The 203,014-nt window shown below is 31.0% G+C and overlaps 5 protein-coding genes and 2 long non-coding RNA genes across 7 annotated transcripts; 4 read left to right on the forward strand and 3 right to left on the reverse strand.

Moving 5' to 3' along the window:
* Window positions 1-6,287: 6,287 nt before the first annotated feature.
* Window positions 6,288-12,300, reverse strand: LOC122272101 (putative 115 kDa protein in type-1 retrotransposable element R1DM). The gene is made up of 3 exons (XM_087156050.1): window positions 12,264-12,300; window positions 11,060-11,131; window positions 6,288-7,858 (listed from the first exon to the last, which is right to left on the reverse strand). The coding sequence occupies exons 1-3, from the start codon at window positions 12,298-12,300 to the stop codon at window positions 6,288-6,290; spliced, it is 1,680 nt and encodes a 559-aa protein (XP_087012176.1).
* A 673-nt stretch (window positions 12,301-12,973) lies between these two features.
* LOC147800890 (uncharacterized) lies at window positions 12,974-18,142 on the forward strand. Its single transcript, XM_087156052.1, has one exon. It carries the CDS (start codon window positions 12,974-12,976, stop codon window positions 18,140-18,142), a length of 5,169 nt encoding a protein of 1,722 aa, XP_087012178.1.
* Window positions 18,143-21,190: 3,048 nt separating this feature from the next.
* LOC122271414 (uncharacterized) lies at window positions 21,191-25,317 on the reverse strand. The gene is made up of 2 exons (XR_006226358.3): window positions 24,979-25,317; window positions 21,191-22,894 (listed from the first exon to the last, which is right to left on the reverse strand). It is a non-coding gene; the product is annotated as an uncharacterized LOC122271414 (long non-coding RNA).
* Window positions 25,318-25,323: 6 nt separating this feature from the next.
* Window positions 25,324-31,046, forward strand: LOC147800891 (uncharacterized). Its single transcript, XR_015430719.1, has 3 exons — window positions 25,324-25,539; window positions 26,439-26,583; window positions 29,334-31,046. It is a non-coding gene; the product is annotated as an uncharacterized LOC147800891 (long non-coding RNA).
* Window positions 31,047-42,581: 11,535 nt separating this feature from the next.
* On the forward strand, window positions 42,582-52,530 carry LOC107449519 (DNA oxidative demethylase ALKBH2). The gene is made up of 3 exons (XM_016065070.4): window positions 42,582-42,934; window positions 50,479-50,627; window positions 51,165-52,530. The coding sequence occupies exons 1-3, from the start codon at window positions 42,674-42,676 to the stop codon at window positions 51,451-51,453; spliced, it is 699 nt and encodes a 232-aa protein (XP_015920556.1). The 5' UTR covers window positions 42,582-42,673; the 3' UTR covers window positions 51,454-52,530.
* Window positions 52,531-64,241: 11,711 nt separating this feature from the next.
* On the reverse strand, window positions 64,242-178,717 carry LOC107449503 (uncharacterized). The gene is made up of 12 exons (XM_087155848.1): window positions 178,605-178,717; window positions 161,757-161,816; window positions 120,200-120,388; window positions 116,964-117,242; window positions 92,767-92,952; window positions 92,510-92,575; window positions 91,721-91,909; window positions 81,273-82,691; window positions 73,583-73,768; window positions 73,415-73,507; window positions 70,407-70,715; window positions 64,242-64,744 (listed from the first exon to the last, which is right to left on the reverse strand). The coding sequence occupies exons 1-12, from the start codon at window positions 178,651-178,653 to the stop codon at window positions 64,629-64,631; spliced, it is 3,141 nt and encodes a 1,046-aa protein (XP_087011974.1). The 5' UTR covers window positions 178,654-178,717; the 3' UTR covers window positions 64,242-64,628.
* Window positions 178,718-181,068: 2,351 nt separating this feature from the next.
* Window positions 181,069-184,740, forward strand: LOC147800892 (uncharacterized). Its single transcript, XM_087156053.1, has one exon. It carries the CDS (start codon window positions 181,069-181,071, stop codon window positions 184,738-184,740), a length of 3,672 nt encoding a protein of 1,223 aa, XP_087012179.1.
* The last annotated feature ends 18,274 nt before the right edge of the window (window positions 184,741-203,014 follow it).

A 203,014-nucleotide genomic window follows, 5' to 3' on the forward strand; every position in this document is an offset into this window, starting at 1 on the left:
TAAGTATTTCTCCATTTAGCAGTTCCAGTGAAAAAAGAAGGGGAAAAAATATGTGTAAATTTGTTGAAGAAAGTAATTTGAATATTTTTAAATTTTGTTCCTTATTGTGCCAATTATTAGAAGAAATGTCCACTTAAAAATTGAACAAATGTAAGGGGAAAAAATTTTAAGTTTAAATTTCCACTCAGTTCAAATGTAAATATATAACTTTATAATTATATAGTGTGGCTTTTATTAAATAATTTCGGAATATAAATAATGAATGATAATTGTGAAATTACAAATGGCTTAAGTTACACATTAAAAAAATATATATATTACAAACTAACAAATTAAATTAAGATTTTGATAAAATAAACCCATTTTTTAAAAAAAAAAATTAAGAGTTCATTTTAAAATTAAAGACTTGAAAATTATTAATGATATAAAATTTGTCAGAAAACCCATTGTATGAATAAAAGAAAAAAATATCAATAAAAGTTGCAATAAAATATTTCCTAATTGAAATATTAAAAAAAATCAGCTGAACATAAGATATACTTTGGAGTAAGGAGGAGAAAAATGGAAGGTAGCAGAATTCGTTAATATAATTTTATTTAGTATTTCTGTATTGATAAGTAAATAATGCATGGAATGACATAAAACTATTGTTCTATGTTTTACTGCTTCACAACAATACAGAAAATTAAGTAAAATTGTATCGTCGAATTATTCTACTACCATCCATATCTTCCTCTTGCTTACTCCAAAAAGATAAAAAGTAAAATAATATCAGAAAATACAAAATCTAATATTATATAGCATCAAAACGAGCGCAAAATAATATTATGGCGAAAGCTAGATAATATTAGTTTGCATAGAATCTAATATTATATAATGCAGAGCAAACAGCGACCTCTTGTATCTTTCTAATATTAGAAGTTGTGTAAGATAACGTTAGATTTTGCCGATTTTCTGATGTTATCTAATATTGGGTGCTACTTGGAGCACAATGGCTCAGTGGGGCTTTAGTGAGGGAACTTGCTTATTATTTTAAAACCAAGTCTTTCATTCTATTGCCCCTTCTAAACCGCATCTTTTGATTTCCACAAACATCTTTCTCAATTTGGAATGAAATAAGTATAATGGGTATATTAGTAAGTATAATGGTGAGTATATTACTTTATATGCATATAGTTTTTGTTTACATCATATGAAGGAAGATATTTACTGTATTAATAAATTGTATGTGGAATTCCATGTCACAATATAAAATATGATTTACCTGTTAAATACATACGCTAAATTTTTATAGCAGCTACTATAAATAGTTCATTCAATCTGTGAATTTTAGATACCTAGATGTTTTAACATTGTTGTATGGTGCAAAATAAGTGTTGCATTATCTTACAAAATCTATGAGCCAAAGTAGGTAAGTGGCAATTCATTGGTGCCCGATGTGTTAAGATAGTTTAAATTACCTCACATGAGCAGAAAATTTTAGAAAGCAAATAGAGTGGGATCAGCTTTTCTGATTCACTAGCTTTAAAAATTTGCACTGGAACATTGCCAAAGAAGAAACATTGCCTTTTTGTGGAGCAATAATGGTAGTTGGTAAATATTGTGTAACTTGCATACAAAACATAAAATAGATGAAAATGGAGTACATGTATATAAAAATTTAAAAGAAACATGACAATTTGAATGGAATACTTTTATTACTTATTCTTTTAATTATAAATTCATAAGGTCTGTGCTTCTCTTACGTACTGTGCAACTGTAATTACAAGGGGGTGCATTTTTATTTCCAAGCGTAGCAGGCCTTATATATATATATATATATATATATATATATATATATATATATATATATATATATATATATATATATATATATATATATATATATATATATATATATATATATATATATATATATATATATATATATATATATACAGTGGTGGCCAAAAGTGTGGACACTTTTTGAAAGTTTCATGTTTTTCAACTTTGTGTGCTTGTAGAATATATTAATTTTCACTTAAATACAAACGTTTAGATATCAAATTGAAGGTAATTTAATGTAGAATTTAATAATTAATACAGTATTACTATATCTGTATTACAAAAAAAGTTATGCAATTAATAGTAAAATCTATCTTAGTTTTGCATTTTTTTAAAGTGATACTTACACTATCAATACTTAGTAGGATAACCCTTAATTTTTAAGACAGCTTCACAGCGTCTTTTCATCGAGTGAACGAGTGTTTGGAGTTCATCTTTCGTAATCACATGGTGCCAAGAATCAATTTTAGCTTCACTTAGTTGTCTTTTATTGGATGGGCGTTTTTTTCGTACAAGAATTTTCAAACGTCACCACAAATTTTCAATTGGATTGAGATCATGGCTGTTTCCTGGCCATGGTAATATATCTATGCCTTTATTTTGAAAGCATGCTTTGCATACTTTTGCTGTGTGGCATGGAGCTGAATCCTGCTGAAAAATAAATGGTTCGTTGTTGGGGAAGAGATCCCTGATGGAAGGTATCAATTTTGGTTTCAGGACAGTTTCCATGTATTTTTTAGCATTCAGGATGCCAAATCAGGCCGAAAAAAATGCACAAGTGCTACTACCGATAGAAAAATTAAGTGGCTATGCCTTCAAGATAGAAAAATGTCATCAGATACCATTAGATGTGAAATGAATGCAGCTGGTATTGCAGTAAGTTCAAGAACAATAAGAAGAAGCTTATCAGGATTTGGACTACAAGCTAGAATTCCAAGGAAAAAACCATATTTAAATCAAAAGCAACGCGAAAAACGAGTTAAGTCGGCAAAAGAACACATTAAATACTCAGAAAATCAATAGAGGCAAGTAATCTGGAGTGATGAGAGTAAAGTATCGCTCTTTGGAAGTGATGGTCGAAAATACGTGAAACGTAGAGTATGTGAAGCGCTTCATCCTGATTGCATTGAAGCAACTACTAAAAATCCAACAAATGTCATGATTTGGGCATGTATATCTGCAGATGGTGTGGGCCGAATTCAAGTGATTGATGGCATCCTGCATGCCAAAAAATACATCGAAACTGCCCTGAAACCAAAATTGACACTTTCCATCAGGGATCTCTTCTTCAACAACGCACCATTTATTTTTCAGCAGGATTCAACTCTATGCCACACAGCAAAAGTATGCAAAGCATGGTTTCAAAATAATGGCATAGATATATTACCATGGCCAGGAAACAGCCATGATCTCAATCCAATTGAAAATTTGTGGTGACGTTTGAAAATTCTTGTACGAAAAAAACGTCCATCCAATAAAAGACAACTAAGTGAAGCTATAATTGATTCCTGGCACCATGTGATTAGGAAAGATGGACTCCAAACACTCGTTCACTCGATGAAAAGACGCTGTGAAGCTGTCTTAAAAATTAAGGGTTATCTTACTAAGTATTGATTGTGTAAGTATCACTTTAAAAAAAATGCAAATCTAAGATAGATCTTACTATTAATTGCATAACTTTTTTTGTAATACAGATATTGTAATACTTTATTTATTATTAAATTTTACATTAAATTACCTTCAATTTGATATATAAACGTTTGTATTTAAGTGAAAATTAATATATTCTACAAGCACACAAAGTTGAAAAACATGAAGCTTTCAAAAAGTGTCCACACTTTTGGCCACCACTGTATATATTTGGCATGAAATTCCAAATTAAAAGCGTGCTGTTCAGTTTTTACGTGTACATGGGTTTATATATGGTAATTGCAGATACTAATATTATGAGTTTGGTTACCAATTATTCGATTTTTGTAATTGTATACAATGTCTTAATGAGAAAAATAGTTACTATTTAAACTCATATATTTTGTTAACATACATATATATAACTATTCACATGGATTTGGAATGCATATATATACATATGTATGAAAAATTATTTGAAATAGAAATTTTTTATGAGTTAGCAAACTTTTAAAGATATGTGAATAGTCAAAGATACTATTATAGTTTATTCTTATCTCGCCCCGCCCTATTTTAGGGCATACGAGAGTTGATACATACACAAATGATACATTAAAAATACGTAAATCTCTAAAAGTTACATCAACAGTGAATATAAAAATCTGAATATCTAAAATAATGTTCAGTACAATTCTATAAACAAGTTAAAACCAAATAAAATAATAAAGTAGTAAAAAGGTTAAATAAAAAAATAAATAAAAAAACACAAAATCACCCAAAAACCAATAAATGTTAAAACTTTGCAGGAACATGCAAAACAGTGATAAAATATAGAAGTTAAAATTCGATAAAGAGGTTAAAAGGCAGAACAAGTTAAGAATCAAAACAATCAGTTAAAAGTTGATAAAAACAATGCTTGTTAAATTAAAAATTTATAAAAACAATACAAGTTAAAACGTAGAGAAGTTTAAAATGAAATTAGATAGATACACAAGACACCAGCAATAGTGTTCGCAGGCTCCGAGCATAGTTAAATGTGGTTCAGAGTGTCCTCCAATGTTACCTTTATAATTTGTTTAACTATGTTTCTACAGACCAACTTAGCAAAGCATTGGTGCAAATTTTGTCCTGCAAAATGGTTTCCACGGAGTGTCTGGAAGTGTGGGCAGTTCAAGATCAAGTGTTCGATTGTCTGATTGTCCCCACAGTAGGTACAATTTGGGTTTTTATTGAAAAGTCTATTTTGGTATTCTCCAAACACCCCGTGTCCAGTAAGTAATTGGTTTAGGTAAAAGTTGGCCTGTAGTCGTTTGGTGGAAGGGTCTTTAAAAAAAATATAGCTTTGTCGACCTCTCTCGGAGCTCTGCCATTCTGTTTTCCATCTATTTAGGTTGTTGGACTTGATTATTGTTTTGATCTGGGCCTTGGAACTTGGGACCTCTAAATTGATTTGGCTGAGACTGACGGCTTCCTTGGCAGCCTGATCCGCCTCCTCGTTGCCTAGGATGCCAATGTGCGCCCTGACGCAGTTACATGTGATGTTTGGTCTCCATAGTTGTTTAGTATTTTCTGCCTCTTTGTTATTTGGAGTTGGGTCACTTAGGGCTTGCAACGCTGAGAGCGAATCAGTGAAAAGAGTGGCGTCCGGGTAGTCATTTTTAGCCAGCTAATCAAATGCACTTTTAATTGCCATCAGCTCAGCCATAAAAATACTGCAATTGTTGGAGAGTCTAATGGAGTCCGCTTTAATGATTATCCCATTTCTCTTGATGATAGTTCCATAACCGGTCTTGTGCTTTATCCTACTTCCATTATCAGTCTCTTCGGCGAACTCCACTCTTGAACCATCCGTGAAAATTTCCAACCCCTCATTAGTGGGGAGTGACCTACCCCAAGGCACCGAAACAAACTTTGAGGGGTGTTGCCTTACTGGTCGTTGTTCCAGTGCAATCGAGTCCAGAGAGTGGCCCAAAACTATTTCCAAGTCAGCCAACCCCCAGCCCCAGGTCAATCTTTTTGTGCTGATATCTTCAAGAATCTTTAAGTGAATAGGTATCACTCCCGCCAGTATCTGAAGGGCCTCCGTACTTGTAGTAGTGTAGGCTTTTGTTATGGTAATCAAGGAGGATCTCTGAATGGATTTAAGCTTGTCATTGATTTTTGTATTATTGCGATACCAGACACTGGCGGCGTAAAGTATAATTCTTTCGGTCGCCCTGAGGTAGATGATTTTTAAGATCGATGGTTTGAGGCCCCAAGTGGCCCTGGCCACCCGTCTGATGAGGTTGTTAAAATTGTTCACTCTCTCTTTGATCTGATTTAAATGGGGTATCCAGGTCAGGCCCGGGTCGAGTACAACACCGAGATATTTTAGCTCCCTGACTTGCTTAATTGTTTGGCTATGATTGACACTCATTTTAATACGTGGGTGTCTGCCGATTCTTTTTTGGTTCTTAGGGAATGTTAGGCAATTAGTTTTTGAATCACTGAAACTCAGTCTGTTTGACTCGGCCCAAGCTGAGAGATGAGTGAGACAATGGGTAGCCAGCAGATCAAATCTATACAGTATCTGGTGTCTCAAGAGAAGTAAAATGTCATCTGCAAAAACAATCAGTCGGCTGTCATCTTCTTTAAAATCGCTAAAACCGCTAAAATCAATATTGTTAAAAATCGGATTGACATATACCAACCACAGCACCGGTCCCAGGGAAGATCCCTGCGGAACCCCCAACGACGTATCTTGTTTAAATAGGCACTGACCTTCTTCATCTATATATGTAACCTCTCTATTACTTAGGAAACTCATGATAATGCTGACAATATTATCTGGAAGGTCAAATCAAAATCGACCAGTTTGCATTATTAAAAGCATTATTAATGTCCAGAGCCACCCCTATGCTGTGTTTGTTGTTTGCTTTAGCCTCCTCAACAAATTTGACCAGCTCCAATAATGCGTCGTCTGTGCCTCTCCCAGCCCGGAAGCCATACTGGTAGGGATTTAATTGATCTCTGCTTTCCAAAAAGTAGGCAAGTCTTTTGGTCAAGAGTTTATCTAGGATTTTGCCCCAGACCGGGAGAAGAGAGATTGGTCTGTAAGATGTCGGAAAATGTGGGTCCCTATCGGATTTGGGAATAAGGGTGACTCTGGCGCTTTTCCAGCAAACAGGAAATACTTTCAATTCAAGGCACTTATTTATTGATTCTAGGAGCCAGGATTTGTTAATAAGAAGTAATTCTTTAAATATCTCACCGGGGATTCCGTCCGGTCCCGGCGCCTTATTTAATCCTAAGTCGTCAACTACCATTTCCAATTCTGACAGGGTAAATGATGGGTCACTATGACCATTATGAGAGTACATGATGGAGGTCTCTGTCTCCTTTGGGAAATGATGTTTCATAATCGTTGTAATTGTCTCTCTGTAGTCACTCGTCATGGATCCATCCTCTTTGTATATCGGGTTGTAATTTGAGCGTCTCAAGTTCTGACCTTTTGCCAATTTGTATGGGGCTGTAAAGGCCCCATCCTCATTAACTCTTTCAAGGTACTTCTTCAGGTGCAGTGTCTTCGCCTTCCTTATCGCTCTTTTGTAAAGTGTCATTTGACCTCTGAACTTGACTCTGTAGTCTCTTCGTTCTTGGTCATCACCTGTCCCCTGGTATCTTCTTCTTAATGCTCTAACCAGTTTTCTATGCTGTCCAAGAGCTGGAGTCCACCAGGAGCAGTGATTTTTGTCCCCCAAGCCACGCTTTATATTACTGGTCCTGCCTGCCCTGACAATTTCTTCTGTCACTATTTTTACTTTATCTTCTAGATCTTCCGCTTTGTCAATAGAACCAAAGTCATGATTGTCCGTAATTTGCTTCAACTTGATTCTCATCTCGAGCCAATCGATTTTCTTAAAGTTAATGTAGTTACTAGTTCCGGGTGTATATGAGGTAGTACCAATTTCGACTGTGATCAGCTCATGATCCGAACAGGAGATGTTCTCGTAAACTTTGTAGTTGCCAATATCCTGAAGGTTGCTGGCGAAGACATCCACCCAGCTCTGTCCAAGTACAGAATTAAATGTTGGCGGTCCGTAGGGATCATTCAGAATTTCCAAATTGTGCTCGTTTAGAAAGTTCAGCATTCTATCTCCCCTTGCATCGGTTCTCGGACCCCAGGCCGTGGATTTGGCGTTAAGGTCACCTCCAACCACAATCCCTACCGAGGAATATTTAACCAACAAGGCATCCAGGATTGCCAAGTTTGCCGAGGGATCTTCATTTGGCGAGAGGTACACAGACACGAAGATATAGGTGGAGCTGTCCAAAACAAATGAAATGGCTGTGATGTCTCTCTTGGCCACGATAGAAAGAGCACTCTTCACCCTCCGATCCGTTAAGATTGCCGCTCTTAAAGATACTATTATATAAGAATCGAGTTAATGACTGTAGCATTCAGCACACTTATTTTTTCTTGTCATGAATATTATAAGACAGTTTTAACAACCCAGGTAGTAAAAAGATATGATCTAATATGAGAAAGATGCAATATAATACTGTCGTGCTAGAAAACTCAAAACTCTTAAATCCTATCTTCTAATATTAAGACTAATATGATATAAGATTATATAGTATTCGATCTAACATTCGAGCTTTCAAAATAATCATCTATTTCATTACTTTTGGTACAGCACCACATTTTTGCTAAAGGTTATCCCTTATTATTAATAAGTAAACATTTATTTATGAAAGAAAACAATAAATTAAATATTACTTAAAATATCCTTTTTAGCCAATGCAAAGGAAGCGGAAAATAATATTAGTGGTAGTTTGCGAACGATTGAACTCGAAAAACTTTTTCAACTGTTCAGTTGTATGTTTCTTCTGTACGTTTGCTTACGACGACATATTGTTAGAGCTTGGCTGCTTTCTTTTCAATTACATACGGTATTTTTAATTTAGTAATTATTTGAAAACTTTATGCATTTCAATGATAGTAACATGAAACGTTAAAGAAGTATTGTAAGTAATGTTTTTGCTTTAGTTAAAAATCATGTCTCTAATAAAGTCAGTGAATATTATGAATTGTGATCATTATTGTTCGCACATAGTAGTTGACTTCTCTGTTAACTTATTGTCTAGCCGTAAATAATAAGTAATGTAATTAGTTCAAAATATGCTTGTAAAACAACGTTTATTATACGTTCAAATATAGTTAAAAAAAATTGTTTCAGTGTGTTCCAATTGCTTTGTTTTCGTAAATAAACTTCTGGGTGGCAGAACTTTGAATGAATGGATTTTTCTGATATTTTAACTAATGCACATTATTATTTAATTCTTTTGTTTATTAACAGTAGAATTTTTTTTTATTTTTTGAAATGTCCTAAATCCATTATGGGGATATTATCATAACCACGGCAAGTTGGCGAAGAGTCGCCGAGGAGGGAAGATAACGTTTCTGGCGGAGGGAACCAGTTTTCCTCTGATCATGACGTTTACGCCTCTTCCTTCTCATTGGCTCAAATTCCCTGACTATTCCTTAGAACTTATCGGTTAAATATCAGTTATTAAGTAACAAATCCCTCTATTATAATAATTTAGTTAGGTTTAGATAATATTTGTTTGAAGTCTTTTGTTCCGCAGGTGAGAGTGTGCTCTCTCCTTAGAGATGTTTGTTGTGATTCATATAAGAAACAGTAGTTGATTTTTTACATTAGATAATTATTAAGTATAATGCCTGTATAATAAATAGGGCAAAGTAGGGATAAAAAATGTTCTACAATATTTAAATTGCTTTGTTTTTGTAAATAAACTTCCGGGTGGCAGCTTTGAGTGAATGGATTTTTCTGATATTTTTACTAACAGACATTATTATTTGATTCTTTTTTTTTTTTTAACCGAAGACTTAATGAATTTTTTTAACTGTTCTAAACTTCTTGAAAATGTTTCAATGAGGTTTTGCTAAAATTTGTGAAACAGTCTTGTGTTATGTAGTTGAGCTTCTGGGCGGCAGACCTTCGAATATAAGGATTTCGATGTTATTTTCACAAATACACATTATTTAATTATTTTGTCTATTAAAAATAGAATTAATTTATTTTAAACATATATACTGAATATTTTCAAAAGTTTTAATTAGGTTTTGTTTATATTTGAGAAAGAAGTCTTGTATTATGTGGCTGAGCGTGTTCTCTCTAACGATAATATGTTATGATTCATATTAAAAATAGTTTTTGATTTTTTACTTAAGATATTAATTAAGTAGATAAAATATAATGCTTGTTTCATAAACAGAGCAAAATAATAAACAAAAATTTTTTAATATACATTAAAATTGATTTGTTTTTATTAATGAACTTCTGGGTGGCAGAGCTTCCAATAAGGATTTTGCTGATATTTTCACAAATACACATTATTATTTAATTATTTTGTCTATTAAGAGTAGAATTAATTTATTCTATATACCAAATTTTTTCAAATGTTTTAGTTAGATTTTGATGATATTTATAAAAAAAAAAATTCTTATTTTTAGGTTAGTAGGCTCTCCCCTTAAAGATAATGTTTGTTATGATTCATACAAGAAATAGTTGATCATTTTTTACTTCAGACATTATTTAGTAGATTACATATAATGCCTGTTTCATAATTCTCCCTCACACTTGTTTCCTTTCAATTTAGGATGCAACTTTGTATGGAGAAAACAATTCAAAAGAAATTGTGAAGAAGCAGATGGAATTATTTAAAGCAAGACATGATGAAATGAAAAATATTATTCAATTGGATCTTCAAAGGATGCAGAATGGCTCAGTTTGGCTTTAGTGAGGAAACTTGTTTCTTATTTAATATCAAGTATCTTTCCGCCTATTGCCCCTTCTAAGCCGCATGTTTGTATTGATTTGTTTTCTTTAAATTTTCTTAAAATTTACTAGTCATTATGCATGTTTGTCCTAAACTGTCTATTAAACAACATTGAATTTAGTGTAGGATTTGTATGCTTTCCAGCCAGTATAATGCATCAATTGTAAATAAAGAGGAAAAAAACAAAAATGTAAAGAAATTTATTTAATAATTAAAGGTTTATTGTAAAATAATTTCTATTCTTGCTTTCAGAATTTAAGCTATATAATATTTTATAACCCAATTATGCTGAAATAATAATTTTTCTTCGAAAATTATTATTTAAATAATTAGTTGAATATCCATGAAGTACATAAAGAAGAGGTTTGAGAAAAATATATAATAAATATCCTGCGTAAATGCTTTATTTTTTTCTTCTTCTTGTTTTTAAATGTGTTGTTTATTTTTTTCTTTTTTTAATTCATTGCCACTTATCTTATTTCAATGCATATAATTTCAGGTAAAAACTTATCTTAGCTTTGACATAAGCATGTGAAAATCTAATATTTCTTGCAGTTTTTCTTATAGTTTGTATTGGATGATAAATATTTCTTTAAAAACTATAATTTATGAATCTGCTTCTCTATCTCAGGACCATGAGGCTTAGCGGTGAGTTCATAAACCAACATTATATTCAAATGTTTTACATATACGAGTGACTGTTTAAAAACTACATGTAAGAGGCACGCCTCGTGCATGTGCAAATCACATGCTAAATGCATACCTGTTATTTGCTCTTCTAAGAATATAGAGTCTGTTTTACTTACAAATTTCAGCTCCCCATTTGTAGAGCACCCTGTTGATAACAGTGAAATAATGTAAAACTTATTGGATTCCATATAGTAATTAACTCTTCTTTACCTGAATTTTTTTCCTATATAGCTAACTCTATCAGAGATGACTTATATATTATTTTGTTAGAATTGAACCTGTATCAATCATGATGATTTCTAATGCAATTGACCTGGGCATTAAATGAAATAAATAAAAGTACATCGATTATCACTAAATGTCAAGTCTACTATGTTTTGCAAATTTATTCAATTTCTTTTATTCTTGCTATTTTATACATCAACGAAATTGTTAAACGAAAAGGTTCACACATTAAAGTGTTAGCATAGGTTATAACACAACTTAGGTAGCATGCAAAATAATACAGGGGTAAAAGCATTATAAAACACCATTTTGATAAAATATTTGGAAAAGCAACACCGTTTCCTTTTCCAAATATCAAAATTTTTGTATTTTTTAATTAGAAAACATCAAAATTATTGTATTAGAATATGTCATGATAAAGCTATCTATATTTAATAATAATTACTCCAATTAAATAATAGCTTCTCTTTATTTCTTTAAAAAAAAAATAGTTTCATTGAAATAGATAAACAATGAAAATATAAACAAATTTAATCAAATTGCCGCTTAAAGACTTTCTAAGAATGGAAAATTTAAAAAAAGAAATTTCTATGTACACAGCTTAATAGTCATCATAGTGAATATTTATCGGTGATGTCTTATTCAAACACCTTTGAATTGCTCATTGCTGTCAGGCTAACAATCGACTTCCATTTTAATTTTGCCATTACATAAAGCAAAATATATTTAGTTCAATTCATATGTCTATTAAGTATGTTAATTCCAATTGTATTTTTCTGAGTTTCAACAGTTTTGAATTAAAAACATAAGACAGTTTCAGTTATATTCTTCTTAAATAATTCAAATGCTGTTTAGTTTTACTTACTAAGAAATATCCTTCATGTTTCAAGAAAAGTTTAATCAAAATTGCTTATTTTGCTTAATGAGAAGGAGAAAGAGTAACAAATTTTAAATAACTTATAATGCAAATGATTGATCACACAAAAAAAATAAATAAATAAAATAAACGATTTGTCCCTTTGCTTTTTAGTATCACTTGGAAACAATCTTACAAATGGTATTACAATGGATAATGTGATGATCATCCATGTCAAACTGACCATGGAGTTAGAACACATGCCAGAAGTAATAGATCTTTTAGTCATAGAAATATGTTAGAAGTGTACACGGCGAGGAGGTAGATCACTCCTCAGTATTATAATTGCGATAAAATTTGCTAAATAAATACATGTGATTCAATAACTTTTAGTATTAAATGTGGAGGAGGTAGATCACTCCTCAGTATTATATTTGGGATAAAATTTGCCAAAATAAATACATGTGATTCAATAACTTTTAGTATTAAATGTCAAGGAGGTAGATCACTCCTCAGTATTATATTTGCGATAAAATTTGCTAAATAAATACATGTTGTTAATTCCCATTAAACATATAGATGGCGCTGTAAGCGTAAATTGAATTTAATTGTAGAACTGAGTGCTGGAAGCAGCAGTGTATGTGTAATGTGTATGAGTAACGGGCTCACGAGCGAGTCCGTAATGCTGGTACAAAATAAAAGAGTATAAAATAAATACAGTCCAATTATTGTGTGTGAGCTATTGATCTGACCAAACTGGTCAAATGGTCCTCCGAGAACGGAGGTGAGTTAAAACCTATGGATTAAAATACGAATTTCATCACTTAAAAGGTATGTACCAGTTTTGAAATTTGATTGAGATAAATTGTGCATTGACTTTATATTGACTATATATAAATATAAACTATGTTTAAAGGAGCGAAAAAAGAGGACTTAAGGCAAATTGCCATTGAGTTAGGTGAAAATGTTACTGAGACTATGACTATTATTGAGCTAACGAACTTAATAAAAAACAACGAAACATTTGTTAAAGAGCCAGAACTTGCTACTGACATAGCAAATACTATAATTAATGATAGAAAAGCAGAAAAGGAATCGTTGTTACAGTTAGAAAAATTTAAGTTTGAGAGAACAAAAGCAGAATTAGAACTAGCTAAACTGCGAAACGAAAACAAAACTGAGAACTCCGAAAGTACTGAATCGCTGGATTCACTCGTCAAGAGTGTCCGGACTCTAACAGTTAAAGTTCCTAGTAGACCTGAAGGTTGGAGTTATTTTTTCTCATCCTTAGAAAGAGCATTTAACTCTAAAAGTGTACCCGAGAAATACAAGGCGGAAATTCTTTTAAATTTATTAGGAGAAAAAGCCACAAACGTGATTACTTATATAAAAGATAACGAGTTAAATGATTATTCTAAAGTAAAATCAATCGTAATAAGAGAATTTGAACCCACCCCTCAATCGTGTTTAGAACATTTCAAAAATACATTCCGACAACCAAACGAAACACACGTACAATACGCGTCTCGATTGATAACAAATTATGATTATTATTTGAAATTAAGGAAGGTGTCGGATTTCGAAACATTAAAAGAGTTAATCGTATCCGACAAAATCTATCAAACACTTGACAAAGATACCGCATACCATATAAGTATGAAACAGGGAGACGATTGGTTCAAACCCTCTCAATTATCGAAAGAGATCGATCTATACTATACATCGCGTGGGAAAAAATTAGTCAATAGTTTAGAAAAGGTAAAAAATCCCTACTCAAAAAATGCTTCGCGAGTATTCCTGTCAGATGCTACAATTTCTAAATGTGTTTTATCGTGTAGTGAAAATCATCCATTATATAACTGCCCTGCTTATAAAAACTTATCCGTAAATGATCGAGTAGAAGTTGTTAAAACTAATAAATTATGCTTTAATTGCTTAGGAAATAACCACAGAGTATCAAATTGCAAATCTAAGTATTCTTGCCAGAATTGTAAAAGGCGTCATCACGTGACTTTGCATTTCTCTCCTGAGAAAAAACCGTATGAGGCATCGGCGACTGCTAGTCGAAGCGTGCTTTCCCCCACCGCAGCTGAATTTATTACCAATCCTTCTAGAAGTGCGGAAGTTAATCAAAACAAAAACGAAGAATATTTTGCTGCTGCGAGTTTCGATTCGAATTCAATACAATCAAAATGTGTTTTGCTTAGTACGATTATTTGTTACATAAAAGATAATGTAAACAATTTAATTCCTTGCCGGGGTTTGCTTGATGTGGGTGCGAATTCGAATTTTATCAGCAAAAGATTATCTGATAGACTTAATTTAAGGAAAGAAAAAATAAATGCCTCAGTGTCAGGATTAAATGAATTGTCATTAGAAATAAAATCACGAGTGAGTACTACCATTACAAATGAGGAGGGAAATTTTAACTTAGATTTAAACTTTTTAGTTGTTCCAAGAATAATGGATTTTACCCCATCTAAACCAATTCAATGCAGTTTCCCAGAATTAAGAGATGTGAAATTGGCGGATTTAAGTTTTAACATGCCAGGTCCTATTGATATACTTATAGGCGCGGAACATTTTTATGAAATTATGAGGATAGGGCAAATACAACCCCCTAATACAAAGTTAATTTTACAAAATACGGTATTCGGTTACGTTGTAAGTGGGAGCATACCAACAAAAAATTATGATAGGGTTCACTGCGGATTAATAAAGGATAACACGGAATTAGAAAAGTCCATTAGTAGATTTTGGGAGCTAGAGTCCATTGGCATTAATGACGAGAATGAAAACATTGACGAAAATGAAGCCCTTAAGAACTTTAATGACACGGTGAGCTTTAAAAACAAGCGGTACGAGGTAACTTTACCTTGGAAGAGGAACTGGCAGGAGTTAGATGATAATTTCAACATTGCAAAGAAGAGACTTGACTCCCTGATTAAAAGAATGAATCGTGATAATTCACTATACTTAGAATATTGCGAAACTTTAAAAATTTATTTGAGAGAAGGAATAATTGAGAGAGTATTGGATCATTCAAAACCAAATGATAAGCCTGTGTTTTACCTGCCCCATTTGATTGTCAATAAAAAGGAGAGGCTAACCACCAAAATGAGAATAGTGTTCGATGCTAGTGCACATGGAATCGGACAATTATCTCTGAATGATTGTTTGTTTCAAGGGGTTAATCTGAATCCAAATATTTTTTATCTTCTGATCCATTTTCGTTTAAATAGAATTGCATTTCTGGCTGATATCGAGAAAGCATTCCTCCAGATTTCCTTGAGTGATAGAGACAGAGACGCTGTGAGATTTCTTTTTGGAAAGTATCTAAAACATATAGAGATATACAGATTCAAGCGAGTAATATTTGGAGTGAATTCTAGTCCATTTTTGTTGGCAGCTACCATTAAAAAGCATATAGAAAAATATCGTGAAGAGTTTCCATCCACAGTGCAAGTACTTGATGACTGTTTATACGTTGACGATTTGATAGCTGGAGAGGACAGTGAAGAAGCAGCCTTTGAAATTTCTAAAAGAGCGAAACAAATCATGGGAGATGCTGGAATGAACCTAAGAAAGTGGATTTCGAATTATGAAAATCTTATGAAAAAATTGAATGAAGAAGGATTTGATCTACTACACCCAGAGGACCTCGAAGGAAATCTGCATCGAGTCCTAGGCCTTTCTTGGAATCCACTTAGTGACTTTATCACCGTGGAGATAGATAGCTTGCTTGAATTTCTTCAACAGGATAAAAATACCAAACGATTTTTGCTAATGGCTGCAGGAAGAATATTTGACCCTTTAGGTCTTCTCAATCCCTTCACCATTAGATTTAAATGTTTATTTCAAGAGATTTGGCAGAGGAAAATCACCTGGGATGAAGAGTTGCCACCCGACATTGCAAAAACGTGGAAGAAGTGGTGTACAGAAGTTTCTCAACTAAAAGATCTTGAAATTCCTAGACATGTGATGAGTCCTACAGGTGATGAGAATTTATGTATCGAAATCCACACATTTTCAGACGCTAGTATCAAGGCCTATGGAGCCGCCGTGTACATAAAAATACGAGTCAAAGATCAAATCATTACCAATCTTGTGTCTTCTAAAACCAGAGTTGCACCCTTGAAGAAGATTACACTACCGAGGATGGAACTCATGGGTGCTGTGCTAGCAGCAAGATTAGCTAAAGAGGTGAAGAAAGTAATCGACCAAAAACATCAATCAACAAGCTTTTTCTGGACTGATGCTAAAATCGTACTCTACTGGATTCAGAGTTCAACCAAACGATGGAAACCTTTTGTGGCGAACCGTGTAAAAGAGATTCAAGCCTTGACAGCCCAGACGTCATGGCACCACTGTGCTAGTAGAGACAATCCCGCTGACATGCTAAGCAGAGGTGTGACTGTTGACGTTCTTCTTGGCAGTGCGAAATGGTGGTCTGGTCCTGACTTCCTGAAAGAGAACATTCCTGACGCTTATGAGGAGCAAACTGTTCATGAAGAAGAGTACCAAGTTGAACTTAAAAAGAACTGTGATTCCCATTTAGTGACATTAATTTCTATAGATAATGCTTCCCTTTTTGAGAAAATTCTTACCTTATCTAACAATTATACTAAAATTATTCATGTATTGAGTTTTCTTTTCAGATTCATTTACAATTGTAAAAATCCAGATGCAAGAAAAATTGGTCCCTTGTTAGTAAGTGAATTAAATGCAGCTGAAATTTGGTTGTTAAAATGTTTACAACGAAGTGAGTTCCCAGAGGAAATCAAAAGCTTGGATAAAGGTAAGTCTGTTCCGAGGAACAGTAAGTTGTCTTCATTGTGTGTTTTTCTAGATGAAAATAAGCTGATGAGAGTTGGTGGTAGATTATCTCTGTCTGACTTGCCTGTTAATTCTAAGTTCCCCATCATTTTACCGGGTAAGAATTCTTTAACCACCATAATTTTGAGATATTGTCATTTAAAATATTTGCACTTGGGACCACAAGCATTATTATATCAAGTTCGACAAAAGTTCTGGCCTCTTAACGGTAGAAATAATTGTAGGAAAATTGTACATAGTTGTATCACATGTTTTAAAAACAAACCTGTTATGAGTAATCAAATAATGGCTGATCTACCAAAAGAGCGTACAAGACCTAATTATCCATTTAACATCACGGGAATTGATTTTTGTGGCCCATTTTCTATTAAGTTCAAAAACCAGAGAAAAGGGGTCACAAATAAGGTTTATGTTGCTGTTTATATTTGCTTGTGTACCAAGGCAATTCACTTAGATTTTGTAACTGATTTAACTTCTCAATCGTTCATTGCCAGTCTAAAACGTTTTTTTGGGAGACGGGGCAAGTGTGCAAAAATTATGACCGATAATGCAAAAACATTTATCGGTGCTAACATTGAGATTAAGAAGTTAAGGAAATTGATAAATTGCCCAGATGAGACGTTAGCCAGTTATTTTACTAATGAAGGGATTGATTGGAAATTCATCCCACCAAGGTCACCAAACTTCGGGGGAATTTGGGAGGCTGGTGTGAAGTCGTTTAAGTTCCACCTAAAAAGAGTAATTTGCAATCAAAATTTAACTTTAGAAGAATTCTTGACAATTTTGACTGAAATCGAAGGTGTTTTGAACTCCAGACCTCTCACTCCACTATCACCGGAGTTTGATGAATTTGAAACTCTATCACCTGGTCATTTCTTGATAGGTAGGCCCATCACCTCACTCGCTGAACCCCAACTAATCGATATAACTGAGAATAGGCTTTCTAACTGGCAAAAGATTAATAAGTATAGTCAGAGAATATGGAAGTTGTGGAAAAGGGACTACCTTAATAATTTACAGGAACGTAATAAATGGAAATTTGAAAAGAATAATGTAGAAATAGGAACCCTGTGTGTGATAAAGGAAGAGAATTTACCATCTACGCAATGGTTAGTAGGGCGAATTGTTGAGGTGATGCCTGGCCGTGACACAAAAATAAGAGTAGTGAAGTTAAGTTTACCTAATGGCAAACAACTTCAAAGAAATATTCGTGACATTTGTATTCTTCCCATAGAGTAATTGTGCAAATAGAAAATTAGCTTTAGTTTATATCTCAATGTCTGCTTTATGTCACAATGTTATTTGTATGATTCATATATATTTTTTTTTTCTCTGTATAACATTATATTGCTAATTGTGTAAAATTTATTGAAATTTGCAATTTCAATCGTGGGGAGTGTTAATTCCCATTAAACATATAGATGGCGCTGTAAGCGTAAATTGAATTTAATTGTAGAACTGAGTGCTGGAAGCAGCAGTGTATGTGTAATGTGTATGAGTAACGGGCTCACGAGCGAGTCCGTAATGCTGGTACAAAATAAAAGAGTATAAAATAAATACAGTCCAATTATTGTGTGTGAGCTATTGATCTGACCAAACTGGTCACATGTGATTCAATAACTTTTAGTATTAAATGTGGAGGAGGTAGATCACTCCTCAGCATTATATTTGCGATAAAATTTGCTAAACAAATACATGTGATTCAATAACTTCTAGTATTAAATGTCGAGGAGGTAGATCACTCCTCAGTACTATATTTGCGATAAAATTTGCTAAATAAATACATGTGATTCAATAACTTTTAGTATTAAATGTGTGACAGAACATTGCATATACTTTCTATAATTTATGTATTTGATTTACATTTTAATGTGAATAAAAACTTATTCTCATACAATTAGCCATTATTTAAATAAGAAAAGCTTTAAACACTAATGTAAATACTCTTAAATAGGATCAGAACAAGATTTTTTTTAATTTAAAATTTTCTTTTGTGAGAAAAAATATTTTTGTATTAACTCTGCTTTAATGACTTAAAAAACATAAGCAAAATACAAGATCTTTAGTAATGATATTAATTTTAATATATGTACATCCTTTTGATGTATGCATAGTAAGTATGTTAGAGTAGCAACAACAATATAAATAACATGTAAGAAGTAAACATGCAGCAACATTAAAAATATGGTGATTCTACTGGAACCTACAATTTACTAAATAAAAATGGAATAAATGAATCATAAATCTATCCCAATTCAAAGTTCAGAAGACAAGTTTTCTAAAAAGTCAGAAGTTCCCTTCAGAATAAAAATACTATTAAGAAAAGTAACATGAATTAATAAGATTGATTGACTATGATGTACTCAAAACTGTGTTTAATATATATCAGCTTTAAAATAAATAATACCATACACACATAAATAAAACACTAAATATTAAATAATATTATTCATTTTAATGCAGATATTTTATATATTTATTTCTAATCAAGTTGTGCCATAACATTACAAATCACACGAAATATGTAAACAGAGTTATCAAATATAAATCCTCAAATTGCAGCACTTAAAAGGAAATTTTCAATTAAAACGGCATTACAATTTAAAGTTTAGTACACTATCCTTTGAAAAATATATGTAATATTCTAAATAAATTCAGAATATAAGTTAAAAACACTTTATTTTTAAACTTCGCGATGTTAAGTCTAAAGGCGGGTTGACACGATCAAAGTACTTTGATCAAAGTAAGCGCGCGCAATCAAAGTAAGTCATAAAAGTAAATAAAACAAAAATGGGAACCGCGAAATTTTAGGGAAAAGGGAAAATGCGAAGGGGGAAAAAAGTAACGCACTGTTATTGAGAGTATGATATATCAAATGAATAATCTCGGCCTCTCTGTTTTTAAAATTCATTCGAATTTTAAAATTATTTAATGAGATTTAAAAAATAAAATCATATTTTATTAGACATTGATATAAGTAGTTTAACCAACCCTGTGATTATATTAATGAAAAGAGGAAAATTATTGTTTTTGAAATTAAATCAATATATAAAAAGTTCCCTGTATTTGTAATTGTCTCTCACTTTGATGCGACGTAATTTACTTTGATGGGTGTTCAACTTTAATTTCTACTTTGATTCAAACAGCGATAATTGTGCCAATTGTGAGTATCAGTAATTGATTGTTATCTATGACGTATTTCCCTAAGAGGATTCTAAAAATGATAAGGGTCAATTTCAAAGATGCGTTAAATAGAATTTTTCCAGTTTCGTGGGGTGAGGAAGCTCGATCCTAACTTCACGTTCGCGGTTACAATCAAGTTAATCACAGAAAAAATTCAAAATAATTATTTCTCAAGCCCATTCTCACTGTATGAAAAATAGCAGGTGATTTTGGAGGGTCACATAAAGCGAAATTTTGAATATTGTGCTAGCGATCTCTGAGGAACCATTTCCATTACATTCTGTACAATACTTGTGCTAGTAGTCCCGCTGTGAACTGATCGTAAAGACACAGTTTCCAGTAGAATACCTCAATCAAGCATCACTGGCTGCGGTCATCAAACGAGTGGAGTGACCACTTTGAGCAGCCTGCGTAGGGACCCAGGGCGAGCGGTATTGGTCCTCGTTAAACTGTTCTACTGTAAAGTGCTCGACTTCTCGAGCAGATTGTCGGGCTGCTAAAGCAGGGGAGCCATCCCCTCTGCGGAGGATCAAAATTTCAATGGTATGACTACGGATCATTCTCAGGAATGTTTCCCATACCGCGCCAGTAGCCCATTGTGCAGCTGTTGGCACCTAAGTGATGGTAGCTTTACACATTTCTTTCTTATTTAGTTTCTGATGCGGGTTTCACACTTTGAATGCAAAGGGCACAGGAGTCGAATTATCTTTTGTTGGTATTAGCATGTGTATTTTTCCATCTGTATGTCCTTTCTTTCTCCAATAAATGGTCCACCTTGGTGGCTATTATAGTTTTTTCGCTTTACTTTGAAATATGTCTTAAATAAAATGACAAATACACATTTTTAAATCACTATGTATGCAAAAATTAGAATATCAAAACCAGTTTGATTGCTTTTGAAGCACTAAAGGAGTTTCCATTAATCTTTTTATACGTTTACTGGTTTAATTATTCAAATTAATTGGGTTAAAATAGTTTTAAATATTTAAAAAAAATTTGAAAAGTCGGAAAACAAAAATATATATTATATTTTTTCATTGTTTTTGTTTTCCGGCTTTTTAATTTATTCTTTTTAATAAAAATGTGTTTTTTTTACGTATTAAATTTTTTTTCTCATTTAATAGTTTCTTTATTCATGAATTTTTATTATATTTTTCTCTTTGTATTTTTGACGCATTTTAGTAATTCTATGTACTTGCAACTTTTGTGTAACAAATAAAGCTATTATTTTTTCTTATTTTCTTTGTTATTCTCGTAATCTTTTTTGTTTTTATTGTGTTATATATACACCACTTGTTACCATCATCATTAAAGAATGTTAATTTACTCAAACAAGTTTTTCGATTTATATTCCTCATGCAAGCTATTATTTTGTAATAATTATTATCAAACTCATTACAAAAAAGCTTATGCTATATCATGCTCTTTTAAAGTCAAATTTTTCAACAACTGATATTGTAAATAGATATAGGGTTTAAAAATTTTCTCTTTTTCTAAAAATAAATTATACATAAATAAACTTTAATTTTTCATCATTCTTCTCTAACATCCCTCGCCATATATCAAAAGTAAAACCTGGTCCTACTGGTAATCCATTGAACTTGTTGATTTTAAATTATGAATTGAAATAGTTAAAACAAAAAGACTGTTTCAATAAATGTAAATAAATTTGGATTTCAGTGATATTTGCTGAGAAACTTTAGCAACTTGAGAAAAAGCTTCCAGAAAGATCTAGAAACATTCTTTGATACTCAATAACTTTAGGCATTTGCTATTTGATTCCTACATCGTTTATTATTAATATTTATATAGTATCTTTTACTTCAAGAAAAGTATTGATTTCTATAAATTTTGCATGCTGAAGCCTTTTACATCTAATACAGAAAAATATACTATTTATAAAATTTACTATACAATTCCACTGAAATCCAATTTTATTTTTTTGCAACACACAACAATAGTTCTTAGTTTAAAAAATTTTATTGGTAAAAACATCATTGGATTACAAATCATTTGAAACGGGAAAGAACAAGATATTAAATTGAATGAAATAATTTTTATAGTAAATTAAGCATCTTAGTTTAAGGAAATAATTTTACTGGAATACACTGAAACTATGAATGAAGAAATTTATAAGCTCTCACCTATAAACTATTTTGATTAATTTCTAGTACTTAAAAAGAAGAGAATAAGAACAAAAAGATTGAAGAAAACTGTCACAAAGATTTATAAATATTTTCTGTAACATGCATATACATTATGCAGTATCAACATTAAAATTTTACAATATAAAACAATTAGAAGAAGTTTACATTTAAAGAAAGAATCTTGAACTGTTTAATAATAAAAATATAATTTGAATTTTAATTTACAAAGAATATATAATAGCAAATTTCATGTTTAGAAAGTATATTTAAAAACTTTTGTATAACAATTTTGAATAGGCCATAGTAAAATGTTATTAACCCAATGAAAGATCCAGTACAAGAATTTTTTTTTTAAAAAATTGCTACCACAATAACCCCCAAAAATGTTTAGAACAAAAATAACTAATACATAATTAAGATTATAAAAGTCCTGATAAGATTAAGATTAATCAAGGTAATTAAGTAAATTAAGGTAAAAAGTTATAAATGATTATGAAAGCTCCCTAAGGTCAAAACATTTTTCTCTGAACACTTTCACTACTGCTCTTTCTAATTCTGTTTATGGTTTTTAGAAAATGAAAGCTTGTAATTATTTCTGGCTGTGATATAATACAGGTTATATTAAATGCAGAAGAGGAGACAAAGAACAAATTCTGTCAACCTGTAAGAGATAAAAAATACATTATTTGAAAAAAATAAATAAATAAAAGGTTAATAAATCTTTTCTTTACAATTGATTTAATTTTTTTATACTGTTACATTACATTATTATCACGCCGGCCAGGTGGCCGGCGTGATAATAATGAGTTTAGATAAAAATTCTGATTAGATAAAAATTTAGATAAAAATTCTGAATTTTTTAATATATTTCAGTAAAATTGTTTAAAAGAAATAGTAGTGTTTCAGAATGGTTTACACCACATAAAATTAAACTGTCTTTATTGAATATTCATTTAGAAAAAATAATAAATAAATTTAAACTATGCTCAAAATACACAAAGTTTCTACTTTACTAAATTTGAAAAGAAATAACTTCCTACTACTCAAAAATAAATTGCCTATAATTGAGCACTTGAATTGTGCTGACTGTAACTTCCAATTTGTATATTTTTGAGGAGAATGAAGTTAGCAATCAAGTAACAAAATTAGTATCAACTCTTCATTAATATTAAAACAATATTTATAAAATGCATCGATTAAAAGTTTAAATTTACTTTGACAAAACTTGAATTTGATGAGCACAATGAGACATAGGCTATATATGTGGTATTTCATGAGGATTGCTCTTAATATGTCTTTTCAAATACCTTATCAAAAAATTAGTATTAGCGAATTAGTATTTAAAGAAGGAAAAAAAAACACAGTCGAAAAATGACAAATCACTTTTCTGGAAGACAAAAGAAATATACAAGACACATTTGACTGTATAAAAAACACATCTTCAAGTTTCAACACCCAATTAAACCTGTTTTGATGTTAATAACAGCTATATTTTTTAACTGTAAATAGTCAGATTTCAATAGTGCATATGTTTTCCCCATACTTTTATACTAATTGTAACATACACACTTTTTGTTTTCCTTTTTGATAAGGATTATAAAAATACATATCAAAAGTGGTATTTAGAGAACACACTGTATATTATAAATTAAGTATTGTATCTATGTTCGTAAAACTAGCACATTTTAATCAAATTATTTAAGATTTTGCATATCATATGTTTCCAGAAAGAGAAAAAGAAATTTTTTTTTGCTCTTTCTTAGAGAAAATAATGTAACTTTGAACAAAAAAAAAATTTACTATTCTATTACATAAGTAAATAGAAATAAAAGCAAGTCCATAGGATTTCAATTTAATAACTGTAGCATAGCATAAAGCATCACAAACAGTCCAAAATGAATTTGACTAAAGAAATATTAAACATTTTTATTCAACAACAAAACTTTCTAAAGTTCATCAAGATAACTCATGAAAATAATTTTAAATTATTATACATGGAAATAAGATATTCTTTGTATGAAACAATTTTAGTGTCAAGTAAGCTAGTGTGAATCTGGTTAAATAAAACATAAGACATTTGGCAAAAAAGATAAAGTCAAACAAATAGACATTTTAAAATTCTGAAGCAAATTTGTATAAAGATCAAACCAATATAAAAAGATCTTAATATTAAGCTAGAAACACATAAAAATTTAAAATGGCTGAATTGTAATATATAATTGACAACTAATCTAATTCCTAAATGAGACATATGGATCTCCATGTTTTTAAAATTCCACACTTATCATGACACAAAATTTTATCTATAAGCAATTCTTCTTTAATTAAATATAGACAGAAAGTAACCAAAAACAACAATTACTTATATAAAATTTTGACAGAAAATAATCTGTATTAATATCTACACAGTAATAAAAGTTAAGCAATAAATTATAGGTACTATAAAATGATAGAGCTGAAAAAAAGTTCAACTAAATATTTTATAAACTTTAATAAAAATTATTAATACACAAACAGATCGGGAATAAATGAACTATTAGGAATGGAATACATATTTTGTGTTAATTTCAGATTATTCAGTTCAGAAATACTTCGAATAATCTATTAACTACACAACGATATCATATATACATTAGTATAACGTATATTAGTATGTGATATAATTAGTAGTATTTAATATAGAAAACGTAATATTCATTTTAAAAGCACATATAGTTGATTATAAACGAAGAAATTCTCACTTACCCGATAATATAGATAAGTTTTCAAATCCTATTAGTACGTCTAGATTTCTTGAAAGAAAGGTTCAAAATAAACATATTCCCTGTAAACAAAAACAACTTCTTCTAAATCGTCACATTTCCCTAAAAATATTTCCCTACTGGTGAATGCGCGCGCTTACTTTGATCAAAGTACTTTGATCGTGTCAACCCACCTTAAGACAACCTCGCCACCCAGGCACCCGCAATTGATTGTAGCAATTGTCTAGCGCCAAGCTCACTCCGCCCTGTTACCAATTCCTGAATTGACTGACGTCATGTTAATTTACCCCATTCTTCTAAAATTTCTGAATACTTCGGTTTATAAGATATTTGGTCAATTTAGGAATTGGTAACTGGGCGGAGTGAGCTTGACGCTAGCTTTTATCCATCAATCTTCTTATAACCCTATATTGATTGTGTGACCAAACTTTTTCGCCAAAGCAATTGGCGTTGTTTAAACAAAAGCTATTGTTAGAGGAAGCCATTTTCTGTATTTGGCTGCGCGGGATTTCATATTTTATCATCGTGAAAGTTTTAATTACAGGTAATTCTTATTAATTAAAGATTTATAATATTAGTGTACGTTTCATAGCAGTATATAAAAAAATTGCATGAAATTTTTAAAAAGATTAATGAATTTTATTAAATATCTGTGAATACCACGCGTTAGATTTTAAAGTAAATAGTTTGTAAAATGTATGTATTTTAAGAAAATCGTTATAAAAATTCATTTATCAAAGTTTTTCTCTGCTTCCTTAGAAATCCTTTGTTTGATCTGCCGAAATTGTGTGAAGCAGTTTAGTAATGAAATTTCATTTAGTTGAATTACTTGATTTATGTTTATTATACAGAGGTATCTTTTTTTTCTATGAAATATATTGCTAATTAAAATTTATTATATATAGAAAGATTAATATTGAATTTTCTTAAAAATAGTGAAGAGGGTTTTGATCATGTCTAAAATAATTTGTTTCAATTTTATTGTAAACTAATCTAAAAAAAAATTCTGAGAGAAATGGAACAAATTTAGATAATATTTATCATTTTCATTCACAGTTACTGCATTCATTATTATTCTTTTAGGTTGTCTTAACTATTGAATAAATTATGAGCATGCATACTTTCAAAAAAAATTTTTATTCTATAGGTGTATCACAATTATGTGCAAAACAATTTGTACTCAATAATTTGTTTTATTTAAAATACATAATACAAATACTATAATAAATTAGAACATAATTCAGATTAGCAAGTTATCTTAAATTTAAGTTATCTTTATTGGATAATAATATGAAATTGAATTTTTTCAATTATTTAACTTCTCAAACTATATCTATAATTGTATTTTTTTCATTACCCTAAGATTTTTGACAGTTTACGTGGACAATGTAAAGCAAACTTTTCATATTTCTTCTTTCTCTTCATAAAATACTTTTTTACTAGGTGATTCCTTGGAGAAGTATTTGGCTAATTACTTAAATGCTGAATGAAAATGGGATATCGATGTTTGCACACCCTGGAATCGGTGTGGACAAATTAAGTGTGCAGTTGTGAAGGGACGATTGTGTTTTTGTCTTAATTCATGTTGGTAAGTTGAAATGTAATTTATTTACATATTTAATGATTATGTATCTAAACCATTTGTTGGCATTGTTAGTATCTTGTGTAACTATTCTAATTCAGATACTTATTTATTTTTTTATTAATATTACTTATGGTTGTGCTATATAATAATAATTTATTTTGCTTTTCTTAAAAATAAAGGAACTAATGATGTGCAATTGGGTACAATGCCCAACTTTAAAAAACTGGCTTGTGTGGTTAATAAAATTTGTGGGGTTATTGGGGAGATTTTGTTTGGTTATCTGTGGAAGAATAATCCTGGGTAGCCAGCCGCCAGGAACTAATAAAAAGAGAAGGGAACTCAGAAGGTATAACTCGTAACCACCCTCGGACAACTATCTACATGTGTTTTTTTTTTTTTTTTGTTATTAAATTTGCAAGTTTACAATCTGTTTAGCACCTTGGCGATTGTAGTTGGCACGGCAGATCACAATACAGAAATATTTCTGAGTTGTTTTTCTCGAACGAAGAGTTTAGAAATTTCTCTTACTGAAAGATCAGCGTATGCATCAACATTTTGTTAATCTTGAAAATGTCACTATAAAGCGATTCAATGAAGTAATTAAAACTTGGTGAATTTTACTTGGGCTAATGTTCTGTGAATCAGCTTTATCTGTGGATGAATGTATTGGTTAAGATCACATACATTTAAACTGCCAGGGCCATATTCAACTGGCAAACATCTTTGAAGAATGCATAGCAAAGTTGCTAAAAAAAGAAGTGTATTTATACACAACTTTATATACTAATTATATGAAAATATTGTAATCTTGTCTTGACATTTAGCCAGATAACCAGAACTCATCCCATACAAATAAGAAAGAGTAGTCACAGTCAGATATCTGTTTAGAAGAGATTTGGGTCCGTTAACGAACTATTCACAAAATATCTTTTCATAAAAACGGACATTTCACAAAATAATTTATCCTTTACTCAGACCCTTCACAAATTCGTTTATCTTCATTATTGTTTTGTTAATCGAATAAGCCCTTCCCGGGGAGGGGGAGGGAACGACAGATGTAATCTAAATAAATTTTGTCTTCAGCAGACACTTCTTCCTTTATTCGTCCGAAATGAATATTCTGCGTTCAGCAGTATAGGCAAAATACCTTGTAATTATAATTTTACAGTGTTGGACATAATCTTGTAAGTCTTTACAATTTAAAAACTCCTTGAAAAAGTTTTTTTTTTTTTTTTTTTTTTTTGCAATAACAGACCCTATTTGCACAAATTCACAAAAGCAGGACCCTGGTTGAAAGAATGTGACTTAACGTTTATTTTATATTCACAAATTACAAGTAATTTTTTTCCAATTTTACAAATACGGACCTTTTACAGAATGTCTGGACAGATCCCTGACAGTACTTGAACAGATTTAGTACTATGATGCTGTAAAGAAAAATATTCAGTAGAGAGTGTTTTTTTCTAATATTCTTATCTGTGCTACTTTACACAATGCAGAAAATTTTTTAGATGCAATAGAATATTTTATGACTAGTTCTCTCTCTCAATGATTCTGGTTCTACCCTTAAAGGACAGAGGGAAGATTGTTTAGAGAACCTGATTATTGTACCTGAATTATAAATACTCTTCCACTTTAAATGCCTTTGGTAAAATATACTAAATGAATAATGCTAATAACGCTAATGAATAATGCCAATTGCTATTTCTAAATAGCAATGGGTATATGTTCAACACTAAAAGAGATTATAAAAAATTTTAGATTGCACGGAGATTGATCTAATTCTATTCTTTGTTAGCTTAAATGAGATCTAGACTTAACAGAAGCTAATATGAGTGTCTCAGTATCTTTCTCTTTTATTACTATAATGTTTTGATTATTCGGAGAATTGTATATTTTTAACAGTGGCATTATACCTTGATCGTTGTGAGTTTTTTTTCCCCAACTGTATTGTTATAGTATGGATTGTTTACTGTTAGTACAGCACTGTTTATAAATTATTACAGTATTAATAAAATAATTAAAGTCAGAATGAATTAAATGATCTTTTAATGTTTATCAGTATTTGTCTTTAATCACACCGTGGTTAAGGAAAAGACAGTGCCCTACCAGTTAGTATATTCCTCTTTTATTAATAATATATATTCTTTTACTTTGATTATTTCAAAAATATTTATTACTTTTGTTTTTATCAGTGGCATTTATTGCATTCTAAATAAAAACTAATTTAATGTTTGATCTAGATACTAATAAGTTTAGAAAATTATTTTATGATTTTATTTTTTATTCTTGTAAAAGGTTTAGAAAATAATATTCATTAAGGAACTGGTGATGTCGACAGAATTTAGATGATTAGATACTAAAAAACTGGGAACAGTGCAATCAAACCTGAACAATGGACAAACACATCAACATGTACTGGCTCATCATTAAAAGTCAGCGTGGGGATAACACAACATGCACATTCCATGATCCATCATGGACTCGTGCCTTTAAGAAGCCTACGTGGCTGTCTCTAGGGTAAACGGTGACTCAACAGTGCACACACCAACTGAACAATTGGCTGTGGGGTCATTTATGTTGTGTAAAGAAAATATAATAAAATCTGTGCTGTGACTAACTATTAAATGCTGTGATGTAATGTCCTGTGATTGTCTTGTTCTTAAAGCCATTAGTCTTTATATGTAAACCCTGATTGATGCTGCAATAGAAATATTAAATAATATTAATCAGACACTTTCCCTCTCTTTCAGATGTAAGTAACCTGACTAAATTGGGGATCTGCAAAAAGAAAAAATCGAGCAACAAAGCTAATGTTGCAATAATTTACACTCCTTTTTTATGTCTTGATTTTAAAGTGACAGATGTGTCAAATCCCCGAGTATGAGTTTGAGTGATGCTTCCTCCCAAAAGAGTTGTGAGACCACTCTGAAAGTGTCGCAAGTATGCCATATGCGTGGAAAAAGATGGATATGCCAGATTTAATAATAATAAAAAAAATTCTGTTAATCTGTGCTTAAAACTTATACTTCTGTGCTATAAGTTCTTTCACTCTGTAATTCAAATTGATTCAAACTAATGTATGCAATCCTTTATTAGATTCACAATTTGAAGAGTTGTGCTTTTATCTATATACTTAACCATTGGTTGAAATCTTAACAAGGTATCTTGATTACAATATTAATTTGAAGCAACTTGTTCTCTTCTAGCTTTTGCCTGGATTCTGCTGATGATTCATGTTTGTCCCGGGGAATGGTCTCACAGCATTGTCTGCTTAAAGCTTTTCTGTGAGATATATTTACCAGGACTTGATTTTCTACAATGGTTTATGCAGAGTCTCATTTAGTTTGAAGAATATCTCTGTACCGTAACAAGATAACATTTCAGTCATTGATTTTGCTATATGTATTAAATATAATTGTATATTTTTTTTAATTCATAAAAATAATTAAGCTCTTTATTTTCCGGCACGGTTGTCAGTTATTAATATAACTGAAGTCTTTGATTGGATTCTGATCCACTGTAGAATTTTAAAGTAACATGATTTCTATTTTTTTATCTAGAAAAATGCTTTTATTTTACAGATGACTAAGCAGACAATAGCATAGCTGCCAACTGTTCAGAATTTTTCGGATTTGTTCCTAATTTTTAAATCCAATCTGATATTTTTATAAAAATTCTGAATTTTCATAAAATTTTTGATTTTAAACCAATCCTTTTTTCTGATCGCCACAAGCATGCATCCTGTGATTATTGTGCTAAAGTAATTTTTAGTAGCTTTTCATTGGAAAATATTATTCCAATAGCTGTCTGTTGCTGATTATTTCACTAAATTATTATTTTTGGAAATTTTTTTTTTTGTAGTATTTAAACACTTGCATCAGAAATATTTGTTTATGATGTAGATTATTATTTACCAGTGTTTTATAATTTGGAGATAAATAATTATATATTAATAGGTAATGTTTGTTTTTAATATATTATACCGGTATTCTTAATTATAAAACATTAATATTATAAGTTTCCCACAAAAGATAGTGTTTATAGTTTTGTTTTACTAATTTACATATTTAAATGTATGTCTATTAATGTTATGATTTAATAATTAAATTTTTATCTTACTCTCGTAATTAGTGCGTATAATTTTGTCGCATATAGTGTTCCTCATTTTTGATTCATAAGGTTGGCAGCTATGCAATAGTTATAAAGAAAGACTTAGCTGCTCTTTTTCTCAGGATGATGCCACTGATAGTGGTCATAGACCTTATATGATTGCATCTGCAAGCACCTTCATAGAGTCAAACTAGCTACCATACTCTGTCTATTGTGTAAGAACAAAAACAAATATATGTGCTTCAAATTCTCAGATTGAAATTTCAAATTGAATAATTTTTTTTTCTTCCTTTTTTATACTTTTTACATATGCTGTACTCTTACCACTAAAAATAAATATATTCAAAAGAAAATTTATCTCATTTATTTATTCTTTCTTGAAGATACTAACAAGAGAAAGATACTATTTTATCAAGAGAAAGATACTATTTTATAGTACATATGTATCCAAGGTGCTACTACTATAACACTGCAACTATTTCAGTTTAAATGAATCTCAAGTTAGAATTTAATGCTACTATATTCAATTAAAATTTTGAAAATACGTCCAATAGTACGTTTAGAAGTTATTTGACTAAAATATTGATAAGTATTGTACAAGGGCTAGCTCTTGACCTGAGAAAAAAACAAGAGTTTCGGGAAACGAAAAGCGTTAGTTAACTTATTTTTAACGAACTGTAATTCAACTTTTTTTTATTTTCAACTAGCTAAATATCCACTCTTCGAACAGGATTAATAAAATCAAAAAAAACAATAACTCGGTACTGAACAACCCAATGAAATCGTGGACAAAACTGAACGGTATATACTGACAAAATTAATAAGCAAAAACATAACAAAACCTGTTTTTTGTTGTTCAGCCCATTAAAATTGAGATTAACTGTATTCAACATTACTAGGCATAATATCGAAATTAACCATTAACTTGGAATTTTTGTAAATAAGTAATTTTTTTAATTTATATAATAGGAATTACCCATATTAATTAAGCATCATTGGCGACAATAATAGTATGGCGCTTGTTTACGATTAATCTATACGAATAAGTACCTGAACTCCATAAATGTTGCTTTTTGTAACATAATGGCTTACTTTTTAGTATTTCAATATGCATCTATTACATTACTTAAATGAACTGAGCGTCAGCATTAACACTTTGACTCAGAATTTTCATTAAATATATTTTTTTTCATTATTTCTTTGTATTTATTCATGTCAGGATAGGTGAGAAATAAATTTAGAAGTTTAATAATATTTGGTGAGATGAAATATAACGTGAAACACCGTGTCTTTTCCTGCATAAAAAGTCAAATATTTCAAACGCGGTTCACTTCCAAACAATTTAACTAATATGCAGTAATTTAAATCTTAGCGAAACAGTTATTTATAATTGAAACTTCTTTAATTTACAAAATCATTAATACATTTTTGAATATGAATCAAAAAAAGATTTTTCCAAACTAATTATTTTGAATTTTATATTTCAGTAAAATATATAATTCCGTAATCTAACAAATATTTTTTATCAGCTGTTTGACTTTTTATTTTTAAAGAGAGAATACCAAAAAAATATATATATTCTTACTAGGAATTAAAAGGCCAGAGAAAAAGAAAAGAGGGACAGCTGTTAATAAAACTGAAGTAATTTTCTACGTTTTTCCTAAGCAAATTAGTACCACTTTCCCATTAATTTTGCCTTTCATTGCAAAAGAATTTTTTTTTAATTTTAATTACCGCTGTTTTTAAATTATTTACTTATACCGAAACACATTTTGACAGACGTGACAAATTAAATACGTGATTTCAGATAACTTCAGAGATAATTTGGTGACATAGTGCCACCACGTAAATTTTTTTTTTCATTGTTGTTGTTTACGTCGCACTAAAGCTGCTCAATGGGCTATTGGTAACGGTCTGGTAAACATTCCTGACAATCATCTGAAGACATGCCATCACAATTTTGAACTCTGCCGAGGTGAGGCTCCCTTCGCTTCGATAGACCGACGACATGCGCGTGAAGTCAAGTACTTACGTATAACATTTTAACGAGAACCAATACCTCACACCCTCGGTCCCTTCACAGATTGATCCAAGTAGTTTTTCACCCGCACGCTGACAGCAGCCAGTTATGCTCGACTTCGGTGATCTGCTGAGAACGTGTCAACAATCAGTCAATTGCGGAACTGTTGTTGATTGAAATTATGACGTAGCGTGAAAAAAAAACTAAATAAAGTACAAGCAATAACTCTTTTTTATTGTTATTAAATAGAGCTATAAAGTATCAATGATGTTATCTTTAAGATTTTTGAGGAAACAACGGCTAACGTTTAACCAGTCAACCCCGCTTAAAGGAATATCATCAGTTCCAGCCAAATCTATGCAATTGAGCGGGTTATTCGATTAAAAGGATAGTGCAATATTCTATCCTAAATTTCTGCGAAATTTTATTTTTAATGGTATTTAATGCAAATTATAGTATTTTGATTAAATAAACTTAGTTTTATGATCAATAAACAATTTTGATTAATAGTATCTGTGTTAGTATCATAAAATATAAATGTCATTTAAAGTTATATAAAAATAAATCAATATTAGTGAATAGTATAATATATAGGTACTAAAATATTATTTGATCCCTTCCGAAAAAATCTATAATTGAAGACTATTTTTATACCCGTTTAATTCGTCAATTTATCAAAATTAGATTTTCCCTTTCAGTTTCTATTAAGACTTTCATGAATAATTGCGTATTCCTCTCAAACGTATAGTCAGATTATTTATTTTAAATTTTTTTTTCTAACCTCGTCTTGAGAATTTCCAAATTAATGAGCTGTTTTAGTTTGGAATTTTTTTTAATATATCGTTTCCCAGATTCATTGCCCCCCCCCCCTCTATTAATTCAAATCCATCCTTTTCTCGCTGAACTTGCAATCATTCTCAGAGTTATTCTCTGGATTAAGCAATAATTATTCTTACTTAAGAGAAAGACACACTGTATACTGATTTGTTACGTTTTTGAAATTTTTTCTTATGAAAGCTAATAGCGCACCAGGAGGGGACCACAAATCTTGACTACAAAACAAATCACTCTGTACCTTTTTAAAATTCTAAATGATGTGTAAGTAAGTACAATTTGTCTAAAGTAAGAACTCCCCTATTCGTCTGGACCTGTGGGGGTGACTATGGTAACAAGGTATAACTATTTCAAATAGGGGTGTGGGTCACTATTTAGAATATATTTTGTCTCGGGTGGGGGAGAGAAAGGGAATCATTTTTCTTCATATTGCCCTAAAGCAGTGTTTCCCAAAGTGTGGTACGCGTACCCCCAGGGGTACGGGAACAGTTTAGCGAGGGTACGCGTCCTTATGCGAAATATCTTGCAATAAACGAAAATTTCAAACAAACTTATTTAAAAACAAAGCTAGCCATGAAAATTTACGATTACGTATTTTTCTATTTGCTATTTTTTGCGGAGTTTGCAGTTAATAATTAGTGGTGTCAACAGCCAGTAGTGATTTTTAACTTTTGTGCAATTTTTTTATAGTAAAAAATACACTCATTTTTTTATTAGTGGTACACAGCATTACGAAAAATTTAGAAAGGGTACACAAAAGTCATAAGTTTGGGAAACACTGCCCTAAAGTAAAGAGAAGCTACCCTCCCTGAAATTCGCTATTCTTGTTTCCTTAGCAGCAGACGGCCTCAGATTTAGTGGCGGGGGGGAGTTCTTACCGTAAACAAACTATAATTCAAAGAGGGGTAAAACACTCGTCGCTCACTTCAATGTATAACTAGCAGCAAGATTAGATTTTTTTTTTTCAATTTTACCCCAAACACCTGTTTAGACCAACTAATGAACAGGACCCTCTTGAAGTGACCACCTATTGTATCCTTATCTTAACTGAAAAACGAAAATTTCATTTTAGTTAGTGAAGCATTTCTCCAAAATAAACAAATTTTTTTCATTTCAGTACCTTCTTCATGCAATTAGGCGGGGACAAAAAACAAAGAATGTCAGTTTAAACGGGGAAGTTTAACATTAGTTGCATACAAAATGATTTGGTTCCATTCGTGTAAGCTTGTTATTCGATTATCCGACATGTAATTAAGTGGACATGACGCAAGAAAGTTCCAATCCGTTTTTCGCTCGAACGGTTTGTAATATAATGTTTTAATGTGAACAGTAACCTTCGTGCGACGAACTATTAGTATGCCAAATTTCATTGCTCTCTGTCGGATGGTTTAGTCCAGGGGTGGCAAACCTTTATGTCTCAACGTGCAATTTTTTCTAAAAAAATGTTTAATGAACTAGTTAATGTATAGTTTGTCTAAAGTAAAAACTCGCCTAGCCATTTGTCAAGACCCTTGGCGGTGACTATGATAACGAGGTCTAACTATTTCAAGGGATGTGGGGTCATTGCTTAGGACAGATTTTGGCTAAGATTCAGCGAGAGTAAGAGGACTTTTTTTCCAGTCTATTGTGTTAGCCCTAGAGTGAAGAGAAGCTACCTTCCCTCCCCCCCAATGCCCTCCTGTGTTAACATTGTTCGTCAATTCGGACATTAACAGGGCAGATTTGTTGGCCTCTCTTACAAGGGCACCATATTAGGTGAGCCTACGTTGCTCCCACAGTAAGGACAGATAGTACAGAGAAGAAAAGAACATCCATGCCTTGCCCGGGATTCGATCCCAGAACCTTTCTGGTGCAAATGCAGTTCCCTAACCCCTCCACAGGCCGGTCGGCTAGCTACCTTCCCTGGAATACGCTATTCTTGTATCCATAGCAGCAGACGGCCTCAGACCATGTGGCGGGGGGAGTTCTTAGCTTAGACAAACTATAAATACTCTGTTAAATTCTGCATCCATTTATAATTACATTCATGTTTTTAAAATATAGGAAAAAACAAGTGAGTGCGAGCGAAAAGGACACATAGCCTCTAACAAAATTGGATATAAATAGGAGAACAGATTTTAAATTATCTTAAGTTAAAGCTAGACGCCCGGTGGCTGAGTGGTAGTGCTTTGCGCTCCCGTGCCACCGGTCCTGGGTTCGATCCTCAGGCCAGGCAAGGTTGACTCAGCCTTTCATCCCTTAAGTGGGTAGACAAATGAGTACCAAGCATGCTTGGGAACTAAACACTTGGGGTTCCGCGTTCGGCTGACCACCTAACTGGAACATCTGCTCCTGTCCCCCAGAGCCCAATGTCAAGAAAACTGAGATGGGCCCAGTAGGCCTTGGCCCCCTAGGGGCTGTCGCGCCACTGAGTTTAGTTTAAGTTAAAGCTACATTTTTTTCCTTCGGCGTAATTTAGTTAAGCTAAGATTATAAGAAGTAAAATTATGACCGCGGCAGTACCTATAGAGTGGTGGGAGTCTCTCCCCCCTCCCTATATATATATGTGTGTGTGTAACATAAAGCGCTTCAACTAATCTTTTTATGTTATTCCTTTGTCGAAGTCTTTTTCTTAATTTACTATTCTAAACTAAACGCTCTTGCACTTTAATATTCACATCCTGTCTTGTAATCTACTTTTGGTTACTCGAGTAACAGTTTTGATTTTTCCCCTTATTTGAACAGTGAGAAAGACTTTTTCACTCGCCTTATTTAAAATATAGATTTTGTTTTATAACCATCGTTGAACAGCCGACCCAATTTTAGGTTTACGACTCCTAATGTTCAACTCTGTAACCTTGTAATTTTGAACAAATTCGGAAGACAAGGAAATTTTTGTTTCAGTACCCTCAGAGGTTTTGATTTGTTATAGGAACATGGAGGACTTTGCAACTCGATAGATTTAACTTGCATCAGTCACCATTTACTACACGGGCAGTCTTCGGCCGGCTGTGGATGAACCCACGAACTCTTGGGCATGGGTTCAGTGCCCTACTATCCAGGCCTATAATAGATAGATTTTATTTTATTTTATATCCGTCGTAGAACAGCTGATCCAATTTTTGGGTTTACGACCACTAATGTTCAACTCCGTAGTTTTGTTATTTTATAATTAAAAACTGGAAAGTTCCGCCCCTTGTTTACGTTGCTGATCAACCCTCATGGTTGCTTCTCATTAATCATTGCGGATTAAGAGAAAAAAATCGTTTATTTCCTTAAATTGCGATCGAATTGCTATTTACATTTTGAAGATGACTAAATTTAGACAAAACAATAAAATTGGTACCAATCAATAAAATTGGAACATCCTGTAGAGTTAATACTCAGTGAAGATGGAACCAAGGGAAAGAGTATTCGCCTCCGAATGAGGTGAACCAGATTCGAATCCCAATAATGGCTGGTCGATACGAATTCCGCACCCGGCTTGCACCTACTACAGTACTGATGCAAAATATCCTCCACGGTAGACGGATTATAGGATTTCGTGGTTTTTTTCTTCGTGTAACGCAAACGCGGGTTAGTTTCAATAAAAAAAAATTTCCCAACACTTGATCCAAGAGTTCCCTTGTCTTCTGGATTGGGTACAAAATTACAAGGCGACGTTGTTGAACATTGGTAACAGTAAACCCAAAATTGGGTCGGCTGTTGAACGATTATGAAATAAAATAAAAACCACGCGCTCCAATCACAATATTTTTCAGTAATATCCCGATTTTTTTTCAGAGAGTCAGATTTAAAGCTCTTAAATATCATTACTTAAACTGCATAACATATTTGAGTTTGGATGGAGTTGGATGACTGCATTCAAATCATCCTATTACAATCATTGTTGTCGAAACTGGTTGTCGTAATAATTTCATTTAAAAACAATAAAAGGTTTCAACTTAAACAGGACATTTCATAAAGTTCAACCTTAATGTATATTTTTAAAATCCTTGATGAAATTTAAGTAAAAAAACGAGTACACACATTAAGGGTCATAAATTAATATTTAGGCAAGGGAAAAAAATCAAAATTTAATGAATCACGACTGATGAAGGTGGGATTGACTAAAAACTTGTGATTACTAGAGAAAACAAAACTTAGAAAGGCGATTAAAACTAACACGTTCGTGTGTCATCGGCCATTCAAACTGGTTTTCTATTTTTCATACCGCCTATTTACCAATTAATTTAACTGATACGATGAAGTTGTCATTTTTTCTCCTCTATGAAATATCAATTTGCAGATTTCACAACGTGTTAGATGTAATTACAGAACCCCCTGTATGATATACAGTATTTTACGTGATTATTAATTAGGTAATTTTCACAATCAAATTTAAATTTTAATAAGATAAATAGCTTTTCTAATACCTAAAATTTAAAAATATCATTTTTTAACTTCTTGTAATTACTACGTCTCTTCAAAATTATGTTGAAAAATTATGATGTTAAGAATGATATAAAATGTTTCATACCTTTTAAAATACACTTCTTTTTATAATCATTAATGAATAAAATACAAATAATATTTAATTCTTAAAGGAACTTCAACATTAGTTTTGGACAAATAAATTTTACTGTAATGTGAAAATATTTTTAAATTCTTGAATTTAACTTCATAGATACGACGGAAATGCGAATTGCCATAGCATTTGTGCTCATATTTTCGACCGCTCTTTAGAATGAGCTATTGTAAAAAGTTGCATAGATTTTACGAAAAAAAGAACAACTTAGTGTTCAAACGATATTGAGGAGCATTTAGAATGTCGAAGGCACTCTGGAAAAAAAAAAGTAAATAAATAAAATTCTGCTGCTTTTATCCTTGTGTTTCATACTAGGTTTATCAGGCATGTTGCAAATATTGATGAGCTTTCTTTAATATCATTGATGTTTGGAACAGTGTAGTCGATTCTGGTAATGCTGTCATTAAACTATAACTGAAATTTCATCTAGAAAGAGTCAGTCCAGTTTGAGCTTTATCCTAAGCACACTTCTCTTCAAATACAATTAATCCATATATAAAACGTAGCAAATCAAAATTGAAACATTATTTATTGATTACCAGTTAACCTCACTATTTTCCTTAGTAATAAGCAATGAAAACTCACCACTCATGCTCTAAGGAAAATCTTTTTCAATGGTGCATTAGAGTTCAAACAGCGATTTTACAAATAAACAATTAAAAATAAATAATAAAAAGTACTGTTAAATTAATGGGGTATGCCTTTTTATTCTATGCATGAATCATGGGGATAAGTATAGGCTAACTGTTTGCGGGTTGCAGCCCAAGGACAGTCAAAGGGTCATCTAAGAAATGACAAAAATAAATAAAATAAAAAAAGCTATATTCAATAATTTTTTTGAAAAAAATGTCAAAATTCCAAAACTGCTAAACAGTATGAGAAAGAGCCTTAGTGCAGATTATACATAAAAGGCCAATTCTATACATGCAAATAAAATAAAAATTATATATATATATATTTTTCATGAGTAAAAAATTAACTAAATATTTAACAAATCTCATTTTCTGTATTAAATTTATGAAAATTTATTTTAGCCATGATAAAAAAATGAAAAAAAAAATTATATATGTGTAACATGTTATGAAAAAATGAAACTTTACTTTACTTGTAGCTTTTTTTTAAGACTATGTACAAAAGCAGCTTCATTTTTATATTAGGTTTTATTTCATACCAAACTTTGAGTACATTAACATTGATACAAATGGTAAATAAATTAAGAATTAAATATACTTTTTATGACCATTTAAACTGTAGTTGATTTAGACTAAGAAGAAATAATACACTTCTCCATTTGATTACAAAACAAGAAATTATTATTTTAGGCTATAAAGTAGCAGTAACCATGTAAGCATAAACAAATACTGTTAATTCAAATAATAAAAAACAATTTAAATCTATTTACTTAAGCTGATTTGAAATGAGATCCACAATCCCTTAAGATGTTCTTTGGTCTCTTTATGTTTCTAAACAAAGCATAAAAAATAAATGCCCTTTTAACATAAAACGATAGTTGTACTGTAAAAAAAATTTCTTCCTTCATGTTCCAGCATTCATACATAACTTTTTCAGAAAAAAAAATCTATATATATATATATATATATATATATATGCTAGCAACATTTAGACCAATTTAAATTAGATATTCATTCAACACAAAACAATCCTATAAAAAAAAACTTTGATGAAATAAAAATTAGAGTAAATTATTTACACTTTTTAATATTGTGTTCAATAAACAAATTTTGTGTATTATAAAATCATATTATGATTGTGAGAAATAGAGACACTTTTTTGAAAAGCCACACAATCTCCGGTACACAAAAAAATATATGAAAACAGACACGAAAGCCACACATCAATTAAAACGAAAATGTATTAAAATTCATCTGAAAGTAAGATCCAGTCAGTGGCGTTACATCCTTTAGAACTGCTCTTAGAAGATATTAGAGGGTATGTTGTAATTTTGCAGTACAGCCAATGGTGGATACGATGTATTTTAGATGTAAATATAAACTACGAAGAAGTTAAGATACGTTTTCTACAGCCCCATGGACCCTCACTGTCATACTCGTACCCACAGAAGCCTTTGATATTGAAAGTAAATAAATCACAGATCATTTAGAAGGTTGAAGTACTAACAACAACAGGTTAAGATTTTTTCATACCGTCTAATGAGATAAAAATAATTAACAAAAAAATAGCACTACATCATTCCTAACTATTTCATAAAATTTTATAATGCTTATATGTTTAAAAAATTACTAATTCTGTTCATAACATATTGTAACAGAGTTAATAATCATAATTTAAAAAAATATTTTCTATGAAATAAATGTTATTCATATCTTGTAACTATTTCACATATTTTTTGCATATCAAAAGGTAAACCATTTTTTAATAAGAAAAATATAATACACTTGCTAAAAATAAAAATGTTATTTTCGATACATTTTAGGAGACAAAAGTATGGGATAAATACTACTTTTGGTATGAATGATCATTGATTTATATATTGGTTTAAGAATTTTAGGCTTTTTACTCAGTTTTCCATGTATATTGTATGAAATGTCTTAAAGGGGAAAAAAGTTGTACAGCATACCACTTTCAATTAATAAAAATTTTGGTTTGCAATAATTAATGTTTTTTTTTTTTTTTTTAAATTTCAATTTCTATGCTACAAATTTGAAAGGTGTAGAAGAATGTTGTAGTTAAAAAAAAATATTTCTTTCATAATTCTTTGAGACCACATATCACAGGTCAAATCAGGTTGCTTTGAAAGTTGACCTAGCCTCAGAAAGTCATATAAGGTATCAAATGAAAGGTTTATTGCAATGGTGTTTCAAATCTTTTTTTAAACACCATTTACTTTCTTCTAAAGTAAAAAAAAAGTAACTTATAAAATAAAAGTTCTTAAAGTAACTTTTTTTAAGTAAAAAAAAAAATACAGTTATTTGCAAGTATGCAAGTTAGTGGTTTTTTCAGTGAAAATTTTATTTTTTCAAGTGTTTATAACTTGGACAAATTTCAAATTAAAAACTGTTCGAATTGTTTACTTTATCATGTGTGCATGTTCCACCAAATTTCATTAAAATAGTAGGGGGGTCAGTTCAAAAGGGATTGATATATTGTTCAATGACTCATTATGAAATTTTTCCTTTGCTAATATTTCCTTCTACTTATTATATAAATATAATTCAAATTTTAAAGGATCTTTTTGATTGATAGTTTCTAAATAAAAAAATAAAAAATTTTACTCTTATATGCTTCAAATATAGATTTTTATATATTTATTATTTGATTGTTACAAAATTGTTTTTCTAATAAAGCAGTGGTAAGTTTAAAAAAAGCAACATTTTTATACTGCCACTTGATGTACATTTGACCTAACTCTTAATACACAGCAGTAAATAATATGTAATCAAAAATCTAATCTATCATCATGAAAGTAAGTAGTCAACTATTTGAAAATAAATTTCATGTAACATGAATTTTTTTCATTTCCAATATTATTGTTATTTCCACAGAATTTTTATCATTTCAATATTATTGCTTATCATGATGTGCTTAGATTCACAAATATATTATTACTTTTCATTACTTCCAAATAAATATATAATAATTGATAACCACATAAAAATTTTACCGATAATTTTTCTCTTGCCATAGTTTTATTAACTAGCGATAATTTTATTTTATTAAAACTGCGGGTTACAAATTCATTTATAAAATGTTAGAAGTAGAAACACTTTTAATGTCGAATAAACATAATATATAAACACTTAAACATCAATTTGAACTTTACTCCAGAATTATTTTTTATGTTACAATTATAATGCTTAATAATTAAGTACAAATATTAGGAAATATGCATAGGATGATTAGACATTACATGGCATAATTATTCTTTTAATTTAGATCCGAATTTTCTTTTCCTTACAACAGAATGTAAGAAAATTATATATATATTGCAGCTAAGCTTTTATAAGAGAATACTTAATTTAAAAGTATTAAGAGCAAAGTATTAAGAACATACTCTTAATATCAAAATGACATACTTTTATTTAAAAATAAATAATAAACATAGCAAAGAAAACATTCATTTTTATTGTTACATTTATAAATATCTAAAAATTCGAAAACATTTTCGCCTAATTTCTTTTTTAAACACAAATCTCCTCTTTTCCAGTGTCTGTTTACCAAATAAATGTAAACACAATCCATCAATGAACCAATTGTTTCATCACACCAAATACGAGATTACGCGAGAACACAGACAGGCGTGCACAAAATTACTGAAATTTTTATTTTAATTCACAATAAACGCGATAACTTCCTAAATTCTTGCAACCATGAGTGATAGTCAACAGCCAATCACAATGCGAAAAGCCCATTGATCCGACGTTATCATTTCCTTGTTGCCATTCTGTAGTAGAAACTATGGTTCAAAATTAGTTACCAATTCCTTAAAAGATAGAGACCCGGTTTATAAGCTTACGTTTACGCACAAACGCAGAAATAATCCCGTTATTATTTTCCGAATTTGAAATGTTAATATATCTTTTTAATTTTATACTGTGATCATGAATTCTCAGGAATTTTCTCGAGATAGTATTGATTTTTATTCATCACGAGAGAAAGATATATGCAGGATTCAACATGAAACATCTTTAACATGGAAAGTTATTACAAAAGAGAATTTAAATTTAAGATATGCCAGAATGTTCTCTAAATCTATGGCAGATTACATATTTTATAGACTTGAAACTGAAATCGAATATTTCAGTGGTGACTTATCGAGAGTAAAAGTTTTCGGGAAGTGGCATGATATTCCCCGTAAACAGGTACTTGGCATACAAATATTATTATTCTTTGGTCAAGATTCAAATTATGCTGTTTATTTTAAATTCTATTATTAACGATTTGTTACTAAACTATTTTGAATCGAAATGGATTAAATTTTCTAAAACTCAGTTTGTTTTGATTTGTACTCGTTTTATTTTAAGATAATTTTTTTTAAAAATAGTGATGATTTAGAATTCGTTTTGTTAATAGCAAATTTTCAAATAACATTTTTCTTCTACAACTTTGTATCATGTTTATCTTAGAAATATAATATAATGCAGTAACCTTATAAACTTAATTATAGTATGCATTCCTGTTCTGAAATAAATATTTAATTTATGAACATTTATTTATTGTTTTATTTCCCTGTCGGTTTGTTTTGTTGCTTAATTTTTAGCAAATACGAAAATTATTTTTAAAATATGGAAATTTGAAAGATTACTTTGTTGAACCTATCTCAAATAATTTTGAGTAACATTGTAGTTGCATTTTTCCTGTGCATTTTTTTAATTACTGTTTCTGGGTTATATAGTATTGATTATGAAGGTATTTCTTTTAAAGCGGAAGTTGAAAAGTAAAAGGATCTGAAGTTTTGATTTCAATGTATTTCAGTATTTCAAAATTTTCAGAGGTTTGTTAATTACATTACAAATTTACATAAATATGTGTATATAAAACTTTTTATTCTAATTGAAAGAAATGCTTTCTTTATACTAATGAACCATTTTTTATTTTTTGGCTGCATTTTATTCTGTCCAACATTGACCTTGATTTGAAAAAAAATATTCAGGATCTAATACAGATGGATTTTACTACCGTTTGCCTTCACAAAAATCATCAGAGTAAAATCAGCACTATCTCAAAAATCTGTACTTTTTCTGAAATCCGAGTTATCTTAGTCTTCAAATCGACACTTTCCTGGAAAGAATAAAAAAATGGGATCTGTAAATTTTTATGGAACGCATGGTCTTTTGGTAGAAAAATAATTTAATATTTGCACATATTTCATAAGAATTGCGAACAGATTCAAGCTTGATGACACACATCCAAGACCAGATTTAAGCTTGGCGGGGCCCAAGCTACTGAAAATGATGGGGCCCTTATAAGTTCAATTCTATTTATATACACATGAGGAAAACTGTCATTATTTTTTATTGTTAAGTATTAACATTAAATTAACAAACAAATTCCTTTACGTTACATTTTGCTTTGTTGTTCAGAATCTATAGACTTAGAAACATGAAATTATGAAGGTGTGTAGAAAATATGCAAGGAGTTAAAAAGAAATACAATTTGATTATTAGTTTTATTCTTTTTATGACCGCTGTTGAAAAACTGACTCAATTTTGAGTTTACAACTACTCATGTTTAACTACGTAGCCTTGTAATTTTGAACTCAATGCAGAATACAAGGGAATTCCTGGATCAGTACCCAAAGGTATTGATTTGTGAAGAACTTACTGGACTTTGTGACCCAGACAGATTTAACATGCACCAGTCACCATTTTACACATGGGTATTTTTCAGCCGGCTGGATTCGAACTCCCATTCTCACGAACACGAGTACATACCCTACTAACCAAGCTATTGCGGCCAAATTATTAGTTTATTTCATAACAGTCATTGAACAGCCCACCCAATTTCGAGTTTCGACTACTAATGCTCAACTCCGTAGCCTTATAATTTTGAACCCAATCCAGCAAACAAGAGAACTCCAGGATCAAATATTTGATGAAATTTTTGTCTTCGTGGAGGACGTTTGGATGGAACCAGTCAGCATTTGAGTTACATGGAGAGGAAAACCACAAAAGCCTCCCACTGTTAGTCTGACAGCAAGGGGTCTCTAATCCATGATCCGTCTACCACTGAGGGTATTTTAGGTCAGCACTGTGGTCAGTGCAAGCCGGGTGTAGAATTCATATCAACCAGCAGCCATCACCATCATCGACCAGCGAACTCGGTTCACATCATCCGGAGGCGAATGCTGTATCCCTTGAGTCTATCTTCACTGAGAAATAAGTCTGCGGGAGGTAACAATTTTCCAATTTTATTGATTTGCTTAAATTTAGTCATCTTCAAAATGTAAATGGCAATCGTAATTCTTGTGTAGAAAAAGGGAAATAAACCGTTTTTCCTTTTATTTGTGCACTGATTAATGAGAAGCAACCACGAGGGTTAGCGAGCAAAATGAACAGGGAGCGGAGCCTTCTTGTTTTTTAAATAATTGTTAAATTATTAGTTTTTAACATGCATACTTTAAAAAATAAGAAAAACATTTTTCAGTGTAATGAAATAAAAATAAAAAACTGTCATCAGCTGGAATAGAACCCACGATCTCACAGTTTCGTGTTAGATTTCATAATCTTCTGCTCCAAATATACAAACCTGCCATGTAAATTTTTATTATTATTTTTTTTAAAATTTAATAAATTAAGTCATTTGGATACTTGACATTCTTGATTTTGTTGAAAATTTTCGGATATGTTCTTTATGTAAAAGTTTTAGACACGTGCTTTTTTTTCCCTTCAATTTTGCGAAAAAATGATTTTTTAAAAAAAATTTGAGGTGTCAAAATAGAAGGCTCTCCGAAATTTTGAGAAAAAATATCTGTTTTCATGCGACAATACAGTATCTTTTATGCAATGTGAATCATGGTACTGACCACACTGAGAAAAGAAAGTGTGGTCAAAACTATAGAATATAGTAAAATTTACGGTATTTATGGGAACACCAAAATACAGGATAATTTTTTTCAATAGTGATCAGGTTATGACTTCTCATGAAAGTAACATAATAAAAATATAGTTTTTTGCCCTGCTGTTCGGTAGTAAATGTGTTAAATTTTTTAATTTTATAATGATACCTTAGGAAAGTAGTTCCAAACTGTGTTCTATGGAACTTTATGGTTTTAGAGCGAATTAGTACTTTTTATAACCGGGGATGAATACTTTTATAACTTCTAGTTAGTTCTTTTATGATCTCTGATTATATTTAGATCCAACTTATAAATCATATCGTATATAATCTTTCTGTCTTCTTTATTAAATTATTTGAAGTAAAATATCAATTAAATAGAAATGGCATTTTTTTAAATGAAAATATATTTCTAAAAACAATATGTTGAATGTTGAACAAATTAGGAAAAGAATAAGCATTTATAAAATATTACATTAATATTTCATACCGCACTTTTCAAATCAATATAAAATAACTAAATTCTTTTATTGAGAAAAATGCTTTCCAAATTATTACTTTTAGCATTTATAACTCGTCTCTTCAGTTCATTTAGAAATAAACTATAATTCGGCTTATCTTATTCATTTTCAGCTTTTGTATATACACCAAAAATAAATTCAAAAATGAACTAGATATAGTACAACGACTGCAAATTTAACTGTCCGATATTAAACCTTATTTAAGATTGTTAATGATAAAACAATGAAAAACCTTCATTCCTCTAATTAAATATTTAAAAAAAAGTTTTTTTTTTAGGTTATAACGTTCACAATTACCTTAATAAACTTTAATCGTAATGTCGGGGTTCCGCCATTATTTAGGGTTCCGTAGAGGGAAGCATAAATAATAATTGGGAATCGCTGCCTTAGAGCATGGCATAATAATCACTAATTCGGTTAACTTTATTTTTGACTTTTGCATTTTTATTAAATGTGTGGTAATAAGAGCTATAATTTTAAAAACCAGATTTTTCGATAAACTGTTGCATTGTGAACAGAAAAATTACCAAATGAATGATTTAAATGCCAAATATTTTGGTTTTATTACCGAAATTGTTTTTTTCCTCTTCTTCTTTTTTTGCGAGAAGTGTCGTAAATTTTACTCAGTGCGTTATTTTGAGTTCTAATACTTCCGCACTATTTATTTAGACATAAATACTAAAAATGGACCTTAGCTTTGAATGTCAAATCCAATCATGGAAATAAGGTTATTTTTTCACACTTTGACTTCTACACTTATTTTAAATATTAATATTACAGATAAATTATTTTTATAAAACAATGCAATTAAACTAAGTATACCAAATTCATTTAATTTTCTTCTGTATATCTAAATAAATATTTTGATGCTATGAATTTAGAAATAGTATAAGGAATAAGAAATTAATACCTTACTTTTTATTTACATAAAAAGTGTGTATAGCCAACAATTATTTTATATTTTTAAACACTTCGATTAGATTTTAAAAAACATCCGATAAGAGAAAAAAATGTTATGAGATGTAAAAAAGAGAAAAAAATATATATTGGGCTTCATAGGGCCGCAGCTCCGAATAAAACTTTAAAAAAAGAAGAAAAAAAGTGGGATCTGGGGGCCTTTGCCATCTCGGGGCCCCAAGCTACAGCTTATTTAGCTTATACGTAAATTCGGCCTTGCACACATCCTAACCTATTCTTATTTGTATTTAAACTAAACTCAGTGGTGCGACAGCTCATAGAGGGCCAAGGCCTACTGTGCCCATCTCAGTTTTCTTGACCTTGGGCTCTGGGGTGCAGGAGCAGATGTTCCGGTCAGGTGGTCAGCCGAAGGCGGAACCCCCAGTGTTTAGTTCCCAAGCATGCTTGGTACTCATTTATCGACCCACTGAAGGGATGAAAGGCTGAGTCGACCTTGCCCGGCCCGAGGATTGAACCAGGGACCTGTGGCACGACAGCGCTACCGCTCAGCCACTGGGCGTCCTTATTTGTATTTGCAAGATTTAAAAATCGCAAATCGCGATTCATACTCGCCTGTTTTAAAAATTATATGTTGTGATTCTTCTCACAATTCAAAAATCATGCTTCACGATTGTGATTCATATGATTTAAAAGTCAAAAAACTCGATTCATATCCACATGTTTTAAAAATCATATGTTGTGATTTTTTTTTCAATTCAAGAATCAAGATTTAAGAATCATACGATTCGTGTTCACGCAATAAACAGTGAACTTTTATTGTGTGCTGAAATTGCAAACGTTGGTCTACTGCATGCAAAACCTTTCAAAGATGTAGATTTTTTCTAAAAAGATTTTCCTCTATGTAGTAGTGACAAAGAAACAGAGGAAATGGTAAACGTGAAGGAATTTAAAGAATTACAAATAACCGATTTACCTGTTAAGGTTCAAAATGAAGAATGAATTTATATGAAATAAGATTTCGAAAATAACATCCCAGGATGGATGCTGTAAGAAATATAGTTAAATAGCAAAGAGCATGTTTGGTATTTTAAGCAAACAACAATGCTGAATGTGAGAGGGTCTTTAGCGTAGTAAAAAAAAACAAACTCCATTTAGAAGTTCATTATTAGTGTTTGTACACACTTTAAAGGTGCTTAATATCATTTTATTTTACCGTGCAAAAATTCAGCAATCTTAAAAGTCCCTAGGTTTAAGCTGTCTAAAAGTTCATACTTTTTTTTTTTTAAAGGAGAAAGTGTGAAAGGAATTTTACTTTCATATTTTATTTTTTTGAAAGTAAAAATTCAGGTTTTTTATTTTTCTAAAGCGATGTTACATCAGGTGAATTTAAAATTTGAATTATAATTTTTTAACATGCTTGATTTCATTTAGCTTTTGAATGTATATATATATTTAATATTTGGTTGCTTGAGAACTGTTTGACCGATTTGCTCAAATCTTGTATTTTGTCATCTAAAATTGCATTCTTTAAAATGATGTAAAGAAATTGTATACCCTACAATTCAAATTTTTTTTTGACTATTAATAAACAAAATACAGTGGAAAGTCGCGTATCCGGAATCGGCGGGACTTTCTGAAGTCCGTATATTTGATTTTTCTGTATAATTGACCTCCAAGGTAAACAAAGCTTAAAATGATCTGAATCTAAGAAGCAGAAAATAAATGAACATTATTTTTCGGGCAATAATGTTTTAGTATTAGAATGATATCTAATCAATCATAAATAAAATATTAGAAAAAAAAATAATTATTGCTATTCTAAAAATAAATATAGAAAACGAAAAAAATTCCCAGTTATGAAAATATTAATTGCTCTCTCCACCATTTTGAACTAGAACGATTCAAGCAAGGGGAAATTCCCGTCATTAAATAAGGTGGGTAGGTGGAGAAGAAAAATTCATTTCCTCCTTACTTGTCATTCAAGTTGAGGGCGGGGTAGTGACAAATTCTTATTTTCTCTCCCATCATTGGCTATCAATCAAGCATAAAGGCGTGGCATGCTAATTGGGTTCTCTTTATTTTTTCTTGTGTGACTAAAGGGGATTCCCCCTCCACTTTAACATTCAAAAAGGTTCCAGGAAATGCCTCTTTTACTAGCCAGCTGCATAGGAAAGAAGGGGGAGGGAGGGGACTCAGTTGTGCTCTTTTGAAGACAACCCCCCCCCCCCTTCCTGCATTCCAGAGGAGGAGCCTTATGGTCTTAGTAGATCTTCTGTTCTCTTTTCTGTTGATTTATGGGTTCAATGCATAGATCTCTAGAAGCTGAGAAGGGGAAAAACCTGTCAAAAGACTTCGTTTTTTTTTTTTTTAAAGGAGAGGGGAAGATGAAGAAATGTTTGTTTATTTTTATTGTTAAAAAGTGTCCGGGAAATCGACCCTTCCGGAAAAGGGACGTCCGGATATGGGACGTTACACTGTAATAAATATTCTGGAATTCTGGAGATATGGTAAAATATGCAAAAAGTAAAATTAACATTAAGGGGTCCAAACTTTGGACCACTCTTCTGACCAAACTATTGAAGTCATATTTCCCAGATTGCAGCTACCAGCTATATTTTGAGTGTCAGAAATTCGAATCCATCAGGGAAAATAAGGTATGTGTATTCAGAGAAAGTGAGTTTTTTTGTCTGATGATGATGTGATGATTTTGTGTAAAAGCATTATCAATTATTTACTTTTATAACACTTTGTTGAGTGTCAAAGCTTACTTTAGAAATGTAAGGTCAAGCAGATTACAATGTTGGCAAGTCTGTATGTGTAAATGAGTGATCTTGGTGAGCATAAAATGGATAAATTAAGAAATTTTATCAATTTATAAAATTTAAATAAAATACCTAAAAAAGAAAAAAGCAGAGAAAAGGAAATATATATAAAAACATAGAAGTCCATGATTTTTTTCCCCAAAAAATTTGGCACAAACTCTGAGATATGTTATTTGATGCTTGATTTTAGTTCAATTAGTATCAGTCAAGATTATTTTCATTCAAAATGATCTGTTGGAATCTTTTTTATATTAATAAATTTTTTTAAAAGAACCTTAAAAAGTTGGCTAACTTATCTCGAGCCTGGTTTTTTTTTCCTTCCATCTCATGAAGCATGTTTAATCATGTAACACAAATATATTCAGAAACGTTATTGAATGATAAATGTTTTCCAATTCAGTATCTGAATTATTTTCTTTAGTATTTAAAATGCAAGGTGATCATAGAGCTTATAATTATTAATTTTCAATGGAATATAAAGATCTATGAAAATACGGACAGGTATAGTTATTAGGTTTTTAATTTACTGTGCAATGTGGTTTAGGCTTAAACATGCTCATAATAATTGAATGCATTAAATTTGTGTAGGTTTCATATGGAGAGGATGGATTATCCTACTCTTTTTCCGGAAATCGGATTCCTGCTGTGCCGTGGAATAAAAGTCCAATAGTAGCTGAATTAAAGAACTGTGTTTCAAACATAACTGGAGTTGAATTTAATTTTGTACTCATAAATAGGTAGTTTTCAAACTGTTTATTTAACTTATTAAAGTTAAAATCTGAATTATCACTTTTAGAAACAATTATTTCCATTAGTTTTTTAATTTTATGTTTTAAATCCATAAGCTTTAAAATGAACCAAATATATATACTAATTTTATAATGATGTTGTTTTTTAGTGTTAAATATATCTTAAATTTTTTACAAAATATAAATTTTGTTAAAATTTAGTGTGTGTGTGTGCGTGTGTCTGTTTTTTTTATTTTATTTTCCAAATCTGAATTTTACATAGACTTGGCAAACCTAAAAAAGGAAAATAAATTCTTTTATTTTTTTAATATGAGTCCTGACTCCAGCCCCCCTCACCCCTAGTAATATCTATTATTTAGTATAATTTTTTTTTTAAAAAAGCTTTAAAAATAAGAAAATAAAATACACTAAATAACTTTTGAAAAAAAAAATCTGACTATATTTGCAAAATACCAGGCATTTTGTAAGGTGCTTTGGTTAATGGGTCATATTAAATGTTTTTTTTTTTTTAAATTTTTTTTTTAGATATAAAAATGGAGAAGATCATATGGGGGACCATCGTGATGATGAAAAAGAACTTGTTCCAGATGCCCCAATTGCATCATTATCTTTTGGTCAAAATCGAGACTTTATTTTCAAACATAAAGATTCAAGAGGAAAACAGGATGATTCTTTAAAACTGCTTCTAGAACATGGCAGTCTTCTTTTAATGGAATGGCCAACAAATAGACATTGGTATCACTGTCTTCCTGTTCGAAAAAAAGCCCTTAATGCCAGAATCAACTTAACATTTCGAAAAATGCTTCTCCAATAAGCATTTAAAAATATATTTGTATAAACCGTAAAATATTTTTAAGGATCACTAGTATAAGATAAAAGTTAACAGTGAAAACTGAATAAGGATTAAATTTATGGAATATCTACATTTATTTTTTCAGCTATTATATATAATAAAGTCATTTCTTCATAACAATTTCCTAAGTACTTTAACTGAAATTTTGTTATTGAATATAGTCAATATTAGTACAGCCTTCCCAACACCTTTTCACTATACTGTAATAACAATGGATTCAAAAACTGTCTTGTATCCTACAAATATTTTTAAATTCAAGTCTGAAAAATTATTTATTATAGTATTAAAATTCTATTTTAATTTAACCTCTATTAAGAATATTTTGGCATTTTTCTGTTTTGATAAAGAAATTATTTCAGATCGAAAGGTTCAGGGAAATGATGAAAACTATGGCAAAGACGTCTTAAAATTCTGATCGTGTAGTGGCCAATATGTAAGCCACTTATGCAGTTTAATACCACTCAGAAGTCATAAAGAACATTATCCTTTTGCTACACCCTTCCATACTGGTAAGCGTAGCCAATATGAAAACAGGTATTTCATTCTTCAAAGAGGGCAGCTCTTACATCCTGCAACTCTCTGTGACATGACATAAAAATTTATGGATGAATTTACAATTGAAGGCAGAACTGCACTCAAATGGCAAATTTTCATGGTTGCATAGCTTCTTAATTTTATGGAATGCTCACATCTGACCACATTTAATACTCTCTGGTTCACTGTAGAAGGAGTGTTTGGCTGTAACTATAAAAATTTTTTTTACTCATTCTGGATTGAGATCTACATTTTTTCTATAGTGATTAAAGCATATACCAATGAACCCAAAGAGTGGATTTTTCGTAGCTGATATCAACGACTGTTGCTCTTGCAATTAGAATGTGCATTATCTTTCAAAAAGATAACTCTATGTTTGTTCACCAAAAGCATTTATTTGACCATCCAATTAGTGTTGAGACATTTTCTCAATTCTAATCAGTATTGAAATATTTTTTGAGGCACAGTTTAATAAAACTCAACATTAGGTTGTTAGAAACTTCATGTTCTGACTCATGGCATGATTCATTTTTTAATTTGTGTCTTTAGTATGAAACTGGGCAACCACTTCTGGAGGATTCATTCATCTCCCTGATTGTAGTTTTAATGTTCCAAACAATTACAGCAACTGAGAAATCTGAAACAGTCTAAATTTCAAATCATGAGAAAAATGGATCTCAAATAGGATTTTCCTATAGGAGTTTGAAATCACCTGACTTGATGCCGAAATAAAATCTAACTAAAATTTCATGCGTAGATAGTAGCATTTAAGGTAGCTCTGTGATATTAAAATACTAGAATTTTTAGTTGATTTTTACCAGGGTTTGTACAATCCTTCTAAATTTGGGCAAAAAATACAAAAGGTCTTTAAAACTTCTTATTTTTTTCCCCCATCTTCAAAAGCTCTTACTTCATTTCTTTTAACAAAATAAACCACCTCTTTTATCATCGTCCTATGTTGGGGAGAGGTTGAAAGTCAATGATGAAGACTCCTTTAATGATTTCCTCAGAAACAGTTGATTTGTTTTGTGAGGTTCTAGGGTTGAAGTCCTATATTTTTATGAAAAGCTAAAAAAGCATCACATATTTTTCAAAATTAGCCTGTATTTTTTTCCTATAATAACTTTTTTTTTTTTTTGCATCAGAAGACAATCTTCTGGATTTTTACTGATTTATTTTATTTCCTTCCTCCTTAGCTAATCAAGATTAGTTTGAAATTCACTTGTCCTTGATCCAGCTCAATAACAAGTCAGGGGCCTTACAAATAGTGCTCTCCCTCATTTCCTACCTCTTGAAGTTGTTAAACAGTAGTTTCAAATAATGACTAAGTTTCTTCTACCTATTAGGCTGTAGGGAGCTCCTTGGAGCAACTCCTTTTTTGTCATTTCCATGGTGGCACAGGACAGGCAACCATATAATAGCAGGAATGGAATGAATCATTTCTGCTTTTCCATTTAAAGGGTATTTATCAATTTCATTAAAGTCATTGAGGAAGGGAGGAAGGTATTGAAATTGCAATAGTCTGTCAAAATCTTTCTTTCTCTCTCTTCTACAAATCTCTCATCTGTGGGTTATTCTATTTAAAAAAAGAAAGTTGAAGGGGCCTCTTTAGGTCAGGGGTTGTTTTATGCACCCATTTCTTATCTTGAATTGGGCTTGTATGGTGTTAGTTCATTTGGAGGAAATGAATGTAACTTAATAATCTGATTGGACCTCCACTGCCTATTTGAAGAAATCCTTTGAGGAAGAAATGAATGATGTCTTAGTCTTTTGCAGGTATTTTGTTTTAGTGCTTTGTAAACTTAGACTACTCTTTTGTGATTTTTTTTTCTTAACAGTTCCTGAGCTAAATTATTAATGTCGTTTTCTTTTAAAGTGCTAACTCTTGTTTTTCTCTTAAAATTATGTTAATATTTTGTTTCATCACGATTACGTTTTGTTTATTTTTATTACGTATATGTATAATCTGTTTTAGTTTTGAAAACAAGTTAAATTTTAAGTAAAAGATGCCGAATCATTTCACACGATTTCATGCTGATTGACTTGATTTAGGGGATAAAAGTAATGGTAAAGTTAGACTGGTGTCTGATGGGTAAAGATGAATATTCTGCTTACTGCACTGTTTCTCAGTGTACAGTTAATATTCAGTAACAGTGGCAAGATTCAGCTTTTGCTGCATTCTGGCACAACAAAACATAAGAATTATAATGAAAAAAAAATAATGATGCTTCTCAAAAGCATCTTGTGATTGCTGATGGCAATAGTGTTTGTTTGGAATCAGGATCCAGTACTACTGAATCAAAAACATATGCACTCTTACTCCAGAAGATAAACTATTATGGTCGGAGATTATTTGGACTATCCTTGTTGCTCTGAGCAATTGTTTTTTTTTTAATGCAGGATGATGTAAAGAAGTATTTTCAGGTGTCTTCCCAGACTCAAAATTGTGCTCTGGGATGACTTTGCATTCCATGAAAGTATCTATATCTCATGGACTTAGTCCTTAATTTTTTAAACAGATCACCAATGAGTTCAAGAAGGAGAAACACCTTAATGTTTGACGAGACGCTCAATGATTGAAATTTAGAGCAATTTGATGTGCACATTTGTTATTGGTCTAGTAGTGGTAGTGGTTTATCTGAAAGATACTTAGGTTCAGAACTGTTGGGGCATGCAACTGCCCTAAATATTTTTAAGGCAATGAAAATATTTTAGATTCTCGTGAAATAGATTTAAAGCATATAATGATGCTTGGGTCCGATGGACTAAATGTTAATAAATCTTTGTTTCAGTTATTTGGCAAAAAAGTTACACAGATTATATAACTAATTAATGAATATATGAACATGAAACTTGCATGTTATACATAATGCCTTTGGTAAAGGTTCAACAATAGAAGAGTTTGGGAATGTTGTTAATTTTTTAGAGAATATTTATTCCTAGTTTGAAAAATTTCCTTCTGCGAAAGAGGATCTCCAAAAAATTTGACTATATTGGTTGTGAATATTCAAAAATATCGATAAATGTTGTGAACTGTCTGATGAGTGGCACTTGTATGCAAATGATGAAGGCATTTTTGAGGAAGCTAAATGTAATGAGGATTTTTAATTTTTATTTTGTTTCTTTATTGCTTGTTTGAAATAATCGTGAATTCAATTTTATTTTTTAGAGAGGTTTTAATCTATTAAATTAAGTACTATTTTATGCTATTTAGATCATTTCATTTCTTTTATAATGCTAATTTTGAATTAATTTAATTAGTATGGTACTTAATTATAACAATTTAAATTCTTTAGCTAAATGATCTAATTTAACACAATACTGTTCCCTTTCATTCATTAAATATGCATTTCAGTGTGACTTATGATTGCTTTTGTTTCATATGAATCTATACCAACTTTATTTCTTCATTGCTTGTTTCCAGATAGATTTGAATCTAATTGTGATTTAAATATATTTGTTCTTTGTCCTGCTAAATGGCGCAACAATAAGCCTTGCAATGAGCACTGGCTATATCGCCTCAAATTTTACCAATGAATTGAGAGCAATCAACCTTGCCCTAGACAAATATTCATCTCTTGGTAGTGGACACAGTGGACTGGAGTTTTTTGTGACAGTAAGGTTGAACTAGAAACAATCCATGCTGGCCAGTCAAGATTAACTCAAGATATCCTGCAACGGCCGAGAGATCTGGAAAAATCAAGCAAGATCTTCACCCTGTAATAGATGCCGGCACACATCAGTGTCCCTGAAAACGAAACAGCAGACAGCTTGGCTAAAAAAGGAAGAAATATACATACCAATACCCATAGCCGGACTACTCTGCATGATGCTAATGCAATCACAAGGAAAAGGAACGCCTAAAGATTTGCAAAGAAAAGAGATCTTATCAAAACCATAACCTGTGTAAGATCCAGGCACTTCAGGAGCATAAAAATCGACAGAGATTGAGTACGAACTTTTGACCTTGCAACAATTGCCGAGATACACCACTAACTCCTCACCATGTGTTTGACTGACCTGCAATTTTACACCCCCTGGCTCTCCTTGGGGAATATCCTTCAAGCAAGTGCCTGGATCTTAAACAGGTTATGGTTTTGAGCAACTCTACTCTGACGAGATCACCGAGATTGCTGCCTGTTTATTATTTGTTTCTATTTTAGTTTTCTTTAATTTGTGTGACCCTTAAAACCATTGCATTTAATTTCTTATGTTAAATGCATTGGAGTTTTATCAAGTTATATTGATTTAGTTAAAATTCTTCAATAAAAACTTTGTTAATAATGGTAAGATAAGAAACTATGGTTTTACATACATATTCCTCTTCTCTCCGAACTAGAGCATAGGGCTTCTATCATACCTCTCCATTTGTTGCCAGCAGTGTTGCCAGAACTTAAGATTAAAAAGTAGCGAATGGGAGCTCCAAAAGTAGCGGATTCGAACATTTTGTAGCCCAAATATATATATATATATTAACAAAATTAATATCACAGCATAAGTAAAGTGTAAAGTTTGCCATGTTTTGAGTGCTCTAATTTATTTTGCTATATTTCTGTAAAACAACGCCGTTTGCCAGAAAACACTAAAATTATAATAACATTGGATAGCTCGTTTTTTTCAAGCTTTTTTATGTGTAAAAATCAGTCGGAACTGTCTTCGATATTTTAATGTTGGTGCGGTCTTTGAGCTGCATAAGAATACTAAGAGGTTTCGATCTCAGCTCGCTTCGTTCCCCAACCTCAAGAACCTTAATTACTCGCACATAAAAATGTTCTCACTAGCTAATTTTTTTTTAATAAAAATTATCTCGCGTTTCGAGGAAATTAAAAATAAGACCTAACTAGGACCTAAACTCCAACAAGAAATTCAGAAAAGTTCAACTTCATGGGCCTACATCTGTGTGTATTTAAAAATAAAGGGCAAAAAATCTTTTTTTGATAAGCAAAATAATCTATTTGATCATTTCTGCTCTGAAGTTCGAAACAATACAAAGTACAAACATTCAGCTCGCAGATGAGAAATATGACTTTGCTTTTCTTTGTAACAGCATCAATAATTGTTTCAAACTCGATTGAGAATAGTTTTGATAGTAATTTGGTGAACAAATGAATATTTTGATTTGGGCCTCATATGAAACAGTATTTTAAAGCGTCTACGAAGCAACAAATATTTTTAACTAATTTTTTTTTTCATTTATAGTAGCCGTAACATCTGTTGCAAAGTTTAAAAAAAAACAATGATAAAAAGATAGATTTGCACTAAATGCTCGTAAATATTTTCTTTTCTCGCAGCTCGCTTAGTTGCTGTGCTTACTTTACTTGCACAGTGAAACATGTTAAGTTGACCATCTCTATAAGTTAATCACCCATCTAAGATTTTGATGATCAAGTGCAAAACAGGTAAAAACAATTTATTATCATTTTTATAAGATGACTTCTCTTATAAAATCATCAAATTGTAATTCCACTTCTGATCAGTTTACGCTAGTTTCACTGTAGTAGCTTTAATAATTTTCTAAACTCCTTTTATAACACACAGCATATACATTACCGTGTTTATCATTTAAAGTAATTATCTTTCCTAGTTATTTTGCAATTACTATAAATGTTTCGAAAGGTTTAAAATGTTGACATTTTCGAATTAAAAAAATTGTCGTTATTCAATTTTCCTGATCCCTAAGTGCATTATGTTTCAATTAACTTAGTTATTTTTATTCATAATTTCATTGTTATAGTTAATTGTTTGTTATAATTATAAGTTTGTTATATTTGTTATAGTTATAATTTTATTTATAATTTGAAATTTCATAGTATATATTTTTGTTTTAAAAACAAAATCCATCTTTTGCGTTTCATCGTCATCATTGGGTGGGCCTTGGCCTTCTATGAAATATTTCTTCATGTCGTTCTCCCTGATGCCAATTCTGATTATCATTTGCGTTTGGTAATACGAATTTTATTTTAATATGATAACTATCCAAAACTTCATTTTTATTTGTTTAATTTATTTATTGCATATTTGGCAAAATGAGGTGAAAAATAATAACTGTAACCATAGCTAAACATATTATAGCTTATTTTTAAAAAAAATACTTTCATCATTTACAACGGGCAAATCTAAGCTCTAGAGAGATATAAAAATTTTCCTATTTTTCGTGCAACTGTGAATAGATGGTGATTTACAAAAGTGAAATGCATTCACAAAAAAGCATTTAACAGTACGATATTTTTTGGAAACTCATTGTCATTCACAACAACTATTTTCATTCATCAGGTTTAATGACTTTGGATTTAATTTTTCTGAGTTTCAAAGCTAGTAACGTGATTTTTTTTCTCCAGAAGATAAACGATTAATAATAGTTGGAGTTAAAAAACATTTTCCCCATCATACTCTCCGTGCATTTTTCCATATATATCTTTGCGATTTCCCGAGTCTGCGATTTGAAACATAAACAAGGAAAGATTATAGACTCCATCAGTAAAACATATCAATAAGAATCCAAAACTGAAGCGAGAACGTTTTCAACAGCAACAAAAATGTCCTTTTTAAAAATGGTAAAGAAGCTGCAAACTTTCAGAATCATTTTATAATGGGAAGGAAAAAAATTTAAAAATATATATATATTTCAGTAAGGAAAAAAAGTAGCGCATATTTAAGATTTGTAGCGTTCGAAAAATAATAAGTAGCCCAAAAAGTAGCAAGTAGCGAAAATTCAATTTTCAGTAGCGGGAACTTTTAAAAGTAGCCCAATCCGCTACTTGTAGCCCAATCTGGCAACACTGGTTGCCAGTTGTTTTGCCCCTCTCCATGTCTTTCCTATTGTTTTCAATTAACTTATAATCGTCCTACAACAAGTATTTTTAGTTCTTCCTCTTTTTCTATTACCTTGAAGGTTCCCATCAAAACCTTATTTTGCTTTAAATTTTTCAGGTTTATGTAGAACATGACCAATCCATTTCCATTTATTAATTTCTAGTTCAATTGGTTTCTGTTTTGCTTTTCTAAGGATTTCTGTGTTACATATTTTATGGAACCACTTAATACGTGAGATTCTTCTTAAACTATTACTTGAAGTTTTTTCATGTTATTTTTATTGCAGTGCCATGTCTCAGATCCATAGAGTAAGACAGATTTAACATTAGTATTAAAAAGTCTTAATTTTTGTTGAATTTGTTATGTTTTTGTTTTTTCCAGAATTAATTACGAATAACGTAGCTGCTTTTGGGCTTTGTTTAATCTACAGTACAGAACCCGTTATCCGGAAATCAGAAAACCGGAAAACCAAAAAACCGGAACAAAATTCGATAAATTTTCCCCCCCATTTAAAAAAAAATTTTTTTTTCCTCATAAGATTTTAGAATTTTTCTTTCTTTTTTGAAAGATGTTTACCTTACCATCATTTTGGAAATAATCATTAGTGTATTACTCCATCGTTTTTTCTTCTTTTTAAGATTATTTCCAAAAAAAAAATTTTTTTTAGTTAGGTTTAACAATAAAAAAGCGGCTTTTTGTAGCGATTCAGAAAACCGGAAAAATCAGTTATCCGGAATAGCGATGGTCCCGATCGTTCCGGATAATCGGTTCCCTACTGTATTTAGTATGTCTTCATCAATTCCTCCTTTGTTGTTAATTATACTTTCGTGATACGTAAAACTATTTATCTCCTCTAGTTTGTTATTTGCTAAGAATAACTATGCTCCTGCTTCCTTATAAAATTCATTAATTTAAGTTATAAATTTCATCAGTGAATATGTTTTAAATTAGTTGAATTTAAATTTATTTTTAAAGATATTGAAGGCCTTTATTTGTAATTGCAAAATATTGAAGTAAATTTTTTGCATTTTAGTGTTTTATGGAAATATTATTTTACATCTATAACTTTCTGTTCCAAAATTTCAATAATTCTGGGGCAGTTTTTATAAAAAAAAATCAATTGCTTCTGGCATTTTTTTTATATAAAGCCTTTGTAAATTATTCTTAAACTTTGCGTGGATTTGATTTATCAATTTTAAATCATGAAAGAGAGATACAAACATAAAGCTGCTCATACTGAAATTGTTTATACCTAACAAAATTCTGTTTTAACAGAAAAAAGTTCAAAGCAAATATACTGTTCGTTCTGAGACAAAAGCTTATTCTTGATGCAACATCCCTATTTGTGTATAAAATAATGTAATGGAAAAATCAAAGATTTTTTTTTTATAAATTTTTATTTTCTTAAAGCAAAAAGTAAATATTTACAATTTTAGTAATGATTTCAAACAGTGGTCGGAAAAAGTTATTGTTGTAGGGGGAAACTACTGCAATTGCTACTTTTTTTGAAGTTTGTAGTGTGGTGCTACTCTTTAAAAAAAGTAGTGTAGTGAGTTGTGCAATACAAAAAAAAAGTTGCTTGTAGCGATTCCTGACCTCTACTTAAGTATGGAAACAAGGTTTTAACACAACAAATTTTTTGAATTTGATGGATAAAAAATCTTCATGGGTCTATCGATAGCTGCAAGATGCAGTAAAAATGGCTAAAAATTAACTTTTGTCTATGGCTAAAAATTAACAAGAATTACATATTTAGTATCACATGTAACTAATATTTAAACTAGCTGTTACGAATAGATAATTTATCACTTTGGTTGCATTTTTGCATGAGAATGTCTACTTGTGCAACATTGGTGTTATTTTAAAGGATGGGAACATATTTTTGATGTACTTAATTTCTTAGATGAAATAAAAGAGCATAGTAAACTTAACAAAATTTCAAGTATTTGAATATTTCCTAGCATTTCTTAAATTAAATATTCGTTGTCGAGAAAGGCATAAAAAGTTGATGGTTAAATAAAAAAATTCGAGGGAAAAAATGTTTTAGAATAACAAACTGGCTCATCTAAACATGAATAAAACATCTTATTAATAAGCCAATATTTTATTCAAAACCATTTTGAACATAGGTGTAAATTAAGTTCCCCCGGCCAAGTTCGTCACCCTAAAGTAGTATTGCAATACATTTCGAAAGTAATTTGTAATAACTACATTATGAAAAAGTAGTTGTTGTTATAATTACATTTGTAATAAAGTAGTTGTAGTAAATAACAAAAATGTGTATCCGACCACTGATTTAAAATGACTTGACAAATAAATCGGCTGTGTGTGTAAACTCAAAATAAATAAACATAAAGAAAAACATATTTAGCTCTAGTTACATGATTTTAAAACACAGCCATAGGAACAAGGAATTGAAATATTAGATATTTTTTTAAATAAGAATTACACTTAGCTACAAAATTAAGGATAGAAAAAATTTCATGATTCTAGTAAATTTTTCCTTAAAAAATTTGAATCTTCAGCTAGATTTTTTTGTCTGATGGTCCTTAATATGGGTATTTTTAGATGCTTTTTAAAATTATATAAAAATGCTTGAAAAGGTTTCAATATTAAAATGTTTTTTTAGAGCAAAATAAAAAAAAAATTAATTTTATTTTTCCTGTGTCAACTTTAAACTGAGAGTTTCTTAAGATATATAAATAATTTTATTCAATACTATTAATAGTCATATTCATTTTCTCTTTCCACTTTAAAAGAAACTATTCTATTCTTGAACATTTATTTCTCTTAGCAAAAACACAGTTTTTGTGCTTCGTTTATTTTACTTCATATAACATTTTTAACAACAAGATTTTAACTAATTATTACTTAGTGTTTTTATATCTATTTATAATTTCTACACTAATAAAAATTGCATTTTAAGCCAAAATTTAATTATTTATGAAATGCTGCATTTTTATTTTATTTTTCAATAAAAGTTTGTAACATTAAAAATCTGTTTTAATTTTTATTAAAGCTTAGACTTCCAAAATTCATCCAGCCAAAATTTGTCGTAAATTTCATTAAAAAATATTTATAATTTCTTTTTTTCTTAACTAACTATTACTAATTCCACAATAATAATTTCGCAGATTTCCTGTAATAATTCCACAGAGAATTGAATCCACTATTACATATATGTTGTCTTTAAAATCTCAAAACTATATATTTACAAGTTCATTTTCTTCATATATACTAATTCACAATACAAATTAGATAATTCGAAATAACACTTATCTCAGGATAGGATAAAACAAATATCACTAAATAATATAAAATAATTTGTGAAGGTAAGTACTTAAAAAGAAAATAACACTAGAAGAAAAAAAAAGAATAAAATTTAAAAAAAAAAAATGCTTGACATTTAAATATCAAAAGACAATTTTAAAATTAAAGCAAAATAGAAACTGTGAAGTCAAAATTTTTTTATTACCGGAAGCAAGTATATGAATAAAATAGCTAAAAAAATTTTTGATTAGACAAAATACATGAAATTTCTTTTTTGTTACAATAAAAAATAAATTAATATGAAAAATATTCTTGATTAAATTGTATTTTGTTTATCAAAATTAAGATTTAATTGTTAAATAAAAACATGTAAGCTAAAAAAACAACAACTATGTAAAGTTTAAAACATTCAGTAATGTCAAATTTTACTTGATATAAAATAAGCTCACACTTCAAACAACATTCTAAAAAAGAGTAAGAATAAAATAGTATTGTGCAGATGATAAGTTCTCTACTTTTTTTCTTTAAAAAATTTTCTGAATTTTTTTTTTTTTTCATTTTCTTTTTAAAGTTAAGTTTAATCTTCTCTGCAGGGATGCCAACTGTTTTGTTCTGCAAAATATAGTTTATAAAGTGGTTGAGTATGAAACAAAGAAGGTTTCAGAATTCTGTTTAATTTTGAAAAATCTTTGAAATGTTATCAAGCGATAATTGGAAAAAAACGGCATTTTATAGTTATATTTTAATTTATTTTATGTTGTGATGGCCAAAATTAGTTTTCCTTGAACTTACTAAACCAAGAATCAAATATTAAAATACAACTTTTGCTTTAACTTCAAAAAAATTCTTTACTAAGTCAAAATTAAATAGAGTTGGCATCACTATATCTGCAAATCCAAAATGAATCTGTGATGCTGGATTGTATGTCATGCTAAATCTGTTATCTGAAATTCTGTTATTAAAAATCAGTGAGGTTTTATTTTACACAAAGCACATGTGTAGTATTGTCAGTATCTTTGAGTTTACTCTATAAAATGGCCTTTCTTGTGCAAGTTCTATTTACCTCAGATACTCTTATGCTGCTTTAATAAATATATTTAAAAATTGAGACAATTTTTCATGAGCAAATCAAATTATGTCCAATATCACCCACAAATAGCTAGACTTAATATATATATATACAGTCAAAACCCGCTATAGTGAACACGGTTTATAGTGAACTCCCGGATATAGTGAACGAAATGTTCGGTCCCGTGCCTTGCTATACCCGTATAATATTATTTTTTGTGGATATAGTGAGCCAAAAAAGTGATGAAGTTGGATATAATGAACTTTTTTCTGTCTTCAACTGATTTTTTTCTTCATTTTTTTGTAATAATTTTGAAATTTCTACTTCAAAATAAATACATATACCGATTTTTAAAACCATCTATAGGTAGCGATAAGCATTTTTTTCTTGTTTGCTTCTTTTATCTTACTTTACCATCCCTAAACAAATCAAGTAGATGTTTCCAACCCAGGCAGATGATGCACCTGTAAGGTGTCAGTGGGATTAATATGCATTTTCTGTCAGAGGGAATGAGTAATTATTCATTATTGGTCAAAGAGTTGGACACTAATATGTGCTGATAAGGCCCTCATTTTAACTCCTTTTTGCTCTCAGTGCAGTTAAAAAAAAACCTGCAAACAAGTGTCTCAAGTTTAACTATGTCGAGCAGTAAACGTAAAATGTTCTCCATTGATGATAAAATGGGCATAATCAGAAAAATTTAAAATGGATGTAATCAAACTGATATTTGCAGGGAATATAAACTATCCAAATCTACAGTTCGTAACATATGAAAAAATAGGCAATTAACAATTTCTGCTCATGAAAAAAATTTAAATGGCAGAAAAAAGTTGAGAAAAGCAGATCACAAGGATATTGAAGAAGCATTACTGAAGTGGTTCAGCATTCAAAGAAGCCGCAATCTTCCAGTATCTGGACAAATGTCGATGAATTTGCTTAGCGATTTTATGAGATTACTTTTATGTGCTCAAATGGCAGGTTAGACAAGTTTAAGAAGTGGACTAACAGAAATTTAGGAAAAATTATCTGAGAGTTGGGAAATGTTTCTTTATCTGATGTTGAGGACTGCTCAACAGCTAAAGATTAATAATTTTTTTTTTTTGTACGCAGGACGAAGAGTAATAAAAAATAACAAATTTTTTGCTACTACATAATATTTTTCAGCCATTAATTTGAATAACGTGTAATAAAAGGGAGGAATTTGGGAACCATTAGTTAAATTGCCCGCATGACGGATATAGTGAACTCCCGGTTATAGTGAACCAAAATTTCGGTCCCTTGAAAATTCACTATAGCGGCGTTTGACTGTATATATATATATACTATAAATATATTACTTTGCTCCTAAGTTTGATCCTTTCAGACCAATCAACAACCATATTTCTTACCCATTCTTCTCATGCTAATTGGTCTAATATGTTATTTCATGTTTATGTCTTCTGATGTGTCATTAACAAATGTCATTGCATTCCACACCACTTGCTGTGCAGATACAGTGACTGCAAGGTCCACTTAAGATTTCGACCTGCTCATTTATGCTGAAGTATTTTCCATATATGTTGCAACCTGCAATATTGTACTTTCTATGTTATTTAAAGAAATAAAATAATAATGTGAAATATACCAAGCAGTAAGAAAATTTTCAATTAAGTTAGTAATTTAAAGGTAATGCATTAGTAATTTAAGTAAATAAATTTAAATGATTTAATTCGAAACTTTAGCCACCCCTCCCAAATTTTTTCTATTATAACAGCTAATCTCCCATTGTTTAATAAGAGGTTGTTACAAGAAAGCTTGAAACTCAGAGCAAGTAATCAAGACTGAATTTTGTACTTAAAGCTGGTGTTTTCAATAGTGGATAAATACATTTTGTGTTCCTAGTTTAAATAAATTGATAAAAAACAACATGCTTTTGTTAAAATATACATACATTTGTTAAATAAACATTCTTTCATATTGTCCTTTCATCTGTGAGAGAGGATTTACCCCTTGAGTCAAAATCAGAAGGGGCAAAGCTAGAGAAGGGTGGTTGAATGATGTAAGGAAGCTTATACTGTAAAATTTGCAGTGGAACTTTTTCCATTCAACCTCTGAATCTTGTAATTATCCAATCATTTAAAGAACATTACATTAAACAACTAGTTAGATAATTATTTCTTTTTCTTGATTCTGGTGACTTGGAAGATGCTTCTAAAGCAAAAATATATGTTCTGAAAGCTCTGAATTTCATTTCTGCAACATTGTACGGAGTCTACTAAAATGCATTGTAAATGGGTATAATAAAGCTTCTTGGGGTTAATCGCTTCTCATTATCGAATGGGAACTTTGGCCTTTCGGAATAAAATTGCATGTCCGAAGATCTTTCGCGAAGTCAATGATGCAAATATCGACTGCAACACATATCCCATTACTTTTCAATTCTTTTAATAATGTATTTAGAGACTGCTCCAATGGTATGCATATATATAACTATTGATTATAGTTATTATTATTTCAACCAAAATACATATGATTTTCTGAATTTTGTATAAAAATCATGTTATTTAATATGTTACTAAGAACCATCAAATAGTAATATCAATACAGGATTTCAGAACTGTGTGTTATTCTTGATAAGAAAGGTTATATTTACAGTCTCGTTTGGACAAACATTTAGTTAAAATGTGTGAAATTTTTTTTCAATTCTCTTAAGAATTTAAGGGATTCAAATTTTGGACCCCATGGTGTTAATTTTACTTTTTGCGTATTTCACCATATCTCCAGAATATTTTAAGCTAATTCAAAACCTTTTACACATAATTATAAAATTATTTTATCCCAAGATAATTTCATGCAAAAAATAACTTTTAGTAAATCTTTCTTATTATTTTATTTAATACTAGTCTAAAAGACATTGAATTGTAATGCTTAAAAGGGTTTTACATCTTTATAAAGAATATAATTTTACATAACAAAATACAAAATTTGAGTGAAATTGGCCGAATAGCTCCTGAAATATCAAATTTTAAATAAGTTGTATACTTAAATTCAATATTTCAGATACGACCAATTTTGTTCAAATTTTGTATTTTGTCATGCAAAATTAAATTCTTTAAAATGATGTAAAAAATTGCATACCATACAATTCAAAAATTTTTTGACTAGTATAAAATGTAATAATAAAAAAAAATATTTACTAAAAGTTATTTTTTTGCATGAAGTTATTTTTGGATAAACGAATTTCATAATTGTGTGCAAAAATGTTTCAATTTGTTGCAAAATTTCTTGAGACATGGTGAAATACACAAAAAGTAAAATTGGCATTAAAATTTGGGCGAAGATTGCAGCTACGCCCTTTATTTTGGAGATTAGAAATCTGAATCCGTCGAAAAAAAGATATGAAATAAGAAATGTACTTTCTCTGATTAAACATAACTTAAAACATCATCTATGCTAATTGATTAGCATATACTTCTCGAATCATAATTATTGAGTCTTAGAAAGAAGTTCTGATCATTAGATCCAAGGTTATTCAGGCTCGTCCATATATTTTTTTGCGCACTGTACGTCTACAAAATCTGTATTGAAGCAAAATTAAGCTTAAATTAAAAACCTTGGGATAGGGTAATAAAACTTCAACCACTGCAACCCCTAATGTAAAATACACCACCTTAAAGTCTTAGTTATTTACTTATAACATAATAAATTTCTTTAGCTCACTGGGATTTGTGACAATGGTTAAGCTACCCATCTTCTAACAGCGTGGTTGGTGGTTCAAATCTCAGCTGACCCAGTTAATTTATTGTTCTAACTTTCTGATCCAATAAGATTGATAGCCATTTAGTATGTTTCTTTCAATATATAATTATTATTTTTTAGTTTAATATTTTTTTAAAAATTTGAAAAAAATAATAATAAATGTCTTATCTTAATATTACTAACTCAAAGACAATCACTAGATATTTCCCAATACCAAAATTTTGGGATGTCGAAAATAGATTATTGTTTTAACAATTCAGTCAAAGCTTTTATAATAATAAATGTCTTATCTTAATATTAGGGTAAACTAACCAGTGAAGGAACACTTAAGCTTCGCTTGCCTTTTAAAAAATCATATTAATTTCAAAATTCGTAATTTCAATTAAATGACAGTGTCAACATATTTGTTACTAATTGCAAACTATGCAAAAAAAATTTCGAGAACTTACATAATATTGTTTTTAAGTTTTGGAGGTTCAAATAACAAGTAGTAAGAAGACCCAGTGAAGGAACAGCTCTTACCAGTGAAGGAACACAAAATTGCCCAGTGACGGAACACTTAATTTTGGTTATTTTTTAATGCTCTTTATGAATTTTTTAGCCATACAAATACAGTCGGACATCTATTTAACGAACTTCCATTCTACGAATTTCCTTATTTTACGAATTTTTTCGAGGAACCAAGAGCATTTTGGAAATTTTTTTGTAAAATAACTTCCATATAGCGAAGTGAATTTTCTATTTAACGAACTTTTCATTGAGATTCACTTTCAATATTTTCCAAAATATTTCTTAACATGTTAAACTTGTTAAAGCAATTTATGGGGTAAATGACCTTGAATTAATTTTCGAAGCCACTGCTTTATGAGATGTATTACTGTTTTGTCTAAAAATTATCTTAGAGAAAGCAGTAAATTCCCTTTCCCTTTTTGTTTGCACTTCAAACGAAAAACTCACTTCAAATTAACGGATTTCATCCGTAGCAATTTAACTTAACGCAAGTGGTAATGTATGTTTAAAATTACTTTTATAATAAATGCAACTATATTTTTATACATAAATTTAGACTTTTTTTAGTTGAAAATGTATATAGCATGATAGTGTAACACTGGATAATGTTTTGCTCTATTTTTGCTTTCCATGCAGATTTCTTTTATGGTTGAGATTTATATGATAAATAATAGATACTAGTTTACAAGATAAAAGTGTATCAATTGCTATTTTAATTATGTCTAGTGTTTAAGAATTTAAAACCTGTTCTGTGCTGTTTAAGTATTTTAAGAGGTGATTTTCTATTTAACGAATTTTCCATATAACGAGCTTATTATTGGTATTAAGTGATTTTGTTAAATAGAGGTCCGACTAAAAACAAGACTATTTGTGAAATTATAAGATACAAGTACTTGTAAAATGCTAACTTTTTTCTGTAATCATGAACTAGAAATTAAAGTGATGTTAAATACAAAATAAATAAAAAAAAATCATTCTTTCTTATAATTTGACAGTCAAATCTAAATCATTGTGTCATCCGATGCTGTTTATTATCATTATTATTTTATCACCTTTTTGTTTACTCTTTTTCCTCTTATTTCTTGAAGCTTTTTTTCTTCTTTAAGTATTTTTCTTTCTTTTTCTTTTCCATGTTCTCTTGTTTTAATGTTTTTTAGATCTTTCAGCCTCTTGAAATTTTTGCCATTTCTCTGAAGTTAGTGCAAAAAGTAATTTATTCGCTTTTCTTCTTATTTGACCTTTCTTTTTATCATCAATATTTGGCCAATATAAATGGCTCTTCCAAACTTCTTCTGATTTTTCAGCAACATTTCTAGAATGCCTTTCTCGAAAATAGACGGGGGAAAGGTGTCTTGAAGTTTGAGGCAAATCCATCTCTTGTTGACTTATATCTAGAGGATCTTCAGAAGTACTGATTTTACTTACAGAATCATTTCTTTTTTCAACTAAGAGAATCAGCATGAGGACTCATTTCAAATTCGATATCTAATATGCATTCATTATCAATACTAGCTTCAGTTCCTAAGTTTGACTTAACCAAGTGGTCTTCTTTTAATACGTGTTTCTTCCATATTGAAAAAAGTACATGCTCTTGGACATTTTCGATATTAGACTCTTCCGTCAATGCTGTGTTAAAAATTTACAACATATCTTGAGGGATTCCCTCTCAAGCTTCTGAAGAAATTGAGTATCGTTTCTGTTTAACTTTGTTTTTTGTTGACGAACTTGCTTCTAAATTCTAACATTGTAAAGTAGTTTCTATAAATTATATAATCACGTTGCTATCCTATAATGATAGCTTATTAGGAGTTCTTGGTGCAAAAGCCAGCGAAAAAATGTTCTATTAAAATTTTTATGATTATATTTAATTAGTTTTCGATTTGTAAACATAGTTTATTAAGTTGCCTAACATTTGATGTAACTACACACCCCGTTAATAAATATAAATTATAATTTTTTCATAAATTAAGCTATTAATTTAACATTTTGAACTGAAATTATTTCAGGAATTATTCATACAATTTTTAACAAAATTTCGGTTGTCCTCTATATAGCAGAATTACTTATCCTAGAGTCATGTAAAATCATATATCACACATTACTGTTCATTCACTGGAAGTATTCCCAGTGAAGGAACATGCCTGTTCCTTCACTGGTTGGAAGTTGTTTTTTATCTTTTAAACAGAATTTTGATGTATAATATGACTAAAAGTACAAGAAAATTAAAAAATTTCTTTTATTTTCATTAACTGGGAGAAAAACCCAGTAAAGGAACACTTGTTCCTTCACTGGTTTTTCATCGTTTGGTGATCCAGTGAATAAACACCCCCTTATCTTAGTACTTGATTATGCTATGGTGCTTTAAAAAAATAAAACGTAACTTCAATAACTATATTTTGAATTCTCCTTTTCACAGTGAGAAAAATAAGACTACTACATGCAATTAATTCCACTTCAAACATATAAGTACAAACACTCACCTTATAATTTTTTCAACGAAACAAGGTGTTGCAGAGATAATAACAAATTCAAAAATTTTTTCAGAGAAATCTATTTGACCAGGTAATCCAAAATATTGCTAGATGACTTCCTATTGCTTGGCAGTAAGCTATTGGTACCAATCAATCTAAAGAAAAACTTTTAAATTCTTATTTTTAATCAATATATATGAAATGTTCCTTCACTGGGTAGTGTTCCTTCACTGGTTGGTTTACCCTACTAACTCAAAGACAACCACTAGATATTTCCCAATACCAAAATTTTGGGATGTCGAATATTGTTTTAACAATTCAGTCGAAGCTTTTATAAGTCCTTAATATTCCCTAAAAGATTTAAAACTAGAAGTCGTAAGGTTTATGGTCTTTTAGGTGTAGCAGGTTCAATTAAGTAAATAATTACTGATTTGTTTGTGTTTATTTTTCATTGTTTTGACTTTAACTACTTTTTATTTTTTGGTAATATTCATTGATCTAAAACTTACCTGAAACTTTAAGTAAGCCCCAAGGATCCTGAAAAAAAGCACCAGATGTTGTACCCTCTGGTGGCTTCGTTGTAATTTTATTAATTGATTTCAAACTGATTCTTGGATTTATTGTTACAGAAGCTGGTCTAATAATTTCTGATTGCTTTGTAGTTTTTGGTGTAAATTCCACAGTAGTGCTTTTAATAACTTTTGCTGGTGCTAATGTTGACTTTGTTGGTGCTAATGTTGACTTTGCTGGTTTAGAGTCTTGAACGATTGGCTGTGTACGAATTCCAAACTTCTCTGTATCACTTGTTTTTACTTTTTCTAAAATATTAAAATTGTTTTGATAGTTTTTAAATAGCAAAAATTCAATAAAAAAATTTTTTAATCCCCAACATTTTATATATATCCTTTAATTATTAATAAATTGGTGGTTAAAATCTTTCAATGTTGAAACAGAAATTCTGCTACTGCTTCAAAAATTTTGAGAACATCTCTGGCTTTTCAAACAAATCTGCACTATTCTCTTAAAGCTGTGTATATAGGGGAGAGTCGGGTGGCCCCGCTCACTTAAGGAGTATTGCTTATATTTCTGTATAATACTGAGTAATAATCAAAATTTTTGTATGTTTCTATTGTTTTATCATCTAATTAAATAATGCAAAAAGAATAAACCAAAAAAAGAATAGTTAAACTTAAAAAAATAGAAATTTAAAAAAACATGTTTTTCAGCTCTTTTCAAAATGTGTCGGGTAGCCCCGCCCAGTTACAAAAATTGTGTTTCTTGGCTATTTTTTCAGGTGTAAATGAGAATGACCAATGTATTGACAATAGATAAACCTCATTTATCATTTTTATCACAAAATTATTTTATTTATTACATATTTATATACTTTTAGTGAATTCTATCATTTAATAACAATAAATGTCATACTTTTTATCATTATTAATGTATATTAATATATTATAATATTAATATATATTTATATTAAATATTTAACGAAAATAATTTAATTTATGTAACAATAATTAATAACAATAGTTGTTTTTCAATTTAAACTTATTTGGTTGATCTCTTCTTATGAACTTAATATAAAATACTTCTTATAAAATTACAAATTCCCTTTGTATTTTGATTGCATTCAAATGCTTCTGTAGATTGATTCGTTCACAAATAAGTGAAAATAAATAAGTAAGCAAATAGCTTATCATAATATTTAGGATTTCTTGATATTAAATTTAATTTGGATATATCAATTACATTTTATAAATATTTAATTTTTCATTTTTAAATATATAAATTTATGTTTCATATAATATTAAAACATATATTTGTTGTTAAAAATGCATATAACATTCAAATTTGAAGCAATAAAATAATAATTTTTGCAACCGTACATTTATCGACGAAATAAAATTGGGCGGTGATACCCGACATTCATGTGAGCGGGGCAAACCGGAATCCAATTTTTTTGTAAATTTGTAATTACTCGAACAATTTTTACATACAAACTTCTTTCTTTGTGCAAATTCAACTTAAGACTACATACTTTAATGCTGTATGTATAGAAAAAATGATTTTTTTAGTATTAGAATGAAGTTTAATCAGAAACATTCAACCAATTTTTCTTAATTTCATGACTACTGTATTCAACATATTTTCAAAACTATTGTTTACCATGTTACCAGCTACATAAATACTTGAAACTTTGAAAATAATCTTTTTTTAATATAACAATTAATGTCCGATGGCCCATTGACTTGAAAAAATATTCTATAGATATGAAATTGACTGTGGGCACTCTCCCGACTGTGGGTACCCGACTCTCCCCTATATCTAAATTTTATACTTCAATAATAACTCAATTCTGTGTTAAGAATTATGAAATGTAGTTATTTTCATTCTTAAAAAAATGTTCAAATATGTAATGCCCGATAAAAACTGCTGTAAATTTTGATTTAAAAAACAAACAAACAAAAAACTGGCCAAAAGTAAATCTGGTAAACAAATTACATTGTAAGGACTTTTTTTTTCTTTTCAAACCCTTAATGGTCCTGTAATTTTGAAGAAAACGATCATAAAAGCGTCCAGAAAATCGTGTGAAACTAAGTCTTTGTACAATATGTGTATTCATGTTTAAATTCTGGGTTAATCGCAAATATACATGTTTGATGAGTGCTGACATTTAGTTAATAATTTTGACAGGAGTGAGAAGGACAGGGTTAATGATGTAGGGTCACTTTTTTTTCTTATTTAAAGAGATACTCCATGCATTTCTTTATAGTAAAATATAGAAGCAAAAACATGAGATTTGATTAAAATATTGTATTTACAGTCACAGGCAAAGTCACAATAATGCTAAACAACAAGTAATAATCAAACTCTTGATTAAAAACAACATTTGACGAATGCGTAGATGGCGGTTTTATAATTAACCGCCTGCAGGATTTGATACATGATTTTCAAATGCATATGAAATGTGGATTTTTGTATTCAGTTGATGGAAATGTTTATTTGTTACTCATTGTTTGCCAGAAATGGCATGCGATTTTTAAACATACATAAAGCTTGGATTTCATGGAAAAGATTTCCAAAATTTAAGGAGATGACCAGTTTTGCAATTGAAATTTATGTGAGAATACTATTTTAGAATTTTGTTGCAAAATACTGTGTTCCTACGAGATTCTGCTATTTAATACTTAGTCTGTGTGAGATTCAGTCCTATGAAAATCTGTATGTATGTGATCCTGTTACCCAATACTTTGTCTGCATAAGATTTCATAGGAGATTCTGTTCCTTGATATTTTAAAACGAATTTCTGCTATTTCTTTTCTTTCAATCTTTATGCTTTTTGCACAAAGCAGATAGTTTAATAAAACACCAATTACAAATCAAGAGATAATAATATTTAAAATAAATCAAGAGATAATAATTTTTTTAAATATTATTGTATATTATGCACAATTGTCATGTCAGATTCTCAGGAGTTTACGGTTTTAGAGTTTATGCAAAAGATGTATACCTCTAATTGTTACTAAACTGAGAACATGGGCGTTAGGGGAGGAATTGATGGTAATTTTCTGACTAGGATGTTGATCAAAAGTAGAATTCTTACCTGAAAAAGTTTTTTTTTAAATCAGAGTTATGTTATTAATATCATTGATAATGTAATAAAAGACTATGTACAAACCACATGTAAAACGAGGGCAACAAAATCCTGGAACTTTTTCTGGTATACAGTCTTTGATTATAGGTGATGGGCATCTCTGCAATTGGCATAATTCTTGGCCATAAAAGCAGCGACATAATTCACAAGGGTCTGGTTTTGTAATCATTTCTCCATTCATGTAAATGCGTCCTTTTATAAAACAGAAGTCTAAAAATTGAAAATGTTTTTATGAGTTATCTGTGAACAACTGTTCTCTTCTGCCTAGACATACTGGTCTCTAGATAAAAAATGAAGAAAAATTATTGCAGAAGTGATTCAAGCCAGTATTTTAGAAATATGGTTTTGCAAAACTACTTTAAAATATTTTTTAGAGCTTTGCCAATTTTTATAATTATTATTCGTTACTTAGTTGGTATTTTAGAGAGGGTCTTTATCTTTCACAGCAATCAATTTTTTTTTAAAAATGTTACATTAAAAAATAATACAAATATTTTTAATGACTAAAGATTTTTTAATGTCTTATATCAATAAATTATCTAATATGGGACTTCATATAATACATATGAATCATGGTGGGCAATCAGCTGTGTATATAATAGAGAATCTAGTGATGGAAATCAAATAACTAACAATTTTCAACCGTACCAGTAGCATAAAAATTTCAAATCATATTATAAGTAGGGTATAAGCTCTGCAAAAATGTAGCCCCAAAAAAGCCATTAAAAATAGATACAGTACAGAACCCGTTATCCGGAAATCAGAAAACCAAAAAACCGGAACGAAATTCGATAAATTTTCCCGCCATTTAAAAAAATTTTTTTTTTTATCCTCATAAGATTTTAGGATTTTTCTTTCTTTTTTGAAAGATGTTTACCTTACCATCGTTTTGGAAATAATCATTAGTGTATTACCTCATCGTTTTTTCTTCTTTTTAAGATTATATCCAAAAAAAAATTTTTTTTTTTTCAGTTTGGTTTAATATTAAAAAAACGGCTTTTTGTAGCGATGCAGAAAACCGGAAAAATCAGTTATCCGGAATAGCGATGGTCCCGATCATTCCGGATAATCGGTTCCCTACTGTATATGTTTTTAATTACTGAGAAATAAATAACTTATTGTTAAATACAATAATAAGAAATTGAAAAAAATTGCTGTTTAGCTCAATTACTTATGATTGACATTTTAATTAGATAGTTAAATTAAAGAAGCAAACTTGAAAAATCAATTTAAATTTGGTAATATAACTTTGAAAGAAACATTGGACAACAGAATAAAGAAGCTGCTATAAGTTAACCTAGCAATTTTTGCCATTTAAGTCATTTGTATTTTTAAATAAAGGAAGTTTCAAGAACTGGTACAGAGATCTTTAAGAGCTAGTACGGTGTACTGACCTAATTTCATCACTATTTTTATTTGAATATACTCTGGTTTGGTGCCTGATTTGTGTAGGTACAAAAAACACAGTTTGATCATTATGTTTCAATATGTTTTGTACCTTTGGCCTAAAATATTTTCCAGAGTAGCAAAATGAGCAAATATCTAACAAACCCTTCTTAGGTGCTTATGTAATGCTTGAAAAGTCCTTATATATAACCTATAGGCTAAATCAAAACAATTACTGTTAGTCTGGTGGTTTTACCAGTATAGAGACATTGTTGGTAAATATGCAATATTTCAAAAAATTTATAAAATTACTAAAAATTTGTGAAAGGTAAAATGTAATTGGTGAAAAGTCTAAGCATGCTTAAGGAATTCCCTGTTCCATATGGCATCAGACAGTTTTTTAGAAAGGACTTTGTAATAAACAAGAATTTAGAATATTAAATTTAGTAGAAAAAGTTTTATTTTACGTTTTAAAAATTTCATAAACAACTAAAGCATGACTAATATCCTTTTAAATTAGGCTTTTTATGTTCGACTTTTATAAAAAGGCAGAGCTATGCAATTTAATTATAATAAATGTACTTCCAATTAAACTCAAAACCAAATAAAGAAAGTTTTGTTTTTGCACTGCTTAAAATAGCTTTCAAAAGTTGAAAATGCCATTTGTCTTTGAAGATAAATACCATCACCAACTACGTATTTTTCGGCGAAAGCGCCGCTTCGTCGCAAGCGCCGCACATCGATAAAATTGAAATTTTTAAAAAAAAAGTTATTGTAAGCGCCGCTCCGGCGCAAGCGCCGCAATGGCGCTAAACCGGGCGCGTATTGACGAAACATACCGTAGATTGTAAAGGGGTTGGCGAAAATATCTATCGGCGTTGAAGGAGCGTCTCGCAAATCGCCAAACAACTGTGTGCTTATGTTTTTGTTTTGTTTTCGGTATCACGTATCTATCATTCACCAAGTTATATATGAGTGTCACATTTCAGAGTTTCAAATAAGCTCGATCTTCATTAGATTCTTCTGCATTAAATGAAATATAAAGCGTATTTTTTCTGTTACAGCTCCGACATAATCGTTTGTATTTGTTAACATAATTGTGTTTATTAGCGTTTTTTAGAAGATCGTAATAAAACTAAGATAAAAAAAAATTATATATTATTACCTCCATATCCATATTACCACCATCTTCTGTATTTTCATAACTTTCATTAAATGTATACGCGTATTTCGAGTAGTGAACTTCTTTACCTACTCATCCACTTATTAAAATTAATAATTTCACAATAACTTCTTATCCTTAATAATGAAATGATTATTACAATAAAGTTTGTTTAATTAAAAGATTAAAAAAAATTATTGTTCAGCAGTGACTTTGCTACTAATTCTATATTCATTAATTAAACCTAATGGTTCTGCTCGATAACCATTTACATTTTTTTTAAAATTTTATTTAATTTTCAGGAATCATGGAATCAGGAAATTTTCAGGATCATGGAATTCCTTAAATATTTTTCGACGTAGAGGTTATTTAGCAATAATGCTAAAAGCTGAAATTTATAAATGTATAATATTTATAAATGTTGAAGAGAATTATTAGCAGCTATTTTGTACTAATTATTTTAGTTGAAATGTTCATTATACACAGTTTTATAAAAATAATCGTAAAATTCATTGAACGATGGAGACATTGAAATTTTAAAATGCAAGTAGAATTCAATAATCATTTCATTTTATAACTGTGAAACGGTAGATAAGTAACTTCGTTATCAAGTTTTACATGATACGAGAATATTATGTTATTGCTTTATAATGAAAGAACAACATTTTAAGTTCTAAACTTTTTGTGGAAAAGAAAAAAAAAAATTTTTTTTCCTGTCATCGGTGTTAGCGATTAGAGAGGGTTTTATCGCATACATGTTAAGTCAGTACTGTTCCATTTTAAATAAAAATGCATTTTGCTCCGGAAAAAAAATTACTTGAATTTGTCAATAGAAATTCCCTAATTATTGTAGCAAGAACTTTTAAATTTCTAATCAAACTTTCCTCTATTATAATTTTGTGCAAATAATTATTATTAATAATATAAATGACTATTAAAAGGAATTAATTAAGAATGTTCAATTTTAATAAATTAACTGTTTACGCAATCAGATTAATAACTTTTTTCATAATTTGCAAATGGAGAAAAAGTCTTTTACAGTTTAAAAGTGAAAAGAAAAATAAAGTTGAGATTAAATTTATAAAGTAAGCATAACTCGAAGGAGGTTGAAGTAAGGGCATTAAAATCAAAATTTCAAAAGAAAAAAAAATCACCTTTTAGTGTACAGTGAGCAATAAACGAAAAATCTAAAACTAACTTTTGATCTAATGATCAGATGTTTACGTTCTAGGACTCAAACTTTAGATTTAGAATTTCCTTAATTCCCTACCACTATTGTAGATATTTACTTTTCACCTAACTTGTAAAATTGTAAAGTTTAGAATTTCTTACAGAATCACTCAGACGAAGTGATTGTGTTTTATTTAAATATTATTTAGAAAGAATTTTTCTAAAAGTATTTCTTTTAAAGTTTTTATCAAACTTTTGTTTTTTATTTATCAATAGTTATTGAAAGTTAAGTTGATGATTTTTAAGTTGAAATGAATGCCGCCCTGCTTTGCATATTTCAAATATTATTTCTAAAGAAATGTATAATTTAACATTAAACATCCAGGACCTTACAATTGTAAATCAAACAATCACTACATTTATTTATTAAAAAACACTCTTATGACCTGATAATAAATTGATCTAAATCCTAAATGTGAGTTTTATAACATATAATTTATTTAAACTCAGCACATACATCTAACCTCTGTTGTCGCCAATGTCTCAATTTTAAAATATAGTTTTTCTTTTATAAATTTTCTGATATTTTCATATAAAGGATAGTATTAAATTCGAAAATTAAAAATTTGTGCCCAAAAAAGTTGCTAAAAATTATAATTATTATTAATATATGACAACAGGAAGTTTTTAATTGAAGGTTGAAATTTTTTTTAATTATGTTATTTTTTAATTATGTTATTTTTAATTATGTTATTTTTTAATTATATTTTTAATTACCAAACTCATATAACAGTATTTAGGAATCTATAAATTTATGTTACGTATGATAGTTGCATTATAACCTGTACGCACTGCGTGTAAATAAAATATATTTTTAAAATTGTGCATTTTCTATTAATTGCATTTATTATTCTTAGATTGAAAAGGTATCAAGTTATCTATGACCTCCATAATGAATGAAGTATTTACCGACTTTTATATATATTAAGGAATTGAATCAATTTTTCACAAAGTTTAAAATCTCATCTCATTCCAAAAAAAAGTTATTCCATAAAATTATGCAAAAAAGTAATTTAATATATATTTTTTTTATAATGAATGCTTCTAGTAATGAAACAAACGCTTTCAAACTTTATTTTAAAAATATTGATTATTTCGTTTACAAGAAACTATTACTTTAAAGCGTGATAACATTTTTGAATACTCTATTTTTTTTCTAGTAAATAATATGTCTTTGTTAATTTCTAAAAAAATAATCTTTATAAAAAAGCTTACATTATTCTTTTATAGAGAATATTGATTTCATAGAAAATATCACTAAAATAAAACAGGTTATGTTTTCTTACAATAAAAGTTAAATAGAATTAATTCTTCAAAATAGCGTTTCAGTAAAACATAGTATTAAAATGTTACGTTATTTTTTGTGATTGGTTCATTAATAAATTATTTTTATTTCTTCGCAAACACAATTCTTGTAAAAAAAATTAAAAAATTGAATCTGTTTTATCAAAAAACTAGATCGTTTTATAAAATATAAATTATAGCGCTTAATAAAATATGAATACAGTGTATTTGTAAAGTGATCCTGACAATAAAAAGGTGTTATTTTCTTTTTTATTTTCTCTGCTAAAAGGAATTAATGAGTTATTTTTATTCATAATGGCTAGTCGAGGAGAAGAAGAAAATATCGAATTACACTGCTTAGGTTAATGTAATTTCGTTCTCCCACCACATTTACGCGTAATCCATCGCCAACTCCACCTGCAATCGCCACGTTTACAATCTACGGTATGTTTTGTCAATACGCAAACCGGGCATATCAGCATCCTTTTAGAAGAGACCTTTAAATTACCATTTAGAATATCTGTATAATAAAAAATTAAATTTTTGTATGCATTTCATAAAGTAAAGTTTTAATTTCTAAATTATAATAAAAAATTTCTTTTTCAGCAAAAAAAAAAAAAAAAAAGAAAACAACAAAACGATATAAAATAAAGTTGTTCTTACCAGTTGGCACCGCGCCAAAAAAACAGAAGAACAGCAAAAAATTATTTATATGTGCAGTAGCTACGCTGAACTGATTACAGAAATCAGTAAAACAATGTAATAAGAAAAGTAAAATAAAAATTTATTATATGAAAAATTTTAAAATAAAAAGATTTTAAAATTTATTACCGTTAACAATTTGAGGAAAAACTAATACATAATAACGAAACAGCTAATAATAACGAAATAACTAACAATAACAAGAATAATAAATAACTAAACAAGCCCCAAAAAAATTCTGAAGGAATGAGAGAAGAGGAAATAAGTTTCACTTTCACAATCTTAGGGGGTGGAATTTTAGTGGGTAGAATGCCCTCTCCTTCAATGGAAATAACCCAATGTGACTCAACTAGAAAGAGAAGAAAATGTTTAAAAGAGGGGTGTACCCCACCTCCTCCACGTGTCATTTCTACTGGAGCTGATTAGGAGAAATCAATCAGTTATATTTTAAAGGGGTTGGGGAAAAGAAAAGGGTATGGGACCCCTAATCTAGCATTCCAAAATTCAGCACTTAATCTGATCTAATTTTTTTTCTTTTTTTTTAAAGAAATTTATATTGATAAGATAAAAAAAAATCAGCTATATTCTTTTTATTTGGAATTTTATTCTGTTGAAGTAACTTACTTTATTTTATCTTTTAAAAATAAAAAAGAAGCTTGAAAAAAAAAATCTGTGTCAAAGGAAACATCTGTTTCTTAAGCAGTTTAAAATAAATTGAGAAGTAAAAACATCTGCATTTCCAATGAACAAAATAAAGAAATGCAAGTTGGAAAAAACTGATCAATCAATCTTGACAGCTAGGCTTGTGCTTTACTGATTCGCCCCCAAATCTCCCTCCTCTGTTTGACCATAAATTGGCCACACCCAGTTGACATTGAAACTACCATGTAGACAACAAAATGAATTCTATCCCTTTTGCGGTTTTTTATTCGATTTATAAATTTTTTATTTTGCCGCTTTTTATTAGTTATTAACTGCTAATTTGTTTTTTTTTTTTTTGTAAATAGTTAGCTTGTTTTTTTTTCTTGTTAATAGTTGTTTGCTTGTTTCTTTTTTTTTAAAGATGGGCCAGTTTTAAATTCACCCCATCATAATCTACGATCGAAACTTGACTAAATTTATCGGTTTTTCTGAAATTAACAATGGAATTGAATTATAGTAATATTAGGGGGCCATATTGGAATTTCCGAAAGAGATCCAAAAATCGGCATTTCGTCAGTCCCGTGAGTGTCGGATTTAGGGTCCTATTACTTCCTTTTCTGTTCGCTCAAATTACAATTGCCGATGTTCTGCTGCAGATCGCGATACGGGCGAATATTTCGTCGACTTCGTTATTAATTTTTTTTTTAATAGTCTTTCTCTCAGAAAATTATTTCATCTTAAATAACTTTCCTTGAAAAATTTTATTGCTACTAAAAAATATTTCGTCGGAAGCGCCGCATGTAGGAAAAAAACAACTTTTTTTTCGAAAGCGCCGCGGCGCTTCCGCCGAAAAATACGGTAATAATGGAACTCCTATAGTAAGTATTTATTTTGTAGAGTTTTAAAATTTTAATTCAAAATGCTTTGTAAATAGTTTTTTGTTGAATTCTAAAGTTACTGTCTTTAAGAACTTTTTAAAAATATAAAACTTATATACAATAAGAGTTATGTCAATAAATGGAGATATTTCTGTATTGGTACCTATTTGCACTAACAATTGTCATGGTAAAGGGATTTTAAACTTGCCAAAATTTAAGAAAAAAAAATTGTGTAGAAGTTTGTGTGGGTGGTGGGTATGAGTTACACCTTTTGAGTTGGTCCCCTTCTGTGATGTATTTTTCAAAGTTTCTCATGGACTATTGTCCATGAGTCACCAAAACTAGGCTATTATTTTGGCGCATGTACCTAAGCAGAAATCTTGACTTATAAACAAATTAAAACGTTTCTAAATGTTGATATGGTACTTACCCGAAACCATATCTGGAAATCCTTGAGTATTTTCATGTGTTGCATTAAAACCTCGTACAGCATCTTCTGCAACAAATGGGATGAGTGCAAGAGTGCGGTTATGGATTCTTGGCTCTTTCTTTCGGTTGTGCGTGTCAGTTGAAGTATTTGTTTGTTCAGGTGCGATATCCGTGAATTTAGGATCCAAAAATATTACCCCATCACTCTTAATAGTCATATCCTTTCGTAGTTGACTGCCATCATCGACGGATAGAGGAGCTCCTAAATAAATTGATCCAACGTTTGTCAAATCTTCTCGACTTTCAGCTGCTATTGAAGTTACATCTCCTGACTTGTTATTTTGAGATGAAAATGTAAGTTTACTATTAATACGAGTTTGAGACTTAATACTTTCATCTAAAATTTCTTTGGATGAGTTTTGTCTATGACTAGATTCATTTGAATATTCCATACTATTTAGCACAGTTGTCTTAAGAATTTGTGATTCTATTGTATAATTATCCATCTTGGTTTCGTGCACAGAGTTGGTGAAATCTAAAGTAACATTGGTATCGTTAGAAATTATTGTACTGAATTGATAAGCCATGCTGGTACTCTTTGTTGGATACGAAGGAGAAGTTTTGTATTTGAAATCATTTTGAATTTGACCTAATTCTTTATTACTTTCTAAAACATTTATTGGGGCTCTTTGAAAATTATCAATTTTACTACTGAGTGGTTGGGTAAAACTGAACTGCATATTATCACTTGTACTATTATCATCTGTAGTTGTATAATCATCTGCTGTTGTTTTATAATAATCTGTAGTTGTTTCATTATCATCTGTAATTGTATTATCATCTTTAGTTGTATTATTATCATCTGTTGTTGTATTATTATCATTTGTTGTTCCAATATTATGCATAGGTGTAGTATATTCTTTAACAGAAAATCTTTCTGGTTTTAAATTTGCTTCAATAATACTTGAAGGTTGTTTGGAGTTATTTCGTTTTAATTCAACGCTTTCAATCTCTAATTTCAATATATTTGGCTCATGTTTTGTGAAATACCTTTCCACAAGTTCTTTCATTGATATTGTGTGAATTTCTGGTATTCCAGTTGAAATTGATTTCAGTTGATTATTTTCTCCATATTTGAGTAATTTATCATATTCTCCTGACGCATTCAAGAGGGAAGAAGAGTCTAAATCTAGTGTTTTGTCATTTTCTCGGGCTGTATTTTCTTCTATTTGATGATGAGTTACATCTAATAAACTATAATCATCATCTAAGCGCCTATGAATAACATCGAAAAACAGTGTCTCATGGTCAAAAGTTGGATTTGTAGAATAATTATTCTTGAAGACATCAGAGTGTTTTATGGTTTTAATATCTTTAATATATGAAGTGTTCATTTTCATTTGAAGAGTTTCTTTTCCACCTATACAAAATTTGAATAAATAAAAACTTCATTATGATATGTATACAATATGTGTTGATGCAATGAAATAATTTAACTCATTTTAAATAATAACATACCACTGTGAATAATTTATTCTTCGCATTATTATAGTAAACTAATTTATCAATTAGAAAACATTTACTTTAACTGTCAACCCTAACCTAGTTTAGAGACATTTCACATTGTTTATGTATGAAATTTTAGAGTGTTTACTATTATGTCAGTTAAACCTTTAAAGGTAAACAATGATATAAGGTAATAATATAATTTAACAAAATATTTAAAATTGTTTCCTAAAATGTGGAAAGTAATTATTTTTTGATAAATTAGATACTTTATTGCATTAATATTTTAACATATAGGGTTTCAAATCGAGCACGGAAAGCCATTGCTGAACTTCAATAAGCTAAATTGCTCCTTAATCTTACTTTTACTTTATTATTTTCCACATCTCTAAAAATATTTAAGGGAATGATTTTACTCCAGAGCCGTTTTTAAGGATGGACCCTGGCCCAGGGCCCCCAGTTCTGATGGGTCTTGGAAGAATTTCTTTGATTTCCATAGTGCCTTTATATTGGGTCTCATTCAATAATAGTTTTTCTTTCTTACAACATTTAGATATTTATTATAAAAGGAAAAAAATTCCTTTAATCATCCTAAATGTTTCAAATAGCCTAATTGTTTAATTTACTTAATTATTGTATTTTATTTTGTTATTTTTCACATTAATCGTAAGAGAATCCGTGAACTAAGAATTTCTATATCAAATTTTCGTAGGATATTAAGAAAACATAAATCTTTGACGTTAGAGGTTAGCAAATGTTTTTTTGTAAATCAATTTTGGTTGCGGTTAGGGAAAACGTGAAAGGTTTGCGCAGTTTTTTATATATACATTGTGATTTTTTTGTTTATTTATTTAAATGGCGGGCCATTATTTAATTCCCTCTTTAACTGGCCTGTCTGCCAAAACTCTTGATTTGGTCTGTTCTGCATGAAATTGGGATAACAAATGTAATTTTATTTTTTAATTTTACTTACTGTCAATAGACAGAAACAACATGATTTTGTTTAATAGAGCATTGAAATCAAATGATCATCAGCGAAACAAATGTTTAAACATGAGAAAAAAAATTGTTTAAAACTCCTGTATGACCAAATTTTCCATGTTTCACTAATTATGAAATATATTTAATTTGTAATATTATATTTCGTGCACAAAATTAATTTATTTAGTTAGCTTATGATTTTATTGCTTAGTGATCATGTTTGTTTCTATTTTTAATTCCTTGATTTTTATTGTTATTATGTGTTTAAAGATAACGAGGCTTCTCAATTTTTCATTTAATAAGGCTTTTAAATTTCCAAATCAAAGTCGAAACAATTTCTTAAAATTGTAAATCGAAACTATATATGGAATTTTGACAGCTTTGTTTTTATTTTAAGCGTATGCATTTAATTTAATAAAATAAAAAAATGAAAAAAATATAAATAAATGACTGAATAAAATAAAAACTTCGTTGTCATATAATCTTTTAAACAATTTTAGTATTAATAAAATATTTAAAAATAAGCAAATTTTTAGTTTAAAAGGTATAAAATTTTTTTTATTTGTGTAAAAGGTAATTATGCTCCATCATTCGATCACGAGACTTTTTAATATCTGTTCCTAAGGATCATAATTCATTTTTATTTTATTTTATTGTAAAAATGATATATTTAATACTTTCATGTGATATGCTGCAGTTTAAAATACCCAAAAGATGACTGAAATTGTCAATTTAAAAAACAATTAATACTTCTGAACATGAATTTAAATAACTGCATGCGTTTTGTTTGGCTATCTCATTTTATATTATCGCAGTATTAAGAGCAGACAGTTGCTTGTGGGTGGATGATATAAGTAAGAGAAGCAAAAAAAAAAATTCAGTTAATGCCCTCAATATTATATTTTTAAACTTCTCGCAAAAATGTAGTAAAAAAATAATTGTCCCAAACAAATTAACAACAAATTAATATTAAGTAAGAACGAAACAAAAATGATATCGAAATATGCTGAATCACTAGTGAGACAGGTGGAATGAAAGACATCGAAACCAATTTGATTGAATAGTGAAACTAGAAGGTGTTTCTAAAATCCGGAAATCAATCAGGCTTCAATTTTTTTTTTTGTCACAAAATTTATCATGGGTAATTTGTTAGATTTCAATATGGGTTATATTATTTCTTTGATTAAACGTTAACAAATATTTGTCTTTTAAAAACTTTCATTCTATAATAAAAATAACTATTCTATAATTGTAATTCTAAAACTAATTGCTAATTGATATAAAGTTTTAGTGTGTTCCATTGATATATTAAATGCCTTCTATCGGCGGAGCCCCGACATTACGATTAAAGTTTATTAAGGTAATTACGAACATTATAACCTAAAAACAGGCTATTTTTAAAATATTTAATTAGAAGAATGTAGATTTTTCATCGTTTTATCATTATCATTCTTAAATAAGGTTTTATATCCGACTGTTAAATTTGCAGTCATTGTGTTATATCTAGTCTAGTTTTGAATTTATTTTTGGTGCATACACATAAGCTGAAAATGATTAAGATAAGCCGAATTATTGTTATAATTTAATAACATTGTTAGTATAATTAAATAAAATTGTTGATCAATCTTAGGCTTAAGTGTTATAATTTAGAATTTCAATCACTGTTACAAATTTAAAAAAATATAACCAGTCAGCGTTATCATCTAAAAATGTTATAATTTAAATATTTATTTGTATTAATTTTATGGTTCCTTTTTTAACAAACATGTTGGAATATAGCTATTAACCTTATCCTTTAATAAAAATAATTGATTTTCATTCGATCGTATAGCACTTAGAATAATTTCTTAATAACGATAATTTTGCGTTGTGTAAGTCTAAATCAAAAATTTAATAATATAACTAGAATTATCAAAATAATTACATTGTGATTCTAATGTTAAAATAATTAGTAGCTTCATACCTTAATAACTAACATTTAACATCAGTTATTACTATTATCTAACGTACTTGTGCAGGCCATCTACGTGCCTCCAGATCAATTATCAATGTTAATCTGATTAGTTAAACAACAACTTGGACTAGAATTATAAGCTATGTTAATTGACATGATTAAACGAAATAATTATTCATTTAGAAGGATTTTAAATGATCTTTGAGAATTATGGCACCGGACTGCACGTGCACTAAAGTTATCTTTATCCAAAGAAACAGCATGAGACATAGCCAAAATTAAAGACTAATTTAACGTTTAAAACAAATATGTATTAAAACTTAATTTTTGATTACAATGCATTTGCACTTATACAAATATAGTGTCTTCGTTAAACAATAATTAAAACACATTATATATTCAAAAATTCGGTGCACCTTCAAAAATAATTTTCAAATGTTCTAACAGCTTAAATTATATTAATGAACATATCACACATTTAACAAATTTATAAATATTAGGCTGGGTTTAAAAAAAATTTATCACGCTCGTGATTAGAAATAGCGGAGCAATTAAATTTTTTAAGTATCTATTTCAAGTTAAAAATTTTAAGATTAACATAATTTCGACCTTTGTTGAATTTAAATCGCCTTACAAAGCAAATAAGAAAATTAGAATTTTCGGTTGATTAAAAGTTACTTATCTCCGATCCTAAACTCTGAAACAACCTATAAATATAAAATTTTTTAAGAGACTGACTAACGCGCTCTGCGTCGAAGATTCGAAAAAAGGAGGGAGAAAAACAGCGCCCTCTGGCAAATCGCTGATAGGCTCTCATACTATTACGTCACTCCTCTTCATCCATTTACCGCCTGCTAGGGAATAATCATTTGCGAAGGGACTTTAAAAAAAAAGGAAAATCGCTTGCACGCGACCCAGCCACCAGCCAATTGTACAAACAGATTAAAAACATTAAAAGAAAATATAAATACTTTTTACAATTCAAATGTTGGTTTGTGATGTCTCGATTTTTTTATTATTTTTTTTATTTTTATAAAAATTGATGTACCGATGGAAATTAATATATAACATTATGGTTTACTTCTAAATGAACTGAAAATACTTGTTATAAACGTTAAAAATGGTAATTTGGAAAGCATTTTTCAAGAATGTCAAGTATCCAAATGACTTAATTTATTAAATTTAAAAAAAAAATTTAAAAAATATCCGCAAGGCAGGTGTGTATATTTGGGGCTGATGATTATGAAATCTAACACAAAACTGTGAGATCGTGGGTTCTATTCCCGCTGATGACAGTTTGTAATTATTATTTCTTAATATTGAAAAATGTTTTTGTTATTTTTTTTAAGTATGCATGTTAAAAACTAATAATTTAACAATTATTTAAAAAACAAGAAGGCTCCGCTCCCTGTTCATTTTGCTCGCTAACCCTCGTGGTTGCTTCTGCATTCATTCATTGCAGGTTGAGAAGAAAAACGATTTATTTCCATTTTTTTCTGCAAAAATTACGATTGAATTACCATTTACATTTTGAAGATGACTAAATTCAGGCAAATCAATAAAATTGGTACCAATCAATAAAATTGGATAATTGGTACCTGCCGCAGAGTTATTACTCAATAAAGATGGACTCAAGGGATAGAGCATTCTCCTCCAAATGAGGTGCACCGAGTTCGAATACCAGTGCTGGCTGGTCGATATAAATTCCACACCCGGCTTTTGCCGACCACAGTGCTGACGTGAAATATCCTCAGTGGTAGGCGGATAATGGGTTAGAGTGCCTTTGCCGTTAGGCTAACCGTGGGAGGTACTCGTGTTCTTCCTCTCTATGCAACGCAAATGCGAGTTAGTTCCATCAAAACGTCCTCCACGAAGGCAAAAATTTCTTCCAATACTTGATCCTGGAGTTCTCTTTTATGATGGATTGGATTCAAAATTACAAGGCTACAAAGTTGAACATTAGTAGTCGTAAACTCGAAATTGGGTGGGCTGTTCAATGAGTGTTATAAAATAAACTAATAATTTGGTCACGATAGCTTGGTTGGTAGGGCTATGGACTCCTGTTCGTGAGAATGGGAGTTCGAATTCAGCCGGCCGAATAATACCCATACATAAAATTGTGACTGGTGCATGTTAAATCTGGGGTCATGAACTCCTCCAAGTTTTCATAACAATTCAATACCTCTGGGTTCTGATCCAGGAGTCTCCTTGTCTTCTGGATTGGTTTTGAAATTTCAAGGCTACGTAGTTAAACATTAGCTCAAATTTGAGTCAGTTTTTTAACGGCGATTATAAAAAAAACTAATAATCAAGCTGTATTTTCTTGTATTCCTTAACTGTATTTCCTTGTAGCTCCTTGCATACTTTCTACACACCTTCATAATTTAATGTTTCTAGCTGCAAAGCAAAATGTATGTCTTACAGGAAATTGATTTTCATGATGTGATAGAAGATTCGCTTCTCAAAAAGAGCGAAAAGTATTGTTATCTTAAATTTTCGATAAGAATAATGTATATAAGCTTTCATAATTAATTTATATGTTTTTAGTCTTAAAATAAAGTAATTTTTAAAAATTATTCAAAATTAAATTTTTTTTTCTCTAAATTTCTTCAGTAAGGGCCCCCAGATAATGACAGGCCCAGGGCCCCTATAAACATAAAAACGGCTCTGTTTAACTCGCAATTAAGAAATTCAGTTATCTAAACATATTTCTACGTAAAGTAAATGTTTCTTATTATTTATTTATATTTTATTTTTATTGTTTTATTTTTATTATTTTTCGTTTTATTTTTCTACATTATTTATTTTAATAATGATTGATAAATTTTCTGAACTAAAAGGTATGAAATTTTTTTACATTTTCTTAAACAATATGATTTTAAATGACAAAATCCAAACATTAAAATAAACCAATCAAATAATGTCCAAGCAGTAAAATTTCAGATATGCCTAGGTTTTTCAATAAAATTAAGATCTATCTTTAAATTTTAATTTCTCTAGAACTATTTTGTTTAAAAAATTCATTTTACAATGGTCTAAATTTTTAAGAAAGAAGAATTAATCCAACATGCAGAGTCCCACTAAGTCAGGTTAACCTGTTAGGGAATTGGAAAAAAAAAAAAAAAAAAGAATACATCAGTCGAGGAGCACTGCAATTTTTGGACAAAATCTGGAAAAAATCATACTAGAAAATAAACAATTTCAAAATATTTGCAATTCAGTAATAGTAAGTTTCTTAAAGTTAAGCTTCTTGTGTAAATTAATTTTGGTTCTTCATAATATATATATATATATATGTATATATGAGGGCCAATTTCTGAATAATGTGACTCTATTACAGTCTGTCTCACAAATTTAAACACATAACGAAGTTTGATTATAGTAAACAATTGAAAAGTATCTGATGTAATAAGGGGAAAATTTTTAAATTGTTACTTAAATGAAGTGAATGTTATCAAGAAATATTCAGTAATTAAAGTTGATTTTATTATTTAATATTGTGATTTTTTTTATTAAAGTTTAAGCACTTTATGAATTTCTTAGTAAATGCCAGATTGGTTGATTAAGTGGCATAATTCCTGCAAAGTATGAAGACAGGCAGATTATTTCTAATCAATAGAGAATGCAAATATATCATTTTGAAAAAAAATTGCCACAAGCCATGCCTTTAACAACATCATTACCTGAGAAGAATGAACTGGCCTTTCGTGTGGCAATAAATGGTTATGTGTACTTTCAGTGATGAGAAAAGATGCAACTTAGATGGTTCTGATGGCTAGAACTCATATGAACATGACCTTAAAAAAGCCAAATAAATTTTTTAGCAGGCAGCAAGGAAACAATTCTCCAACGGTTTGGGGAGCATTTGGATTTCTAACATCTAAAAAGTATCAAGATACATTGAGGAAGCATACGCCTCCTTATCAAGATCTCTTTGGAAGAACCGATTATATATTTCAAAAAGGCAATGCCGTGATACATAATTCATGTTTGACAAAAAAATTGGATTTCTCAACAAAATTTTCAGATACTAAATTGGCCTGTTCTGAGTCCAGACCAAGATTCAATTGAGAACGTTTGTGGCATTTTTACCTGCCAAGTATATAGAAATAGTAAACAATATAGCACTGTTGAAGACCTCCAAGAATCTATTGAGAAAATATGGTATTCTTCCCCTGCCCAGAAGCACGCCAGAAGTTGATTAATTCAATAGAAAAACGTATATTTGATGTTAAGAATAATGGAAGATCAGTACCCTAGTAAGTGCTAAATGGCGTCATTTTAGCTCTTGAGTATTTTTTCTCAATCAAAATTTTCTCACATAATATATATATATATAAACTGCTGTTTGTAGAAAATGCAACACCATGAAAGAATCATCAGAATCAAATGAAATTTAATGCAGAAACGACTTGTACTGATACAAATAAATGATGAAATTTTCAAAACAAAAGAAACAAATTAAGCGTCCGAAATCAGTATTTGGTGCAGCCACCACGCGCTGCAATAAGTGTTGCTATACGACGTGGCATGGAGTCAAACAGATGTTGAATATCTGCTTGAGGAAGAGAATTCCATATCGCTTGTATGCGCAACCAAAGTTCGTCTTTGGAAACTGCAGGACGCGGATCACGAGTGAGACGCCGACCAACCATATCCCACACGTGCTCAATAGGCGACATATCCGGCGAATAAGCAGGCCAAGGAAGAAGTTGCATGCGTTGTGCTGAACAGAAGTCTCTAACAGTCCGCGCAACATGTGGGCGTGCATTATCCTGCTGAAAGATAGCTCCAGGGATGCCTTGAAGGAAAGGAACGACTTCGGGCTGTAGCACTTCACGGACGTATCTGTTGCTATTGAGATTACCCTCAATTCGTATCAAATTGGATCGTCCATGATACGAAATCGCACCCCAGACCATAACTCCGGGTGTTCGACCACTATGTCGTTCAATAATACACTCAGGAAGGCAGCGTTGACCGGCATAACGTCTAACACGAACACGGCCATCATGGGTCCACAAATTGAAGCGTGATTCATCTGAAAAGACAACTTGGTGCCAATCAGCTCGCCAGTCTCTGTGCTCAAGAGCCCACTGCCGACGCAGCCGTCGATGATCCACCGTGAGGGGAATCCTGTATAATGGCACCCTTGCACGCAATCCACGGCGCAGTAGACGACGACGAATTGACGAAGCCGACAATTGTACACCTGTAGCAGTAGACCAATGTGCTGCCAGCTGCCTGGAGGAAGCTGTGCGATCATTCACCGCCATGCGGAGCAGGTGTCGATCATCGCGCTCTGACGTCACCTTCTGTCGTCCAGTGCCTGTTTTTCGAGTTGTTCGGTGCTCGTCGGTCCACTGCTTCCAAACTCGCATCACTGTGGAACTGTTCCGCTGCATACGAGCTGCTATTGCGCGATAGGAAAATCCTCCTTCTCGAAGGCCGATTATCCTCCCTCGTTCAAACTCCGTAAGTTGCTTGAATTTCTTATTCTTCCGTCGTGGAGGCATACTCAGGTCTCACTAAACGTTTGCCACTAACAAATAATCATAGACTATTTTCAACGTCCCGCTACAGCACTTTATTTATACGCTTTCAGCATCAATTCAGAGGGCGCTGAGGGCGCCACGCACGCGCGATGGCTCTGAAACTTTATTAATTTGCATAATATCCTATAATTGACATTTGCTGCGAATTTCATTTGATTCTGATGATTCCTTCATGGTGTTGCATTTTCTACAAACAGCAGTTTATATATATATACTTAGAAAAAGGGCACAGTTTTTTCAAATATGTCAGTTTTTGAGTAATTTCCTGGACAAGAAGTTAGAAATACTATTTTCGTCAACTAACAGTTTTTGGTAAATTATTTTGAATTTCATTAAGTACCTATTTTGGAGTTTCTTAGGATAAACAGAATTTTTTTTAACACTGCATGAATGAAGGAATGCTTTTTGAAGGGCAATCATAATTTACAACAATAATTCTAGAAGTAAAATTACCACAGCGATAAGAAACTGGGCAACAATGTCCGTCAGGAATGATAGGATGGCATCCATCTATTGGTGATGAGCATTGGATTTCATCACAAATTATTGTGGAGTCATTGCAATAGCAGTTATGACAAGCTTTATGACTGGCTATTACTTCACCTTGATAGTACACTTCGCCTTTTCTTATACAGTGACCTCCTGTCCAAGAAAAATAACAAGCATTATCTTATGTATTTATAAAGTAAAATCATTAGTTAAGTATGTTCTACTCGAACATAGCTTGAATTTAATGTCTCAAACTGGAATCCATAGTTTTGCATTGAATCATATTGTTTCTAATTAGTTGAAAAACATGTATTATGAAAAAAGTTCATAAAAAGTATGAAATAGGACATATTTTTCTCCTTCATTGTGAATCCTCACTAATTTTCATTAACAATTGTTAATGAAAATTAGTGAGGAGTTATTTATAAGGAGTTAGTTATATTAGCTTAAGTTATTATATCATTGCTTCTTTCAAACTTTTTCCTCTTTTATTATTAATATAAGGATTTGTAAATCAAATTATTCTTTTTTTTCTTTCTTTTAAGTTAATTAATATGCCTTCCTTTGATGTACATTTTTATAAGCATGTTATAACAATTCTTTTGACTTTTTGTTAACCGTTTGTTTTTGTTTGTATTATAAAATATGTTTTTTAAAAAAGTTATTTATCTGAGTTCTGTGTTGTTTATTAATAAAGGCAAAAATAGTAAAACATTATTTCATTTAAAATATGAAACATGAAAATACACGTACCAGTAGTCTCACTTAAATCTGTCATCATTATACCGTTGGCTGTGTTGTTGTTTGAACCTTTTTGAGCTATAAAATTGATTAAATATTTACTATTAAGAAAAAGAAATAAAAGTAAAGTAATAATTTTAAGGAAAGATTTTGAAAAGAAGTAATGTGAGAAGAAATACCTTTCAAAATTTATGAAAATCCTCCACCAAGAAGAAAGCATAACATCCTTTTAAGGAGTAATAAAAATAAAATTTCTTTGGGAGATTTACCACAATCATATCTGGAAGGGCAGCATGAAAATTCTGTATCATAATGAGGAGTGCAACCTTCAATAACTAATTGACATTTTGGTTCAAGGCACGTTCTTTTTCCTCGTATGCAGAAGCAATATTCACAGAAAGAACTTGATAGCATTGCTGACCCATCTCCATAAAGTGTTCCATTCACGAGGCAGCCTTAAAAGGTGTTTTTTAATATGAATTTATGTAGAAAAACTAAAGAAATCTAAGTTTGCTATGATGAATTTAGTTTTTATGGGCTCTATATCAACTGAGTATAAAATATAAACATTGCAGAGACCATTAAAAGTTAGTGAAACCACTAACTATAAATTTTATATCCTTTTTAATAAAGTACAAAAGAATTCAAAAGTTTGATTTATTTTTAACAATTGCTACATTCTGAAAGGAACAAAGCTTAGCTTTAAATTACTTCTTCATATTATATGGCTGACTATGATATATTGAAAAGTTATGGTGAAAACTAACAAATAATGTAGACTCGTGACTTGTTTTATTTCATTAGTGTATTACAAAAATCTTTCAAACCATAATTGTTTTGTTCATGCTGGCTCGATATAAAATTTGATCCAATATCAACATTGAGGTATTGGTCAGATCTTGATTCTACCATTCAAAAAGAATTGCCAGTGACGAACTTGCAGATCATGGGGGCCTGGGACAATGCTTCTTGCCGACTGGAGGCAAAAACAAGATAATGACTTCAGCTCAGTTTATATACGCTAGAATGTTGGGAGTGTGGAATTTACTTCCCCCAAGGAGGGTAAAAAAGTTCGTCTAGCGATGGGTAAATGCCGATACAAAGTTAACTTCTCTTTTCTAAACTCCTGTTTGTGAAAATTGCAACACCATGAAGGAACCGTCATAATTGAATGAAATTTAGTACACAGTTGAGTGGTACAAATAAATGATTAAACTTTCAAAGCAAACAAACAATAACAAGAGATCGAAATCAGTATTTTGTGTAGCCACCGCGCTCCGCAATAAGTGCTGCTACACGACGTGGCATGGAGTCAAGCAAACTTTGAATGTCTGTCAGAAGAAGAGAATTCCATACTGTTTGTATGCGTACCCAAAGTTCGTCTGTAGAAGCAACAGGACGAGGATTACGCGAGCGACGCCGACCAACGAAATCCCACACATGTTCAATCGGCGATATATCCGGGGAATACGCCGGCCAAGGAAGAAGTTGTACCTGTCGCGATGCAAGGAAGGATTGAACAGTCCTGGCAATATGAGGGCGGGCATTGTCCTGTTGAAATACAGCACCTGGCAAGGCTTGAAGGAAGGGAACAGCTTGGGGCTGTAGAACTTCACTGATGTACCGGTTGCTGTTCAGATTACCCACAATTCGTAGCAATTGAGATCGTCCATGATATGCAATGGCACCCCAGACCATAACTCAGGGTGTTCGTCCACTGTGGCGCTCGATAACGCTCTCCGGAAGATGCCGTTCACCGGCATAGCGTCTGACACGAATGCGGCCATCATGGTACCACAAATTGAAGCGAGATTCGTCAGAAAACACGACAATCAGCATACCAGTCCCTATGCTGGTTGGCCCATTGCAGCCGCAGGTGGCGAAGGTTTAGCGTGAGGGGGATCCTGTATAAAGGAGTCCTTGCTCGCAGTCCACGCAGCAGCAGACGTCTACGAATTGATAAAGCACACAATGAAACACCTGTAGCTATTGACCACCGTGCTGTTGTCTAGAGGGAGCCGTACTGTCCGTTAGCGCAACGCCGAACAGGCGTCTATCATCGCGAGCTGACGTGACATTTCGGGGTCCACTCCCGGATTTCCAAGCTGTCCGACACTCGTCCATCCACTACTTTCAAACACGCATCACTGTGCTGCTGTTACGCTGCACACAAACGGCTACTGCACGATAAGATAATCCAGCTTCACGAAGGCCGATGATTGTCCCCCGTTTAAACTCCGTAAGTTGTTGAAATCTCACTCTCTTTCGTCGAATAGGCATAAGTAATGACTAAACTAACATTTACCACTAGTAGATAACCATACTCCATACTCGCTTGGCTACAGCCGTCTATTTATTCTGATCCATCCGCCGTTCAGAGGGCGCTGCTCAGCATACGCATGCGCTACGGGTCTGAAATTCTAATCATTTGCATATCATGCTCTACTTTGCATTTCCTGAAAATTTCAGCTCACTCGCGTAAGTCCTTCATGGTGTTGCAATTTTCACAAACATGAGTTTCTGATGCATTTCACGTCTCTCAATGCCTTGTGAGTCCAGCGATTCTTCTGGATTTCTTTTATTGGCAAGACATGAAAAGTTTGTGTTTTTTTTTCTTCGCAGCAGAACAAGAAGAGTTAAAATAAAATTAAATTCAGATCGTTTGTAAAAGAAGTATTTGTCATTGAGAAATAATATGATGGCACAGTCCTTTCATAAAAAATCACAGCAGAACTCAGAGCTTACAAGATTGAAAATAATCCTCACCAGATATTAGTTCACGACTTCAAAAAAATTAAAACCCATCAGTGATGGCTCAAGATCTAGTGGTCAAGATCTTTTGATTTATGAGTAAATGAGCAGAATTTCAGGTGACAGGGATATTATAAACTCGGTCATAATGTCGGATTCAACCTCGTATCATTCCATAAATAATGCAACATCAAAAATTTGTGGAACCGAAATTCAAGTTTTCAGCTAATTCCTCAGATGTTTTTGTTAGGTTTTATTATTATTAAAAAATTATTCATCAGTAAAAGTTCAGGTGATTATTTTTAATGATTAATATTAAATACTGTTGACTAGAATTATTTTTATTCATTCTGAGAAATAGATTTTAAGCAACACGTTAAATTTAATATATATTGCAAATTTAGTTGGAACTACACTGTATATTTGCTAATTTCTTTAGTGGTTTCAGCAATTTTGTTAACCACTGCTTATCACAAATTATTTCGTTCACTAAAAAGGAATTTTTAAAAGAACAAATAGCAAACCTGTGTCAACTCTTAAATGTACTAAAGTGAATATTCTAATATCTCAGTTGCTGGACTTACCCCCTCCCCCATTTCTTAACAAAATTAACTTCAATATCAAAAATTGCGATCCTTTTCTTCTTTTCCCCCGGACATAAATATTGAGGAAAGGAAAAAGTTGATATCTTATACTTGTTCCGAACACGAATTAATATGTGTGTTAAATGTGCTAAATTTGGATGTTGAAAAAAGCCTGAATTAATTGATAGAATTTATCAATCGCTTATGAACTTTAAAGAGTCACAAGCTTTTAATACACAATTGAGCGAAGATTGTTCAGAAATGTAGATGTAAATTTAATTAATTCGAAATCTCCCCACCAGAGGGCTGATAATCAGTCTACATTGAACCATCAAGCAGTAAGCATTGGCTTGAATTAATTGCCTTCTAATGTATAACTTTATAATCTGAAGGGTTCCATCCTAATAATATGGAACTCGTTGTTTTGTTTAAATAAATATTTGTTTTATTGTTTTCGATATTGATTGCCCTCCCCTTCTTGTATATGGTGCAATTGGCCACGAAGTATTTTACGAACTAGAGGAATTTAAAGCAAGAGAAGATAAAGTGTTATTTTTAATTTCAAGGGCAAAATCGAAAATGACAGTTAAAGATACATGATCACTTCAAGGAGACAGCTAGTCTAATACTTTGTATGTGCAAAGTAAGCGTTTTTATATCTTTCTTTGTTGCAGAATTCGTTTTCGTTTTGAGGTTTTGATTATTGAAAATTTATTGTTTTTTATATTGCTAAGGGTGTGACTTTGTGTTAGACGCTCATTATGGCTGAAACAGATTATTTAGAGCGAATTAAAAGAAAAAGGTCTAGTGAACGAAGTTGTTTTACTAAGTTAATAAATAAAATTGATAAATTATTAACTGAGCAAAATGTTGAAACAAATGTATTAGATGAGAATCTTACTGTGTTAATTGAAAGGAATCAAAATTTAATAGCTTTGAATAAGGAAATTGAAATATAATTGATATTAATTTGTTGGATGAAGATTTAGCTTCTAGTGAAGAATATCAGGATAAATATTTGACGTATGTAGCTAAATTAAAGCAATTGATAAAATGTAAAGGAATAAAGGTTTCGGTTAATGAACAAACAGTTGAAACTGTAAAAAAGGATTCGGTTATAACTGAGCAGAAAAGAGTAGTTAATAACAATTCCAGTATTAAATTGCCGAAAATTCAAATTGTTCCTTTTTCGGGAGATCCGAAATATTTTAATTCTTTTTGGGACTCTTTTGAAAATACTATCCATAAAAATGAATCACTTTCTAAAATTGAAAAATTCATTTATTTGAAATCTTATCTTACTGTCCAGGCAGGTAATGTTGTATCAGGTTTTGATTTAACGAATGATAATTATGATAATTGTATTAAATTATTACATGAGAAATATGGTCGTAGATATTTAATTTTGAATTCATTTGTTAATAAAATACTTAGTTTTCCGAGTGTTAAACATACCTTTAATATTACAGCATTTAGCAAATTGTACGATGACTTAGACATCGCAGTTAGAAATTTAGATTCAATGAAAGTTCAGTCTGAATCTTATGGTATACTTTTGATACCAAAAATTTTACAATTATTGCCTGAAGATTTTGTTTTGGATTTTCAACGAAAACGGAAATCTAAAGATGAAACCGATGTTAATGAATTATTGCTGTTTTTAAAGAATGAGATAGAATGTCGTGAATCGGTTGCGTTTTTAAATGATAAAAAGACTAACTATAACCATCGAGGTAGCTATAGTTTGCGTAACGAGCAAAATAGGTATATAAACAGAAATTTTAATAAAGGCACACCCTCAGCTACTGCGCTTAATGCACAGATGACGCAGTCAATATGCATTTTTTGCTCTGAACCCCATGACGCTTTCAAATGTAATATGTCTTCCCAAAACAAGGTAAAATTATTGAAAAATTCTAATCGTTGTTTCAAGTGTTTTAAATTGTTTCATGTAAGCAAGAATTGTCGTGTAAATAAATTACCTTGTTATAAATGTAAGGGATTAAGTCATCATGGGTCTATTTGTTTAGGAGGTAATAAGGGAATAAATAATGCTAAAGTTAGTAAAATTCAAAACGCTGAGGAAAAGTTAAATGAATCTTCTGATTTGGATGCAGTTTCTAATGAAACTCCACCATCAAGCATTTCCAATGAGGAAGTTATTAGTTCTGTTTCCCAATGTAATAATAAAAAAGTTGAATGTTCTAAAAGGGTTTATTTGCAGACTTGTACTGCTGAAGTTAAATCAGATTCTTCGTCTAAATTGACAAGAATTCTTTTAGATAATGGCAGCCAGCGTTCGTTTTTGTCTGAACGAGTTGCAAATAATTTAAATTTAAAACCGGTTGCTTACGAAGTTTTGTCAGTTTATACATTTGGAATGCAAAGAGCAACAGAAAAGGCTTATCCTGTTGTTGAATTCGAAATTTTCAAAAAGAACACGAATTTTAGAACTAAAATTAGAACTCTTGTCATACCATGCATTACTGGAGTTAAAGTTGAACTTCCCGACCCCAAAGTAATTGAATTTATGAATAAAAATAAAATTGATATGGCTGATTCTTATTTGGAAGGTAATGATAATTTGCTGAGTATAGAACTTTTAATTGGTTCAGATTTATTCTGGGAATTTTTTTTGTATGAAAAGATAACTATAAATAATCGCCTGCGTGCAATAAAAACTGTTCTTGGATGGGTGATTAGAGGAAGTAGTTATAAACGGGAGCATACATTGTCGCAAAATATAGCGGTTATGAATAGTGTAATTGATTCAGGTGATATGTTTGATTTAAGAAAATTCTGGTCACTCGATTCCTTAGGTATCACCAAGGAGTGTGAAATTTTATCTCTAAAAGATAAAGAAACAATTGATAATTTTGAAAGCAATTTAAAATATGAAAACAATCGTTATAAAACCGGATTACTTTGGAATTCAAATCCCGATGATCTTGATAGTAATTTCTCTATTGCCAAAAGACGGTTTGATAATTTAATGATAAAATTAAGTAAAAATAAAAATATTTTTGACATGTATGCAAATATTATTGAGGATTAGATAAGAGATGGAATCGTTGAGGAATGTAAAGATAAATCCGCTAATTCTGGTTATTTCATGCCGCATGCAGCTGTTTTAAGACCCGATAAAGAATAATCTCGGGTTCGTATCGTTTTTGATGCTAGTTCGAAGGATATTGGTTTAAAATCCCTTAATGATATGTTATTGTCAGGTCCAAATTTGAACCCGAATATTTTGGATGTCATACTTAATTTTCGAAAGCATGATATTGCATTTTCTGGTGATATTGAGAAGGCGTTTTTAATGATAGAGATAGATAAAAATGAGCGCAAATATTTAAAATTTCTTTGGATTGATTATGATAATTGCGAAGGTTTTAAAATTATGAATATGAAAAGGTTATCCTTCGGAGTTACCACTTCCCCTTTAATTTTTAAGGCAATAATAAAGTACCACATTAAAAAATATGCTAATGACAAACCCGATTGCGTTAAAATGTTAAATTCTTCGTTATACGTGGACGATCTGTACTGGGGAACTGATACAGTTAATGATGCATATTGACTGTCATCTGATGCTGTAAATATTTTGCAATCCGCGAGTATGAATTTACGGAAATTTAATTCTAATTCAAACGAACTAAAGAAATTATGGATTCAAAATGGTACTGCCATTAATGAATCAATTGCACATGCAAAAGTGTTAGGTCTTCGATGGGATACAGAAAGTGATGTACTGCTGATTGAGTATAAAAATTTAGAGCAGTCATCATCTAAGTCAATTCAGTGCACCAAGCGTACTGTTTTAAAATTTGCTGCTCAAATTTATGATCCTATCGGTTTAATTTCTCCCTTTGTTATTAAGATGAAAATTTTGCTGCAAAACATTTGGAAGGCTGGACTCGATTGGGATGACCCTCTGCATCTAGATATTGAAACAGACTTTAACAATTGGATTTCTGAAGTTCCTTATTTAAAGAACTTTTTTATGGAACGGAAATATTTTGATAACTGTGATAATAAGAAAGAAATAGCCATTCATATTTTTACGGATGCTAGCACAAAGGCTTATGGTGCTGTAGCGTATTTCAGATATGCAAATATTTCGAACGAAGTTAAGACCTCATTCATTATGTCCAAAAGTAGGGTAGCACCAATCAAGACTTTAACATTGCCCCGCTCAGAGCTTATGTCAGCGGTTATTGGTGCTAGAATCTATGATTATTTACACAAATTGTTTAGTGACATTTGCCAACAATTTTATTTGTGGACAGATTCACAAATTACATATTTTTGGATAAAGAATAACAACTCTTAGAAACCCTTCGTGCAAAACAGAGTGTCTGAAATTCAAATTCTGACAGATCCTAAACTTTAACACTGTCCAGGAAATTCAAATCCTGCTGATAAATTAACTCGAGGAGAATCACGAAAAAACCTTGTTGATGATAACTTATGGAAATTCGGGCCATCTTGGCTCATAGAGGATGAAAGTAAGTGGCCTCAAGAAAATACTGAAATTAATCATCAGCTGCATTCAGTTGATTTAGAACTTAGAAACAGCGTTATTTCTCAACACAGTTGCCTCGCAGATTCTAAAGAGACTTTACTGATTTTAGAAAATTACAATTCTTTATTAAAGGTGAAAAGAATTGTGGCTTGGTCAAAACGATTTATTCAAAACTGTCGAAATTATGACAAACTGAAAGGACCATTAACTACTGAAGAATTGAAAGAAGCCGAAGTTATTTTAATAAAGGAGGCGCAAAATAACATTTATCAAGAAGAAATTAAAACTTTGATGAAGAAGGAAGATATTAAAAATAGCTCCAGCATATTTTGTCTTCGTCCATACCTAGATGAAAAACAGATATTAAGAATTTGCAGTAGACTGTTTCAATCTGAAGTGAATCCTGAAGCAGTTAATCCTATATTGCTACCCAAGAATTCGAAATTTTCCGAGCTTTTGATCACTGAAAAACATAAAAAGTTGCTTCATAGTGGAGTTAATGTCACTCTTTCGCAGATTAGAAAAAGTTATTGGATTCCACAAGCCAGACAACTTGAGAAAAGAATAATTGGAGGATGCGTGATTTGCAGAAAACACTTTGCGAGACCAGCCAATCAGCGTACTGGAGAGCTGCCTAAAGATAGAATTTCAGAGTCTCCACCTTTCTCAGTGGTTGGAATTGATTTTACTGGTCCTATTTATGTAAAACATTGAAAACATGATGAAGTTTTGAAATCTTATATTACTGTGTTTACTTGTGCAGTCTCACGTGCTGTACATTCAGAACTGATTTCCGATTTATCTACGAATAAATTTATCTTAGCTTTACGCCGTTTCATGTCAAGAAGAAATAACTGTAAAACTATTTATTCTAATAACGCAGCAACTTTTAAGGCTGCTTCAAGAGATATAAGGTACTTTTTTTCTATTACAGTACACTCTCGATTATCCGGTTTGCGGATTATCTCTGCTCATTCCGGAATCACACGAAAAATATAAAGAGAAACATTTTAAAGATTAAATTTTTTTTTATTCATGAAGTTATAACACTACCAAATTTATGGAAGCAATATTCGTTAGTGGATTGAAGTATATCGAATATCAGCAGCATGGTCAAAGCTAAAATCGTCTACTTTATCACGATCTTGGAGAAAGATAATATCGCTTGATGAGCAATCTTCTTCAGATGTTCAAGAAAAATATGATAACAGTATTCTCGAACAAGCAAATGAAATCTGAGGTTTCGAAATTCTTGACGAAGAATATTTTGAAGATTGGTTTCAAAGTGATGCATGTGAGCCTGACTTCCAGTATTTGTCAGATGAAGACATCGTTATGTTGTTAAATCAAATAGTGATAATAGTAACTGATGCCGAAGATGTAGTAAATGAGGGAAATACAATTTCTATTTCTGCTGCTCTGTGGAAATTTTATTAGATTATATGGGAGGATTTGATTACGGTGACATTATTGCGGTTCGTAAAACGTGTGTAAAACATATGACGAAGACGCATTACACAATTTTTTAAAAGGAAAATTCCTAGTTTGATGTTATACTGCATGCAAATGTCAGTAATTTTTATATTTTTTGTACTGATATTGATTTTTTTTCTCTAATTAAAAGAGTTCTCGGATTATCCGTGTTTTTCGATTCTCCGTGCTCCTTGTCCCGGTAATTAACCCGGATAATCGGGAGTGCACTGTATTAGAGGAGAAGGATTTCAAAATTTCATTTCCTCTGAAGGCATTGCATTGAAATTTATTGTTGAGCTCGCCCCATGGTGGGGAGGATTTTATGAACGGTTGATGAGAAGCATTAAAGAACCTCTCAAAAAGATAATTAACATTCTAATGATATTTTAATAATTTACTATTCTTTTAAATTTGATGCTTCAAACTATATTTTACTGTCTTATAATTGATTAGTGTTAATTTTTATATTTTAGTTTTAATATGTAATGTGTTTAAATAATGTTTAATATAATGTAGAATTATTGTTTTGCTATTGCATATAGTTTTGTGATAATTTTTACTTTAAAATTATCAGGTGGGGAGTGTTCAGAAATGTAGATGTAAATATAATTAATTCGAAATCTCCCCACCAGAGGGCTGATAATCAGTCTGCATTGAACCACCAAGCAGTAAGCATTGGCTTGAATTAATTGTCTTCTAATGTATAACTTTATAATCTGAAGGGTTCCACCCTAATAATATGGAACTCGTTGTTTTGTTTAAATAAATATTTGTTTTATTGTTTTCGATATTGATTGCCCTCCCCTTCTTGTATAAAGATGAACAATACGAAAGTGAAACTGAAGTAGTACACGTACATGACATTGAAACCCCACCCAAGTGCCTATCGAGTAGCAACAAAACAAAGAATGCAGAATTTGATTCTTCGAATTATTTTCTTTTAAAAGAAATATCTTCAATGAGGCGTTTCAATGCTTCTGATTCATATGGGATACATTTGTTTTTCAACGATGTTGAGGACGCGTTTAATTCTATTCCGGATTTAAGTGATACGCAGAAAATAATATTTTGTAAAACTTTACTTGACGGTCAAGCTAAAACTTTTATTTTCACGCAGCGTAATTTAACATCGTGGTTATTGTTTAAAAATGCTTTATTAAATGAGTTTAGTCACCAATTAAATGCCACCGAAATTCATCGTCAATTAAGAAATCATAAAAAAAATCCACACGAATCTTTCATGGAATATTTTTTTGCCGCACGGGAACTCGCGTGTAATTGTAAAAACCCAATAGATGATTTTTCTTTATTTGATTATACTATTGACGGTATTCTCGATTCCCCCGCTAATAAATCCATTTTGTATGGCGCGAAATCTATTCCTGAATTTAAGGATAAATTGCGTATTTATGAAAAAATAGTTAATGATAGAAACAAAAAATCTTTTTTCCGTACAAATCCTCGCTTTGCTCCAGAATTTGCCAAACGTGAGTGTAGTAATTTAGTACGTGACATTGTACGAGGATATGATTTTCATAGTGATATTAAGTTTGATAAACAGAAAACTTGTTATAATTGTGGTGTGACTGGACATATTTCACGTTTGTGTCCTGATAAACAACGAGGTTTGAAATGTAATTTTTGTAAGAAATTTGGACACATTACTTCTAAGTGTAATAATAAACTTATTAACCAAACTGATAACACTGTAAGAGCAATTACACATTCACCTTCTTTGATGTATAAAACTGTTAATGTCAATAATACTTCATTTAATGCTCTTATTGATACTGGAGCTATGAAAACAATTTTGCGGGAACAAACTTATCATAAAATAGGCTTACCTCCTTTGACTTCTTTTTATGGTACACTAGCAACGTTTGGTAACGGACATATTAAACCAATAGGTAGTTGTACTCATGAGTTTATAATAGATGATCAAGAATTTAAAACAAATTTTTGTATAGTTAGAGATAATATTATGTCATATGATGCTATAATTGGCATGGATATTTCAACACAGGCAGAAATAAAAATTAATACCGCTGGTATCACTTTAACAAAAATAGAAGATAGTAGAACGGAACCCGTAGAGCAATTTTCGATTTCAAATACTTCGATTAAAAATGATTTCGAATTAGAAATCAGATCTCGCGTTAGTCAAACACAAAAAGAAACTCTTCAAAATATGGTTTCAAATTATAAACCTACCGAAACTAAAACTTGCGAAATTCAAATGTCTATAAATTTAAAAATTGAAACTCCAATAACTCAGAGACCACGTCGATTACCTTTTACAGAACGTAAAATTGTTGATGACCAAGTGACAAAATGGCTGGCTGACGGTATTGTTGAACTATGTTCTTCCGAATATTCCAGTCAGGTTGTTGTGGTAAAAAAGAAAGACGGAACCCCAAGAGTTTGTATTGATTATAGAGCGTTAAATAAAAATGTAGTTAAAGATATTTACCCTTTACCACTTATTGACGATATATTAGAAAATCTTCAAGGAGCAACTACGTTTAGCAAAATTGATTTGCGTAATGCATTTTTTAATTTGGAAATATAACCGAACAGTCGTAAATACACTTCTTTCGTCACTCATAATGGTCAATTTCAATTTTTACGAGCACCATTTGGCCTTTGCAAGTCACCCGCAGCTTTTCAGCGTTATATTAACATTATTTTTAAGGATTTGATAATTAAAGGTCAAATTATTATTTTTATGGATGATATAACTATACCATCGAAAAATGAAGAGGAAGGTCTTGAGAGGCTTGCATCGGTATTTTCACTCGATTTTGCTTATGGGTTAGAGATAAATTTTTCAAAATGTACATTTTTAACCAGAAAAATAGAATTTCTCGGACATGTAATTGAAAATTTTAAAATGTACTCGTCACCACAAAAAATTAAAGCTGTACTTAATTTTCCCGAACCCAAAAATAGAAAGGATTTACAATCATTCCTTGGTCTAGCTATTTTCGAAAATTCATATTAAATTTCTCCATTATTGCTCACCCTTTAACTGAACTTCTAAAGAAAAATCGCGAATTTAAATTGATCGAGAATGAAATACAAGCATTTAGTAGTTTAAAACATAATTTGTCTTCTCCACCCGTTCTTAGCATTTACAATCAAAACGCGGATACTGAAATACATTGCAAAGCTAGTACTCATAGTTATGGATGTATTTTAATGCAGAAATCGTTAGAAGATAATGCGTTTCACCCGGTATATTTTACGAGTAAGAAAACGTCTGATGCCGAAGCAAAATACAGCAGTTATGAGCTTGAAGTCTTAGCCATTGTTCAGGCTTTAAAAAAATTTAGAGTTTACTTGCTAGGGAAACATTTTAAAATTGTGACCGATTGTAATGCGTTTGCGATGACATTAAATAAAAAGGATTTGTGTACTCGGATAGCGCGCTGGGCATTATTGCTACAGGATTTCGATTATATCATTGAACACCGTTCCGGTTCTAAAATGTATCATGTTGACGCGCCAAGTAGATATCCCATTACTATAGTACAGAATAGTCTCATTACGAAAATTAGGAAAGCTCCGGAAGAAGATAGTGAAATCCAAATGGTTAGAGAACTTTTGAAAATTAAACCCTATGATGACTTTTTTCTTAAATCTGGCATACTATATAAATTTGTTGATGGTGAAGAACTTCTTGTCGTTCCTGAAAGTATGCAGAATGATATTATACGAAATGCTCATGATCGCGGACATTATGCCTCTAAGCGTACTGAAGAATCATTGAAACATCAATTCCATATCCCTAAAGTGAAAAGAAAAATTAGACCGTTTTATTAAAACTGTGTTCCTTGCATTTTAATAAATCGAAAGTGTGGAAAACAAGAAGGACTATTACATCCTATCGAAAAAGAATCCATTCCTCTGCACACTTATCATATCGATCATTTAGGACCATTGCCTACCACAAACAAGAATTCCTACATTTTTGCAGTTATAGACGCTTTCACAAAGTTTTGCTGGTTATACCCAACGAAAAGTACAGATGCTACCGAAGTTATTTCAAAATTAGACACTCAAAAATATGTTTTTGGCAATCCATCACGAATTATTTCTGATCGTGGATCTGCATTTACTTCCAAACAGTTCCTTGAGTATTGCAGTGCTGAACAAATTGAACACTTTCCTGTAACTACTGGTTTACCGAGAGCAAATGGACAAATAGAAAATTTAAATTCTACCATAATTTCTGTAATCTCCAAATTATCAGTAGAAGATCCAAACAAATGGTATACTTATGTAAAAGACGTTCAGAAAGACATTAATTCTACTTTTCAACGAAGCATTAACACTACTCCTTTTCAACTGTTATTTGGTACTACTGCTATTAAAACAAAACAAGATCTGGAAATTACAAATATGCTGAATGAGGAAATTCAAGCCATCTTCGTTAACAGCTGTGACGAGCTACGGAAACAAGCCAAACAACAAATACAGAAAGTCCAAGATGAAAACAAACGAACTTACAATCTTCGACGAAACCCATCTGCATCTTTCAGAATTAACGATCTTAGTGGTAATAAAACGTACTCAATTTGAACCAGGATTGAAACTGAAACCGAAATACATAGGACCTTATACGATAACAAAAATTAAACCTAATGATACTTTTGATGTCGAAAAATGTGCTTTTTTTATGGACCTTCAAAGACCAGTACATGTGCAGAATACATCAAACATTGGTCTGATGATAATACTTAAAATGACATTTTCTTCAGAACTCTTTAGAACTTTTTTATTTTTTCCCCCAGAGATTCATTTTTTTTAATCTTGAAAATCATTTCTTTAATATTTTGATTAATAATATGTTTTTTGAAATCTTTTTCAGATGATGCCTAAGTATTTTGGATTGTAAAATGATATTAAGCTATTATGTAAGTATTTTGTTTTGAATTTTCTTATATGCCCACCCGAGAGCAGGTGCTTCTTGTCGGATGACCAATGTGGGAATCCAACCCTCCACTGCAGCAGCGCCACCCTACTTTTGTAACACTTCAGCCAAAACGCTCAGACGGAGCGGTTGTTTTCATATCTATTGTTGAGAATGCCTTGACCCCCCCCCCTAGCGGACAAATACAGAAACATTCAATTACGAACTTTTTCTCCACGAGCGTGGTCTAGCTATGAATTTGTTGTGAACAACCTACTACTCTTTTCAACTGTAAATAGCTTCCTCTCTTTTTTATCATGATTAATTATTAAATTTAATTCTTAAACGTCGAAGTATTTTTCAGCCTAGGTGTAATTAGTTACCTACAGCCCAAGACCTTGGAAGAGAATACTAGGTGAAGGCAGAACAAGAAGCCGAAACAAGGTAAGATTCCTTGTTCATATATATTGAATCAATAGACGTCTTTGTTTAGTATTCGTTATATGGCATCCCTGCTGGGACGTAGTTAACTTTTTTAATTTGAACACTTATTCAATTGAACTGAAAAATATAAATTAGCATTAAATTGAAAAAATAAACAATGGAGGAACGGGTAACAATTTTAAAGAAAAAAAGAGGTTTGCTTAGATCGTCTGTTACTAAAGCACTGAATGTATTAGAAAATGAACTTAAAACAGAACTGTCAGACATCAGTGTTTTAGAAGAGTGTTTGCATTTTTTTCTAAACAAAAATAAATCACTTGAATTGATTAACAAAGAATTGGAAGTTTTGTTTAGAACAGAAGAGTTTGAAGACGAATTTTCGAAATCAGAAGAGTACAGTGAAAAAGTTGTTCGTTGTAAATTCCGCGCCACCAAGAAAATTCAGGAATTAAACGAAAACATGTCGAATGAAAAATCTAAAAATAAGGAATCCTTAGGACTTGATGAGTCTACAAATTATAAAAGTGAACAAAAAGAAAGTATTCGAATTAAACTCCCCAAATTAAGCATTCCCAAATATTACGGCGAGTTAAAACAATGGCTGACATTTTGGAACAGTTTTGAGTCGGCCATTCATAACAATGACAGTCTCGATAAAATTGATAAGTTTAATTACTTAAAAGCTCATTTGGGTGGAACTGCCCTGAATACAATAGAAGGTTTTTCTATTTCTGAAGAAACATATGACACGGCAGTAAAATTATTAAAAGAAAGATTTGCTCGAACAGATATTCTTATTAACGCCCACATGAATAATATCATAAATATGCAACCATTAAAGAACTCACGTGATGTGATTGCTTTCCGAAAATTTTATGATAACATAAATACCCAAATAAGAAGTTTAGAATCCTTAGGATTAGTCTGTAAAAATTACGGAAATGTTTTATGCCCCATTCTCATTAAAATTTTACCGTCTGATTTAGTCTTAGAATATAACAGACGTGCAAGTGAAACTGAATCAGATATAAAAGAACTTTTGAGCTTTCTCTCCAAAGAGTTAAATTCTAGAGAACGATCTGCAATAATGAATCGTGCGGATGACCTTCGACCCCGCCGCTTCTCGGAATCATTTTCTACCAGCCGTAAGCAAAATATTTCCGATACTCGATTCAAATATAATAAATCAGAAAATAAAAATAAATTCATTTCCGCTTCAGAATTGATCTTTTCTGAAATAAATGAAAATATGAATAAAAAATTATGCGGTTTTTGCGACTCCTCAAAACATGAGAGTTCCGTATGTGAATATGCTAATGATTTATCCGTTGAAGAGAAAAAATATATTTTGTTAAAGAAGGGGATTTGTTTCAAATGTTTAGAAAATAAAGGCCATATTGCACGCTTTTGCCGTTTTAAGGTTGTGTGCAGTAGATGCCTAGGTAAACATCAAACTGTCTTGTGCTTTTCTAAGTTTGACCATGATATTAAAGATAAAAATAGTCCTAATTCTGAAGATAACGCATTAACGAATCAAACATCATCTGAAACTGTATATTTGCAAACATTGATTGTTCGTATACACAATAAAGGTAAAGAACACTTTATCCGAGGAATTTATGATTTAGGCAGCCAAAAGAGTTACATTAGTAAATTTGTAGCTGAAAGAATGGGATTAGAAAAATTGGGTGAAAAAGAAATTACTCATGGACTTTTTGGACGATCTCAATCAGCAGAACTGCATAATCGATTCGCTTTGCAGTTAAGTAGTAACGATAGAAAATATAGTTGTGAGTTAGTTGCTATGGATCAAACGAAAATCTGTACGAATGTTCCCAGGGCTAACAATTTTGAGTTGCAAAAAGATCTAGAGTCAAAGGATATTATTTTGACTGATATTTCCCCAAAAAGTAAGGAATGTTTACATGAAAGGAATTTGAACGAGCACATTTACTATCGGGGGCCGACGTTGCAAGGAAGCTTATAACAGATCGTATAGAACATCTCTCTTGCGGATTAGTGGCAGTAAAGACCAATCTAGGGTGGACAGTAATGGGAAAGTCAACCAATCATGATAAATTTGATAGTTTGCTTTTGGTTCTATCCCTTCATGTTAATGATGCAAAAATCACAGATTTATGGGATTTAGATACATTGGGAATTGTTGATCCTTGTGAAAAACGATCTAGAGAAGAATTACAGGATCTTGCCCTAAAACACTTTAAAGAAACTGTAACGATGGATCATGACGGGAGGTATAAAGTTTACCTTCCATGGTTAGATGGACACATACCTCTTGCCGATAATAAATCCTTGACAGAAAAAAGATTAAAGAACACGATAAGGTCTTTAAAATCAATTGACAAACTTAAAGATTATGAAAGGGTTTTTGATGAATGGGAATCTGAAGGGATTATTGAGAGAGTTGGCGAACCTGAAGCCTCTTCAACATCGAATGTTAGTTATTTACCTCATAGGGCTGTATTTAAAGAACAATCTACTACGAAATGTAGACCCGTTTTTGACAGCTCTGCTCGCACTCGAAACTCTGTTTCCATTAATGACTGTATGGAAAAAGGCCCTAATTTAATTGAATTAATTCCCTCAGTTTTCAATCGCTTCAGGGTTGGAAAAATAGGAGTCATCGCTGATATTCGGAAAGCATTTTTGCACATATCATTAGATGAGCGGGACAGAGATTATTTGCGTTTCATATGGTGGAAAGAAGGAAATCATAGAAAAGAGATCATTTATCGTCATTGCGGGTTTGTTTTTGGGATAAACTGTAGCCCGTTTCTTTTGGCTGCGACTATAGGCCATCACTTAGAACAAGCCCCTGCGCATCTTAAAGATCTAGCCACTAAACTTAAAAACTCGATGTATGTGGACAACTGCGTTACCAGTGTCGATTCTCCTCAAGAACTAGACTATTTTCGAAGTGAATCTTGTAAACTACTCGGATCAGCCAAATTTGATCTTAGAGGATGGTGTAACAACAGCTATTCTACTATCATTGCACAAAAAGACGAATTTCCTTTTGAAACTTTCAATATAAAAGAAGTACCTGTGCTAGGATTGATATGGAATACAGAAGAAGATACTTTAACTTGTGATTTAAGAAAATTGGAATTTAAGGATGAACCTGTAACGAAAAGAAGTATTCTCTCATTAGCTCACAAGCTTTTTGATCCAATTGGATTTACTGCACCATTAACCTTGATTCCGAAGATAATTTTGCAAGAATGCTGGAAAATCAAAGTTTCATGGGACTGTAAGTTGCCTGATAATATTGTTAAAGAGTTTCATAAGTGGAAAAATCAACTTTTTGAACTGCAAAACGTGAAAATACCCCGAAGATTGAGTGAGTTCACACTCCATTCAGGAAGTTTATCTTTGCATGTTTTCTGCGATGCTTGCAAAAAATCCTATGCCACCTGTGTTTTCCTTAGAGTTAAAGTTGAGAGCGATGTAACTTGCCAGTTAGTCCAGGCTCGATCTCGAGTAGCTCCGTTAAAGAACATAACTATCCCTCGTCTAGAGCTTTTGGCATGTTGCATTGGAGCAAGGTTAGCAGAATCCGTCAAAAGAGATCTGAAACTCGAAGATGTAGAAACTCACTACTGGACCGACTCCATGGATACCTTATATTGGATTAGAACTGACGTACCATGGGGTACATTTGTGGAAAATAGAGTCAGAGAAATCCGAAGATTATCTTGCCCGAATTCATGGAAATTTGTTCCTGGAAATAAAAACATCGCTGACTTACCATCACGTGGTTGCTCAGCGAAAACTCTTCTGCAGTCTGAATGGTGGAATGGTCCTGATTTTCTAAAAGAACCTGAAGAAAGGTGGCCGAAGAACGAAATATTGCCAAATATCGATACAATCAATGCAGAAAAAAGAAAGACTATAGTTACTGCTACTAACGTAAAGGAGAGTGAAAAATTTTACAACAAGTACTCATCTTATTTGAAATTGTTGAGAATAACCGGATGGATTTTTCGATTCGCTGAAAATTCAAAGAAAAAGGAAAATGACAGAACCATTGGAGAACTCAACAATAAAGAATTGAAAAATTCTGAGAAAATAATTCTGAAGTGTGTCCAAAAGGATGCTTTTGCCAACGATGGAAATAAGAGACTGAATTCTTTGAAAACAATTATTGATGATGAAGGACTGATCAGAATTAAAACTAAAGTATTTATGAGAGAAGATGATTTTAATTTTTGTCTTCCAATAGTTCTTCCCTCAGATTATACTGTGGTTAAAAATCTGATTTATTGGAAACATAAGCAATTAGGACATTGTGGAATTCAATTACTGATGTCTACATTACGTGAAGAATTTTGGATCTTGAAAAGTCGAAAAACTATAAGAAATGCCATGAAATATTGTGTCATCTGCAAACGTTTTCATTCTAAACCTCCCAATGTACCAGATGGTCTTTTGCCAGCAGATAGAGTGAAGGATGCAGCTATCTTTGAAATTGTAGGTGCTGACCTGGCTGGTCCCCTCATTTTGAAAGATGGTCAAAAAACTTGGATCTTGATGGTGACTTGTGCTATATTTAGGGCTGCTCACTTGGAACTCTTATCATCCCTCTCTACTGAAAACTTAATTTTGGGACTTAGAAGATTTATCTCACGCAGGGGAAGACCGTCAGTTGTCTACACAGATAATGGAACTAATTTCGTTGGAACACAGAACCTTCTAAAAAGCATTGATTGGGAAAAGCTGAAGACTGAATCCAATCTGTCATCAATTACCTGGAATTTCATACCCCCGTCTGCCCCCTGGTATGGGGGATTTTGGGAACGTTTAATTGGCATGATGAAGAGAATACTAAGAAAGGTTCTGGGTAAAACATCATTGAATTACGGGGAAATGGTAACAGTTCTCTGTGACTGTGAGAGTGTAATGAATTCACGCCCCCTGACTTATGTGTCCGATGATGCGGAGGAGCTATCACCAATAACACCTATGATGTTCCTACAAGAAATAAGACAGGTGGGTGTTGCAGATTTCGATGTTTTAGATCAAGAAAAATTTAAAAAATGACTTGAAATACAGAAATGAAATCTGTCAAAATCTTCGAAAGAGATTCAGAACGGAATATCTAGGTCAACTTCGTGAAACTTCTTCAAAGACCAAAACCTCAGAATCTCTGCAAGTTGGGGACATTGTGATAATTTGGAATGACAATGTAAGCAGAATTCAGTGGCCTCTCGGGCGTATTTTAAAGATTTTGCCAAGTAAAGATGGACATGCCCGAACTGCTAAGTTGCAAACCAAATCCGGAATCATAATCCGTATTTTGAAAAAACTTTGTCCTCTAGAAGTCAACAAAACAACTGAAGAAAAATTGATGGAACAACTAAAGAAGCAAACTCCTCATCAGTGTGCGCCTCTGCAAACTCGTGCTAGAAGACAAGTGCTTGTTCCTGATCGATTTGAACCCTGATGCTGTGACTTTTTTTTTGAGTTCAGTTAGTCAATCTACTGAACTCAAGGAGGGGAGTGTTGAGAATGCCTCGATCCCCCCCTAGCGGACAAATACAGAAACATTCAATTACGAACTTTTTTTCCAAGAGCGTGGTCTAGCTATGAATTTGTTGTGAACAACCTACTACTCTTTTCAACTGTAAATAGCTTCCTCTCTTTTTTATCATGATTAATTATTAAATTTAACTCTTAAACGTCTTGTGCGAAGTATTTTTCAGCCTAAGTGTAATTAGTTACCTACAGCCCAAGACCTTGGAAGAGAATACTAGGTGAAAGCAGAACAAGAAGCCGAAACAAGGTAAGATTCCTTGTTCATATATATTGAATCAATAGAAGTCTTTGTTTAGTATTCGTTATACTATTGTTATTTTTTTCATTAAATTTGTTATTACAAAAGCATAGTTATTTCAGCTATACCTGACGCCAACCTCCATATATATATATATATATATATATATATATATATATATATATATATATATATATATATATATATATATATATATATATATATATATATATATATATATATATATATATATATATATATATATATATATATATAAATATATTTTCGTTGACCGTTTCATACGTTATCCTGCTTTCGTCATTTTCTGCTGATCCGTGAAAATTACCTATACCGATAATGTTAAATTATCCTGATTTTAGGTTACCTTTTTGAAGAAAATCCCACTGTATGCGTTTTTCTAACAGATCAAAATAATTTTTCTCTTCAAAGCTTACGCATACTTTCTGGTTTTTTTTAAAAAAGAAACTTATTTATTAGCGTTTGGTAGCTTTTCTGATGTTCTTTTTATTCTATACTATTGCCCCTTTGTCTGTGAGAGGGAAATTCCACCTTGAGTCAAAATCAGTATGGGAACTTAAATTGTAAAATTTGTGAGAGGAATTTTTTCTAGCCTTTGAATCTTGGAATAATCCAATCATTTAAAGAACGTTGCATTAAACAACTGGTTAGGTAATAATTTATTTTTCTTGATTCCGTCAACCTGCAAAATGCCTTTAAAGCAAAAATAAATTTTCTGGAAGCTCTGAATTTGATTTTTACAGAGTTGCATAGTGTTGACTAAAATAAATTACAAATAATAAATAACATTACAAATAGTGAATAACTTATGCCATAGTGATAGTAGAATTTTAAGTAGTTTCTGGAATCGGACATCCCTGACGAAATTCTTACTTCCATTCCAGCAAACTCGCGGTTTGGGACCAGGTTAGGGTTTTAGCAGGTGCCTGTCTCAAGGGTCAGACATGTCCTAAAATTTAAAAAAGTGTCCTAAAATTTTTAACTTTGGTCCTAATTTTCCTAAAATCTAAGAATTCCCTTCTCACTTTCGATGTAATCAATATAATTATAAATTAAATATGTAATATTATAAATAAATAATATGAAATTTCCTTATCTGCCAGTTGTGAAGTAAAGTACATTGCTCTTGCACTATCTGGTTTTAAATGAAGAACAAAGCAGCCTTATTATGTTTTTACTTCTTATTATGTAATAATCTAAAAATTTTTAATTGTTTTTTTAGTGATAAAATTTGAAAATATTGAATTCAATAAAATTTTAACTGTAGTTGTAAAATAAAGAGAGAGAGAGAGGTGAAGATCTTCTAAAAAATTGGTGTAGTGGTTGCAAAAATGAAGTTACAAAATGCATCCCATGGAATTTTACTGTAAAGATGGATAATCAATGGTTTTCTCATATAACATCACATGATAATGAAAGCTCTCTCTGAACTTAAAAATCGCCTAATTTTCAACCGCAGATAAGACAAATTTGGTCTTTAAAAGTGACAAAAAATTTACGTGTTTAATTTAACAAATAAAATATTAAAAACGATAGATAATTTAGTTTTAGCAGCTTTAAAGAACAATTATTTATTTTCTTTATTAACTGATTATACAAAGATATTTTTAAATCATTCAGATGTTGCAAAAGGGTAAGGTATGTGCTTAACTTTGATTCCTTAATCCAATTTTATTTAACAGATTTGTTTGATGTGATTCATTTAATTTTTAAAAGGAAATTCAAAAATATATTCGAACACTAGAGAATGCTTTTTCAGAGGTAGACTTTAATTGTACATCCTAAATTGAATGAATTTGTAAGAAGTACTTTCATGAAAACTGCAGTAGAAAAGAGAAGTACTCATCTTTCCAGACGATACAGAGTAGCCCCTACCTACAAAATATGATTCTCTTTTCCTTCTAGGAATGTTAATATTTTTATGCTAACCTCCTACTTCTAATCTATTTTTAAAACATATAAATAATGAAAAAATATTAACCACTAGTATTGTACCATGACGAGGAGGTAAAATCATGTAATACGTATACGCACACGCATATATATATATATATATATATATATATATATATATATATATATATATATATATATATATATATATATATATATATATATATATATATATATATATATATATATAAGTTCAAAATGAAGAATAAAACAAGGAAAAATTATAGACATATGAAAAAAAGGGGGGTGGGAAATAATAAGTAAAAAAAATAACAAACAACATTTTATTTAAAAAAAAAAAATGAAATGTTAATTAAAAAACCGGAAAAAAAAGATATAATCTTTTCTTCAGCCCACACGATTATATCCGCAAAACAGAGTGCTTTCTGATATTGTATCAATAAAGCCTAAGCAAAATATATTAATACAATAGTGTGAGGAGCACTCAAAATTTTTTTTATAAAATAACAACAAATAAAATAGATCATAAAAAGTAAAAATAACATGTAAAAACAGATAATAAAATAAAATAAAAAGAAAAAACATTAAAAAGGGGGGACTATAAAGCGACTAGCAAAATCATAACAACTTACATGGACGGATATTTTTCAAGAATGATTTAAAAATGTTTTCGCAGAAAGATTGCCAGATTACAAAATATGAAAACAAAAGATGAAAACAAAAGCGCAAATTGAGTGTAACAAGAGGGTTTTAAAGTGTCGTTCTTGCTGCACTGCTGAAGTGATTTGTTATTCTGAGTTTTGATTTGTTAGTTACCATGATGGGCCCGAAATGGATGTGCGCAAGGTAATATTACACTGGATAATTTTAAAAATTGATCATAAATAGTTTTAGAAGATAGATGTTTATTTAAGAAAAAATATAAAATAGAAAAGAGAAACATAAATTGCCTGCTTTGCAAATAATTTTAGCCGCGGATTTGCACTATATGGATTAGCACATAGAAAAATTATTTAAATTATCAAGGAAAAAATTTTAATAGATAATTTTAACATGGATTTGCCCGAAATGGATTTGCACATGGAAAAATTAACAAAGAAAAAATTTTAGCAGATAATTTTAACCACGGATTTGCCCGAAATGGATTTGCACATGGAAAATTGTATAAATTAATAAAGAAATTTTTAGCAAACAATTTTATCCACGGATTTGCCCGAAATGGATTTGCACATGGAAAAACTGTATAGATTAACAAGGGAAATTATTTAGTAAAGGAATTTTTAGTAAATAATTCTAACCACGGATTTGCCCGAAATGGATTTGCACATGGAAAAATTAACAAAGAAAAAATTTTAGTAGATAATTTTAGCCACGGATTTGCCCGAAATGGATTTGCACATGGAAAATTGTATAAATTAATAAAGAAATTTTTAGCAAACAATTATATCCACGGATTTGCCCGAAATGGATTTGCACATGGAAAAACTGTATAGATTATCAAAGGAAATTATTTAGTAAAGGAATTTTTAGTAAATAATTCTAACCACGGATTTGCTCGAAATGGATTTGCACATGGGAAAATCATAAAAATTAACAAAAAAAAATGTTTAGTAAATATATCCACCAAAATATACGATTAATTCAATGATTTTATATAAAATTTTATTTTATTATTTATTTTATTTATGAAACTTATTGTTTTTCTTAACTTTCTTAGTGTTTTCTTGTATTTATTTATTTATTTATTATATATATATATATATATATATATATATATATATATATATATATATATATATATATATATATATATATATATATATATATATATTCGTTGACCGTTTCATACGTTATCCTGCTTTCATTCAAGTCAAACATTTCATTCAAGTAGTGAGTTGACTGTGCTAATATTTATATTAAACGATCAGATTTTTTTTATGCATAGATAATCCTCGTTAGAGCCTTATTATTAAAAACATTTCAATTAAGGAAATGAATTATTTTTCGTTGTATGAATAAAATGTACATACCTCCTGGAATATTATTTAAAATTGTTAATTCATGATCTTCTTCCTCTGTAGAAGAAACAAACATTAAACTATCATTTTCTAAATCATTTTGATTTGCTACATTATTTTCTCTCGTTATATACTCTGTAGTCTCACTTGTCTCTAAACTTAACTCATCATATGTCACATTTTTATCTAAATCTACTGTAGCTGTTGAATAAGTTGACTGAAATGTGGGCTGAAAGGTAGGTCTTAAATCTGGTACTGAATTGCTTGTTTCTTTAGATATGTCCTCACCACCTGCAAGCAAAAAAAAAATTTTTTTTTCATCCCTATTATCATAATTTTATGCTTCTACAACTCACATCTTACTCTTAGGGAGGAAATATATGGCTGAAATCTCCATCTCAGTTGCTCTATAATAATAAGTGGACGAATATTACATATAAATAAATATCATGAAATCAACTATTTGAATGAGTCGGAATAGCCTGGTTGGCAGGGAGCAGGACTCACGTTCGTGAGAACGAGAATTCGAATCCCGTCGGCTGAAGACTCCCCGTGCAGTAAATGGTGATTGGTGCACGTTAAATCAGTCGGATCACTATGTTCTCCATGTTCCTATAACAAATTATACCTCTGGGGAAACTGAATTGGAGATTGATCGTTCTGTGGTTCAGGTCAAAATTACGATCTGTAGATGTATGAGTGGGTCCGCCCTATAATCGGGTGGTGGCAGAAGTCGAAGTTTTGGCCATAGATGGCGCCACTGGAAAACAAGAATAATCTCACCCCTTGCCTTAATGGCCTACGACAACAACAAATATTTGAATTCTTAAAGCCCCTCTGTTCGCCCTCTGGAGTGATTTTGCATTTTCCACTTTCTTATATATAACCATATATTTTTCATCTCGATGATCTGACATTACATTTGGCTTTTCCAGAAGTACTTTAAAGTAGATTTATTTAATACATGCTAAAAGTAAAAACTTTACTTCTCTCATTTAAATCCTATAATTTAATTTTTTTTAAAGAAATATGCAGGGTTAATTTAATATAAATAACCAAATAAACAAGATTTGTCTTAATGACTACCCTAATACATATTTTCAGAATCCTTGTTATTATTAAAGTAAAAGAAATTTACGCATTAAGTGTCTAAACAAAGAAAATTACCAACGCAATCGAATTCTAACGAATCACTACAGAAGAAGGAATTAAAAACATCAAAATATATTTGATTGCCGTAGGAGTTGAACAGAGATTATTAAAAATGCAAATAAGTTTCATCTTGCAATTAAAATTGTTTTGATGCTTTCTGTTCCGTTTTTCCTGAATTGATAGAATTCGTCTTTTCTCATTTAAATTAACAACCGCAAATGTGCATTCATTTATTATTTCATTTCTGACAAGGTTTCTAAAAATAAATACTTCTCACGTATATATTTTCATATTTTTCTCCGTTTACTATATAAAATGAATAATTCTATATATATTTTTAATTCATATGTATTTTCTAGTTTCTATATTTTTGAACTACTATCCATCAACATTAAATCAGAGATAGAATAATCAAAAAAATCTTTACTAGGTAGGGGAGTGTCGGGCACCCCCGCCCACTGTCAATTTCATATGTATAGAATATTTTTTCAAGTCAATGGGCCATCGGACATTAATTGTTATATTAAAAAAAGATTATTTTCAAAGTTTCGAGTATTTATGCAGCTGGTAACATTGTAAACAATAGTTCTGAAAATATATTGAATACAGGACATGTTTTTCTAAATTTCATTTTTTTTAAGTTAAACTATTCTTTTTTTGGTTTATTCTTTTTGCATTATTTAATTAGATGATAAAACAATAGAAGCATACAAAAATCTTGATTATTACTCAATATTATACAGAAATATAAGCAATACTCCTTAAGTGAGCGGGGCTACCCGACTCTCCCCTACTAAAAAATTAAATGTAATACATCGCTGGCACAATTTCTATCGTGAATCAGAACTCAATAGAAAGGTTACGAGTTCGATTTTGTTATATTTCAATTGAAAGGACCCCTAAGAGCATTTAATCATAATAATTTAAAAATTGATACTTTGTCTATTAATGTTTGAATGAAAATTCGTAGATACAATATTGTAATAATTTTATTTTAGGTGTCTTCCATTTCTTAGCGTAACATGTAAAAGAAAATAAATAAATAAAAAAAAATCGACTTTTATTCACGAAAATTCCTAGACTGTATTTTATAGAATTTCCAATATGGTGTAATTCGAACTATATTTGAAAGGAAAAATCCCAATACTTAATATATGGAACATATTTCTCTTTTCTCTCTATTTTTTTTTTTTTTTAAATATAAGCGAGCTTTCTATAAGTTTTTTTTTCTTTTTTTTTAAAGCACAACTTAAAATTAAAAGAGTTATACATTAATAAAAACACGATTTACGACGTTCCGCTTGACAGAAAAGTACCGGAACGTCCAATCGCTGCTTTTACAAATTAGGTTGTAAGATTGATTTTGAGGGGATGAAACTGGGAAAAAATTATTTAAAATGATCGTTTTTCTACTTTTTTTGTTGTTGCAATTCTTTAAAATTATTTTCTATCTATTCCAGCTTCCTTTTCTCTTCTTCTAAGATCAGAAATAATAAAAATATTGAAACTTAACTAAAGGTGAAGGGCTGCTAACTAGCACACCAAATAATTTATACAGTGCTAGATAATTGAAATTTCGGGTAATTTTTCCAATAGTTTAAGACTTAATATGAGGCAGGTGGAATGAAGATACATAAACTATTGAATCATTTGTATTTAGAGGCGAGAAAAGTAACTATAAATCAAATTTGAGCTGTGATGGCTCAGGGATAGAGCTGTCACCTTCCAATGAGGTGAACCAGGTTCGAATCCCAGCGATGGCTGGTCGATACGAATTCCGCATCCGGCTTGCCCTGACCATAGTGCTGACGTAAAATATCCTCAGTGGTAGATGGATCATGGGTGAGAGTCCCCATCAGGCTAACTTTGTCGGTTTTCGTGGTTTACTTCTCCATGTAACGCAAATGCGGGTTAGTTCCCTCAAAACGTCTACCACGAGGGTAAATTTCTCCCAATACTTGATCCAGGAGTTTCCTTGTCTTTTGGATCGGGTTCAAAATGACAAGGCTATGGAGTTGAGCATTAGTAGTCGTAAACCCGAAAAAAATTGGGTCGGCTGTTATAAAATATAATAATTGCGTCTAGAGATTACTTACCACATACAAGTGTAGGACAGCATTGACCAAGTTCCCTTGCCAGAAAACAGCCTAAAGGAGGAGCAGTTGCCGTTTGGCATACTCGTAGATAACAGACAACAACTCCGCGAGTGCAGGTACAATTAAGACATGCCTCACTTGTTTCAACTTGTTGACCATGGTCGTATTTTTCTCCTTTGTACGCGCAACCTACAAATACATAGAACAATTTTATGTAAAACTAACACAAGAACTATTTTGTGTAATAGTTTACATACTCAAGAGTAGATTTTTAAATTTTTACAAAACTCTGATTTATTTTTTTTTAAAACCCCACTTTTTCCTTGTCTTGCTTTCTTGCCTTTCTTCTAAATAAAAAAAAAAAAGATTTTAGTAAAATAATCTCAATCTTTGATTTTTTTTATACATTTCAACCCTTAATTTTCTCTAATTTAGAAGGATTTTCGTTACTTATTAAAAAATCAGAGAATTACGTAGAAAATTTTACACTGCAATTACATTTTAGAGGATTTCTGTAACTTCATGGAAATAAAATAGATTTAGAATTCTATGAGGTGATGTTGAAAATTATGTTTAAGTTTCATTTCAATTGTATTAAGGATATGTTTCTAAAAATTTGCAATTAGATGACGCATAGTGAAGGGGAAAAAAAGAATTTTTCCTCTAATGATCAGAATTTACTTACTAAAAATTAAGCTTAATGGTTCAAAGGGTTGACCTAAGACATGTTAATTAAGTAGAAAAAACTATAAAATAAGTTATGGAATCAGATCCAAAACTCACTAAATAAATTTATCTTTTTCTTTTCCTCAAATTAGGATTTTTGACTATGAAAAAGATGGGTAGGAACAAAATGGAAATTTTAAGAGAAATTTCACTCTCTCACATTGTGCGCTATCGTATGTTGGTTCTTCACAAACTCAGTTGTTTTGTGGTAACTGCGTTGCGCTGATATTACGTATCATTCATAAGAAAGTTAGAGCTGCTATAGACGTAATGTAAACCCGTTCCCAAATGGTTGGTACGGGCTCTGAGTATAAAGCAAAAGACAACATTCAAGAGCATTGCTAGAAATGGAAATCTTTTTTCTTTTTATTTACGGTCGATCTGTTGCTGCATTTTCGCACTATTTATTAACAGTACTGTACTATTTATTAGGATATTTCTTCGAGAATTTTTTTAATAAAATTTTTTTTGATACATATCACTAGGGTTTGTTTTTTAATTGTTTATACCGAAGCAATAAACAAATATTGAAATTATCTCCTAATTCATCTTAGCTTAATTACTGTTAATAAATTACTATTAATTTATGGGAAATTGAAAATAAAATAATTCTTATTCATTCACTTAATTTAGTTAAAAATTAAAGCTTTGAAATTTTAAGAGAAAGAACTTATTATGCAATAACTATATATATATATATATATATATATATATATATATATATATATATATATATATGTGTGTGTGTGTGTGTGTGTGTGTGTGTGTAATACAAAAATAATGAATACTTTTGTATTAATAAAAGAATTAAAACTCTTTCGGATTCATAAAATGTCTTTGTTAAAGAGTAAGAGTAGAGATATTCTATTTTGGGAATTCAAGGCTGAAAACATACCATCGAATAATAATTAGATTTATATTTGAAAGGAGGAGTTATTTTTAGAATCTTGTCCCTCTTTCACTTCCATATTAGGAAGCAGTAAATGATTTTCCATACTGCGTAGTGTACCGTTACCCCTTTGGCTGTGATCTCAAAATTTAAATTTAGTAACGGTTACCCAGGTTATTTAGTAGACAAATATCTAATGAATTACAGAAAACTTTTAACATTTAAAACTCATTTTTATTGCACCTCTAAATCTTCAAAAACATAATTTCACACATTTCCAAATGCCAACATGGGAATAAACATTTATACATTAATTAAAACAAAAATGCAACCTTAAAACACTCAAGCATAACCTTCAACTTCTACAGTTCAAAAAAAGACATTTATAAAATAAAAATTTCATTTAACATTTCTAAAAACCCAGACTTGGTTTATGATATCTATAAATTACACTTAAATGCCGATTGTTCTCCTACACAAAAATAACACAACATAACAGTTCAGAATTTTCGGTAAATGATTCCTCTAAAAAGTTAACGAAATAAAATTTAAAGTTTTATAAGTACCCTACGGAATTTACTGCTTTCACTCTGGAACCGCCCACCGGAAAGGTAGATGAACTCATGGACAAACTCCTCGGCTAGGATCTCGAAATTTCTCCAGCTATTCTAATTTCAAGCGACTTAGGCATGTAGAAGGGGGACACCGGACGTCCAGCATAGATTCCTTCGGACTTGGCCCATCGTCTCAAAGATATCGGCTTTTGGCTAATCCCGGTAGTCCTTCCCGCTAGAGACTTCAGTTTAGCTTTCCCTAAGGTTACGATCCACCATCTCCGAGATACTGTCACGAACCACTCCTTCAGCGGACAAACTCCGTATCCCCAGGATACTGCTCTGATTAACTGCTTACTACTGGTACTGCAACTGCTACTAGCCACATTCATCGCTTCTCTTTTATCCTCCCGTCAACAAGGCGAAAGAATCTAGACTGACCTGTTTACCACGTCCAGAGTCATCCCGCATCCGGCGGACGTCAGAACCAAAACAAAAAAAGATCCCTGAGAAAAACCGTCATGAATCCACTAATACCCTATACAAGTTATAATACCATCTTCAATAAATATTAATAAATTTAGTTACATAGATTTTACCCAAAAAAATCCCTTTTTAAAAGACTAATTCAAAATTCCTAAAGAAAATATCATTATGATTGAATTTAAACTTTACCGTAGTGGTGCCATCTACAGACAAATAATCTATCTTTAAAAGTATTACAAAAAAAAAACTTATAATAAATTTCAATTTATTACAGTAGAGTTACAAAGGCATGTACGACTGGGACCGAAGTACACCAATATCTGTAGTATTTAATGTGAGACCGATTGTTTTCACATGACTCTTGCTGAATAACATGTTCCAATAACCATCTGGAGATTTGTCCACATCCCCTCCTGTGTGGAGTGGAGATGTGAAATGTTATAACCAGCAGCATACCTGTTAATAAACCTTTTGATAACTTATTATGGCTTTTTTCTGCATTTCTTAATATGAATACATCAATGATAACAGAGATGTAGCCCTGTTATTATAAGACGCCAGGATTATTCCTTAGCGGAGGAAACCTAAGCTTTTCTATCTCTGGAACTAAGCGTAACGGAGGCTGACTGCTTCGTGGAAATTTTCCCCATTCCATCACCCCCGGTTGAGAAAAATTACTGCAGTGAAAAAAGCATCGAAGGAAAGGAAGGATGAGGTTGTTTTTTCAAGTACCTGTACCTCATCGCTAGTTGGAATGGAATGTTGAAGTTGGATAGAGCTTCTTGTCACAGCCATGAAAACGTTTGATGTCTAAGATTAGTGTCTCTAAGTTGGAAGAAACATCATCCATGGTAGTGATTCGACACCGAGTGAGACTACAATTCTTACTGCTCAAGTTGTGAAAACAAAAGTAAATGTGCGCGAATCTTAATCATGAATATTCATGAATTGCTACGATTTAAGTGCGCGAAAGAAAAGTAAAAAAAATTATATATTTTTTTTTCTCTTCAACGAAATTGATGAAGGTCGACGTTGGCGAGGTTGTAAATATTTTATTGAAATTAGATTTGAGCCTTGCTCTAAACTTTTTATTATGAATAATTGAATAGAATATTATTAAGAGTTAAAGTGCATTTCTTGTGTTTATATTGCTTTTTTCTTTAAATATTATGATATAATATTGCTATTTATTGTGTATTTAAAATGTTTTTAAAGGAAATAAATGTGATTCAAACGTCAATTAAATTAGTGACGGCAAACAAAATTAAGTTATTATTTAAACTTTTGTTTCCAAATCATTTTTCTACATTAAACCGTAACAAAATTCTAAATTTTTCAGAATTTTCTTTTGAACCTAACAATGAAGAATTTTCAAACAAACTGAAAAAAATTTGTAATACTTTCAATTTTTCGGACTTAGACAAAATTTCAGACATTCTAAGTATTTCCAGTGAGGGAAATAAAGATGAAATTGCCAAACACATCTTAACTTGTTTATGCAATTTCAATTTTTAAAAAAATTCTTTAGTAATTGAAAATCCCTCTGAAGATGAGGAGGAAACTAATCAGTTTCAATGTAAACAAACTCAAACTGATTTTGAATCCCATTTACCTATTAAAACTTGTGTAAGTCAATTTACACAAGTTAGTTTAAATACTAAAATATATGCTGATAAAGAAATACAAACTCATGTTTATACTGATAAAGATATGGCAACCTATAGTCAAAATTCTAGTAATGATTTAAATAATAGAGAACCTGAAACTAAATTAATAGTTAATTTCGCTGATGTAGAAGCAGTTACCCCTATGTTTAATGGAAATCGCCATGAAAATACTAATTCTTGGTTTGAAAATTTTGAAACTCATGCTAATTTATTTAAATTGTCTGATATGCAAAAATTTTTATTTGCTAAAAGATGGTTGAAGGCTAATGCATTAACTTTAATTAGAAGTGAAACTCATTTAAATTCTTATGAAAAATTAAAAATTCTTTTGCTTGAAGAATTTGGACTTAGTTGTAATAGTGCAGAAGTACATGCAATGTTGCAAAAAAGAAAGCAAAGGTATAATAAAACACATCAATAATATTCCCTAAAAATGAAAGAAATTGCAACTCAAAGTGATATTGATGACTTAGCTCTAATCACTTACATAATTCAGGGAATGCCAGACCAAACAAATAAGAAATCAATTCTTTATGGAGCCAATAATCTTTTTGAATTTAAACAAAAACTTAAAATTTATGAAAAAATTAAAAGTGATTTAGATAAAAATAAATTTCAAAATAAATTTCAAAATAATAAGGGACCCTTTACAAAGAAAATGGAAAACCCAAAATATGACATTAAATGCTTTAAATGTAATGCACCAGGACATAAAGCTCCGGCTTGTCCTAAAAATAAAAATGTAACCCCGAATGTGACAAAACCCAAAATACATCATACAACACAGGAGAACCCATTTAATCAATGTAAATATTGCTCAAAGAAAGGACTTTTGAATCAATTTCACATGGGCTCCTCGTGTGTAAACAACCCTTATAATGAGGTTGAAGTGAACGTTCAAAATATGACAAGTAATCAGTAGCAATTACTAATATCCGGATATAAAGTTGAAAATGAATACCTAAATGGATATCAAGGGGAAAATAAATACCTAAATGAATATAAAGTAGAAAATAAGTACCAAAAGGGACGTCCGAAACAAAATAAAAATGTAAACAAAGAGATATTATTGAATGTTGATACCGGGTCAACATTGAATATAATACCAAAAGATTTGGTGTTAAAATTAAATATTCCTATTAAAAAATGTGAGGAATTAAACGTTACCCAAACGAAAGGACAATTAACACTTAACGAAATTTGTGAGTTTCCCCTTAAAATAGGCGAAATTGTTAACTCAGCTAAGTTTTTTATAATTGATACTGATTTACCATATGCTTTATTAGGGTTGCAGACTTGCAAAGATTTTTGTTTGTTTATTGACTGTGTCGGGCCAGTTGTTACTCAGTTTGGTAAGAGATTGATCACCTCTGCTAATTCTAATAGTGACAACTTATCTTTACACATTAGACAGCAAAATTGTCAAAATGTTAAGGTTAAAAATGTTGAAAAAATAAAAGTTAAAGATGTTTCGGTAAAAGTAAACATTGAAAAAAATAAGGTAAAGGGTAACAAAAATAAAAGGAAAAGGAAAAATAGGAAAAAGAAAGAATGTCCAAAAATTTCAAATGATTCGAAGATAGATCCAGGTAATGAGTGCACACATTATCAGGTTAATATCGACGAAAAAATAAAAAATGAGAGCGAGATAAAAAATGTGGACTTAAAAGAAATTTTAAAAAGTTATGATGATGTTTTTGCGAAACACAAACATGATGTAGGAGAAATCAGAATGGAACCCCAAAGAGTCAGGTTAACCTCAGATTTACCTATATCTCTAAGGCCTTACAAAACATCCCCAAAACAGCAACAAGAATTTGATATACAAATAGAGAAATTGTTAAAAAATAACATAATAAAAGAAAGTTCATCCCCTTATGCTGACCCAGTAACTTTAGTCTTTAAAAAAGATGAAAATAAAAAGAGTCGTTTATGTGTTGACTTTAGGAAATTAAACCAAATTGCAAAAACAGATTCTGAACCTCTACCTTTAATACAGTCTTTAATTGAAAAATTGTCTAATAGTAGTTATTATTCTAAAATAGATTTATCACAGGGATATCATCATGTTCGTATTCATCCTGATGACACTGAGAAATTAGCATTTGCTACTCACAATGGTCTATTTGAATACTTAAGATTACCTTTTGGCTGGAAGAATGCACCGAGCATTTTTCAACGTACAGTTCGTAGAATCTTAAATAAACATAAAATTAAATTTGCTACAAACTATTTCGATGATATCATTATATTTTCTAATTCTTATGATGAACATTTAACCCACCTCAAAAAGATTTTTGATATTTGTCAACAAGAAAACTTGAAATTAAAACTTTCAAAATGTTCATTTGTGCAAAAACAAATAAAATTTTTAGGATATGAAATTAATAAAGGAATTGTATCACCCGATAACCATAATATTGAAGTGATTAAAAAATTATTACCCCCTAAAAATGCAAAATTATTGCAAAGATTTCTTGGATCAATAAATGTTCACAATAAATTTATTGATAGTTATGCAAGTATTCGACATCCTTTAAATAACTTGTTAAAGAAAGATGTAAAATGGGTGTGGTCAGAAAAATGTCAACCATCTTTTGAACTTTTAAAAAATGCTATTATTTGTAAACCAATTTTGAACATTTTCAACAATAATCATGAATGTCATCTTTTTGTTGATGCATCGTTAGTTGGAATTGGTGCTGTGTTAAAACAGACAGATGAATGTGGTGTAGTGCATCCTGTAGCTTTTCATTCACGTTTCTTAAGGGACTATGAAAAAAAAAACTATGCAATTACGGAACTTGAATGTCTTGCTATTGTAGATTCTTTAAATAAATTCCATCATTATCTTTTTGGCCAAAAATTCACCATACATACTGACCATGCTGCTTTAGTTTGGCTAAAACATGTTAAAAAATTAAAAGGTAGATTATTTAGATGGTCATTATTGTTAAGTATGTATGAATATGATATTAAATACACAAAAGGTTCTACTAATTTTGAAGCAGATTGGCTTTCGAGAGATGCAACACATTCACTTGTCAAAATTGATGGTAACAATAATAATGCTCATGTTTCACATTTGTTAAAATAGAATGAAATTGTTGAAGCTCAAAGGAAAAAAAACTTACAAGGTAATTTTGTTGATGTCAATAATGTTTTATGTGTACGTAAGAAAAATTTTACTAAAATAGTTGTTCCATTTTCGTTAAGATTAAAACTTCTGCAAAGTGCTCATAATAAATTTAATCATCCAGAAATGCAAAAGATGATTAACTTAATAACCCCTGTTTATTATTGGAAGAACATAACTTCAGATATAACAAAATTTTGTAAACATTGTCATACGTGCCAACTAAATAAAAAACCGCGACAAAAAAGATTTGGATTATTACAATCCTTACCCCCTGTTAATCAGTCTTTTGACTTGCTAGCAATAGATAGTGTTGGTGAATTGAATTACTATAATTCAACAAAAAAATATTTAACTTTAATTATTGACCACCTCACAAGATACATTTGGGCTTTTGCATCAAAATCCATTAGCTCAGAAACCTATACAAATTTTTTACATCAAATTTTTCAAAATCAAATTCCTAAATCCTTGCTTAGTGATAGAAACGCTGCCTTTACTTCTTCTCATTTCAAAACGTTTTTGAAATATAATAAAATTCAACAATTATTGACAACTGCACATCATCCGCAGTCTAATGGCAAGGTAGAACGCCTTGGTCAAACAATAATTACGAGTTTGAAATGTAAAATCAATGAAAAACCCACTAAAACTCCCTGGCCTACTTTGTTAAAGGATATAGTTTATACTTATAACTTAACTCCCCATTCTGTAACAAAATTTCCACCTGCATACCTCATACATGGTAGACTCCCCTATGAAAATCCCTTAAATGAAGGAATCTATCCACCTGTTGAGGAAGCAAAAAAAATAGCAATTCAAAGAACTAAAGAATATCATGAAAGAAATAAAATCTACTATGATGCTAGATTTTTAGATATAGAATTTAAAACTGATGAATTAGTTATGTTTGAAGAATTTACTTATCCTAATACGAGGAAGTTGTCACCTCCTTTTAGTGGACCGTATAAAATTCTTCAAAAAATTTCAGAAACTAATTACAAAATAAATAAAAAGAATAATTTAAGTAAACGAAATTTTGAAATAGTACATGTATCAAAGTTTAGAAAATATCCCAACCCACAAATGTTGAAATTAAATCATGAATAGAGTCCAAAGCAAAAGAAATTTTTTTACTTTCTTCAAGGGAGGAAGTAAGCCCTATATTTTTGAGAGATCCGAATGACGTGTGGAGATGTTTACCTCTACATCATTTTGATGTGAGGGCGATGTAAGTTGAACTTTTTTTCTCAATAAGGTGAGAAAAGTTTTTATAAACTATTTTTATATTGTCCAATCTGGATCTCTCATTTTCCCTCTGCTTCATGAAATTCTGTTTTCCTCCATTTTAACGAGGAATACAGACTTTCATCAAGTAAATAACCCCTTTTAACCACACAGAATCTTAAATTCTGAATAAATGACACTTGTTGTCCAGTTCGTTTCCATAAAAAGTTGTATATTTTTGTGAGAAAAAATTTTTGAAAATTTTAGTAGAATAGTTTATAAACATGTTTCATTTTTCTTTCTGTTTAATTGACTAAACAGATAAATTGCATAATCATGTTTTTCATATTTTCGTCATTGTAAATAATTTTTTTTCTTCTCATAATTGAAAAAATATTATTTGTATTAGGGAAAAGGAACAGTCGTACCAACCTAAAGTTTAAAAATTTAAAGTATTCCAAATTTTTTTATTTTGGCTAACCAAAATTTTTTTTTTGGGGGGGGGGGATGTAATACAAAAATAATAAATACTTTTGTATTAATAAAAGAATTAAAACTCTTTCGGATTCATAAAATGTCTTTGTTAAAGAGTAAGAGTAGAGATATTCTATTTTGGGAATTCAAGGCTGAAAATATACCATTGAATAATAATTAGATTTATATTTGAAAGGAGGAGTTATTTTTAGAATCTTGTCCCTCTTTCACTTCCATATTAGGAAGCAGTAAATGATTTTCCATACTGCGTAGAGTTACAAAGGCATGTACGACTGGGACCGAAGTACACCAATATCTGTAGTATTTAATGTGAGACCGATTGTTTTCGCATGACTCTTGCTGAATAACATGTTCCAATAACCATCTGGAGATTTGTCCACATCCCCTCCTGTGTGGAGTGGAGATGTGAAATGTTATAACCACCAGCATACCTGTTAATAAACCTTTTGATAACTTATTATGGCTTTTTTCTGCATTTCTTAATGTGAATACACCAATGGTAACAGAGATGTAGCCTTGTTATTATATGTACACTGGTGTGCAAAACTTAAGCAACAAGTGGTTTTTCGGCCACAGCTCCCCAACAAAGTATAAGATAGCCATGAAATTGCAGTATAATATGCACGCAATTCAGTAGAAAGATTATTTGTAAGCAAAATTTAGAAATAAAACGTCGTAGGTGATGCAAGTGTACGTAAACCTTGCGGGTCGGCGAGCGCAGGTCAAAGCTGTGATAAAAGGATGAAGAGCATAGTAGTTAAAGACATTCGCTGCAAGTGCGAGTGATTTGTTTTGCGAAACATGTCTTCAAGAAATCATTTAGACGACTTTACTCGAGGAAGAATGATTGGGAAGCTTGAGGAGGGGCGTAGTGTGACCAGTGTCGCCGAAGAGTTCGGGATCAACAAAAGTGTTTTTTCTCGTGCTTGGAATGCCTTTAAAACTACTGGTACAGCTGTTCGGAAGGTTGGTGGTGGCGTCCAAGGAAAACAACACCAAGAGATGACCGTTACATTGTCCTCCAGGCGAAAAGAAACCGTTTTCAGTCAGCGAGCGCCATATATCAGCAACTGTGCACAGTCACAGGACGACAAGTATCAAGATTTACAGTGGCCAGACGCCTCCACAAAGGTGGCTTATTTGCTAGACGTTCTGAACGCTGCATACCTTTAAAAATTAGCCATCGGCGGCACCGTTTAGAGTGGTGCAGAGAACACGAAACCTGGACACCTCATCAATGTAGTCGCGTCCTCTTCACAAATGAGAGTCGTTTTAGTGCTACAATCGATTCTCAACGTTAGTTGATTTGGAGAGAGGTTGGAGCTCGATTTCATCCCAATAACATCGCGGAAAGAGATCGTTACGGTGGTCCTGGAGTTGTCGTCTGGTGTGGCATTAAGTTGAACGGGAGGACTGAGCTTCAGATCTTCGACCGAGGTTCTGTAACTGGAGACCGCTACTGCAATGAGGTAATCCTACCCCATGTGCGTCTGTTCCGAGGGGCCATTGGACCAGACTTCATTTCTATGGATGACAATGCCCGGCCACACCGTACTGCAAGTTCGTACTGCACCGTTGTATGTTCAAGAGCTACTGGAAAGTGAAGATATCACACGAATGGATTGGCCAGCTTACTCTCCAGATCTGAATCCCATAGAGCATGTGTGGGATGCATTAGGGAGACGTCTTGCGACACGACAGTTTCCTCCTGGTAACACCCATCAGCTGAAAAATGCGTTAAAGGAGGAATGGAGACGTTTACCCCAAGAACTCCTGGATAATCTGGTGCTTAGCACGGAGAGACGATGGCAAGCAACAATTTCAGTAAGGGGAGGGCATATCCCATACTACTAGGGAACATCTGCCAGTTGTACTTACGCTTCTTCAGGCAATCATGTGTAACGCCACTATATGTCAAATAAAGTCTTTTTTTGTTCCATACCCTACTTTAAGCTTTATATTCATTTCTGCACCATTATTCCTTTACTATCATTTAAGTACATCATATTCAAATTTTATGTCAATCGGATGATTTCTTGTAGAGTTATGACAAAAAACGCACTTGTTGCTTAAGTTTTGCACACCAGTGTGTATATATATATATATATATATATATATATATATATATATATATATATATATATATATATATATATATATATATATATATATATAATAAATAAATAAATAAATACAAGAAAACACTAAGAAAATTAAGAAAAACTATTATTACCATTATTACTATTATTAATTATTACCATGATTTTAAAAATATCCTTTGTTGCGATTTTGATTATTGGGAAATTCTGATTAATTTTTGTCTTTTTAGTAATTATCTTTACAATGGAAGGGATATCTTTCTTCAAATTAATGGAATACCACAGGGATCTAATTATTCATCTCTCTTAGCTAACTTATTTTTGCATTATTATGAAAAAAATTTTACTCTGAGTATTAAATTTGTTTTTAGATATATTGATGACTTAATTATCTTTAATTTCCAAGATTTTACTGTTTTATTGAGTGATATATACCCTGAGGAATTAATCTTACTTCGTAATCATGATGATAATATTAATTTCAATTTTTTGGATTTGGGTATTATGAAAGTTGAAAATATCTGCTTTGTTGATTTATACGATAAAAGAAATGATTTTAATTTTAATATTAATAAACTAGTTACTTGGTATTCTAATGTTTCTAGGAGCATCTATTTAAATACCACTTTTAATGAAATGAACAGAATTAAAAGAATATGTAGTAATATTTATTTATCCAAAATACAAATCGATAAACTCTTTCAAAATCTGATAAAAAACAATGGATACCCAACTAATGTAATAAAATTTTATATAAAATCATTGAATTAATCGTATATTTTGGTGGATATATTTTCTAAACATTTTTTTGTTAATTTTTATGATTTTCCCATGTGCATATCCATTTCAGGCCAAAATTCATTGCCAAAATTATTTACTAAATAATTTCTTTGTTAATTTATGTAATTTTTCCATGTGCAAATCCATTTCGGGCAAATCCGTGGCTATAATTATGTACTAAAATTTTTTCTTTGTTAATCTTTCCATGTGCAAATCCATTTCGGGCAAATCCGTGGTTAGAATTATTTACTAAAAATTCCTTTGCTAAATAATTTCCCTTGTTAATCTATACAGTTTTTCCATGTGCAAATCCATTTCGGGCAAATCCGTGGATAAATTGTTTGCTAAAAATTTCTTTATTAATTTATACAATTCCATGTGCAAATCCATTTCGGTCAAATCCGTGGTTAAAATTATCTGCTAAAATTTTTTCTTTGTTAATTTTTCCATGTGCAAATCCATTTCGGGCAAATCCGTGTTAAAAATTATCTATTAAAATTTTTTCTTTGATAATTTAAATAATTTTTCTATGTACTAATCCATATCGTGCAAATCCGCGGCTAAAATTATTTACAAAGCAGGCAATTTATGTTTCTCTTTTCTATTTTATATTTTTTCTTAAATAAACATCTATCTTCTAAAACTATTTATGATCAATTTTTAAAATTATCCAGTATAATATTACCTTGTGCACATCCATTTCGGGCCCATCCTTGGTAACTAACAAATCAAAACTCAGAATAACAAATCACTTCAGCAGTGCAGTAAGAACGACACTTTAGAACCCTTTTGTTACACTCAATTTGCGCTTTTGTTTTCATCTTTTGTTTTCATATTTTGTAATCTGGCAATCTTTCTGCGAAAACATTTTTAAATCATTCTTGAAAAATAACTGTCCAAGTAAGTTGTTATGATTTTGCTACTCGCTTTATAGTCCCCCCTTTTTAATGTTTTTTATTTTTATTTTATTTTTTCTTTTTATTTTATTTTATTATCTGTTTTTACATGTTATATTTACTTTTTATGATCTATTTTTACGTAGTTATTTTATAAAAAAAAATTTTTTTTTGAGTGCTCCTCACACTATTGTATTAATATATTTTGCTTTGGCTTTATTGATACAATATCAGAAAGCACTCTGTTTTGCGGATATAATCGTGTGGGCTGAAGAAAAGATTATATCTTTTTTTTCCGGCTTTTTTTCCGGTTTTTTAATTAACATTTCACTTTTTTTTTTTTTTTTTTTTTTTTAAATAAAATATTGTTTGTTGTTGTTTTTTTTTTTTTTTTACTTATTATTTCCCACCCCCTTTTTTTCATATGTCTATAATTTTTCTTTGTTTTATTCTTCATTTTGAACTTATATATATATATATATATATATATATATATATATATATATATATATATATATATATATATATATATATATATATATATATAGAAAATCAAAGAAATTAAATCATTGTTAGAAAATTCAACAGGCCAAGTTGTACAAAGCTAATAAAAAATAATAAAATTATCTAAGCTGATTGCTGTACAGAGAGGGTAATGAAATGCTGGCATTTAATAACGAAGCAGGGAGAGTGTAGGAATCGGGATTTAAAAGTTTGGACCTCTTAATGTCACTTTTTGCTTACCTTATCTCCGTAAATTTTGAAGCGAATGGAAATTTTTTTGCATGAATTTCGTTTAATCAAAGATTATTCTATGTTAAAAAAATAATTTTTAAGGGTTTTCTATCTTTTTTTATAATTCTATTTAAAAGCAATAGAACAAAATTGAATAGATAGATTGACATACTTTTTAAATTATTTTATAACATACAATTTGAATGAAATAATACAAAATTTGGACATATTTTTAAAATTATATTATACTATGCAATTTGAATGAAATAATACAAAATTTGGACATATTTTTTAAAATATTTTATACTATGTAATTTGAATTAAATAACATAAAATTTAGACACATTTTATCCATACTATGCAATAAATTATCCATACTATGCAATTTAAATGAAATAATACTAAATTTCGACATATTTTTTAAGTTATTTTGTACTATGCAATTTGAATGAAATACTACAAAATTTGAACTAAACCGGTAGAACAGTTCTTGAGAAATGAATGTTTGAAATACGACTTTTTCTTTACATTTTATAACTCAGACACTAATCTACAGATTTCGCTCAAATACTGCATTTTATTGCTTAAAATTAAAAAGTTTAAAACGATGTAAAAATTTGTATACTTCTGAAATAAAGGAATAGTTATTAAAATTATTTTTTACATGCACACAGTTATAAAATTTACTATCTCTGGATAAATGAATAGTATAATTGAGGGCGAAAAGGTTTTGATGTGCGTAAAATGTTCCCGATATATGCCAATGTGCGCTAACTTTCAACTGTTATTTTAACGTAACTATTAGTACCATATTTCTAAATTGCGATCACCATCTCTCTCATATTTTGAATGTCAATAATCGACATCCGTCGAAAAAACGTAGTTTTAATGTGAGAAAGTATCTTTTGTGCCTGGTTCTGTAACTTACTTAGCACTAATTATTTATAACCTAATAATTTATAACCGTCGCTAAGCAGCCGACCCAATTTTGGGTTTGCGATTGCTAATGTTCAACTCCGGGATCAGTACCCCCAAAGGTATGATTTGTTATGGTAACATGGAAAACTTGGTGACTCGACAGATTTAACGTGCATCAGCCACCATTTACTACATGAGGAATCTTCGGCCGGCAGGGATCGAACCCACGACCTCTCGGACATGGGCTTAGTGCCCTACCAATCAGGCTATCCCGGCACTTAGTTAGCATGTTTGAAGTAAACTATTAAGATTATTTGTAAAAAAAAACCAATCCTTTAATTCAGGATGACGTCGTTTTTTCGGCTTACTTTTCAGTACGCAAAATAGAAAACGAAAAACCCTGAATAACTTTAAATCGAATGATGGGATCTTCACGTTTTAGGAGGACTCAATCATAATGGTTTGAGGGGATGATCTCAAATATGTTTATTAATTAGTGCAAGTGATATTTTAAGTTATGAAATCATACACATAAAACGTACTTTTTCTGAATAAACATGCCTTTTTTTTTCAACGGATTCAGATTTCTGACCCTCTAAATATGAAGGTTACCCGCAATCTGAGAAATATGCCCCAACATTTTGGTCAGGAGAGAGATCCAAAGTTTGGACCAATTAATATTAATTTTATTTTTTGTATATTTAAGCCATAGCTCGAGAACTTTCAAAGCGATTTGAAAACCTTTCACACGTAATTAAAAAATTCATTTATCCAAAGATAATTCCATGCGAAAAATTATTTTTAGTAAATATTTATTACTTTATTTAATAATAGTTTAAGTAGTAAGGTATAAAATTTTTCTTACATAATTTTAAAGAATGCAGTTTTAAATGGCAATTGAATGGTATTTGAATGAAATCGAGCGGGTAGTTCCTGAGAAATCGAATTTTAAAGAAAACTTATTTTTAAAATTCGAAATAAAATTGAAATTTAAAAGTTTCTTAAGAACTATACGACTGATTTCACTCAAATTTTGTATTTTGTCATTTTAAATTGCATTATTTGAAATTATGTATAAAATTGTATACCTACAGTTCAAAATTTTTCTATCATTGTTTAAAAAAAAGATAATAACAAATATTAAATATCTCCTAAAAGTTATTTTTCGCATGGAATTATCTTCGGATAAAAGAATTTTTTTAATTGTTTGCAAAATTTTTAAATTTGCTATAAAAGTTCTCGAGATATGTCGAAATACGCATAAAGTAAAATTATCATTATTGGGTCGAAACTTCTCCTGTAGAAACCATATTTCCTAGATTGCGGCTACCCCCATATTTTGGTGGTCAAAAATCCGAATACATCGAGAAAAAAGGTATGTTTTTTCAGAGAAAGTATGTTTTTGCGTTATTCAAGGTGGTCCGTTTATTTTTTTGCGCTCTGTACATTAACCGTTTTTATAATTTGGTGCCATTTCATGGCAGGAAGAAAAATATTTTTTTGAAGGAAAGATTTTTCTTTTAGTATTCGTAGAAACTTTTCAAAAAATATTACAACATTGTTTAAGATTTGTATAAATATAGTTGCCTGTTTTTTTCAGAATTACTTTCAAGACGAAATATTCTGTCACATTTTACTCCGTTTTAGAAAGTTTATTGAAAAGAAATATAAACTTTTGCAGCCATGATGCCATGTCACATTTTACATTTTCCCCAATTTTTTTTTAACTACAAAATAGGAAATAACAGATAACACTTGTTTATGATTGAAAAAGCTTAAAAAGGAAATCTAAGCAGCAATTTCGAATGCTCTACGGTTTGTAGATGAAGAAGCGTTTTAGAAGTGCTTTTGTTTACAGTGTCATATCTGTTATCAGCATTAATTGTACAAAAAATATTTATTTACTTAACTGGATAATTTAGCTTAAGAGAAATAGAATTTCAATATTCGTTTAAAATTATTAAGTTTCCTGTATTTCCTGTATTCCTGTTCTGGAAAATGTCATGTCTGTTTTTGGTCATGTTTTAAAAATTTACGTACTATCAGAGTAATGTATAGCATGAACTAACTAGTTAATTTGGTTCGAACTAACACCCAGAAAACTGGAAAGGATTTTACTTACCTAAATAAGAATAGTATGAGCTTAAGACGGTTTATGAACTGAACTAAAGTTTTGAGAGCCAAAAATCTGAAAATTTTGGCACTTTTTTAAGTTTTGCCTCGTAACATCTAAAGAGTGCGTCATACGCAGAATTATATATGAAACAAAATTAAAAATCCGTAATTTGAGCATCGAATGATGTACTTAAGCATTAGATTTGATTTAGCCGTTTGATCGAAATCGGTAATAAAAAATAAGCAAAATTTTTCGCTTCACCCTAAAAAAAAAAAAAAAAAAAAATTAAATACGTTGCGCTTGCATTTAAACGTCCGTGAACAGTAAATACCACTCCAAATAAAACATGTGAAAGATTTCGAGCATCGAATTCTGTTTTCAAGAGGCATCAAACTTTACTGTTTTGCATATAAAACGAGCAAAAAAGTAAAAATAATCAATTTTTTTTCCCACATTGCAAAGTAAATAAACTTTTTTAAAAAAATATTTAGTATATGTTTAGCGGAGATGTTCTGGGAATCGGGGGTGAAAAAAGTGCAGAACAAACCTGTTTAGTTTCTTTTTTATTTTAGATTGATATTTATGTTAAATGATCTATTTTTAGTTTTCACTAGCATTGAATTTGGCGCATAGTTTCGCTCGCAAACTCATATTATTCTTATTTCTGATGCTTATGGTAAAATAAAATGATTTCCAGCTTTCTGGGAATGAGTTCGAAGACGAAACTATTTTGACTGGGCTATAAGCTTAGTACAGCTGTGGCTAATCTTTTGATTCTCACGGACCACCAAGCAGAATTTTTTTTTTCATGGATCACCAACTTGTTTTTTTTTTCTTTGATGGAGGGTGAAATTTCCACGACTGATTAGAAGATAAATATATCCCTACAAAACAACACTGTCTCGGAAAAAATGATAAATTAACAATTCATTTTATTGTAATTTTACCGTATTTGAAAAACTGTTAAATATCTGTATATAATAAGGTACTCAAACTAATAACTGTGAGAAAAACGGTTTATTAACTGCTTTCACTTAATGCGGTTAAACAACCAGAATTTTACTGCACCAATTAGGTCCACCTAATGAGCAGCTGGGGGCATATTATAGCTGAGAGAGCTAATCTGTCAATCTCATGACCAACAGAACGGGGGTTCAAATACCAGCGTTGAAACCACAATATTTACTTAATTACTTTCAACACATGAAGAGTTTCCAGTGTCTTGCACTCACCAATTTGTGACCCTGGACTATTAGAATACAATACTATCCTTCTCGCATGGATGGTAGCCCCATAAAACTGCTTAACACAAAGAAATCTAATATTTTCCATCTCTCACGATTGGTGAAACAAACAGCTAACAATTAAACCAAACTAATTAAACCACATTACACTGTTCATTTGATAAAACACAACTCAAACGCAACCTGGCTCCAATGCCCAGTACCTAACAAGAAGTCTAGCTCTACCGTCCAGTTAAATTTCTTTTTTATTCTTTTATAATTTTGCTAGTTGTAAATGGCTAAAATCTGTATAGTTTCGCATTCATGCTTTTTTTAACCATGGTAGTTGTAAACAGTTTGAAAACCGTTAAGGTAAAAAATGTCCTTAACCGTAAACTTTACGGTTAATTGGATGGATAGACTACTGCCTGTTATTTTACCGTAATTTTAGAATGAAATTCTAGCAGTGAATATTGATGTGGTTCACAATTTCTAAAAACTGTACTAATCAAAAAGTTGTAGAAGATGGTAAGTTTTCAAATAAATTCATTACATATTTACTATTACGTTATTTACTATAAGTTCAATTGAAAATTTGAAAATTGTATGATCAGAGATAAGAAAAAGTGAAAGGAGGATTAATTATGTTCAATTAGTGGGAAGGAGGTTAATATGCAGCTACCAAAACAAAAATTCTTATTCTCTTGCAGTTCCTTCACGGCTCACCGTTTGGTGACCCCTGGTCTAGAATATGTAAAAATAATAGGAATTATGACAGATATAACAATTTTATCTTCTTTTTACAAGAAGCATACCCAATTAAAAATATGTATAAGACGGGGTAAAAATGGAACTGTATGAAAAATATTTAAATTGTAAATGAGTATATATAAATGACATACAATCAAACCCAGTTATTATGAACCCGGGATTTAGTGGACACCAACCAAAATACTGTCTTAACTGATTTATAGTGAGCAGCTTATAGTGAGCAGCTGAGAAATTGGTAGTTCATTTATAGTGGACTGAAATTTACTTGTGATGTTGTTCATGTCACTTGCCAATTAATAAGCAAGCCTGCTTGGAGAAACCAAGCGAATTTAAGACAGAGATAGCGTTTCTTGTTTTTCAGTAACGCCATCTAAGGTCAAGAAGTTCGTCTTCAGTCACTCACACACACGTCACAGCCCTTTTTAAAGGGCAGTCCCATTCACACATCCATTCATTCCTCCGCATATCGTAATTTTTGACCTGAACTAAAGAACGATTAATCTCGAATTCAGTGCCTCCAGAGGTATGGACGGCTTTGTGACCCCACAGATTTAACGTGCACCAGTCACCATTTACTACACGGTGAGTCTTCGGGGAGTTTTCCTTTCTGCAGGCATGTAAATAAAGGCCATAAAATTCCCAGTCTATTTTATTCTCTATGCGAGTCCTACGTTCACAAGTATATAATTATGACTGTAAAATTATGATTGTAAAAATGAGGTAATGCACATTATGTATGAAGGAATGTTTTAAATGAATAATGCGAGTGGTTCCATGAACATGCATATGGAAGGGCGAGTTTGTTCCATGTTAAATTGCAACTTTCTTCTAAAATGATTGAAATAAAAACATCTAAAAATCTCTAAAAGTAATGAAGTTCGTTTTAGGAATACAGTGACTTCGTTACATGCGTTATATGGAATATTTTGAATATTTCTTAATTAAATATAACCATAATTATGAATAATTATGGTTATATTTTGAATATTTCTTAACACTCCGATTAAAAAATTTGTTACAGGAATAAGTTCGCTCATAGGGATCCTATGTTGTATGGAGACTGTATATATTTAGTTATTCAAAAAGTTCCTGAAGAAAATTCTGTACTTTAGCAATCACTACAGTACACTCTTGATTATCCGTGCGCGGATTATTCCGGTTTGCGGATTATCCGTGCTCATTCCGGAGTCACACAAAAAATATAAAGAGAAACATTTTCAGGATTAAAAAATTTTGATTCATGAAGTTATAACACTACCAAATTTTTGGAAGCAATATTCGTTATTGGATTGAAGTATATGGAATATCAGCAGCCTGGTCAAAATTAAAATCGTCTACGTTATCACGATCTTGGAGAAAGATCATACCGCTTGATGAACAATCTTCTTCAGATGTTCAGGAAAAATATGATAACAGTATTCTCGAACAAGCAAAAGAAATCTAAGGTTTCGAAATTCTTGATGAAAAAAATTTAGAAGATTGGTTTCAAAGTGATGCAAGTGAGTCTGGCAGTATTTGACTGATGAAGACATCGTTATGTTGTTAAATCAAATAGTGATGATAGTAACTGATGCAGAAGATGTAGTAAATGAATGAAATACAATTTCTCATTCTGCTGCTCTGTGGAAACTTTATTAGATTATATGGGAGGATTTGATTACGGTGACATTAATGCGGTTCGTAAAATATGTGTATCGATATATGGCGAAGACGCATTACACATTTTTTAATAAGGAAAATTACTAGTTTGATGTTATGCATGCAAATGTCAGTAATTTTTACATTTTTTGTACTGATATTGAATTTTTCTTTAATGAAAGGAGTTTTCGGATTATCCGTGTTTTTCGATTGTCCGTGCGACCTGTCCCGGTGATTAACCCGGATAATCGGGAGTGCACTGTATTTCCAACAACACTATTGCAATATGCTTTGAAATATTTTTTCAAAGATTTTGGATGAAAGGAATCATTGTTTATAGTGGACTTATTGCTGGGTCCATTTTTTTTATTATTTAAAGAAAGACGCAGCTAAGAACTTTTTTTGAATATTGGATCTGCAATTTTCGAAAACTGATTTTTAAAAACACTTTTTTTATCACTGCAATTTAAAAGTTGGGATACACTGGTTGAAGAAGATACTTCATTTTATTATTTTATGTTTTATACAGCAAGGTTCAAGGTTAAGATTCGTTTTGTAGAAACGTGCTCCATTATCATTGACCCGTGAAGGCCATCCAAAAGAAAACGAGTTATAGAAACAATAAAATTTTCAAAGAATACTTACAAATTGCAAAAATAAACAAAAATTACATGTCTTCACTTCTTCTCTAACGTCTCAAAATGAACCGTTACCTTAAGTGTAACAGAAAGACATGATTATGAACGGGGGGGGGGGAGAATTAGTTTCTCGATATAAAGGTGCTCATCTCATATATGTAATGTTGCTAGACCAGGGTCAGACTGACATTATGGGGACCAGAAGGGCACATAAAAAGAGCCTTTAAAAGAATGAAATTTGTAGGGTGGAATGATTACCGAATTTTCAGAACTGTTAATAAAATATTCTTGGTTTTGTTATTCATAACTTGATTTACATAATTTCTAAGAAATTTCAAACATTATTTAAAAAGTTAAATATTTTACGTTCAATTTTTAAACACTTTCTTATTTAATCGATGTAGCAAATGTGCCATTTAAAAGACCCCCACAAATTAAAGTATTACTTTGTTAGTCCAGCATGTTATTATCCATAAAAATCATTATAAGAAACAAGTTAATTTTGTTTGTAATTTATTTAAAGAAAAAATTGTCTTCTAAATGGGGTCATTTCCAGGAGGGGTTAAATTTTATGGACCCCCCTGGCTTCAAATATCTTGTAGGTGGGGTCCCTCTTTTATAATGGAGACGCAGCACTTGTTTGTTATCAGTTAAGTTTAGATGCTGTTTTCAGTAATGGTCTTAATTTGGACGTTCTGTCATGGTTTTAGTATTATTCATTCAACAAACTAGAAAAAAAAATATTTTATTTTTAGAGCTAAAATGGGAATAAAGCAATAAAATGTTCTAAAATTATGAGAAAGTTTTTTAGGAATTTCTTGTTTTAAATTTGCATGGGATCTCAGGGCCCTATGTTCAAAGAGGCCCACCACAGTAACTGGGGCTCTGGGGGCGATCACAATTTTATGTCATGACCAGTCCGACCCTGTTCTAGCCTACTCCAAGCCTACTCCAGTGTTTTCTAAGCCCCTCCCTTTAAACAAAACAGATAAAAATAAATAAGTCATTCCAACTAGCAACAAAGGAAATTATTTTTCTGTCACGAATTGTTAGATACAAAACAGTATTTTACTAGCTGTTTTGTACTATGAATAATGAGAGCACTAAATGATAAAAAATCCATATAATATTCATAGATCAATATAAAATCTTAAAATTTAGAATGATCAATCAACGATATGCAGAATATTCATTTTTATTCTATTTATTTATCTATATATTTATCTATATATTCTATATTTATCTATATCATTGGAGTTTTTAGTTTTTTTATTGTTTTTATTTTTCTGGAGCTAATAATGGTAGATAGGTAGAATGATATTTTAATAATGGTAGAAAAATTCTATATATTTTAAGGATATTTTCAAAAAGTACAAAAAAATTTTAAATTTTATTTCTTAAAATTTTTATAAATTTTACTTAGCCCATTGCGCATGATCTGGTGGTGTTTCAATTTTCATTTAGTTTGATTTCAGACATGAAAAAGTAATGTATTAAAATGCTTTCAATAATTCTTGTTGGTAGGGCACTGGGTCCATGCACAAGGTCGTGGGTTTGATCCCCGCCGGCCGAAGACTTTCCGTATAGTAAATGGTGACTAATGCACGTTAAATATGTCGAGTCACACAGTCCTCCATATTCCCATAACAAATCATACCTTTGGAGATACTGATCCAAGAGTTTCCTTGTCATCTGGATTGGTTCAAAATTACAAGGCTACGGAGTTGAACATTAGTAGTCGTAAACCCAGAATTGGGTCGGCTGCCCAACGACGGTTATAAAGCAAAAATAAAATTATTCTAACGGGGTAATTGATAAATTTAGTTAAGCGTTGGTGTTCTACATTATGAGTATTTAAAACTCACGTGAAGTTTGTTAGTTGGCAATACTAATTTTAAACATGTAAAGTGATGTAACAAATATTATTATCTAAAAATTATATTTTGCGCTCTCCAGAAAATGTCTCTTTAAAATGCGTATTTATAGTTTTACCCTGCACAGTGGGCCAGCATCCAAGGTTTCGGGGCCAAAATTAGTATTTTGATAAAATTTGTTTCAAAATTTGGGGTTTTTTATTTAGGGGTTTTTATGTGCAGGTAAATTGAATTCATAGTTGAAATTTTGAAATACACTAAAAATACCCAAAAAAACAAAATGGTGGCTGAAATATGACCAGCAAAAATAAAAAAAATAATTAAGTACGTTTAAATAATTAAATATAGTCATGAAAATATTATAATTTTCGTAATTTTATATTAAAAATGAAAAGCAAATTATATTTCCGAAGTAATGTTACAAAATAATGCGAATTAATTACGAAATAACGCGAAAACATGAAAAAAACACAACTTTTGTTTTTCGGTATATTCAGTCCACGTTTGCAATACGGGCAAAATGGGGCAGGTTTTTTCGAAAGAAGAGACATCAAAGAAGATAACAAAAAAAGTTTAGCTAATTATCTCGTGAAACTTTTTGGAACTAAGTTTTGAAAGTCATTCAAACATTGTAAAATGTCAAATGATAAGATATAAACTATAAGTATGTCAAGAGTATTAACGAATCTAACAAACTGAAAAATTGCACCATAATTTCAGACTAATTACTCTGATAAAAATGTAACAGTAAGGAGAAATTCCTATATATATTTCTGAAATAAAAATTTAAAAGTTACATTGAAAAAAAAAATTTTTAAACATATTTTTCCTTACATTGTACTCTCGTCGGTCCAAAAAGTAAATTATATTGTTTGGAATGATTATGAATACTTAATTTGGGCTATATTAAAACTGCCAACACATGTTTTAGATGAAAATTTAATTTTTGAATTTTTTGCAAAAAAGATCATGATCTTCGAGCCCACAGTGCCCTGGAAGCAATTTAATCAACCTGAACGATTTGAAAACAAAATGTTGAGGCAAAAAGATTTAGGGTTGGTATTCTACCTATTTTACATAATGGAAAGGACAAATGATTTTTTTGTTGTTGCAATAAATGAAAAAAAGCAAATAAAAACCAAATGAAGTATCATCTTATCGAAGACCAATATATAGAAAAACAAAATAGGCACAATCTGTACCCTAAATAAGGAAACCAGTACAAGAGTCACCGATACTCTGTCTGTCCGAGAAAAACTTACAGGACAAAATAATAGAAACACATCTATACTAATATATTTTTTTTATATTTCTCCAGAAATACTAAAGGAATTATTTTATCAGAAGTGCTAAATTTATCAATGAAGTTTACAACTTTTTGAGGTTTGAGGGACTAACAATAAATTACAAGCGGAAAATAATTATTTTGAACACCCTATGCCAAGAAACGTAGCAATAGATTTGTAACTTGTGACAGTTATTTTGATTATTATATGAAATAATTATACAAACTTTCGCAAGCCTAGCTAAAATATTAATGGAGATGTGGATATTTTTCATGAAAAACTAATTTTTTTTATCTTACGTTTTCCTGTTATAACTTTAAAAATATTCAATAAAACTAAACAGAATTTTTAGAACAGTTTTAAATTATTTATAATTTTTTTTTTTAAATTTGGAAAAAACTCGTTCAAAACTGCGCATGTAATTAAAGTAATTATTTCATACTGCGCATGCGAGGGAAAAATTAAAAAAATTTTTTTCTTAGATTTGTAGTGAATTTTATTTGGCAACTATTAAAAAAAGTTTGATTTGAATATCTTAAAAATTTAAAATGACGAGGGTTTTTTCGCATACTTCATTTTGTACTATTAAACAAAATTTATTAAAAATGACCCCGGCATTATTGGGTATCAACCCCCATAAAAGCATATATTTTCCCGCCTGTTTTCTTTCTTATTAAATCACATTTTGATGTAAGAACATTTATTGTAAGATATTATCATTTGTTATTAAATTCCGTCTTCCGATACAAAATAATATTTGTAGAAAATTCCTTAGCATTTTGAGCTTTCTTTAATAAAAAAAAAACGAAAACTACTTTTAAAATTGCTTGAAACATTTTAAATTTTTAAGAGATTCAAATCGAACTTTTTTTATTAGCTGCCAAATACAATTCACTTTAAAACTAGGAATTTTTTTAAAATTTTTTCCCGTGCCTGTGCAATATAAAAGAATTAGTTTAATTACTCATATCTTACTCAGTTTTAAACGAATTTTTCTCAAATTTTAAAACAAAAATTTTGCGATTAATTTTAAATTACTTACTATGATTAAAAATTTTGTTTGGTTTTATTGAATATTTTTAAAGTTATAAAAAAAAAAAATGTAAGACAAGTTAGTTCTTTCATAAAAAAAGTCCGTATCTCCATAAATATTTAAGTTACGCTTACGAAATTTTGCGTCATTATTGCATATAATAACTAAAATAGCTGTCACAAGTTACAAATCTATTGCTACTTTTCTTGGCATAGGGTGTTCAAAAACACTATTTTCGGTTTGTAATTTATTGTCGGTCCCTTAAACCTCGAAAAGCTTTAGACTTCATTGATATGTATGAGAAATCTGATGATCTTTGAACTTATAAAATATTTCACTTTTGAACTTATAAAATATTTCACGACGAGAAACATGGAAAAATGTACTTGTATAGAAGCGTTTCCTATATTTTGTCAACCCCCTGTATCTTATAGGGTGTCTGGTCGCCTCTAACAGCTACACAACTCTCGCATCGGCGTTTTATACTGCTTACCAGGGTCCTTATGGCAATCGCACCTACTTTTGCACCAAGGCTAACTTGAGCTCATCGATGGTCGTTGGAGCAGATCTTTGAGCTATAATTGAGCTTCCCATGCATGTTTAATAGGATTAATGTCAGGGGACATCGCAGGTTACTCTAATTGTTGAATATCAGGTATTCGCCCTCTAACTAAGGCCTGTGTGGACGGGCGTTATCGCCCATAAAGATAAAATTTGGTCCATATGCTCTGCGGAAAAGTCTGACATGGGGATCAAGGATCTCGTCCCCGTGGCCCCATAGTTGTCCTTTTCTACAACGTTAGAGGACATGCAGGCCACATGCATACAGACCACTTGTGTCTCTATAATTCCGGATATGGTAAATTATGCAGGTAGCGAGACAGTTGCGTCAATGTCGAGGACCTATCCCTTTTGGCTAGAAGTCTCAAATAACGGTCTTGAGTAGGCGTTGTTACCCTTTCGTGGACTTGACCAGGTTGGCGGACAATTGTTCTTGTCTCTTTGAATTGAATTACCCACAGAGTGGACAATATATTTCTTGAAACCCAGAGGTCCCTAGAACAGGTAGCTTGTGATTGCCCCACCTTAAGTTTTCCAATTGTCTGACATATTGTGGCATTGTCTAGACGAGGACAGTTGGCTATGCTAACGATGGGTAAACAAAGGATTTAAAAAAAAAGAAGAAAGGATTGGGTTAAGCTAAGATGTTCCAAAACGTCCTTACGCTACAAACTTCGGAAAGCAAGTGAGGTACCATTTCACAATTCGCAACCACATCGCCACTGGTTTATGACGTCACCGGATACTGCGGGGGCAGAGTTATCTGCGAAGAGCTTAGCTATTACGTATCTAAAAACTTATTTGCGCATAGGAGTTACTTTTTTTTAAAATTTAAAAACCGTTCCTTTCTTTAATTATTTTCATCAGTGCTACATTTCAATTTAACGGTCTCTCTAGATGCAGACGCTAGGATGAGTAGATCTCCCTACCGGCAAGGAGACATTTCATTCCAATTAAAAATATTGTTTTTTTCGTTTTTATATTAAATATTGTTTATTTTTTTTAACTAGAAAATCAATTTATCATTCAAATAGAAAGTGAAGTAATTTTATTCTCAAAGCTAATTGGGAAATTAAGATTCGGTTTCATTCAATTTTCTCCCTCTGTTCGGAGAGGTGCAAATTTACTGATTTCATACCAAAAAAACGTGAAGATTTTGTTCAGTAAAGTCATAAACTACTTTTCAAGAATTGGAATAAAGAAAATATTTGAGGTACAGTAAGCTGGTCGCTTTGTTGTCATGTTAGTTTTCTAGTAGAAGAAGAATAAGTTAAATAATATAAAATTTATATTTACGAATAAATAATTTTTTGATTAAGTTTTATTAAATTTTTATTATAATAACATGGTTCAAATCCCTAGACTGTTCAGTAAGTGAAATTCAAGTACTTGTTTAATTTGCTAGTTATTGGTACTAATTTTTGTTGCTACTAATTTTTATTGAATCTATTTGATTGCTTTAGTTGTAGCTACTCATTTTATTAAATCTCTATGTTTAACTAACACTCATAGGTGAAACAATTTAGTAAAAATTTTTTCTACTAACTCAGCAATATTTTAAATATTTTTCATTATCACTTTGTAGTTAAACGATTTCAAATACTCACAGCATTGGTCATATTTAGACTAAAAAAGAATAGAAAACTAAAAATATGTTCTCCGCTCTTCTCTTTGGTGTTTGTTATATTGCCATTCAAAAATATAAATTGCATAATTTTTTAAAAATCTTTTAAGATGATACGCGATTTATTTTACCCTTGAAGTCGAAGGAATGACGAAAACTGACTGTGACATTGTGTCACTTAATCACAAATTTCTAATAAAATTGTGACCTAAAAATTAGGCCGACCCCTGACCCCTCTCCTCTGACGCCTTACTGTCTGTCGACCTTCACGGTGTTGACCTTCGGCAGCCTTTGATGTGAGCACATGGGAGATGGTCCGTTATGGTCACAGTTAGTGCATAATTGTGATTATATTTAAGTGGTTCATCAATTCACTTCGGTTCCCCTTTGAGCCACGATTCTGCTGCATTTTAGGTACTTTAACTTCAATCTTCAACCTGATTATATAAATACCGCCCATTTTTGGAGCAGGTGGCATCAATCATTTAGACCAAGCTCTGCTATTATTTCTTATCGCCAATGCGCACGTGGAGGGAAGCGGCAGGCCGTTCGGCCTAAACTGAGCTCTTACGTATTCACTGAACTTACGGATGATGACGAGCGGATGGAGTTTGCGGAGTTATACGCTAATCGACGATGCTCTTATAGACGATCAACTGTACATTTTGAGTCACACCTCATATCCCACGCTGCTTGACAAACTCCAAGTTCCAATCCTGTTAAGGAAGAATAGTGAGCTGATTACTGAGGAGCCTACTGATACAACCATGCCTGTTGTATCTTTACTCCAGCGCCATCTACAGTACCGTTTTGTAACCAGTCAGAGTAGCAGTAAACAAGCTGTCATAAGGTTGTAGTGGTGCTCTCTCTCTTGTCGTATTCCAATGTTAGCATTTACCAGATTTAGAAAATTTACTAAATTTAGGTCTTACCAGCGATATTACAGTTCACATTAATTAGAAGGGAATATTCATGGATAAATTAGCCCCCCTTTTGTTACCCCGCATCAACAACATAATGGTCCGCTCAGCGCCGCAGGTAAATAATTTTACAATATATAATTAGATATAACCTAAATAAACTTTCAAATTTATTGTATTTAGTAAAAGTAGTGTCTTAACAATTAAAACATTCTGTATAGATTTTGGTAATCACAAATACATTTGTATTGTTTTGTTTTAAATGATTCATCTTACTTATTCATATTAAAATTTATTACAATTGAGGAATTTCTAAATTAAAATCAATTAACAATGGAAAAAATTGACAAATTAAGAAAGAAACGTACCACAATTCGATCAAGTATTTCGAAAGCAATAACTCGATTAGACGCGTTTATGCAAAATAAAAGTAAACAAACTTATGAAACAAATGAAGCGGAACTAAACGAGTTGCAGGAAATTTTAATTAGTAAAGAATTAGACATTAAAAACTTAAATTCAGAAATTGAAGAGCTTATAACAAATGCAACGGAATACGAACAAGAAATCGCAACAAGCGAAGAGTACAATGACAAATTACTGTACGCAAAAACCACCATAAAAACGTGTTTCAAAACTCTAAATCAATCAAATTTAGAAAATACGTTAATGCAAAACCCGCAAAATGTAAAAGAAAAAACTGCACGTAAACAAAGCATAACTCTTCCTGAAATACCCATTCCAAAATTCTCAGGAAGATACGATGAGTGGAAATTATTTAAAATACAATTTGACAACATTATTACTTCAAATGAGCAGTTAAATGATATACAAAAGTTGCATTACTTAAATTCTTCTCTAATAGGAGAGGCAAAAAACGCTTGACGATACATTTCAGTCATTATTCCAAGCGTTGGAGAAGCGATACGAAAATAAACGCTTAATTATTGAGAGTCACATAAAAGCAATATTAGATGTCGAAAAAATAAACAATAAGTCCGCCAAGGAACTTAGGCACCTAATTGACACTATAAGAAAAAATCTGAGAGCTCTTCATGTTTCGGAATATAAACGAAATGATTTATCAGACATTTTCGCTTTAAATATTATCATTTCAAAACTCGACAAAGAAACTAGAAAACAATACGAATTAAGTTTAAGCACGCAGGAAGTTCCAAAATTAGATTCTTTCTTATTATTTTTGGAAAAAAGAGCACAAATTCTAGAAAGTTATCATAATGTTTCTCAAACAGCACAACTAAAAGTGAAACCAGAAAAGTCAAGGTCAGGATCATTTTTAGTCAATGAGAAAAAAGTACCGCCATGTGTTTTATGTTCAAATAGCCATCCCATTTTTAAGTGCGATTATTTTCTGAAGCTTAATGTAGAGCAAAGAACTGAAGTCATATCAAAAAATAAATTATGTTATAATTGTTTATCGAAATCGCACTCAGTGGGAAACTGTAAATCGAAACATTCTTGTTCGAGTTGTGGTCGCAGACATAATACATTAATTCATAGGCGTCAAAGGGAAAATGTAAATGATTCGTCGCGTCAGCAATCTCTTATTTCAAATGTTGATGATTCTAATGCTTTGGAAAATACATTTCCGAATATTAATGCTACCGAATTTAATGCTCAAACTTTATCACTAATAAATAAAAATACTCGTTATTCTAATAAAAGTGGTATTTTGCCAACATATGAGGTATTTATTAGGAGTTCCAAAACTCGTACTCTTATTAAAGCTAGGTGTATTTTAGACAGTGGTTCAACTTCTAACGTTTTAACCGAAGCGCTTGCTAATGTATTAGAGGTCCCATTGCGAAAAATAAACCCCATTGCAGGGTTAGGTAATAATAAAACTGCTGTAAAAGGGAAATTACAGGCAGATATTACTAACAGGGATGGGACTTATTTTAAAACATTAGATTTCTTAGTTGTGAAAAAGATAACAGATTTTATTCCAACGGCACCATTTTCATTGAAGAAATTTGAGTTACCTAAAAACATATATTTAGCAGAACCTAATATTTTCGCAAATTCAGCTAACATAGACATGCTCATAGGAGCAGAAGCATTTTTTGAAATTATGAGAACAGGTGATATTAACATACCAGGTACTGAAATAGTTTTAAGAAATTCTGTTTTTGGGTTTATCTTTACGGGAACAATAGGTACAAATAGTCAGGACAAAACCAAAGACTTCTGTGGGTTAATCAGCCAATCTACTAACACTTTAGAGCAAACCCTGAGAAAATTTTGGGAAGTTGAGGAATGCTTAAGCTCAAAAGAGCATTACATGAGCCTAGAAGATAATTTATGCGAGCTGCATTATCAAAATACGCACAAGAGAGACGGCACTGGTAGATACATAGTTCAAATGCCAATCAAAGATCTCCATAAGTTGGGAGAATCCAAATATTTAGCAGAGCAAAAACTTAATCAGCTTTGGAGACGGCTTTCTAAAAATGACACTATGAGGAGTCTTTATATTAAATTCATGCAAGAATACCTAGATATGGGTCACATGGAGCCCTTAGAAAAAGAGGATGATCAAGATCCAGTTGATAAAAGCAATTATCCTCACTGCTATCTGCAGCATCATGGAGTCTACCGCCCTGAAAAGACAACAACTCCTCTCAGAGTAGTCTTCAACGCCTCTGTTCTACTTCAACTGGTGTAAGCCTAAATGATCTACAAATGAAAGGACAGGTGAAAGAGGACATTTTCGACATTTTGGTGCGTTTCCGTAAACATCACATTGTCTTCACGACAGATATTCAAAAAATGTTCCGTCAAATATTAGTTGAGCCTTCCCAAAGAAACCTTCTTCGCATCCTTTGGAAAACAAGCGAGTATCAACCGTGCAAAACGTACCGATTGAAAACCGTAACATACGGCACAACTTCAGCTCCTTTTTTGGCCACTCGAACAATCCTCCAGGCAGCCAAAGATGAGTCTAAAAGATTTCCTCTTGATGCCGAGGTTCTCGAGAGGGATAGTTACATGGATGATGTAGTCAGTGGAGTGGATAGCGTACTTACAGCTGTGCGTCTTAAATCTGAGTTGTCTGGTCTTCTAAGATCTTGTGGTATGAAGTTACATAAGTGGAGAACCAATGCAGTTGAATTAGACGAGTCAACTGATGTCGTAGAGCACAGATTTACCAACACTGAAGAGACTACAAAAACGTTGGGTGTCATCTGGAATGCCAGAACAGATGAATTCCGGTTTCAACTCACTTCGTTAAAAGGGCAAAAAACCTATACAAAGAGAGATGTTCTTAGCGTCATAGCACGTATCTTTGATCCGCTTGGACTTTTAGGCCCAATTATCACAAAAGCAAAAATCTTCCTTCAGAGACTCTGGACAATCAAGTTAACGTGGGACGATGTGCTTCCTCCAGATTTAGCCAAAGAATGGGAATTTTTTGTTCACAATCTTCCAGCCATACACAAGTTACATGCGAAACGCAAAGTGACAGACAATGCATCAGGAATGGAACTACATGTTAATGCCGACGCCAGTGTACTTGCTTACGGAGCAGCAATTTACGTACAAACTCGAAATGTAGACGGCCCTCTTACATCAGAACTGTTGTGTTCTAAGTCAAGAGTTGCTCCTATATAACAACTGACTATTCCACGTCTTGAACTGTTATCTTCTCTATTGGCATGCAGGCTACTGGACAAAGTACGGAACTCTCTGAATGCCCCCAACGAACAGTGCTATATCTTTTCAGACTCAAAAATAGTTCTCGCATGGATAAAAACTGACTGTTTAAAGTTAAAACAATATGTCGCCAATCGAGTGAAAGAAATCCAACAACTATCACAGAATTGTGTTTGGAACTATGTTCCGTCGATATCCAATCCAGCGGATATATTGTCACGTGGTTGTGAAGCAAAGGAACTTTTACATCACTCATTATGGTGGCAGGGTTCGAATTCCATTAATCAAAGGAAGAACTCAGAATCTGAAAGTGAACTTTTTTCCGAAAGCTACTCAAAGATGTATCAATCTGAACTCAAGCCATCGCAGGACATTAATATATTAATTTCTCATTTCAGTTTTTCAAACCAAATATTTTCTATAGCAAATTCTTATTCAAAATTGATTAATGTAATGTCTTATGTATACAGGTTTATTTACAACTGTAAGAATCAAATTAAGAGAAGTGGAAATCTTACATCCTGTGAGGTAAGTGAAGCAGAATTAAAGATATGTTCATTTGTGCAGCAGGAATCTTTAGCAGAAGAATTTAAATTACTGAAATCAGGTAAACCAGTACATGTTTAAAGCAAACTGAAATTTTTGTTTCCATTTTTTGACAATTCAGCAAATGTTATAAGAGTTGGAGGGTGTCTAACAAATTCTGATTTGCCCTATGAGAGCAAACATCCCATAGTTTTGCCTAAAAATCATAAAATTTCTGAGCTTATTTTATTAAATTTACATAAATCAAATTGTCACATAGGTGCACAGACGCTATTAAATTTGTCAAGACTAACAGTTTGGATAATACATGGTAGGAATTTGGCTCGGAAAATTGTTCATGATTGTGTCATTTGCACTAAGTTTAAACCTAGATTTTTAGTTCAAAAATTTGGAGATTCGCCTAGTGTTCGATGTAAACCGACTTTTCCTTTTTTAAATTCTGGTACTGATTTCGCAGGACCTTTTTCAGTAAAAAACAAAAATCAACGTAAGGGTCCGTTTCAAAAAATATTTATTGCTATTTTTGTATGTCTTGTAACTAAAGCTATCCACATTGAAATTGTTTCTAATCTAGCATCGGACTCTTTTATTGCAACCCTAAAAATATTCATTGCCCGTAGAGGCAAATATTCCATTTTTCCAGTACCAGTTGAAGTTTGATTACGTTATTTCATTGTGTGTCAATTTTATATATGTATATATTTTTTTGCTTTCTATTTTATAAGAAAAGTGATGTCATTTCCCAATTGTTTGTTTTGCATATTATACTTATATTTGATATTATTTTCATTGCTAATATATTTGAAATACAGTGCTCTATTTCAACGCGGGGAGTATGTTGTATCTTTACTCCAGCGCCATCTACAGTACCGTTTTGTAACCAGTCAGGGTAGCAATAAACAAGCTGTCATAAGGTTGTAGTGGTGCTCTCTCTCTTGTCGTATTCCAATGTTAGCATTTACCAGATTTAGAAAATTTACTAAATTTAGGTCTTACCAGCGATATTACAGTTCACATTAATTAGAAGGGAATATCCATGGATAAATTACCCCCCTTTTGTTACCCCGCATCAACAACAATGCCAATGGAGACAACTAAGCCTATCGAATCTGAAACGACTACGGAGGTGCCCACAGAATCAGCCGCTACCCCTGTGACTTCGGTGGAATCTACCACTATGGAACCCACTACTGAGACTTGTAAAGAAAAGGAGCCGGATTCAAAGAGTTCCCCTGCTAAAAGACCCAGGAAGAAAAAGAACCACAAAGCCAGCGAATCCAAGGAACCTTCTCCTCCCAGTCTCGTAACCCCTCCTGAGATCATATCATCCGATCCAGAGCCGATGGAGTGTTCTCCACCAACACCATCTCCATTGGAGCCTTCTCCACATTCACCATCCAATTCTCCGCCGAGAAAACTCAGATTTCTCGTGCGAGGACTCACCGCAGACCATCAGACGGACAGTCTCCGGAACGATATCGAGGCGAATGGATATCGTCCAATCAAAATCGAGCAGCTTAGAAAGAGGTGTGGCGATAGCTACAAGCTCCTCCCCCTGTTTCTAGTGATACTTCCAGACTCCCCTGAACACCAGGAATTCATCAACTTAGAGAACTTACTGACTTTGCGAGTTAAGATCGAGAAATTCCATGGAAGGCGCTTAACTATTCAATGCTATAAGTGCCAGAAATTTGATCACACGCAGAAATCCTGCCCCAACGAACCTGCCTGTATGAAGTGTGCCGGAGCTCACTTCACTTATCTCTGCAAGAAGCCTCTCTCCCTCCCAGCGACTTGCGCCAACTGTAAAGACGATCACCCAGCCTGTTTTACAGGTTGCAGTGCCCGGCCTAAGAGAAACCATCGAGCTTCAACTAGCAGACCAAAAGTCTCTCTATCCAATGCCACAAGATTTCTGAAAATCTTCAAAGAGCTTCAGGAGTTACTCAAGGACGAGGTAGTAGTTTCACTGCTCACCTCAATCCTTCCATCTCTCAAGACCTAGCCAACAGACTTTCTCCATAATGCCTACCCCAGCCACTAGACGAACTTTTTACCCGACCTATTCAAATTTCAACACCTACTTCAGATCTGCTTCGGCAGTATTATCTCAACCCCATTGAGATGAATGAGTCGAGGCCCCTGACGGGGCCGGTACTTAGTTAAAGAATTCAAAGAAGAAGAAGAAGGAGCAGGTGGCATTCGAAAAATTTACATCCCGTAACACTACGATCCCTTAACAGGGATTTTTATTTCTTCCACCCCCCCCCCGTGGGTGCTTTCGCTGTCCGGCTGTGATTGCTTTTTCTTTCGCCATGGTTTTATTTGGTGGAGTTTCTTCCTTTGGTTTTTGAGAGGGGAACTTTCGTGTTTTTCAAAAAGATGAATAAGCGTTGTGGATCCCGTATCCCGTGTGGCCTTGTGTTTTTGCTTTTCCCTTCACTGATAAGATGTCCACCAGTTCAGCCTAGCCTTATGTCGTGATTGTGATCCCTCTGTGTCCCTGCTTCCCATAGATGTTGTGATTATGTTTTGAAAATGTTTTTCAACCGTGCTGTGTCCCTGCTTCCCTTAGATGTTGTGATTCCCTTATGTGTAATTTTCGAACATTCATCGTCTAAAATAAACAAAAAATGGTTGTTTTACAAAGATAGAAACTGGACTCTCTCTTTTTCTCTAACTCCAAAAATTTGTCATTTTTTATATTTTTCCAGCTTGAGGTAAATCTCCGCCTGATTCAGCAACAGGTATGTTGGACTTAATCACCATGATGCATTAATTTTGTTTGTTGTTTTTTTATTTTTAAGGGTTATTGCAGCAAATTTTTTAAGTACTTTTCCACTATAGTAATAGTCACGCGCCATGATAATTGGTTACCTTTATCTTTGTTTTTTTGTTTTGCACAACCTCTTACCGATAATATCAATTAATTAAATCTAAATTTTTCCCAACCAGTAATTGGTACACTTGGTGCCGTTAATACTAATTATTTATTGGGTTGGTGTATTTTAATGTCTTTAATTATATTATGGTTGACCAGAGAATCTTAATTTTTGCTCTTTAAAGTGTGTTATATGATTTAATACAAAACAAATGAAATAAAATAAAAATATGACCACCGAAGCCGACGTCTTCAGGGGGTACCGGCCCCGGTAGCCATTAAAAACAAAACCATTTCTATTTGAGGGAGAAGCAAAAGCTTAAAATATCTCCCTCAGTACCCCGATGGTTTTGTATAGAGGTCCAGGAAAAACAAGATACATTCAAAAGAATAAACAAATTACGAAAAGAAAATCAATAAAAATCATCAGAAAATTGAAAACTCACAGTCACAGGTCAAGAATAAACTTCAAAAGCAAGTGGAGGAAAAGAAAACACTAAAAACTGAAAAACAACGTCCCCTATAATATTTTGCACTTTTTCGAGGCTAAATTTCTTGAACATAAAGTACTTAATGCTTTCCGATACATTGATGATTTGATTTTGTTTAATTGTAACGATTATAATTTTATTTATACTATTTATCCTGGTGATTTGGTCCTGAAAAAAACTAATGAAAATTGCTTTAATATTGAATATTTAGATTTTAAAATTGATATTGTTAATAATTTTATTAAAATTGGTGTGTTTGATAAAAGAAAAGCCTTTAATTTTAATGTTATTTTTTTCTGCAACTTTAAAACTAATTTGTGTAGTAAAATTTTCAAAAATCTTGTTTTTTCGCAATTAGTTAGGATCAAGAAAATTTGTAATAATGTTGAAAGTTATCGGGAAGCTGTGGATAATTTTTTACATAATTTGAGTAAAAATGATTTTCCTTTTAATTTTTGTAATGTTAATTTTTTAATTAAAAAAATGATTGATGGTTTTTAAGTTTTTATATATTTTTTCTTTTAACAGGGCGCAATTCTAGTCTTAACTGAGCAGCCCCAGTTAAGCATTCTATTAATTTATCTACGTATCTCATTCTCCTGACCTTTTTCATTTCATTTTTAAACTTCTACTGCGCATTATTATAGGGGGCGTTGTTTTTCAGTTTTTAGTGTTTTCTTTTCCTCCACTTGCTTTTGAAGTTTATTCTTGACCTGTGACTGTGAGTTTTTAATTTTCTGATGATTTTTATTGATTTTCTTTTCGTAATTTGTTTATTCTTTTGAATGTAGTATCTTGTTTTTCCTGGACCTCTATACAAAACCATCGGGGTACTGAGGGAGATATTTTAAGCTTTTGCTTCTCCCTCAAATAGAAATGGTTTTGTTTTTAATGGCTACCGGGGCCGGTACCCCCTGAAGACGTCGGCTTCGGTGGTCATATTTTTATTTTATTTCATTTGTTTTGTATTGATACTTTTTTCTGAAATTTCTGCTGCTTCTTAGCGCGTTTTTTTCAAAGAAGTTTTTCTAAGAAGTTTTATCCTTTTGATCTTAATTATTTGTGTTTTCTTTCAGTATTATATGATTTAAATAATGTACTTAGGTAGTTTAAAATACAAATAAATTTTAATAAATTTTTCAATTTCGGATTCAGCAAGTAACAATTTATTTCAATAGTTTTGAATTGAATAATCAAGTAAACAAAAATGAATTATACAATATGATCAATTTTAATAAGTTTAAACTTTTTTGGATAAGTGATTTCTTGTTTTGGTTATTTACAAAATTTTTATATAATAACCAAGTTGATGATTTTTAAGTTGATTGAAAATAATAATTGATTGTTATAATTTGCTGTAATTGAGTCATACAATTGTTTTGTGATATTGATATTGTGATAAAATTGATCAAGATAACTATTTTAATTACAATTACAACTTTAATTAAGAAAAGGTAATAACTAATTCTTCATAAAACAACTTTATAATAGGATTTGATTTTATTATTTAAAATTGATGTTCAATGTTATTAAAGGTTTACAAGGGTTACATGTTGGTTGAACACAAATCTCACAGCAATTATGTAACTGAATGATTATAGTTTTAATATTTTTGGTTTAAGTTCAGGTTCACTTGTTGAATAATTTCATTTTAAGTAACAGTACTGCATTGTTTATATTAAGATAAGATGTGATTGAGAATTTGTTGAATCTAATCATTAGTCATAATGAGTAATTGGGGTTTATCCCATTGGTTAAAATTTATTGTGTTTATTGAATATTTGAGTATTTCACATAAATTTATGGTAAAAGTAGATTAGTTTTTTTTTCCACAGGTTAAATGAGTCTTGTTTTTGAAAATTTTAATAGTTCTAATTTTTATTAGGATCTGCATGTTTAATTTCTAATACTTCATAAAATATTTAATTGTCAGTAGTAATTAGTACTTGTTTTTCAAGAAATTTTATATGGATTTATAAGTCAAAGTAATTGTTAAGTCATATCATTTATTCCTTTGATTAAGAAAATTTTTTTCCTGATTTTTGGTGTAATATTTGTTCTTAGGTTTAATATTTAGATTGTTTTTCATACTGTTCACAAAAGTGTTCCAGTTACATATACATGATATCTTTTTAGTAAGGGATAAAATTTTATGCTTTATTCTTATTCAAGTGGTTTTAGGTATATGCTTATTGTAATGTTTTTCTGATAGTGTTTTTAACAGTAATTATCAGTTTTCAATGATATCATATCCAGTAAGCAAAATTTTTAGTAAATGAATTCCATAGTTACCAGGAGTAAAAATAACTTAATCTCTAATTCTGATTTGGCAATTATGCCTGATAATTTTAACAATTTCACCATCCCTAAGGCTTGTCCTTATAATTTAACAAATAATTTTTTTGAGAATAATTTTTGTAATTAACTTATTGATATGTGTGTGACGAGTGTTATTTGGGCATCGCTGCGTGTGATGCTGGTCGTCGCATATCCGTGGAACAGCGGGGTCTTGTAGCAGTTGTCATACAATACCAATGATTTTTTTAGAATTTTTTTGTAACTTAATTTTTTAATATTGTACATTTTTTTAATTGAAGGAGGTATTCAAATTGTGATTTGTTTTGATAGTGGATGATGAGGGGGGTTCTCCTTATAGTGACTCCTTAGTTTATAACTTTTTTTAGGTGCGTGTTTCATTGGGTTGGTTCCTGTCTAACTTTTACAAATTTTTTTGCTAATAATTGTTAGGTCATGTTTTAGACATTTTTTAAACATTAGTAAACACGTAATTTAACTTTGAGGATGATACAATTTTCGAATGCCAATTTTTTTTCATTTTTTAGATCCTTACTCCTGTACAATATATATTTTTCTTTTCGTATGTAATGAATAAGGTTTTATTACATAACTTTTGGATTTTTTTCAGAATGTAGTAAACGGCTACAGCTCTGGGTTTAGATACAAATTTTTGGTGTATCTGTGGTGTTGATGATTTTAATTTTGTTTATGTCTGCTTGCAAGCATTTTTTTTATATTTGATGTTCATCAAGCACTTTTTTATATTTGATGTTCATCAAGCATTTTTTTATATTTGTTCATCAAGCAATTTTTTATTTTTATGTTCATCAAGCATTTTTTATATTTATGTTCATATTATGTGCATTTGTTAATTTTCATTTTAAGTATTGTTTATAGGTATTATTTATGAACATTTTAAGTAATCATTGCTTATAAGTATTGATGATAAGCATTTTTGATCATTGTTTATGAATTTTGTCTATAGGCATTGTTTTTGTTTGTGTTGTTTGTTTTGCATAGTTGTGTTTCGACTATGATGTCTATGGTTACAGCATACTTTATATGATCAAATTTTAGTGAGAAAAATGTCTGTGATATCTTAAGGTGTAATTTCTAGCTTAGTTTTTGCAGGTGTTAAGTTCAATGTTTTTGCCTAGGTGTTTCTTTTAACTTAAGTTTTTTTTAGCTTTTAAAATTTCTCTAAGCTTTAAATTGTTAATTTTTTTGTGCACTTATTGATCTCACTAATGACTTTGATTTCTGGGGTATGCTTGTGATGTATACTAAAATTTTTTTGTCGTTTTAACTCGGAATACTAAATTGTCAGTCGTATTCGATTGATTCTAAATTTTTTTTCAATTCATGAATTGTTGTACAAAATTTTGCTGTACAAATTTTTTTTTCATTCGTTTAAACTCGGAATACCATCAGTCTACAAAGGTAGCCTGATTTTTTTTCGTTTGTTTGCAATTCTCAATTTTTTTATAATCATTTTTCAGCAAACAAAAGCAAATTTATTTTTTCATTCCTTCTTACAAGGAACCATTTGAGCTAATTTTTACCTCAAAATATTTTTCACATTTACTGAGTGAGTTTTTTTTTCATATGCTCATTGAGTCACACTTTATCTCTGTAATTTTATTTTCTATGGAGATAAATTTTTGCTGTCTACTTCGTGTAGAGTGAATTTGGTTTTGACTATTGGGTAGGTCAAAAGTTTTTTTAGCAAACAATTAAGATTGTTCTTGTTGTTGTCGTTTAGTGTTTTTGGTTGTCTCTTAGCAAACAATTAAGATTGTTTTTGTTGTTTTTAGCAAACAATTAAGATTGTTTTTGTTGTTTTTAGCAAACAATTAAGATTGTTTTTTTTTCACTTTTTAGCAAACCATTGAGATTGTTTTAATTTGTAATACTCAAGATCAGCTATGTACATATGTTTGTGTGTTGTGATTACAGTTATAACTATGTTTGGGCACAGCATTCCTAGTTGAGGCCAATTTACTGTCAAAATGGTTGAGATGTAATTTTTATGTAATATCTGAATGTCTGTTATGGCTGAAGTGGTGGACTGGAATGTCAGGTTGTTAATTTATTAATTTTAAGGCTTTTTGGTTACGAATATTTTTGGCTTTTCTTCTTAGGTTTTAATTAAAAAAAAATTTTTTTTTTCTTCTTCAAAATTTTTTTTCCCCGGCTGTGGGTATAATGTGACATTGTGTCACTTAATCACAAATTTCTAATAAAATTGTGACCTAAAAATTAGGCCGACCCCTGACCCCTCTCCTCTGACACCTTACTGCCTGTCGACCTTCACGGTGTTGACCTTCGGCAGCCTTTGATGTGAGCACATGGGAGATGGTCCGTTATGGTCACAGTTAGTGCATAATTGTGATTATATTTAAGCGATTCATCAATTCACATCGGTTCCCCTTTTAGCCACGATTCTGCTGCATTTTAGGTACTTTAACTTCAATCTTCAACCTGATTATATAAATACCGCCCATTTTTGGAGCAGGTGGCATTCGAAAAATTTACATCCCGTAACACTACGATCCCTTAACAGGGATTTTTCTTTCTTCCACCCACCCGTGGGTGCTTTCGCTGTCCGGCTGTGATAGCATTTTCTTTCGCCATGGTTTTGTTTGGTGGAGTTTCTTCCTTTATTTTTTGAGAGGGGAACTTTCGTGTTTTTCAAAAAGATGAATAAGCGTTGTGGATCCCGTATCCCGTGTGGCCTTGTGTTTTTGCTTTTCCCTTCGCTGATAAGATGTCCACCAGTTCAGCCTAGCCTTATGTCGTGATTGTGATCCCTCTGTGTCCCTGCTTCCCATAGATGTTGTGATTATGTTTTGAAAATGTTTTTCTACCGTGCTGTGTCCCTGCTTCCCTTAGATGTTGTGATTCCCTTATGTGTGTTTTTTGAACATTCATCGTCTAAAACAAAAAAAAAAATGGTTGTTTTACAAAGATAGAAACTGGACTCTTTTTCTCTAACTCCAAAAATTGGTCATTTTATATATTTTTTCAGCTTGAGGTAAATCTCCGCCTGATTCAGCAACAGGTATGTTGGACTTAATCACCATGATGCATTAAATTTTTTTTTTTCAAATGTTGCTTTTTTATTTTTAAGGGTTATTGTAGCAAATTTTTTAAGTACTTTTCCACTATAGTAATAGTCACGCGCCATGATAATTGGTTGCCTTTATCTTTGTTTTTTTGTTTTGCACAACCTCTTAACGATAATATCAATTAATTAAATCTAAATTTTTCCCAACCAGTAATTGGTACACTGACATTAAAGAAAAGATGTTTCTGCTGTTAGGTCTGTTTTATTAATAGTTTAATCATTTCTGAGCAGAAAAGAAATTACTTACCTGGTGGGGCTGTTCTCTCAGGAATTCTTCTGCTAAGGTCAGGAAAAGGTAAGAAAGAATCTGAAAAAGAAAAATAGTTATTACTTCAAATATTGAAAAAGGTCGAGTGATTGTTAGGTGGAGATATCTTTTAAAGCAAGTTAACTTTTTCTCACAAATTCAAGGACGTGTTCTATTATGATATTTTCATAATAAAGAAGTCATTGAGTCATAATAAAGAAGTCAATAATATCATTTCTATAAAGTTTTTACCACATCTTAAGTAGCAGCATAAATTAAGATGTGGTAAAAACTTTATAGAAATGATTTTACTTTTAAGGTTGACGTAATCATAGTTCTTTTTAACAATTGCTTACGTTGTCAAAACGTTGAAAGAAATTTAGTTTATTTCATATTATTTTCTCCAGATTGCGGTGACCCACCATATTTTGAGGGTTAGGAATCCGTCAAAAAATTTAGGTTTATTCCGAGAAAGTATGATTTAGAAGTATGATTTATTCCGAGAAGTTCAGATTTTAAAATCTGCATTAATTAATAAGTAAATTAGTATATTTAAGGCTAGGCCTTCGAACCATTAAGATTGTGACCTAGTGCGTGAAAATCCTATTATTAGATCAATAGTTAGTCATTCAGGGTCATCCCTTTTTCATTTCAAGCTTTGTGCGCTTTGTACAAAGTAAGTAAAAAAGAATGTATTTGTGAAAAATCAGAGAAACACAATGTTTTCCTCTGCTTGTTTAGTTTAAAAATATTTTTAACGAACATACCGTTATTTTTTTTTTGTCACATTGCAGATCATTTGCTATAAACTTCATGAAACATAATATTAAAAGCAACTATATTTTTATTGCTTAGTAATATTAACCTTTCTCTAAAGCATATTAGGTTCATTTTCAGAAATCATGAAATTCTTTTTTCGCCTCCTGTTTATAATAAAAACTTATGTTTCAAAATGAAGACGAAGAGACCTAAATTTTATTGAACTCATTAAAAGTATAAATTTAATTTAAAAAAATATTTAATTTACTGTTGAAAACACAGAAAGGGATTAGTCACATCTGTCTTGATTATTGTACTTAAAACTATATTTTAAATTTTAGTTGAAATTCAAAATAAATGCTTATTGCAAATCGACACATTTTATGAATACCTTCTTCAGGAAATCTTTTGTGCAGAACTACTAAAACAAGCTGTTTTGGCTACCTGGAAAAGGTGGTACGCTCTGTAACGAGGAAATTTCATTCCGTATAAAACTATTATCGGTATGGCATTACAATAAATTTTTTAAGAGCCGTATAGAAAGTTCACCTTCCAATGAGGGTTCGAAACCCAGCGATGGTTGGTCGATACGAATTCCGCATTCGGCTTGCATCGACTACAGTGCTGATGTGAAATATCGTCACATAAACGGATCATGGATTACAGTCCCCCTTGCCGTCATTGGAACCGTGGGAGGTTTTCGTGGTTTTCCTCTCCATGTAACTCAAATGCGGGTTAGTTTAGTTAGGCGCTTTTTGAGGGAAGGGAGATTTCTAGAAGCATTTAATGGAGATGTTTTCTAACGTTTCTTCAGTATTCATTTTGTATATAATATCATTTGCTTTTAATAAATGATTCTGAAAGACAGAGGGGAAATTTCTTGAAGCATTCTCAAGATGAAGGAAATAATATTGTTTCAAACGTTTTTTCAGTATAGCTAGTATATAATATTATTTGCTTTTGAGTATTGAAAATTTTGAGGGACCTACCACAGTGCTAACGTAAAGTATCCTCAAAGGCAGAAAGATCACGAGTTAGAGTCCCGCAGAAGGATCATCAGGCTGACCGTGGGAGGTTTTCGTGGTGTTCCTCTCCATGTAACGCAAATGCGAGTTAGTTCCATCAAAAAGTCCTCCAAGAAGGCAAGTTTCTCTCAACACTTGATTCAGGGGTTTCCTTGTCTTCTGGATTGGGTTCAGAATTACAAGGCTACGGAGTTGAACATTAGTAGTTGTAAACCCAAAAATTGGGTCGGTTGTTCAACGACGGTTATAAAATAAAATAAAATAAAATAAAATAAAATAAAATAAAATAAACTTTTTATGAAAGATAATTAATATTGGGAGATTTTGTGATAATGATTAGTAAGTACTCTTGACAATATTTTTTTAACAAGAAATATTTCTTTTTGCAGGCAAGCTGCAGGATATTTGAAATATTGAACAAGGCCCAAATATAGTAGCTATTTTTGAAAATTATCTAAAAATAATTTCTTTCACGTTACTATTATAGATATTGCTAAAAACCTAAAAACTTAAATTTAAAATTTTCATTTCTCCTTGCTTTTTAGGATATAATGAAAAATATTTATTTCGTTTTCTCGGTATTTTTTGTTCTTAACTGACTCTATTTGACAGTATAATACCTTGACAAGATTATTCGAAAAAAAGGTGAGAAAAAAGGTTTTACTCTGTTAAATTGAGAGAATACTTAATAACTTTGTAAATTGTTAGAGGGGAATTTTGAGGCATTTTTGAGTCAATAATGGTTAAATTGTAAACTGTTAGAGGAGGAATTTCAGGCATTTTTGAAGCAAAAATGGTTAATTTGTAAATTGTTAGAGAGGATTTTCAGGCATTTGTGAAGCAAAAATGGTTACTTCGTAAGCTGTTAGAGGGGGATTTTGGGGCATTTTTGAAGCAAAAATGGTTACTTTGTAAGCTGTTAGAGGGGGATTTTGAAGCAAAAATGGTTTTAAAAAATTAGGTTAAAATTGATCATTGTGTGTGATTAATGTTGATTCCTGTATGTTTAATGCATGTTTCAATAGTCTGAATCAAGATTGAAATAAATTTAAAACTTGTAGAGATCCAGTAAGTCTTCATGAAACTAAAATTTCTCAGGTCTGTTACCGAATAAAAGTTTTAATGAAATTACTACTTTTTAAGTTAGTAAATCAGCTTTCAAGGAGATAATTTTTTTGAAATTGCCTTAAAAAACATCAGTGTAGAAAATACTGTTAAAGTGTAAGTCCGACAATGGTTTAAAATGCCTGCTAGGTTTTAATAAATAATATATGGTTATTCATTTTAATCACTAAAGAAATTAAAATATTAACATCCTTGTTGCACTATGATATTACTTTCAAGGAATGCTAATAAATCTCAGCCATACTAAATACAGTAAAACCTGTCTATAACGATACTGTAGGGACCTAAATAAAATATTGTTATAGGCAGGTTATCGTTATAGACAGGTTTGAAATTTAAAAGTATACGTTTAAAACTAATGATAACTTAAACTCCAAATGAAAATTTTACTTAGAATTATGAAACAGCACACAAGAAAAATTTACTTACAATTTTATGAATCAAAACAGAAATTATTTAGAAAAATAATCGGTTAGTTTTGTTTGCTTATTTTTGGAAGCAATTGCCATTTCCATGCACCTAGATTTCAGTCCATCTAATGAATTCAAATGAACATCAGTTACATTTGGTAATGTTGCAACAAAATCTTGCAAAGTGTTAATTAGTAATATGGCATTCTCAGGTGAAATTTGAGTCCTGTTTTGAGAACAGTCAGCTGCTTCTTCCTCATCACTTTGATCACCCAGGATAACTTCTGCTAAAATCTCTTCATCACTTGCACCACTGAAAACCAACACATCATTATCTAAATTTAAAAATTCATCTGCGTTAAATAGAAATGATGTATTAGATGATCTTTGGAAATCACTGACAATCGAATTTAAGCCTGCTACACATTTTTCTTCTTCATCACTGATTTCAGTAAGCTCAGTTTCTGCGTTTCCGTTGCTTTTATCCTCAAAGAAAGAAGCTTTCTTCCAACAATTTTGGATGGTGGATTTTGTCAATGAATTCCACCCTCCGGAAATCCAATCGCATGCATTTTTTTACATTAACTGCATAAGGATTTGGGCATTTATTATCCAGATTATAAACAACGTTCTGAACTAATCTTTTTCGATAGTATCCTTTGAAACATTTTATTATTCCCAAATCTAATGGCTGTAGAATCAACGTGCAATTTGGGGGAAAATAGAACAATTTTATATTTGGAGGATTGTTGTGAGGAGTGCAGTTGTCAACTAAGAGAGCTATTTTTTTTTCTTATTTCTTTTCATCTCCTTATCCACATCAAGCAGCCAGTTGTTAAATATTGTCATCCAGGCTCTTTTGTTTGCCTTGTAGTCAACTGGTAAACTTTTCACATTCTTAAAACATCTAGGTTTAGCATATTTGCCTATAACGAACGGCTTCAGTTTATCGGTTCCAGTACTGTTTGCGCAAAGTAGAACAGTTAACCTCTGTTTTGATTTTTTACCACCTTTACAATTTTCTCCCTTAAATGCCATTGTTTTATCTGGCATGAGCTGATAAAATAAGCCAGTTTCATCAGCATTTCTGACGAAGCTCTCTCCCTCCTACAATACCCCTTCACCCATTTCTATTGCTCTAATTTCCCTTAAAAGTGGCATTTTTTTCTCAGAAACAACGAAAGAATATTACATACAAAGGAGATGAAAAAAAAACAAAAACATTTTGTTACTTCACATTTAAGATCGATGGTGTGACGTTTTCCAAAGGTAGAAAAATCGGAATAGAACTATCAACTATCAAAAGAGGAAAAATTATCGTTGTAGACATGTTTAACTGAAAAGTGGTTATCGCTATAAACAGGTTAAAAATACATTGAGTAAATAGGAATTTCACCGGGACCTCAAGGAAATATCGCTATAGACAGGTTTATCGTTATAGACAGTATCGTTATACACAGGTTTCACTGTAATACATATTTTATGCTTCGTTGGTTTATCATTTGCATTGTACACTATGTCTGAGCAATATATGAATTGTTTAATCAATTCAGACTTGTTACATCGATTTTCGGTATTGTATATAATGTCGAAATTTTCACTTAGTCGTAAATACACTGTTCTATCCTGATTTTTACAATCAGTTTCTTGTTGTGTGTTAAAATCACTTATTTACACTTTCTTTATGTTTTATTATTCTTTAAAATTATGTCAAGATTGTTACTTTTAAAGGTAACAGACCGGATATTATAACAAATTGAATTTTTTTTACAATCATGTGTAAAATGCTTAGGTTTATGATATCATGACTCAAATATGGTTCATAGACTTGATTTGCATAAAACAAGTAGTTAATAAAATTTCACTAATCAACTTTGCAAAGTTGGTAATAGACTGGGTAGCATAAAAAAATAGTTATTTTTTTAAGATCCAAAAATCCTAAAAATCTTTCAATTTTGAAAATGATTATTTCATGTACTGAATCATGAAAGCAATATTAAAAATGGTAGAGCAATTTTTAATATTGCTTTCAGAGTAATTTTTTAAATGATTATCTTTGATAACAGACCGGAAATATCTCTTGGATAACACAAAACATGTACCAGGAAATTTTAAAAAAAATAATTCTAAGATATTTTCGAGATTTATTATGAAATATTTATTTTTAAAAATACTTATGTGATATAAAGTTATTTCACATATTGGAAATAAGTAAAGTAAAAATAAAAAGAAATTTGATTTTGTCGTTAGGGTCAGCCAATTTTCTAGGATTGCTTTTCGTTAAAAAGTTACATAAAATAAAGCATTAGACAAACTCTTATAATATTATTCATAATAATTCTTAAACCTATGTTGAGCCGTAGTGGCTTAGGGGATAGAGCACTCGCCTCCCAATGAGATGAATCGGGTTCGAATCCCAGCGATGGCTGATCGATTCGCATTCCGTACCCGGCTCGCACTGACCACAGTGCAGATGTAAAATATCCTCAGTGGTAGACGGATCATGGGTTGGAGTCCTCTTGCCGTTAAGCTAACCATATGAGGTTTAGTGGTTTTCTTCCCCATGTAACGCAAATGCGGGTTAGTTCCATCAAAAAGTCCTCCACTAAGACAAATTGTCTTCCAGATCGGGTTCAAAATTATAAGGCTACGGAGTTGAACATTGGTAGTCGTACACCCTAAATTGGGTCTGCTGTTCAACGACGGTTATAAAATAAAATAAACCTGTGTTATTTTTTTAGAGTACAAACATCTAAGCCAACAAGCCATTAAATTCTTAAATAAAATAAAAATCTTCTGTCGGACTTCAAAAATGCCTTAAATTTGAAATCCACTCTCAGAAAACTAATGCAACAAAATTATATTCAATAGATAGGGTATACTTTGTGCTACGTATACTGAAGTGAAAAACTATGTGAATAAAACTCAAATCAAGTACAGAAATGGGTTCAAATCAAGTTCAGTTTCGGTTTTCTTCCTTGGTGTTTATACATTGAAGAATGTTCTTGTATGGAGAACCGAAACTGTAGTATATCCATTTCTGTACTTGATTTGTGCCTTATTCTCGTTGTTTTTCCCTTTAGCCCAAAATTATACAGTTTTTAATACTTTTAGAAAGGTAATATAAAATTGGCCTGATTTTAGATCTTCTGAAACTTATTTCTGTTTTTGCTTAATTTGAATGAGGCAGAAATATTCTTCTGACGTAAGTTACGCAAAAGCAATTTCCTTTTTCAAAAATCTAAAGACAAGAAAAACGCGCAATGTTTAAATTAGTCTTTTAAACTTATTGATCGCCAAATTGTTTTGATATGATTTGGTCAGCAATAATCTGAAGAATTTGTAAGACAATCTTGCATTTTATGATTCAAAAGACTAAGTTGACTAAATAACAACCATTAGTTTGTTTGTAAAAATTAAAGAAAGATATTTGAGATAATATTTTACCCTCCCATTTACATCCCTTTGACGGTTAAGGAAACCCTTTCGAAGCAACCCCCTTTTATTTCCTTCGTGTGTCAGAAGAAAAATCTTAGGAAGGAATTAGATTAGATTGACGAAATAATTAGATTAAAAAATGCTATCAATTTCTAAATAAATGTAAAATTAAATATAATTGTGTAATATTAGATAATACTAATAAAATATAAGATTAAATATAAGATTAATATAAGATATGATTTGCTTAAATATAGATTAATAGTAAAACGACACATTTTTGCTAAAAACTTATCTTTACAACCTACTGAGTTCAAAAATTACACAAACATTAAAAAACACTTAGTATAATTTTAGTTTTCAAGAACTTTGTTTCAATTTAAAAAATTTTTATTTTTATTTTTCAACCTTTTTGATCTAGAATAGTTTTAAGAACTCATCTGACCATCCATTAAAAGTCGTTTCATACATCAGGGTTATTAAAATGTTTCATACACCAGAGTTTATCCCTTTTGAATATCACACCTTCTAAAAAATCACACCTTCTAAAACACTTTATCATTATAAAGGTCTAACGCATTTTTCATAACAAATTTTTTTATTTTTTTTTTTAACGAACGTATAGGTTATGACTTGTTTTATTCTAAACTCCAAATATGAGATAATTCTCAAAAAATTTCCAAAGTTGCAATAAAAATACTGAAATCAACTCACTGAAAACAGAAAGCAACACACCCATTTTTTTAAATTGAAATTGCCTGCGAACTCAAGTATTTTGTTCCAAGTTATTAATCAAAGTTTTGCCTAATGATCCCATTAAGTTAGAACTTGGTAATTGATTTGAATATAACATGCTGCATAAATTCATACAAGCCCTTGAATTTTGGTAATTATTTTATATATTTTCCTATCAAAATAAAAATAAAAAAGTTCCAAAAAAATTTACTTCTTTTTAAATTTAAAAAATACTTTTTATTTTCAACTTCTTTGATCTAGAATGGTTTTAAGAACTCATCTGACCACCCAGCAAAAGTCGTTTCATACATCAGGGTTTACCCCATTTGAATATCACACCTTCTAAAAAAATTACCCTAATATATAAAAGCACTTTATTATTATAGGGATCTAATGCATTTTTCCTAACAAAATTTTTTATTTTTTTTAAAGAACGTATAGGTTATGACTTGTTTTATTCTAAACAGTTTGACACCAAGTATGAGATAATACTCAAAAAATTTCCTAAGTTACAACAAAAATACTGAAGCCCACTCACTGAAAACAGAAAACAAAACACCCAATTTTTAAAATTGGAATCGACTGAGAAGTCAAGTATTTTGTTCAAAATTATTTATCAAAGTTTTGTCTAATAATCTTAAGTTTGAATTTGGTAATTGATTTGAATATAGCATGCTGCATAAATTCATACAAGCCCTTGAATTTCGGTAATTATTTTATATATTTTTCGATCAAAATAAAAATAAAAAATTATAAAAATCGAAAAAAATGAAAATCAAAAATGTTAAAATCCTGAAAAAATTCCGAGTTCTAAGTTGATTCGAAGGAAATCGAAAAAAGTTGTGCATGGATGGTTTCTGAATGAAATCAAAACCACCAATGACTGTTTGAGGATGTTTTTACTCCAACAACACTTAATAACGGAACGAAGAAATTCCCATGTGAAAGAAACCAGTTAGTAAGGTCCTTGCACTTTTGAATAAGATCTGAACTATCATTAGAGTGAGCAAAGTAATAACGATCTGTAATAAACGGTTTCTAAATATGAGATCTCGCCAGGAATCAATTCAATTTTTAGACCAAATTATTAAAATGAAAGTATGGAACACTTATCGTTTCGCCATTTTTAAGGAGATTTCTAACGAAATTAATAAATTCTTTTACAATTTTTCTTTAGAATTTTTACTGTCATATATATAATGACAATTATAACCCTTTGAGGCAGAATTTTTATTAAGGATATTTTTCATACTTTTTTCATTATTTTGTATTAATTTAGGTCAAAATAAGTGAAAAATACTTTAATAATTTATGGTTAGAGTTATATCACAGCATGGAACATCGGTGTCTTTTTCTGCTTTAAAGGTAAAATCTTCCCAACACTGCTCACTTCCAAACAATAATTTTTAAATATTTCCCTTATTTGCAGTTATTTAGATCTATAAGAAACAGTAATTCATCATTGAAATTTCTTTAATTTACAAAATCAATTAATGATTCATATTTGAATATAAATGAAAAAATTTTTTCTAACAGCTTTTCGGATTTTATATTTCAGTACAAATATAATTCCACTAATCTAACAGATTTCTAAATAGTAGATTTCTTAATATATATATATATATATATATATATGATATATATATATATATATATATATATATATATATATATATATATATATATATATATATATATATATATATATATATATATATATATATATATATATATATATATATATATATATATATATATATATATATATATATATATATATATATATATATATATATATATATATATATATATATATATATATATATATATATATATATATATATATATATATATATATATATATATAAAAGGGTTGTAATAATACAAGGAGTTGCTTTTAAAGATTACGTAATTTTTTTCTCAACTGAATGTTAATATGTATTCCATAATTAAACCTTTTCATTTGTATTTATTTTTTTATTAAATAATTATTTTCTCTTACTTTATAACTCTAAAGAAAAACAGGATAAATTTGTGATAGACTGCAAAAAATTCAGGATGAAATTACAGTAGAAAGTACCGGCCCTCAGGTTTCCAGTACTTTTTACCGCGAAAGTAATTTTTACCGTACAGTTTTTCGCAATAAAAAATCTGCTATGCTGTAATTTTTACAGTAATATTTACTATAAAAAAATCACTGCAAATAAAAAAAATTTACCGTAAAGATTACAGTATAAAATTTTACGGCAGAAAGGGATTCTGCGGTAAAATGGATTTTACGGATGCTGCACTCAGGGAGCCAGTTCTTTTAACCGTAATTAAATCTGGAATTTTTTATAGTGTACTTGCTAAAGATATTCAGAAAATGGCCATTGAACTTGTAGTACTAAAGAGTTTTCATGCCACATACTTTCAGATTAAAAAAAAAATGTTTTGAAGAAGAATTTTATTTTCACAAGAGCCTCTAACTTTTTCGTGTTAAAAGAGGATACTCTTTAGGACATTAATCCTTAATATTAAGCCATTTAAAAGAGAATGGGTGTCTTAAATGTAGATAACATCATCAATGAACCGTCGCGCCTTCACAAAGACTGACTTTCAGCTTATGGTCAACCTTTTAACAATTTTAAATGAAACCGAGCAAAAGAGGTAGATAACAAGGAAGCAGCGTTGCTGTGTTAGTAAAAATTCCTTAAAAAATTTTTCAAAATAGGAGGAGAGTAAAATAGAAACTCTTCTGTGACATATATAAGTATTTCGTTCCAACATAATTATAGACTTTGTTTGTTTCTATTTTGGATTATTGCTGCTTTTAATTTTTTTTAAATTTATATTTTTAAATTTACCTTACATTTTTATTAATGGTATTGTTTTTGAAAACAAAAACTATCTGAAAGAAAAAGATTTCTTAAAGGTATATCTGATGTTCAAGGATTCCAATGGGGAATATTTAAATTGCGGGTAGAAATTTTTTACCCACTTTCAATACGCTACTGTATGAGATATTACTGTAAAACAAACCCCATTTTTTTAACTGGCTCGTTTTCGTCTTTAAAACCACGAAAAACTTGTAATTTTCTCCCGAAGAAATGTTTTTCAAAGGTTTATAGTTCTGATATTACTGGCATAATGGCGCATGAATACATTTTCACATACGGGTATTAAATCAATTTAAAGAAATTTGAAAAAACTACGCTGGTGAATGACATCAGCCTTATTCACCTGATTATCAATGCAGTCTCTGTTAAACGGTGTATTTTTTTAAAGTACTTTTAATAAAATTATGTTTTAAGAGTTTATTTCGTAATCTACATTAGTACAAGCTCATAAATCTTACATTCGTTGAACATCTTCCTTAGCTCCGTAGTTTTGATAGCAAGCATTGGGATGAAATTTTTTACTGAAAGTAACTTCAGGAATGTACCGAACCAGCTTTACCACTTATCCCATAAATAATATTCAACTCGTTATAATAAGTAACAGGGCAGAACTTGTTTTTAGCAATGGAAATTATTTACTTTTAAAACAAACGGCAGAGAATTTTCCATCCGCTACAATAGATTTCAATTAAGGGTTGCTTTAAGAGAAGATATATGTAGTATACCTTAAATAGGGGTATTCCAAAAAGCTTAATTGGAAAATAATTTATGTTTTAAAAAATATTAAGCTTAGATTAATTGTATTAAGATTGGTTTTAACAGACATTTTGTAAGCCTACTTGATTTCGGACAATGAACTCAAGGTTCTTTAATTGCTAATATTGAAGCAATTTTCGAATAAAAAGTAATTTTGGTTTTATCATATTTAAGAGTCAGTTTTTTAAGATATCCGACTGGTGTTTGGTAAGCAGGAGTCCTAAAATTATAAGTTTAAAGTAGAGTTAAAAATGTTTAAATGTTTTTCTAAATAAGGACAGATTTAAGCTTAAAAAGTAAAGTTTTTTTAGTTATGCTAACAGTTTTACAACAAATTGTAATGCATAAATTTCAAAATTATTTTTTTTTCTCGAACAATAATGTGATTACCTGCGTTTTGAAATAAAACATTAAAAAAAGTTTCAAAAAAACAATGAAATAGAATTAAATTTACTGTTTATATTGAATTTTAAAAAAAATTATTCTTACGAATTATTCTTAAAGCTTGATAAAAATAACAAATTCACACTTTGACCATAATTCAAAACATCGGTAACATTATACAATATTTCAAAGAATTCTATAATAAACTTTTTTATAATCTGTGCTAGCAGAACGAAAAATTTCTGTAATTGTCCACGAATGGGCATAAAATGGAGAATAAGTTTAACGAAACGCAATACATTTTTTCATGTGAAAACGCATACATTTTTTCCTGTAGGAAGCTAAAACCAATTGCATGAACTTCAATTATTTGAAATGGTATAAAGAACATGGAATGATCTTTCAAGGTAACAATTTGATAACATGTAAATGGGAAGAAAAAACTGATGGTACGGAAATAATACCGAATGTTTATTACGGTGTGTGGTCTCCCCGAATTGCTAAGATTGCCGCACAACTATTTTGCATGACTGCGATGAGGTTACCAATGACACTTTGGGGAATACTGTTCCACTCTTGACGAAATGTAACAAGAGACCAAGAGTTAGAGCCCAACAGTAACAAGAGACCTTGCTCTTGCAGCAACGCGTCGTCCGAGTGCGTCCCAAGCAGACTCGATCGGATTAAGATCAGGAGAGCATGCTGATCACTCTGTACGTTAAATTATTTGAGCTTCAAGAAAGTTCTCCACAAGACGAGCTGTGTGAGGTCAGACATTATTCTGCATTAAAAGAAAGAAATCACGGACGGCTGCAGCGTAAGATACGACATGGGGTCTCAGGATCTCGTCTGCGTACCTTAGAGTCGTCAAATTGGACGACCATGTCCTGGATGACGTCAAACATGTCCAGTTTCTCGGAATCAATTCCAGTCTTACAATCACACTTCTTGCTACTTAAAAGAGTTCATTACACTTTTTTGTGTTTGTCTGGATTCAAATCTCCTGATAAATATGCCTAGTTATGAATTCTGGTAGATCACGTTGTTGTGACATTTTTAAGTTTTCTCAAAGCAAAAGTTGAAAGGTTAAATTTTACCGTTGAGATAACGAAAGACAGCAGCTTCTGCCAAATCAAGATTTCTGCACTTAAATCGTTTTTCTGGTTCCTGTCGTCATGAACTTTTATTTGCCTATAAAAGTTTCTTCTACTGTTTTCTGCTATACTTAAGACTATGGATATTGAATTCAAAACTTTGTTTTTTCATAATGTTGTTCTAAATCGTATTTATAGAAAAAGTCTGATTTGAATATTTTTAAAATGCAAAAAGTCTAATTCAATTTTATAAATAGCTTTTGCACTTTTTCTTAAAAAAGAAAACTCAAAATGCTAGGGAGTTTTCGACAAGTTTCATTTTGTTTCATAAAACAAAATTTAATAGCAAGTGAGAATAACCTATAATGATTGCCTGGACAACAAATTGTGATGGTATCAAGATAGAAAATAAAATATATTTAAATAGGAGATGGTTCTTTTAATGCCGATGTCATTTTTAATAAATCTTGTTTAATAATACACAATAAAATATGAGCAAAACCCCTTACCATTCCAGAGCTTTCTTCCAAAAATTTTTTTAAAAAAAATTTAAAAAAAAAACCGTAGAAAATTGGTTGACGCTTATTAAACTTTCAAGATATTCAAATCGAACTTTTTTCATATGTTACCAAATACGATTCAAAATAAAATTATTAAAAATGAATAAATAAATAAATATATATTTTCTGCTCATGCGTAGTAGGAAAAAATTTCTTTAAATACTAATATATTGCGGAATTTTAAATGAAATATTTCAAATTTTAAAATGATGCTTTTGTCAGTAATTAAAAAATACTCTAAGAAATTGTTTACTTCTTCTTTTAAATATTTTCCTAATTATAGTAAGAAAACATAAGACAACAAATGTTCATTTTCTTATGAATATACAGGATGAGTTTGAACAAGACGGTAAAAATTTACTAGGTTTTATATAGCATTTAAAATAGGAAAAAAAACTTATAAAAAATTAAAAAAAAAAAATGAAAATTAATAAACTAGAAAAAATAACAACGAAAATATATAGTCTCGTAATCAGCCTACTTAGTTATATTCGCGAAAATAGAGCTTTTTAATATTGTATTAATATAGCCATAGCAAACAATTTCAATACAATTAATATAAAAACATATAATTTAAGTCACGTCAGTCATGCTTAATTTATGGACAAGTATGTTTAATTGTTATGCTATCCCTTTATTACATGTGATCTGGAATACTTGAAAGATTTTTCCTTAGGGGATATCTCTCGTTAAAAAACACATTTATTACAATTTTGCTGTTATATATATATATATATATATATATATATATATATATATATATATATATATATATATATATATATATATATATATATATATATATATATATATATATATATATATATATAAATTGAGGAAGAATACAAAACAAAACACAAATAGGAACATACAAAAACACATACATTTGGAATGCAGAATGGATGTCATGTGCTTACTAATATCTTGGAAAAAGGATTTTATTTCATAACCGTCGTCGAACAGCTGACCATTTTTTTTGAGTTTATGACTACTAATGTTCAACTCCATAGCCTTGTAATTTTAAACCCGGTCCAGAAGACAAGGTAACTCCTAGATCAACTATTGGGAGAAATTTGCTTTCGTGGTGGGCTTTTTTGATGGAAGTAACCCGCATTTGCGTTACATGGAGAAAAAAAAAACGAAAGCCACCTATGGTTAGCCTGATGGCAAGGGGACTCTAACTCTTTATTTTTCTGCCTTTGAGGATACTTTACGTCAGCATTGTGGTAGGACTTCAGAAGCGCTTATTTTTAGAATCATTACTCAAAAGCAAATGATATTATATACAAGCTTTACTGAAGAAACCCTAGAAAAATATTATTTCCTTCATCTTGAGAATGCATCTAAAACTTTTTCCTGTAGACTTTCAGAATCAATGATTAAAAGCAAATTATATTATATATGAAATGAATACTGAAGATACGTTAGAAAACATTTCCATTATATTATAAATGCTTCCAGAAATCTCCTTCCCCTCCAAAAGCGCCCACTTTTAGAACCGAACCCATATGTTTTAAAGTAATAAAGTAATATTATATGATAGCTACACTGAGGAAACGCGTAGATAAAGATATTATTGTCATTACTATTTTCTATTTTCTTCAAGTTATATTAATTGATGTATTACTACCTGTTTTTATAAAATATTGCTTCCTTTTCATATACTTTTAATTAGTATGCATTTACAGAAATATATATATTTCCTATATAAATTTCTTTTACAAATTTTTTTTAAAATTTCCAATTTATCAAAAGTGGTCTGCATTTTTGGAATGACTCATATCTCTTTAAGCTTCACTCTTGGCACAAATAGATTTTGACAGTCAGAATCTGAGAAAATATCTTTATTTCGTAACATCTTAAACGACGTTTGACCTTTGCGCCAAAAGTTAACTATTTATGCTCTAATTGTTAATTCAGAAACAATAAAACACAAACTCAATGTCAAGACTACTTTCTTTCAGGTACAAAAGATACTGGCACATGTAAATTGTAATTTTCTTAAAATACCAGATGATCTTCAGCTCAAAACCCCAAAACTTTATTCTTCTTTATTCATTTTGCAATAATAATAATAATATTAATAATAAAACACGAGTATAATAATTTTACAGAAAAGACTTATCCTTAAACGTTTCAAAAAGTCAATTAAGTCTGATTCTTGGAAAAAAAAAACAGCTCTTAAAACTTAGGGTGAAGTCAATCCGGGTTAAGTTTTCATCGAATTTCTGATAATTCCGCAGTTAACGTGTATTTCCTTTTAAACAAAAAGAAAATTAAATTAATAATTTATAAACATATATATGACCTTACTAAATCTAATAAGGAGAGAAATAATTTTTTTCCTTCCTTTTTTATAATTCCACATTTAATGTATATATCATTTTAAAGTAAAAAAAAATATATATAATAAAAAAAAAATCCAAAATTAAAACCATATAGTTAATAGATAAATAAAAAGATTAATATTTAATATTGTGTTTTTTTATAATTCCACATTTAACGTCAATAAAGTAAAGAATAAAGTTCCAAGAGAGTTTCTCAGAATGTAAGCAAATTTTCTCTCAACTCTAATCTTGAAGGACACGAAAACACAATTCTTTAACATATAATTTATTGAACAGCATATTTTAGAAGTGTCAAAACAAAAATGAAATTTTAAAATCTTCGTGTTCTAAAAATAATAGGTTTCTTTTTTTTTTTCAAAGTGTTCTACGATAGCCAGTTCTAAACGGGTGAGTTTTCAAACATTTTAGCAGAAATTTATTTATATATAATCGGGAGGAAATATTCCACTTTAAAACTCATTGTAACACCTGGTAAGGCCTCCATCGTAAAAAATAAAATAACTCTAAATATGATTTTAACTACACTGAAAAAAATTTCGATTCAAATTACGGTATCAAGTACCGGCACTTTGGGTGCATCATCCGTAAAATCCATTTTTACAGTAAAATACTATACCATAATTTTTGTAATATTGTTTAAGTAGAGTTATTCAGTGAATTTACGGCAACTATTACTGTTAAATTTACGGTATTTTGAATTTTTTTTAAATTATACCCTGAATGCTGGAACTTTTTACCGGAATTTTTAACATTGCACTTTTATTAAATTTTCACAAATAAATTGGTATTTATTCGTAAAATACAAGGATGTCATTCAAATATCTTGAATACATATATTTTTAACTTTTTGATAAATATCTTTGTACTTTCTAATTTACGCAAATTGAAATTTTTCAGCATCATCCAAATCGGTTTCCATCAGTTTAAATAATAATAAAAATGAAATTAAAAACATATTAACACAAATGCGCGAAGCTAATTTATGTACACAAAATTACTAACGGCATCAAATTATTAGTTAAAATTTTTAAGTAAAAAGCGTAGAAGTATGTAAAATATATCAGGTGCTATTTCAGCGAAAGTGAGTTAAAAAAATGCCAAAAAAAGGACGGAGTCCTTTATAGCTTTAGTTTTTCATATTTTTAGGGTTGAATGATTTAGCAAACGGTCTGTACAAAGTTTTGAAAGTATTTTTGCTTGATATTATAAGAAAGGATTCTTAAAAGAGAAACCAAACGCCCTAATGAAGCCGTTTTAACGACACCGTCAGAAGAAATATTTTGTAGATAAAATAAAGAGTGATTTCGCAGATCATAAATGAGTGGAATGACTTACTGGCAAATGTAATGCCGAAGATGCTTAGGAGGAGCAGACCTTGATACATTCCTTATTCGACGGAGAAAGCAAATGATAAACAAGTTCAATTTTTCTGCTAGGGGGCGCTGTTCTCGAGTAAATCAGGTTTGAAAACTCGGAGGGAATTACGACCCATTGTTAAGAACAAAATTTATCAAAAAAGAAATCCGTCACTAATTCTTAATCTATCTATCTATCTATCTATCTATATATATATATATATATACATAAAGGAAATCTGATGGAATTAGTATTTTTAATAGAACTTATCAGCAGACCCCGTGAAAAACACAAAATGTTAATTCGAAATAAATTATTTGATGAAAAGGTGTTACTCTATTTAACGCATTTACACCAAAAAAGAAAGGTTTTAATATTGCTTGCATTTTATGCTCGCTCCCAACAATGCATTTTATTTTTAGAAAACGATTTTTTTACGTTTCTGTAAATTTTTTTTCTGTAGTTTATGAAAATCGAAAGAATTTTTTCACTTTTTCCTAAAATTTTTCACGTTTTAATTATAATTTAATTGCAATTTAAATATTTATAATATCTTTTTTTTGTAGTATAATACAAGTGACAGGTACATTGACGTCGTGAGATTAAATAGTTTGCGACGAGCTATCTAGGCAGTTATTTTTAGCTGAGTCTCCTAAGCACATTCGTAAATATTTCGATTGTATTCTGACATATATGTCTTACAGTGAAAGTCTCTTTTTTCCAATAAATACTTAGGACATTGGAGCAGCGCCATCTGTAACTTTTGAGGAAGGCGCATGCGCTCAATGAACGAGAGAAGGAGAATGTATGTAACCATCAACAAGAGAACATCTTCTCATTATCATAACTAAAAATAAACTTGTTTGTTATTGTTTATCGAATCGTTCAATCAACATCCATCGAATTGACAACATGGTGCCGAAACCCGGGACACTGAAATTTCGAGAAAAACATTTTTCAGTCTAATAATCGAACCCCATCGCAACGTAAACCGAAACTTTTCATAGCGCAAACATGGATGCGCTTATGAGAAAACGTTCAACATTAAAAGGTAAGTGCACTCGACTTACAAATAATATTGAAAAACTATCATCCACAACATATGATAATGTCACTGTGCAAATTTATGCGACGCAAGCTGACGAGCTGTGGTCCGAACTCATGAATATTCATGAAAATATAATGTGTACATGTGATGAAAAATGTATTCAAGAAAATGAAACGGAATTCAACATAATGGCCGACAAAATCGAAACATTAAAAATAAATATTGCGCATATGTTCAAAACAGAATCGAAATTAATGGAAAGCGAAAATAATAATAAAGAGTCAAATACTAACATCAAATTGCCGCGCCTTGATTTACCTACTTTTTCTGGTAATTTTTGTAACTGGATTTCATTTCGAGATATTTTTTTTATCTACCGTTCATAATAATTCATCACTAAATAATGTTCAAAAACTGCAGTACTTAAAATTGTCTTTAAAGAGTGAAGCATTAACAATAATTCAAAATATTCAAATATCAGATGCAAACTATGCTAAAGCGTGGAAATTAATTAACGATCGCTATGAAAATAATGTAGAAATAATTTATTCTACTTTAGATAAGCTTTTTTCTCAGCCGAATGTGCAAGGGGAAAGCGCGCAAGGGTTGCGTAAATTAATAGATGTAACAAATCAATGCTTAGATGTGTTGGAAGTGATGAGTCAGCCCATAGACAAATGGGATACCATACTTATTTATTTTTTGCGTAAGAAATTGGATTCCGAATCTTTGAAGGAGTGGCATCTGTCACATAAAGATCGTTCACTCAGATCGTTTTCAGAATTTAAAGCCTTTTTGGAACTGCGTGCTTCTGCTTTAGCTTCGATTAATGTAAACAAACGAGTAATGCCTATTCAAAATAAATATAAATCGTTTAGTAAAAATGAAAATGTATCATCGCATTTAATGGTTCCTCAAATGTGTTTATTTTGTAAAGGACAACATCAAATTTATAAATGTGAGGATTTCATGAAACTTTCTTATAATCAGAAGAAAGATTTTCTTGTAAAAAATAAGATTTGTAAAAACTGTTTAAGGGGGAATCATGTTACATCAGCATGTATTAGTAGTGGTGGGTGTAAAAAATGCGGTCTAAAACACAACACATTATTGCATATCGATAAAAATCAAAATACAAATGTTAACGTTACATCGGAAACGGTAGTTGAGCCGATAGTATCAACACACTGTTCTAATTTTAAAAATAAGCAAATTTTATTACCCACAGCTATAGTTCATGTTATTGATTCTAGTGGTAATTTTCAAAAATGCCGTGCTTTACTAGACAGCGCGTCACAATCGTCATTCATTAGTGAAGAATGTGTTCAAAATTTAAAATTAAACAGAAAAATTATTAAATTACGCATTTCGGGCGTATCGGGAAAACAAACTGCTATGACAAATGGTTGTGTAACTGTAAATTTAATTTCATGTTATAACAAAAAATCTGTACTGTCTGAATTACATATTTTGAAAAAGGTTACTTGTGATCTACCTCAGTGCTCAGTAGATACAAAAGCGTTAGATTGTTTTGATTCATTAAAATTGGCAGATCCAAATTATAATGTTTCGGGACGTATAGATATACTTTTAGGTGCAGATTATTGTTCAGACATATTTGTTGGTAACTGTATCAAAGCACCTCATGGCTCAATCGCAGCACATGAAACGATATTTGGTTGGGTTATTTTTGGGGAAGCTACAACATCTAAATCGAAACAAGATGTTCACGTGCATCATAGTATTAGTGATATAGATTCTTCCTTGCAAAAATTCTGGCAAGTTGAAGAAGTTCCTAATTCTTGCAAGTGGACTAACGACGAAATTCAGTGTGATAAACATTTTCAGGAAACTCATTCCCGAGATGACTCTGGTCGATATATTGTACACTTGCCATTTAAGCAAGACGCAAAACCTCTCGGTGAGTCAAGAGAAATCGCAATTAATCGCTTTAAGCAAATCGAACGCAAACTCTCTCGTCAACCAATCTTAATGCAGAGTTATTCAAAGTTCATGAGTGATTATTTGACATTAGGTCACATGGAAATAGTTCCCGACCATGAGTTAAATACTGCCATGGAATCTGCGTATTACATTCCTCATCATTGCATAAAAAATGAATCGGATCTTAAATTTCGCGTAGTATTTGATGCTTCTGCAAAAACCACAAATAATATTTCATTAAACGATAATTTGTTAATTGGACCAACTATTCAGGATAATCTTTTTAATCTAGTATTAAGGTTTAGAGAAAGAAAAATCGCCCTGAAAGCAGACATTTCTAAAATGTATAGGCAGGTAAGAGTTGCTCCCAATGATTCTAATTTTCAGAGAATTGTTTGGAGAAATTCTCCTAATGAACCAATAAGCACTTATCGTCTGCTTACGGTCACATATGGAACAGCGGCAGCGCCTTATTTAGCCACCAAATGCCTTCAACAATTAGTAAATGATGAAGGACATAAATTCCCTTTGGCTGCACAAGCAGTTATGAAGGATTTTTATGTAGATGATCTTATTTCAGGGGCAGAAACAATTGAAAGTACAATTAAGTTACAATCAGAAATCAATGCGTTTTTAAAAACAGGTGGGTTTGAACTCAGAAAATGGGCTTCAAATGAACCACAAGTATTACAAAATTTGAGCGATGATTTGTTAGATTTAAGTCAATATCAGGTTCAGTCAGAAAAAACAATTAAAACGTTGGGTATATTGTGGGACCCTAAAAAAGATGTATTTTTCTTTAAATTATCAATTAATTCAAAGCATGCATATAATTCTAAACGTTCAGTTTTATCCATGTTATCCCAGTTATTCGATCCGTTGGGTTGGATTTCACCAGTAACGATAGTTGGTAAAATTTTAATCCAAACATTATGGAAAGAAAAGTTAGAATGGGATGATCACTTACCACCGCATCTAGAAAACATTTGGGAAAAATTCAAAAACAATTTGCACAAGTTAGAAGAAATAGAAATTCCTAGATATGTTTTAATCAATAACGCAGTAAAATATGAGTTACATGGATTCTCAGATGCGTCGGAAAAAGCGTACGCAGCTGTTATCTATGTGCGATCCATAAATAGCAATGGAGATATTCAGATAAATTTAATTACGTCAAAATCAAAGGTAGCTCCATTAAAAAGGTTAACGTTACCTAGATTAGAACTATGTGGAGCTCATCTGTTAGCAAAATTAATGTCAGTGTTAATTTCGGGTACAAATCTTTCATTTAATAAAACGCTCTGCTGGTGTGATTCGACAATCGTTCTCGCGTGGCTAAATTCACCTTCCAATAGATGGAAAACATTTATAGCAAATCGTGTCGCGCAAATTCATGAATTCATACCTAATGCGACTTGGCATTATGTGACAAGTTCAGATAACCCAGCAGATTGCGCTTCTCGAGGCATTGGCACAAGCGAGCTTAAAACGCATAACCTTTGGTGGAACGGACCACCATTTCTGGATAAATACGAATACATTTTTCATGAACCCACATGTACTGAAGACAATCAGTTAGAAATCAAACGTGAAGAGAAGAAGTTAGCCAGTCTATTGACTCAAACGAAGGAAGGACCTCCAACATTTGGTCTCCTACAAAAGTTCTCCTCACTATCGAAATTAAAACGAGTGACTGCGTACTGTTTTCGATTCATTGAAAACTGTAAAAAACCGCCTAATGAAAGAAATCTAGCATTTCTCACTGCTTCAGAACTTAGACATGCTTTGATGTTTTGTGTTAAAGAGACTCAAATGGAAGTCTTCAGTGCTGAGGTAGAAACTTTACAAAAATCGAAACCGCTTTCAACGAAAAGCAAAATTCTATCGCTCAATCCAGTGTTACATGATGGATTACTAAAGGTGGGCGGTAGATTAAGACATGCGAACATTTCAGATGCACAAAAGCATCCGATTCTTTTACCTAAAGAACATTCTTTGACCAAATTAATCTTAGCAGACATTCATTTAAATCACTTACACGCTGGTGCTCAATTAATGCAAGCATGCGTGAGACAGCAGTTCTGGATTATTTCAGCCAGATCAGCTATACGTAGCATCATAGCGAATTGCATGGTGTGCAAGCGTCATCGAGCTCAACGATTAACGCAACAAATGGGAGATTTACCAGCTTCACGCGTAAATCCCTCCCGACCATTCACACATTGCGGTGTGGACTATTGTGGACCTTTTTTGGTAAAAATTTCGAGAGCTACCAGAGCTAAATCGTCCAAAGCATATTTAGCTCTATTCATATGTTTTTCAACGAAAGCTGTGCACTTGGAACTTGTCAGCGATTTAACAACTAACTCTTTCATCGCAGCTCTTAAACGATTTATTGCTCGTCGAGGAAAATGCTCACATATATACAGTGACTGCGGCACTAACTTCATTGGAGCAAATCGTAAACTAAAAGCAGAAATTACAACGCTTCTTAAATCATATGAGCACAATGACGAAGTGTCACATTATTCAAGTGAAAATGGAATCGAATGGCATTTTAACCCGGTAAATTCTCCACACATGGGAGGAATTTGGGAATCTAATATAAAATGTGTGAAACAACATCTTAAGAAAATCGTATCCAACGTAACACTAACTTTCGAGGAACTTTATACTGTATTCACACAAATTGAAGCTTGCTTAAATTCACGTCCAATATCACCGATGTCTAGCGATCCAAGTGATTTGACAGCATTAACTCCTGGACACTTTATAGCTGGTGGTCCTCTAACAGCTATACCTGAACCAGACTACAGCTCAACGAAGATGAACTGTCTTTCCAGATGGCAGTTAACTCAAAGAATCGTCCAACATTTTTGGAATCGTTGGCAGAAAGAGTATATCCTTCAACAGCAGCAAAGATCAAAATGGAAACAAGCAAAGGAAAGCTTAATTATTGGTGATCTTGTCCTCATTTCGGATGATAATTTTCCACCAACGAAATGGAAACTTGGTCGAGTGATCTCTGTGCATCCTGGACATGATGGAAAAGTTAGAGTCGTGGCATTAAAAACAGCTGAGGGCATGACATCAAGAGCTGTTACAAAACTTTGCAAACTTTGAACATTTGACTTTAAGTTCATTACTTCAATCAAGAAGTCCTGTATAAACAAATTTTTACTTATTATTAATTAATATGTTTTTTGTTCATTTCAGATTTTCTATGTTGTAATTTGAAAGCTCTTAAAGCTTTCAAGGTGGGCGGCATGGAGCAGCGCCATCTGTAACTTTTGAGGAAGGCGCATGCGCTCAATGAACGAGAGAAGGAGAATGTATGTAACCATCAACAAGAGAACATCTTCTCATTATCATAACTAAAAATAAACTTGTTTGTTATTGTTTATCGAATCGTTCAATCAACATCCATCGAATTGACAACAGACATTTTGTAACTTTAAAGGAACAACGAATTTCAATTACACACTCTATCTATGAAATAAATGTAACGAAAGCATTGGCAAGCAAAATCTATTTATCCGGATCCTTTCATTTTCCAGGCACTTGATTTTCCGACAACTCAGAAGTCTGACTCCGTTTTTCCGACAAGTTCATTTCTCCGTATATTCCTTACGGAGACATTTGCCCGACAGGGCTAAGAGAAATTAAAATAAAATTCTCTGCTGGCAACTGCATCTTTTTTGTCTGGCAACTGCATATAAACTGTTTAACCTTCTAAATAAGGCTGTGCTAGTTATGGCAAAAAATAGTAAGCGATATTTAATGAATGTTTATGTAGTAACTTCTTATGTTGTAAACCTTTCTCTTTGCCTTCCAAAGAACTTCGGAATTTCAGAACTATACTTAATTCTTGGTAGCATTAAAAGAGTTCTCTTTTATAATCATTTTTTCTTTAAATTTTTTTTATTTGTTTGCTTTTTTTATTCTCCTTAATTTTATTTATTCTTCTTGTTCCCTTTTAATTTTTTAACTCTTTTTGTCTCTTTTTATTTTTTTTAATCCTTTTGTTTTTCATTTTTATTTTTACTTTTTCTTACTTAATAATTTTTTTTTGTATTTCAATTTTTTACTCTTTATTCTTTTAATTTTATTCCTTGGTTAGCGTATCCGTAATATTTTGTCAGGCAAAATGAACTGTCGAACAAATGAGTTATTAGGCAAACGGACTTGTCTATCAAACGTACCTGTCTGCGAAAGGAGCTGTCGGAAAAATGTACCAGGCTCCTGTCCATCAATCTATTTTATTATACAGGGTGTCTCAAAAGGTCGTTTACAAACTTAACATGCTGGTCTGTCATATCATGATGAACAAGATTTACATAGGAACTTGTGTCCGAAAATTAAAACTGAGACTGCTAGAGGGCGATAAGTGCAGGTTTGGATGAGGAGAAAAAAAATGATATCGATAGTGATGTTAATATGATTTTTATTATAAAACATCATTACATCACAGCAAATGCTCAAAATTCCTTCCATTCGCCACAATGCACGTTTCACAGCGTCGGCGCATGGATTCACGAACCCGTTCAAATTGGCCAGGAGTGTCACGGACACGTGCTGGCTGCCGCTTCCGCGATCCTGGCGATAAGATCCATGTCCGATGTTACAGGTGTCTAGTACACTATGGACTTCATGTGTCCCCATAGGTAGAAATCCAGGGGGATCGCGGCGGCCATGGGACTGGTCCGCCTCTACCGATCCAGCGATTAGGATAAATCCTATCGAGGTATTCTCGAACAGCGTAGCTAAAGTGGGCAGGCACTCCATCATGCTGAAACCAGATGTTTCGGCGTGTAGCGGCTGGAACGTCACCCATCAGATCCGGCAAAACTCTTTCTAAAAAAATGCGATAGGTATTTCCGTCGAGGCGTTCAGGTAGAAGGTAAGGGCCAATCAACATGTCACCAATAATACCAGCCCAAACGTTTACGCTGAAACGTTGTTGATGTGCATGGGCACATGTACATCTTGAGTTTTCATGCGCCCATACGTGTATGTTGTGCAGGCTCACGACACCATCCCGCGTAAAGCAGGATTCATCAGAAAACAAAATCCATGATGGAAAATCTGGCTGTGCGACCCGCTGTTGCAAATACCAGCGTGAGAATGCAATGCGTTTGGGATAATCGTCAGCGCACAATGCCTGTACTTTTTGGAAGTGGGAAGGGTGTTGCATGTCATCGTGCAGTATGTGCATTATGGTGGAACGAGCTACACCCAAGACACGTTCGCCTTCTCGGAGATTTCTTTGCTGGTTGATGGCATACTCCTGTAGCACGGTTTCCTCTACGACAGGTGTGCGTGTAGCACGTTCTCGACCGATGTGGCTACGTGCTACGAAAGCACCTGATTCACATAATCTGCGGTGCAATCATCCAAACAAAACATGACTTGGCTGACGTCTGTTTGGGAAGTGCTCAAGGTACGTCCGTGCCGCGGCTCGACCATTTCCATCAGCGGCGCCGTATACGTAATGCATGTCGGCCATTTCTGCTTTACTAAACTCATTCATCCTTCACCTTCAACGTCCACGCCTGAAATGATTGTTTTTCCCACTCTCCCGTTTTCTTGCAATTATCGCCCTCTAGCGGTCGCAGTTTTAATTTTCGGTCCCAAGTTCCTATGTAAATCTTGTTCATCATGATATGACAGACCAGCATGTTAAGTTTGTAAACGACCTTTTGGGACACCCTGTATAACACCTATCTAATCTATCTATTTATCTAACTATTAAAAGTACTGAAAATATGGTTCAAACTTAAATCGATTTCTTAAAATGAGCAAATTTAATGAGAAAAAAAAATCTAAAAAGATATTCATTTATAAAAAATTTTTATGTTTTAATAATTGAATATTAAAATATGTATTATAAATTTTTATGTGCATAACTAAAGAAAAATTTTTAAAATCATATGAATATGTAAAAATCACAGATAACGTAATTGGTGATGCGTTATTGTCAGCAAATTAATTTATTGTGAACAATGACGGGAAAAACTCAAGTAAACTTTTTTTAAATCTCTTTTGGAGCTTTGCTCTCTAAGGAAGTGTTATAGTTCAATTGCAAAAAATGGTTGCCAGCTGACGAGGTGGTCAAGCGAACACGCTAGAAATTTTAAATAAGGAACGGAAGCACAATCCTATTTACATATGCTTGGTGACCCGGAAATTTCGACGTGATTCTAGACAATTTTCGTATAACTCCGTAAATATTAGACTCAACGCTTCGAAACTCAAATTTTCTAGAATTCACAGTTTGGGTTTCTTTTTTATTTATATGCATAAAAAGTTTCAAATTATTTTCTCATTGCAAAGAATTTTTAAAAATTCGTAATATAAACTCTATTATGTTAACTTCATATATGCTCTTTACATAGTATGGTTTGGACTAAACAAATGCTTCTTAAATATTTTGAGTGTTTGGTTCCTCACAACTATGGGTATTTTTGAAAAAATGGACACTTACTTTTTATCTGAAACAAGTTTCAAATGAATTTCTCATTGCAAAAAATTGAAAAAACCCCGCAAAGTGTCGTCCTTTACGTTATCGATAAATATGCTCATACCATCTACGATTACCTTTCTCAAAGCTTTTGATTGAACTACGTATTGATTGAATTACTTATTTCTTGACGCATATGGGCATTTTTGGAAATATTAATGCTCATTTTGAAATCCGGAACAATTTTCAAATTAACTCCTCACTGGAAAAAATTATAAAAAATTCGTAATACATCCTTTATTATGTTAATAATATTAATGCTCTTAACGTTGCATGGTTTGGATTAAACATATGCTTCTCAAAAACTTTGAGCATATATTTTTTCACATTTTTGAGCATTTATTAAAAATTTGCTTTCATTTTGATATTTGAGGCAAGTTTCAAATGAAATCCTCATTGCAAAAAATTCACCTAAAAATTTTAAAAATTAGCAAAATTGTCCACCTTTATTTTTATATGTATGTCAATAATGTGGCACTGTTAAAAATAAAATTTGCTTCTTAAAAATTTTGATTACGTATTTCCTGACACATGAGGATATTTTTGAAAATTTCTTATGCTCACTTTAATATCTGAAACAAGTTTGAATTTATTTCCTCATTGCAAGAAATTCACAAATTGTCCTTCATTACTCTAATTATATATATATATATATATATATATATATGTAACATAAAAAGCTTCAATTAATCTTTTTATGTTAGTTTCTCTGCTATAAAACTTCTTCCTAATTAATTATTCTATTTGAAATACTTTCTCACACTTTTAAAAGCCACATCCTGTTCTTAAATCTATTTTTGGCTCAAGTATGCATTTAATTAAGAGCAGGACATTTTTCCCTTTGCTCTTGTGTGGGAAACGTTCGATCTATTTCATAAACCAATAGCAACTGCTAAGAGTTCCCTCTGTCCCTAAATTAAGACATATTACGGATTTTACTTTGCAAGATTTTCCCTAACATATAACCAAGGAGCGCAACTTTTCATGTGCACTTTCACTCAATCTCATGACTGCTCTTGTCTAATAATTAATAAATAAATTTTGTACCCTCCTTCCCGACCTATGACCTGTTTTAATCCTTCCACTCGGCAACGACGTTATAAGTCGCCAGGATTGAACGGTCGGGAAGGGGTACAGTTCGTACGGTACATTAAAGATATTAAATATCTCATTTGAAAATAAATAAATCAACTTCGGAAGAGGGTACGTCAAAAATATGGAATAACTTCAAATCATTTTTTCAAATGGACATTTGGTAAATAAGCAGTCAAATTCTTCTTCAACTTATGGCAATAATTAATTCATCCTGTATCTTCATCAAAAAAAAAATAATCTCTTCAATCATCAAACGTTTAGTTTATTATAAATTATACCTACGCACAGTGGAACTAAACGATCATCGGTTTTCCATATGTCTATGCTGCATATTTTGTCTACGTTCCTGGGACTACTAGAAAGCTGAGCTTCAATTTCCTTCCTTGGACTGAAAAGAATAACTGCATCGAATTCCTGATAATTAAAATGTTTTATTGAAACCCTATCCCTTTGAGAAAGCGTTGATTTTACCACTCTTAAGTGCTGAGCTGGATCTTATCGTCGATGAATTGTTTTCACACCCCGGAATAATTTACGATGGTCTCCTTAAATATTCGACATTCAAAAGAAAAATAAGCTTCAATTTCTCCGTCACTATTGGTGTTAATTTACGATTCATCTTAACGAAGAAACAAATTTTTTCCCTAGCAGCTCACGTCTTTGGTTTTGGAATTGTGTTTACGGAATTTCAACGCATTCCCATCTCTGTTGTGGTTTTCAAAATATCTCGGACTAATTCGAACTTTTTCAGGTATCCTTTGAGTTAAAGTTTTTTACATTTCTCATAAATCAATTTCTTAAATGATTATGATTTTAATTTTTTCCCATATTTGATGTTTCAAAGTGAAACTACTTTTTATATATTGATAGTATTTACTGTTGAAATTTTTATTTCTTTAAATTTTTATTTTCAGTTAATTGATTTATTTGATTGAAAAGTGTTTCGAGAAATTATTTTCATATTGTTTTATGTGTTACAGCTTCTATGATTTATTGATTAGTTAAATTTATATTTTTGTTTTACAGTGATTAGGGTTTAAATGAAAATGCCATTTAAATTTTTTTTCTTTTCGTAATGCAACAGCAATAATTATTGAGATTCACTTTTAATATATGAATGCAATTACGGTGTGGCAAAAATTAAATCAAGAAATGTTAAAACTAATGCAAATAGTTTGGAAAAATGAATAAAATACTTGTTGTTAGAATTTAAATTGAAGTACAACCAGACATTAATGCTTTAGTTCAACGTTGGTAATTAGTTCAAAGCTCTGTTCTAGCTCAGTAATTTCCATAAACAAATCGTTTCTTTATTTCTGAACTTTAATTCCAGCATACAGATAGGAAAATGATCAAACACAAATTGAAAAATTTAATAACCAAATACACTTCAAAAACACGTTAGAAATAGAAATAAAATATTTGAATTCCCTAACAATTGTGACAAATTGAATTATCAATTAAGATCTCTGCACAAAAATTACTTTAAAAAAATATCCGAGCTAAAATTTCTGAAAAAAAAAAAAAAAAAAAAAAAAAAAATTATGTCCAAAAAAAAAAAAAAAAAAATAAGAAAGATATAAATGAAAAAAAGAAATAAAAGGTAATTTGCAAATAAACCAAACTTGCACTTCAGATTAAAAATAAGGAAAATAGCTAGGTCAGTCAAATTTTAAAAGCTGATTTACCTTAATACCATATTAAATTTGAAAGCTTGTTTTGGATTTCAATTAGTGATAAATTGTGTTAAACGGGTTGTAATGTAAAATCTGAGAAGACTGATCACCTTTTCTGATTATAAAAGCAATTTGTCTGTACACATATTTCCTGAAATCCGGGTTAATAATTGCAATAAAAATACCAATAAAGAAAAAGTACAAATAAATAAATATTGAAAGTAGATAGAAGAATAAGAGAGAAAAAGAAAAGAAAAAATGTTACAGAAGACAAATTTTGGACATAAGAAAAAAATAAGTAAATAAATTTTGTGGATATTTTGATATTAAAGTGATAAATATGAAAGGTAAATAACAAATAAAGTGAAATAAAGACAATACTGAAGTCTTGGTCTTCAGAATAACAACCACTGTGAGATTTTTTATTTTATTTTGTTTTCAAACAAGGTAAACAATACACAAATCTAATTTCAGATTGAAATTTTTCCTGTAAAACTGTATTTTGCATTTTGTGTTTTACATTTTAAATTACACATTTCTAACAAATGTTTAAAAATTTTTATCATCATGATTGAAGAGTTAACTTAAATAGTTTTTTTTATGAAGAATACTTCTTATAGTGAAAAAGCTGTGTTGTGATTTTTAAACAAAAGATTTTTGAAACTGAAAAAACTGCTAAGTAAAAAAAAAAAAACTGTTGAAAATGAAAATTTTAAAACTGCTGATAATGCTACTACAGATTTTTGATTGTGTTAAAATTTTTACAATGAGAACATATGTAAATGTTTTATAATTTATATTACTTTTATATATTGTTACCATTACAAATTTGGTTATTTTAATTGTGCTTCTACCAAAGGGAAGATTTTGCAAATGGGTAATTTTTAAATTTTGGGATTCTAACTAAACATTTTTGGCGAGGGGGGATGTAACATAAAAAGCTTCAATTAATCTTTTTATGTTAGTTTCTCTGCTATAAAACTTCTTCCTAATTAATTATTCTATTTGAAATACTTTCTCACACTTTTAAAAGCCACATCCTGTTCTTAAATCTATTTTTGGCTCAAGTATGCATTTAATTAAGAGCAGGACATTTTTCCCTTTGCTCTTGTGTGGGAAACGTTCGATCTATTTCATAAACCAATAGCAACTGCTAAGAGTTCCCTCTGTCCCTAAATTAAGACATATTACGGATTTTACTTTGCAAGATTTTCCCTAACATATAACCAAGGAGCGCAACTTTTCATGTGCACTTTCACTCAATCTCATGACTGCTCTTGTCTAATAATTAATAAATAAATTTTGTACCCTCCTTCCCGACCTATGACCTGTTTTAATCCTTCCACTCGGCAACGACGTTATATATATATATATACCGAAGAGCCATTACATTATGACCACCCTGCTAATAACAAGTGGGACCACCTTTATCCCTCAAAACTGCTAGCATCCGCCGTGGCATTGATTCCACAAGGTGCTGATAGGTAGTCTGAGGTATCTGGTACCAAGCGCTCACCAACTTGCGCTGCAATTACCTTACATTGCGAGGAGTTAGCGTGGCAGCACGAATTTGGTTTTCCAAGTAGGACCACAAATGCTCTATTGGATTAAGGTCAGGTGAATTTGGGGGCCAAGACATGACTTGAAAGTCACTGGAATGTTCCACGACGATTCGACCCTTATGACATGGTGCATTATCCTGTTGGTAAACACCATCCCGCGCAGGAAAAACTGTTGCCAAGAATGGGTGAACCTGGTCTGCAACTATGTTCAAGTAGCTTACAGACGTCAAGGATTATTCTATGAGGATTATGGGTCTTAATGTGCCCCATGAAAACATTGTTCCTGGGCGAGAAACCATGAAAATCTGGGTGATCCCATTGTTATAGATGGAGAGTGGTCATAATGTAATGGCTCTTCAGTATATATATATATATATATATAATATATATATATATATATATATATATATATATATATATATATATATATATATATATATATATATATATATATATATATATGTAATAACGGTGGATCCACACCGATATTTTTTAGTTAAATAGTAATCAAAGCAGCATGATTAACGAGTCCATGTTGGGCATAATCTTTTTTATTTAGTAGTGAGGGTGAAAGCATACATCTCAGCCCCCTCCAATCTGGAGATGGGGGGAGACCCATATCCCGTCTAAGCTGACGGATTTTAATTAAGCATGATAAACAACAAAAGGCACACGCAAAAACATTGCTCTTGCATTTTATAGGATGATTAAAAGTTGTGAAGAGGCCAGTCACTATTGCCTTTTTCTGTATTCTTACGCCTCATCAAAATTATTTATTACTCATAGCAAATCTTTTAATCTTTCCTTATATGGAAGTGAAAGATCTTAAAATAACTTCTCTTTTGAAATAAAAATCTAATTATTATTCATTGGTATGTTTTTAGCCTTGAATTCCCAAAATAGAATCTCTACCCTTATCCTTTACCAAATATATTTTATGAAAACGAATGAAGTTTTAATGCTTTTATTAATACAAAAGTATTTAATTTTTGTATTACATCCCCCCCCCCAAATTTTTTTTTGGTAAGACAAAAAAAATAATAATAAAATTTAGAATACTATGAATTTATGAAATTTATGTTGGTATGACTGTCCTCTTTCCTACTATAAATAACATTTTCCAATATGTGAAAAAAATTATTTACAGCAACAACAATAAAAACATAATAATACAATTTATCTATTTAGTGAACTAAACAGAAAGAAAAAATGAAACATTTTATAACTATTCTACTAAACTTTTCAAAATTTTTCACACAAAAATATACACAATTTTTATGCAAAACGACCTGGACAACAAGTGTCATTTAATCAGATTTTAAGGTTCTGTATGGTTAATGGGGTTATTTACTTGATGAAATTCTGTATTCCCCGTTATGTAATACAAAAATTAAATACTTTTGTATTAATAAAAGCATTAAAACTTCATTCGTTTTCATAAAATATATTTGGTAAAGGATAAGGGTAGAGATTCTATTTTGGGAATTCAAGGCTAAAAACATGCCAATGAATAATAATTAGATTTATATTTCAAAAGAGAAGTTATTTTAAGATCTTTCACTTCCATATAAGGAAAGATTAAAAGATTTGCTATGAGTAATAAATAATTTTGATGAGGCGTAAGAATACAGAAAAAGGCAATAGTGATTGGCCTCTTCACAACTTTTAATCTTTCCTTATATGGAAGTGAAGGATCTTAAAATAACTTCTCTTTTGAAATATAAATCTAATTATTATTCATTGGCATGTTTTTAGCCTTGAATTCCCAAAATAGAATCTCTACCCTTATCCTTTACCAAATATATTTTATGAAAACGAATGAAGTTTTAATGCTTTTATTAATACAAAAGTATTTAATTTTTGTATTATATATATATATATATATATATATATATATATATATATATATATATATATATATATATATATATATATGTAATACAAAAATTATAAATACTTTTGTATTAATGAAAGAATTAAAACTCTTTCGGTTTCATAAAATGTCTTGTGATATTTTACCTTCTTTCCTTCACCCTGATGCTTCCCAAGTGATGTAACTAAAAAAAAATGGCAATCAATTTGTAACACGAAAAAAACTATGTATTAACAATTGTAATTGAATTTAAAGAAAATGAAACATAATTAAATCACTAAGCCAAAACTACTAGCATACACCTCCGCTCTCCATCAGAGGCCTACCTTCTCTCTTTGTTTTTTTTTTTTTTTTCTGTTTCCTTTTCTTGAGGGTGGCGCCACCAGACATCACACCCCCCACCTAAAATTGGATCTAGGCTTTCCAAAAGAACTAGATTCAATAAAAAAAAAAACAATGTCTGATGATGTTAACTCCTTAGCACTCAATACTTAATCAGTTCGCAAAACAAAACACAGTCCTGGAATACAAAAATATTATAAAGTTAGATACACATATAAAACAAATAATGTTCAGAAAAGTTTTTTTTCTTTTCAAAAGTGTTCACAGTTCAAAGTTTTTCAGTTTCTAATCTAGACAAAGCGTCCACGTTGGTCAACTTCGCACCTGGACAATGCATAATCGAAATGTTATACTTCTGTAATGCCAGAGCCCATCGTTGAAGCTTAGATGATTGAGGTGCATTCTTGGAAACAAAAGTCAACCGATTATGGTCCGTAATCAGTTCTATAGGTGATCCAAATATCCAGGTCTCGAATTTCTTTAAACTCCAAATGACGGCGCACGCCTCTCTTTCGATAGTTGGCCAAGCCTGCTGGGCTTTGGTCAACTTCTGACTGGCATAGCTTATAGGATGTAGTACACCATCCTTACGTTGAGACAAACAACCACCGATCCCTGTCGATGACGCATCACACTGTATCACAAAAGGTACTCCGAGCACAGGAGTACTGAGGCGGGTTGCCTCCATAAGGCAACGCTTCACGCTTTGAAATGCAATTTCGTGGTTTTCCTTCCAAGTAAGTTCTTCCGGACATCTTTTCTTCGTCAATTCCGTTAATGGCAATACTACTTCTGAATAATGTGGAATGTAATCTCGATAATAATTTCAAAGTCCTAAGAAACTCTTTAACAGGTGCTTTGACTGAGGCCTCGATAATTTCTGAATCGCTGCCACTTTATCTGGATCTGCACCATGTTTGCGGATCCGACGATGCGTCCTGAGTACTTGATGTGAGTTCTTGCAAAGGAACACTTTTTTAAGTTTACAGAAGACCCTAATTCTAAAAGCTTTTCAAAAATAATGTCAATGTGTACCAAATGTTCATCCCACGATTTTGAATAGATAGCAATATCATCAATGTACGCCCTTGCAAAATCTTGATAATTCACAAGTGCTTGGTTCATGACCCTCTGGAAGGTTGCTGCGGCGTTTCTCAATCCAAAAGGCATAACTTTAAAACGATACTGTCCTCTATGAATCTTGAAGGAAGCTAAATCTTGGCTCTTTTTTTCTAATGGTATGGCCCAATAACCCTTGAGCAGGTCAACTGTTGATATCACGTTGGCTTTCCCAATTTCAAATAATAAAGCAATCTGATTTTCCATAGGAAAATCGTCGGGTATTGTCACTGTATTTAGAGATCGAAAGTCAATACATAGACGAAGAGCTCCGTCCCTTTTTATGACACACACTATAGGATGAGAGATTTCAACATCGCTTTCTTCAATTAAACCTAGCTCTAACAATTCCTCAATCTGCTTCTCAACTTGGGGTTTCAATGCTTCTGGAATTCTATATATGTAAGGCTTCTTCCTTTCAGCTTCGTTTATTCTAATCTTGTGTTCTCCGACTTTAGCAATTTGAACTTTATTTGAAAATACAGTTTTGTACTTCTCTAACAAATGTAACAGTTCTTTTCTTTTATCATCCTCTAAATGATTCAAATTAATCTCCTCAGGATAGGAAAAATTTATAAAATCGTTCATACTAGTTGTGGATTGGATCTCCCCCATCTCATCTTCTCTCTCAAATACTACACCCACTACCTGTACTCTACAAATAAATTTCCTTATTTTATTTACATGTACGTTCTTAATACTTCCATCTACAAGCTGTACTTTATAAGAATCGGGATTGCAACGTGCAACTATTTCTGCGGGTCCCGTCCATCTCGCATATAATTTGTTACTGGAATCACGTATTAGTAAATATACTTGGTCACCTGGGTGAAATTCTTTGTATATTGCGCGCCGGTTAGCATATTTTGCGTAAGTCCCTTGCTTAATTTCTGCTACTAAAGACGCCTGCTCTGCAGCCTTTTCTAAGTTCAATTTTAATTCCTGAAGATACTCAATCGCGCTCTTTCCTATATTTAAGGGCAGTGGAATTTCCCCAGACCATGAAGATTTTAATACTGCAAGTGGTCCCCTCGCTTCTTTCCCGTACATCAACTTAAATGGTGATACCCCGGAATCTCCCTATATGCAAATAATAAGTAAGGTATATATTTATCCCAATTTTTCGGATCACTACGAATAATGTAGTGTAACATGCGCTTCAAAACTTGATTATATCTTTCTACTAAGCCCGAAGATTGTGGATGTCCCGGTGTTGCAAACCTTGGGGTTGTACCCAACCTAGCATGAAATTCTTGTGTTAATTTCGAGGAAAAATTTGTGCCCTGATCACTCGAAATTACTCTAGGTATTCCCGTTCTCATAAATATTTCTAATAACGCATCGCAAGTAGCTTTTGCTGTTATCGTTTTTAAAGGTACTGCCTCAGGCCACCTAGAATGCAAATCAGCTAAACATAACACATATTTATGTTTACGCGCTGACGGAGGATCTATCGGATCGATAATGTCACATATTACCTGGCCAAACGCAAATTCAGGTCGATTGATCGGAGTAATAGGTATTTGATCACTCCCTCTCCCTACTCCGTAACTGACAATCTTTACAACTCCTACAATACTCCTCTATTTCTTTTGACATATTTGGCCAATAAAATGAAAGACGAATCCGCTCTTTTGTTTTTCTCATGCCCAAATGATCTGCAAAAAATTGATTCATGTGCTAATTTTAATATTTGTTCCCTTTTTACCTTTGGTACAACCAATTGTGTTACCTGGTCCCCTGAAATTTTTTCTTGGTGATAAAGTAAGCAATCCATGATTAAATATCTTTTTTTATTTTGTTTCGCATCTTTAAATGCTTCACGTAAAGTATCACAATCCCTTTGCTGTTTTTTAAATATCTCCGTCTCTGAAAGTTGACCCATATTTTCCTCTTTATTTTGATTTTCAGATTCAACGCCGCAACAGATCATTAATTCATTGTTTTCACTTTCCGAACCCTTTAACATAACATCTATAAATTAACATAAACATCTCTGCGTTCCCAGACACACCCTCTGATATTTCTTTCCTTTCATGACGTAACGGCGACAAAGTTAGAAGATTGTTTTGGTTTCCCCCCTCATCAATATTCGCTGGCTTCAACATCTCATATACTACTGGCGTCAAAATGCAAGGAACGACTAATTTGTCTGTTACTGAAAATAATACATCTGCACTACTGCTTAAATTATTAGGATATTATACTACTGGCGTCAAAATGCAAGAACGACTAATTTGTCTGTTACTGAAAATAATACATCTGCACTACTGCTTAAATTATTAGGATATTCAGATTTTAATGAAATCGAAAACGCTTGTAAATCCGCTACTATATTTTCTCCAAATGCTGATATTAAATGAACTTTCAAGCAATCATTATTTTTTAAATGTAACGGAATTTCGTTGGAATTTAAAATTGGCATGTCTGCGGCACTATCAATGAGGGCTTTAATTTCTTTTCCTCCCAAATAAATGTATTCATATTGTAAGGGTTGAGATTTAATTGAATTCGGGTCAATATACTTAGTTTTAACTCTAGCGATTAATTTATCTTCCGTTTTGGGTTTACTTACCGCTGGGTCTCTTTTTGATTGAATTGTTGCCGTTTTTTCCCTGTTAGGACAATAACGTAAATGAACGATTTGTTTACATAATTTACATTCTTTTCCCGAACTCGTATTTTTATCATTAAAATTTCTCATATGAGGCGGGACATATTTTCCACCTGAATTATTTGGGAATCCAGTTTCTATCTGATTACGGAATTTGTTTGTCGGTTTATCGTATAACTCTGAAAAAGTTCTACCTTTCGAAGTGAACCAATTGTCACAGAGCTCCGCTATTTGTTTCGGTCGGAACCACGTATCTAACTGCTTAATTTTAATATAACTTCGCGCTTCTGGATCTAATGCATTCAATATTCGGTCACTGACTATTAATTCATTAAGCATTTCAAAATTACTAACTTTTCTAAGTTGGCAGTAGAAATCCCAATTTGCTCTAATTCTACTCGCGAATTGCATATGATTCTCGTTTCTTAACCTTTCAGCGGACAAAAAATTTTCCAAACATACTTCTGGTGTCGGTTGAAACTCTTTAAGAATTATATTCTTAACCTTTTTATATTCTTTCATCTCCTCAACGTTTACATATGTTAATAAATTCGCCGCTCGCTCGCCTAGCAAATTAAATAAAATTTCAACTTTAAGTTCTTCATCGACATTTTTAATTTTAAACGCCTTTTCTAAAGAGGTATAAATTCCACGTTTCCGGTCTACTCGGTACAGGAAGAGTTAATGTTCTTACGCTTTTTATTAGAGATTCTAATGATTTAGAATTCGCGTTTAGTCCATCCACACCAGTATCGAACCCTCTACCCACCGCTTGAATTTTAGCTCTTTCTAATTGAGCTCTCTCAAGTTCTAATTTTGTTTTTTCGCGTTCTAAAGCAGTTTGCTCAAGTTGTAATGCTGCTTCTTGCTCTACTTTTAGGCGCTCTTTTTCTTGTTCTGCTTTTAGGCGCTGTTCCCTTTCCAATCTTTCCGTGACTGCTGAATTTAACAGTTCCGAAGCAAAATCTTTGTCTGCCGCATATTGTGAACTCTTTTCTATCTATAGCTTTAAATCTACAATTCTGTGACCTGGTTCAACCATTTGCCCTAACTCCTTTGCAACAACAGCTAAATCTTCTTTCTTTAAACCTTTTATACTGAACATATTTCTTATTTCAAATCAACTAATTAAGTTTCAACTTTAATCAACTTCACTCTTTACAGTTTTATTTCCTTCAAAGAGAAAACATAAATCTTCTTACCTTTGGCCTCTGGTTATCGAAAGTTGAGCGTGTGATATTTTACCTTCTTTCCTTCACCCTGATGCTTCCCAAGTGATATAACTCAAAAAAAATGGCAATCAATTTGTAACACGAAAAAAACTATTTATTAACAATTGTAATTGAATTTAAAGAAAATGAAACATAATTAAATCACTAAGCCAAAACCACTAGCATACACCTCCGCTCTCCATCAGAGCCCTACCTTCTCTAATTTTTTTATTTTTTTTTCTCTTTCCTTTTCTTGAGGGTGGCGCCACCAGACATCACAGTCTTTGTTAAAGAGTAAGGGTAGAGATATTCTATTTTGGGAATTCAAGGCTGAAAACATACCATTGAATAATAATTAGATTTATATTTGAAAGGAGGAGTTATTTTTAGAATCTTGTTCCTCTTTCAGTTCCATACTAGGAAGCATTAAATGATTTTCCATAGTGCGGAGAGTTACAAAGGCATGTACGACAGGGACCTAATTACACCAATCTCTGTACTATTTAATGCGGGACAGAAGGTTTTCGCATGTCTCTTGCTGAATAACATGTTCCAATAAACATCTGCCGGAACCATCCGTAGTTTCGTCAACACCCCTTCCTTTGCAGGAGTGGGGATGTGAACTGTTCTAACCACCAGCCTAACTTTTAATAAACCTTTTGATAACTTATTATGGCTTTGTCTGCATTTCTTAAGATGAATACACCAATGATAACAGGTATGTAGTCCTGTTATTATAAGCCAAGCAGGATATTAGCTCCGCTGAGAAATCCCTTTGGAAGAAACTTACGCAGTTCTATCTCAGAAACTTAGCATAGCGGAGACCGGCTGTGACTTACTTCGAAAATCCTCATACCAATCACCCACCGGGGAAAAAAAATTGCTGCGGTGAAAAAAGCGTTGGAGGAAAGGATTCGATCTTTGTCTACCCTCTTGGACAAAAAAAGAAAATCTGTATTGCACTCCTGATAGACGTTAAAAAGTTTTCGATTTGAAACCTCATCCCTTCCTGAAAGCGTAGCATTTTATCGTCGATGAATAATTGTTCTCACACCCCAAATGGTTTACGATGGTCTACTTAGATGTTCGACATTCCCTCCCTCCTACTCAGAACTCAAAGAAAAATAAGCTTAAGAAAAATGAAGAAGCAAATCAAATTTCATCTGATGTTGTGATTTTCAAAATGTGTTTTGGAATCGACGAAACAAATTTTATTTCCTATCAACTTTCAGCTGATGTTACGGTTTTCGGAATGTCTTCTTGGACCGGTTCGAACTTTTTCTAGTATCCTTCATTTTAATTTTTTTGTTACAGTTCTCATAAAACAATTTCTTTAATTTTTAGTGATTAACAAAAAATAAGAAAATAATTCACGTAAATAACAAAAATCATAGAGTATGGTTTTTAATTTTTTTCTCATGCTTGATGTTTCAATTGAAACAATTAACTTTTATATATTGATCCTATTTAATGTTGAAGTTTTTTTCTTGAAATTTTTATTTTCAGTGAATTAATTGTCATAAGAAATGTTTCGAGAAATTATTTTCAAATTTATTGTTTTATGTGTTACAGTTTCTATGATTTTTTGATTAGTAGAACTTATATTTTTGTTTTACTATAGTGTTTAGGGTGAAGATAAAAATGCCATAGAAATCTTTTTTTTTTCTCTTCAACGAAATTGATGAAAGTAGACATTGGAGAGTAGGTTGTTCATATTTTATTGAAGTTAGATTTGAGCCTTGCTCTAAACTTTTTATTATGAATAATTCAATAGTATATTATTAATGATTAGATTGCATTTCTAGTGTTTATATTGTGTTTTTTTTTAAAATTATGATATAATATAGTTTTTATAGTGCATTTAAAGATTTTTTTTTAAAGAAAAAAAAATATGGTTCAAACGTCAATTAAATTAATGACGGCAAAAAAAATTAAGTTTTTTCTTTAACTTTTGTTTCCTAATAATGATTTATCACGGTTAAATCGTTATAAAAAATTAAATTTTTCAGAACTTTCTTTTGAACCTAACGATGATGAGTTTTCAAATAAACTTAAAGAAATTTGTAATTCTTCTACTTTTTCGGACTTGGTCAAAACTAAATATTCCTATTTAAAAAACGTGAAACCTTATATGTTACCCAAACAAAAGGACATTTAACACTTAACAAGTTTCCCTTATTACGATAAGCGAAATTTTTAACTCAGCTAAGTTTTTATACTTGATACTGATTTACCATATGCTTTAGTAGGGTTGTAGACTTGCAAAGATTTTTGTTTGTTTATTGACTGTGTCGGGTCAGTTGTTACTCAATTTGGTATGTGATTGATCATCTCTGCTAATTCTAAAAGCGACAACTTATCTTTGCACATTAGACAGCGGAATTCTCAAAATGTTAAGGTTAAAAATGATGAAAAAGATGTTTCAGTAAAAGTAAACATCGAAAAAATAAAAGTTGGATGTTTCAGCAAAAGTAAGCATCGAAAAAATGAAAGTTAAAGATGTTTCAGTGAAGTAAACATTGAAAAAACAAAAAGAAAGAATGTCCAAAAATGATTCGAAGATAGATTAAGGTAATGGATGCATACATTATCAGGTTAATATTGACGAGAAAATAAAAAAAAAGGGTAACAAAAAGAAAACGAAAAATAGGAAAAAGAAAGAATGACCAAGAAACTGATTACAAAAACAAAATTAAAAAGAAATTTAAGTGAACAAAATTTTGAAATAGTACATGTATCAAAGCTTACGAAATATCACAACCCACAAAATGTTGAAATCAAGTCATGAATAGTTATATTTCATCATGTAAATAACCCCTTTAACCACACAGAATCTTAAATTCTGATTAAATGACACTTGTTGTCCAGTTCATTTGCATAAAAATTTTGTATATTTTTGTGTGAAAAATTTTTGAAAATTTTAGTAGATTAGTTATATAAATATGTTTCATTTTTCTTTCTGTTTAATTGACTAAACAGATAAATTGCATAATCATGTTTTTCATATGTTTGTCATTGTAAGTAATTGCTGTTTTCTTACATATAATTGAAAAAATATTATTTGTACTCGGGAAAAGGAACAGTCGTACCAACCTAAATTTTAAAAATTTAAAGTTTTCTAAATTTTTTTTCTTACCAAAATTTTTTTTTGGGGGGGATGTAATACTAAAATTATAAATACTTTTGTATTAATAAAAGAATTAAAACTCTTTCGGTTTCATAAAATGGCTTTGTTAAAGAGTAAGGGTAGAGATATTCTATTTTTGGAATTCAAGGCTGAAAACATACCATTGAATAATAATTAGATTTATATTTGAAAGCAGGAGTTTTTTTTAGAATCTTGTCCCTCTTTCAGTTCCATATTAGAAAGCATTAAATGATTTTC

This window comes from Parasteatoda tepidariorum, chromosome 12, assembly GCF_982258835.1.
Source record: "Parasteatoda tepidariorum strain Cologne lab strain chromosome 12, Ptep-v5.0, whole genome shotgun sequence".
NCBI lineage: Eukaryota > Metazoa > Arthropoda > Arachnida > Araneae > Theridiidae > Parasteatoda > Parasteatoda tepidariorum.

Bases quoted from the DNA above. Each gene is read 5' to 3' on its own strand.
- LOC122272101 (XM_087156050.1), bottom strand. From the start codon at position 12,300: ATGGATGATCATCACATTATCCATTGTAATACCATTT. The intron at 11,132-12,263 runs GTAAGATTGTTT...TGTTATCAACAG, and splicing joins TATCCATTGTAATACCATTT to GGTGCTCTACAAATGGGGAG. The intron at 7,859-11,059 runs GTATGCATTTAG...CTTATATAATAG, and splicing joins CTTAGAAGAGCAAATAACAG to TATCTTTAAGAGCGGCAATC.
- LOC147800890 (XM_087156052.1), top strand. From the start codon at position 12,974: ATGTTTAAAGGAGCGAAAAAAGAGGACTTAAGGCAAATTGCCATTGAG.
- LOC107449519 (XM_016065070.4), top strand. From the start codon at position 42,674: ATGAATTCTCAGGAATTTTCTCGAGATAGTATTGATTTTTATTCATCA. The intron at 42,935-50,478 runs GTACTTGGCATA...AAATTTGTGTAG, and splicing joins ATGATATTCCCCGTAAACAG to GTTTCATATGGAGAGGATGG. The intron at 50,628-51,164 runs GTAGTTTTCAAA...TTTTTTTTTTAG, and splicing joins AATTTTGTACTCATAAATAG to ATATAAAAATGGAGAAGATC.
- LOC107449503 (XM_087155848.1), bottom strand. From the start codon at position 178,653: ATGTATCAAGGTCTGCTCCTCCTAAGCATCTTCGGCATTACATTTGCC. The intron at 92,576-92,766 runs GTAAATCTCCCA...TCAATTTTATAG, and splicing joins CCCTTCCAGATATGATTGTG to CTCAAAAAGGTTCAAACAAC. The intron at 73,508-73,582 runs GTTTGTACATAG...AAACTTTTTCAG, and splicing joins TTGCCCTCGTTTTACATGTG to GTAAGAATTCTACTTTTGAT.
- LOC147800892 (XM_087156053.1), top strand. From the start codon at position 181,069: ATGACAAATGGTTGTGTAACTGTAAATTTAATTTCATGTTATAACAAA.